The following is a 225,225-nucleotide window of genomic DNA, read 5'->3' as shown; positions in this document are numbered from 1 at the left end:
GGCGGCGGCGGCGGAGGTCACCCGTCCTCCCCACCCCCCGCCGGCCGAGGCTGGAAGCGGCCCAGCACAGGCCTGGTACAGGGTGGCGTGACCGCCGCGGGGTGGGGAGTCGGGCTGGGTCAGTGCGAGGCTGCGCAGGCAACGGCTAAACCGGACCTGGGCTCCAATTTCAGACCCACCAAACCTTTAACTGCTTGGTGCCTCAGTTTCCCCACCTGTAAAACAGGGTTAAGAATGCTTCCTACCTGATAATGCCATTGAGTAAATTCACTAACTAGGAGGTAGGGGCCTGACAGAGGTCCCTCGGGCAAAAAGACCCCATAAACAGGGCAGTGACTTTTTAGGAGCCATTCATCCCTGGGCTGAGTACTCTGCAAGGGTTTCATTAACGTTATTATTATTCCCCATGGGCAGGTGACATTGTTAGTTGTGTGTTGCTTCTACTAGAATATCAGCCCCACCAGGGCAGGAATTTGCAAATGTCACTACAGTGTTCCTGGCACTCAGTGAGCTCTCACAGAGTCTGTCAAAGATCAGGATGTGTGGGTAGACGGTGCACACATGACCCAGCTCCCAGGATCCACAAACAGGCTGCTTATGAAAACCACTTTAAATTAGAAAAGATAAGAAGCATCAGTGCACACAGATGGGAACAGAGGAATAGAGGGCCCAGCCCGGTGTGCAATATGATCACCCCACAGCCCAGGGCTCAGTGGGGTAAAGTCCCAGGGAGGCATAGACAGGTGAAGCCAGGGTGATGGTTCTTCTGGGTGTGGCTTCAGGTCACGCAGGTTCAGAGGTCGGCCTTCCGGAAACTTGCTCTGTTTAAGGAGTTCCTGGGGGGAAGGATGAGGGGGTTCAGCATGACCATGGGGCTGCCAACTCCATAGTGCTCATCAGCCTCCTCCTCCTCTAAAGATCCCTTTAGGGATTCTGTTTCTTTCACATCCTTTCTGATCTGGCCATGGGTTCCCAGAATCTCTCTTGGAATCTACCACCAAAGATAAGAACTGTGCCCATTTTACAGATGTGGAAATCGAGGCTCAGAGAGGTGAAGACACATGTCTGGGAAGTGACCTAGCCAGGCTCTGACGTGGCTGCCTAGAGCCTGCCCAGCATGCATGTTGACGTGCATGTCTGTTGACAGCACCCATCTGTGCCTGCCTCTGCCGTCTCTATGGTTGGGGGGCCAGGGTCAGGCACCTGAGGCCTGCTGTGGTAGGTGCCAGCAGCTGGGGCAGGCGCTGGGTAAGCAGGGGCTGCAGAGCCTCCCGCAGGCGGCAATAGTTCCGCTCCAGCTCACGGTGGTACTCCTTCTGGTCTGGTCCTATCAGGGCCTTGTTCTTCCGCAGGGCGTCCTCACACCTGAGACACACAGACCACAGGAGATGCTCAAGTGCCAGCAGTCAGGAGAAAGCAAGACTGGCAGGGGGGAGGGGGCGCAGTCCATGGGTGGGGGTCAGGAGCTATAATGGGAGTCAGCTAGGTAGAGGAGAGCGAATGAGAACCAGAGAGGTGGGAGCTCCATAATGGACTCTGTATCCCAATGGATAGAGAAGCTGTTCGGGGTCAGGAAGGCAGGGAGCCCATAATGGGGGCTTGAAGGTGTCAGGCCTACTTTTTGCAGAAGTCCTTGAAACAGAGCCGCAGCTTGTTATGATGCCTGAAGAGTTTGGGGTCTTCTGGGATCTCTGCCAAAAAAACCTGGGCCACCTCCAGGGGACCCTGCAGGGTGAGAGGGGCTCATAAGGGTGTCTGCATGGCACCTGAGGATGCCTCGGTTGGGAGCCTGCATGCCCCACTGGCTGTACCTGGTTCACCGTGGGCCCCACAGAGCCCTGCAGCACCATCTGCAGCATCTTGGCGTCGGGTGGGTCCTGCTCAGTGGCGAAAGCCAGCTCCCTTGTCTTCTTCTGCATGTCCTCAATGGCCACTTCCACTGGTGTCAGCACTGTCTGTGGGGCGGGGGGTTGTCAAGTACTGGCTGGGGCCTGAAGATGTCCTGACCCAAACCAGCCCAGGGCAGCTTGGACCCCTGCTGAGGGGACAGAGGGGTTCCAGGAGGCTGTGTGATGAACAAGGTGTGGGGCCTTCTGCCCTCCTGGCTCTGGCAGAGTGGGGATCTGGTTTCAGCTGCCTATGTCTGGCCCTGGGGACTTTGGTCTGGTTGGGGTCCAGCCTCATGCTGGCTAGGTCTGGAAGTAGAGGTTTGAGTCTGAAGACTGGTGTCTGGGGGTTGGAGTTTGGGGTCTTCTCACCTCCCCAATCTGAGTCTGGGGTACCCAGACCTCCCTTGGATCTTGGGTCTCTGCATCTCCCCTCCCTGGGCCCCTGCCCACCTCCTCCCGGTGGCACACGCGGATTCGAGTCTTGATGTAGGGGAAGGCGTGGTCTGTGCTGAGCAGCGTCTTGCGCTTGTGCTGCTCTGGGAGCTCCCCGTGTGCACGCCCATCAGGTGTGAAGGGCGTGCAGAACAAGAAGGTGCGCAGCCCATAATTGCGGTCGAAGTAGGTCACCCGGTCCTTGAGCTCATACGTATCGAAGTGCGGTTCCACGTAAGTGATCTGGATGTAGGCCTGGGACACGGGGCTCAGGTATGAGGCTCCCACAGCCCCAATACACACCCTTGGGGCTTGCCAGCCTCCCTGCAGGGCCATCCCTGGGGAAAGGGGATTTGGACTTCCTTGGGTCTGGGAGCTTTAAATGTGGGGTTCTCCCTAAATCTAGGTTTTAAGAACCTCCCCAGGAAAAGGACTTGGGGCCCCAAGGGAGATAAGCTTTGAAGTTTGCCAGGGAATTAGGATTTGAGGGTCCCCAGGAAATTATACTTTGAGTCTCCCCAAATATAGGATCTGGGGGTCCCCTGGGATGGTCAGGAGCCCCTACCTTCTGTGGGTCGAGCTTGGTCTTGTCCACAGGGTTCGAATCTTTGACAATCTCGACCACGTCCTCCCCAAACCTCTCCGTGTAGAACTCCTGGGGACATGGGGCTGACTCGGGGCCACAGAGGAGCAGCCCCCACTCCGCCCCAGGGCAGCCCAATGCCCATCTACCCCCCTACCGCTGGGACGTGCCTCCAGCCGGTGTGAAATCTCAGCCAGCTTTGTGATGGATGGCTCCTTATACACAAACTCCTGCTCATCCAGGTCGCCAAAGCGGGCACCATAGAAGCCCACGCGGAAGTACGTCCCAAACACGCGCTACATCTGCAAGAAGGGGAGCTGTGGCCCAGGCAGCCCCTCTGGAGGTCCCCTTGCCCTAGGGATGCATGTCCCCTAGCCCCAGGTACAGAACAGGTGGGCAGGAGGAGGGGAACCCCAAGAACATTAGGTCATAGACACAGCTGGGGGGACCCTGAGACCCAGACGACTGCCAGCGGCCCACACCCTCACTCTTTCTCCCCAGCCTCTGTCTCCTGCCTCCCCCAAATCTTTGTTCTCATTCAACACAAGTCCCTAGTTTCCGATTATCCCTCTGGTCCCATGTAATTCTTCAGAGTCTGGATCTCAACATGAAATTAGAACTAGAGCTCTATTGCTTATAGCTGTGTCCTCAATGCCTACAGGGCTGGGTACATAGCAGGTGCTCAATAAATGCTTAAGTGACTGAGGGAATGCATAGCCCTCTGGGATAGAGGCTCTGGCCCCCTTGTTTCAGGGCACCCACCCCCACCCCACCAGGTATACTACCCTCGGTGAGAAAGGAAGAGGGTAGATAGCTCATGTTCACTCACCAAGGCCGATCCCAGGCAGGGTGGGGCGGGCACAGGGGTATTGGTAGGAGAGGGAGAAACAAAGTCATGGGAGAGGTCAAAGGCAAGAGCCCCCAACCCCCAGGGTCCTGGTTACACTGCCCCATGAGTATCATTCTTTGGGCAGAGACCAGAGATCCAAGGAAGGAGGGGACCTACCCGGCCCCCACCCAGCCCTCCCATCTTGGCTCTGGGTTCCTGCCTTCTTTGGCCAGAAAATTCTCCCCAAACTAGGAGATGCCTAAAAATAGACCCAAGTGAGGGGAGAGGCGGGAGAGGGGGAGCACTAAATGGCAATGAGGAGCAGACATCCTGGGGGAAAGTGGAGGAGACAGACAGAGACAGAGAGGGAGTGTGAGCAAGACAAGGAGGGAGGAAGAAACAGGGAAAGAGACCAAAGACAGAGACAAAAAGGAACATAGAGACAGACAAGGAGGGAGTCAGAGCCCCCCCTTCCCCCCCACATTACAGGCAGTGACCAAGCTGGCCCTGCCCGAGGGGAGGGGTGTCTCTGGAGAGCTCCCAGCTGGGTGAGTCACAGGCTGCCCTCGGGATCTGGGGCAGGGAGGGCCCCCCCCCCCCCGGGATCTGGGGGAAGAAGCGGAGGGTGCGTCATTGCCCACTGGAGCACCAGCCCCTGCAGCCAGGCAGCCATGTTCCTCCAGCACCCCCTGGTGGTCCCTGACCACTGCCGACCAGCCATTGCGAGGGGGCCCCACAGGCAGGTGGCCACTGGCCTGACTCACCTCCCAGCCAGAGCTCTGTAGGAGAGAGAAGGGTCAGGGTCAGCTGAGCTGTGCTGAAGGTGGGAGGTGGGGCCGTGGGCAGGGTCTGGGAGGGCATCTGGGCCCACCTGGTGCATGATCTTGGTGAAGGCCTCCTGCAGTTTGCCATGCACAGCAGCCAGCTTCTTGTAGTCTCGGTGGGCTTCCAGGATGGGGATGAGGGTCTTGTAGACCTCGTTCACTGCCTCGTAGAGCCCGCCCTGGGGGTGGGGGCACATCAGGATTACCAGCACCCTCGCTAGTTTTCTCTTCTGCCTCAAACAGCCCACCTTCTGTGCTGCTACTCATCTCCAGGGCTCCATCTTTACCTCCTCCAGGAAGCTCACCCTGACCACCCCCACCCAGATGGGATACCAGTCTTTCAACTCAGCCTGCATAGACCCCCGTGTGGCCTCTACCATGCTTCCTATGGGCCAGATGCTATGTACATCTGCACTTTACCCATGTTCCTTCATTAGTGGGAGGAGTTTGGTTTTTTTTTTCATTTCTCAGAGGGAAAATGAAAACTCAGAGACATGGCTTCCCAGGGCCAGGACCCGAACACTAATCCTTTGGGTGTGGTGCCCAAGATCTCTATACCCAACTATCTCTTGACACATGGTCACGGCCACTCCTAAGTGCCCCTCACCCACAGCTGGTGCCAGCATCGAACCCAGCACACAGCAAGCACCCTGGGATGTGTCCTGACCAACTGTGAGAGCTCTGTGTCTACCGTCTGATTTATTCCGAAGGCTTTTTGTTCTTGAGCCTTTAAACAAAATGACAATAATGAAAACCCCACTAGGGGGCTGGCCGCACAGAAAAGAATTCTCACTGGAAAACCTGACCCTGAATCTGAGCAGAGCTCCAGGAACATGGGGGACTGAGGAACAGGTAAAGCAACACCACAGGGACACCAGCCCTGTGCAGGCCAGAAAACCCGTTAGCACAAAGCCCAGGTATCCAACAAGTGCAGGGAAAAACCCAACTGTTTTCACACAAGCAAGAAAATGGAGGAGAAAAACATATCTACAACAATGGGAAATACAATACCTGGGCCTCAACCTATCCAGGAAAACACTAAGAACCTTAATTGTAAAAAGTGGGGGACCGAGGCCCTGTCTTTTGTTTTTGTTTTCTTTGATTCAGGGAGCGTTAAGAGACTTGTCAGTCACAGCCACTGTTGGTCATGGGTCCTGATTCAAATAGACCAACTGCAAAAAAAAATTGTTTTGAGATCCTCAGGAACCTCTAAACACATACTGGTATTAAAGAGTTGTGTAGGGGGATCCCTGGGTGGCCCAGTGGTTTGGTACCTGCCTTTGGCCCAGGGCGCGATCCTGGAGACCCAGGATCGAGTCCCATGTTGGGCTCCCTGCATGGAGCCTGCTTCTCCCTCTGCCTGTGTCTCTGCTTCTCTCTTTCTCTCTCTCTCTCCCTCTGCCTGTGTCTCTGCTTCTCTCTCTCTCTCTCTCTCTCTCATGAATAAATAAATAAATAAATCTTAAAAAAAAAAGAGTTGTGTAAAAGGATTTCATCAGCGAGGCTGTACAGGGAGGTACTTGAGTGGGGAACAATGTGATGGGTAGGGTTTAAGCTGGAACTTCTCTGACTCCCAACACACACAGAAGGATCTCTGAGATCTTGTTAAAATATAGGGTTCAGGGTATCTGCCTACAGCTCAGGTCATGATCCTGGACTACCAGGATCAAGCCCCACATTGGGTTCCCTGCTCAGTGGGAAGCCTGCTTTTCCCTCTGCTGCTCCCCCTGCTTGTGTTCTTACTCACTCTCTCAAATAAATACAATCTTAAAAAAAAAAAAAAAAAAAAGCAGGGTGGGGATCCCAGGGTGGCTCAGTGGTTTAGCGCCTGCCTTTGGCCTGGGGCGTGATCTTGAAGTCCTGGAATCAAGTCCCACATCAGGCTTCCTGCATGGAGCCTGCTTCTCCCTCTGCCTGTGTCTCTGCCTCTCTCTCTGTGTCTCATGAATAAATAAATAAATAAAATGTTAAAAAAAATTGCAGGCGTCAGAGAGCTGGGGAGACGACACTTTATAAGAAGCCCTCAGATGAGGACCAGCAGCATGGCTGCTGAGTAGGCAAGGTTTTAAAAAGGAAACTCCAGCTGAACAGTCATGTTGGGTTTCGTCAATCAATTTGTGAAAATTAAGATCTTGTCTTTTTATGTTAAAAAAAAAAAGGCCATCAAAAACCAAAAGCAAAACAAAAAACTAAGGGCAAAGAGGAGATGAGAGAGTAAAGACTGATGGTTATTGGATTTGAGTGCTGCGTGTGGGGGTGGTGGTACAACCTCTTCTTTTATGTGTGCTTGAAATTTTCTCTAATAAAAAAATTAATAGTGGCTGAGTGTATTGAAGGCTGTCTACATCCAAACCACGTGTTAAGGGTTTTACAGGGAGGGAGGCAGGTAACCCGAGCTTGTGAAGGTCCCTGTTGTCCTCTGACAATCCCTTGCCCAGAAAGGGAGCAGACAGTGGCTTCCTCTTGAGCTTCTAGGAGCCGGTATCAGGCCCCTCAGTGGATCTGCCGCCACCACCCTGGCCCGAGCCCCACATCCTGAGGCCAGCCACAGGTCTCACCATGGTGAAGTAGGCAGCCGCCTGCTCCAGCAGCCCCACCAGCCCCAGCTCCGTGAAGTGCTTCCCGGAACAGAAGCCCTCCTCGTCGGGCGACAGGATGTCGTCGGAGATGGCAGACTCCTCCAGCACGTTGGATGAGATGTTCTAGGGTGGGAGGTGGCATCAGGCCCTGGGCCCAGCCCGGGTGCCACCCCCTGCCCATCACACCCCCACCTCCACCCCCAGCAGCTTACCTGGAAGGAAACACAGCCCACCGGCAGGTAGCGACTGTCCTCCAGCAGGGCGAGGTACTCAGCCACCAGGGCGGCAGCGTGCACCATGCACTGGGCGGCCTCCGCGTGGTTGCCCAGCTCTGCGTGCTTCCCCGCCATGTTCTGCAACCACGTGAGTCGCAGGTCAGGGGAGCCCTGGTAGCCGCGGGCGATCCTGGCACATGGGAGGTAGGTGGTGAGGAGGACGGGGATGTTTTACCAGTCATTTCCCTGCCCTCACCTTGCTTGGGCCGTCTCCTGGCCGCACACCTGCCCCTCTCCCCACCTACTCCACCATCACCTGTCTGTGGGTGAGAATGGCCAAAGGGCTCACCTGGCCCTCCTCACCTGTACATGAGATCAATGAGCATCTCAGGATCCTCCTGATGCTCCTTCATCTTCACCGTGTCCGTCAGGATCATGTGCAGGTTGAACATCAGGTCCTGGACCTGGGGCGGGGGAATGGCCGGGGACAATGAGGACATCGAGAAGTGATTGAGAGCCTTAGCGATGGGGTTGGGGATGTGGGGGGCGCTAAGCAGGCAGAGCGAAGACGCAGGCGGAGGAGGTCGTGGTGGGGGCCCAGCAGTGTTACCTGCTCGGCGAAGGTGCTGTCCCGCAGTCCCACGTCCTCCTCAGCGTAAGTGAGGATGGTCTTGAGTGATCGTCTCAGATGCTCCTCACTGAAGCTCTGCGTTGTCCCCACCAGGGATGAGAGGGACATGGTCACTTGCATCTTCACGCGGGCGAAGTTCTAAGAGGAGCCGGGGAGGAAGAGCACACCTGTGAGTCTCGGACCCTCACCCCCCACCCCCCGGCCTGCTCGACCTGCCAACTTCTCCCCTCCTGCCCTCCATCTGCTGCACCAACACCCCCGGCTGGCTGCCCTCACCAGAGCCTCCGGGAGACCATGCCCTCTGCCCGCTGCTCCCACTTACGTTGCCGATCTCGAAATTCTGGCGCATGAGGAGGTAGAGCGAGGCGCTGGCGTGCATGCGGATGGTGCTGATGCGGCTGCCGCAGTGTCGCAGGAGCCTCAAGCAGAGGTCAGCACAGAGCTCGGTGTCCTCCTCGAACAGCAGCTCTGGGAACTGCCCGCCGGGGCAGGACAGACACGGCTCAGCCCCTCCTCATTGTGTCACAGAAGGTCCCTGATGGGGACTTTGGCAGGGGCATCTGTGTTCTGCCCTCTTTGGCCAAGCACAGTGGGCCTTAGAATCAGCCCTGGGGTTAATCCTTTGCTGTGTGACCCTGGGTGAGTGACTCTGCCACTCTGATCCTCAGTTCCCTCCTCTGTCAACTATGGCTAAGGAGCATCTGTCTCAGGAAGATGCTGAGCACATAGTGGGTGCTCAAAGGGCTATAATTATTACTGTGAGAACCCCGCCTGTCGAGTGGGGCTTACCTTGGACACCAGGGCTCGCTGTGTGGCCAAGCCGTGTTGTAGGAAGAGGGCACTCTGGGCACTGCCCAGGCTGTACAGTACAACCTTTAGCACTGCTCCTAAGATGCTCTCCCGGGCCTCTGACAGCATCACTGTCTGGAGGAGATGGGCGGTGGGGAGGGGATGTCAAAAATCCAGTTGTTAGGAACTGAGCTGCTTACAGGGTCAAGGAAAGAAAAGGATTCTAGACAGAGATCACAAGGCATGGTGGCGGGGTCAGAGGTCAGGGATATGCTGGCTCAAGTCCTACCTGCACGATGATCTCCAGTGTGTCTAGAACCACCAGGCTGGCCTCAGTTGCCAGGTTCCCGTCCACCAAGGCCTCATGTTCCATTTCATCCTTGGTCCTGGAGGGGATGGGAGGAGGTTGGAGGCTGAGCTCTCTCTCCCTCCCTTAGCTGCTCTAGGGACACCAGTTCTCTGGAAACTGGTCTGACCCCAGCAAACTACTCCCTGCCCACACCCACTTGTCCACACGGTCCGAGGTCTGTCTCCAGTGTGTGATGCTCTTCCGCCAGCGTACGTTCTCCTGATTCCCAAATGGGCTCCTCTCTGAGACACGCAGGCGCGTGTTCACAGATGTGCAAAAACATAAGGATATGTGACCGTGAGGAGATACGCTCTGGCATTAAGATACACACGTGGGATAACCCCAAGGACACTGGGTGACACATGCATGCTAAGGGAGCACACAGCTAAACATGAATGACATGTGAGAACAGACAGGGAACACAGACACCCGGGTGCACAGGGATGGTGGGTGCACTTCTCTCTGGGAAAGGTGAGGCCGACACACACAGGTAGGGATGCCCCCTCCTTGGGGTCCCTGAGACAAAGGCCAGGAGTGGCCGGTGGGGACGTGCACAGGGTACATCTCCCTCTCACCACGACTCCGTCGGACCATTTCCTGTCGTGCTCCAATGGTGCCCAAGATGGCTTCCTCCAGACGGGCCTTCATGTCCAGTGACTTCTTGAACGTGAGGCTGTTAATGCGCTCAAAGGCCTTTCTCCCCTGTGAGGACAGAGGAGGGGTTCAAGATTGACTCTGTCCCTTTCCTGTAGCACCTGCCTCTTGTACCCCAGGCCCCCCGGCCCAGCCCACCCCCATCCCCATACCTTGTACTCAAAGGCAGCCAGGCAAAGGTAGAGCAAGTCCAAGAGACGACCCAGCTGAGGGAGGGCAAGGTCGGCAGCCCAGCGCTGCAGGAGGGCTGGCTCCGCATTCTTCAGGACCCACAGCACACACACCAGTAAGGTCCGGCTGGACTCGGCGGAGAGGGGGCAGCCTGAGCGGGAAGCCTGGGGCCAAGCAGGGGAGAGGGTGCTCAGGAGGGACGGAGCTGATTTTTCATTCCCTCCATATTGTGATGAGAACTGGCCTACTGGGGGGGCCTGGGTGGCTCAGTTGGGTAAGCATCCACCTTAGGCTAAGGTCCTGATCCAGGGGTCCTGGGATCTAGCCCCACGTGGGCCCCCTACTCAGCAGGGAGTCTGCTTCTCCCTCTCCCCACCCCTATTTGTGCTCTCTCTAGCTTTCTCTCTCATAAAATCCTAAAAAAAAAAAAAAAAAAAAAATGGGGCAGCCCGGGTGGCTCAGCGGTTTAGCACCACCTTCAGCCCAGGGCCTGATCCTGGAGACCCAGGATCGAGTCCCACGTCAGGCTCCCTGCATGGAGCCTGCTTCTCCCTCTGCCTTTGTCTCTGTCTGTCTCTCTCTCCATATATATATGTATATATATATCTCATGAATAAATAAATAAAATCTTAAAAAAAAAAAAAAAAGAACTGACTTATCAGTATATCCTTACATAACTTCTATTACCAGGTTGGATGGTGTCTCTGAGAACTGGGACTAGCGTCATACTCACTGCCACTGGGCCCTGGGAGATGCTGGACCGGGAGCCAGGGGCTAGGGGGCCACCAGCAATGGCCATGGCCACTGAGGGGTTGATGGTTCCTCCGATGTCCCCTTCCCCTTCTGTGTCTGAGTCAAGCATCGAGGCCAGTCTTGACCGTTGACCTGGGCCCTCTGGTGGGGGAGGGGACCGGAAGACAGAACAATGAACCCTTGGTAAATTCTATCTCTGTCTCATAGTCTAGCTTAGAGTTCACCTCCTCAGGGAAGCTTTCCTTGACAGCGCTCCCCCAGACCAGGGTGACATCTCCAGTTATCTATTCACAGAGCTCACTTTTTGTTCTCATCATTAGATACACCGATCATACAATTGCTTGTAAGATCACAATCCTGAACTGCTCTGGCTGCTGCTATATACTCAACACTCAGAATGGGGTCTAGCCCACAGGAGTAGTAAATGTTTACTACAATGATGATGATGATGGGAACAATGGCATTAATGACAACAACAACAATAATAGTAATAAATGCCACCACTGGGATTATAGTATCAATTAGTACTTAGATAGAATCTCCTATGTGCCAGGTGCTATTCTCAGTACTCTGAAAATATTAACTCTTAATCTTCAGAACAAGCCTATGAGATAAATACTTTCATCCTCACCACTTTGTGGATGAGGAAACTGAGGCACAGAGAGATTATGTCACTTGCCTGGGGTCACACAGCAGGTAAATGGTAGAGATAGGATTTTAACCTAAATAGTCTGCTTCTAAACTCTATGATCTTCAAAGAGTAACCCCTGACATGCCTGGGTGGCTCAGTGGTTGAGCATCTGCCTTTGGCTCAGGTCATGATTCCAGGGTCCTGGGACCAAGTCCTGCATCAGGCTCCCCGCAGAGAGCCTGCTTCTCCCTCTGCCTATGTCTCTGCCCTCTCTCTGTGTCTCTCACAAATAAATAAATAGAATCTTTAAAAAAAAAAAAGCCTTAAAAGAGTAACCCCTATAGCCCTCCCCAAAATAAGTCTCACCAGAGATAGGAGCTGGTAACAAATACAGATCTCCTCTCATCCCAGAGATTCTTGAAACAAAGAGTCAACTGAGTTTAACTAAAGCTCCAGCCCAGCTTAACCTAGCTTAGCAGGTGATCAGCCCATTTTCCTATCTGCATAAGAGAAGGAAAGAGGAGCCGTCACTGGGAAAAGATGACATTCCCTCAGTTCTGATGCTTCATTTACACACAACGCCTAAAATACAGTAACAAAGTATAAGATCTACGAAGAAGCAGGAAAACATAATTGATAAGGGAGAAAAAGAGACAACAAAAGCAGGCACACAGATGACCACATGTTGAAGTTAGCAAAGAAGGGACTTTAAAATATAAAGTGGCAGGAAAGATGGACAAACATGGACAAAAAAGATGGCAAATTTCAATAGAGAACTGGGGATCTATAAAAACACAAAAAAATCAAATGAACACTGTATAGCGGAAAAATATAACATCTGAACTTCCCAATTTGTGGATGGGGTTAACAGAAGATTGGACACAGCCAGAGAAGACATAAGCAGTGAACTTAAATACAGGGGAATGGAAAGATCCCCAACTGAAGACAGAATGGAAAACAGAACAGAGCACGGCAAATACATGGGATGCAATCAAAAGGTCTAACATACGTGCAATTGGAGTCCCAGAAGGAGAGAAGCAAGAAAATGAGGCAGAAGAAATTGCAAGAGGTAAAGACTAAGAATTTTCCCCAAATGACAAAGGGGATCAACCCAGAAATCCTAAGTCTGTACTTCCAACTGTACACCATCCCCCAGGTGCCAGTGAATGTTGGCACAGGAGTGAGTGACTGAACACGGGATTCCAACCATCCCCTCACCCTGATGCCCCACCTCCCCCTCCTCACGTATGGGGGGTGACAGAGTCCTAGGATGCCGCTCCCCAAATTTTCACATAACCCTAGGAAGTAGCTGATGCTACTACTGTACCCATGTAACAGTTGAGAAACCTTGAGGCTCAGAGAGGCTAATGGCTTGCCTGGGACCCCACAACCACACACTTGAACCCCCTTGTCTGACTCTGCCACCCATGCTTTTGTTCCTAACCCTGCTCCCATACCTCTTCTGATCTGAGCTTGTGTGATCAATGAAGCCCCTGGATCATGTAGCCCCCTCCTGCCCTGGCCCACTGACCAGCAAAGTCATGCAGGCGTGGCAGTGTGTCCCGCGCAAGTGACAGTAGTGGCAGGTACAGCTCAGCCACACGGGCCTTCACAGTAGCCTCGGCGTAGCGGGGGTCAGCATCATGGCCACAGAGCAGACTGTGGACAGCGCTGATGGCTTTCTTGTGCAGCAGGGATGCCCTGTTGGGGAGTGAGGAGCTCAGGATGCAGTGGACATGGCTCCTGGACCTTTTTGCCAGCCCGGGGCCAGAGAGGGCTTGTGCTCACCCCTCAGCCTCTGGTTCCAGGGCCAGTGCCAATTCTGTCAGCAGGAGCCCAGCCAGGAAGTGCTGCTGCCGGAATGGCCCACTCAGCTCGAACATGCTGGTTACCTTGGGGTCCGGGGCCTGGCTGGAGAAGGTGGAGCTCTGCAGAGGGTCGTAGGAGAAAGCAGGGATGGGAGGTCAGGGGTCAAGGGTCAGAGGTAAGAAATTGGAATTAACCCATATGCCAGGTGACAGGGCCTGGAGTCAAAGGTCAGAAGTCTGAGAAAGAGGAAATGGAACCCTAGTTGGGAATTAGGATTTAGGGGTTAGAAATGAGAAACTGTCAAGAATGAGGGGTCAGAGGGGAAAGGTCAGACTACCCGTGCAGTGGCCCACCCTAAAATAGATCAACAAGGGATCCCCCAGAAGATTGGTTGAAGGAGAGTAGTCAGAGGTCAAGAGAAGGAGCCAGAAGTGAGGCCCGCCAACCTGGGAAGTGGTGGAGGATACAGAGGGTGACGGTGAGGCCGGGGGCGACAGGGGACAGCAGGGGAGGTTGAGGGTCACGTAATGCTCGTGGCTGCACAGGATGCGGGTGAAGTCCATGCGAAGGGTCAGCAGCAATGTTGGGTTGGGGGCCGACTGCAGCCGCGTAGCTACCTGTGGGGAAGGGGTCAGCGGGCGACATTCACACGGCTCTGCCCACCACCCCCAGCACCACGCCCAGTCACTGCAGGTGCACTTTTCCCCACCGTGTCTACCCCTACCTGCTTGTAGTGGATCCGGACCAGGTTGAAGACGAAGCCACGGTCCACCAGGGACAGCAGATCGCTGAGGAAGAAGGCTAGGCTGGCGTTGAGGCGCTCGGCCAGCTCTGCGTCCTGGGGGAACAGGGCCTGTCAGCTCACACCCATGTGTCCCACTGAGCCTCGGTCTCCACACTGGGCCTGGCTCTCACCAAGGCCACCAGTGACCTCCAGGAGTCCTCTCATTGCCACAGAGCTTGGGGCTTCCTGACACACCCTCATTTCTAGCCTCCAGATACACCTGGCCTTCCTGGTTGACCTCTTCCCTCTGGGGGTCCCTCTCCTTTCCACAGTTATATGTCTACACTCCTTGGGACTCTGTTCAGAACACTGTTTTCTTTCTTTTCATTAGATTTGAATAATGCAATATGGATGGCAGAAACTGGGTGCTGACTTCCCCCAAATCCTCTCCCCCCGCTAAGGGTACTGGAACCCTTCTTCCAAGTTCAGAGCTGTGTAAAGACTACATTTCCCAGCCTCCCTTACAGCTGAGAGTAACCACGTGACCACATCCAGTGGGATTTGGGAAGAAGTGACTTGATCACTTATAAACAAGGGGCAGGGCCTCCTGTTCCCACCACTTGCCACATCCCATGTGGTGGGCACCAGGGTGAACCACGATGGCCAGGCCCACACTGTAGAACCCCCTGCAACCCAGCTATGCTCAGAAATAAACTCTGGTCACATTTAAACCACTTAACGATTACGTTCAAGCAAGTCAACCTCTGCCCTGATATGCTCTTGGCAATCATTTAACAAGACTATACTGAGCATCTTCCATGTGCCAAGCCCTGTGAATGAGAGACATGGTCCTCGAGGCTTATCCAACTCAGTCTTTTGGCGGGGGGGGGGGGGGGGGGGGGGGGCGCAGACAATAAAAAAAGGATTGGAGATAGTTCCATGTGTTTTGAAGAAAACTGAATGGAGTGCTGTTTGGAGAGAAGCCTGAAAGATGGGAAGGGCCAAGATGAGAAAGGCATCCTGAGCAGAGAGAACAGTAAGTGCAAAGGCCCTGGGGTAGGATGTGCCTGGCAACGGTGAGGAACAGAAGGCTGCTATGGCTTCGGCCCTAGCTGATGCTTGTTCTGCTCTCATGCTACTTACTATGAGCCATTCTGTGGCTTCATAAGTTAGCAGCAGTGGACCTCAATTCCCTGTAACCCCAAAAAACAAAATATAGGTCTCTGCTCCTCTGCATTAGCTCTGAGTCCAGAGGGGAGCAGAGACTGGGTCTTCCTTGTACACTGAGCTTGATAGTCAGTGCTCGATAAATGTCAAGTGAAGCAATGAAACTACTGTGGCCCATTGCTGATGCGCCACTAGCAGCTTTGACGATGCTGATTCTCAAGGGCATTGTTCTTCCCTATAGCCCATTCTGACGGTGCTTTCCTCACAATCCGGGTCAGCCCCTGGGAATATCAGTCGTTGGGGAGGCTCCAGTGGAACAAGGTTGAGAACTTTGAGCCCAGCCCAGAGGTCATGGGAGATTGCACAAGGGTTGACTTGGGTTGGGCCAGCATTTCAAAAATCTGGAAAGTTGCTATCAAATTCAGAAGTCCCATTTCTCCTTAAAAATCAAGCATTCTGGCCATAGCCAATGGATACATGTCCCCCAGTATAAGCCACCATAAGCCCCACTCCTCCCAGGTTGGTAAGGGTGTGGGCTCTGGAGCTGGTGGCTTGGGTTCAAATCCCCATTCTGCCCCTTCTCAGTGGTGCAGTGTCAGGTTGTTACCTGGTCATTCTCTGCCTCGGTTTCCCCACCAGTAAGATGGAGACAACTCCATGGGGATGTTTGGGAGAATTTAATATATGATCCATCTAATGTGTTTAGGATACACAGTAGGTGCTCAACAAATGCTCAATATTATTACTATTATCATTATTATTATTGCCTGCCTAGCTCCTGTGAACACTGGAATTAGTGATCTAGGACCTGCACAAGCAACGATCAAGGTCTCAGAACATCAATGTCCATTTCTTGAGCACTTACTGTACTTGGCACTGTGCTAAAGACTAATGGATCTGTTCTGTCCACCTCCGCATCCCCATCAACTCCCATTCCCACTTTGTTCACTCCACTCCAGCCATACTTACCTCCTAACTGCTCTAACAGCCCAAGCATGGTCCTACCTCAGGGCCTTTGCGCTTGCTGTTTCCACTGCCCAGAAGGCCCTTCCATGGCAGAGTGCTCTTTCTACTCCTTCAAGTCTCCTCGCAAAGTCAGCTCCACAAAAGCATGGATTTGGATCTGTTTTGTTCACTGCTGTCTACCAACCAGCACGGGACTGTGCACACAGTTAGTGCTCAAGAAATAGATGCTGAGTGAACAGACTGATCTGGCCAAGGGGGTTCATGGTGCCCTAACCTGGCTGGCTCTATGTCCTCTCTCAGACCCCACCCATTGACTCCCTTTCCCGCACACCTTGTATACCCGGGTGATGACCTCCAGGCCCACGGAGCTCACAAGGGCCATGATGTCATCCAAGAAGCGGCCAGGGAAACGAAGCTTACGGGGTGTGTCCAGTCGCTGGCCCAGAAGCAGGTGCAGCGCCATGCTTTTCACCTGGGGGGGGCAGGGTGAGAATGAAGTGGGGCCTGAGGGACTGATCAGGGGGGTTCACAGAAGGGGGCAGGGCCTGAGGGGTTGTGAGCGGTGCTCTAGCAGCAAAGCACATGGGCTAGAGGTGAGCATAAGGGGTCGTGGGTATGGACTGAGACCCAACTCTTTTTTTTTAAAGATTTTATTTATTTAGGGCACCTGGGTGGCTCAGTGATTGAACGCCTGCCTTCAGCTCAGGTCATGATCCCGGGGATCCTGGATCGAGTCCTTCATTAGGCTCCCTACAGGGAGCCTGATTCTCCCTCTACCTGTGTCTCTACCTCTCTCTCTGTGTCTCTCATGAAAAAAGAAATAAAATCTCTAAAAAATTATTTATTTATTTATTTTGAGAGAGAGCGAGTGAATGAATGAGCACGAGCCGGGGGGAGGGGCAGAGGGAAAGGGAAAAGCAGACTCCCCACTGAGCAGAGTCCAAAGCAGGGCTCAATCCTAGGACCCTGGGATCATGACCTGAGCTGAAGGAAGACACTTAACCAACTGAGCCACCCAGGCACCTGGAGCCCTGACTCAACACAAAGCTTGAGCTGGCAATGGGCAGACTCTGAGCGGGTCCCAGCAGGGTGCAGGGGTGGGGAGGCTGAGGGAGCCTGAGAGGGGCTGGAGGAGGTCTCCTGGATCTAAATATGTGGGTAGGCCAGAAGGTAGGGCCCCAGGAGTGGGATCTGAGGGACCCCTGGGTGGGGTTTGATGGTGCCACCAGACTGGGGGGGGTTATATCTACCAGGGATCCTTCAAGGCACCTGTGGAAGAGTTTGGTACAGAGGTCTCAAGTCTGAGCACAGGGATGCTCTTTCTCTATGGGGATAGCTCAAGAGGGAGGGGGCTCCTCACTGGTTAGAGGGTCTCTCAATGGTCTCTATAATCTCCTAGGGAAGGTGGGGGGTCTTCTTTCTGTGAAGGGGGTTTCAGGTAAGTTTCAGGGGGTCTCTCTCCAGGGAGAGATCCCCTTACCTGTGTCTTATCTCCCTACAGGGGGGTGTCTCTTGGGACCATTTCTCAGGGGTCTCAGGTACAATCTCAGGGAGCTTCTCTCTCCGAGGAGAGGATCTCCCCTGGGCAGCACGTGCTCTCAAGCAGGGAGGAAGGTGTCTCACCATGAGCTGAAAGAAGAACCAGGCGTGCTGCAGGACGGCCTCCCGCACGGCGCTGCTACTGACCACCCACTGCAGAGCCAGCTCCTCGTGCAGCAGCTGCGGGCAGAGGCAAGGGTCACAGAACTGAGGAGTCCCCCCCCACACCTCCCCCCGTTCCCTCCTCTGGAGGGCATAACGGGGGTTGGATGCAGCTGGATGGCTTGGGGTTAGTGCAGCCGGAGACCATGCAGGAGGAGAGGGAGCAAGAATCAGCATGCCCTTTCCCTGGGCCCTCTAAACCCTGCCGGGCTTCGGGGGAGACAGGAGCTCCAGGGCCAACACTGTGTCACCCACCCCCCCTGCGTCCCACTACCTTCTGCACAGTGGGTCTCGGCTGGGTGGCTGGTGGGGCCAAGGAGGAGCCCTCGAGGTAGGAAGAAATTCGGCTAGAGCTGCAATCGATGGCCTAGGATGGGATGAGGTGAAGAGGATGGGATGGCAAGGGGGGTTAGTGAGGTTGCCGGTGGTATGGACAGGGAGGAGATGATTGGTATGGATGGGGGACGGATGTGCCAGTGTGGACAGGCCACCGGGCCATGGATGAGAGAGCAGAGATAATAAAGATGTGATGGAGGGGGGATGAAAAGCATAACAAAGAGGAAAGGGGTGCCCAGCAGGGTAGACAGAAAAGGTGAGAATGGGCACAGGAGTCCGTTGGCGAGATGCAGAGGTGAGGGTGGGAGGGTGGACATGGTGAGGGCAGAGAAGGGGAGAGAGTCCGTGAGGTCATGAGGTCGGGGTGGATGGAGGAGAGCAATGAGGTGGAGGAGGAAGCAGAGACAGGGGAGCAGAGTATAGACATGGGGCCCAAGTGAGGGTAGAGAGAGAGAAAGAGGACAGAGGTGAGAGGAGATGCTGATAAGATGCAGCAGGAGCAGCCGAGAGCCCCAGGTTCCAGGCCTGGCCTTGTTCCAGCCTTGTGTGCAGCCTCGCTGGCCTCCATGCCCCCATCTGTGAAATGGGGTGGGGACCCACATTCCATCTACTCCCCGCTCCTCCTTTGCTGGTCAGGAGGTGAGGCTGCTGGCAAGGAGAGGAGGCCCAAAGACGGAGCTGGCCTGACCCCTGGAACCTGCCCAGGCCTCATTACTCGAGGGACCCCCGCTTCCCACAGTCTCAGCAGGGCCCTGGCTCCTTGGCACATACCAGATAGGCCACCCACAGCAAAAGCCAGCCTCAGTGTCACCTCCTGCCTGGAATGCCCACCCTCCCTCTACCTTGTCCCCTGCTAGGTGCTCTTCGAGACCCAGCTGACACCTTAGAGAGTGAGGACATTGGAGGAGGCCCTTTTAAAGATACCGGGGAGGGGGGGGCAGGACCCATGAACCCAGATTTCCAGCCATCTCAGGAGAAGACTGTCCAAAAGGTCCCCTGCTGCTAACAGTCCGCGGGCCTGCCTTCAGGGCTTTCACGGAGCTGGAATAAAGTGTATAGGGAAACCACACGGGTGGCCTCCTTTCAGTACCTTGGGGGACTCTGAGCTCAGTCCCAACCTTTGCACATGCCTTTCTCTCCACCTGGAATACCTACCCTTCCCTGGCTGGCTTTGTCTCACTCTTCAGGTCCCAGCAGAAATGTCATCTCCCTGGAGAGCCCCCCTCCCCCCCACCCAGGCCACCCAGAGGAGGCTGGTGGCCTCATTTCTGTTTGTTTCTTTTCAGGCTTTTTCATACCCTGCACTTACATACTCGTGTGTTTGTTCAATCAGTGCCTATCTGGGAGATAGGCTACCTGTCAGCTCAGAGGCCAGGCTGGACTGAGTGAGATCTATCCCAAGAAAGTCCCGCCCCTGGTGCCCTAACGCGTTCCCAGGTTCGGGACCACTGCGCTAAACACTTTGCTTTGAGTCTTTACCACATGTGAAAACTCAGAGCCTGGGGCACGGGGTGAGCCGGTAGTGGTAGCAGAGCGAGAGAGAATTCGGGCCCAGGTCTGTCTGAGGGCAAAGCCCCTCCCCACACCAGATCCCTGGGAAGGGGCCGAGGGTAAAGGGGGCTGCCCGCAGAGTCAGCCTGCCTGAAATAGGATGGGAGAGCCCAGGGGGTCAGTCCCGGCCCTGTGGCATGATTGGGGTGGCTATGTCAAGGGGACAGTTGAGAATCTCCAGAACAGAGTGGATTAAAGGAAGAGAAACAGGCCATGCGAGGCAGTGAGGTTACAGGGGCTTGGTTTGCATATCATTTGCATGCTATTTGCATCCTTCTGTCTCTGCCTGAGGCTGTAGTCTGTATGGCAGCAAAAGGCTGTGCCTACCACCCTGACTCCACAGCCCCTAAACAAAGGCAGGAGGGGTCTGCTGCCTCCTTCAGGCAGCTCCCGGAGGTTAGTGGGCCACAGCCAGGAAGATGGGAGGAGCTCATGCCAACTTGGGGTCATGCAGGGACAGGTAGGGAGGGCACCTGTCTGGGGTCGGCCCCGCAATAAGGGGGTGCCCGTCGCAGCACAGCCTTGCTGCCTCCTGGAGCATAAGCAGAATTCACCCAGGAGTGTGAGCGGTCGATACCCTGGAGACACACGGGGAAGTGGTAGAGTCCGTGGGCAGAAGGCAGGGAGGAGAGCACGGAGCACCAAGCGTGAGCACTGCCCGGGACCCCACGCGACCCTGGCCAAGGCACGGGCACACAGGTGCACGGGGTCCGTGAGTCTATGCTCCCGTGGGCGTCCGTACAGGGAGTGCACGTACGTATGTGCCCCGTGCACCTTCATGCATGGGGTATGTGAGTATATGCACCTGTGTGTATTCGTGCACAGACGCACCTGCGCCACTGTGTACAGAGTGCTTTTTTCAACCAGGCCAACCTCCAGCCACCCATCCTTGGGTTGGCCTTGGAGTGCAGAGCCCAGGGCAAAGTCTGAGTCACTGCTCCCAAGCTGTCACAGCCACAGACCAGCCCTGCTGCCCAGAGTCAGCTTCTGTCCATGCTGCTGTCCGGCACTTCCTGTCCTCTGTCAACAGTGAGATCCTTCGCCCGCCCACCCGGCAGCCATGGCTAGAGACCCCAGGGCCCCCTCGCCCTACCTTGCTGGCCAGGATGCGGGAGACCTCGTCGTCCACAGAGCCCGGGGCCACGGCCAGGTCGGGGTTGCTGCTGCTGATGCTCTTAGAGCGGGCCAGGTAGAGGCTTGCAGGGCGGCCAGGGCCACGGGCCAGCGTGGCCGGCTGTACCGCCACCGGAGGGGACCCTGAGGATGGAGGCAAGATGGTCAGCCCCCTGCCCCTTCCATAAAGTCACTGCTGTCCTTTGAAAAGTCACTTTCTGTCTCTGAGCCTCCACGGCTCTTTGCCTATAAAGACGGGCATGCTAATGGCTGCTGCTTATAGTGATTTGGGGGAGACTGACAAACCCCAAGAACAGAGCCTGGCACGTAGTAAGTGCCCAGAGGAGTTAGTGCTTAGTATTAATTGCTTAGCAAATAAAAGAGAATCCAACTGTATTGAGCGCTCACTGTCCCAAGCCTGTTGTATGGATTACTAGTTCATTTACTATCACCAGCACCCCTGTGCGGCGATGACCATTATTATCCTTGTCTCACTAATGGAAAATGGACCCAGAGATGTGAAGTCACTTGCCCAGGGTCACAGAGTTTGTAGGAGGCAGAGCTGGGATTCAAACTTGGGCAGTCCAGCTGAGTCTCTGCTCTCAGCCTACTGCAGATGCTTGTTCATAGGCTGAACCGCCCACCAGTCAAGCAACAAAGACCACATCCTTGGGGGTGAGGGGAGGAGTGAACAAAAACTCTCATTCTTGCGAGTTGCTTAAACCAGCCAAGGTCTGTATGGCCTCTGGGCCTTTGCATATGCCATTCTGCTGGCTGGGATGCTCTCCTCCCAGATACCTCCTGTCCCCCAGGGCCTCCCACCAACACTTACCACTTGGGAAGGTGGGCTCAGTGCCAGGCAGTCGGAAGGCATAGTGGACATAGGCAGCCAGCAGCGGGCAGTGACCACGGGAGTCCTGGGCAGCCTCCAGACTCCGGTGGACAAGGCTGACTACATGGGCCATTGCTTCAAAGGCCCCACGACCTAAGTTCACTGCCGGGCAGAACAGAGGTCAAGTGCCAAAGCCCAGGGCCTTCTCCCTCCCCAAGGAACCTCCTATCTGCTGCCACCTCTCCAAGGGGTTGTGTATGTGGCCAACCAAAAGGTCACAGCACACCTGCTCTGGGCCCAGGGGGTTGGGAGCCATTTTTCAGAGAGGATCGAGGCCAGAAAGATAAGTGGACTCTAAGAGGTCACCCAGGACGGGGGGGGCGCTGAGGGGCCCTTCTCAGATGGGGAAACAGGTCTCAGGCTGTGCCCGCTCACCAATCTGGCCGCCAATGATTGGAGGCCGCACAACTAGACGTACGAGCTTGTCCAGCACGTGGTGGGAGAAGGCAACAAGTGGCTCGGGGCTGGCGAGGCGCAGGGCTGCTAGGCTGGCCCGCAGCTCCTGCTCCACGGTACCCTCACTCAGCACGGTGTCCTTGAGGCGGAATGGGAAGGCCCCCTCCTCCAGGACATGCACCAGGGTGAAGAACTTGTCCAGATGAGGGTCCTGGGGGCGGGGCAGTTGCCTGGGGTGAGCAGGGTGGGGCCAGGGTTCCATGGCTGGAAAGACCCTGGGGGTGCGGATGGGGAGTGCTCCATGGGCAGAAAACCAAGGCCAGGGATCAATGAATGGACTAAATATGAGACAAGGGATGAGCTGGTAGTTGGATGGAAGAGAGAGGAGGAGTGACCACAGAAGCGGCGAGGAGGAGAGATCATGCAAAGGGCCAAAGCCCCCAGCTGGGATGGCCACTGGTAGGGCCACCCCTGCCTGAGTCAGCAGCTTCCCTGGGAGCCTGGCCTGGCTGACCCAAGTCACGTCCGTGGCCTGAGGCCAGGCCACCCTGGCCAGCGGGAACTGTTGCTCAACCCCGGGGCCGGACTCCTGGGTTCCCCCCGCCCCCTACCTGGGGGTGCACAGAGGACACAGCAGTGAGCTCCACGCTGAACACGCCCTTGTGGCCGTCCACCCAGCGCATGCCCGGCAGCGCCACCTGCGGGAGCGACACAGCAGGTGGGCACCGGGCAGCCCTCCCGCGCCGATCAGGCCACCAGCCCCAGCCACTTGCAACACCGTGGGTGGTGCACAGCCCAACCTCAGGGAGCAGCAGGGCACCAGCCCAGGGAGGCGCGGACAGGAGGGAGTACCATGGGTGGGGGGCTCCCGGGGCAGGCTGGAAGCCCGGGGTCCTAGCAGAGGAGCAGAGAACGGAGGAGGCCTGGGGTGAACATTACCAAGGGGAATGGGTCAGGAAGGAGCATGATGGGAGAACTTGAGGTCCCCGGGGCATTAATGGCAGCTCACGGGAGTAAGCAGGAGGGTGACAGCATTAATGGGGGTGATGGGCCCTTGGAAGAGCTACAGGGGAAGGGATCGTGTGTGGTCAAGGAGGCAGGCAGGACTGCTAATGGGGGCCTGGAGCAGAAAGACAGCGGGGGACAGAGAGGGACACATGGGTCAGCAGGACATAGACAAGCAGTAACGGGGGTGATGGGGCCCCAACACAGGACTAAAAGGCTCCCAGGGGTATTGATGGGAAGGAAGGCAGGGCATGGATGAGGGGCCATGAGCCTGGGCAGTGTCATCAGGGGACAAGGCCTCGGGAGGAGAGGCAGGGGGCCAGCACACATACGTCCGGTGTGAGCACAGAGTAGCTGGGCGGGAGCTGGTCCACGGACACAGGGAGGCAGAAGGGGCCGGTCCTCAGGCGGCCATGCTGCAGCAGTGGGATCCACTGGGGAGAGGCTGGGGGTCAGGGATGGGGCCAGAGAGGGGTCAGCAGGGCTGGAGTGCGGGGAGGGGACGGGGCTGGTGGGGCTCTCACAGTAAAGCCCACGGGAGTCTCCAGCGCTGTGCCTGGCCGGGGCTGGCAGCTCACATGGTAGAAGGTGAACAGCAGGTGGTGGTTCTCGGTCACACAGGCCGGAAGACGCAGCTTGAACTCCTCGTAGAACTCTGGGGACCTGGCAGGGGGCTCTGCTGGGGGCTGGGACACCCCCTTGCCATCTCCATCCCCTCTAGCAAGGGATACCCTAAGGCTGCCTGGTCCCGTCTGCTCTCTGCCTCATGTTCCCCCATTAGGAGGTAGCCTCCTTCCCTTGTGTTGTCCCCTCATGTCCCCATCGCTGCCCTGTCCCTCTATCACGTCCCCACATACTTGTTGTGGTAGACCACCGGTGTGAAGGCCTCCCGCGTGAATTCACTGCAGCTGGATTTGCCAAAGATGACCTGGGGGGAGGGTATGCATGAGGGACCCACCTGGGACACCCCACCTGGGACACCCCTCTCTTCTCCCCCAGGCCTGGCCACTGACCGGCAGGGCCTGGCTGGGGTCCTCGCCGGCCATGTACTGCACTCGCACGGTGAGGTTGCGCACGGAGCCCTGGCGGCTACTGAAGTTAAGGCAGTGTGGGTAGACGTACAGCAGGTTCCTGCGGGGACAGGGGGGCATCAGAGGGACAGAAGAGGCTGGGCTGCTGGCACAATCCTGGCCTGGGACACAGGGGGGCAATGGCCATGCCGCTGGGGCACCGAGGGTGGGGTATGGAGAGAGCAATTAGGGGCACCAGGAGGGAGGTGTCACTGACAGAGTGGGGGCAGAGAGGCACCCTCGGGGCATAGGTGGGAAGAAGGCACAGCAGAGGGTAGGAACGCAGAGCGACTTCAGGGGCACATAGGAGGCATGGGGACGTGCCAAGTGGGGACAGATGGGTGCTCGGGGTCGGGGTTCCAAGAAGGTAGCCCAGGTGGTCAGCAGTCAGGCCTGAGCTCCGCCTGGGCTGACCTGCCCTTCCCCTAGGAGAACCCACTAGAGTCACGAGGCCTGTCTCTCAGCTGGAGAAACAGGCCAGAATCAGAAGCGGGGCTGGGCTAAAGTCAAAGTTCTGCCTCTCTCTCCTGGGGTGACTCTGTGCAAGACCCAACCTCCTTCTGGGCTTCAGTCTCTCTATCTGTAAAATGGGGGCAGACAAGCGTTCATAACAATACCAGTAATGATAAGCAACCGGAGCGACAAGGATCGTACCGAACATTCCTAGGGCACCTACTGTGTGCCCAGCTCTGTTCTAAGTGCTCAATGTGAAACAACTCCTTTATTTCTCCAAGCAGCCGAAGAGGGGGGATGAATATTCCTTCTGTTCTACAGGTAGGGGAAATAGAGGCACTTGCCCAGTCATCCAAGGAGCAGAAATGGCAGTTAGCGCCGATCCAGGGCACCCCCGGGTCCTGGAGTCAGGCTGTATGGCCTTGGGAGAGTCTCTGCCACCTGCACCTGCTCCCCCAGGTGTCAAGCAGGCCAGCACAGACCCCAACATCACGGTCTTGTGGGAAGGGCATGGGGAAGCCAGCTACCGTCAGGGCCCTGAAGCATGGCCAGGTGAATGATCGGCGCGAAGACGCTCACTATCACTACTACTGTCGTTACCATGCCTGTTACTGCTGTTATCCCTTCCACTGGTGGGGAAACTGAGGCTCCAAGCTTCAGGTTCCCCCAGTGGGGTCCAGGCCTGTCCTCTCCCAGTGCCCCCCAGTCCACACCTGGCCCCAAGCCCCAGTCGGCGTGATCTCAGCGTGGCCTAGCCAGACATTCGCCTGATGCAACTGTCTCACCACCGCCAGGCCCTTGCACAACACGGGTTGCCCAGCTGGCCGGTTAACGATTGACCGGGGGTTAACGGGGTGCTGGGACATAAAAGGTGGCGGCGGTGGCGCCGCAGCCGCACCCTCAGAGCCTCAGCCATGCCCAAGCTCACACTGTGCCTACTGTGCGCCCTGGCAACGGTGGCCCGGCCTGCCTCTGCAGCTCCTGTGGGGGGCCTGGAGCCGGCAAAACAGGAGGAGCTGACCCTCCTCTTCCACGGGGCTCTGCAGCTGGGTCAGGCCCTCAATGGTGTGTACAGGGCCACAGAGGCACGGCTGACAAAGGCTGGGCACAGCCTGGGACTCTACGGCCATGTACTGGGGCTTCTGGGGCAGGAGGTCAGCCGGGGCCGGGATGCAGCCCAGGAGCTACGCACAAGCCTGTTGGAGATGCAGGTGGGCACTGCAGTTGGGGCACCGTGGGGTGGGTAGGAGTTTGCGGTAGAGTCGTCTAGGGTAACCAACTGTCTGGGTTTGCCCAGGATTGAGGGAGGATCCCTGGAATACAGGACTTCCATGCTAAAACTAGGCAAGTTGGTCATCCTACTAACACCCACTATTTATCGATCAGGTGGAGGAGGATGCTCTAAAGCTGCAAGCAGCGGCCACAGCCCAGGCACTGAGGGAGGTGGCCCAGGGACAGCAGATGCTGCGGGAGAGCATGCAGCGGCTAGAAGTCCGGCTGAGGGGCGCCTGGCTGGGCCATTCCCGGCAAGAATTTGAGGCCTTAAAGGTAAGAGGCTCCCGGCCCTAGTGGAGGCGAGACTGAAGAACTCATTCCTGAGCCTTGAGTCCCAGAGACATCTTCCGATCAGCCTCCCTGCCATTGCCTCTAACTTATGTGACACTGGGCAAAATCCCTGCCCCTTACCATGCCTCAGTTTCCCTGTTGGCAAATAAGGGCAACAATTCATGTCTCAGAGCAGAGACAGGGACTCAATGCAGACAAAATACTCAGCATGGGGCAGGGGATATAGAAGTTACTCAATAACTATTAGGGTAACTGGTATTACCTCTCGAGCGCCCAGTAACTACCCTGCCGTGCCTCTTAATAATCCATATCATGCTTAGAAGCAAGTCCTATGGCATCGCCACATAACAGATGGGGAAGTTGAGGCCACAGAGCAGCAGTGACTTGTTAGGTCACACAGAAGCAGTTGGGGGGAGGGTAGGCAGCCCTGGGCAGGGTTGAGGGACAGGGAGGGGAGTTGGCCCCAGCTGAGGTTGCTGGCCCTGACCCCACAGGCCCACGCTGACAAGCAGAGCCACATCGTGTGGGCCCTCACTGGCCACGTGCAGCGACAGGGGCAGGAGATGGCAGCGCAGCAACACCGGCTACGACAGATCCAGGAGAGGTGAGGCTGGAGGGGGCTGGATGGGCAGGGCTGCCGGACAGGTGTGCTGGGCGACGGGATGGGGGCCCCTCTGCCTTGGCTGAGCCTCATCTCCCTTCCAGACTCCACACGGCGGCGCTCCCGGCCTGAGCCTGCCTGGGCAGAACTGAGGACCGGTCATTCGCTGCGGGATGTGGCCATGCCCCACGCGGCCCCTAAACAAGGAGGAGCTGCCCGTGCTTGGGGTCGGCCAGGGTGCTGGCTGGGGCCTGCTCCTGGCCACAGAGGAGAGACGGAAGCAGGCGGGGCCACGGGCAGAGGACACGGCCCCCGTTGAGGAGGGGTGGAGGCAGGACACAGGACACTTCATGCATACACACCCCTACATTAAAGCGGAGTAATGAGATCTCACTCCGGGTGTCTGCGTGTGTCTGGGAGAAAGGGTACCTCGCCTTGCGTGATGCATGAATACCGCCCCCTCCCCGCTCCATTCGAGTGCCCAGCTGGGCCTGAGGGGCCGTACCTGTAGCTGGTGTGAGGGGCATAGACCTCACGGGCAGGGAACTCCAGGATCTCCTTGGTGGGCCGGCCCCTGGGGTCTGGGTAGGGCTTGACATGAAGCAGCTCCGGGGAGAGGCAGAAGTGTGGGTTCTCAGGGGCGGGGGAAATGTCGATCTTGAGCTGGGCTGAGGAGAGAGGCGAGGGTTGCACCTGCCTGGGAGCTTCCCACTTCAGCCCCACCCTCTCTGGGCTGCAGGGTCAGGGCTCTGACTTTTCCATGATGCCCTCTAGTGGCTGTCCCTCCGGTGCTAAGGCCAGAAGTCACCTTCAACTGCTGTATCTTGCCCCCACATTTGATCAGCTCTACCCTCCGGACCCATGTCCCCCTGCTACCATGTCCCCCATTTGACCCACGATCTGTCACATTATATTTCTTGTCTATGACTCCCATCCCGCCCCTGACATCAGGGATTTGTGTCAGGGTCACCACTGGGTCCCCAGGGCCCGGCACAGCAGGTACTCAGTGTAGGTCTGCTGAGTGACTGCATGAAGTGTCAGCTCTTATTTACAAGATGCACCACGCACCAGTCACTGGCCGCAGGCGCCGCAGGAGAGAAGACGGGCGCCGCATGTCAGCCAGGAACTTGAAGAGGTCCTCATCACTGAGCCGCTCGGCCTCCTGCACGGGACATGCCCATGTAAACTGGGTCCCGGAGGCCCGTGCGCCCGCAGTGGGGCAACAGGGGTTGTCCCTGGGAAACCCTCCCCCAGCCCCACGGCCTCGACACCTGCTTAAAGAAGTTGGTGACGGTTAGCGTGGCTGGGCGGAATCCAGAGAAGCTGCAGGTGTCATCCCCACTACTTGTCCGATCCTGGGGCCCGCGACGGCGGCGGTCAGTCCAGGCAGGTCGGCGCTCTAGGGGAGGCAGTGACGGCGATGGAGGGGGCAGAGGTGAAAGGAAGGCGGCGAGGGCCAGGGCACGAGGAGACTCAACCTTGTACCCAGTCCGGCCAGCAGAGGGCGCCCCTTCCGCTCCCCGGTGGCCCCGCCCCTTCCCCTCTGGCCCCGCCCCCGGCCCGTCGGCCCCGCCTCCTCACCCCCCTCGGAGTCCGAGGAGTCGCGGTCGGGCTGCCCAGCGCTGCTCACGATGTTGGCCAGGTGCACCGCCGTCCAGGCGAAGGGCATGCGGTAGCGGCCCAGGCGGGTGCAGAACTGCTCGGCCGCCAGGCGCAGCTTCTCCAGCTTCTCTTTGTTCTGTGGGGACACCCCCCCCACACACATGCCCCACCCGCTCAGTGCCCCAGGCCTACTGAATCCAGGACCTGCCCTGCCCCGGGACCCCTTCACCACCCCGCGCAGCCTCCACCTGCTTACCTTGGCCGTGTCCACCTCCTTCATCACCATGTAGGGCTCGCAGCACTCGCTGATGTCCCCTTGCTGCAACACTTTCTCCAGCTGAGGGGCAGGCGGGGCCAGTGAGGTGCAGCCTGGGACCCCAAGTTCCCACCGCATTCCCAATCGTCTGGCCCCCTCCTGGGCCCTCAGCCACTCACTCCATCCAACTAAGGCTCTCCCTCCAACACCTCCCATGGTTCCCACAGTCCTCGGGATTGAACACTAGCAGTTGGCTTGTCTGGCCGGCTGCCCCTTCCCCCACCCTTTGAACCCACTGCAAACCCGGGTCTCCATATTTCTCTACATTTATATTTTTGTTAGTATACACTGAGGCCACTCCAAGCAAGGCCAGACCCCTATCCTGACCACTTGGGGGCTGTGGGAGCCTAAACAGGTCCCCAACCCATTCTGTACCTCAGTTTCCTCATCTGTAAAATGGGGGCCATGGCAACCCCCATCTCCTGAGGCTGCTGTTATGTTAAAGGTAGGAATCCCCGTATAGCCTGACTGACCATGAGCAGTGTCTGCCTAAAGGTGCTCAGTGTAATTAGCATAACCTATTTGAAATTTGGGGAAGAAAATTTGAGCCCATTTCTAAAAACAGAAAATCTCACACAAATGTGCCAACTAGGTCTTTCTTCCCCTAATAAACTGAAAAACTCTCAACTTAAAAAAAAGAATTCTAAATGTCCATCTGCATGTGCCCGGATGCTATTTCTCCCCAGGGTACCCAGTCATGGGGCTTGGCTTAGCCATCACCTCTCCATGGAAGCCCTCTGTGATTTCTCCCCACCTCGGTTGGGTCAGGAGCCTCCTCTGGGCTTGCCCAGCTGATTGTGCTTCCCTCACAACAGACTTGATCACCCTTCTTGGTGACATGTCCATCCTCTCCCATGAAAGCAGGGACCACACCTCTGACGTTTACCATTATCACCCCCTGACCTAGCCCCAGCCAGCACCTTGATGACCAGGAAGATGTCAGGTGAGGGGTATGTCACGGAGAAGATGGCAGAGCGGGCCAGGGTGGAGATGGCAGGGTGGGTGCCATGGGCCCGCAGTAGCCCCTTCATGGAGTCCGAGTTCAGGTCAAAGTAGAAGTTTTCTGAGATCTGGGGACACGAAAGGCAGCTGAGCCACCACCTCCAGGAAGCCCACTGCCCTGCAACTAGGAAGGTTGGGGTAGGAAAGGGAAGAAAGGGATTCCTACCTTTTTCTTCTCCCGCACATCATACAGGGCCAAGATGCCAAAGATGGGTTCAATTTCGATCTCAAACCTACATGAATGGAGAACTCTGGCAGAGGCTGCCCTACCTAACACTCCCACCATCCACACATTCCTCTCCCTCTTGAGACCCAGCCCAGACTTGGTGCATCTTGGTGGTGGGGCTAATTTCCATTGGGCCACAAAGAATTGCTACTCAAGGGCTTGCTACTCAAAAGCCTGTCCCATTTTGCAAAAGGTGAAACAGAGGCACTGAGACCCCACTCACCCCAGGTAACCCACACAGAGCCCTTTCCCTGAAACTATGGCTCTTGTTCAGTTGATATGGGGGAAGCTTTTGGCACAATACTCCCCCCCCCCCAATTTTAAATTCTCAATCCCTGGGCCTCCCTCTCTCCCCTTCTGGGGTGTCCCCTCTCATCCTGGGCTGAGTCTCATCTTCACTCACCTCAAAGGTCCCTATAACCACCTCCCTGTCTTACTCTGCCTTCGTGACCCCCACCCATCACGTGAGTCCTAAGGAAGCATTTTAAAGCTTACAATTTGAGGCTCCCCAGTATGCTGGGAACAAAATCCAGCCCTGCCACCTCTTGGCCTGTTTTCCCTCTTCAGACATCTCCCAGCCTTTGGGTGTGCTATGTCCCCCCCTCCTAGAGAGCCCTGCACGGTCATCCCATGGTTACAGGCCTTGTACACAGTAGGTGGTCAATGAGTGTTTGTTGAATGACTAGATACTCCTAGAGCTGGTTCCCAACCCTAGTGCTAGGGGCAGGCAGCCCACCCGGGCCTCAGGCCAGACCAGGGCCTCCCTTTCCTGCCTCCATCCAGGCAGGAACTCAGGGTGGGGAGGGGCAGGGCTGGGCTCAGGTCCAAGGCCACATCCTGTTCAGCTCCATTCCCACGCACTTCTGGCAGCTCCCAGAGACCAATGTGGAAGGGGCCTTGGTCAGCTGGGAGCCAGCGCCCCCTCCAGCCTGGGTCCCAGCAAAGTGAGTGCCAGACTCTGGCCTCACACGGCTTGTGATCTCGGGTATGATGACTGCCACTCTGTGCCTCAGTTTCCCTCCCTGCACCTATGTCACAAGGTTGTGAAGATTAGCGGTAACACACACGAAGGGTTGAGAACAGAGCCTGGCATATAGCTAGTGCTTAAGGACTAGTGGCTTTGAAGAAGAAAAGGAAGTCTGACTTCCCACCTAAATAAAGTGCATAGATGGCCTCATGGGTCTTTGGGCTGCACGCAGTTGTGGCCTGGCTTGAGCAGCAAATGGCCAGTGTGTGCATACGTGCATGCTAACCAATGTGGAGCCTTGTACGTCTGGAGGGGCAAGTCAGCACACTCACTTCAGTGACAGACACTTGACCAGGATCCTCTGTCCAAAGTGTTCACGAGGTGGCTCGGGGCGGCTGCAGCGTTCCACAGCGTCATCCTACCAGGAACCAAGGAGGGCAGCTGGGACACATCCTCAAAGAAGGGCTTGGAATGCATGGCTTGAGACCAGCTTACCCTCAGCCTGACCTAAGTTTCTTGCAGTTCCTTGCCACTGTGCTTTTGCACATGCTATTCCCCCTACCTGGAAGGCCCTCTGTCTCCCTACCTTGTTCAGGTCTCAGCTGAGTCAGCACTTCCTCCAGAAAGCCTTCCCTGACTCCTGAGGCCTGAGCAGACAGCTTGTCCAGGTGTTCACAATGCCCTATTGCAAAGGGCCACATGGCTGGGACAGAGGGCCATGCGAAGGCCAACTACCGGCAACTCACCATGGCACCACTCGTTCTGGGTTGCAATCTCTTGGTAGGAGGATCTCTCCTCCACTACATTGTGAACACTGAGGGCAGGAACTGAATTTATCCTGCTCATGGCTATACCTCCAGGACTTACTATACAGCTTAGTCAAATAAATATGAAGGTATACAGTAGGAACCTACTAAAAGGTGGTTGGATAAACATAGATGAATACAGAAAACATCTGATTAATGCTGACTGGACATACAGAAGGATACATATTAGGCCCCCAATAACTACTGATTGAATAAACATAGGAGTATACAGTAAGCACTCAATAAATGGCTGAACGAAAACATAGGTGTAGGGACACCTGGGTGGCTCAGTGACTTAGGTGTCTGCCTTCGCCTCGGGGCGTGATCCCAGGATCTGGGATGGAGTCCCGCGTCGGGTTCCTTGTGGGGGGCCTGCTTCTCTCTCTGCCTTTCTCTCTCTCTCTCTCTCTCTCTGTGTCTCTCATGAATAAATAAATAAAATCTTAAAAAAAAAATAGGTGTATACACTACTAGGTTCCTAATAAAAGTTGGTTGGGTCAGGATGTCTGACCGGCTCAGTCGGTAGAGCATGCAACTCTTGATCTCAGTCGGATGTTCAAGCCTTGTGTTCAGTGTAAGCATTGCTCAGACAAAAAAGTTGGTTGAGTAAACATCGGTACTCAAGACATATTAGTTGCTTCAATAATATCTGATTAAATAAAAGATTATACAATAGGTATATAATTCATATTGGTTGGATAGAGAAGTATATAATAAGTGACCAATAAACATTTGGTGGGTAAATAATAAGAGTATATATAAAGTAAAAGTCACTGAATAGGGACACTGGGTGGCTCAGCAGTTTAGTGTCTGCCTTTGGCTCAGGTCATGATCCCGGGGTACTGGGATCAAGTACCACATCAGGCTCCTGAAAGGTCTCTGCCTCTCTCTCTGTGTCTCATGAATCAATAAATAAAATAAAATCTTAAAAAAATACATGCTATAGGGGGATTCCTAGGTGGCTCAGCGGTTTAGCACCTGCCTTTGGCCCAGGACATGATCCTGGAGTCCCTGGGATCGAGTCCCACATCGGGTTTCCTGCATGGAGCCTGCTTCTCCCTCTGCCTGCGTCTCTGCCTCTCTCTCTCTATGTCTATCACGAATAAATTTTTTAAAAAATCTTTAAAAAAAAAATACATGCTATACACTGGGTGCCCAATAAGTGTTACTTGGATAAATATGGCATATATAGAAGGTGCTCAGTAAATATCAGTTGATTCAATTCTGTTTGATTAAGAAGAATAAGGACGACTATAGGAGTATATAGTAGGTATCCAATAAATGCTGTTTGGATAAATATAAGGGCAAGTAGTAGATATCCAATAAAAGGAATTGAATAAAAAAAAAAAAAAAACAGGGTGTACGGGGGCGCCTGGGTGGTTCAGTTGGTTGAGCCTCTGACTCCTGATCTCGGCTCAGGTCATGATCTCAGGGTGGTGGGATGGAGCCCCTCATGTGGGGGGAGGTCCGTGCTCAGCAGGGAGTCTGCTGAGATTCTCTCCCCCTCTCCCTCTGCTTCTGCCCCTCCTCTCTATGTGCACCAACTCGAGCTCTCTCTTTCTCTCTCTCAAATAAATATTTTTAAAAACCCCAAAGAAACCAAAAACAAAAAAACCTGGGGGGTGTACACGAGGTACCCAGCAAACGTTGGAGGGAGAACACAGAGTGTCAGCTGCGTGGGCATCAGCCTCAGAGCCTGCGTGACCCACCTCATCAGGTGCCGGGTAGAGGGCCAGCAGGGCGCGGGGCCGGTGCTGCCGCCGCAGGGCCTCATTCCGCCGGTCCCCATCCTCAGGGGCTGTGCGCTCCAGCAATGAGGGCAGCAAGGAGTCAGCTGCCAAGTTCCTCAGGTCAAAGATGCCAGAGGCGCCGCTGCTTCGTGGGGTGTCATCTGGGGAGCCCGAGGAGTGCCGGGGGTCGTCCTGCCAGTGGAGAATGCACAGGCACTCAGCACCGGCTGGATCCACCTTCAGTCCCATTAAGTGGGACTGTCCTCATGCCCAATTTATAGATGGAAAGCTGAGGGGTGGGGTCACCCCTATGAGGGTCACTGTGAGGCTTTGCTGAGCCTCTTTCTAGAACCTTCAGCCTGGGAGGGGGGCGACGCTCCTTTACCATGGTTGGCTACTCCTGAGCGGCCCCAGGGATTGGTGCCAGGGTAAGGACACATGTAGGCTGGGCCAGGAGAGCCTTCCATGGGGTTTTGCTCACTGTCACCAGGGGAGGGAAGGTTCTTCCCAAGGGGACTGTCACTGGCTCAGGGCCGCCTGACCTCCCCAACTCAGGTATGGTCAGAGGCAGACTACCCTGGTCCAAATCCCCACTCAGCTCTGTGACCCTGTCCCGGAACCCAACTTAAAGGGCGTCAGGATCCTCCTCTACATCTCAAAATTGATTTTGAGAAGTGATTGCAATAATTCTTGGTAGGGTTATCGTGAGCATAAAGTAGGAGCCTGATGAATACCGGTTGACAAAATGTAGGCTCGAGACCCAGGGGGCTAGGGAAGCTCCTCTAATCACCTTGCTGTGCCTCAGTTTCTGTATCTGCAAAACGGGTGGTGCCCTGCCTTACAGGATGAAAGACGAAGACAAGTCTAAAGCCCTTAGTATACACTGAGCACTTAATAGATGTTTATACTCATTACCCTTAACTTTTAACGCACAGGGCTGACACATTTCCTGTTGGATTCAAGGCTGTTTGGGTCACTTCCCGTCACGTGTGACCGAGAGCTGAGGCCAGAGCCCACACACACCCCTGTAGTGACTGGTGCCCGGGGCTCCCTCACCGAGTCCTCTGGGCCGGACCTCTCATCCCCAGAAACATCCTGCTCAAAGATCTGCCGGGTGAGGCCCTTCTGCCGCTCTCGCTGCGTCTCCGTGGTGATGGGGCTGTACGCCGCACTCAGATGCTGGTACCTAGGGGGAGGCAGGGTTGGGTGGGTAGCAGGGATGAGGGCACACCCCGCAAGGCCCCTGGGATGCCTGCAAGGCCATCCACCCTCCCTGTGATACACCAGACAAGACCCACCCCAGAGAAGTCCAGCTGCCCTTGCAGGGACAGTGGGCAGATAAACAGGAGGACCGGCCCAGTGGGCTCTTCTGGGCTCAGACTTGGCCTCTTGCCCTCTGCCCTGAGCTGCCCCCAGGGCCAGACCCACCTCCTGTGGGCGATGATCCAATCCTCTGTGTACATCTCCACTGCGGCCCTCACCTGGGCATCCAGCTTTCTGCACAAAATAGAAAGAGGATAGGGACGCCAACGTGGCTCAATGGTTGAGGTCTGCCTTCGGCTCAGGGCGTGATCCCAAAATCCGGGGATTGAGTCCCACATCGGGCTCCCCACAGGGAGCCTGCTTCTCCCTCTGCCTGTGTCTCTGCCTCTCTCTCTGTCTCTCATAAATAAATAAATAAATAAATAAATAAATAAATAAATAAATAAAATCTTAAAGAAAAAAAAATAGAATGAGGGTAAACAGAGGCAGGGCAGAGTGGGGCCTGCTCTTCTCCCCATTTTGGAGACGTGGAGATGGAAGTTCAGAGAGGGTAGGTAACTTGCCTAAGGTCACACAGCCAAGCCAGCAGTTGAACTTGGGGCTGTTGGAACTTGATGAAAGGTGGGTGCTGATGAGGGGCACGGAGGCAGGCTGGAGTTACAGACATGGGGTGGGGGGTGCGTGTGGCTGAACCTACCCATCCTCGGGGATCCCGGGCTCTGTGGTCCGGGATTCCCGGGGCTGTAGCAGGAGCTCCAGGTCATCAACGGGAAACTCAGCCAGGTCCCGGAGGGGCCCGGGCTCAGCGTCTGGTGGCCGGCTCAGGAGCACATCTTCGAAGTCCAAGGGCTCAACGACCTCAGTCAGTGGGACCTAGGTTGGAGCAAAGTGCCTGTGGCCCCTGCCCTGGGGGCTGAGAGCCAGGGGTGAGTGCTGTGCTTGGGCCCGAGTAAGAGGGCAGAGGGCGGTGGGAGCCATGGAGAGTGTGGGAGCTGCGAGGAGCCAGGCAGGACAGTGACCTCAGACTCTCCACCCCATCCCAGCAGGGCCTGGCCCGCCCCTCTTTCCAGGCCGGAAATCACACCCTGTGCCTGGAGAGGCAGGGTTATGCTGGAAGGAAAGGCATGTTGGCTGCAGCAAAGAAAGACAATTCCTCAGGCCCCACTCCCTCTCAGCTGCAGCTGAAAGTACCTCCCATCCCCCCCCACATCTGGGTGGTCCCAGCAGCAGGGAGGTGGGGTGACATCAGGCGGACCACCCACGGGGCTGCTGTTGCCCCCGCAGCCCCTCAGCAGCTGCAGAGAGGGGGCTGCCCTCCCCACTCGCAGGGAAAGAGGAATGGGGACGGTCCCACCCAGGATGCGGCACTAGTGGGAGGGGTGTGTAGGACCAAGCCCGGGCAGAGGGGAACCCCACGTCTGGGAGAGAGCAGGGTCCTGGAGGGGGCACCTCCCGAGCACGTACCCCCAGGGAGGTGCTGCTGCGTCGGCTGGAGTGGGGAGAGCCACTGCGTTCCCGGGACACCTGCTTCCGCACCTCGGCAGCCACCGTCCTGTTCAGGCAGGGAAGGGGCCACTGAGGACATGAAAACTTGGGCCATGGGGCCCTGGGAACTCCACTTCAGGCCAATAAATTCATTCTCTGAGCAGAAAATCTAGGCTGTGGACGGGAAAAACCCAGGCCACGGACCAGGAGAACCGAGGCTTCAGAATCCACAGCCCTAGGGACCCCAGGGCTGGGGCTGATAGAGGCTCCGGGACCCCCCAAGGTGGACGCGGGGCCCTTCCAACCCCTCACCAAGCACAGATGGAAGGATTTGCTCCCGGCAAGGCATGAGGGTCACAGACCCTTCATTGTCCCTGGTGCCCACCACAGTGGGTCTGAGTCCTGGCTGGCCAGCCCCCTCCCTGGTCCCTGGCCTCAGCCTCCTCGTCTGGGGGACCTCCACCCCCCTGCCTCCCTTCCAGAATGTGTGCCCTGCCCCATCCTTGCTATGGGGCTTTGGACGAGTTACTGCTGCCTCTGAGCCTCAGTTTACCCCTCTGTACTTGAAGTGACCTCACAAGGCTGCTGTGCGGAGCCGAGCACAGGGGCCTTGGCATTCAGGGGGTGCTCTGTACCTCATTCTCAGGGGGTCAGAGGCCAGGCTGAGTGTGTGTTAAGAGACCAGCGTGACTCATAGAGCACATCTAGAAACCAAGATCTGTGTGTGGCCTTCCTGGGCCACTTGCACCCGTGCCGGGCAGGAGGAGGGTGATGGGGCAAGACCCACAGAAGAGGGGGCCAGCACAGGAATCTGGGACTTGGCACCCCCAGGCACTCAATTCCTTTAGCTGAGCTTGGAAGGAGGGGAAGGAGAGAGAGACACAAGTCACCTGGGGAAGGGGATTCTGGGCAAAAGGTACAGCAGGTGCAAAGACCCTATAGTTGGGTGCTGTGCTCCAAGCATGGAAACTCCTGCTCCCCAGAGTCTCTACGAAGTCAGGAATAGAGCTGTGTGGTGCCCACAGAGGCCCCAGCACCAGCCCCGCACACAGTAGGTACCCAATAAATTTTTCTTGATGGACTGAATCCCTCCCAACTTCCCTCCTGGTCCAATTTACCTAAATCCACTGTGTGTCAGTTCTAAGAGAAGCCCCGGACATTTTAGCTGTGTGGCTTTGGGCAGGTGGGATACCCTTTCTGGGCCCCAATCCCTCTTAAAATTGAGAAGGCAAGGGCAGCCCAGGTGGCTCAGCGGTTTAGCGCCAACTTCACCCCAGAGTGTGATCCTGGAGTCCCGGGATCGAGTCCCACATCAGGCTCCCTGCATGGAGCCTGTTTCTCCCTCTGCCTGTGTCTCTGCCTCTCTCTCTCTCTCGAATAAATAAATAAAATCTTTTTTAAAAAATTTGAGAAGGCAACTGCCTTGATGTTTGGGCTTCACTCCCTTCCATTTTCCACTTTCCTGTCTGCTTGGAAGTTTTCATAATAAAAAGTTGTACCTCCCCCCACAAAAAAAGGTACTATGCTGACTGCAAATCTCATGGCCCATGGGCCGCTGACGAGATGGACATGTGTGGTGGGTCCAGGGAAGACAGGTGAGGGTGGGGAAGGCTGGGGCCAACGGGGGTCATCTGGAAGCCTCTGATTTCCAACAAATCTGATTTGTTGGTCAAACAAAACTTGACCATGACCCTGATTCAACCTGGGGCCTCACCCCTCTGCCTCTGGACTCTCTGTCAATGGTCCCAGAACTCTGCTTCTATTTTTAGGGGCATAGCGGGGAGGTGATGGAGGATGTTCTAGGAAATTCAAAGGGTGTTCAAACGAGGTATTTGTCCTCAAATCCCCAAAGTTGGGGCCGCCTCTTCCAGAAGCCTGGGCACACAGGGTCTCAGGGGATGATTTATGAGGCATGCCGGGACAGGGCACAGCCATCCATGTCCTGGTCCCAGCTGTTCCGCAGCTGCTGCCCCAGAGAAGGGAGAGGGGTGGAGGGAGGGCCGGGACTCTCACTTCATTTTGTCTTTGGCCTTGGAGAGATGTCCCCAGAGTGGGCAAAGGCCAGGTCCTCAGCACTGTGGCCATGGGAGTCACTTTCCTGTGTCACAGGGCTCTGCACGTGGACCTAGGCAAGCACAGATGAGTGACATCCCCTCTCTAGACCTCTGGGCTCAATACAGTACCCACAGCTTATTGAACTGCTCCGAGTATAAGGCTTGGTGCACAGTAAGTGCTCAATTAAGGCTTGCTGTCACTATGTTGGCCTAAAAGGATCCTGGGAAACTGGAATTTTTGGCTCTCCTTTTTATGGCAAAGGGGAGAGAGGCTCAGAGAGGGTCATGAGGAATCCAGGGTCACGGAGCCCAGAATCAAACCCCTGTGGGCCAGGAGTGAAAGTCTGTGCCCTCCAGCACCGGGTATTTCACATTGCGCATGATGGGGAGTGGGGCTCCAGAACCTGCCTCTTCCATGTCCACGCTCACCCCCCTTATGGGAGTCCCATCCAATCTCCAGGTTTCAGAACCACATAAATAGGAAACCTTGGGTCCACTCTGTGGGACACCTGCCTCCCTCGCACGACTGCAGGCAATGAAGCATGACCAGAACCTGCCCTCGCACCACCTGCCCTGTCTCACTAAGGGCAGCCTTGCCCTCAGGGGTGCTCAGGACCCACACCTGGGAGTCATCCCCAGCTCCTCTTTCTCATACCTGCATCTGATCTGCTTCAGACACCCCCACGGGGCACATTTTTTAAAAGGAGGCAAAATGTTGAGCTGAATATACTAGTTTTCCTCGGAAAGGGAATCTCAGGATTGCAACGAGAGAAACTGCAAAGATCAGGTGGGGAGTTATAGCTACTGGTGAGACAAATCCTCCTAAGGTGAGAATCAGCAATCGTACGTGACACCATGGGGACACCGAGAGAGGAAAGATAAAGCAGTGGCATCAGTGGGAATTCTGTGAGACTGTGGACCTCACCCCAGGGCTGGTCGGATTAACAGAAGTCCACTCTCACAGGGGAGGAGGACCATAAAACCAGAAATGAGAATGGCATAAGTCTCTGATGCTGTGTGCTCCCACTTGGGTGAAAAATAAGGAAAGAATATGAATCCATATAAAACCACAAAGAGATTCCCCATTATATATCATTCCAGCCCTCTTGGACTGTCAAAACTTTTTTTTTTTATTTCAAAGAGAGAGAGATCAAGTGAAAGAGAGAGCACGAGTAGTGGGGAGATGCAGAGGGAGAAAGAGAAGCATGTCCCCCACTGAGCGGGGAGCCCAACATGGGGCTTGAACCCAGGACCCTGAGCGGAAGGCAGACCTTTAACCAACTGAGCCACCCAGGTGCCCCCCGCACAACATTCTAAAGATAAATAATCTGCCTGCCAGGGAGGATGTGAAGCGATAGCAACTCTCATCTGCTGCTGGGGGAACCCCTTTGGACAATCGTCTGTAATGTTCAAGCAAAGTTAAAGATAAGCCCATCCAGCAATTCCACTTAGAGGCGCAGATACTCAGGAGGAAAGACACGGCTGAGAATGTTCACTGCAGCCCTGGTCATGACAACCCCAAAATAAAAAGACGCACACGTTCCTTGGCCAAAGTTGGAGCGTGCCGACGGGAGGAATAGTATGCAGCAACGAAAAAGGATGCGCAGACCGCAGGCAATGGCACAGGTGAGCCCTTCTCCTGACATGTTGGATGAGAGACTGGGCACACAGGCCTTGACATCACACATGACTCCACTGATAAGACGTTCTAAATGGGCAAAAGTAGCCCATGGCGCCGAGGGAGCCAGCTCGGCTGGAGAAACCATCACGCAAGTGAGGAAGGGATGGGAGCCACCCTCAGCATGGCAGTTCCCTGAGGGACAGAACTAGGTGCAGGATCAAGAGGGGCGGCTGGGTCGGGTGGCCCTGGAGATAGAGACTTTGTCTTGACCCAAGAGACTTTTTCCTTGCCATTTGTTGTTTTGTTGTTGTTGTTGGATTTCTTTTTAAAAGCTTTTATTTATTTATCATATTTGTGTAAGATTTGAGAGAAAGAGAGAGAGAGAGAGAGAGAGAGCACGAGCAGGGGAAGCTGCAGAGGGAGAAGGAGAAGTAGGCTCCCTGCTGACCAGGGAGCCCAATGTAGGGCTCGATCCCAGGATCCCTAAGTAAGAAATGCCACCTGCCCCGCATCAGACAGCTGGGGGGTCGAATAAAAATGCTGCTACCAGACACGGGGAAGAATGGGGGATATATGAGGACAGCAAGAGACAAGGTTTCTGAGATTGTTCTGAACACTGAGGCCACCCCACCCCCATACACACCGGGCTCACCTCCCCAGAAGAGACATCCAACAGTGACCTAACCACTGTAGAGTCCAGCTTTCTACAGTTACACCTATGTCAACAGGCTCTGGCGACAATTAAACGAGTGGCATTCCCGATGGGGACCAGCATGCTGTAAACATATTATACACGCTGGCCATTATCACCATCCAGATTGGGTTTATTTTAAAGAGTACAAGTGAAAAAAAAAATGGACAAGTTCTACTGCACACAGTAATGTCTGTCCATGTTATTTATGAATAAGACTTTGTAGTTTTTAAGCTGTCCCCCCAAAATGTTTTTTTTAAAGAATCTGTTCATTAAGAAACTGGGGGACTGTTTAATATTTGGGTCAATATGGCATTGTGGCATGAATGACTAAATGATTGAAAAGATGAATACAGGCCTAGATCCAAGCATGTAGACACCTGGATGTCCACTAGGCTGCTCCGGAGGCCCTGGCAGGGGATGGCTGGGAGACTTGAGCCATTTGCTTGTGGTTCGCTGGGGCCCCAGGATCATTCTCTGCTCTTCTTACCCTGGGCTCTGTAGTTATCCGTTCCCCAGGGCAGGACCCAAGATCTCTCTTTTTTTTTACTGGAGTGGAAGCCAGGGCCCAGGGACACAGAGACTGTGTCAAAGAAAAGATGCCAAAGGTCCAAGACAGAGAGAGACCAATCGGGGGACATAAAGATAACAGAACATAAAAAGTGCCTGGCCACAATGCTCCAGACACATGGTCACATCCCCTATGTTCAGAACTCTTCATGGCTCCCACCTCACTCAGGTTACAAGTTAAAGTCCTCCGCACAACCCACAAGACCCCGCACCATCTGCTCCAGACTGGCCGGCCTCCTCAGATCATCTGTAAATACACTCTGCCTGCTTCTGCCTCAGGGCCTTTGCACTTGCCTTTCCCTGTGTTTGGATTGCTTTTTCCCCCCATACGACATGGATGCCTCCCTCACCTCCTTCAAAACTTTGCTCAAGTGTCACCTTATTATCTGGGCTTTCCTGATCTGTCTCCTGTATCTATAATGGTCCCCATCCTCGCCACCTCCTTTCCGGCCCTTGAGCATTGGCGCTTATCATTAATATATAATCTACTTTAGGGATCCCTGGGTGGCGCAGCGGTTTGGCGCCTGCCTTTGGCCCAAGGCGCGATCCTGGAGACCCGGGATCGAATCCCACGTCGGGCTCCCGGAGCATGGAGCCTGCTTCTCCCTCTGCCTGTGTCTCTGCCTCTCTCTCTCTCTCTGTGACTATCATAAATAAATAAAAATTAAAAAAAAAAAAATATATATATATATATATATATAATCTACTTTAGTGTGCTACTCCTCTGTCCACCCCTTTGTATCTGCCCCCAAGGGTGGGATCTTTTCTTGTGTCTCCACCAGGCCAGCTCTGGACCCACGGGTGCTCTTTCACTTGAGCCTGGCCAGCACAGGTGCCCCGAGGAGAGGACCCCTGGGCAGACTCTGCCGGGCTAAGGAGGCAAAGAGGGGGAGAGGCTCTTCAGCCCTAGTGTGACCTCCCCCTCCCAGGCTGAGTCTTACAATCTCCAGCGGCCACGGAAATGGATCCCCCAGCGCCTGGCGCCTGTCCCCTCCCCCGTCTGCCCACCAGCTGGTTGGGTCCCCAGCCCCCACTCGGTCCATTCAATCACCCGACCTTCTCCAGAGCGTCCAGCCGGTGCCGGGAGAGCCTGAAGCTGGGCTGGGGGCGGGGGGCCCGCCACAGCTGTCCCCTGCTCCCCAGACAGCTGGGCACGGGCCCCTGGCGAGGGGGGACCTTCCCGAGGGGCCTCCAGGGCCTCCTCCGAGGGCACCCTCCGCGTTCCCGCATCCGGCGCCCGGCGGGAGGGGGGTGGCACCGGCCCTTCCCGCTCGCACGCCCCGGGCTCGGGGCCCCGGGAAGGACCCGGAGATGCAGTGCGACGCGGGGCGCTCCGGGCACCCGCTCCCCCGGCGCCGCCTCCTCCAGGAAGGCCCCCGGACACGCCCCCGCGCGTCCCCCCGGCGCCCGGGGCGGACTTCGGCTCCGCCGCCATCGCACCCGCCGCCCCGCCGCGCCCCCGCCCCCGCCCCCGCCCCCCGACCCCCGCCGGAGGAAGCGGCCGCCCCGCGCGGGCGAGGGGGCTGGAGTGCGGGGCGCCGGTGGGGGGGGGGGCCGGGCCGCCCCGGGGCGGGGCCCGGACACGTGCGGGCGCGGGAGGGGCCCGGAGCCGCGCTACCTGTTGATCTTGTGCGCGAAGGCGCGGCGCTCGGCGGCCGCCATGGAGCCGCGCGCGTCCCCCCGCCGCCGCCGCGCGCACCGTCCCCGCCGTGGTCGCCGCCGCCGCCGCCTCCCGGCTCTGGGCCGCCCGGGCTGGGCGGGGCCGGGGCGGAGGCCGGGGCCGGAGGCGGGGCCCTTCCGGGTGTGCGGGGCGGCTCCGTGCTGCCCCTGCCGGCCGGAGGGGCGCGGGGGCCCCGGGCTGCCTCCGCGCCCCTGGGGTGAGGGGGGGAAACTGAGGCTCCGGAGGGGGGCCGGGGAGGGGAGCCGGGGAAACTGAGGCTCCGGAGGGGAGAGGGGAGGGGGGCCGGGGAAACTGAGGCTCCGGAGGGGGGCCGGGGAGGGGAGCCGGGGAAACTGAGGCTCCGGAGGGGACAGGGGAGGGGGGCCGGGGAAACTGAGGCTCCGGAGGGGAGAGGGGAGGGGGGCCGGGGAAACTGAGGCTCCGGAGGGGAGAGGGGAGGGGGGCCGGGGAAACTGAGGCTCCGGAGGGGGCAGGGGAGGGGAGGCGCCAGGACCGAGGCCGGGGGTGTCAGACTCCGGGGGATGCTCCTTCTGCCCTCTGATTAACCCCCGCAATCATCCGTAATAAGTATAATCTCGAGCGTTTATGAAGCATGGCCCTGCAATTCACAGGTGCAGAAGGAACCATCGTTTCCCCATTTTACAGATGGGTGGACTGAGGCACAGAGGTGATCAGACGCTTGCCCAGGCCTGAGTGATCACGGGGGTCTCCGAGGCTACTGGGGATGTGCCCCAGTCCAGGAGGAGGGAAGCAAAGGGGTCCAGCTGGGCTGGAGATGCTTGAGTGCCTCCACTGGAGAAAGTGGGGATGTCTTGGTTTACTTGTGGTCTCAAATCTCTCCCCAGTGGCCCCCCCTCTCCCAGCTCCCGGGCAGCAGTCTAGAGAATTCTCCAGCCCCCACTCCTGTTCTGGATGTGCCAACCCCTTGCTCACCCCTAAGCCTTTACATGGGCAGGTTCCTCCTCCTGATGGCCCTTCCAGCCCTGGTCAGAAAATGTCCTAGGCAGAATCGGGGGCTGAATAATAGGACGGCCCGGCTCTTCCTTAGGGCTTTTTTTTTTTTTTTTTTTAAGATTTTATTTATTTATTCATGAGAGACACAGAGAGAGAGAGGTAAAGGGAGAAGCAGGCTCTCCCTCTTGGGAGCCGGATTCGGGACTCGATCCCAGAGCTCCGGGATCAGGCCCTGAGCCGAAGGCAGATGCTCAACCACTGAGTCACCCAGGCGTCCCTTCCTTAGGGCTTTTGCATGTGCTGCTCCTTTTCCCACATATGGATGTTAGCATTATCCTCCCTTTTACATGTGAGGAAACTGAGCCCCAGAGAAGCAGAGGAACTTGCCCCAACTAGGCAAAGTGGAGCAGTGTCAGATGCTGAGCCCAGCGGAGGGAGGCTTGGATTTCGGGGAAACCCTTAACCCTGCCACTCAGCCCCAAGCTCTTAAGGGCACAGCAGGGCTGTTCCCAGCCTGGCAGGTGACATGTGTATCTGTCTGTAGCCCACACACTGGCACTCGCCTGAGTGGTCCAGCCACTTTGACCTGGGAGTCTCCAGGTGTAACCCCGCCCATCACTGTGCTGTGCCTCACCCCATGTCACCCTCACCCCAACCAGCAGCCTCCTGGGCTAAAGTCCCTGCCTCGCCTTTGGGCTTCTGAGAGCCAGGCTGGGCAAGAAACATGGAGATAAGCAAAGATCGGTGGGTTTCTCCCCTCTGCTCTGCCTCCTTCCAGCCCAGACACCTTCAGACCTGGTCTCCTGGCTCCTGCCCTCAGCCCTCTCAGTTTGTTTTCCCTCCAGTGTCCAGAAAGAGACGGGGAACACCTGAATCAGGTCACATCCCTCCTCTGCTTAAAATCCTCCACGGCTCCCACCTCATTCAGGGTAAAAGCCAAAGTCCTCACCTGGGGCCCACGAGGTGCTGCATGATCTGCCCTGGTCACCTCCCCCCCACCCCCCTCCAGCTGCCCACCTCCTCTGAACACTAGAGCGCAGCTCCCTTTTCGCACATGCTGTTACCCTTCCCACATGTGGGTGCCATCACCACCCCACTTTGACAAGGAGGCCCAGAGAGGCAGGGTGAAATCAGGCAAGTGGGCATCAGATCTGTGATTCCAGACCTGTTACGGGGGGAGCCCGACCCAGAAAGCTTTGTTTCTAAATACCAACAGAGTCCAAGTCCAGGCCAGGCTGTGGGACTCAAGGTCAATCTCTCAACCTCTCTGAGTCTCCATTTCCTCATCTCCTCCACTGAGGACTTGTGGTCAAGTGGCAGCCCAGACACCGGGGGCAGCAAGGTCCAGGCCTTCACGGGATCTGCCTCCGTCCAGGAGCCTGCTGGGGGCTATGAGCCCAGTGACTCTGAGCTCTGTCTGGGTAGAAAGGCTGTTTCAAAGATCCTTCCAAGTAAAGGCCCTGCCCCAGCTGCCTGGAGCCTGCTACCGGCCCAGTGCCTACCAGACCTGATCAGTGGGGCAGTTCCTCTGCAGGGCACGCCAGGCCTGACTCAGCCAGGCGGGGCGAGGGTGATCCTGGCAGCTGCTCAAACAGAGGCCAAGCTTGGCGGGGGACTTTGGCCTCCTCTGGCTGCAGTGAGGAACACATGTAGGGTATGGGGACAGTGCCTGTGTACCAGGGAGGAGGGACTGCCCCAGCCCCGGTGGAAGCTGGCTGGGCTGGCTGCGAGTGGGGCTAAGGAGATGACCAGGGGCTGAACCTCTCTCCGTGTGAGTGATGGAGTGGCCCCAAAGATCATCTGTCTTTGCACCAATGCCCCCTGCTGTTCCCACCCCCTGGAATGCTGTTCCATTCACTCCTCTCTGTTTGACCCCTTCTCCATCCCTTAAATCTCAGCTGGGGCATCTCTGCCGCCTACAGCTACCTGTGCTGTAGGTACATTACAACCGTAATCACACTGGGTCTAAGCGACCAGTAATCCATCTCCAAGGGGTCCCCAGCACCTAGCACAGGGCTGGCACTCCACAAATATCTATTTCTGGCCTTTCTCTCCTCCATTCCCCTGAGCTGCTGCTCAGTCCTTGTTCCAGGACCTCACCATCTGAATCCATGCAGCATTACAGTGTCCTTTCCTATCTTTCTTTGTGGGGGCAGCTCCCTCCGGACCTTGGCACAGGCCATCCCCTTGGCCTGGAACACTGGTTCCCCTGCTCTTTACCTGAACATACCTCTATTCATTCTTAGGTCTCATGCTTCTTGGAAGCCTTCCTTGACTGTCTCCCTCCCCTGCCCAAGCAGCTCAAGGGCTCCTCTAGGCCCTCCTGCCTCCAGCCTCCGAGGTTCCCCACTACAGCTGGGGTTGTAACTGCCTGGTTCCATGGTGTCCAACTCTCCCACTCAGATGCCAGCTCCATGAGCACAAGGAATTTTCTCTGCCTTGTTCATTGCTGTGTCCCCAGTGCCCCTCCTAGGGGTGTGCATATAGTAGGTGCTCAATGAGAGAATGAACGAGGCAGAGTGGTGCAGGAGTCCAGTGGTCAGGGAACCATGATACCTCACTGTCCCCTAGTGTGGTGGGAAAAGGCAACCTGATGGCAGGGGCATCAAAGTCTCAACTTCCCAAATGGAGTGAGGGGTGCTGGGGGCCGGTAGAGGAAAGCTGACTGTGGGCACCCACTGCCCCCTTGTGCCGATGGCAGAAATGGCAGGATCAGCCCGCTCAGGACACTTGCCCTGCCCTCAGCTCTACTAACCTACTACCAGGGAGCAGGGAACCCTCTTGCCACAAGGAGAGGTAGTGGAAGTGGGGGTAGTACGGAGGTAAGGCTAGGTGGTGGGAGCAGGATGCAAAGGCCATCTACTCAGCAGGCATCTCCTGAGCACCTGCTGTGTGCAGGCTCCAATTAAGCCCCTGGTGGGGGGTGGGGGTGAGGGGGATGTCTCATTACCCCAGGTCATCAACCTACAGGTGCAGGAAACTGAGGCTGCAAAAAGCAGCCACCCACCTCAAACCACACTTGTGAGTCGTAAAACTCGAACCTGGGTCTGTTGTGTTTAGGGAAATCTCTCCCCTAATCTCTTCAGATGATTTTGGCAACTTGGTGAATCACTTGAATGAATGAATGAATGAATGAATGAATGAATGAATGTCTTGAGGTAGGTGGTGAACTCAGAGCAGGAATGCCCAGAGGCAGGACTTAGAATCCAAAGAGGCCTGACTCCCAGTCCCTGCTTGGCCACAGCCAGGCTGGGTGACCTGGGGCCTCTCTGGCCGTTGGGCTCCTCATCTGTGAAATGGGATGTTACCCTCAGAGCTGGCCCTGTGGGGCTGCGGTGGGGAAGCGTGAAGTGCTGTCAGGAGAGCACACAGCCTGGAAGATGCTGCCTTGTCAGACTGTTTTTCCTGCTGCTTCCGGAGCTGGGAAGGAAGTTGGAAGCCGACTCAGGGGCTCCAGGCCTGCCTTTGGGAGTTAAAGTCATGAAGACAAAGGCTGGGCCCAGAGAGGCCAGAGGGGCAGGGGACAGTCTTCCTGTTTTTCTTTGAACAGATGGCCCAGCCGCCAGATGCTCGTCTGTCTGGATGCCCTTTCCATCATCCCTGGAAATCACTCCTGTCCCTGTCAATGACACCTTTATCAAGTTTGTTCACTTTCCAGGGGCCCTTACGGCATCCCAGCATCCGGGGGTTTTCACCGGGGTCCCCAGACGCCCAAGGGGTTTGCAAATGGAATTCAGGAGCTTTATGGACTTAGAAGGAAAAACTTGCATTGCTCACTCTCCCCCTGCTTCTGCTGATGACAGTCATTAGGGCTGCGCTGGGCCTTCCTACTTAATATGTTGAAAGATGCCCACATTGCATCACAATTAAAACAGATTTTGATAACTGTATCCCAATGCAATGGGTTTCTAATGGGTTTCCTTCACCATCCTACGTGTTTGATTTTATGAACTTACAAACTTCTGCTGATAAGGGCCCAGGGCACAAAAAAGGTGCCTCTGCAAATAAGAGACATTTTTCAGCATGCTTTTCTCCTGCTCAGAGCCTGCTGTGGCTCCCCACTGCCCCAGGAGGGAACCATGCTCCTCCCTGGGGCCTATAGACTCCCTCAGCTGCTCCATAAACCAGCCCTCTCTCCTTTCCCTTCCTTCATCCATTCATTTGCTCCAGCAGCATTTACTGAGTGCCTGCTGTATGCCAGGCACAGGGAACTTCTGGAAGGAGGTGATGTCAATGCTGGAGGTGATGTCAAGTAGCTATTGGCCAGGCTGAGTTAGGGAGAGAGGTAGTTTCAGGCAGAGGGACCAGCAAAGCAAACACCGAGGGGAGAAGTAGAATTCACCTGCGTGGAGGACATGGGGGAGAGGGTGGTGGGTCTCTAAGGCCTCCCAGCGGGAGCCCGGCATAGCCCTTAGGACAGTGGGGAGCCATGGAGGGGTGCAGATCTTCCTTGTTTCAGGAAGATCCAACTCTCATGTCCGTCACTGACAGAGATGCCCTTAGGTAAATATCAAATGGAGGACAAATCAGACGGATATTTCAAAATTATACAAACCTGTGAACCCAGCAAGTCCCTTTCTAGAAATCTAATCCTTATGTGGAAAATGCTGAGGACAGTCGTGACTAAACAGAGTCAACCTAACAACCAAGGTTGGAAATAACGATCCATATGGTGCTGGTCCCGCTGCCTGTGTGGAGTGGAATACTGTACTGCTGTGCCAAGCGTGAGACTCCTATTTCAACGAAAGAAACAATGAGGAGGGCATATATGCAGCGCATGGAATGGTCTGGAATGAGAAGCAAGGTGCAGATTGGGGTGTACAGAAAGCTGCCTTGGGTATCAAATATTAAGGGAAAATGTATATATCCGTATTTGCCTGGTTTTTCTAGATATTCTCTTCAAAAAAATTCCAAGAAACTGGTGAGGCTGGGGTAGAGGGCAGGAAAGACACTCTTTTTTAAATTAATAGACTGACTTTATTTATTTAGGGGGTAGGGGCAGAGGGAGAAGGGCAGAGAGAGAATCTGACACAGGCTCCACTCCCAGCGCAGAGCCCAACGCAGGGCTCGATCTCATAACCCTGAGATCATGACCTGAGCTGAAATCAAGAGTCAGATGCCCAACTGACTGAGCCACCCGGGCATCCCAATAGATTTTCTTTTTTTAAAGATTTTATTTCGTTTTTCATGAGAGACACAGACAGAGGCAGAGACATAGGCAGAGGGGAAAGCAGGCTTCTCACAGGGAGCCCGATGTGGGACTTGATCCAGGGACTCTGGGATCACACCCTGAGCCAAAGGCAGATGCTCAACTGCTGAGGCACCCAGGCGTCCCAATAGATTTTCTTTATAAAAGCAATTTCAGTTTGCAGAAAACTGAGCAGATAGTACAGAGAGTTCCCATATATTCTCCACGCCCCACCCAGTTTCCTCCATTATTATCTCACTCTAGTGAGGGACATTTTTATAACTGATAGGTCATCATTCACTGAAGTCTGGTAGTCCCCATTAGGGTACATCTTCTGTGTCATATGATCTGTGGGTCTGGACAAATACAGAATGACAGGACCCCTGGGTGGCTCAGCGGTTTAGCACCGCCTTTGGCTCAGGGCATGATCCTGGAGTCCTGGGATCGAGTCCCACGTCGGGCTCCCTGCATGGAGCCTGCGTCTCCCTCTGCCTGTGTCTCTGCCTCTCTCTGTGTGTCTCTCATGAATAAATAAATAAAACTTAAAAAATAAAATAAAATAAATAAAAATGAGAATTTATGGAGCACCTGGCCCTGCTCAGTTGGTGGAGTGTGCAACTCTTTATTTCAGCCCTATGTTGGTATAGAGACTGCTTAAAAATAAAATCTTTTAAAGAAACAATGAAATGAAAATGAAAATCTATGTTCACATAAAAACCTGTACACGATTATTTATAGAAGCTTTATTCATAATCACCAATAGCTGGAAACAACCCAATTGTCCTTCAATGGGCGAATGTGAAACAAACCGGAGCCCATGGGTACAATGGAATATTCTTCAGTAACAAAAAGGAACAAAGTATTGATACAGGCCACAAAGCTTTATGCTCAAATGCTTTATGCTGCAGTGAAAGGGGCCAGACTCGAAAGGCTACATATTGTATGATTCCATTTATAGAACATTCTCAGAAAGACAGGACTCCAGTGTGGGAGAGCAGATCAGTGTTGGGCTGGGGCTGGGGGGAGGGGCTGACACAAAGGGGCAGCGGGAGGGAGTTTAGGGGTGTTGTGCAGGCTTGAAGTCTACTAGCAGGACAGCTGAGGACGATGACGATCAGGACGGTCATGGGGGCTCCCAGGCACTGGGGGAGCCCTGAGGTCGTGTCCAACCCAGCCGGAGGGCCTCTCCGAGGAGCAGGCTCCCAAGCTGAGACCTAAAGATCAGGCCGGCGGCAGGCAGGTGAACAGCTTTCCAGGCAGTGGGAACAGCATGAGCAGAGGCCCAGAGGAGAGACATTCAGGAAATCGGGGCATCGATTTGGCTGGAGCACACATGGTATTTTTTGTTTGTTTTCTTGTTTTGATTTGTCCACTTTTGAGATGAAAACTGGAAATTCTGCAGTGGGTGGTGGGGTTGACCTGGGATCCCACCCAGGCAGCTCCAGCCTAGTCTGGGCCCCATGCTGTGAACGTAGCTGGCTTCATTCTCCCATTGGTCCGCCAAGCCCATTTTCCAGACCGAGAAACAGAAACCTAGAGAAGGTCACTTGATGTGACCTTGAGGACAACTTTTGGACAGGTTTAAGAACTCAGCCCAGGATCAGACAAGCCTGGGTATGATAAGCACTTAAAAAAGGTGAGGGATCAATGAAGGCTCCCTGTGGAGGTGACGTGGAAGGCTGAGGGATGAACAGGAGCATGGTGGATGTGGACCTTGCCTTTGAAATCCTGGCAGACATGACTCCAATATCCAGATGACTTTGTTGGGGAGTTTTCTTAAGAGGCTGCACAGAACAGGGGAGAAGTGTCTAAAAATTAATGCCCTTGGGAGTGGCCTTCAGCCAACATGGTGGTGGATAGACACCCCAGCTCCCTTGCCCGAAGGTGGGATGACTGAGTGCCTGTCCTATGCTATGTCCCAGAGGCCTCCAGGGGGACTGGGCCCCCAGTTGCCTGTGGGGCTAACCTGCCTTAAGCTACCTCCCTACTGGCTGCCTTCCTTTTGGGTCTCACTTCCTTCTACAGACTGACTTTTGTCACCCCAAATTCGTATGTTGAAGCCTACTCACCAGTAACTCAGAATGGGACTGTATTTGGAGATAGGTTCCTTAAAGAGGTAATTAAGTTAAAACAAGGTCACATTAAGACAAAACCATCCCAGGGTACAGAAGATGGCATGGGTGCAGTCTCAGGCAACTGGGATTGAGGGACCAGCGCCAGCCGTGCAGAGGAGGCAGTGTCGTCTGCAGGCTCTATACTTCAGAGCCCCAGAAGCCACCACGTTTGCCCCAAAACCCACAAGGATCAGCTTCCGATGTGGGAGGGGAAATCCCACCACAGGAACCTCATCTGCGGTTTCAGGCCACAAAGTAAGGTCACAGCCCATTTCTTCACATCCACAAAGGAAATGGTTACTAGCTCAAGGCTGGGCGGCTCTGACCTCAGCCATCTGGGCTGAGCTGCAGGCGCTGGGTGCCTTGGGGAGTCTCCTCCTTCGTGGGTCTTTCTGATTTATTCCTGAAGATGGACAGCTGACTTTGGCTGTCTTCAGCCTGTAGCCTCTCCTCACCCCCAACTCGGAAGCAAAAAGCATTACCTTTTATTTTTTTATTTTTTTTTATTTTTTATTTTTTTTGAAGCATTACCTTTTAAAAATAGCCTTACTGAGATATAATCCACATACCACCAATGCCCATTTAAGGTGTATCATTCGGGGACACCTGGGTGGCTCAGTGGTTGAGCGTCTGCCTTTAGTTCAGGTCGTGATCCCGGGGTCCTGGGATCGAGTCCCGCATCGGGCTTCCTGCATGGAGCCTGCTTCTCCCTCTGCCTATGTCTCTCTCTCTCTCTCTCTGTGTGTGTGTGTCTCTCATGAATAAATGAATAAAATCTTTAAAAAAATAGAAAAAATAAAGTGTAGCATTCAATGGTTTTTCAACTACTCACAGATGTGTGCAATTTTCGTCATGGTCAATTGGCAAATATTTTCCTCACCTTAAAAAGACATCCAGCAAGGGGGCACCTGGGTGGCTCAGCCACTTGGGCCTTTGCCTTGGGCTCAGGTCATGGTCTCAGGGTTCTGGGATTGAGCCCCATGTCAGGCTCCCTGCTCCACGATCCTGGGACCCTGGTTCTCCCTCTCCCTCTGCCTGCTGCTCCACCTACTTGTGCTCTCTCTTTGTCAAATAAATAAATAAAATCTTAAAAAAAAAAATACCCTGCACACATTAGCTGTCATTCCCCTACGCCCTGTCCCCTGAGCCCTAACCAACTTCTGACCCACGATTCTGGACTCGGTATGATTAGAATCATGTGAGATCCCTGGGTGGTGCAGCGGTTTGGCGCCTGCCTTTGGCCTAGGGCGCGATCCTGGAGACCCGGGATCGAGTCCCACGTCGGGCTCCGGGTGCATGGAGCCTGCTTCTCCCTCTACCTATGTCTGCCTCTCTCTCTGTGTGTGACTATCATAAATAAATAAAAATTAAAAAAAAAAAAGAATCATGTAATAGGTGGTCTTCTGTGTCTGACTCCTTTCACCTAGTCTAATGTTTTCAAAATTCTTCCTCATTGTACATGAGGAATGTACATCCTCTTCATGATGGAATGTTCCATCCTCTTCATCTAACACAGTTTGCTTATCTGTTCATCCGTGGAGGGACATTTTGGTTGTTTCCACTTTTTAAAAAAAAGATATATTTATTTATTTGAGAGAGAGAGAGAGCCCAATGCAAGCTTGATCCCTAGACCCCAGGATCATGACATGAGCCAAAACCAAGTGTCGGACACTTAACCCACTGAACTACCCAGGCTGAGTTGTTAACCCACCCTGGGTTGTTTCCACCTTTTGATGGTTATGAATAACGCTGCTGTGAATATTCAGGTCTAGTATTTGTGTGGCTATACATTTCCATTTCTCTTGGGTGCATATCCAGATGGGTCCTATGGTAATTCTCTGCTTAACCCTTTGAGGAACTGCAGGACTGTTTTCCAAAGTGTAACAGTACATTCCTTCCAGCAGCAGATGAGAGATTTCAGCCACGCCCTCAAGTGAAATCACTTCTTGAGCCCATTTTGCAGAGAAGATTCAGGTAGCCTGAGGCCAAGCAATGAATCACGGTCCCAGAGCCAGTGAGAAGCAGAACCAGGGCAGGCGCCCAGATCTCCAGACTGCAAACACAAGGGTTTTCTCACCTCATGGACGCTCCAATAGTTGGTGGGTCTTTTTTGAGCTCCTACTGTGTACCAAGCACTGAACAAAGCAGACAGGAAAACTTAAGCGATTGTGAGGGTGGGGCATGAAGAGGAGGACCCAGGTTGTTTAAAATAATAAGTTATAAAGGTTAATGTAAAGTAGAAAAATCTGGAGGAATATGTGGGATTTACAGGGACTTTTTCTAGGCTGCAATCAATTTTTACAATGTTTGCATGTTTTTACACTAAGCATGGGTTGCTCTCCTTTTTTTTTTTTTTAAGATTTTATTGATTTATTCATGAGAGACACAGAGAGAGAGAGGCAGAGACACAGGCAGAGGGAGAAGCAGGCTCCATGTAGGGAGCCCGATGTGGGACTCGATCCTGGGACCCTGGGTCATGCCCTGAGCCACAGGCTCAACTGCTGAGCCACTCAGACGTCCCTGGAAGTCCCTGGCATTACTTTTCCTAATACTTTTTTAAAATTGTAGTAAAATATATATAATATAAAATTGGTCATTTTAACTAATTTTAAGTGTGCAGCCAGAGCGGTTAATTACAGTCACTATGCTGTGACACCATACCCCTATTTCCAAAATTTTTCATTGCCCCAAGTAGAAGTTCTGCACCCATTAAGCAAAAATTTCCCATTCTCTGTACAACCCAGCCAGCCCCGTGAACTTTATTCTACCTCTGTCTCTGTAAGCCTGCCTATTTTAGGTATTTCATATCAGTGACATCAAGGTACAGCCTACTTTTGTGATGAAAAATGGCCAGACTTCATTTTGTTTGGTTTTGTTTTTAAAATCTTTTTTTTTTTTTTTTTAGAGCGAGCAAGTGGGGGAGGGGCACAGAGAGAGAAAGAATCCCAAGCAGGCTCCATGCTCAGTAGCACAGAGACCTACGTGGGCCTCAATGCCTGATCCCCTAGATCATGACCTGAGCCGAAATCGAGAGTTGGACACTTAACCAACTGAGCCACCCAGGCGCCCCTTATTTTGTTTTTTTAATAATAGAAGCTAGGCATTGGTGCCAACTTCTACATCTGTCCATATTAAACACATAAAGGTGTCAGGTGATGCCTCGAGGGATGAGGATGAAGGGTCAGAGGCCACCCCGGGCAGACTCCAGAAGCCCAGCCCGAGAGGAGGAGACAACAATCCAGATGTAAGGCCAGACTTCCAAATGGGACAGCTTCAGGGTCAGAGTCCCCTTTAGCTCATGGACACCTGCGCACTTTCTGGCTCAAGGAATATGGGGTTCAGAGTGGCATCCACCGATGATGACCAAGTTGCTTTGTCAGATAGTGAGATCCCCGTCATCCCATGTTCTCAGAAAAAGAGCCAGCTCCAATATTGTCATTGTCTGTTTGCACATCTGGATCTCTCAAGAATCTCAGTTTGTGATGGGAGAGACAGAGACTGTTTTGTGTTGGGCAGCGGTTGGCATGCACTGGGCATGCAATGGATGCTCATTGAATGAAAAGTTGAATGACTTAGCATGATGCCACCCATTATGAAGAAGCTCTGACTTTGGACTCAGAAGACAGCCTTCAAACCTCACTAGCGTGGCCTGGAACACAAGGCTACCCCCTCCCGGCCTCCGGATTGTCAACTATAAAATGGGCAGAACAAGAGCATGTATCCCCAAAGGTGGAAGGGGAGATCCCCAACCATTTGTTAAACGTCGGCAGAGAGTAAGGACTCCAAGAAATGTACACACCAACTCTCAGATCTTTTAAGAGAGAACGACAGAAAAACAGTTGGCATGCAGCCTGCAGAGGGAATTCCAATGCTGGGTGGGATTGTTTTCCATGACCCCTGAGATCATGGCTAAGTTTCGGGCCAGAGCTGTTTTTTGTTTCTGCAAATTCTCTCTCACTCCTATGGTCAGAGAGGAGATCGTGGTTTCTGATATCCCCACCAGACTCAGCAAGGAGCATCCACGGAGACGATGAGAAAACCCTTCCAAGAATGCAGAGGTCCTAAAAAAAAAAAAAAAAAAAAGAATGCAGAGGTTCTGGTGGAAGGCGGCACTGTCATTCAGCCTGGGCACCTGTCCTTGGGTCCCCCTGGGGTCTCCTTTTAAAATTGCAACATCTGGGATCCCTGGGTGGCGCAGTGGTTTGGCGCCTGCCTTTGGCCCGGGGCGCGATCCTGGAGACCCGGGATCGAATCCCACATCGGGCTCCCGGTGCATGGAGCCTGCTTCTCCCTCTGCCTGTGTCTCTGCCTCTCTCTCTCTCTCTCTGTGACTATCATAAATAAAATAAAAATAATAAATAAAATTGCAACATCCTTCCATTTTCTTAAAAACATTGGGATCCCTGGGTGGCGCAGCGGTTTAGCGCCTGCCTTTGCCCCAGAGCGCGATCCTGGAGACCCGGGATCGAATCCCACGTCAGGCTCCCGGTGCATGGAGCCTGCTTCTCCCTCTGCCTGTGTCTCTGCCTCTCTCTCTCTCTGTGACTATCATAAATAAATAAAAATTAAAAAAAAATATATATATATATATTTTTTTTTTTTTTCCGGGCACCTGGGTGGTTCAGTGGTTGAGCATCTGCCTTTGGCTCAGGTCATGATCCCAGGGTCCTGGAATCGAGTCCCGCATCAGGCTCCCCACAGGGAGCCTGCTTCTCTCTCAGCCTCTTTGTCTCTTATGAATAAATAAATAAAACCTTTAAAAAATAAATAAAAATAATGAATTGCTTTAAAAAAAAAACTGTTTTTTTTCCCCTGGGGCACCTGGGTGGCAGTCGGTCAAGTGGTTTTGGCTCAGGTCAAGTTGGTTTCAGCTCAGGTGCTGATCTCAGGGTGGTGGGATCGAGCCCCACATCCAGCTCTGCACTCAGTATGGACTCTGCTTAAGACTCTGTCTCTCTCCCTTCCTTCCTCTCTTTCAAATAAATAAATAAATCTTTAAAAAATACATTTTTTCCTGATTGCCAAAGGAATACATGCTCATTATAGACAACTTGAGAATGTTTTCAGAAAAAGCCACATAAGAACAAAAAATGTTGTTCAAAAGCTCACCAATGCTGGTGTTTTTATGGCTTTCATTCTGGTCATTGTTCCCTACAGAATAGATATCTGCTCTGCTTTTTCAGAATTGTGACTATTCTGAATACCCAACTTTGGAATCTGCTGTGTCCTCCTGGCAACATTGTTGGGATAGTTTTTCCACACCATTAATTTCCAAGGCTGTGATGGATTCCATATATTTTTTTAAAGACTATTTATTTGAGAGATAGAGAGTGAGTGAGAGAAAACATGAGTGGGGTTAAGGGCAGAGGGAGAAGCAGACCCCCCTGAGCAGGGAACCCAATGCGGGGCTCGATCCAGGACCCCAAGATCATGACCTGAGCTGAAGGCAGACGCTTAAATGATGAAGCCACCAGATGCCCTTGGATTCTGTATTTTGAAATAAGAAAGACTATGCATACACTCGTGGGTAGAGAGCTGAACGACTCTCCTGCAACCACCAAAACATCTATGTAGTGATTAAGACTGAGATGGTGGGATCAAAGTCTGATTCTCACCACTTTCTATCTGTGACATTGACCGGGTGTTTTAACTTTCACACCTCAGTTTATCCATCTGTAAAATGGGGACTTATTATTTCATTTATCTCAAAACAACCTGGGGCCCCCTAGTGAATAAATAGCAGACAAGAGATTTCCATGTTCTTTTGTTTTTTGAGGGTTTTTGTTTGCTTATTTTCTGTTTTTAATTTAAATTCAATTAATTAACATATAGTGTATTATTAATTTCAGAGGTACAGTTCAGGGATTCATCATTCTTATATAATACTCAGTGCTCATTACATCACCCAGTTACCCCATCCCCCACCCCAGATTTCCATGTTATTTTTGAAAGAACGAGAAAGACAGGCAGAGAAAGAGAGAGACAGGCAGAGGGAGAAGCAGGCCCGGTGCAGGGAGCCTGACGTGGGACTCGATCCCGGGTCTCCAGGATCACACCCCAGGCCGAAGGTGGCACTAAACCACTGGGTCACTGGGACTGCCCAGATTTCCATGTTCTTTTTTTTTTTTTTTTTTAATTTTTATTTATTTATGATAGTCACACAGAGAGAGAGAGAGAGGCAGAGACATAGGCAGAGGGAGAAGCAGGCTCCATGCACCGAGAGCCTGACGTGGGATTCGATCCTGGGTCTCCAGGATCGCGCCCTGGGCCAAAGGCAGGCACCAAACCGCTGCGCCACCCAGGGATCCCCGATTTCCATGTTCTTAAGGATCATACCACACTGCCTTCCCAGCAAGTTATAAAAATCACACCTACGGTACTATATTTTTAATGTAAAGTTACAAAACGTGCTTGTAGTGTTGTCTGCTTTGTCATGATTCGTTTGTCACATTCAACAGGCATATGTGTTTTATGGATTTTTCTGCATTTCTGTTCTATTTCCTCATTTTAAAAAGACTTCAAAAATAAATGTCAAATAGTGCAAATGAGTTTGGAGCAAAAAACAGATGCTACCACCAGTGTTTTCTTTCTTTCGTTTTTTTTTTTTTTAAGATTCATTTATTTATTTTAGTGAGGGGGAAAGGTGGAGGGAGAGGGAGAGAGAGAATCCCAAGAAGACTCCCTGCTGAGTGCAGAGCTTGATGCGGGGCTCCATTTCATGATTCTGAGATCATGACCTGAGCCGAAGTCCCAAGTAGGATGTTTAAGTGACTGAGTCACCCAGGTGTCCTTTTTTTTCTTTTTTTTTTTAAATTAATAGGGCCTATTTTTAAAAAGTCATAGGCTTGAAGAAAATTTGAATGTAAAGTACAGAGAATTCCCATATATCTCCTCTCCCTGCCACTCACAGTTTGCCTTATTATTAACATCTTGCATCTGTGGATCAATTTGTTACAACTGATGGGCAAATATTGATACGTAAAGGTGAAATGATGTCCTTGTGGATGGGCCCTGATCCATTATGACTGGTGTCTCTATAAGAAGAAGATTAAAAGATCCTCACAGAGGGAAGACCATGTGAAGACTCATGGAGAAGATGCCCATCCACAAGCCAAGGAGAGAGACCTCCGGAAAAACCAACCCCTTTCTTTTCTGCTCTCCAGACTTTTTGGTTGGAGAGTAGTTTCTGATTTCTCACCTCTGCCCCACAATGATTTTTACTAAAATAACTTAAACTATAAAACGTCCCCTTTCAGAGCTGGATCCATGTTTTGTAGGAACTAAATGCACAAATATACCAATGCTGCAAATTTTACACGAACAATCAACCGGGTGAACCTATCTCCTGAGCCCTTTATTTGGTGTTGTTGATGACAAGTGCATGAATTTAAGAATAGCTCATAGGCCAACATGGGCTATTGACATATTTTGTGTGTGTGTATGTGTGAACATGTGCGTATTTAAGACACTTGATTTTCTTGGATACAGTGCTTTTAAAAAACATGGGGGCACCTGGGTGCTCAGTCCCTTAAGCATCTGCCTTAGGCTCAGGTCATGATCTAGGTCCTGGGATCCAGCCCCAGGTTGTGCTCTCTGCTCAGCGGGGAGTCTTCCTTTCCCTCTTCTCCCCGCCTGTGCTCTCACTCTGCCTCTCTCAAATAAACAAATAAAATCTTAAAAAAGAAACACATCTCCTAAAGTATAAGGAAGGAGACAAAGCAAGGGAGAAATGAATTAGGACTATCTTAACATACCTTAAGCTCTTCTATTAAGCAAATACTGGAGTAGCTCTTCTATTTCTACAATATTTATTTATTAAAAAAAATTTTTTTTAAGATTTTATTTATTTATTCATGAGAGACAGAGAGAGAGAAATTGAGAGGCAGAGACACAGGCAGAGGGAGAAGCAGGCTCCACGCAAGGAGCCGGATGCGGGACTCAGGGATCACACCCTTAGCCGAGGGCCGGTGCTCAATCGCTGAGCCACGCAGGCGTCCCTATTTCTACAATATTTAAATGTCTTCCTAATGGCCCTGTAGCTTCCCTTCAAGAGAGGTTTTTCACTGTTTTCTAGAACCTCTGAATTATTACTGATAGATTGCATTAGTTTTCTGGGGTTTTTTTGCCAAATATCTGACATTTGTGATTCGCCGGATGCCTGCACCATTCTGTTTCTTCCACCAACTCAGCAGGTGTGGCTTAGGGGGACTTGGAGGGTGCGTCACAGGCACACTCCGTCTCCTCCCACGGACGGGGGCAGGGCGGCGGGTCTGGGCTCCAAGGCGCCCTTGGCAGCCGCTGGCTGGGGGACTCCGGTCGGGCCCTGGTAGCGCCGCGCTTCCGCTGATGGCCATCTAGGGGGCGCTAGAGGCCGACACCGGAGCCCGGGCCTTGCAGTGAAGCCGGGCGGGGCGGGGCTGCCGCGGGGGCGGGGCTTGGAGGAGGTCCCTCCCGCCCCAGTCAAAGGGTCCTCAGGCCCCCACCTGGGCTGCTCTTTTACAGCCACCTCTGGGCCTCCCAGCCTCCCCGCCCTTCCTTGGCCTTCGTTTTCCCGAACCTCTGTGAGACACACCTCTCCCATCCTCCTTCGCGCCAACACTTTCCTGTCCACCTTTGCCCACATTTTCATGCCCTCCTTTGCATTTCTGCATTTTCCCATGCTCCCTTGCATCCCTATTTTCTCACCCTCCTGTCTGTCCCCATTTTCAGGCCCTCAGCCCCTGGGTCTTTAGGCTCCTTACGTCAAATGACCTTTTTTTTTTTTTTTTTTAAGATTTTATTTATTTATTCATAGAGACACACAGAGAGAGAGAGAGGCAGAGGGAGAATCAGGCTCCATACAAGGAGCTTGACGTGGGACTGGATCCCCGGGTCTCCAGGATCACGCCCTGGGCTGAAGGCGGCGCTAAACCGCTGAGCCACCCAGGCTGCCCTCAAATGACCTTTTAGAGAAAGTCACACAAGGACACATTCCTAGCTGTCCAGGGAGGAGATGGTCATTCCTACCTGAACATTTTTAGTTCCACATATTCCAAGAAGCAGACAATTGGACAAACATTTGTTAAATTAATTGAAATGTGAAGTTTTTCCTCTCTTTGAGCTGAGCCCGGGGCGGGGGGGGGGGGGGGTACAGAAGATTCTGAGAGCCCGGAGCCCTCCAAGACCTGGTCCCAGACACACTGTAGCCCAGGACTGGATAAAGAGAGCATGTGGCCGGGGTAGCATGGACTTGGACCTGGACCTGATCGGGGTGGGAACAAGGAGACAGTGTACGCTATGGGCTGCAGAAGTTGGGGGGGGTCCTCAATACGTGCACAATTTTTGCTCTGAAATGCCTGTTATGCATGTCTCATCAAGGCCCACTGATCAATGACACATGAGCTCAAGGAAAATTGCTTCACCTGCTATGGCTGAGCAGGCCTCAGAAGGAGAAAGGAAAGGTTTTGGCAGGAGTGGGGAGTGGGGCTGGAGTTGGGAGGGTGGAGGAGTGTCAGAGGTCCCCATGTTCGTCACCATTGGAGCTTCAAAGCCCAGCCAGGACCTCGCTTCCTGTGTCACCTTGGGCAGTTAGTTACCTGGGCCTCTGAGCCTTGTGAGAAAGCTGAGGATGAGTCAAGTGAGCTCATGCAGAGGCAGACGCTTGGGGGACCTGGTGGCTTGTAGCTAGATCCTGCTTCATGGAGCTTCTTCATCCATTCATTCCATATCGGTTTCTTAAGCACCTACTATGTACCAGGCTTTGTGAACACAAAGGACAGCCTGGGACCCTGCCGACTTGGGGCTCCCGGTCTAGTGGGGGCATTAACCACGAGAGTGGGCCTAGATGGCATCTGGGGAGTACCAGGGACAGCACTTCATGACTTTTCTCCATCCCTGGTGTAGCCTATTTGGAGGACGGGGAGCCAGCAAGGACAGGTCAGGGCACCTGCTACCCTGGCACTGGGAGCATTGCTCGGGCATCCGATTGTGATGTGATAGAGGCTTATGTTGAGGAGGGGTAGCTCCTGGGGCCCCAGCAATCAGGCACCCAGGAGAGAGAGGGGCAAGTTGGCCTTGGTGCCCCCGACCCCAGACCTATACCATCTGGGGAAACAGTAGCCCGAGGTTTAGGCACGTGGGGAGCATCCCAGTCTGGCCGACATGGCTGAAATGCACACTCTGTATTCTTCTCTGAAGAGACTGTTATCTTTCTTCAATGGCTTCATAGTTGTAAGTGTGTCACCACCCAGGCCCTGGGGCTTTGCAGCCCTTCCTCCATAGCCGGCTCCCTCAAAGACAGAAATAAGTTGATCCAAATTCACTGGCATCCGGATCGGTGGTCCCTAGGGAAGCAGGAGGGATGTAGGGCAGACTGACGAGGAGCAGGACACATTGGGAACACACTGGGTATCGACCCAGAGTTGGGAAAATCAAGCACAGCTGAGAGTGATGGGGGAGGGGGAGTGGCGGGGGGAGGGGGTTGGTGGTGGAGGAGCTTGACTCTAAGCCAAATCCTGCAGAACATTAAATTGTTTGGGAAGGACAAGAGGCAGAGGTTATGGGTTTGGTCCTGTAAATGTTTCAAAACACTTTTTTTTTCTTTTTTAAAGAATTTATTTGTTTCAGAGAGAGAGCAAGAGCAGGATGGGGGCAGAGGGAGAAGCAGACTCTCTTGCTGAGCAGGAAACCCAATGCAGGGGCTTGATTTGGAGTCTCTGGGACCATGACCCGAGCTGAAGGCAGATGCTTAACTGAGCTACCTGGGCACCCCAAAACTGTTCTTACTATAGAAGTGACCCAAAATGTGCATTGTTAAGAAAAATTGTTTTGGGGTGCCTGGGTGGCAAAGTCGGTTAAGCATCAGACTCTTGGTTTCTGCTCAGGTTGTGATCTCAGGGTCAGGAGATGGAGCTCGGCAACAGGCTCAGGGAAGAGTGGGCTTGGGATTCTCTTTCTCCCTCTGACCCTCCCCAACTCATATGTGCTTGCTCTCTCTCTCAAATAAATAAATAAATAAATCTTTAAAAAGACTCTCTCCCTCTCCCTCTGCCCCTTCCCCTCTCGAAATAAAAAAATCTTTTTTTCCAAGATTTTATTTATTTAATAGGGGTGGGGAGCATGAGTGGGATGGGGAAGGGGCAGGGGAGAAGGAGAAGCAGAGTCCTTGCTGAGTGGGGAGCCCCACGCAGGACTCAATCCCAGGACCCTGAGATCATGACCGGAGTTGAAGGCAGATGCTTAACCGACTGAGCCACCTAGGCACCCCTAAAATATACCTTAAAACAAGAGAGAAGCAGTTATTCTGATAACAGAATGGCATTAAGAAAAGGCTGCCAGGAAAAAGAAGGATATTACATATCACTCTTCATCTTGTTACCTGTCTTGTGCCTTTTCATGGGAATTAAATAATACAGTATATTTAGGGCAGCCCGGGTGGCTCAGCGGTTTAGCACTGCCTTCGGCCTAGGGCGTAATCCTGGACACCCGGGATTTAGTCCCATGCATGGACCCTGTTTCTCCCTCTGCCTGTGTCTCTGCCTCTCTGTGTGTGTGTGTGTGTGTCTCTCATGAATAAATAAAATAAAATAAAATAAAATAAAATAAAATAAAATAAAATAAAATAAAATAAAACAAAACAAAATAAAATAAAATACAGTATATTTAAAGGGCATATGCCCATCAGGGGAACACTGCTCAATAAATACCATCATCATTATTATATCCTACTAGATTTTTCTATATGCCTTTTAAAAGCAGTGAAACACAGGAGGCTATGGCTTTACAATCCACTTTTCCCCTTTTAAAAAATTTATCTTCCCCTCCCTTTGGATAGACTTCATCTTTTAGAGCAGTTCTAGGTTCACAGAAAATTGAGCAGAAGGTACGGAGGTTTCACATATACCCCTGTTCACACATGCCCTGCCTCCCCCATCATCAACATCCCCATCAAAATAGTATATTTGCTATAATTGATGAACTTACGTGGACATTATCATCACCCAGAATGCATAGCTTACATCAGGGCTCACTCTCGGTGTTGCACATTCCATGGCTTTTGACTAAAATGTATCCCCCATTTTAGTGCATATGGAATAGTTTCACTGCCCTAAAAATCCTCTGTGCTCCACCTGTCTTCCCCACCGCCCCACTAACCCCTGGAGACCTCTGGTCCTTCTACTGTCCCCATAGTTTTGCCTTTTCTGGAATGATATATACTTGGAATCATGCACCATGTAGCCTTTTTAGATTGGCTTCTTTCATTCAGCAATATAAGTTTCCTTCATGTCTTTTCATGGCTTCATGGCTCATTTCCTTTTAGTGCTAATATTCCCCTGAATGTACCACAGTCTGTCCATTCACCTGCTGAAGGCTATCTTGGTTGCTTTCAAGCTTTGGCAATTATGAATAAAGCTTCTAGAAACATCCACGTGCAGGTTTTTATGCAAACATCAGTTTTCATCTCAGTTGTATAAATACCAAAGAACATGACTGCCATATCATATACATTCTCCTCCTACAATAAGGGTCAGCCAACTACACCCTTGTAAATAGAAAGATAGGTAGGTAGGTAGGTAGGCAGATATAGATGATAGATATTACTTATTTGTAAATAAAATAGTTTATGAAGTGAGCATGACTGTTTTGAGCAATACTGACAGAGCTAAGTTGTTTCAACAGAGGCCTTATGGCCTGCAAAATTCACAATATCTAGGGCTTTTCACACAACAAAAAATTGCCAACCTTTATCCTAGAGCAACATTTAAAATAACTGTCTAGGGCCCTGGGTGGCTCAGCAGTTTAGCGCCTGCCTTCAGCCCAGGCGTGAACCTGGAGACCTGGGACTGAGTCCCACATCGGGCTCCCTGCATGGAGCCTGCTTCTCCCTCTGCCTCTTTCTCTTTCTGTGTCTCTCATGAATAAATAAATAAAACCTTAAAAAAATAAAATAAAATAACTGTCTAGAGTCCCATTGCATGGCTGTCCCATTATTTACCTACCCAATCTGTATTACTGATTGTTTCAGATAGTTTCATCCCTGAGCACTCTGACACTAATAAATAAAATCTTAAAAAAGAAAAAAAAAGATATCAGACTGAATATCTACAAATGGAATTTCTAGGTAAAGGGTTTTATTGTAAAAACCTTTAAGATTTTAAATACAAATTGCAAAGTGTCCTCCCTCATGCCCTTCCCCCAAAAAAAGTTTTTTGTATTTTTTTAGATTTTATTTATTTATTCATGAGAGATATACAGAGAGAGGCAGAGACATAGGCAGAGGGAGAAGCAGGCTCCTCACAGAAGCCTGATATGGGACTCGATCCCTAGACCCAGGATCATGCCCTGAGCCAGAGGCAGACACTCAACCACTGAGCCACCCAGGCATCCCTCTCCAAAAAAAGTTTGTTGCCTGGCAACAATATATGAGAGTGTCTCCCTACATCCTCACTAACTCCAAGTATTAACATTTTTAGATGTTTTTGGTGATTTTATTTGCCTTTGTCTCTCTTCCTCCCCCACCCAGGAAAGTTCTATTTGTATACAGCAAACAGACTGTTTTTTCCTTTCTGATTTCTGTCCTAAAGATGTCTAATGTGATCCTCATTGGCCTGGGATCGATGTCAAATTCAGAGGAGCTGTCCTGACAAGGGTCCTTGGGCCATCCTCTGCATACCTCGTTCATGTTGGCTACCTGTGCCTGGCAATAGGCTGCATCACAGTGCTGCTCGGCTTCAGCTTCGCTGGGTGGTATGGAGCAACCAGAGAAAGCAGAGGCACTCTCTTGTATGTAAGTTGGATCTGCACACATACCACCCCCTCCACCATGTGAATCCTTCTTTGCACATATTACAAACCCCTGCCATCACCATCCCTTATTTTTCAGTGTTTGTGGTGTCTCATTTGATGGCATGAGTTGCACCCATCTTTTCCTTTACAATATACATCCCAGTTAGAACTCCTCTCCCACCCAAGGCCACAAATCATAGTCTCCAAGGTTTTCTTCCCATAATTTTAAGTCTGATGTCTCACTTTTAGCTCTTTGGCTTTGGGAGTTTTGTTATGTGTGTGTGGTGTGAGGTAGGGATCTGTCCTCTTCTACTTACAGCAATTTCCATTGTGGTTGGGTCTTTTCTGGGTACACTACTCTGTTCCTTCAGCCCATGTATATGATCCTACTAATACAACACTGTGGTTATCATCATGTACGCACAATTACGTGTTCAAGTACATGAGGTATGAAAGTTTTGAGCATGACCATGCAGACAGCATGTCGCAGATTTTGCACATCTTGCTCATTCTCACATATACCTTGGTTAACTCCCCAGAAGCTAGTTCCCAGCTTCCCCACTCCCATTCCCCTTAGAATCTCATCTGAGTTGATTTGGTAAAATTTGCCTCCAGCTTTTTTTGTTTTCCTTCACTATGTTGCTACAAAATTCAGGTTATTTCAATTCAGGGGTTTCAGGAGATCCTTAGTATGGTCATCTCCCAGAGCATAAACACCTCCATTGTTTTTTGTTTGTTTGTTTGTTTTTAAGATTTTATTTGATAGAGACATAGAGCCAGAGAGCACAAGTGAGGGGAATGACAGAGGGAGAGGAAGAAACAGGTTCCCCCCTGAACAGGGAGCCCAATGTAGGGCTTGATCCCAGGGCCCTGGATCGTGACTTAACCAACTGAGCCACCCAGGTGTCCCTAAACAACCTCCACTGTTAAAAGCACTCTGCCCCCACCCTATTCCTCCCTAAAGCTCTATCATCTCTTTTTCTTTCTTAATTACTCCACTCAACAAATATTTATTCGACAGATCCTGTACCTAAATATTTCATTTTCAATAGGACGTGGACGCTATTTTATTCATAGTTTAGCTTGGAGGAATCAAAGAAAATCCAATCACACCCTGCGTGCAACCCATTAGCAAATCCAATTGATTCTACCCTTCTCATCTGTCCCTCCAAAGCCTCTGAGACCTCCTCAGAAAAGCAAAATCGTTTTTTATGGTGTTGGGAGCCACGGAGGAGTCTGAGCAGAGGAGAGATGTGCCCTGACTCGGGTGTTCATGGGCGCCCTCTGGTGGCCATTGAAGGAACAGAGTGTGAGTGACCTGGATGGGACTGAGACTAGGGTGCAGGGATTGTGCTGGTCCAGGTGGGAGACAGTGGGTGCTGGGCTGTGCTGTGTGAGGTTGTGGACAGGGTGGGAGAAATGAGCAGATTAGGCATAGATTCTGAAGATGGAAACTGTAGGCTATATGGACGCCTGGATATCTGCCTCCAGCCACGTTGGTCACCCAGAGCTGGGGAGAGTAGTAATATTAATATTAATCCTCACAATCTGCTACATAACTCACTTGTCTGGACTCCCACAACTGCTAAGCTCTGTCCCAATATTTGTCCTTGTGGGCTCTGGGGTCCCCGGGTGTGTGTTCACCACGTTTTCTCACCTTTCCGTATGAGGACTAGATAAGCCCAGCCATGGGCCGGTCTGGCAACTCCAAGTCTTGATGAGCAATCAGATTTTAATAATCATAATAAAAAACAGAAGGAGAGCCAGGAGCTGACCTACTTTGCCCCCATCTGGCCTCCAGTAGCTCTACAGAACTTACTGACGCCTCTTGAGCTGGTCCCATGCCTACAGTGTACAGATGGGGAAACCAAGGCCCAGACTGAGCAGCAGTTTCTCCTTGATGGGAAAGTTCAAGACATTCTCTCTACTTGTTGTCTTTCTCATGGTTTTCCATTGGACTTGTGAATTTTGTCTGAAACATAAGCCAGCAAACGTAAGCACCACCACACACAAACCCTGTAGCCAATGACCTGTCACCTTGCATCTTCCCTACAGCCCCCTCACCTCTCCTCCCATCTGCAAGGATTCTCATCCTGTTTCTCCTCCCCTCCTCCTGCCTCTGTTCTGTCCTCACCACCATCCCTCCTCTTTCCCCACAGGCGCCTGTTGCCAGGGCACACAGCCTTTGGTGACCTGGAGGTCCCCTCAATAGGTCTCCCTGGCACCCAGAAAGTACTGGGCATGAACTGGAGCTCCAGCCAGTCGCTCCAAGAATATCTCAGTGCCTGGGGCACCTGGGTGGCTCAGTGGTTGAGTGTCTGCCTTTAGCTCAGGTCATGATCCTGGGGTCCTGGGATCCAGTCCCACATCGGGCTCCCTGCAGGGAGCCTGCTTCTCCCTCTCCCTCTGCCTGTATATCTGCCCCTCTCTCTGTGTCTCTCATGAATGAATAAATAAAATCTTAAAAAAAAAAAAAAAAAAGAATATCTCAGTGCCAGCATCCTGGATGACAGGCAAGAAGAGAACGTGTGAAAGAAATAAGCCCTGCCCCCACCTGGGCTGAGTTCTTTTCAACTGAAAAGGCCATATGGCTTTGGGGGGAAGGTAACGGAGGTACAGTCCCCACCCCTGCAGGGAGGCGGCTGAGCGGGTTCCCAGCCCCCTCCAGCCCCTCTGTGTTTTCCAGTGTTTCTTATTCACGGTTAACATGCTCACTGTTGAAATCACGATTGCCAAGTGGTCCTTGCCTTGTTCTGCATTGTAAGTACTGTGCTGCTACTCCCACTCCACTTTAGAAATCAGTCAAATCAGTAGGAGCACTGCCCCCTCCCCCCAGGAGCCACCCACACAGTGATACCTGGCCTTTGGGTCTCCAGGGCTGGAGACTGGGTCTCCAGAAGTTGGGTGAAGAGCCAAAAACCTCAGCCATCCCCTCAAAGTCCTCAAGAGACTGGCCGAGTTAATTTCCTTCACCGTCTCTCTTGCCTCTGGTGGTAAGGTGTTAAGAAGTAATGGAAAAAGCTGTAAAAGCTGTTGCGGTTTTGAAATGTGTTAGACACAGAGGGCTATTTTGCAAAATCCATCCAAATGACAAAGCACGGATACTTGGACCCAGCTTTCCCATCTCTAGGAATCATCCAAGGATTTGCTTGCTCAGGTGCCGAAGAGGAGGTATACACCAGGGAGTGCAAAAGATTGCCACTGGCTGGGTTGCCTGGGTGGCTCAGTGGTTGAGCGTCTGCCTTTAGCTCAAGTCATGATCCTGGGGTCCTGGGATCGAATCCCACATCCGCCCCCCTGTGGGGAGCCTGCTTCTCCCTCTCCCTGTGTCTCCACCTCTCTCTGTGTGCCTCATGAATAAATAAATAAAATCTAAAAAAAAAAAAAAAAGATTGCCATCAGTAGGAGGGAGGTTAATTTAAAATAATGCATATAAGAAAGTCCAACGCGGGCAGCCCCGGTGGCGAAGCGGTTTAGCGCCGCCTGCAGCCCAGGGCGTGATCCTGGAGACCCTGGATCGAGTCCCACGTCGGGCTCTCTGAGTGGAGCCTGCTTCTCCCTCTGCCTGTGTCTCTGCTACTCTCTCTCTCTCTCTCTCTCTGCATCTCTATGAATAAATAAATAAAATCTTAAAAAAAGAAAAAAAAGAAAGTCCAATGCAGGTGGAAAGAAGGAAAGAGAAGGCTCCCCATGCAGGAGATGGTGCATTCTCCAGGACACAGTGTTCTCTTCAGTTGTGTCCCCGGCACCCCCGGAGGCAGACCCTGAGACAAGGCTCTGAAGGCTCATGGTTTATTTGAGAGGTGATCCCAAGAGGCAAAGCGAGGCAGGGAGAGGAATGCAGCCCATAAGGGGTGACCCTGCAGGCAGCTGGGCTCTGTCCTGCTTGGGGAGATTTGGGAGCAGTTTCGAATGTGTGTCTATTTTCCCAAGGGGAAGCGGGTGAGGGAGCTGCAATATTGATCTACCTCCCATCAGTATGGCCTGAGGGCTGCTCGCAGGGCACATGTGGGCTGAGATGCCACAGAGAGCCCTCCGTGGCTGGCAGCGGGAAGCCAGGCCAGCGTGCACAGAAATGACAAACGCTCACGGGATGTGAGCAGAGCCCCAGGAGCAATCGCTACTCTTGCTAAGAACAGCCAGATGCAGAACAATGAGAATAGTATAAAGCAAGGAGAAGGATGATGCGAATATGCTTTGCTTTGACATACATCGAATATCTCTTTTGGGACACAGGAAACAGTAACAGTCACCGTGGCGGAGTGGGAGGACCTTTCTGGCTGGGAGAAAAAGGTAGGAGGGAGACTTCATGGTCTACCCTTCTGTGCTTTGTGAATTTCGAACCACGTGACTGTTTCACCTCATCCAAAAAAAACCTTTTTTTATTTAGACCTTGATTTAAAAAATAGAAAATTAAATTTGCCCCTTTTGTGCTGAGCCTGATTCAGTTGCTAAAGATGATATTCAAGTCTTTAATCGAGTTCCAGCCAAATTGGGGGTGTAGCAGGCATGTGGGCGATTCAAAAGAGCAGATGATTCAAGTTTGTGATGGGTACAACCAGATGCACTCAGCTCGAGACCCACGCTCTTCCCCATGTCCCTCTCTCGGGGGTGATGGCAGCCAGCATTGTCCTCCTCCAGTGCAGACCTGTAGCTGAGGGAGGGTGGTGGACTGTGAAGGAAGCCAAAGAAAGCAGGAGGGTGGGCACCTGGGTGGCTCAATAAGTTGAATGCCTGACTTTGGCTCAGGTCATGATCTCAGGGTCTTGGGATCGAGCCCCGCATCCAGCTGCCCACTCAGCGAGTGGGGGTCTGCTTCTCCCTCTCCCTCTGTCCCTCCCTCCACTCATGCTCTCTCTCTCTCAAATAAATAAAGAACATCTTAAAACAAGGAACAAAAACAGAAGGGAAGCTTGACCTCCCTGCTCTGTCCCCAAGAAACCTCACCAAGTGGGGCACCTTGCTGTTTTATGTGCCTTTCACTTCCTGTGTCATCTTTGAGGTTCAAGAAGTGGCCTTGGAGCACATCTTCATGACCCTAAGGAAGAATTACAGAGGTTACAGTGACCCAGATGACTATTCCACAGAATGGAGCTTAGCCATGGAGAAGGTGAGATCCACATCCCGGATGTGTTCTTTTGTGGCAAAAGACGCATAACATAAACTTATCATCTTAACCATTTTTAAGAGTCCAGTTCAGTGGCATTAAGTACATTCATATTGTTAGGTGACCCTCATCACCACCCATCGCCTGAAACGCGCCATCCTCCTACCTGTCCCTGTGGACGTCACTCCTCTAGGGATTTCATATAAGTGGAATCCTACAGTGTTTGTCCTTTTGTGATTGGCTTAGTTCACTGAGCATAATGTCCTCCAGGTTGTAGCATGGGTCAGAATTTCCTTCCTTTTTAAGGCTGAATCCTATTCTATTGTACAGATACACCACACTTTATTTATCCATTCCCCTATTGATGGACACTTCGATTGCTTCCACCTTTCATCTGTTGTGAATGATGATGCATAAACACGGTGTACGTATCTCTTCAAGTCCCTGTGTTCATTTCTTTTAGGTGTATATATAGAAATGAGATTGCTGGATCGTCTGATAATTCTATGCTTAATTTTTTTAAGATTTTATTTATTTATTCATGAGACACACACACAGAGAAAGAGAGAGAGAGAGAGAGAGGCAGAGACACAAGCAGAGGGAGAAGCAGGCTCCATGCAGGGAGCCTGGCATGGGATCCCAGGTCTCCAGGATCATGCCCTGGGCTGAAGGTGGCACTAAACCACTGGGCCACTGGGGCTGCCCTACTTTAATTTTTTGAGGAATTTTCATACTGTTTTCCACGGTAACTGCACCATTTTACATTCTCATCAGCAAGGCACAAGGGTATTAGTTTCTCCACACCTTTGCCAACATTTGTTATTCTCTCATTTTTTAAGATTTTATTTTATTTATTTATTCATGAGAGACAGAGACACAGGCAGAGGGAGAGGCAGGCTCCCTGCAGGAAGTTCAAAGCAGAACTCGATCCCAGGACTCCAGGATCACGACCTGAGCTGAAGGCAGATGCTCAGCCACTGAACCACCTAGGTACCACTCTCTCTCTCCTTCTCTCTCTTTTTTTAAAATAACCATCCTTCTGGGTGGGAGGTGGTGACCTTTCCTTCTTGAGTCTTGGTGTTTAAAGATCAGGACCAGCCTGCATGTGTCATCAGAAGCTCTTGGGGCAGGTTGTTTCAAAGGGTCCTTGAGGCCAGAAAGGGTTTGGAAGGAAAAAAGCATTGCCTGTTTCTAGAAGTGTTTGACATCTGAGTTTTGGAGCCCAGGACCTTCCCTGGGGTCATATTCAGGCTTGGGAGGTGGCACATGATGGGTAGTGCCACAAAATTGCATCCTAGTTTTGGCTTCTGAGGCTTTAGATGGTAAAGAACATCTCTCCCTCATTCAAACAGCCCTTCCATTATCTTTATTGAGCACCTACTGTGTGCCGGCCACTGTCCAGGGCTCCAAGGACAGACACAACAGTGCACAAAACAAGACCCTTGCCATGAGTTATTGACACGTAAGTAGGGACATAGACGTGAAACTACTTAGTAAGCCTACATGTCAGATGTGAAACAGGGCAGGGTAAGGGCATAGACAGTAAGGGTTTGTTTACCTGACAGTGCTATTTGTCACTTATTGGCACCTCGCAATGGGATGGTCTGCCCCTTTGTTGGAGGAGGATCACATGATGACTTCTGGCCAATGAGCTGTGAGCAGAAGTGCATGTCACTTATGGGCTTATTTATTTATTTATTTATAAGATTTTATTTATTTATTCATGAGCAACAGAGAGAGAGGCAGAGCCATGGGCAGAGGGAGAAGCAGGCTCCATGCAGGGAGCCCGATGTGGGACTCCATCCTGGAACTCCAGGATCATGCCCTGAGCCAAAGGCAGATGCTCAACCACTAAGCCACCCAGGCATCCCTGGGCCAAATTATTTGACTGCCAGCTCAGGGCCCTCCAGAGTACTCTTTCCTCCTGCCTCAATAGTGGAACTATCCGGATGGTGGCTCCTCCATCAGCCAGAGTTCTTGAGTGATTTTGATAAACAGAGTCCCCCTGCCAAGTTGTGAGGGGCAGGTAGTGTGAATGAGAAATGAATTGCTGAGTTTCTGGGATCATTTGTTACGCAGCATCCCTTAACCCAGCCTGACTGATACAGGGGCTGCGGCTAACCTGGTAAGACGGGACAGGGCAGGCCTTCCCACAGAGGGACGTTTGAGTAGATAGCTAAATAAAGTGAGGAAGGGAGCCGCAAAGATATTTGAAGGAATAGCATTCTAGTAAGAGGGAACAGCCTGTATAAAGGCCCTGTGGCTGGGGCTTGCTAAGTGTGTTTGAGGGCCAATGAGGGGGCTAGTGTGGCTGGAGCTGAGTGAGAAAGAGGGAGAGTGGGGGTAGGATGAGGGCCTAGAGGTGACTGGGCACCTCCTGCAGGGCCTTGGGGGCCATGGGGAGGTGTTCAGCTTTTATCCCAAGTACGATGAGAGCCATGGAGGGTTCTGAGCCACGCTGGACTGGAGTAAAGAACGCATTCAGCCAGGCCCCAGTATAGCATGACTGCTCTACACAGTAGCCATGGTGACCACGATTTCTATTGTTTTCATTATTTTGATATTTGAAAGGGAGACTTCAAATGATTATTCTCCTCTTTGTAGCTAAAGTGCTGTGGGGTGAAAAACTACACGGATTTTTGTGGCTCCTCTTTGAAATGACAACTGGTCCCTCCCACCCCAGGAGCTGCCATAAATCATCAGGACGACAGCCTGTGATGGGTGCAACGTGTCCACAGACATAATTCCTGGGTTGGGGGGCTAACTCAAGATTTTGCTGGACATCACCTAGGTAGCCTCCTAGGGCTGGTGACTTTTAGAAAAATTGCATATTTGCAGGAACCCTGGCGAGAGGGGTCAAGGGAGAAAGAAAGCAACTGTCATTGGGTGTTCAGCTCATTTTGACCTCACAGCCTTGGGGAATTAGGGTTACCATCCTCATTTCTCACATGGGGAAACTGAGGGTTGGGAGGGGCCAGTTCAAGGTCACATGGTTTTGATAGAGCTGGATTTGAAGCTGGTTTGGGTCTGAGTCCCTTCCCTGGGCTACACTGCCTGTCTTACAAAGGGCTATTTTTTAAAAAAATATTTTATTTATTTATTCATTAGAGAGATCTGGAGAGAGAGGCAGAGACATAGGCAGAAGGAGAAGCAGGCTCCCTGAGAGGAGCCCGATGAGGAACTCGATCCTGGAACCCAGGGATCACACCCTGAGCCAACGGCAGACACTCAACCACTTAGCCACCCAGGTGTCCCCAGAGGACTTAAAATATAGCAATAATTGGGATCCCTGGGTGGCGCAGCGGTTTAGCGCCTGCCTTTGGCCCAGGGCGTAATCCTGGAGACCCAGGATCGAATCCCACATCGGGCTCCCAGTGCATGGAGCCTGCTTCTCCCTCTGCCTGTGTCTCTGCCTCTCTCTCTCTGTGGTGACTATCATAAATAAATAAATTTAAAAAAAAAGAAAAAAAAATAATAAAATATAGCAATAATGATAAACGATGATAATTCTAAGATAGTGACAAGTTGCTACAGGACTGGGCACTCACTTTGTGAATTTAGTCCCCATCATATGCCATCCTGAGGTGGGGAGTGCTTTTCTCCCATTGTATAGGTGAGGAGACTGAGGCCCAGGGAGTTTCCCAGCACTTACTTACTCACCACCTGTTATTGCTGTACTCATTACCTGTGTTCACCACCCAAATGTGAGTACCACCAAAGCAGGAATTATGTCTGTTTTGTATGTGGCTGGGTTCCCAGGATTTAGCTCACAGGAGACACTTAATCAATGCATATTAAGTAAAGGGGAACTGAACCCTGTCAAGAGCAAGCTCAAGGCAACTCTAGCTTCCAGAAGCAAGAATTGCCAGGGGCCTAGAAAGGGGAGCATCTCTGCAACTGCAGGAAGGAAAGTGGAGGGCCCATCTCTGTACCCACACACCGTGTCTGGTCTCTTAATTTCTCTGAACCTGTTGCTTCACCTACAAAACAGCAGAGTACCCACCTCCTGGAGTTATAGTGATAAGTAAGTGAGAAAATACATGTAAATGGCTGAGAAGGTGCTGGATACATGTTAGCCCTTCTGTTCATATGTAAAGAGCATTCAGAAAGAACTAATAGTTACTGAATGCTGGTTATGTGTCAGACCACTGCTATGTACTTCATGTAGATCTTTCTCTCTTAATCCTTGCCATAATCTTGGGCAGCAGATTCAGTTGGTCCCATTTACATTTGGGGAAGCCAAGGCACAGAGTGGTGTGTGACTTCTCCAGGATCACACAGCTAGCAATAACTTGGGACATCTGGTCATACTCTCATTCACCACACTTGGAGGTCACTACAGATATTGGGGAGCAAGTTGTATGTTATGGGTGAGGTGAGGGAAAGAGGAGGCCAGGAAGATGCTGGGTTAGGGGAAGTGAGAAGTGGGAAGGACTCAGTATCCTTACGGCTTTGTCCCCTGCTCCTTTCTGAATCTGAGAAAAACTGGCCCAATGGGTGGGGCTGATGGGAATTTGGAATCCAGAAGTCTTTACCCAGGTCCTGCCTGCTTTGATAGTTGTATCCTCAGGGCTGTTTCCCCAAGCTCTTGAAAATAACCAAGACTCAGAGCTTCAACTGGGTGCAGCAGTGATATAGGTAAGGCCTAGACCCTTAAGAACACATTGAGCTCTTTTATTGAGCACCTACTCTGGGTCAAATACTGTTCTGGGCACCAGAGATCCCTGCTATGGTGGAGGTGACGTTCAAGTGGGGGTGGGGGATGGATGATCGGTTCAGTTAAAGATCCCTTCTGGGAAGGAAGTAAAGCAGGATGATAGGATAGGGAAGGGAATCAGGGATGGCTTTCCTGAGGAGGTGACATCTGACCAGTGACCTGGGGAAATGAGGGAAAATCATGTGTGTAGATAGAAGAAACCAGAGGGAACAGCTGGTGCAAAGGCTAGGAGGTAGCAATAGGCTTGGCTTATTCATGGACCAGTGGGGAGGTCCTTGTGGCTGGAGCAGGGTGAGCATGAAGAGTGGTAGGGGGAGATGAGGGCAAGGAACTGATGGGGTTGATCATACAAGGCCTTGTGGGGGGCAGAGAAGGGTATGACTTTTATTCCGAATATGATGGAAAGCCGTTAGACAAATTTTAATGTTCACTTCTTCGCTCCACAAACCTCATTACGCACCTACTTTGTTTTTTTTGTTTTTTTTTGTTTTTTTTTAAATTTTTATTTATTTATGATAGTCACAGAGAGAGAGAGAGGCAGAGACACAGGCAGAGGGAGAAGCAGGCTCCATGCACAGGGAGCCCGACGTGGGATTCGATCCCGGGTCTCCAGGATCGCGCCCTGGGCCAAAGGCAGGCGCCAAACCGCTGCGCCACCCAGGGATCCCTCGCACCTACTTTGACCAGGCATTCTTGTAGGCACTGTGGATAAAACAATGAACTCAATAGACAAAAATCTCTGTCCTCATGGGCATTCTAATCAGCAGGGAAAGACAAGAAATATGATTTTTTCAAATGGACAATTTATTGTATGATTGTGATAAATGTGTGTGTGTGTTTTTTTAATTTGAGAGAGAGAGAGAGCATGAGCAGGGGGCAGGGCAGAGGGAGAGGGAGAACCCCAAGACTATGGGCTGAGTACGGAGCCCAACACAGGGCTCGATCCTAGGATCGAACTTTTCTTCTCCTACCTCATTTATTTATTTTTAATATTTTACTTATTTATTTGAGAGAGAAAGAGAAAGCACAAGTAGGGGGGAGGGGCAAAGGGAGAGGGGGAAGGAAGCAGACTCTCCACTGAGCAGGGAGCCTGATGTGGGGCTTGATCCCAGGACCCGGGGGTCATGACCTGAGCTGAAGTCAGACACTCAACCAACTGAGCCACTCAGGTGACCCTCTTCTACCTCATTTAAAAGAAAACTGCCTAAGGCAATAACTATAAAATTGTGTTTATAGACTGATATTAAGATATAATTCACAAGACAATAATAGCACAAAGGAGGGTGGAGAGAAAAGACATATAGGAGCGACGTTTTTGTATGCTCCTGAAATTCATTTAGTACTAATCCAAACTAGATTGTAAAAAAATGTTAATTGCAATCCCATGAGCAACCACTAAGAAAAGAACTTTAAAATACAGTAAAAGAAACAAGGGAATTAAAATGCTGCACTAGAAAGTATTTAACATGAAAGAAAGTTGAGGTGAGCCAACAGAACAAGGACAAAACACAAATGGAAAACAAATAGCAAAATGGCATATATAAATCGTACTTTCTCAGTAATTGCATTAAAGATAAAGGGTTTACACCACTTCAGTGTACACTTTAGAAAGGCGAATTGTATGATACACGAATTTTCCCAATAAAGCTGTTATTTTTGTAAAAAGAAAAAACAGCCTCCATCCCTCTGAGCCCGCATGAAGTTTTTCTCATGTGCTTCCCCCAGACTGATTTTCTTTCTTTTTTTTTCTTTTTATATTTTTATTTATTTATTTGACAGAGAGAGAGAGAGAAGGAGCACAAGCAGAGGCAGAAGGAGAAGCGGGCTCCCCTCTGAGCAGGGAGCCTGATGCAAGGCTAGATGCCAGTACCCTGGGATCATGACCTGAGCTCAAGGCAGGTGCTCAACCAACTGAGCCACCCAGGTGCCCCCACCACCAGATTGATTTTCTTTTTTTTTTTTTTTTAACGAGTAACACATGCATTATTTATTTTAAAGATTTATTTGTTCATGAAACACATACACACACACACACAGAGGCAGGCAGAGGGAGAAACAGAGGGAGGAGCAGGCTCCATGCAGGGAGCCCGATGTGGGACTCGATCCTGGGTCTCCAGGATCACACCCTGGGCGGAAGGCACCAATAAACCGCTGGGCCACCCGGGCTGCCCACCAGATTGATTTTCAAGATGCAATAGTGTTTTTCTGGAGATCACTGCCCAGCTGAGATACAGATGAGTCTCATCCAACTGTTCTGTATTTTATTTTTTATTTATTTTATTTTTTAAAAAAATATTTTATTTATTCATTCATGAGAGACCCAGAGGGAGAAGCAGAGAACACAGGCAGAGGGAGAAGCAGGCTCCATTCAGGGAGCCCGATGTGGGACTCGATCCCTGGACCGCAGGATCACACTCTGAGCTGAAGGCAGACACTCAACCACTGAGCCACCAGGCGTCCCTGATCTGTATTTTAAAAACGGGTATTTTTTTCATTGTACAAATTTATATTGAATATATGCAAACTATACCACAGTCTTCTCCAAGGAGGTCATAATAGTCCAGATCCCAGCCAGGTTTTCAGGGCCTTCGCTGCTGAGGTGTGGGCAGGGTTAAGAAAAACGAGAGATGAGGCACTAGCAACATGGGGAGCTGTAACTTCCCCTGGGCCAGAAGGGGTGGGAAAAGCAAGAGCCATGGAAGAGGAGCACCTGCCCACAGCCGCAGTCTTGAAGGACTCAGGGTGGGCGTAAGAGAGAGGAGGCAGTGGGGAAGAAATACTCCGACTTTTCCAACAGCCCTCCCATCTCCTACAGGTGTTTCCTATTAGGCAAACCTAACAGGAAGTGGAAGGGGAGGAGGTTCTGGGAAATGTAGTTTGCGGGACCCGGTGTGTGTGTGGGGGGGGAGCAGAGAGAGGATGGATCTAAGATCTGTGGGAAACCAAGGGAAAAAGACCCACATGCATCATGATAGGCCTCCACCTGCTGCTCATGACTGAGACTGATTGTGGAAACAGGGCCAAAGTGGCTCCAACCTGACCATGAGGGACCTTCGGCTCTCTGTAGAACCCTGCCCTTCACCTTTCTCGAAAGAAAATGTTCCTCTCCCCCTCTCAGTGTATCCAAATTTGATTTGGGTTCCAGAGGTCCCTCAGGTTGGTTCAATATTTCTTTCTTCTCCCATTTCAGCTGCCAGGAATTCTTGCCACTTTGCTGCTGTTCATCAAACTAGGCTGACAGACCCCGGGAGGGGTGGGGGGTTGGGGGGAAGACAGGACATCTGGCCCACCTGGCTGCTGGAGATTTTGTCTCATTATTATTCCTCTGTGACACTCACTGATTTTGGAAGGGAGGTTGGTAATAAAAGATTTGGGAGAGCTCTGTTATCCTGACTCCTTTTTCCTTCCTTTTACTTTTTATGCCAGTTGGCCATGATCTTAACCCTAAGTACCTGAATGGGATGACATGGGCTCCTTTCTCATGCAATTGTCTTGTTTTGTAAATTATTTTGTGGAAAAAAAAAACTAAAATGTTCACACACATACAAAAAGGAATTTGTCCAAAGAAACTCCTGTATACCCATCACCCAGATTCAACAATCACCTAGAGTCCGACATGTTTGTTTCATGATCCCTTTTTCCCATTAATGAAGTATTTAGAAACAAATCCCAAACAATGTCATTTCCCCCCCTCATCAGTACACATCTCTAAGAATGTATTCATCTGAGTCAACCCCAATGCTATCATTACACTTGACTGAATGCTTGTGTCCCCCCCAAATTCCCATGTTGAAACCCAATCCCCAATGTGATGCTATTGGGAGGTGGGGCCTCTGGGAGATGACTAGGTCCTAAAGGCTGAGACCTCACAAATGGGATTAGTATCTTAAAAGAGACACCAGAAAGCTCCTTTGCTTCTTCTTCCAAATGAGGACACACATACACACACACACACACACACACACACAGCCATCTATGACCTAGGAAACTGGTGTTCACCAGACACTGAATCTGCTGGTGCCTTGATCTTGAACTTCCCAGCCTACAGAACTAAGAGAAAGAAATGTCTATTGTTTATAAGTCACACAGTCTATGGTGTTCTTTCATAGAAGCCCAAATGGACCAGGACAACACCTAAGACAATTAGCAACCATTCCTTGGTATCACCCAAACCCAGCCCACCATCAAATTTTTCTGATGGGCTCAAAAATGTCTTTTTATATTGATTTCTTTGTGTTTTTAAAAAGATTTTACTCATTTATTCATGAGAGACACACAGAGAGAGGCAGAGAGACACAGGTAGAGGGAGAAGCAGGCTCCGTGCAGGGAGCCCGACGTGGGACTTGATCCCATGATCCTCGGATCACACCCTGAGCCCAAGGCAGCCGCTCAACCACTGAGCCACCCAGGTGCCCTGATTTCTTTGTATTTTTTTAATCGGGATATAATTGACATCTAACATATTTGTTTCATGTCTACAACATATGACTTGATAGTAGTTTGCATGATGATTACCACAATAAGTAATGAACATCACTATACATCATCACACAATTTTTTTCTTATGAGAACTTTTAAGATCAACTCTCTTAGTAACTTTCAAATATGCAATACAGTATTATTAACTATAGCCACCATGCTGTACGTTACATCCCCAGGACTTAACACATTTGGTTTATTTGAATTGGATCCAAATAAGGTCCACACATCATGTTTGCTTGTCATGTCTCCTAAATCCCTTTCATTCTAATCCAGTAGTTCTCAAATTAGAGGATGCATTGGAGTCCTCTGAATGTTCTGCTAACACAGATGCTGGAGGGGGGGCACCCCCAGGGCTTCTGGAGTGGGGCCCATGTATCTGAATTTCAAACAACTTCTCAGGCCAGGCTGCCAGAACATGTTCAGAAAACCACTGCTCCAGGTTCTTCCTCTTCTTCTCCAACCCCATCAACATTTAATTTGTTGCAGAAGGAGAGTGGGGACACCTGGGTGGCTCAACCAGTTAAATGTCTGCCTTTGGCTCAGGTCATGAACCCAGCCAGGGTCCTAGGATGGAGCCCCCCATCAGGCTCCCTGCTCAGTGGGAGGCCTGCTTCTCCCTCTCTCTCTGCTGCTCCCCCTGCTTGTGCTCTCTCTCTCTCTCAAATAAATAAATAAATGGGATCTTTGTAAAAAAAAAAAGCATGGATTTACTCGTTGCTTCTACCCTGAACCCTTTATCTTCTTCCCCTCCCCCCCATATTTCCTGTGAGTCACTGGTTCTCAGCCCTAGCTGCACATCGGAAGCCCCCAACACCTTCCAACAATACCCAAGCCTGCACCCCATCCCCCACCTTCTGATTTGTCAAAAAAAAAATTTATTTATTCATTCATGAGAGACACAGAGAGAGGCTGAGACATAGGCAGAGGGAGAAGCTGGCACCCGGCAAGGAGCCCGATCCAACACTGGATCCCACAAACCCGGGATCACCACCTGAGTCAAAGGCGGACGCTCATAGGTGGAGCCCCCCAGGTGCCCCTCCCACCTTCTGATATTTTATTTTATTTTATTTTATTTTATTTTATTTTATTTTATTTTATTTTATTTATTTTTTCCACCTTCTGATTTAACTGGACGGGACTGTGGCCTGGGTTTGGGGACTCTGACATTCCCCCATATGATTCTAAGGGCTGGCCATGGTCACTGCTGAGAAAGCATAAACCAAGGGCTTCATCCAATGACCCCAGCGACCTGAATCGGTTCTTTCATTGGGGATTGCAAAATGCCGGTTTAACTAATCTTTCCATCTTTCTTTGGGGGGCGGGAGGGAGAGGGGCGGATTTTGAGAAAGCTAAAATGAGCACGTGTTGTATTTGCCATTGCTGCAATCACCTCCCACTTCAGGAAAGGACACATCGGTTTCCTTTGGAGACAGCCCACCTCTCAGATTTCTGTCCCTAAGCCCGGGGCCTCGTGGTCTCTGACAGCCAATCAGCGTGTTCCATCTGTCGGACCTGTTCAGGTGTGGGCTGGGACCCAAGCTGGTCCCTGGACAGTCGGCTTGAGGGCTTGGGATAAGGTGATCGGTTGGCTTGAAGCTCACCGCGCAGCCTGACGGTGAGGCTGCAGAGCGAAGGCTCAGACAGCGGTTGAGGATCCTGGGACTGTGTGTAAGTCCCTGGATCCCGCTCACACTTGAGCTCTGCAGAGCATTCATTCACTCAACAAACATCTGTGGAGCGCTTGCTCCAAGTAAAAAATGAACTGTTTTACGCACAACACTCCTCCACCCCACTTTTTAAGATTTATTTATTTGAGACAGAGAGAGGAGAGAGAGCACAAGGTGGGGACAGAGGGAGTAGCAGACTCCAGCACTGAGCAGGGAACTGGAGGCAGGATTGGATTCCAGGACCCTAGGATCATGACCTGAGCTGAAGGCAGGTGCTTAACAGACTGAGCCACCCAGGTGCCCCTACTCACAGCACTTCTGACACCAAATGTATGTGGGTATGGAGGGATTTCACACCAAACAATTCTCTCCGGGTACCGACTGGGCATCCTAGAGTTCAATTCTGACATTAACTACCCAGGGTTTGGGGCAGACACCACGAACTTGAGGACTGGGGCCATCGAGACTGCCCCCCCCTTCAGATGCCAGCTGCAAGTATTGAGTCTCCAAGTGACCCCTACTTCTCTGACTTGGCTCCAAAATCGGGGGGCTCCCACAATTCCCCTTCCCTTTCAGGCTTGATAATTAGAATCTCACAGAGCTCAGTAAGCATTTCAGTACTATTACAAGTTAATTATGAAAGGGTAGAGATCAGGAACAGCCAAATGGAAGAGATGCATAGGGCAAGGTATGGAGAAGGGGCACCGAGCTTCCCTGCGCTCCCCAGCCGCCACCCTCCTAGCACCTTGATGCGTTTCCAATCCAGAAGCTCTCTGAATCTCGTTGCTTAGATTTTTTGTTAAAGATTGTATTATTTATTTTAATTATTTGAGAGTGTCTGTATGTGTGTCTGAGAGAGAGAGCATGCAAGAGCAGGGGGAGGAGGAACAGAGGGAGAAGCAGACTCTCCACTGAGCAGATCCCAGGACCTTGAGATCATGACCTGAGCCGAAGCAGACACTTAACCCAGGTGCCCCTTGTTTTTTAGGCTTTTTATGGAAGTTTCATTATTTAGGCATGATGGATGAAATCATTGGCCATTGGTGATTATCTCAATCTCCAGCTCCCCTCCCCTCCCTTAAGGTCAGGCAGCTGGCCTCATAGTTCCTTACCCTCTAATCTTGGCTTGGTGTTTCTGGAGACCAGTGCCCCCTATCCTGACACCACCTAGGGACTCCCAGCCAGCAGGCCTCTCATTAGCATACAAAAGACGCTCTTATCATTCCAGAGATTCAAAGGGTTTTAGGAGCTGTGTGCCAGACACTAGGGACCAAAATCAAATATTTCTTTTTTATTGTATGAAACAGGAACTGAGTTGGGTGTGGTGGTGAAAAATAAAACATCCCTGCATTTGAGGAACTGATATTATATTGAAAGACACTTGTTTCAGGTAAACAAGTAAATTATACAGTAGCTTCGAGGGGCTATGGGAAGGGGAACAGGATAAGGGACATCAGAAATGCTGCGATGAGGTAGCCATATTAAAAGGAGGGGGTGGGGAGAAGGAAAGGGGAGTCAATGAGGTGAGATTTGCATAAAGACCTGAAAGAGGGGGTGAATGAGAGGAGCCATTTGACTTCAGGCTGAGGGAACAGTCAGGGCAAAGGCCCTGAGGCAGGGGCCTGGTGTGTTCAGATAGCTGCAAAGCCAATGTGACTGCAGCAGGGCAAGTGGGGAGTAAGGGAAGTGACAGGTCAGATCATGCAGGATCTTGTGAGCTGGAAGGAAGGCTCAGGCTTTTACTGAGTGGGAGCCACAGAGGGCTCTGAGCAAAGGAGCAATGGGGTGACTTGGGTATTCACAGGTTCCCTCTGGCTGCTGTGAGGACAGATCATCTCACTAGGACTAGTTGGGGCAATGTCACCCTCCCTACCACACAGCAAACTTTCCAGGGCCAAGGTTGGTTGGCATGAGACCTGGTTAGAGGCAGCCCCAGACCCGAGCCTCCCTGGCCTGATCCAGATTCTGCTGCATTACGCATGGCCCTCAACCAGCCATCTACTTGGCTGTGAATCAACCGCCCTCTTCCTGGAAACCACATTTCACTAATGGAAAAAAAAAAAAAAAAAAAAAGCTACCAGCATCTGGGCATAACGGCTTTTATTTTCTCTTATGGATAAAAGTGCTCGTCTTTCTGAGTGGACATCAAGGAATTGCTTACACAGGAGAACCGCATCCAGTATATAAATGACCAAATCGAGAAGCTCACTCCGTAGTGTTTTGGGATCATAGGGGAGAAGCCGGTTCGTGGAATTAGCGCTTCAACACTGAGACCAAATTTCACCCCTTACTTGCCTTTTGGAGTGGAGTAGGAGAAAAACAAAAGAACATGAACCCTGGGGAAGCCAAAGAAGAAAAGGAAAAAGCAGAACCCTAAATCCCAATCGTGGCAGTGGAGAGACCAGCTGCTTAAAGCAAATGGTAAGAATTCAGGACCCAGCCTCAGGCCACCTCTCCAGACCCCAATCTCCCAGGAGTTGAGAAATCTCACCCCCACCCCCAAGCTTTGGCTTCATTGCTGTTTGTAAACTCAACATATCTCCATCCCCCCCCACCCCCCCACCCCCATGATCTTCCAGGACATTGGTTTGGGTTCCATCGTGAGTGAAGCCTCCCACCCAAAATTATACAATAAAAACCTGCATTATTTTTAGAAGAAACCCAAAAAAACCCTCTCCTACATTATTCCTAATTTTGAGAAAACCCAGAGGCAGCTAGCTGTCTCAGTTGCTACTTAAAGCTCAAGTGTTCAAAAATCACGTGTAGACACAAGGCTCACTTCATGTCAGGCACAAGACACAGCCAAAGCTGTTTTTTATCAGGTGGGCTATGACAGGTTGGCTTGTCCCTTAGGTAAGGGCACTTTGGTCCATCTTTTTTTTTTTTTTTTTCCTAGCAAACAGTTTAAGAAAAATGGACTGGCCAACAGAATCTTGATGGCCCACAGTACATCTTAACAGACTTGTTGTTTTTCTTAATGGCTGCTTTAATCTTTTATGTTAAAGCAACTAACATTTTTGACTCCTGTCCCAAACATTCCCTCAAACTCATTGTGTTCCCAGAAACTTGTCCATTTGACCAGTCACATGATTTGTTGGCTTGCAAAGATACGCTCCCTTTGAAGCTCTAAGGGCAGCCCTTGGTAAGGGGTGAACGGGGCCTGTCTAGAAAAGAATCCAATCTAGAGCCTCTATAATGGTAAAAGTGAAATAAAACTTGAACCAGGTCTTCCTCCCTTCAGAAGGAGGAGGCTGAACTCTTTAAGGCTATAGCAAGTCATTTTGGTGGCAGGGGCTGGGAGTGGAGCACAAACCATCTGTTTAGACCATCTTCCCCGTGTTTGTCGTGTTATGGGATGTTAGTTGGTGTTGTGGGGCAGAAACAGGTGCCCCATGCCACTGGAGTTTGGACTTTGGTGGGCAGGAAGGGCACTGAGCTGCGGTGGGGGGTGGAGATCAAGACAGAGCTCCCCAAACTGCACATAACCTCCCAGTAGGAGCCCCTGCCAGCTGGGCACCGCAGCCTTGTGGCCTCCCAGATGTGTGTCAACCGGGGACTGAGTCCCGGTGTATCCCCATCAGCCTGCCACTCCCAGGCTGTGTCAGTGAAAGGCATGTGGCAACAGCAATTACCCAATTCTGCTTTCTTGCCCCTTCAGCCCAACCCTAAAGCCTCCCTGAGAGTGACTCCTCTATTAGGAGGAGACATCACCTCCCTGGGTCCCACCAATGACTTGGCTCAGGAAACGGGACTCTGGGTCTTCAAGGGCTCTTGAATGGGAGGAGCCTAGTCCTTCTAGCGGCAAGTCGCCAGCAAGAGCAGGAGACTGGAATATTGCTCAATTTCCTTTTCTAGCAGGATATAAGATGTGGAAAGATCTTGCTTAAAACATCACCAGCTAAATGGGGCCTGGGAGAGGCAGGTATGGGCGGGAGGGCCCGGGCTCCTGGCTCTGGGGTTAACTCCTAGCAAAAAGACCCCAGCGGGAATGCCAGGAGTTGCAATGTTCTCTGCCCAGCCTGATGCGGACCATAGTCCAGAACTCAATCCAGGGATCAGAGATGCAGTGGATAAGGCAAAACAGTGGCAGGGGTGTGGGTGATGTGGAACACTGGGGAGGCTCTGAAGGCACTTCTGGGGTCCCTGAAGCTGGGTGGGGGTCAGGTCTCTGACTTCCTGTCCCTTGACAATGGGAAAAGCTGCTTTAATACTGCTTTCACAGGCAGGGAATCTGCAGGCCAGGGGGGAAGGGTCTGCAAGGGCTATAATCACCTTCCCGCCTTGGAAGCTTGAGGTCTGAGGAGGTTCACGGGTGGGCCTGGGACCACACCAGGGGACCCTGAGAAAGGAGTTGCCTTCCACATCCCCAGGGATGAACTCTGAGGACCCACACCGCAGGACAAAGAAAACGAACCATCTTTGACCAGCTCGTGAACGCCAGGCAATGCCCAAACAGAATGGATGAGGACAACAGTTTCAACCCCGAAGGCACTGTGGACACCCCTCCACCAGGCGGGGTGGGACATGCTGCTCATGTTCCCTCCATTCAAATTCCTGAAAAGCAGCAAGCTCGTGCATGTCAACATCCCCAGACTCTGCCTGCAGTGCAGGATCCCCAGGGTCTGGAGCTTGTGAGAAGGCTGCCTGGGCAAGCTGGAGACCATGCGGGAGTCGGGGCAGCTGACCGGAGGGAAGGGGGTGCCCTGAGCTTGGAAACAGCCCTTGTGGCTCATGCCTCTGTCACAGTCCCTGCCAAGGCCAAAAGGGGTGGGCAGGGGTTGGGGACCACCTCTAGCAGCTGCAGCTGCTGGGCTCGGGGGGTGGGGTGTCCCCCAAGGCTGGGCCCTTCCCATTGCTCCCCGGGCTGGAGCTGGGTTCAAGGGACTCGTTCATCTTCTCACAGATGATGTCCACAAGGCGCTCAAAGACCTGCTTCACATTGATGTTCTCCTTGGCGCTGGCCTCAAAGAACTCAAAACCTGGAGGGATACAAAGTGGGAACACCAGTGAGACCCCCCCAGGGGTAGGGCCTGGGCTGTGCATCATCCAAACCTGGTTTCTAAGCCCAGGTTTGCCTTTCATGAGGTTGTGAGACGTTGGCTGAGAACCTCAGTCTCTTGAAGCCTCAGTTGGCTCATCTGTAAAAAGGAAATGACGCTGATGCCAATAAAAATCTGTGGTAGGGGATCCCTGGGTGGCTCAGCGGTTTGGCCCAGGGTACGATCCTGGAGTCCTGGGATCAAGTCCTGCGTCGGGCTCCCGGCATGGAGACTGCTTCTCCCTCTGCCTGTGTCTCTGCCTCTCTCTCTCATGAATAAATAAATAAAAATCTTAAAAATAAAATAAATAAATAAGTAATTTAAAAGGGATCCCTGGGTGGCGCAGCGGTTTAGCGCCTGCCTTTGGCCCAGGGCGTGATCCTGGAGACCCAGGATCGAATCCCACGTCGGGCTGCCGGTGCATGGAGCCTGCTTCTCCCTCTGCCTATGTCTCTGCCTCTCTCTCTCTCTCTCTCTGACTATCATAAGTAAATAAAAAAATTAAAAAAAAAAAAAAAGTCTGTGGTAGCAGTCCCAGTTTGTACTATTCCAAGAATCTTTCTCACAGAGCAGTGGCTGCAAGGGCCCAGCTAGTGATGTTCTGGTGCCTGGCAGGCATGTAACGAACGGCAAGGCTTCCCAGCGTCCATGGGGCATATGTGATGCACACAGTCTTGACCTACAGAAAGTACTAGAGGTGGTAATAATGATAGCAATAAATAATAAGCAGTAGCAGACACCCAAACACTCCTAACTTGTCTCTCATTTAAACAAAAAAGCTTGTCCCAGGGAACCTGGGTGGCTCAGATGGTTAAGAATCCGACTCTCGATTTCGACTCAGGTCATGATCTCAGGGTCTTGGGATTAAGCTCCAGGTGGAGCTCCATGCTGGGCATGGAGCCTGCTTATAGTCTTTCTCTCCTCCCTCTGCCCCTCCCCCACTCTCTCTCTCTCTCTCAAAAAGAAAAATAAAATAGGGCAGCCGGGGTGGTTCAGTGGTTTCACGCCTGCCTTTGGCTCAGGGAGAGATCCTGGAGACCTAGGGTCGAGTCCCACATTGGGCTCCCTGCATGGGGCCTGCTTCTCCCTCTGCCTGTGTCTGCCCCTCTCTCTGTGCCTCTCATGAATAAATAAATAAAAATCGAAATCAATCTAAATCGATCAATCAATCAATCAATAAATAAAATAAAATAATTTTTGAAACTATTTAATTTAAAAAAGCTTCTGCTCCCAAAGATGGAAGGTAGTATAAAGGATTTGGGGACTTGCCCATGGTTCCTCAGCTACAAAAAGTGGGCTGCCAACCTAAAAATAAGGGTGGGTGTATATGACAATCTTTCCTGCACCCCTAAAAGATTGGCTCAGGCTCGGCCTACAGGGAGCTACCCCCAAATGGTCCCCAATACGTCCATATTCACCACACCCGCCAGAAATTGGGCCAGAAATTCAGACAAACACCCCCTATACTACACACAGCACAGGGTAAACGGCTCTATCCCAGCACTAGTCATGCTGTCCTATAAAAATGTAATTACAATCAAATAATTATGTGTGTATTTATCCATTTCCTATCGGTCTCTGCTATTAGAATGCCAGCTCTGGGAGGGCAGATTGCTATCTGACTTGTTTGGTGCCTGGCATATAGCAGATGTCAGAAACTACTAACTGAATGAATGATTGATTGACTGAATGACAGAGGCAGGCCATGAACTCAGATCTCTTACTCCAAGCTTCCTGATCATCAATGTCACCCTACTGCCTTCCCAGGCAAAACTGGCATTTCCTTATCTGTGTGCGGCTCTGCCTCAAAGCATCCGAGTTCTTTTTTTAATACTTTTTTGGTCCTGATTATAAATATTCAGTGGAGAAATTCACTAAAGTTAGAAACCACTGAAAAATATCAAGACAGATATAAAAGCTATTTGTAACCTCATCATCCAGAAGCAATTGTCATTGGTGTTTTGGTGTTTCATTTTTCATTTTTTTTTTTTTAAGATTTTATTTATTCATGAGAGACACAGAGAGAGAGGCAGAGACACAGGCAGAGGAAGAAGCAAGTTCCATGCAGGGAGCCCGATATGGGACTCGATCCTGGGTCTCCAGGATCATGCCCTGGATGGAAGGCAGATGCTTAACTGCTGAGCTACCCAGGAGTCCCTTGCTTTTCACTTTTTAAAAAAAAATATTTTATTTATTTATTCATGAGAGACACGCAGAGAGAGAGAGAGACAGGCAGAGGGAGAAGCAGGCTCCCTGCAGAGAGCCTGACATGGTACTTGATCCAGGGTCTCCAGGATCACGCCCTGGGCTGGAGGTGGCACTAAACCACTGAGCCACCCGGGCTGTCCTCACTTTTCTTTTCTTTTCTTTTTTTTTTTTTTTTTAAGATTTTATTTATTTATTCATGAGGGACACAGGGAGAGAATCAGAGACACAGGCAGAGGGAGAAGCAGGCTCCATGCAGGGAGCCAGACATGGGATTCAATCCCGGGTCCCCAGGATCACGCCCTGGGCTGAAGGCAGTGCTAAACCGCTGAGCTACCTGGGCTGCCCTCACTTTTCATTTTTAAAAGAATATAAATACATAATTATCGGGGTTGGGTTTGTAGGGGGTATGTGCGTGTGTATGTGCATGTATGTGTGTGTTGCTTTTTTCCTACAAAACTGGGATCAAATTCTGTCTCCTGCTCTGTACCTCAGTATTTTAAACTTAATGACAGAGTTGGAAGCCCCTTTACGCCCAGTCTCTAGATGTTCTCTGCAAGGTGGGGGCAACATCGGCAAGTATCCCAGCCCACCACTAGAAATCATAGCTAATTTCACCAGTTCCAGGCAAACTGGGGATCTGGGCCCCAGCTGCAAAAGCTGACTCCTCAGCATACCTAGAAATGAGAACTCCAAGCTGGAGTTCCCAGAAAACACAAGAAACAGAGGAACAGGTTAATGACACCATGAGGGAGCAAAGAGCCAAATCTCAAGTGGAAGATGTTCCATAGAACAAAGACCCAGTTTGTCTAACAAATAGACGGTAAGGAAAAAAAAGACTGTTTATAGTCTAGGGTCCCTGAACTTTCTCCATAAAGGGGCAGATAGTAAATATTTTAGGATTTGTGGGTCATTATGTGGTGCCTAGAATTTTGTGTGCAAGTGTCAACAACAGTTCACCATCATGCCAGCCAACACTTAGATGCAACTGCATGTGTGCAAGGCTGTGATATCGGCTTTATATGTCAGAACTCATTTAGCCCTGGGATGCCTGGGTGGCTCAGTGGTTGAGTGTCTGCCTTTGGCTCAGGTCATGATCCCAGAGTCCCAGGATCAGGTCCTGCATCAGGGAGCCTGCTTGTTCCTCTGCCTATGTCTCTGCCTTTCTCTGTGTCTCTCATGAATAAGTAAATAAAATCTTAAAAAACAAAAACAAAAACTCATTTGCCCCCCAAGACAGCTTGATGAACTGGGGCTGTTATAATCTCCATTTCACAGAGGAGCAAGTGCAAGCCCAGACAGCTGAAGTTACTAATACGAGATCACAAAGCAACCAAGAAATAATACAAGTTAATGTTCAATCAGGGCCAGTGTTAACTTATTTCATCTTTTTTTTTTTTCATCTTTTTTGTTTTTTAAGATTTTATTTATTTATTCATGAGAGACAAAAAGAGAGACAGAGACATAGGCGCAGAGGGAGAAGCAGGCTCCATGCATGGAGCCTGATGTGGGACTTGATCCCTGCACCTAGGATCATGCCCTGAGCTGAAGGCAGACACTCAACCACTGAGCCACCCAGGAGTCCCTTATTTCATCTAACAGCACTCTGAAGGAGACATGGTTTTCACTGTTTTCCAGATGGAGAAATGGAAGCACAGAGAGGGGAGGTGATGTCCTCAAGGTCACACAGCTAGTGGGTTACAGGATGGGACTCTAGCTCCTGAGGCTGGGTCCTTAACCCATCCTCCCCTATGGTGATGGTTATACTGCCTCCTGCAAGGAAAGTCCTGTGGAGAGCTTAGAATCCTAGAATATTCCAGGCAAGATTTCCTTTTAGCCTATGGGTACCTGGGTAGCTCAGTGGGTTAAGCATCTGCCTTCAGCTCAGGTCATGATCCCAGGGTCCTGGGATTGAGCCCTGTGTCCTCAGGCTCCCCGTTCAGCAGGGAGTCTGCTTCTGCCTCTCCCTCTGCCCTACCCCCACTTGTGTGCATAACACACACACACACACACACACACACTTTCTCTCAAATAAATAAAATCTTAAATTTAAAAAAAAAAAGATTTCCTTTTAGCCTAAATTTCCATTTATCTGATTCAAAAAGGTAGCCTGAAAATTCCTCCTCCCATGCCAGTGCCCTGGTCCCCAGTTCTCAGACACACAGATGTCATCACTGTTACTAGATCCTTCTGTGTCCTTCTGGAGTTTCTTTGGGCAAACCTAAGTATATATTCTTATTCGCATACATTTTTACACACTCCTGCAGGGGCCAGCAAGCTTCGAGTCACGGGCCAGATCTGGCCCCTCACCTAATTTTGTAAACTGAGTTTTTCTGACAGCCACGTATGCTCTCTGGCTCCTTTCAGGCAGAGCTGACTGTGGGGACAGAGAACCCTAAGACTATAGTTATTTCCTATCTGGCCCTTTGAGAAAACATCTGCTGAGCCGCAGACTACAGGAAGCAGCCAAACCCACGTTTTTGCACTTTGCTTTTTCCACTTAACCCGACACCCCAGAAATCTTGCCATAGCAGGACACAAAGAACGTGTTCATCCCTTTGCACAGCTGTGTAGTATTCTACTGTGTGACTGTGCTTTATGCATAGCTGCTTTCCCCAGGGCGAGATGTTTAGGAAGTTGCCAACAGTGCCGTGATTTGCTGTACTCTCCACTTCCCATGTGGGTGGGATGTTTGAAGGATAAATTTCCAGAAATGTTTTTGCCAAGTCTGGGTTCCCAGAGCAATGGGAAGGTGGGGAGTATCTGTCCCTGAATTCTCCGAGATTAAATGCAGAACGTGGCATACCTGTGGGTATTTTTCTGAGCGGATCCTCAAAGGGCAGAGGGTTGATGACTGTGGTTGGACCTGGGACCCAAGGGTGGGGAGTAAGGGTGTGGTTCTGGGAGGTCCAGGGCCTGGGGTCCAGGCTGGGCACTAACCAAGGTCATCAGCGAGCCTCCGGCCATCCTCGGTAGGCACGACACGCTCATCTTCCAGGTCACACTTGTTCCCCACGAGGATTACCTGAGCGTTGTCCCATGAGTAGGTCTTGATCTGTGTGGCCCTGTGGAGTTTGAGGGCCATTAGGCTAGAAATTAAGAGTCAGGAGAGGAGGGGGAAGGTCAGGTGTCCGTGGTCAGCAAGCACTCACCAGTCCTGCACGGCGGCGAAGGATTCCTGGTTGGCAACATCATACATCAGCAGGAAGCCCATGGCTCCGCGGTAGTAGGCGGTGGTGATTGTACGGTAGCGCTCCTGGCCCGCCGTGTCCTAGGCACACAGCAGGGTCAGGCCACTAGAAGCTACCCTGTTCCCCAACCAACCCCTGCAGGGCCCTAAGCGGGTCACCACCTTGTGCTCATAGCCCCAGTCTGATGGGTGAGACATGGCCCTGCCTGTACAATCTCTGTCTGATGGGAGAAATATGGGCTGGCCCTCACAGCCCCAGTCTGATGGGAGGCACGGCTTTCCCAGTCTGAGGGGTCAGCGGCCTCTCACAGTCTCGTACGCCCCTCTGACCTCACCTCCAAGAACAAACTTAGTGACCACATACAAGAGCCACCTGGGTCAGAGAGCACCATCCTGATGCAGACACTCTGGTGCTCAATACCATGAGAATCATTATTAGCACCCTTGTTGGGAGCAAGAGCATGCCTCTGAGGAGCACAGAGGCCCAGTAGGGGATCCTGCGATGGTACCCCAACCTCTTCCCCACTGGTCACCAGGACTTCTAACCCGCCTTGGGTTAGCACTGTCTGCCCCTCAGACCCCACAAGGCAGGGCATATCCTCATCCTGATGAAGTCACCTCATAGATAATCCCCCCTACTCTACACATCTACCCCAAGCCCCCACCCCGTCTTTGGCTACTCTCTCTCACCTGAGGCCCCTCCCCACAGCCCGACACCCTATCATGGACTTCCTTGGAGGAACCCCAGCCCCTCCAGGGCTCCTCTCCCTTGCCACAGGTCCACCATAGCCGCCTGGCCCACCCAGATCTGCAGCTTGATCCTCTTGTCATGACGATAGACCGTCTTGACCTTGAAGTCGATGCCCACAGTGCTGACAAAGGCAGGTGTGAAGGAGTCATCCGCGTAGCGGAACAGGAAGGACGTCTTGCCCACGCTGCTGTTGCCGATGAGCAGCAGCTTAAACATGTAGTCAAAGTTCTGGTCTGCTGCATCCCGCGGGCCCGTGGGGGGGTCTCCAGCTGATGCCATCTTGGCAGAGAGCCTCTTGGGGCACGGGGAGGGGCTGTCGCCCTGCAGAAAAATAAACCACCTGGAATGGCTCCAGTGTATCCGACCAGACCCGGGTTCAAATCCTGCTTCTGCCACTAGGAGGCCAAGCGGCCTCAGATGCATCACTTGCTCTCTCTGGCCCTCTGTATCCTCTTCTGGAAAATGGGGCTGCTTATCAAATGCAAGGGCCCAGGTTGCGGAGGGGAGACACATGCAGTGCCTCCTCTGGCCACCGAGGAACCAGACCCTGCAGAAGGTGCAGGTGTGGACTTTGCCCGGGAGTGAGCAGCTGGCTGGGCCCAGGTATGAGCTGGGGGGAGGAGGGCCTGCCAGCTGGATAGAGCCCCCCCTCAGGGCCTGGCTGTTGACTTTGGCAAGGACACCTGCCCTGACCACCCCCCCACCTCTATGCTGAGTTTAACCCCATCCCTGGCCTCCACGGGGGTTTCATTGGATACAACCCAGGTTTAAAGCCCAGCTCTACCCCCAGATGGGTCCTGCCACCTTCTGTTTGTCAAAAGGGTGGGCCTGTCTCCCTCCAGGCAGGGCTGACTCACCCCGGCCCCAGCCCACAGAGGCTGCAATGACAGTCCTCGACCCTAAGGAAGCCACCTAATAAGAACCCCACCCCACCCCACCACCACCATACCCCTCTAATTCCTGATTCTTCCTTTCTTGGCAATCTGTCCCCAAGGCTAGGCTGCTTTATCTGGGTCTGGGACACCCCCTCAGCCCTCATTCTCTCCCTAGGCCTCAGTTTCCCCAGCCGTCTATGGCTTCTCCTAGAGCTGCACAGGGAGGCTCCAAGAGGCCTGGGTGAATGAAGGGCACACTGGCTGGCAGAGGAACCCTGAGCAAAGCTATTTCTCAACTGCCTGTGGGGCTTTTTTCCATTTTAAAAGAGGACCGAACCAGCCCGCTTTCCTGCCCAGCCCTGGGCCCCACCCGGTGTTCCGGGAGAACGAGTTCAGAGGAGGGGAAGACAAGAGGCAGGAAACCTTTCCCCATGTTGGGCAGGGCTGCCAGGCTGGGGCCCTTACCCCACCCCCAGCCCCAGCCCCAGCCCACCTGTCAGCCGGTCCCACCTCTTGCCGACCATCTGCCCACCCTCCCTCACACCTGGCACTAGAGAAGGGTCCTCGGGGGCCTCGGCCCTATCTCCCTGCTGGATTTGGGGCGCCCCCGCCGGTGCAGGGGGGCTCAGGAGCTTCCTCCCATCACCATATGGTCCCATCTCCTGTTCCCAGCTGGGCTCTCGGCCCCGCCCGCGCCCCATTAACGCTCCCCTAGGAGCCCAGCTGGGTGGGGGCGAGGGAAGAGGCGTTCCCCCTCCGCCCGCCTTTGTTCCCCGCTCCCCGGGCCCTCCCTCTAGCCCCCGGCCCCCCAGACCTGCGGGGACGCGGAGGTGCGGGGCGGGGGTGCGGTCCCTCCGAAGGGGTCACCTCGCGTGGGGGGCGCTGCCCGCGGGCGCTCCTGCTGCGAACTCGCTGCGGCCTGGCCCCAGGCGCGACGCCGACCCCGCAGCCGCCGCCGCCGCCACCGCCGCTGCCCGCAGCCACCCGGATCCCGCGCCCGCTCCGCCCAGGCGGGGGAGGAGGAGCCGCTCCCGGGAGGGGCGGGGCGGGGCCGAGTCCGGGGCGGGGCTTGCGGGAGCCTGGGGGAGGGGCTGGAAGCGCCCCGCGCTGGGGCGGCCTCGGGCCCGCCCCCCGACGATAAACTTCGTCTTTCCGAACGGTACGTAGAGCTCCTACTCTGCACGGAAGTTAAGGGAGCGGATTCTGGAGTCAGGTTCGAATCCCAGCTCCACCACTTCCTAACTCGGTTTAACTTTGGACGTGTTACTTAACCTCCCGGGGAGCCTGGTGCCCCCGGGCGTCCAGTGGTGCATAAGAAGAATCCCTACCGGGGCACCCGGGTGGCTCAGTGGTTGAGCGTCCGCCTTCCGCTTGGGTGGTGATCCCAGGATCCTCAGATCGATCGAGCTTCCCATCGGGTTCCCTGCGGGGAGCCTGCACCTCCCTCTGCCTGTTTTTCTGCCTCTCTATGTACTCTTACGGATAAATAAAATATTTTTTTTTTAATTTTTATTTATTTATGATAGTCACAGAGAGAGAAGGAGAGAGAGGCAGAGACATAGGCAGAGGGAGAAGCAGGCTCCATGCACCGGGAGCCTGATGTGGGATTTGATCCCAGGTCTCCAGGATCACGCCCTGGGCCAAAGGCAGGCGCCAAACCGCTGCGCCACCCAGGGATCCCAGATAAATAAAATCTTTAAAAAAAAATTGCTACCTCACAGGACTGTGTGAAGGCTCTGACCTGAGTTAGGATCTCGAAAGTGCGATGCCCCACCCTAAAGTGGTGTAGGTCCCTGCGAAATACCCTGAAGGGCTCTTAGAATTAAACCGTTTACAGGTAAGGAAATGGAGCCTCAGAGAAGGGCACCTCTTTGACTGAGGCCACACAATGACGAAATTCTCACATCCAGGCTCAGGTGAGGCTCCAGAATTTTCTTCAAGCCATGAGAACATCTGCGGGCTTTGCTGGAGTCAAATCCCAGCAACTACACCTAAAGCCACTTGAACTCTGAATCTCCATTGCTTCATGGGAACAATTGTAGCTCCCTCCAAGGGCTGCCACATGGGTGAATGGAGAGGACATGCATCAGGAAGGGCCACCATATGATCAGTAACAAGCAGCCCCAAGGTCTCCATGGCACTCGACACCCAAGGTGTTCTTCTCACTCACACTGGTCATTGTGGTGAAGGAAAAATGTAGCTAATCATGCACTGGCTTGTACACTTCTCTTTGGAAGTGACTCTGTTCACATTTCCTTGGCCAATTTGGCAAGTCATGCAGCCATCCCCAGTGTCAATGGGGTGGGAAATACAATCAAATCAGCTATTGTTATAATAATACATGGTACATACGATGGTTAGTGCCATGCCTGGCACACAGCAGGTACTCAGTAAATGGACACTTTACAGGAAGAGCTTAGGGTCGGTAATGACTAACACTCCAAATCCTGCCACATGAATATGGTAACGAAGGCCCTCAGCTCTACCTTCGCCCACCCCTCTTCCTGCTTTCCAGTTGGGAGAAGAATGACAGCAGCCATTTCCAAAGAAGTGTTTATTAACATTTGGGGCCTCAGCGGGGCCAGAGAGGAAGTGGGTGCTAGAGGCTCCTGAGGCTCAGGGCAAGGCCTGCAAGACAGATCCCATTGCTCAGGAGGCAGCCCAGATTGCAAATGGAAGACAGGCCATGGTAGCGGAAAAAGGTCTGGCGGAGGACACTGTACTTGGGGTCTTGCCCTCGCAGCTGGCGGTAGGGGTCGGGGCCCTGGTGGCTTCCAGGCACCTCCCTACCCAGGCCCCGCTCCTTCTCCACTGTGTGCAGGGCCCACATGGCAGCTGTGGTGCGAGGCTCCAGCCAGCGGGCGTTGATAGTGGACAATGTGAGGCTCAGGAACAGCAGGCAGAGCTGGTAGGGTGGTGGAAGGAGGACAAGGTGAATCATGCCGAGGGGGCAGGAGGGATCCTAGGGAGGGTCCTCCTGCATCCTCAAAGTCCAGAGGTGGGTGGGAGACAGTATTAGGTCAAAGCCAGGCCTCCCTGTCCTTCTCCAAACCCAGTCTAGAGGCCCCAAGCAGAGCTCCCGGCTCCTAGCTTTCATACCCTAAAACCAGCAGCTCCAGCACCACGTCCTCTATTCTCTCCCAAAACCTTCTGAGCCTCTCCTCCTCTGATACCCAGACTGGAAGTTTCCACAACACAGCCTTGCCTCCTCCCCTCCTGCTGCCCCAAACTGGGGGCATCTCAGGGCAGAACCTCTCTTCCCCAAATTGGGCAGAGCACCAGAACTTTCCCCCACCACCGGCCAAAAAGAGCCTAAGACAGGGCCCATCTCCTCTATGGTCCCTGCCCAGACTCCAGAAACTGAGATTGGGCCCACAGGAGTGAATAGAAAGTCCTTGAGGTTCCAGTTACCCATAATCCTCTCCTGACTCTTTGGGATTATTCTTGAAATCCTTGTCAGGCCTCACCTGCCCACATCTGAGGAACATAACAGGGGCAGGGGGAGGGCAGGATGCAGAAATATGAGATGCAGAGATGGTTTCCTGCCTTGTGGCTGGGAAAATGTGTGGATGGGAGTGGGGGATTGTAAATTCCCAGTCAGGCTGGTTTTTAAACAAAGAGCTGGGGTCACTGCCTGAACCCAGCTGAGTCACCACAACTTGGCAGCAGGCCCAGCCAGGGGAAAGAGAAGGAGCAGCAACCAGCAGAGACACACTGAGGGATAGAAAGGGCTGCTAGGGATGGTTGTGCAGGCTGTGCACTGCTCAAGGGTATCCAGAGCCCAGTTTGGCACCCACCAGGAAGGTGTAGTTGCTTGTTTTTGTTTTTTAAATTCTCACAAAGGTGTAGCCATAGGTACTAAGTGGGGTCCTGGGAATGGGTCTCCAGAGGGCAGTGGAGCCCAAGCCCGCATACCTGGCTGGTCTCCCAGAATGTGAGCTGAGCCCAGGCATGTTGTGAAGCCAAGATGCAGAGGTTGATGAAGGCACAGCCCATGGAGATGTGAAAGTATAAAGGGAAGAGTTTGCTTTGCACCAGGCCGAAGGTATGTCGGGGAAGGTTTCGGAAAAGCTGGAAGCCTGTGGGGGTACAGTGAGCCACATGCCTGTTAGGACACTTCCAGGTCCCCCTCTCATTCTTTTTTCCACCCTGGGTACCCATGACGTCCAGGTGGGGGGTCCCTACCTGAGATGAAGGTCACCCACATTTGCATGCCCCACGCCCCTGACAAGACCAGTAGATGGACCATCTTAGTCAGGCTTCCAGGATTCCCGCCTTCCTCCATCTTGCAGGCCTGGGAAAAAGGCACCGGGTGTCCCAGAGTTTTACCCTTGCCCCATGGTCTTCAGCCTGTGAGCCTGCTCGAGGCCAGGATCACGGCCAACTCAGGAGAGATCCAGGGATACCAGCCCGGGGAATGGGGGTGGGGAAGACCCAGAACAATCCCGAGACAACCTCTAGCCCAGTCTCTCCAAATGTCAGCCCTCAGGATCTCAGGCTTTCAGGACCCCCAGCATCCACGCCGTCTCCGAGACTCGAAAATTTCAGTTAGCCCCAGCAGCTCAAACTCCCAGCCCTGGGTATTCAGAGATTCCCCGCGGGGACTCCCCCAAATCAGCCCAGGGACCTAACTGTAACCGTAAGGACGCCTGCTGTCATCTCAGGATCCCAGATATCACTGTGAAGGTCCCCAAAGCACCCCTGGACACCCCCATCTAATGCTGGGAAACCCCAAATCTCACGCCGAGGACACCGACCCTATCACTGCACCCAGACCTCAACCCGCAGCACCCAGGAACCCGAGAACAGGCGTGCCGGGGCCAGATCTCGGGGGCCGGGCGGGCTGGGCCAGCTACCTCGCTCCGGCGCTCCCAGGTGGCCCGCGGACCTCTTCAGTCACCTCCAAGAATTCATCCCGCCTCCCAGCTAAGCCTGAAGCCAATTGGACGGTAGAGCTGCCGCCTCCCGCACCGCCCTCCTTAGATACGGACTAATCGATTAGCGGAAACCAGCTGGAATCCCGCCCCCTCGTCTGGATTTTATCCAATTACATCGCGGCTCCTAAGATCTGCGGAAGCGGGAAGGCGCCAATAAGGTCTTGGGCTGCATCGGCGGGGGCGGAGCTAAAATGCCAGCCACACCCCTCTCTGTGACTCTACCTTTAGGCTTTGCGCGTTTTAATGCGATGGTGTCCCCACGGGATCAAATTTCAGCGTCACAGCTGGGGACTGGCATCGCGGGCCCTGAGGGGAGAGCATGAGCAGGTGGTATGTGGTAGGTGGGGGGGGAAGGGGGTCTGGAGCCCGGCGGGCGCAGGATTCTCGGCCCGGGGGGCGGGGCTCAGGCTAATGACTCCGCCCCCTTCCCCCTCGAATTCTCCCGGAGACAGCGGGAGAAGCAGTTGATGTGGAAGGGGAAGGGGGAAGATTAAGGGGGAGACGTGGGGGGCGGGAGGGTGGGGGTGGGGTGGGCTCGACTGGGTACCAGTCTGCAGTTGGAGCTCAAAAACACATCTTCCCTCTTCCCTTTCAAGCCTCCCAGGGCTCCTGGGGTCCCCAGTTTCCCAGGTTGCCAGTGTGACGTTCCGAGAACAGTTTCCCACTATTGTATGTCAGGCACTGGCATAGATTAATTTACTTAATCACAGCAACCCAGCGAGGTGGATCGTATGACATCCCCTTTTTTATAGTTGGGGACACTGAGGCATGGAGACGATCGGTAACTCTCCAACATCACACAGCCGGGAAGGGGCGGAGCTAGGATTTGAACCCAGGCCACCCAGGTGGAGAGGCCCCCCCGCTTAATCATCCTGCTGTACTGTCTCTGCAAGTGCGGGCCTTCCGAGACAGAGATACTTGAAGGGGTGGCCTAGAACATTTCAGGCTGAGGAAAAGCTCCTATATCACGACATGGGTGTGAAGACCCAGTGAGTGCCTAGGATGGTGCCCAGCACTCAGTAAGGTGCTCAGAAAATAGGAACTTAAAAAAAAAAAAAAAAAGGATTAGGGAAGATTTCACAGAGGAAACGTTGAGGAGAGCGTTGAAGGGTGTATAGCTGACTTCCAGGAGGACTGGGCCAGAGGGAGGACACCAGACAGCCCAGCAAGGGCAGAAGAGAAAGCCCTGGAGGGTGGGCTTTCTAGCTGAGCGTGCATCAGGACAAAATGCCCTTCACCTGGAAGTTTTTCCAGACAGGCCTGCCCCAGGTCCCCATCTGTGCCAGCCCTGACAACACTGGAATGTTGAACAGGGGGTGTGAATGTGAGACCCAGAACTGGGTTTTCTCCCGTTCCTAGCCTCACCTAGGACAGGGCTTCAGCTCCAGTTCTGCTAACATTTACTGGATAGATATGCCCTGCCCCTCCTGCTCATGCTCTATGGCTCCCACTTGGGAGCCAGACCTCAACTTCCCTGCTTGGCTTTCCATCCCTTGCTTGAACCGCCCTGCTAGCCTCCTACTGGTTCCTCTTGGACCCTACCTTCCACCATCCTGAATTTACTAGCATAGAGCATGTGGTTCCATGCCTCTGAGCTTTTGCCCATGCTGTTTCCTGCCAGGAATGCCCTTCCTTTGGTTCCCAATGTTAAGATCCTTTTTTGCTTTTAGGCTCTTCTGAGGCCTCACTCACTCCTGTGAGGGTCTTCTGGATCCTTCTCACTACCCCGCCCAATGCCTAGGGCTGGGATCATCTTTCATCCAGCTTCTGCTCCTGCCATAACTGGGAGGCCCTGTGTTCAAGGCTGAGGCCTCTCTGGGGGTATTAGGGGAAGGTCTGGGAGTGTCAGGACATGAGGGCTGGTCTCAGTGCAGCCCCCTGTCCCCCCTTGTTGAAGCGACCCTCTTCTGGCTGGCCTACCCCAGGACCCTGACTACTCTCTGCCCTGCTGCTGCTCATCTCCCTTGCCCTCCAACGTGTGTTTGCCTGCTCACAGGAAGGGTGACAAGTACTGGGGTTTGTTGAGGGGCTTCCCTGGGGCTGGGGAGCTGGGAAGGGCTGGAGTGCTCTGGGCTGGTCCTCAGAAAAGCCTCCCCCACCATTCTCCCAACCCCACCCCCTGTCAGGCTCTTCCTCAGACAAGACCTTGGATTATACGATTCACTGGTCCAGGACCCCAGAGCCAGAGATCTTGGGGCCAGCTCCTGAGAACACAGTGCCGGGTATAGACTGGAGGCTAGAGAGAGACTTGGAGCCTCAGTTGTCTGGGTCTCCCATCATCCAAAACCCAGACTCACAGGAACAGTGTAATGACCAGGACCTTCTGAAGAGGCATCAAAACATCGCTAAGGTCACCCCCACCTGGGAAACCCCTCCCAGCCACACCACAATCTGCTACTGTGGGGCTTAGGGAGGGGGCCGTGGCAGTGGGTGGTGTGTGGGGGTCTTTCTCAGGAACCCTCACAATGTGTGACTTCAGCACCAAGAACAGCACCCAACGCTCAGCCCGCCGACACTAAAAACATCTTGAATGAATGGATGAAGGGATGTGCGATTGCGTTTCTTAGTCGGTCTTGTCTGTGATATTTTGTGGGTATGAGTGCCTGTGTGTCTGTGTGGCTGTGGTCATGCTTGTGTGTCTGAGTTGGGTGTAAGTGGATGCCCTGGGCCTTACCACCTGGCACGCATGGCTGTGTCTGAGCTTGTGTGGCCATAGTTGTGTTTTGATTATCATGTGTCACTGTGCCTCAATGCTGTTGGAGCTCCCTGGAGACATTGTCTATGTTATTTGCCTTTAAGGAGGAGGGTCATTACCTGAGCCCAAGCCAGAGACAGGGCTCCACAGGTGTGCTGTCAGGGGCAGCCCCAGGCCTGCACACATAGGGGACAAACCACACAAGCATACTTTTGACCATGTGTGGGCTAGTCAGGGTGGGGTGGGGTGGCATGCCCATGCATGGAGGCAGCTTTGCCTGCACTCTGTAGACCCAACTCCTACCCACCCCCCACACAATGGGTTGGGATGTGCAAGGAGAAGCACAGGGATGAATCTGTACTACCCTCATGTCCCCCTTTCCTAGAAGCCCTTGGAGACCAACTCTTCCAAAACCAAAGGTGAGAACCCTCCCTCCCAACAAGGCTATGTGCAGATGACCTGCCAGTTCTTACTTCCACCCTCTGGCCTCGCCTGGGAGGAGCCACAATATTGCTGCCCACTTAGCCCTGTCCCAGCCTCAGCTGAGTCTTGCCCCTGACCTTGTGACCCACTCCTGTCCCAACCTTAGCCTCAACAGACCCCAGCTTTTTACTTTGCGCCCACCCCTCTCCCTCCTCTGAGCTTCTGCTGACCTCTGACCTGACCTCACCCCCTGCCCCCACCACTCCTAGCCTCAGCTGACCCTTACCTCTGCTCATAGTTAAGTCCACCATGATGATTCCTGACTCCCAGAAGCTCCTGCGATGCGAACTGGAGTCACTTAAGAGCCAGCTACAGGCCCAGACCAAGGTGAGGCTCCTCTGCCCTGCCCTCAGCAACCTTTGGCCCTATTCCCTTGCTCCTGCCCCCAAGCCTGATCTCTTCCCTGCAGGCTTTTGAGTTCCTAAACCACTCAGTGACCATGTTGGAGAAGGAGAGTTGCCTGCAGCAAATCAAGATCCAACAGCTTGAAGGTGAGAACTGGCCAAGGGTCAAAGTCAGGCTAGAGGCTGGATGCTGTTGGGGTCAGCTGGATTAGCCCAAGGTGAAAGAAGCTGAGTGTGTCTAGGTTCAGAGTCAGGTCTGTCCAGGTTTAGGGTGAGCTGGGTTCAAAGCTGGGCTCAGGGGTGGTTGGGGCTCAGTCATGATCCCATCTAATCTGCAGAGGTGCTGAGCCCTATGAGCCGCCTCACAGAGAAGGAGGGACACAAGTGGGGCTTGGAGCAGGGACAGCAGGAACTGTATGGGGCCCTGGCTCAAGGCCTTCAGGGGCTCCAAAAGACCCTGCGTGACAGCGAGGAGGTGCAGAGGGCCCGCACCACACGCTGCCTACAGCTGCTGGCCCAGGAGATCCGGGACAGGTGGGCATCACCAGGAGGGCAGCCTGGAAGCTGTGGGAGGGAAGGGAGGCTGGGGAGAGGGAACCAAAGGTGGGATGTGGGATGAGGCAAATGGGAGAGGCCTGAGTAAGGTAGCCAGGGGGTCTGGGAAGGCTTGAGGGACAAGACTGGGGGATGAGGAGGCGGTGGAGAGGTATGGGAATCTGGGAGGCCAGAAGGCAGGGAAGACAGGAAGCTGGAGATGGGATGGGGAGGGAGGCCAGGGGTTCAGGAAACTGGAGGTGATATGGGAAGTTGGAAGGCAGAGAGATTGAGGGTGGCAGAGGCTGGGGAGTATGGGAGGTCTGAGGTGACAGGGGCCAGGCAAAGAGAGGCTGAGAGAATGGGAAGCTCGAGGTCAGGAGGAGAGGACACAGGGCTGGGGGAGTGGACGTGTGGGAGTAGCAGCAGGAGGGGCAAGCTGGGCAGGCAGATTGGGGGAAGGGACAGACCCTGGGGGGATGGGTAGCTGGGACAGGAGATGGGAACAGATGGGAACAGGAGAGTTGGAGGAGACATGAGGAGGCAGGTTGGCAAATGTGAGGCCAAAGGCTGAGCAGGGAGTGTGGGTCTAGGCTGCACTATCCCCTCAGCAAGAAGTTCCTGTGGGAGGAGCTGGAGCTGGTGCGGGAGGAGGTGACCTTCATCTATCAGAAGCTCCGTGAGTGCCTGGAGCCCACGGCCAGGAGGGGGGTTCTTCTGCAGCTCTGGCCCCCCTGAGTCCCCTCCCCCCACAGAGGCTCAGGAGGAGGAGATCACAGAGAACCTGATGAACATCCAGAAGATGCAGAAGACACAGGTGAAGTGCCGCAAGGTGAGCAGAGAGGGTGGGACCCTGTGTAAGTTGGGGACATGGGACTCTGCTGGCCTCCACCTTCGGACTGGTGCCAGAAGGGCTAGATTCCAATCTCAGCTCGGCCACTTAACTGCTGTGTGACTGCGGCCAAGTCACTTCACTTCTCTGGGCTTCAGTTTCCTCATCTGTATGATGGGCATGACTTGGCATCCCTACCTGAAGGGGTAGCTGCGTGAACTGTATGTTAAACACTTTGAGGGCAGCCTGGCATGTAATAAGTGCTAAGTAAGGATCACTTTTCACCATTATTGTTATTACTATTGTCGTCTCACACACACCTCCCACCCCCTGGCCTCAGGTCCTGACCAAGATGAAGCAGCAGGGGTATGAGACATCCAACTGGCCGGAGACTGAGGAGATGCCACCAGGAGGCAGTGGCTCCTGGAGGGATGACCTCCAAAAGGAACTGAGTGACATATGGTGATGTCCTGTTCCCACTCTAATCTCTGACTCCTGAACCTCATCTTTCTTGCCCTCCTACAAATCAGATCAAGCAATGACTACCAGAACCTGGAACCCACCTGAATCCAGGCCTCCCTTTACCCCCAGCGCCTGATCCCCAGCATGTCCCCCACCCAGCCCTGAGCAGTCAGAAGTTTCCCAGGATCCCCAGCTCCCCATCTCCCTGCAGGTCCGCTGTACACTTGCTGCAGAACTCCTTTGATGGCTTCACCATGTCCACAGGGGGCTGCCCCAGGGCCTCGAACCTCAGGGGTGAGGGGGGATGAGGTGCACTCTGGGTTGTGGGGAGGTCATGTTCAGAGGCTGTATTTGGGGGTCATATATGTTGGGTCTTGTTCTAGGGTCACTCAAGGATTTCCATCCTGGGGTCACTCAAGGTCACTGGGATCTTTTTGGGGACCAGTGGGGTAAAATTCAAGGGTCACTGAGGTCATACTTTGGTATCATGTTGGGTCACATTCAAGTGACATAAGGGACACTGGCCCTTGATCATGATCCCACTCATGGGTCACACTCAGGTTTGTGGGTGAAAGGCCAGAATTGCACCTGTCCCTCCCACAGGCTACAAGGGGCACCGAAGCTTGTGTCCTCAGCTCCCCTCGTGGGACTCAGACTCAGACTCAGACCAGGACCCATCCCAACCACCGTTCAACAAGAGCCGCTCCTTCCCACCTGGTACAGATCCTCCCCTGCCTCACCCCACCTTTCCTCTCCTGGCCGGCCCTGGAATGCTGCAGTATGGACCCTCCCAGCTCCCAACCTGGGCATCTGCTCCCTGACCTCCAGCCCTGGGGTCCTCTGGACTAAGCTGGGCCCTCATCCACTCTCTCCACAGCCTGAGCAGCGGGGACTGCTCTCCCTGAAGACCCCTCCAGAGAGAAAATAAACTAGCCACGACCCTCTTCCACCTGTGGACTGTTGCTCCTGATGCTTCCTGTGCCTGAGAATGACCCCCCCCACACACACACATCCGGTTTACTTTCCAGTGTTGGGGAGGGTGTGGGGGCCCCAGAGGCTGTTCAGGATGTGTAGATTTAGGGTCAGGGGAGTGTGAGGCCAAATTTAATATATAACAAGGTCAGGGGTCCAGATATGAGTATACAGACAGGCTCTTGAACACTGGCCAGCAGGGATCCTTTCTGGGGGGGCCCTGGCGCTCTAGTCCACTGCCCAAAAGGGGAAACTGAGGCACAGGAAGGGAGGGTCGAGGTTCAGGGTCACGCTCTCACCCTGCCCTCCTCTTCTCCTCAGCGCCCCCACCGCCTAGTTCTCCCTCAACCTGCATCCTTCATTCCCTCCCAAATTTGTCTTAACACTTTGTCGGGTCCCCAAGAGCAACAGAGGCCCCGCCCCGGACCATGCTAATGAGACGCCGCGAGTCCCCGCCCCACGGATTATGCAAATGAGGCGCTCGGAGGCCCCGCCCCTCGCCCCTTCGCTGAGTCTGCGCGGCGCGGCCGGCCGACGGCGTCTCCCACCGCTCCGTCCGCCCGCGGGGCCTGCCGTCCGTTGGTTCGTCCTGCCGCCCGGGTGACGTCTAAGCGGAGCGGGGCCTCAAACCGTGACAGCCTCGACCCGGTGAGGGAGAGGGGCTTGGGGCGCTCCCGGCACCCCCCCTCGCGGGCTACCGACCCTCGGTCTGTGTGTCCGGCCAGGGTTCAGCTCCTGCGGGTCGGGTCCCCTGTGGGTCCGGCGCGGGGAGGGGGAGGGGAGGCCGTGAGCTGGGGCTTGAGAACCCGGCTCGGGGAGGGGAGCGTGGAGAGGGGACCCCGGGCCCGAGAAGCCAAGCGGCGGTGGTGAGGGTGGTTGTGATTGTGTGGTTGTCGTTTTGTGTCAGTGTGTGGTTGTATAACTGTAATTGTGCGGCTTTGGGGATGCCTGTGTGGTCTGTGTGGTGTATGTGTGACTCTCCTGTGGCTGTCATTGTGTGGCTGTCATCATGGGTGTCACTCTGAGGGTGTGTGGCTGTGTTGTTGTGACTGCTCTCCCTGTGAGTGTGTCTGTACGGTTGTGTGCATATGACTGCCATTGTGTGTTCCTTGTGATGGTGTGTGGGGGCCCATTTATGTTTCTGTGTGTGGCTGTGCTCATGCGCCTTTCTTGTGTGGCTTGGCGTGCAAATCCGTGTCATGGTCCACGTATGTGCCCTTGTGTGGCCATGTGGCTGAGCTGTGGATGACATCGTCTCTCCTATGAGTGTCTGTGTGGATGAGAGACTGTTAATGTGTATGGCTGTCATTGAGTGCCTGGTAATTGGGGGTGTGACTCTGTGACCGGTTTGTGACCCCCATTGCGTGTGGTGACTCTTTTTGATGTAACTCTTAAGTGTGTCGGGAGCCCTGAGGCTATGTCCCTGATGATAGTGAGGTGGGTGCTTGTGTGGGGCTGTATGCGGGGCTGTGAAGTGTGTGAAGGACCTCCTCTTGTGTCCCTGTGACTGTGTGTGTGTGTAGGGGGAGGTTGTTTGATCTGTGTGGGTGTCAGTGACAGGCCGTGTGCACACTGTGCCATGTGTGTGAGTGTACAGTTGTGTGTAGTGGGTGTTGGGCACCTGTCTGAATGAGCAGGCCTGTCTTGTTCACCACAAGCAGAGTGCCTAGAACCCAGCAGGCACTGGATCCTTGTTGGTGGGATGGACACATGCTATACTGTGTGTGTGTGTGTGTGTGTGTGTGTGTGTGGTGTTTGAGATGGAAGTTGTGGCTGAGTTGTGTATTCTAGGGATGCCAGCATGTGTTATTGTGTCTCTGGAAGGGTGAGGGGCCGTGGCCAGGTGGGCATCTGAGATCTCTGGTGACCCTCACCCCACATGTCACACTGCAGAGCAAGCTGCGTGGATGGGGCACTGGACCCAGAGTGCCTACCCTCACCTTCCTGGGCCTCAGTTTCCACATCTGTGCAATGGGGGTGACCATCCCTGCCCTGCTGGCCGCCAGGAGCGGCTGTGAGTCTGTGGGTGTGGCGGAGGCCTGTGGGAAGCCATAGGGCCCTTTCACAGGTGAGGTCAGCCTGGGAGAATGGGTCGAGCAGGTGTGTCTATGTTGGCCCATCAGTGCCGGGGACTGAGGTTAGATTGGGGGGTGTGGGGGCTTGTTGGGAGAAGATAGCCCCCTTATGATACAGAGAGGCAGACAAGCTGGGAAGAGGGGGAGAGGGAGAAGCAGCTGGGATAGAGGGAGGGCCTGGCCATCAGCCAGAACCAGTCAGGTGCAGCCCAGGGGGACAGGAGAGAGAGGCCCCTGTGGGCCATGGGGGAAGAGACTCAGAGGAGGACCCTGGGGGGGGGATGGGGTACACAGAACATGGGATGCCTTGTAAAGCACACGGGGAAAGAGGATGAGGTCCCCTAAAAACCCATGGGGTTTGTGAAAACTTCTAAGTGGGTCCTTCTCTATGGGCCCTTCTTAATGGGAGGGGTCCCATTAAGCTGGAGAAGTGTCTTCTAAAGGCTGAGGGGAGGTGACTTGTATGGTAAGGAGGAGTGGCCCTCCTGAAAGGCCTGGGGTCTGAATCTCCTATGTGGGCTCTCGGGGGAGAAGACCACTATAGAATCTCTGGGATCCCCGGTGGAGGATGAGCTGAGCTGGTGGTGTCAGGGGAGGCCGCCTACGGGCAGGGGCCTGGATATTCAGTCATGGCCAGAAGGCTCAGTGGGTGGAGCCCAGGCTCCTTTGTAGTAGTTCTGGGGCCCTGATGTGGCCAGAGGACTCTACTCAGGCAGGTGACCAGAGCCTCCCCCTAGACCCCGCCCTGGCCGTCCCATTCCCTCCCCACCTCCACAGGCCCGGCCTTCACCATGGCAGGAGGGAGACCTCAGCCGAAGAGGAGTTTCTCCATCATTCCCTGCTTTGTCTTCGTGGAGGTGAGGAACCCAGTAACTCTCACCCCCCCTTCCCGCGCACCCCCAGGCTCCCTCCCAGACCCTCACGGGAAGGAGGCATGTTTAGAAGTGACACTCCCAGAGTTTCAATCCCTCTCTGCGCATCCTGACCGCAGAACTCTGGGCACCTCACGTACCCTCTTGAGTTTCGGTTTCCTTGGCTGTCAAATAGGCGCAATTAGGGTCCCTTTCTTCCAGGCCACTTATGAAAATAAAATGTATTAATTCATGGAAGACGTTTAATATGATGTGCTGCCCCCATTAACGGTTGTACTTCTGGGAGCTGCTAGCACTTCTACTAGTAGTATTATCTTTCCCCCTGTTGGTCTGGGCCCCAAAACCTGCTGATCCCTCTTTCTGATCTGAGCCCTGGCCCAGTCCTCCCTTGCTCTCTCCCATCCCATCTCTCCTTTCCATTCTACTAGCCCCTTCTCTTTCTCTTCTCCTCTCCCCTCCTCCTCTCCTGTCTTCTCTTTCTGTTTCTCTCTTTGTGCCTCCCAGGTCCAGACCATTCCCCACTTCTCTCTCTCTCTCTCTCTCTCTCTCAGCCTATGTATCTCCAGTCTTGATCTCTCTGTCTCTCCTCCCCATCTCTGTCTTTCTCCATCTCTGTTTCTCTCACCATGGCCCCGGATTGGACCTGAACTTGTCTCTCCTCTCTCTGTCTCCCTGCCATGACTGGGTGGCAGTCAGTGCTTCTGGGCATCGTGGTCCTGCTTGCCTACCGCCTGGAGTTCACGGACACCTTCCCCGTACACACCCAGGGGTTCTTCTGCTATGACAGTACCTATGCCAAGCCTTACCCAGGGCCTGAGGCTGCCAGCCGAGTGCCTCCTGCACTCATCTATGCCCTGGTCACTGCTGGACCCACCCTCACGGTGAGACTGGGGGTAGCCTTGGTCAGACCCAGGTGACAGGAGGGCCAGGTGGAAGTGGGAGGAGGGTTGGATTTGAAGGCCAGGAAGACCCTGCCTTGATCTTGCCCACAGATCCTGCTGGGGGAGCTGGCGCGTGCCTTTTCCCCCGCGCCACCCTCAGCCATCCCCATCATCGGGGAGAGCACCATCGTGTCTGGGGCCTGCTGCCGCTTCAGCCCCCCACTGCGGAGGCTGGTCCGCTTTCTGGGTGAGTGATGCGGCCAGGGGGCTCAGCAGAGGAGATATGGGTCAGATTCAGCCATAATAAGAATTTTATGGGGAAGAGGGCCTAGAACTGCCATGATGGTGACTTCTTGAGGCAAAGAGGGATGTGGCGAAGGCCAGGCAGAATGGAGGTTCTAGGGACAATGGTCCGCCCTAAGCCAACACTGGTGGCAACTGTGAGGGCCCCAGATTGCTACAAGGAGAGTCTTAAGGCAGAAAAGGGGAACGCAGGCCCAGGCCAAACACCAGCCCACCCTCCACCTCACCCCGAGCAGGAAGGGGAGACCCCGCTGTGCGGTCACAGCCACAGTTGGTGGCCATGGTACAGGAGAAGGGCAGAGCTCATACAAAATGGTAGTTCCTGTGACCAAGGGCTGATTGTGGGTCCAGGGAAAAAGTGATCAACTCAGTAATAGTGAGTCCAGGGCAGGTGTAAAGAGGCCCAGAAATGCCATCAGGATGGTCCTAGGAAGTTCCAGACATGGGCCCAATCCTGATGTAATGCTGTTGAGGGATCCTATCCCAGCTATATTAGGGTTCCAAGGGAGCATCCCCTCTTGACATAGTAGTAATCCAAGGGGGACAGAAGCAAGAGGCTCAAAGTACCCTCATGGTGGTCCCAAGAGGAGAGGACCTTGGCCCAGTGATAATGGTATATGGCTTTAGGGGGGTTCCCAGCTGTGTTAATGATGGTCACAGGAACAGGGTGCCCACATAGGGGCTCACAGGAGAAGGGCTCTGGACTATCAGGGGCCCAGCATGAACTCCTTCTCTCACTCCACCCCCAGGGGTCTACTCTTTCGGCCTCTTCACCACGACTATCTTCGCCAATGCGGGGCAGGTGGTGACTGGCAACCCTACGCCGCACTTCCTGTCCGTGTGCCGCCCCAACTACACGGCTCTGGGCTGCCCACCGCCCTCACCGGACAGGCCAGGGCCCGACCGCTTCGTCACTGACCAGGGTGCCTGTGCCGGCAGCCCCAGCCTGGTGGCCGCTGCGCGCCGTGCCTTCCCCTGCAAGGATGCTGCCCTTTGCGCCTATGCAGTCACCTACACAGCGGTGAGCCCCAGAATAGGGGCACAAAAGTGGGGGGTGGCCAGTGGGCAGGAGGCCACTCTAGGATGGAACCTCTGATTCCTTCCCAAGGTAAAGTCATTCCCTGGTGCTGTGACACTGTCCCTAGGGTGGCCCCACTCCTCTGCTGGCCTCCCAGAGTCTGAGTTTGTTGCTGTGTTCTTAACTATCTCTTTTGGGTCTGGCTGTGCCTCCTGGCCTAGGAATGCCACACCCAAAGGAGGCTGTTGGCTCTGCCCTGTGGGACCAAAACTGGACTGGAGCACTGGACTCCATTCCCTGGAGCCTAGCCATGTCCCCACGATGCTGCAGGTCTTAGCCATTGGCTGGGAGGTTGGATGGGTGGGCTTCCAGCTTCGACCCCTGGAGCCTGGGATGGAGGAGCCCCTGCTTTGTCCTTGCCCTTTCCTGATCTGGCCATGCCCCTGACTTGACCCACTTGGGATATCCCCTGTCCTCAGCTTTTCCCTGGTTTGCACCTCCTGTGGCTTTGACTTCTTTTTCTGGCGCCCAGGACTAGCTTCTGTTCTTGTCAGTGGTCTCCTAGGGTTTGGGGATTCCACCTCCTGGAGTTCCTGGACCAGCCCCTTGGGCTTTGACTCCACCCTCTTGGTTTCTGAAGCTGTGTCTAACCTAGCAGACATCTTTCCCGATCTGTAAATGGTCCTGGGGATACCTGGGCCCCCAACTCTGTCCACTGCTTTTTGGTGCCCTGGCCATGCCCCCATCCCTGAAAGGCCCACTGGAGTGCATGACTCCATCCCCAACCTCCTGTCCCCTGGAGCCCCTCGCCACAGCCTCCAGGCCCAATGCCACTCCTAGGGATTCTGACCACAGCCTCTAGCCTGGAAGGCAGTGTCCACTTGGGTTCTGCAACTGGGCTGCTGTGTGTCCCCTGACTGGTCTGGCTCCCGCAGATGTACGTGACTCTGGTATTCCGCGTGAAGGGCTCCCGCCTGGTCAAACCCTCACTCTGCCTGGCCCTGCTGTGTCCCGCCTTCCTGGTGGGCGTGGTCCGCGTGGCTGAGTACCGCAACCACTGGTCCGACGTGCTGGCGGGCTTCCTGACGGGCGCTGCCATCGCAACCTTTCTGGTGAGCCACCTCGCCATCCATTCCAGTGTGGGAGACCCTCTATCAGCTCTCTGACCCTGGAAGCAGGACCACATGATAGTGAAGGGTGTGGACCCTGTGGTGACCTTGGACAAGTCCCTTAATCTTACTACTCTGCCTAGATGTTCTCATCTGAGAAGTGGGGTGACAGGGCCAGGACCAGGGTAAGATGAGTGAGGTCCTTGCTTTTGAGGGCAGAATCTAAAGGGCTGCCCAAACACTCCGTAATCAAGATAAATAATGTTTGAATGAGGTATATTTAAAAACCAAAATTCATGCAAAAACATAATGTCCAAAATATCAAAAACTTAAATGACAGGATCAGATCCTGCTTTGCACCATTTGGCTTTACTTGCCTCCCCCTAGTCAGGGCCCTGTGGAATAAATAACAGTAGTACCTACCTTTTAGTAAAATGGCACATAAATGTCTTGAGAAAATGTTGACTAAAAACCTGAGCCTCAGTTTCCTTATCTGAAAAATGGGGATGGTATGTACACAACTCCTATGTTATTGGCTTTGGGCCTCACATGTCTCTCTCGCTCTGTTCCAGGTCACCTGTGTCGTACACAACTTCCAGAGCCGGCGGCCCTCTGGCCGAAGGCTCTCCCCCTGGGAGGACCTGGGCCAAGCCCCCACCATGGACAGCCCCCTCGAAAAGTTAAGTGTGGCCCAGGTAAGGGGGGCCGGGGTCTCCTCCCGGCTGGAGAGGGTGGCGGGTGGAGGGGGGCCAAGGAGACAGGAAGTCAGGCAAAATGTTGGGGGGAGGGGTTCTTCAGGCCATGGGGAGATAGAGGGATTGCTTATCTCCGTGGACCTAGGTCCTGGGGGACAATCACCCCAAAGAGAAGGGTATGTTGTGGTTAATCCGGGAAAATTCAAGTTGCCTTTTCTACCGGGCTCTCCGCCTGATGAGCCCCCCATGGCTGTGGCCAGTGGGGCCCAGGGGGCCGCTAGCCCCTTCCCTCTGCCTCTTTGTCTCAGGAACCCGAGGCCTGCAGGCCGCATTCGACACCGGCACGGCTCACCCCATCCAGTGAGTGTCGAGGGAGTGGGGGGATAACCGGGGGGACTTCCAGGTTGCAGTCATTGCCACAGAGGTCTCGCCTATGCTCTCGTGGCCCTCTCCCAAGCTTTCTGATCCCCTGACCTCTGACCCTGACCCCCAGAGTCGCAGAACTGTGCCCGCCGTGGCCACCTGATCCCCAGCTGCGTGTCCTCCAGGGCTCCAGCCATGTGTTCGTCGCCCCGTGTGCCCCGCCCTCGATTGAGGTCTGAGCCGACGCCCCTGCCCCTGCCCTTGCCCCTGCCCGCACCAGCCCCCAGCCAGGGCCCCTCACCCTCCTCCCCTGGACCTGGGGGGCCGGGTGGGGGTGGCGGACGTGGTCGGAAGTTACTGCTGCCCACGCCCCTGCTTCGGGACCTGTACACCCTTAGCGGACTCTATCCCTCCCCCTTCCACCGGGACAACTTCAGTCCTTACCTGTTTGCCAGCCGTGACCACCTGTTGTGAGGCCCCACCACCCTCCCAGAATCAGCCAGGCCCCCATTCCTTCCCTGCCACACGTGTGTGTGCGTGTGCCATGTGAGTGCCAAAGCCCTCTGTGCACAAACCAGCCAAGCCTGGACATTAGAGGCTGGCTGGAAGGACATATGGGGGGGGCGCCCCCTGCCTCTCTTGCCCTCTGAGACATCCAAGTGGGCATAACTGGGAGGTGGGCCCTTGCCCCAGGACTGCTCTTTTAAGGGCCAAAACCTGACCCCATTGGCCATTGCTCAGCCAATGGGAGCCCCCAGTTCTAAAATTTCTACTTAAAAGGCGTTTACACCAACCAATGGGAGCCTCCCTTCACATCTTAGACTCCTCAGGCTAGAGGGTAACTCCAGTTAGTGTTCAGCGTCTGAACAACCAATAGGAGTCCTTGGTTTTCAGAATTTCTAGGATGGGTGGGTATGATTCCAGTCAATGGGGGACCGCCAATGCCCAAGCACGAGCAAAGGAGAGGAGGAAGATGGGGTCATCCTTTGTCATCGAATCATCTCTCCAAGTCAGAGAGTCCAGCTGGAGCATGGGGGCAGGTTCCCCCATGGCAGGGTCCTTGGGGCACCCCTTCCTCTCTCAGCTCCTCCCCCATGTGCAACCTCTCGCTCAGTCCCTCCCAACTCCCAACTTATACAGGGCTTGCCCCAGTTCAGAGGTTTTGGGGTTCAGGGTGCTGTGTCTCCCCTTGTCTGTGCCCAGGTTGCCCCAAACCCTTCTGTTATTAGGGCTATGGGAAGGGACTTTTTTTTTTTGCCTTGGAATCTCCCCTTGTTCTTTACACTGCCCCCACCCTGGGCCCCAGCCTCGTGCAGATGTGCCACCTTGCGGGGGGGCATGGGTGGAGCAGAGAGGACTCCCCTGCTCCAGGCAGCCAAAGGCAGTGGGCAGAGGAGACACTGCCCCCCTTTCCTGCCCCATCCTTAACTTTAATAAAGACCTGTTTGTAACAGAAGTTTGGCCACCTGCCTTCCTCCTCCCCGAGGTGTTGAGGTGTGGAAGAATTTAATTATGGGTACGTAGATAAGGTGAGATGGGGAGTGTGTTTATTGTCACTGTATATGAGGTGATCATGGAAAAGCAGTGTGGGGTCATTGAGCCAGCAACTTGGGTTTAAATCCTGGCTCAGCATTTCCTGGTTGCATGACTTCAGGAAAGTTAGTTAACCTCTCTGTTCTATTGTTTCTTCATCAGTCAAATGCAGACAGCCCCACAAGCTACATGTAAGACACACAAACACATGGTGAGAGACCTCACCTGACAGTCTCCTCCAGGCAGCTGGCCTGTTTCTGACTGTGGACAGGGTGCAGAGGACACGGAATAGGGTGAGGGCACTAGAAACCCCCCATGCCAACCCCACATGGGCCGCATGGATGAGAGCAAGGGTTCTGACTGTGACATTGTGCTGAGACCCAACCCTTGAGGACCCAGTGGAAACCAGGATGGTAGGAAGGGCACAGAGGCATAGACCTCCCCACAACCAACTGGTGGCTCTGAGGGGTATCAGACTGACAATTTGGGGCATGGAGTCATTCAGGAACCAGGAAAGAGTTATGTACTTCTCTTCCCCCCTCATTCTATTCATTCATTCGTTCATTCCATTCATTCATTCAACAAACACTGTGGATCATCTACTGTGTGTCAGGTGCTGTGTAGTAGGCACAAGAGGCTGTAGCAGGGAACAGAACAGACACAAATTTCTGCATCAGGGAGCTAACATTCTAATATGTGAGAGACAGACAAGATAAATAAGCTAGAGTCACAATTCCAAATTCCAAAAAGGCCTGAAAACCAAAATTTTTTCATAACCCATTTGTGGCAAAACCTGACCTTTACTGACAAGGTTATTATAGCTGTTATCTACTGAATTTGATGTGAACATTCTTATGTGTCATTGCAGATAAAGAAAAGTGTTTGATTTTGAGATGTTATCCCAGGCCCCACTAGGGATGTTATGTAATGCATAGTATTATACCATAGTACCTTTCAAAAAACCTGAAAAGTTCTGAATTCCAAACTCTAGGATCAAGGGTTTAGGTTAGCGTTTGGGACCTCTAATATATTAGATATGGATAAGTGAGAGAAGAAAATTAAAGCTAGAAAAGACAATGGGACAACTTTGGGATGGGGACAGCTTGCAATTTAAAGAGGGGACTCCTAGGTGGCTCAGCGGTTGCGCGGTTGTGATCTGGGGCTCAGATCACTCAATCTGGAATCGAGTCCTGCATCAGGCTCCCTGCAAGGAGCCTGCTTCTCCTCCTCCCTGTGTCTCTGCCTCTCTCTCTCAGTCTGTGTCTCTCATGAATAAATAAATAAATAAATAAATAAATAAATAAATAAATAAATAAATAAATAAATCTTTTTTAAAAAAATAAAGAGGCATTAAAGAGGGAGAAGAGAGCCATGTAAATATGTCAGGGGGGAAGGGACATTAGAGGCAGAGGGAACAGCAAGCATGAAATCCCTGAGGTGGCAACCAGCCCACTGTGCTCAGGGAACAGTGAGGAGGCCTGTGCAGCTCAGCTCGAGCCGGGAAGGAGGCTGATAGAGGGTGAGGAGGTGGGGTGGGTGGTGGGTCTGATTGTGGGCCATGGGAAATGAGATGGAAGCATGAGAGGGCTTAAGGTAGAGGAGGGATAGGACACGGAGCCCCATTCTTCACCAAACAGAGCTCCTGTTTCGAGGGATCGCACCCCTGAGAGCCATGTTTCCTTCTGTCGCACGCTTACCTCTCTGCGGGCCAGGAAAGAAGCAAAACTTCAGCACAGCGGACAGCGCTCCAGCCAAACCAGTCGGCGCTGTCCGCGGTCCTGAAATTAAGTGCTGGCCACGAAAGGGTAAATAAAGTAGGGGTTGCCAGACACAAGAAACGTTAGGGCCTGTAGAGAGGGTGGTGATGGCCCGCCTCACCTAGTCCACACCCTCATCCCAGGAACCCCGGGATAATTTTAGGCAGAAAACCTAGACTAAGGTATATGTGCTTATTCAAAAGACCTCTTGATGTGCCCCTGTAGGCCTCACAGAATCTAACTGAACTCAACAAAAAACTGAGTTCTGGCTTATAATGTAAGTCAGACCACAACCCTTCTCTTCTCAAACCCTCTTGTGGCTTACCCACCATGCATCCTGGTAAAAGCCAAAGTTCTCCCGGTGCCTCAGGGCCTTTGCACATAAAGGTGCCACCACTTGCAATTCTCTTCCCTCACACATCTACATGGTTTGCTCCCTCAGCTCCTTCAAGCCTTTTCTCAAGTGTCACCTTCTCAGGCCTGCCCCTACCACCCTATTTCAGATTGCAAAAACCAAACAACTGGTCCTTCCAACTTTTTCTCCCCTGTGCAATTTTTTTTTTTTTTTTGCATACACTTGTCATTCACTCACAGGCTATTTAAACTCATTATGTTTAGTGGTCATTATCTTCTCCCTCACTAGGATGTCCACTCCACGAGGACAGAGACTTAATTGTCTTTTCACTTCTGAAGCCCTAGTGCCTAGAACAGGGCCTGGCACACAGGAAAGAAATGAAATGAATTAAATAAAATTTTATGAAATGAATTACTTAATCACTTGATGCTGAAAAACAAGGGAGAAACAGAGACTACCTCTGAGCTGTCCACTCCCCTGTCCCTTCACACTTTGATCCTCCCTCCTCCTGGGACCTTCTCTACGGTAAGGGTCCTTCTATCAGGACATGAAGACAGGCTTCTGAGAAGTGAGAGGAGTACTATGTGTACAAGAAATATGCCAAACATCTGCATCTCTGCCCATGTACTCAGTCTACATTTATGCGCACTTGCTGTGTGCTAAATGCTGTTCCAGGGGCTAGGGGCCCAGCAATGAACAAAAGAAAGAACCTCCCTGGTGGAGCTGACATTCTAGTGAGGAGAGAGGCAATAAGAACATAACGTTGGAAATGACAAGTAATTTGGAAAGAAATATAGATAAGCAGTTAAAATGTGTAGGGCATGCAATTTTACACGAGTGATTAGGGAAAGCCTCTCTGAGTAGGTGATATTTGACCAAGACCTGAATGGAGTTGGAAAATGAGCCACAGGGAAATTTAGGAGCTGAGTGCTCCCAGTAAAGGAATATCGAGTCTAGTGGGGCTGTGTTGGGCATGCTCCCATGTATGTAACTGCACGACTATGTGATACCAGTGTCACTACTGGGTGCTTGTGCATTTGGAGTGTTGCAAGTTGAGGTGAAACATGGGTTGTGCATCTCTTGGTGGGGGGATTGAGGTGGTGTGTTTCACAAGAAATGTAACAGTGTGCTTTGTGTATGTGTGTATCGAAAGAGTTGCAGGCACATTAGCTGAAAGGAAGTGTGTGTGTGTGTGTGTGTGTGTGTGTGTAATAGCAATTGTTTGGTTGTATCAGAGTGTGTCCTAATCTGTGTGCAAGGGAAAGGATGTGGGGATGTAAATGTGGGAGGAAGTGGATATGGGATGCTTTGTGTCAAGGTAGGATAGGGCTGTCAGCATGTGGGTGATGGGGGTTCTGAAAGTAGAATATATGCAGAGATGCCATGGTGTGTGTGTGTGTGCGCGCGCGTGCACACAAGCACGCGTGCATGTGTGTAGAGGGCTGTGGAGGTGCCTGGCTGTGTGGGTGGGTGTATTGGGGGATGTTGTAGATCTGTTTTCTGGCCCCAGAGGGAGAGAGAAAGCCCAGGAAATATCAGTTCCGCCGCCCCTGGGTCTCCTGGCAACAGCACCACTTTGAAGTTACCAGGAGACAGAGTTGCCAAAGCAACCGGGCTGAGTGGCAGCTCTAGGGCGAAGTCTGGGTGAGGAGACCTAGCCAGCCATCACTTAACCACTCATCTTGTTCCTCCTCCTTTCCCAGTTTCTCATCAGTCCTACTTCCTTTCTTCATTCATTCGTTTAACAAGCATATATTGAAAATTTACAACGATCTAGTCGCTGTTCTGGGCGATGGAAACACTTAAGTGAACAAGACAAGATCTCTGCCTTGGCTGTCCCTCAATCTCCCACCCTGTGTGACTGTCTACCTGCACTTTCTTTGGTTGATGGTCATGCCCGACCCCCTTGCCCCAGGTAAAACCCAAGCAGCTCCCAGGCCAAAGAGAAAGCCAGCTGAGACTCCTCTTCTCACAGACCCTCAGAGGTGGCTGCTGCTGTTTTGCACGAGGATGTTCCTGAGCCTGCAGCCTCCAACACAAGCTTGTGCCAATACTAAGGTGCAGAAAAGGAAGCACACAAGCTCCTCCATTATTCACCTTCCCAATTGTCATTAGGTGACATCAGCAGAAACACACACAGACCCATTCATCACAATATTCCTCTGAGATGTCAGGAGCTCCATTTCACAGATGAGCAGACTGAGCCTAGGAGACTTTAAGTAATGTGTTACTGATTAGGGCCTGTTTCCTTCAACTCCCAACACTTATATTTGTTTGATTAGCTGACTAGTTCACAATAATGATAGTCGTGCTGCCTCCCTCGGCCGACTTGCGCAAGGGAAGGGTCTTTTCTCCCTCAAATGCCAACATTCCTCCTCCCTCGGACTGTTCTTTGCCCCTTCACGAGGGGAGAAGCTAGTCCAGGCCAATCTAACTTTGATGGCAGATCCATGAGCCAATGGAGAAGCTAAGTGCATTGTAACCAATGAGACCCCGGGTTGGGCGGGACTAAGGGCGGGGGCGGGCCGTTGATTGGACAGAGGCACGTTGCGAATGGCGGAGACGCTGAGGCGGGTGCTAAACCAGGGCGGCTCGGCAGAGTCCGGGGAGGAGTACACAGCGGAGGCCGGGCCGCCTTTACTGCTGCTCGGCGGCCCAGGCTCCGGAAAGACCGCGCTGCTATTCGCGGCGGCCCTGGAAGCGGCAGGAGAGGGCCGAGGCCCCGTCCTCTTCCTGACCCGGAGGCCTCTCCAAAGCCTGCCTCGCGGGACCGGAGCGGCGCTCGACCCCCTGCGGCTACAGGTAACCGAGGGGTGGGACCGGAGGCGGCCTAGTTCGCACCTGAGCGGATCAAGGCTTGAGTGACAGTCAGACAGACCAATGGAAGGGACGACGGGAGAGCGAGGCGGGGCGGCCATTGTGGGGCGGAGTCAGGAAGGAGCCGGGACGGGAGGGCGGGGGCGGGACCAGAGCAGGCGTTGCTGAGACTGGGAAACCATCAAAAAAAAAAAAAAAAAAAAAAAAAAAAAAAAAAAAATTAAAGCGGGACGCCTGGGTGGCTCAGCCGTTGAGCGTCTGCCTGTGGCTCGGGGGGTGATCCCGGAGTCGCGGGATCGGGTCCCGCATCGGGCTCCCTGCATGGAGCTTGCTTCTCCCTCTGCCTGTGTCTCTGCCTCTCTCGCTCTCTCTCTCATAAATAAATGGATAAAATATTTTTTAGAAAATTAAAAAAGGTCGGGAAACCGTCCCAAAAAGGGAGACGGGATGAAGGGAAGAGTATTCCACCAATTCTGAGCTGCTTCACTCTGGAACCAGCTACCCGGGTGGGGTGTGAGCGCCGAGCACAGGAAATACAGGGAAGCGGGGCAGCTGGAGCTGGGAGCCTGGCTTCCTGAGCTGAACCTAGTGTTTTCTCTTTTAACTCACTTTAGAAGATACGCTTCCAGTACCCACCCTCAACCCATGAACTCCTTCAGCTTCTGTGCTCTGCCCATGAGGCCCTGGGCCCAGCCCCCTCCCTCCTGCTGCTGGATGGCCTGGAGGAGTACCTAGTGGAAGACTCTCAAGAAGCGGCCTACTTGGCTGCCCTGCTTCTAGACACAGCTGCCCACTTCAGCCACCGGACTGGGCCTGGCCAGGGCTGTGGGCTCATTGTGGCCCTCCAGATCCAGGAAGAGGAAGAGAGTGGGGATGGCCTGCAGCTGTCGCTGCTCCAGCGGTACTTCCCTGCCCAGTGCTGGCTGCAGGTGGATGCACCAGGCCCAGGACAGCGCGGCCTCCGAGCCTGCCTGGATTCAGGTGGGCTGAGCCCTAGAGCAGAGTGGTGGGTGGCTTTCCGACCAGATGGAGAGATGACAATCACCCCATGGCCTACCCAGTCTGGTAACCCCAACTCAGACAAAGGTTCAAGTTCTGGAGGCCAGCCTTGAGCTTTGATGTGTGACACCCTCTTTGTGCCTCAACTGCCCATGGCTGGAATACTTACTTCAGGGACTTGTACAGATTCAAAGACCTAAAGAACAGTGCTTTTTCTCTTGAAACAGAGCATTACCATGTACCTATCATGCCCAATCAACATATTGTTTTGCTGTTTTGAACTTTATAAAATGTTTCGTGATAAATGTAATCTTCTAAGACTTCTTCTCCCACTCAGCATTATTATTACGATTAGTTCAGGGGCACCTGGGTGGTTCAGTGGGTGAAGCATCTGACTTCAGGTCAGGTCATGATCTCTGGGTCCTGGGATCGAGCCCCAGGTCAGGCTTCTCACTTTTTCTTGCACACATGCCCTGGTTCGTGTGTATGAGGGGTTTTAGGGTATACACCTAGAAGTGGAATTGGGAGAGAAGTTCTGCATGTGTTCATCTTTCCTTGGTTATGTCAAACTTTTAAAAAGTGGTTAAACCAGAACTGCCAGTGAAGCCACCTGATGACATTGATCCCATCAGAGTACTTTCTTAGAACAGAGCCTGATTCAGAATAAAGCCTTACAAATTATTGTTATTGTTATTCGTAGTGGCAGAGACTAGCTAGAGGCTCATTCAACGACTTTCCTCTCCTGGGCTGTACTGCTAAACTGCATTTTTTCCCCTGCTGTCCATGGTTCTAGCTGGGGTCCTGTGACTATTTCTGGCCAGTGGCATTTGTAAAAAAGAAATAGATACTACTTCTTAGGCTAAGTCCCTAAAATGGCCCACCAAATCTTCTGCGATTTGTTTTGCTTATTGGTTGGCAAGATGCAGAGAATCCATTTAAGGTGGCCCCGGGGGATGGTGAAGTTATAGACCAAGAGAGTCTGGGCTGCTGACTCATCCCAGAGATGGCTGCCCACTTGTTTGCATTGAAATATGAGAGAGAAAGCATTTGATGTGTTAAGCAGTCACATTTAGGAGTTTTTTGTTATGGCACCTAGTATAACATATACTGACTAATTCATTTTATTATGATTGTTATTGAGGTGGTCAGGTCCAGAATTTCAGACTGAGCTTGAGACCTTTTACTGCTGCCCCTATGGCCTGGGTCCAGGGAAGGATGGGGCTTACAGGGTGTTTGTAGAAGTCATGATAGGAACAAAAAATACACACACATACACACACACACACAACTCTATACATTTCAAAATACTGCAAGGATGTACTGAGCAGGATGGGCTGGGCAAAAGCCAGGGTTAGCCATGTCCCTAGTCCTGAGGGAGGCCTCACCAACCCTGCTCCATAAGTCTTAGGCCTGGACTAGTACTTGAGGTCATGCTGAGTCTCCAAGCATCTGAAGACTGGAGTCCTAGGAACAGGCCACGTAGCCGGGGGGTGAAGGCTCAGGGGCTGGGATGAGGCTGTTCTCATAAGGGTTTAAGAAGGGGCTGTTCAGTGAGTCCCCCTGGGCTCCCTGGGAGCCCCCTGAGCTGTAGTCAGTTGAGATGCCAGAGTCAGACACCATGAGGTACAGGTACTTTATGTGGGGTGGGGTGGGGGGCAGCTCAGGGGGCAGTGCCCTTGGGCACAAGAGCTGGGAGCTGGGATCCAGGATGGTATACTCAAAGCTGGTGCCCAAGGCCCCCTCTGGCCCAGGCTTCAGGGACAAACCAGATGAGCAGGAGGATGCTTCTGAGCCTTTATCCATGGCTACTATGTCCAAACTGCCACCAGACTGTGAGACATCCTCACTGGATGGGTTCCGGGGCAGCAACCACTTGTCCAGCACCAGGTACGTGTCCTGGGAATGTTCACTGCCCACTGGCTCCAGCAGGGGCCCCTCATCATCTGCCCCTGGCTCCACTGCTTGTGGTGCCCCCCAGCAGCGTTCAGAGAGGACTTCCAGGGGTGCGGGTGGGTCCTCTGCAAGGGGAGTACAGGGGCTCCACCAAAGACAGCCCTCGTTCTGGTACAGCCACAGCTGGGGAAATAGCACCAGCCTGCTCAGAGACCTGGGGTTCAGCCACAGGAGCAGGGAAGCGCCAGGCCCTGAGGGGACAACCATGCCACCTACCTGGAAGTTACCCTTGTGGGTGGTGAAGAGGCCCTCAAACTCACTCTCAGGGCTTGGGATGCCAGGCCAGATCTTCTGCTTCAGAGTCCTGGTGAAGCCAAAAGGACCACAAACACGGGTATGCATCACTGAATACCCACCAGTACCCTCTTAGGAGGAGTCACAGAGGCATAGATAGTCCTAGCCCCTTGCGATGACGGTGGAAGCAGAGAGGTGCATAGAGGCAGAGGAACAGAGGCTCTGGCTTGCATCTGCAAGGCTTACAGGTAGGTGACTAGATCCCGGTTTTGAAGGATGCACAGGAGTTCAATATCACTAATGTTACTTCCCTTTTTACTCCTTTCCATAATATTCCCCCACTGTACTCAGAATAAAATCCAAACACCTCCCTACCACCCTGCAGACAGTCTGGCATGTTCTGACCCCTGTCACCTCCCTCACCTCATCATTTACCACTTCCTCCTAACACATTCTGCTCTAGCCAGAGAGCCCATCTTGGCAGCTACTTCAGTGTTTCGAGCTCATTCCCGCCTCAGGGCCTTTGCACTTGCTCTTTCTTTTCCATTTTCATGTGGCTGCCTTCTTCCAACATTCAGGTCTCCACTCTGATGTCAATGCCCAGAGGCCTTCTCTGATCATCCTGTCATGTCCCCCTACTCTAGTTGTTTCTGTGATATCACTTATCACAATGCATAATCAAGTATCTTTGATAATGGGGCATCTGGGTGGCTCAATCAGTTAAGTGTCTGCCTTCAGTTCAGGTCATGGTCCCAGGGTCCTGGGATTGAGCCCCATGCCAGGCTCCCTCTCCCGCTCCCCCTGCTGTGCTCTCTCTCTCTCTCTCTCTCTCTGTCAAATGAATAAGATCTTTAAAAAAATCTGTTGATTTCCTTGTAATTTGACTCAGCTATGAAATCCATACGGTCATGAAGACATGTTTGTTTTCCACTTTCTCCCCAGTGCCTAGCACACAGCTGGCATTCCCATGTGTTTTCCAACCAAGTAAATAAACAAGGCCTTGAAAGACCACTAGAAGACTGCTTGGCAGACAAGGCAGGAAGGGCATTCTGGCCAAAAGGAACAGCATGTGCCAAGCCTTGAAGGTGTGAAACCACATGGTATGTGCTGGGAATTATAAAAACCTCAGGATTGTTGGTCCTACCATGAAGAATCTAAGGAGTTTGATGACAAGGGCAGGAGGCACTCAAGGTGTTAAATCTTTCCATTAAGCCCATCCCGGGATTTTACAAAAGTTGATACAATTGGGAAAAGGAACCAGCAAAGGAATTCAAGGAGTAGCCACTGAAGTCGAAGGTAAACCAGGTGAATGTTCCCAGGGGATTTTAAATATGAGTCTGGGTCTGGTCTGACTTGCACCCCAGCCCTGCCACTGACTCCTCACTGTGTGTCCCTGGGCAAGTGCCTGCCTGTCTCTGAGCTTAGCTTTCCACAGCAAAGGGAGAAAGTTGGTGGGGAGGAGTCTGGGCTAGGTGCCCAAACAGGGCGCTCACCGGCGGTGGGAGAGCAGGGCGAGCACGGCCAGCAGCAGCAGGATGAGCACGAGGATGAGGGAGAGCGTCAGGATGAGGGGGTCCAAGTCTGGGGGGCAGGGAGTCGGTCAGGGCGGTGGGATTGCCCCGTGTTCCGCCCCAGCCCCTCCTACGCCTGCCTGGGGCCTCACCACTAGCTGTCAGCAGCGACGCAGGCTCGGACCAGGCGCTCCAGAAGCCTCCGAAGCTCGGCTCGGCCATTCGCGCGCGAACCATGAAGGTGTAACGCGTTCCGCCCCGGAGGTTGCTCAGCACGCACTCGGTGCGCCCGTCCAGGATCTCCACCTGGGGGCGGGGCCTGGGTGAGAGGCGCGGCCAGGGGCGGGGCGAGCGGAGAAAGCGCGGGGCCCGGGGGGCGTGGCCAGGGCGGGCCGTGGTGGCCAACTGGGGGGTTGGGGGGAGGAGGCGGGGCTGCCCGCCCCAGTGGAGCCCTCGGGGCTGGCGGTCAGGGCGGCCTCACCTTCTGTGAGCCCCCTGCGACGCTGCCTGAGATGTTCACTTCGTAGCGGATGAGGCTGGCCACGGGGGCCCCGGGAGGCGGGAGCCAACGCAGCACCACGTGGCCTCCCTCGTCCGCCCGCCGCGCCAGCAGCCCCGCCGGAGGGTCCAGGAGCACTGCAGAGGGGGGTCGATCAGGTGGGCGGTGACCGAGACTCCCTCACCGGACAAAGTCCCCATTCCCTGCGCACTCACCCACTTCGTTGATGTGGATGATGCGGCGATAGAGCAGAGCGCCCGACGATACCGCTGTGACGCGCAGCTCTAAGGGCACGAAGCTCGACGTGTCGGCCGTGGGCAGCGAGCACCAGAAGCGCACAGCGCCGCGAGTCGTGGGCGCCTGGTGCAGGCTGCACGTTTTCCAGGGCTCACCCCTGTGCGCCAAGGGGCCAGAGAGGCAAGGGAGCAAGTTGGGGGTGGGGACGCGAGGGTTCGTATTGCCCGGACCGTGGGCACATTTTGGACGCGAACACCAGGGGGCGTCCCAGCCCCGACGCACGCGACGCCTTAGGCCTATTCTAGGGGTGCTGTCCCCGCGCTACTATTTGGGATCGCTCTCCCACGGAGTCACGGGAGTGTTCCAGCCCCAGCCACTAGGGGGGGCGTGTCAGCCCTGACCCCGCAGCCTTCGCACCAGTCACCCCACCAGGGAAGGTGCCCTGCGGCCCCTGAAACGAGCAGACACCCCAAAGCGTGAGCTGGGGCGCTCTGTCCTGCGCACCCGCCCCCTCCTCGGAGGCCCACTCCACCTGCCCCGTTGCACTCACTCCAGCTGGTAGAAGAAGCTGTAGTTGTCTGGGCCGACCCCGGCGCTTGCCGCTTCCTCCCAGAAACACACCAAATCCTCCAACCGTTCGGTGAAGCACAGAAGCTCTTCGGGCGCGCGGGCGGCCAGCAGGGCCGCTGGCGGGGGGGACAAGGGGAGGGGGTCAGGGGAGCCCAGTCTTCGGGCCACAGCGTCCTTCCCCTCCCTCCCGCCGCCTGCGCGAACCGATAAGAAAAAAGCCCCGCCTCGCTCTACCCCGAGCGGGCCCTCTCGGAGGGTCCACGGCGGTGGCGCCCCCCGAGCTGCCAAGCGCGTCCCCGCCCACCCCACGACCCGCGGGACTGCGCGCAGCCTTCAAGGCCTCTGCTCCCCGCGGCCGGCCCCGCCCCGGGCCAGGCCAGGCGTGCCGCTGGATGTGTGCGGAGGTGGCGGCCCCCTATCGGCCCCGGCAGGCTGCCGGCTGCCCGATAACGCCAACCGTGACACCCGCCCCCGCCCCTGCCCTCAAGCCGGCGGGCCCGGGATCTGGCGCCCGCGTACAAACCGTGTTTACAGTCGCCAGCAGCCCGGCCCCTCTGCCAGGCCCCGGGCTTCGTCCTCCCTCAGTGAAGGGTCGGCTAGGTCCCCTCTCCTCGGGGACTCTAGATGGCAAGGCCTAGACCTAGCACCCCCCGCCCCCCGCCCCATTAGGATTTATCATGTCCCAGGCTCCCTGAAAAGAGAAAAACGGGCACCTTACGTCTCCCTCCAGACCCCGTCTGGAGTCTTAGATCCCAGCATGCTGCATACACCGGTCCCCGTCTAAGAGGTTCAGAAACCGGCTTGGCCCCCAGGACCTACGCTGGAGGCACAGAACCCGACCTGACCCCCAGGCCCCAGGCTGGAAGTCCAGGCCTGAGCATCGCCCTCCGGGACCTAGTGCGGGGGTCCCACACAGATCCACCCTTACCTTTACTTTCAAACTTGGGGTCCAGGGGTTTGGGTAGGGAAGCCCAGGCGGCCCCAGCCAGCAAGAGACAGAGAGAGCCGACTCCAGGCCACAGGTGCGTCCATAGGTGATTCATGATGCAGCCCCCCGCGGCGACGGGGGGCCCAGGGCCCCTGCCCCCCTTTCCCCCTGGCACAGTCCACAGCTGGGTCGGCAGCTGGCTCCTCCAGACTCAGCTGACCAGGCCCTTCCTGGCCAGGCGCCTCCAAGTGGCAGCTCCTTTGAGGGGGCGGGACCACACGCAGCCTGGGCTGAGATAAGCGGGAGGAGGCCGTCCTGCTGGTCCCGCGGGAGGTGGTAGGGGCCCTCAGGGGCCCCCCCGCGGCCCCTTGGGGGTCAGAACGGCACCGGGTTCTGCGGCAGACACACTTTCTTCCTGCGTCGCCCTGGACAGGTGACTTACCTGAGCTTCAGCCTTCTCATCCGTAACATCGGGCTGGGTGCTCAGCAAACATTCCAAAAATGTAAGACGCTGGTATTATCGTGCTAATCAACATCTCTTCCGAGTTTGGGTAGGAATAAATGATCATAACTGACTGGCGGGTGAGCGTTTGCACGATGCTAGGCAGTGTGGCCAGACGAAATGTACCATGTGATCCTGTACTGGTAAAATAATACACATTCTGGATGTCAAGATCTGTGATTTTTTTTAAAAAACAGGTTTTTTGTTTTGTTTTGTTTTTCCCCTTGGGATTTTATTTTACAAGGAAAGTGCTGTTCTTTTAATAATCTAGGAAGTAATTATAGTACATACCGGGAAAGCCATTCGCTTGGGTTGAGCTGCTCAAAGTAGGGTAAACAGCTCCAGAGGGGTACCTGCCTGGGGCAGGGGTGGATACTTGCACCTGCCCTCCGGAGACTAGCCGGTCAGAACACTTTGTTTCCTGGAGCCCCGCGATTGGCTCAGGGTGGGCATGTGACCCAAATGGATCCCATGAGCCTCCACCCTGGGACTTTACCCAGAGTTACTGGGAAGACGGTGGCCCTTTCTTTTGGGCTGTGAGGGCCTATCCGGAGACATGTCCCTCCTAAGGTGGGGAGACACTGCCCGACCGTGAAGCTAACCTCGGCTTTTGCACCGTCTGTTCCCTCTAGCTGGAACTCTTCTAAATATCCACAGGCCCACTCTTTCCCTTTTTTCAGGCCTCTGCCCCAGTGTCACCTCCTCAGTGAAGCCCTCTGTGGTGACCTCATTGAAAAGAGCAACCCTCGCATCCCACATTCCTATCGCCCTTAAATGGATGATGATGATGATGATGATGATTTTGCATTTCCTCTGTTTACTATCACCTAAAATATCTTTAATGTTCTGTCACTGATTCTCGCTAGTTCCTTTTGTTCACTTCTGTATCCCCAGCGCCTGGAACAGGGCCTGGCACACAGTCGGAGCTCAAGAAATACTTGCGGAGCAAAAGATCAGAGAAAAACTCAGCCATGAGATGTAAAGAGGCAGGTGATACTGTTAGTCCCTGGATACAGCTGTGCCTGAGCACCCTTGAACTTTCAAAAACCAATACTGATTCAAGGTAATCTCTTCCTCAGGAAGTTGTCACTTGTGTTGTGTGTGAAGGCGAGTGAAAGAGGCAGGAAGCGTAAGCTGTGCTTATGACAGACAAAGTGGCCCAGCGGTTAAGGGCATGCGTTCAGGCACGTAACCCATAGTTCAGGTCTGCACCCCAGCCTTGCCACCTACCATGCCACCCTGGGTAAATTACTAGTCCTCACTAGTCTCAGTTTTTCATGTGTAAAATGGGCGTAATGACAGTGCCTACTCCACAGAGCTAGTAGGAGGATTCTATGAGATAAAGTCAAGTTTTTAAAACAGTACCTGGCACATAGGAAGCACTCAGTAAAAATAAGTTATTTTCTTCTGACTGCTCCTGAGGTCTTTTTTTATTACTATTATTCATAGAGATGCAAAGAGAGAGAGAGAGAGTGGCAGAGACACAGGCAGAGGGAGAAGCAGGCTCCATGCAGAGAGCCTGACATGGGACTTGATCCCGGGTCTCCAGGATCACACCCTGGGCTGCAGGCAGCGCTAAACCGCTGTGCCACCGGGGCTGCCCTGCTCCTGAGGTCTTAATACTCATAGCAACAACAGCCTGTAAAATATCTTGTCATATTCTGTGTTTTGTCTTTTACTGGACTGTACATGACGCTCAGATTCTTCTCTCTCCCTTCCCAGCTCACACAGTGCCAGGGCATCCCCCATCATTGCTCAGGGGACAATGTTTAGAACTCTAAGGATTGTTTTTTTTTTCCCCCACATTTGCCAGAACTCTCCCTTCCCTAGTAGCAGTACCCAAATGTAATTTCCACTTATGTGCCCCGTCCCCAGACTCCAGTCCTGTGACTTGAAATTTCTCTGCCAGCTCAAAGCATGGGCGCGGGACCCAGACCTGGCCAATCTGCATATTACAGTTCTCTGAGCACAGTGATTGGGTCAGGGGTGGCCACGTGACATGAATTGGTCCAACGGGCATCTGCTCGGGGACTTTTGCTTGACTTGATGGGAAGAAGGGCCTCTCCTTGCCTGGGAAGGTAGAACTGGTAAGATATCAGCTTGGCACTGCCCCCAGAAGGTGTGAGCCTGCCTCGGAGTGGGGCTCCGTTAATTTAGATGTTATTTTGGCTATTGTAACAGAGACCCAAATAATAGTGACTAAAGTAAGATAGGCGTCTATTTCTCTCTTATGTTACAATCCAAGTAGCAGCAACACCCTATGGCTGCTGCCTGGTCTCAGAGGGCCTGGCTCCTTCAAGTTTGTTGCTCAGTTATTCGAAGGGCATGAACCCCTCCTATCCAAGATGATCCACTCCCCTGCTTTGTTCTAATGAGAAGGGGGAGGGGGCGCACCCCTTCTCTTTAAGGGCAGGTCTAGAATTTGCCTACATCCCATTGGCCAAGACTTAAGTCACTTGACCACACTTTGCTGCCAGGGAGACTGAAAATGTTTTTTCTACTTTGGGTGGCCAGCTAAAAAATCAGGGGTTGTCCTATTGTCACAGAGGGTGATTGGATTTGGTGAGGTATGGGGGGGGGCGTCAGTGGGAGGGAGACACAGTCTCATTCTCAGAGCAAATCAGAGTCCAGAGACAGCAACAAAATCCTGATGACATCTTTCGAATCCCTGGATCCAATGGTGACTAAAGCTGGGCCCACTGAACTTTTCATTTGTGTGAGTCATTAGTTTCCTGCTTGCACATCTGCTTGATCTGGGGTTTTGAACACTTGAAGCACAAAGAACCCTGATTAACAGTGAGATATAAAGCCCCTAGTTGATGTTCAGCACAGAGTAGAAGTTCCTCGTGAACACATTACTGTTATGATTGTGTTGTAGGTGGCCCTGTGGCTCCCTTTGTCTCTGCCTTCTCTGTTTCCTCTTCTTCCCAGTACAGAGAGACTGTGCACCTCTCTCCTTTTGTCTCCACACCCTATTGACTTATGGGTGCTGATGATATTTGTCTCTGATCCCATTGGATTTTCATTTTGTTTTTTAAGATTTATTTATTTATTTGAGAGAAAGTGCGAGAGAGCAGGAGGGGATTAGGGAGAGGGAGAGAGAGAAGCTCAAGTAGACTCCACACTGGGTGCGGAGCCCCATGTGGGGCTCAATCTCAGGACCCTGAGTTCATGACCTGAGCAGAAACCAAGAGTCAGACACTCAACCAAAACCCAGAGCCACCCAGGTGCCCCATGGATTTTCATTTCTTCACTCTCCCATACACATGGCAGAAAAGCAGCATAGTGCCCCCCAAAATGCTGGGGAGTCCCAACCCTGTGTGTGACAGCCCCCACCCTCCAACAACTGGTCATGTCAAACCCTTTCAGAAGGCTCTTAGATTTTTTTCAGTTTGTGTTTTTTAACAAATTTTATTTATTCATGAGAGACACAGAGAGAGAGGCTGAGACACAGGCAGAGGGAGAAGCAGGCTTCCTGTGGGGAGCCTGATGTGGGACTTGATCCCAGGACCCCAGAATCATGACCTGAACCAAAGGCAGACACTCAACCATTGAGCCACCCAGGTGCCCCCTTATTTTTGGTTTTTAATTTCTATCTTGAGAGAGAGCATGAGGCACAAGGTCAGAACGGATAAGACAGACCTCCTGCTTCATCTTCATCACTCAGGACAATCCACTTCTATCAGTTCTGATATGTCTCCCTCAGTCACAAGATTTCTCAGGGGAAGAGTCTGACTGCACCCCCCACCACACCCCCACCTCCCAGCGCCCTACCAGCTTTCTCTGTTTACAGGGTGAAGCTCTTCATCTGTGGGCTGGGCTTTGGAATAAGGATCCGGTGCCAAGGGGGTCAGAGAGATGGTGTCCAGTGGGTTGAAGTTGGGGGCAGGGGTGGGGTCATGGGTTACAGAGCACATGGTTACATTCTCTGCTGCAGAATGGACCTTTCTGGTAGAGAAGCCCTCTCCCCTCTCCCATGGTGACAGAAGCCAGGCCCCAGGGGCCTGTGTTCTAGAGGGAGAAGAGGGCCCCCTCAGGGTGAGGAGACTGTGGTTGTGGGCCGGGCCCCCTCCTTCCGCCGCAGCACAAAGTCTCCAGGGGCGGCTGGACTCATTGCATAGAAGACATTGGCGTTGTCAGGGATCAGGAGCTCTGGCCAAGGGTGGATGTGATGGTTAAAGGCGTACACAACCTCAAACTTCCCCCACAAAAGACCTAGGTAACCTTCTGCTATTCACCCAACAACCATGGGTCCCTTCGGCTGACACTCAAGTCAGCCTCGTCCTCTCCTTGGGAACCAGGACAACTTCCCACTCAAAGCCTACACAGCAATAGCTCTCCCGCCACGGACCTGGGAGTGTCCTGCTATTTCCTTCTAGGGTCTAGACCACCTGAGCTGCAAGGTTGGGCAAACTCCGGTCACCCATCCCAAATGACTTCCTGCTCACTCACCCTTCCCCCCAGCCAATTCCCAGCCAAGTTCAGGCTGCTGTCACCACGGACTTGGGCAGCTTCTGACTTCCTCCATCCAGCCTGAACAATCTGCGGCCCTCACTCTTGACAGCTGAACAGCCTCATATATTCCTTCCTTCCTAATGTCCCACCAAGCTCAGGTCATGTCCTCTTGCCTCTCCTTCTCGAGAACTGGGGGACCTCCTACCTGCTCACCTGCAGTGAGCCTGATGTGGGACTTGATCCCTGGACCTGGGATCATGCCCTGAGCTGAAGGCAGATGTTCAACCACTGAGCCACCCAGGCATCCCCCTGCATCTGTATTGAATGACATCATGCTCCCCTACCCTGCATTTCAATACCACGTGGCCCTCTCCTGTGCCAAGTTCAGACAACTTCAAAGCCCCTGTCGTGAGCTAGGACAAACTCATTTCCTCACAAATTCAAGCCCAGACCCCCTTCAGACACCTGCCCCATCAGGCTGAGCCAGAGCAACCTCATGATCCTACAAATTTTTTTTTTTTTTTTTTTTTTATGATCCTACAAATTAAGCCAAGACAACCTCCTTCCTTTCCCCCTCTCCTTTGGCCCTGGACAATTTCATTTCCCCATAAATCCTAAGACACCTTTAGTGCCCCTTTCTCTTACATGACCAAGGCAGCCTCATGACCCCACAAGATTGAGGCACCAGCATTTTACTGCTTCTTACCCCCACCCTGTTTCACCTTACCCCTAACTCTGTGTCAGAACCACCTCATGGCCCTTTACGCCAGCCACAACCCTAATCAGTCTGCTGCCCTCCTAGCTAATCCCCTAGCCCAGCATCCAAGCAGTCCCTGCTCACCCCGGTCCCCTGGAAGGACTTGGAAGAGCTGGTAGTCACGCGCCCAGGGCTGGGCCACATTGTGCTTTTGTAGGGCTCGTTGCACCACACTGGGGGCCTTGTCCTGGCTCGTGAGCTGGGAAAGAAGGTGGGTGGTGAGGTGTGACTGCCAAGACTGGAGGGTGGAGCACTCCATCAGGTTCCTGGCCCAAACCCTCACCAAGATGCTCCGATACAGGTTCCCGTGGTCATTGTCAATGCTGACTCGGATGACTCGAGCCTCTGATCCCTGCTGCCCCGGTAAGGAGATGTGAGAGCTGCTCAGGGGCAGAGCCGAGGGGCGGAGGCCTGGCGGGTCCAGGCTCAAGGGCAGCAGCTGTAGGCAGTGGGGGTGGGCACTGAGTAGTGGGAGACTTACATGTCCCCCTACATAAGCGGAGCCTGGGGACAGGCAATTAGGGCACACTCACAGACCCGCCTCTATGCAATCCCATCACATACAGACCTTCATGCCCTGTTACAAAAACAGATGTACGCATGACCCATAAATGCACAAAGCTATGATGTCACACAAGCAATCCCATGTACACAGAGAGCAGCAGGTATACACATATGCTTATAAGTTATGTACATCTGCAAGTCCATGAACAGCTCCATTCATGATCCCAGGGATATTGTGGAGATTTATGCCCATGTGTCCCTCTTTAGGTACACCAATTCCTGGGGACACACACATCCTTGCAAAAGGTATAATCACACCCTGGAGTCCTCTGTGGGTGAGCCGACTCATGGGGGTCCAGATCTGAATGCAAGCCAGACTACTGAAGGAGGATCCCTCAAATAGGGCCGTGACATGCACATGGTATCCTGGACAGACCCCCAGAGTGCTCAGGCAGGCATGGGTACAGCTTCTTACGTATATGCCTGGCCATGAAATCCCATATACTGGGATCCCTGGGTGGCGCAGCGGTTTAGCGCCTGCCTTTGGCCCAGGGCGCGATCCTGGAGACCCGGGATCAAATCCCACATCGGGCTCCCGGTGCATGGAGCCTGCTTCTCCCTCTGCCTGTGTCTCTGCCTCTCTCTCTCTCTCTCTCTCTGATGACTATCATAAATAAATAAATTAATTTAAAAAAAAAAGAAATCCCATGTACATGTACACACACACACACACACACACAGCCCTGAGTATCCGCAGTCCCACATTCATATAAGTAGTCCTAGTACCTTGGTGCTGGGGCTCTGGGGCCCTGGAGAGGCCGGGGGACTGCCTGGAGGAGGGTCTCTGCTTCTAGGACTAGATGGGGGAGACCCTGGGGACAGACTGGAGGAGATGTAGAGCCTGAGGTCAAGTGGATGCCCTGACCTCTGACCCTGCCATGTCTAGTCCTTTCACTAACTGGGATGCTCACCTGGAGGCAGGAGATGAGGGGTCCCCAGGACTCCCACCAGGGGATGAGCCCCTCTCTCGGGACAGCTTTCTAAAGACAGAGACAAGGGATGAGGGATGAGGATGAGCCCAGACTTGGTCCCGGGAGCAGCCTTCCATGTCTGCCCACATCACTCCTCAGGCACACCCCAAGACTCACGCACTGAGGCGCTTGGTGAGGCTGATTCGCCGCCGGATACGTGGGGAGCTGGGGCAGGAGGCAGCGGGTGGCTCAATGACACGGGAGACACGGTAGCTGAGCAGTCAGGGTGCACATGGGGGTGGATTGAGGCCAGGAAGTGGCAAGGGATGAGATGAAAGCTAGAATTAGTTGGGAGCTGCATTGTGCATTTGTTGGGGAAGCAGCAGGGGCTGAGCACCGAATGTCAGGGTCAGGGTAGCAAAGGGGGTGGTAATTATGGTATCAGGGTCTTACTAGGGATGAGATGGAATGGCCTGGTTGGCAGGTCACACAGGAATCGAGGAGTAAAATTTGGTCAAAGACAGAGTTCAAGGTCAAGTAATCATTGGGGTCAATGATTAGGGTAATGATTCAACAGAATGAAAAGAAACAAATGGAATAGTTGAATTGGATGGTCAAATATACATCAAAGTTGCAGTCAGTTATTCAGAACTGGGCGTCAATGATCGGGCTCAGAGATTCAGATTGGGGTTAGAAGTGGGGTCATAGGTCAGACAGGGTCAGATGGTGGGGAAGAGAACAGATGGGACCGGGTGTGAAATGGCCAGCTGTACATTGAAGGCTGAAGTCAGAAAGTCAGAAGGGGTCAGAATTTGAAGTCAGAGGTTAACTGGAGCCCTCACTGGGCTGGAGAAAATATAAGGTCACAGGTTGGGGGTCAGGGCTCAGGAGGGCGTCTTAGGAGTTGCAGAGGTACATGCGGTAAGTGGGTCTTGTGTGCCATCAAGAATCAGCCAGGGCGGGGCTGGGCCGGGCCACAGGGTGGTCACCTCTGCTCCTCGCTGAGCTGGCGCTGGTCGCGCAGGGCAGCCAGGACGGGTGCACGGGGACTCAGGCAATAGCTCCGACACCGCTTCTGCAGCTGCTGGATGTGGGCCAGGATCTCCCACTCCTGAGGGGGCGGCCTCTCAGAACCCACCCCTGCCTTGCCCCCAGCCTGTCCCCTGCCCCATGTCCTCCCCCCTGCCACCTACCTTCCTCCTCTTCTCAAAGTTGATGAGATCCCCCTGGGGGCAAACTTTGTCTGAACTGGAGCCTCCAGAATCAAGGATTGAGGGTCAGGGTCAGGGGCTAGGATGTCAGGAGCCCACTGTGCTACGGGGGGTGGTGTAGGGAGCACGGGCAGGGTCAAGGGTGGTATGTCAGGAGGCCCACTACGCTGAGGGTAAGTGGTACTGGGGTCAGGGGTCAAGGGTCAGGGGTCAGACCTCCAGCATATCCGGCAGGGCTGTGTCCAGCATAACCAGGTCCGTGAGAAAGGTGCCAAGGTAGGGGACAGGGCCTGGGGGCAGTTTCTGTGGTCCCCAGAACTTCAGTCACTCTCAGCCATCACTGACCCCACTATGTCCCAACCCCATTCTGTGAGGATCCTGCTCGGCCCCCCTCCCAAACCATCTCACTCACTGAGGGCAGGCTTCCTAGGAGGGTGTCCTCCTCTTGGGGGCTCTCGGTGGCCTCCTCCTGGGGGAGGGAAGAACTGAGCAGTCTTGGGATCTCTTTTACACTTCCCACTGGGAAGATGCCTCAAGACCCACCATATATACCTGTTTTGCTTTCAGTTACCACCAGCCAGTTGTAAAGGTCAAACCCAAGGAAAACTGAACAACAGGCCTGTCATCCACCCTCCTGGAAATGCCCTGAACCTTGCCTTCATAGCATTGCTCTGTGTGGTAATTAACTACATAATTGCCAGGCAGTTATTAATGCATGATGTGTCTCCCTATTTAGGTCCTGATTTCCCCCAGGGCAGGAGCCCTGTCCGTCTGGATCACGGTGGAGTCTCCTGGCCCACTGCCTGGCACACAGGAGGTGCTGAATTCAGAGCTAGGGGTTCCTTGACCTCTCATCTTGATTTGAGACCTTCATTCCCTCACAGCTCTCTACTGAGCAGCTGCTCGGCCAGGCACTGTTCTGAGTGCTAAGGAGGCAGCAGCGAGCAACGGGCAGAAATCCTGGCCTCACAGAGCAGACATTAGCGGGGGAGAGACAGCGACAGCCAAGCTACACATGTACCAGGCGGAGGTAAGGGCAATCCAGAAGCAAGTGGAGCGAGACCCGCACAAGATGAATGTGAAGAATGTTCTGGGCTGAAGGAACAGGCTTCACATTCCATCTGTTCTGGATTCACCCTAAGAAGCGGGGCCTAATTACAACGAGAATCTAAGTCTTGCCTACAATAAGTCAGACTTCCTGGCACACGATTTTTAGTTTTGCTTGTCAAAGTCGAGTCCTAGTGAAAATTGCATTTTTTTTTCCTCTTTGCTATGACTCTGGCCTCAAGTGACCTTTTCCATGTAACTTCTGGTATTTGTTGAATGAATAAATAAGGCAGTTGCTGAGTGTGAGCTAACATGAGGGCAGCAGAGGCAGTAAAACCCAGCGGGCTGCCCACAAACAAGGGGAAGGTCATCGCTGAAGTGCAGTCAAAGGACACTGAATGTTTTCACAATGACAAGCGGCGCCCTAGCCGGGCCCCAGGTCCCCTTTTTGGGTCTGGGACCCCCGGGGCAGGGGGGGTGTCCACATGCATCTTTACCTGGGAAAGCATCTCTCTACTACTGAGGTGGTTGTTCTCGTCGGAGAAAATCTGCGAAAGTTTTCTGAAAGTGGATAACCGTTCCCTGGGGGTTGGAGGGGGGCAGGAGAGGTGTCAGGGATCAGCAGCTGGGGAGGCCGGAGCTGCCCCGGGGAGGACATTCTGCCCGGGCGCCCCCCCCCCACTCACCGGCTGACGGCGCCCCAGCTCCGCTTGAGCCGGTATATGGGGTTCGACTGCAGGGCGGACAGGATCGCGCGCAGGGAGGAGAAGTTCCGCAGTTCCCTGCAGCGCTGCGAGGGGGGGGTGTCACACCCCTAGCCTTATCCCCAGCTGCCATTTACCTTCCCACCACAGGTATGAACTCTGCCTCCCCTCTTCCTCCCTCAGGACCCGCCCCCCTCCCCACCTGCAGCCCTAGGTCCTCTCCTCCAGCTGCCCCTCCATTCCCTACCTCTCACCTTGGCTACCTGTGTCCCTACTCCTTACTTTTCCCCGGGCCCTAGACATGCCCACAGGATCTCTCCTGGACCCAGACCTCTCCTTCCTAAATCTATGTCTCACTCTGGGTATCAACCACCCCCTTCCCCTTTTCGCTTCCCCACTCTCCCACCCTCCTAGGCCCCCATTTCTTTCTTTCCCTCAGCCCTAAGACTCTTGCCCAGCCCCTATCCAGTCTCTTTCAGGATGTGGCCCCCTTCTCTGGGCACCTTCTCTGGGTTCCTCCTCCAATGCACCCCCCTCCCTATTACCCTCTCCCACCCCATCCTCTTTTCCCTAGACCCATCCAGCATCCTTCTGCAGCCAAGGGGCCCAGGGCCCTCCCTTAGGGGCATCTCTTAACCCCAACCCTCCCCTCATTCCCAGACCCTGGTCCCCTGCCTCTCACCAGGCCTTGTTCCCAGCCACCCACCCAAGCCCAGCCTCCACCTCCCCTCTTCCCCGTCTATGCATACCTGGGCGATTCGGATCCACTTCTCCAGCCGCTGCGCCCTCTGCGGGGCGGCCAGGCCCTGCTCTCCCAGCACCGAGCCCAGCACGCAACCGATCACCATGTTGAACTGGGTCACAGTGGCACGCACAGTGGGGGCAGTGCTTGTGGCCCCTGGACGGTCCCGCTGTGACCACACCGAGCCCAGGCACTCGCAGGGCCGCACCTTCAAAAAGAGCTCCTGGGTGGAGGGAGGTGGGGAGGGTGGTGGTGGGGGGAGTGAGGAGGATCTGTGCCCACGGTATCTGCCCCACAGCCGCACCCCGCCTGGCCTGGCCCCCCGCCTGGCCTGCCTGGGTGCTCACCACATCCATCAGGGTCAGCTGTTCGGCCACTTCATCTACGCCAAAGTCTAGGAGCTCAGGGCCTTCCCGCGCTGGTCCTTCCTCCTCTTCCGAGCAGCCTTCCGGGGAGTCGGGGCGAGGGGTCTGGGCAGCGCCAGGAGGTCCTGAGGGAGAACGGAACGGGTTAAAAACTCTCAAGTTGGGATTGGGGACTAGCTGTGTGACCTTGGACAAGTTCCTTAGCATCTCTGGGTCTCACTTTCCTAATATGCAAAATGGAAATGTCCCTTGTTATTTTTTTTAAGATTTTATTTATTTATTCATGAGAGACAGAGATAGAGATAGAGAGAGAGAGAGAGAGACTGAGAGACAGGCAGAGGGAGAAGCAGGCTCCATGCAGGGAGCCCGACATGGGACTGGATCCCGGGTCTCCAGAATCAGGCCCTGTGCCAAAGGCGGTACTAAACCCCCTGAGCCACCCAGGCTGCCCGTCCCTGGGTATTTTTAAGTGTCTCGGAGCAACTGCAATGTTCATTTAGCATCTAAGGTGGTGATCCATCCTAGGTGATTCAGCACACTAACCCGGTGAGGGTGGTGCTATTATCAGCCTTCCACAGATGGGGAAACTGAGGCAGGAACAGTTTGCCTTAGGTCATACCTTCAGGAAATGGCAGGGAAAGGACTTGAAGCCAAACGTTAAAAGGCTAGAGTAGAACAGAGAGGCGTTTTTGTTTTTGAACATATATATATAATTTTTGAACCTATATTAAAATAAGATCTGTCTGCCCTATTCCTGTGGTGCGAGGTAGTAGAACTTTATAGTTAAGGGAAGGCCCAAGTTTAAATCCAAACTTGTCCCCCGGGCTTGCTATGTGAATTAAAGCAAACCCTTTAACCACTGTGTGCCTTGATTTCTTCATCTGGATTTTTATTATTTATTTATTTATTTATTTATTTATTTATTTATTTATTCATTCATTTATTTATTTATTAAAGATTTTATTTATTTATTCATGAGTATACACAGAGAGGAGAGAGAGAGAGAGGCAGAGACACAGGCAGAGGGAGAAACAGGCTTCACGCAGGGAGCCGGACATGGGACTGGATCCAGGGTCTCCAGGATCACACCCTGGGCTGCAGGTGGCGCTAAACCGCTGAGCCCTTCATCTGGATTTTTATTTTTTTTTATTTTTTATTTTTTTTTTAAATTTATGATAGCCACAGAGAGAGAGAGAGGCAGAGACTCAGGCAGAGAGAGAAGCAGGCCTCATGCACCGGGAGCCCAATGTGGGATTCGATCCTGGGTCTCCAGGATCGCGCCCTGGGCCAAAGGCAGGCGCCAAACCGCTGCGCCACCCAGGGATCCCTATCTGGATTTTTAAAGATCAACTGAGATCACACATACTAGATTGCTATAAAGTGCTCAATAAATAGGAATGGGATTCTATGGTGGCGCCCCCTACGCAACATTTTTTTCCCCACCCACCTCCCCTAGGGAACATTTTGAAGTTGAACTCTGCCACAAGGGGGCCACCGCACAGTGAAATTTGTGCCACTCAACCTCCAAGTGTCCCTCCAAGACATTTGCGTCCTTGGAAAATCTGTTTACAATAATCTGCACCTAGAACCCAACTATTTTGCTCATAAACACTCATTAACATGGCTCCAGAAATACAAGAACTGTCAAAGTCTGGGCTCTGTTTTGTTTGAGAAATTATGAGTGTTGTTTACCATTCTAGAAAGGGATGTCACCAATGTTTATGCTACTACACCTGTGTGGCCACTGTTCGCCCCTGCATTAGTTGGTGTTTCTGGCTGTCACATTCACCATGACAACAAAGAGACAAAGGCTCTGGACGACTTGATCATGTATCCTAGTAAGACATGCCTGAGTGCTGACACAGCGACAAGCATGACTTATTATTGTGTAACCTGCTTTCACTTTATTTCTCCTTCATATGATAGTAACAGCACCATGCTATTATTTTTAAATTATCTTTGTAAGTCCACATATTTATGTCTTTAAGATTTTATTTATTCATGAGAGACGCAGAGAGAGAGAGGGGCAGAGACATAGGCAGAGGGAGAAGCCAGCTCCTTTGTGGGGAGCCCGATGCAGGACTTGATCCCAGGATCCAGGGCCACAACCTGAGCCAAAGTCAGATGCTCCACCACTGAGCCACCCTGGTACCCCAATTATCTATCTTTCATTTCAAATTAGGACAGATGGCATTGCAAAATACTAGTTTTAAAAAGTTGGCATTGGGGGATCCCTGGGTGGCGCAGCGGTTTGGCGCCTGCCTTTGGCCCACGGCGCGATCCTGGAGACCCGGGATCGAATCCCACATCGGGCTCCCGGTGCATGGAGCCTGCTTCTCCCTCTGCCTGTGTCTCTGCCTCTCTCTCTCTCTCTCTCTGTGTGTGACTATCATAAATAAATAAAAAAAAAAAAAAAAAAAAAAAAAAAAAAAAAAAAAAAAAAAATAAAAAGTTGGCATTGGAAAAAAATTGCACCTAACCAAATCTGTGGAGCTTCCAGCAAATATAGGGATAGAGGAACATGCTACATGTCACCATGAGACAGCAAACAGGCGAATAGATGGAGAAGGTGAGACACTCTTCAGGACAAATGACACATTTTTTTCTCCTAATGACATTAAAGAAAAGGCAAAGTGAGATTGTCATGGAATAGAAGAGACTTAAGAAATTAAAGACCAAGTGGCTTGAATAGATGTTTGGATTTCAAAGAAACAACCATAAAAAAGACAATTTAGGGACAACAGGGGGAGAGGATTTGAATCTTTGAATCTGGACTGGGTTTTTTTGTTTTTGTTTTTGTTTTGAGAGAGAGAGGGAGAGTGGGGCAGAGAGGGGCAGAGGGAGGGGGAGAGAGAGGATCTTAAGCAGGCTCCATGCCCAGTACGCAGAGCCTTACTTGGGTTTCCATCTCATGATCCTGAGATTATGACCTGAGGCAAAATCAAGAGTTAGACACTTAAGGGGACCTGGGTGGCTCAGTGGTTGACTGTCTGCCTTCAGCTCAGGTTATGATCCTGGGAGGAGTCCCAGGATTGAGTCCCACATCAGGTTCCCCGTAGAGAGTCAGCTTCTCCCTCTGCCTATACCTCTGCTTCTCTCTGTGTGTGTCTCTCATGAATAAATAAATAATCTTAATCTAAAAAAAAAAAAAAAAGGAGTTGGATGGTTAACTGACTCAGCCACCCAGGTGCCCCAGGACTGGGTATCTTTTGATATTAAGTAATTGTTGCTGATTTTTTAAAAAAGTATTTTATTTATTTATTCGTGAGAGACCCAGAGAGAGAGAGAGAGAGGCAGAGACACAGGCAGAGGGAGAAGCAGGCTCCATGCAGGAAGCCTGATGTGGGACTTGATCCCGGGACTCTAGGATCACGCCCTGAGCCAAAGGCAGATGCTCAACTGCTGAGCCACCCAGGTGTCTCATTGTTGCTGATTTTGTTGAAGATGATTGTGTACATGAGATTAGGTTATTAAAAAAAAAACCTAAAAAGAAGTCCTTGTCAGTTAAGGTGCAAAGTACTTATGGGTCAAGTGACATAAGTCTGAGATTTGTTTTCAAATCATCCTGAAAAAAACATTTCTGGGTGAAATTCATAATGGTTGAAAATGAACAATGGGTGAGTGTTCTTTATATTATTCTCACTACTTTTTTGTATGCCTGCAATTTTTCATAGCAAAACGTCATAGTAAAAAGTCATCCCAAAACAAAAATGTTAAAGTGTAATCCAGAGCAGAGCACACAGTAGATGTCCAATAAATGTTCATGTACTCCTCTGACCTCAAGATCTCACAGCCTAGGGCAGTACCTTCAATAGAAGTTTCTGCAATGTGGAGAGCTTTTCTTTTCTTTTTTATTTTTATTTATTTTTATTTATTTTTATTTATTTTTTATTTTTTATTTTTTTTATTTATGATAGTCACAGAGAGAGAGAGGCAGAGACATAGGCAGAGGGAGAAGCAGGCTCCATGCACTGGGAACCCGATGTGGGATTCGATCCCGGGTCTCCGGGATCGTGCCCTGGGCCAAAGGCAGGCGCCAAACCGCTGCGCCACCCAGGGATCCCCTTCTTTTCTTTTTTAATGATTTTTTACTTATTATTCATGAGAGACATAGAGAGGCAGAGGCATAGGCAGAGGGAGAGGCAGGCTCTTCTCAGGGAGCCTGATTTGGGACTCCAACCCAGGACCCTAAGATCACCCCCTGAGCAGAAGGCAGATACTCAACCACCGAGCCACCCAGGCGCCCCTGGTGGAGATATTTTCTACCCATGCTCTCCAGTGTGGCTACTGAGCACTAGAGATGTGGCTAGTGTGAGCAAGAACTGAAAAATTTTAGTTCAATTTCAATAACTACATGTGGCTAGCAGCTACCTCATTGGACTGTGCAGCTCAAGTGACTTGGAATCAGCTGGTGAAATCCTGCAGGTAGAGGAAGAAAGACACTTAAAAACCAAGGGGGAGGGATCCCTGGGTGGGTGGGATCGCTGGGTGGCACAGCGGTTTAGCACCTGCCTTTGGCCCAGGGCGCGATCCTGGAGACCCGGGATCAAATCCCACGTCGGGCTCCCGGTGCATGGAGCCTGCTTCTCCCTCTGCCTATGTCTCTGCCTCTCTTTTTTTTTTTTTAGAGTTAAGCAAATATTTTATTTTATTTTTTATATTTATTTATTTATTTATTTATTTATTTATTTATTTATTTATTTATTTTTTATTGGTGTTCAATTTACTAACATAGAGAATAACACCCAGTGCCCGTCACCCATTCACTCCCACCCCCCGCCCTCCTCCCCTTCTACCACCCCTGGTTCGTTTCCCAGAGTTTGTCTCTGCCTCTCTCTCTCTCTGTGTGACTATCATAAAAAAAAAAAAAAAAACAAAAACAAGGGGGAATGGGACGCCTGGGTGGCTCAGCAGTTGAGCATCTGCCTTTGGCTCAGGGGTCCAGGATCGAGTCCCACATCAGGCTTCCTGCATGAAGCCAGCTTCTCCCTCTGCCCTGCCTGTGTCTTTGCCTCTCTCTCTCTCTCTCTCATGAATAAATAAATAAAATCTTAAAAAAAAAAACAAGGGGTAAGACAGAGGAATAAAATATACATAAATGAAATATTTGTCACCAGGGAGAAAGAAGTGGCTGCTACTTTGTAAAGCAGAGAGGAATATGCCCACTTTAATCTGAGGATTAAAGGATGGGGATTAGGGATTTAGATGCTTTTGTGATAGGGATCAGGTCCAACACAGATGGGTGAAAGATGATACTTTATAAGCAGGATGCAATTATTCAATCAACAAATCTTGGTTGTTCCTGCCCCTGGGGACAGAGTCAGGAACAAGGCCAATGAGTGCTAGGCAGAAAAATAAGGCAGGCGAGGATGTAGAGTGGGAAGATATATTTGCTGAGAGATCAGAGAAAGCATGTCTGGAGAAGTGACAAACTGAACAAAGACCCGAATGAAGTACATAGATATATTTCCCTCTCCCCAAAAGCTCTCTACGACAGAGATTGGAAAACTCTATAAAGGATCAGATTTGCTGATACCTACTCTACAAGAAAATATCAAGGGGCACCTGGGTGGCTCAGTGGTTGAGCATCTGCCTTTGGCTCAGGTCATGATCCCGGTGTCCTGGGATTGAGTCCCCAGTCAGGATTCTCACTCTGCCTATGTCTTTGCCTCTCTTTGTGTCTCACACGAATAAATAAGTAAATCTTTTTTTTTTTTTTTAAATAAGTAAATCTTTAAAAGCAAAAGAAAGAGGGATGATGCCTGGGTGGCTCAGCAGTCAAGCGTCTGCCGTCAGCTCAGGGCATGATCCTGGGGTCTGGGATCGAGTCCCACGTTGGGCTCTGTGGGGAGCTTGCTTCTCCTTCTGCCTGTGTCTCTGACTGTCTCTCTGTGTCTCTCATGAATAAATAAATAAAATCTTAAAAAAATATATTTTTAAAAAAGGGGGAAGAAAATATTAGTATGGGTTCCTATGTCTTTTCATTTTAAGCGGTAGATTCTAATAAGAATCAGTGATAACACCTAAGATGGAAATAACACTATTTGCGCAGTCCTCCTTATTATTTACTTATATCCTGTTGTCTTTCCTAGGGAACTGGGGGAGCTCCTGTCTAGTTGTTTGCCAGTAGCTGTTTTTTTTTTTTTTTTGAATAAATAAAAGACATCAACGAGGTAAATACTATTATCATTTCTGTTTCACAGATAAGGAAATGGAGGCTCAGAGAGGAAAGTGATTTATCCAAGGTCACACAGTCAGCAAATGGCAGAACTGGGATTTGAACCCAGGTCTCTGGTGGCTCCTAACATAAGTAGCAATGGAAAGAGTTGTAGTTAGACACAAAAGGCATCCTGACCCAATGGTAAAGTATTTTTGTAGTTAGGATGGAACCATAGGGCGAAGCGCTAGATGAACACTAATATGTTAGACAAAGGGTCATTAGCCTCATTTTACAGGTGGGGAAACTAAGGCTCTGAGGTCTGTTGCTCTGTGAGGGGAGAACCTGTTTGGGGGATGGATCATGCAGGAAAAGGCCTGCTCCGGGCACAATCAGCATCCCAATACCCCTCACCTGTCCGTGACTCAGGCTGCTCCTCTTCCTGCTTTCGCTCAGCCTCCTCCAGGAAATCTCCTAGCAGCTTCTCTGCCTCCTGGGCCTCTGGCCCTGCTGGGGCCGCCCAGCCCAGAAAGGTGCAGACGCTGCCTAGGTCCGGGTGGGTAGGGGGATCCCGGAAATCCTGAGGGTGATCCCGAAGCCAGGAGCCCAGCACGGATACCACAGCCCTGGCCAGAGTGGGGGGCCTCAGAGCCCAGCCCAGAGCTCTGGACCTCGGGAGCCCCTACACCCCAGATGTGACCTTGGACCTCTAGGACCCCTGAAATGCTCACCCCCCCCCATCACATCCACCCCCACCCTCACCTCCGGGCGACCAACCTTAAGTTCTTGTTGACACGCAGACCTCCTCCCTCTGTCTTCTCGATCTCTATCCTGGGAAAAGCAACTCCCCCATCAGGTAAAGAGGGAGGCTAGGGGGCGCTTAGGGGAGGAGGGATTGCAGGATCCAATAACCCAGGTGAGAGTCGGGTGGGAACAGGGAGGTTGCCCCGGAGGTACTGACCCTGGAGGCAAGGGCGGTGGCGGTGGCGGCAGGAGAAGGCCCAGCACGCGGGCAGTGGACACAAAAGCCCTGTGAGTGGCCAGGAAGGCAGGCACGAAGCCGGGGTCCTGCTCGCGGTCTCCAGACACCAGTTCCCGCACCAGCCGCTCCAGCCTCGCCGCCCTCAGCGCCCGCACCTTGCTCGTGCGGTAGTGGACGAAGGCGTCCGCAGCGGGGCGGGGGGCCTGCGGGGCAAGGCAGGCGGCAAAGAGACACGAGGAGTGGCCCCCCCAGCACCCCCTTTCCAACCACGCCCATCGCTAAACACCACTCTGGCGTCTGGTCCTGCCCATTTCTCTGAACCCTGCCTCCTGGATTCATTATTCTGCTCCCTACCTAAACGATCCTCGAAACCCGCCCGGGACACCACGGTCCTCCCAGGCCCCACCCCGCCCGTGTCCTTAGGCTCCCAGCTCTCCAGCCCCGCTTCCCAGGTCCCCAGCCGGCTCTCCCCCGGCTGCTTCCAAAGACCACCCCTCCCTCCAGCTCCGCCCCACTAAACCTGGCCGACCCAGGCCCCGCCGTCCGGGCTAGTCCCCAAGTCCCGGTCCGGAACCACGCGGTCACTGGGCGGTCGCAGTGGTCCACCCGATTCACCCGGCTGCGGTCAGACGCTTCCTACCCTCACCTGGGCGCTTGCAAACCCCGCCCTCCCTCGGGCCTCAGCTCCGCCCCCGGCCGTCCCTCGCCTCCCGCCTCCAGGTCCCCGCGCTCGGCCCCGCCCCGCCCCGCCCCACCCTCCACCGCAGCCTCACCTGGCAGCCCGCGGGCCCGGTCCCCCGGCTCAGGCGCTGACTGAGCTGCCGACGCAGCGAGACGCTGTACACCGCTCCGTCCTCGGTCTCCTCGCCCCAGTCCTGCAGCGGCGCCTGGACGCGGAGACCGGCTCAGGGCGCCGCGGGGGGACGGGCCCCGGGCCCTCGCCCCCACCCGTCCCGCGCGGACTCAAGAGGGCCTTCTAGCACCACCTCCCTCCCCGATCAGACCCAGCGAGACTCGGGGGCTGGGGCCGATCCCCTCGCCGCCGCGGGCACCCTACACCCCGGTCCTGAGAGGATGGAGTGGCATCTGGGGACGTCCCAGGGTCCGGGCTCACGGAACCTGTCTCTGTCCCTGTAGACGAGCTCAGAGACACCCCCCATCCTTCAGAGGTACCAGCCACTTCACCGGGGCAGGGGCCGGGAGGCTCAAGGTTGGGACTCCTGGGCCGATACGAAGGGTCCGATTTGCGGGGAGATAGGGTCCAGAAGGCAGGGACATGTGGTTTTTGGATCCCAGGGTGCCAGGGATGTGGGGCCCGGGCCCCCTGGTCCCCTTACCAGGGCGAGCTCCTTGCCCGCTGTCCGATCCATGGCCCGTGCCTGTCCCGCTCCGCGGCGCGGCTGAATGAGGCGGAAGGGCCGACGGGCGGCGGGCAGTGGCCGGGCGTTGGGGCCCGCGGGGCAGGGCGGGGCGACCCGGCTGTGCGGGGGCGGGGCGGGACCCGCGGCTCTCGGATGCCCCCAGCTGGACCCCAGCGCCCAGCCCAGGTCCCACAGAGGTGAGGTCCCGGCTCTCCCCATAGGTGTGTATCAATCTGTGCCCAGGAGAAGGGACACTCCTCTCTCCCCGGAAGGGTTTTTTTCTGTTAACGGGGGTGGGTGAACTAGTGTGTATAGTTAAGTGGGGGGCCATTCTGCCTCCCTAGGAAAGTATCCTGTCTTCAAGTGGGGAGGGTGGTTCATTCCAGGTGTGGGGGTATCTCTCATTACTGGAGGTCGGGGGAGTGTTCAACCTGCATCCCCAGCTGATGGGGAGTACTCACTCCCCTGGTCGGAGAAGGTGGAGTCTGGGCCCTGGATTTTAGGGGCGGCAGTCTTTGCCGTGGTGCAGAATCAAGGAGAGGCAAATACCCAGGGGGCTGGTTGGTGACGTTTATTGCATGATCCTGAGGCCAGCTCTGGCTCGCCTCGTAAGATTTACTATGGGAACGTCCGGCAGTCCGGCCCCCTTCTCTACTCCCGGCGCCACGGGCCCTGCTCTGCTCCCTCATCCCGGCCGCGTTTAGCCCTTGAGGGGGCCCCGTGGGCCTGAGGCTGGGCCCAGAGGGGTTGGGAGCTCCTCAGGGGCCCGGCAGCGCCAGGTGTGCGCGAGGGTGAGTCTAGGACTTCTTCAAACGACTGCGTTTCTTGCTGCGGGATTCGATTAATTTCTGGGAACGAATCTTAAGCGCCGCACGGGTCACCACGTCGTTGTCCTCGTCCTCACTCTCCTCTTCGTCTGCGCAGGGCAATGAGGGGATCCGGGTTCCTATTCTTGGCTCAGATTTCCATTCCCAGCCTTTACCACCCCCCAACTTGGCCTCACGCCCGGCCTCCGACCACTTTCCGTTGGTCAGCTCGGGCCCCCAGCCCCGCCCCCTTTCCATGACCATACTGACCGAAGAACTTGTCCTTGAGACTGGCAAGGGGCAGGGCGATGCGGGTGTTGTACGTGGGCAGCTTTCCCTCTAGGGTGGAGTAGAACTGGGGGGGCGGAGCGGGAGAGAAGACGCTGGTGTAGAGGCTGCAGGGAAGTCCTGTGGCCCTTCCTCCTTACCCCATTCCAAGGTACACCCTGATTCCAAATGCACCTCTGCCCATTCGTCCAATTTAGTTTTTCTCGAGACCAGCGGAATTGTTTGTTCTTAGAGCGTACCCGGATACCCAGCCCCGCCCCCCTGCCCGTAGGCCCGCCCCTGGTTCTGGGGGCCAGTCCCTTGATGCGCGCGCGGGGACACACACACACACTCTCTCTCTCTTTCTCTCTCACTCCCCAGTCCTGCCTACTGGCCTCCCGGACCCTCTGGAAGCTTTCCTCACTCTACAAACCTCACACGTTGTCCCTGGAACTCATTTCCGCCCCATAGGCCTCCCCCCTGGTGTCCCCCTCCTCCCGCCCCTCCCTGCTCCTCGGCCCCAGTCCCGCCGCCTCAGCCCCGCCCCCGGCTGTACTCGCACCTCGTCGTCGGTGAGGTGGCGCAGCATCCCTGGCACGTTGTGACTCTCGAGCTGTGCCTGCAGCTTCAGCAGCTTTTCTTCCACGAGGCCCAGCAGGTCTGGCAGATAGTCCCCTGCCTTGGGATCCAGCTCCTTTCCCGCGAAGCGGCCATCCACCTGCGGCCGGGGGCGGAGCTGAATCAGCCTGGAGGGGGCGGGCCTCTGGGACTCTTTCCACCCCGGGCAGGGCCTTTGGAAGGTGACGGACCGCCAACAGGGGTGATGCTATCTATCCCCCGTGGGGCTTCTTTTTTTTTTTAATTTTTTTTAAAGTTTTTATTTATTTATGATAGTCACAGAGAGAGAGAGAGAGAGAGGCAGAGACACAGGCAGAGGGAGAAGCAGGCTCCATGCACCGGGAGCCCGATGTGGGATTCGAACCCGGGTCTCCAGGATCGCGCCCTGGGCCAAAGGCAGGCGCCAAACCGCTGCGCCACCCAGGGATCCCCCCCGTGGGGCTTCTATTGTCAAGGCCCACGCCCCGGTGAGGGCAGAGCCTCCGAACTCCAGAGACAAAAGCAATGGGTGGAATGAAGGGTTTTAGTGGAGGGAAGGGGGTAATAACTCGAGAAGCCATTTCAGGGGTGACTTTCGGAAGAAATGGGACTCTGCTGCGGGCACGGTGGGGCTCCCCCTGTCTCGGGCCGCCCAAAGATTGCAGTGGGGTCTCAGGTTTGGGATGGAGAGGCAAGGTGGGATTTTTCCCATGAAGATGGGACAGCGTCTCTGAAGTCCTGAGCCTCTTGAGAACTAAGGCGGTTTCCCTCAGGGAGATGGGGGTGGGGACTCTGAGGAGGGGGGATGGGTGTCCCCTGTAGGCAGGCTTCTGACGTCCTGGACAGGGCAGAGGGTTGGTCCTCTCAAGCAGGTTCCCCTGAGTAGGGGCAGGAACCACACCCTCGTGGGTTGTGGGAGGCTCTGGGCTGAGCTTCCTTGGGGGGAGGCCTACCACTGTGATGCAGTTCAGCTTGCCCGCCAGGTGTTCAAGGCTCTCCTTGGTCACTTGCATCGCCCGCTTGGTCCGTTCCAACTGATCCTGTGCCTCAGCAAGGCGCAGCTCTTCGGCCTTGAGGCGCTCCTGCAACTCAGCTTGCCGCTTCTGCTGACTACAGGCAATGGGGAGGTCACCACTGGAGAAACCTGAGCCCGGAGGCCCCTCATTCTCTTCCTTGGGCACGGGGTCTCACCTCACAATCGTGGCCTCCCCTGAGTACTTGAGGTCTTCCAGCTCTCGCTGCAACTGCTGCTTCTCTTGCTTCAGCCTCAGCAGCGACTGCTCGTTCTCGCTTTTGAGTGTCTCCAAATGCCTGAATGTATCCCCCTGTGCCAGGAACCGCCTCACCACCGCCTGCAGGCCACCAGCCCGTCAGAGGGAGGCCTGGGTAGATCTGAGTGCACCTCCTCCTATTTTCCCCTGGGTGTGCAGGACAGATGGCCTAAGCCTGTGGCTTCTGCACAGCAATGTTTAGGGACTCTGTGAGTCAGACTCAGAGGTGCCTCAAGGATGTTAAGCCCCTGACACATAATTTTTGCAGGGTCCTTGTCTATATGAGGAATTTGAATCAGCCAAAATCAGCGTGTGGTGCAGGGTAGCAGTGAGCATAGTTGCTCTTCAAAATCAACCTGCCATCCACATTGTGACTGTGAATCTCGCCCAATCCAGTGAGGAAACATGGCCAATCTCAGAGGTAGTTGCCCACCAGGCCAATTTCTGGAAAGGTGCCTGGCCACAGCGCCCCAGATGACTCCCATAGCTTGGAGTCCCAGAACTCTTTGGGGGTTATCCTATGAAAGCAGCAGCACTGGGAGACTGCTCAAAAGACAGAAACTGGACAGGGGTCCGGCTTGCCAGGGTCCAAGAGTGGCAGTGGGCAGTCAGCAGTGCCCCAGACCATGGTACAGGCGCCGTAAACACAGAAAAGACAAAGCTCACCACTTCTCAGAGCTGACACGCCAAGGAAAGCGTCAGTGTTAGAGCGAACAGGAGAGGGAATGATGGCGAGGGTAGACAGCTCATGTGGGTTTTGCTGTGAGGAGCAGAACGGGGCAGTAGCTAGAGGCAGAAGAAGTGTCTTTTACGAATAGAGCAGGTTTGTGTTGGCTGAGGAACTGAGCCCGGGGAAAGGGGAGGCTGGCTGGGTTGGCTTCACTGGCCTGGGCTCAGCTTGAGTGCAACTAGAGGGCGGAGAGCGTTGCGGGCCGCCGGCAGTACTCACGTGGGTTTCAGCCACGCCGGTGGCATCCTTGACCTTGCCAAAAAGCATCTCTGTCTGGTACATGGTCCAGCGCTGCTTCAGCTCCTTGTCTTTGACGCGCAGGCTGTCCTGGGTCGAATCTTCCGACTGCAGCAGCACGTGCTCACGCTGGGTCTGTTCACAGGTTGAGGCCAGGGCGGGAGAGTCAGCTCTCAGGCAAGGATTGAGGGCAGGGGACCGCGAGGGGGCAGGGCCCGACTGGGGAGCCAGGGTAAAGTCTTGGGGCACCCAGTTAGGGGTCAGGAGGGCAGGAAAGGGTTGGTCAGCGAGGGGCAGGCACGGGGGCCGTGCAAGAGGCGGGGTCAAGAGAGCAGGGGCGGGGCCTCGAGTAAGGGGAGGTGCTAGAGGCCTGATCAGATTTAGGTGTGTGTGTGGGGGGGTGGTAATCAGGTGGGGAAGGATGGGGACCACCAGCGAGTGAGGGGACATCTGGAAGCTCCTCCAGACAGGCAATCTGATGGGAGGAGGGCGAGGGCAGGTTCGTGGGAGGAACCCTGGCATCAAGAGGAGGTGGCGCTGGGCGGAGTCCGGAGAAATGTTAAGAGCAGGGCAGGGGTGGGGCCGGGCCAGGTCTAGGCTGGGGTTGAACGCCCCCTGCACCCCGCACCCCTGGACAGGGTCACCTTGCGCTCCATGCGTTCGTTCTGCAGCTTCCTATCTTCCGCCCGCTTCTTGCACTCGGTTATGTAGCGCTCACGCTTCTTGCGCTCTCGGAACACGGTCTCCTCCAGATACTGCAGCTGGTTCTGGAGGAAGAGCAGGGCGACAGGGGGATCAGCTGGTACCCACCGTGGCTCAGGGCCGGAGCAGCCTGGCCCAACAACTTCAGGCAGCTGGGCCAGGCTGCGGCATCTGGGAGACAGGCGGGAGGAGCTCGGGGACAGCTGGGGTCCGGATTCTGGGGGCCAGGAGACCATGGCGTCTGGGCAGGAACCCCGGGGCCCGGCGGGCTGGCACCTTGGCGATATCCTGGGCGTTGAACGCCTCCTGGTTCACCACTTGCAGCTCCTCTAGCTCGCGTTTTGCCCTCACCACCTCAGCCTCCATGAAATCCAGCCGGTTTTCCAAGTGAAGGCTCTCCTCCTGGGGGTGGGGTGGGGGCCCTGTGACCACTGTGCCTCGGCAGCTGGCCCTCCCACGTCACCCCTGAGCCATGCTGGTCCCCACCTGGAGATAGGCCTTGAGCTGCAGGTACACACCGGTAATGTGTTCAGCCTCTTCAGCCTTCATCCGGGCCTTCTCCAGGCGGTTCTCCAGGTTCCGCATGGTCTAGAGGGAGGCAAGGCTGGGCTGAGTCTCTTCCCCTCTCAAGTTCTTCCCAGGATATCCCTGCCCTCCTCCCGCCCCTGGGTAGCCTCACCTTGGCCACCTCCGTGTTGCCATTCTGCATTTCTGCAATCTCCAGCTCGCGGAGGCTGTGCTGCAGCTGGAGCTCATCCAGCCACTTCTGCCGCAGGCCCACCTGGTGCCGCAGAGTGTTCAGCTGCTTCACCTTCTCACTCAGTCGGTGGTCCAGGTGCTCAAAGGCCTGCTGGGGGGAGGCAAGCCCCAGCGGCAGTCTCAACCCTCTCACCTAACCCTTCCTCCCTTTCTTCTCCCACATCTTGTTTCTTATCACCCAGGGTCTCAGCAGCATCTGACCAAGCTGATCCCCTGCAGATCGTCATCTTCCAGGATGCCAGTTTTCCACCCTGGCTGTCCCTTGTCCATTTCCTTGGCCCCCAGGAGGGACGGCCCCAGGCTCTTCTCACTTCTGTTCATACCCACCACCTTGATGGACCTATCCAGGCTCATGGTTGGACCACAGGCTGAAGACATCCAGATTTAACCCCCAGCCCTGCCCCACTCCCAGAACTAGAGGGTCATATACCCGTATCAATCTACACTGCCTTCCAGGTGTCTCCACAGGTATCTCGAAACTATCATGTCCAAAATTGAGTGTGTGAGATTCCCCGAAGTCTGCCTCCCTTGGATCTTCTCCATTTCGGCTCATAGCAGCTTCATCCTTCCAGGTGCTCAGTCCAACAGCTCAATATCCTCACCTTTTCTTCTCCCACCTACATCCGATTCATTATCAATGCTTTGTTCTATTTCAAAGGTTTTCCCAGAGATATCTTTTTCTTCCTATTTTCACCACTTTTGTCTGAGTACAGCTAACACCATCTTCACCATCTGACCTCCATTCTTGCTTCCTCACACTCTGCTTCCCACTTCTCTGATATGTCATAAAACCTGCACTCTTTATCATGGCCAGCTAAGCCTGCTGGAAGATTCAGCCCCTGCTGATCCTTTTTTTTTTTAATTAAAGATTTTATTTATTTGAGAGAGGGAGAACATGAGTAGGAGGAGGGGCATAGGAACAAGCAGGGCTTAACACCAGGACCTCAAAATCATGACCTGGACCGAAGTCAGATTCTTAACTGACTGAGCAACCCAGGTGCCCCCTTGCTGACTCTCCTGATGCTCACCTCCTATGGAGCCCCGCTCACACACTCCTCTGCCGCACTGGAGATGTTATCATCTCCAACACTCTACCCCTTGTTTCTACCTCAGGGACTTTGCATTCACTGTTCCCTCTGCCTAGAACACTTTTCCCAAAATCATTTCTTGCCTGTCTCATTCTCAGCTCAAATATCACCTTCTTAGAGAGAGGGGGCTTTGCTGACTCCCCACCCCAATCTAAAGTACAAACCCCTTGGGGCACCTGGTTGGCTCAGTTGGTTCAGTGTCTGCCTTTGGCTTAGGTCATGATTTTGGGCCCTGGAATCCAGGGCCTCACAGCAGACTCTGTGCTCAGCAGGAGTCTGCTTCCCCTCTCCCTCTGCTCTCCCCACCCCATGCTTGCGTGTGTGCACTCTCTCTCTCTCTCAAATAAACATCTTCAAAAAAAAAAAAAAAAAGTGCAAACCTCTGCCCCATCCATCTCTAGGAAGTCACTCTGCTATTTTATTCATTTCTCTTATCACTACTGGAAATTACTTTCTTTTTTTTTTTTTTTTTTAATTTTTTTTAACTTTTATTTATTTATGATAGTCACAGAGAGAGAGAGAGAGGCAGAGACACAGGCAGAGGGAGAAGCAGGCTGCATGCACTGGGAGCCCGACGTGGGATTCGATCCCGGGTCTCCAGGATCGTGCCCCGGGCCAAAGGCAGGCGCCAAACCGCTGCGCCACCCAGGGATCCCCTGGAAATTACTTTCTGTATTTGTTCTTGTTCCCCTCCTACGGCCCCCCCCCCCATTGTCTTTTCCCCAGGAGGATATGAAGTTCTGAGGAGTGCAGATTGGTGCAGATTTTTGACTGCATAGTCACCAATACCTAATACCATGCCTAGCACATGGTCGGTGTGTGATAAAGGTTAATTGAATGAATAGATGAATGAATAGATGAATGCCAGCTGGTGTGGAGAAAGGACTGGAGAAGATGGGATGAGGCAGGGAGTCCAGCAAGGAGGGGACACAAGCTGGAAATGAAGGGAGATAGTGGGGGTGGGGTGGGGCAAACCTGTCCTGTCCTGTTCTTCAGGTATGGCTTCTCTGACCTCCACTCCCGAATCACAGTCTGGACCACTTTCTCATCTCCCTGCAAGGACAGGAGCCCAGTCACCGCTCACCCAGACCACTCCCACTTGAGGCAGCACCCTGCCCTTGGGGATGCTGCCCTGCTTCCTGGAAACCCTTCACCCACTTCTGCACCCTCACCTGGAGCAGGTCTGTCAGCTGTACTTGCAACACCCTGGTCTCCTCACGAAGACGGTTGATGGTCTCCTGATTCTTCTTGATGTTCCACTGGCTGTTCTCATAAAAGGCCTTCCGGTCACCCTCTGAGGTCATGTAAGGTACACAAGCAGGGTGTTGGGGTCTTCCCAGAGGGAAGCTATTTTTGTTATCATTAACTTAATATTATAACAATACACTAGTTTGAGCACTTAGTATATGCTGGATGTTGGACAAAGAACTTTCCAGGTATCAAATGCTGTATGTCAACAGGTGCATATCCATATCCTACCCATTTACAGACAAGAAGAATGAGGCTCAGGCTTATTACAACGTTCATGGTCTCAAGAAGTCTGATTCCTGAGCCCAAACCTTTAACTACTGTGCAAGATTACCTTCTAAGAATGACAAAACAGTAATAATTATGGGTCACATCAGAATGTTCCAACCTTGACATGACTGATATTTGGGACGAATAATTATTTGTTTTGATCTGTCCCATGAACTGTCAGATGTTGAGCAGCATCCCTAACTTCCACCCATTAGATGACAGCAGCACCCCCTCCCCAACAATGTGACCATCAAAAATGTCTCCAGACATTGCCAAATGTTCACTGAGAAGCAAAATAGCCCTCTCCCATTGAGAAACATTGGTTTACCCTTTACAGTGCTTTACTATGTGTCAGGCACTGTTCTTACCACTTTATATATTTCAACTTCGTATAGGGTTGTACTCTCACTATCCCCATTTTACGAATAGAGAAACTGAGATCAATTAGGCTACTCACAGTCCCCCAAGATCAAACAGTATATGCAGAGCCAAGACTTGAACCCAGAAAATCTGGCTCTAGAATCTTTGTTCTTTACCACCACCACTCCTGCCCCCATGCATGGTAGAAAAGCTGAAATCATACAAAAGTATGAAACACAATCCCGTTGGTTCTGCGCCCAGGAAAGATTTTATGAGAGATGAGGAAAGGGATCCCGGGGTGGCGCAGCGGTTTGGCACCTGCCTTTGGCTCAGGGCGCGATCCTAGAGACCCCCGATCAAATCCCGCATCGGGCTCCTGGTGCATGGAGCCTGCTTCTCCCTATGCCTATGTCTCTGCCTCTCTCTCTCTCTCTGTATGACTATCATAAGTAAATAAAATTAAAAAAAAAAAAGGGATCCCTGGGTGGCGCAGCGTTTTGGCGCCTGCCTTTGGCCCAGGGCGTGATCCTGGAGACCCGGGATCGAATCCCGTGTCCGGCTACCGGTGCATGGAGCCTGCTTCTCCCTCTGCCTATGTCTCTGCCTCTCTCTCTTTCTCTCTCTGTGAGTATCATAAATAAATAAAAAATAGGGATCCCTGGGTGGCGCAGCGGTTTGGCGCCTGCCTTTGGCCCAGGGCGCGATCCTGGAGACCCGGGATCGAATCCCACATCGGGCTCCCGGTGCATGGAGCCTGCTTCTCCCTCGGCCTGTGTCTCTGCCTCTCTCTCTCTCTCTCTCTCTGTGACTATCATAAATAAATAAAAATTGAAAAAAAAATATTTAAAAAAAATAAAAATAAAAATAAATAAATAAAAAATAAAAAATAAATTAAAAAAAAAAAGGGGGGGGGGGATCCCTGGGTGGTGCAGCGGTTTGGCGCCTGCCTTTGGCCCAGGGCGCGATCCTGGAGACCCGGGATCGAATCCCACATCGGGCTCCCGGTGCATGGAGCCTGCTTCTCTCTCTGCCTCTCTCTCTTTCTCTCTGTGTGACTATCATAAATAAATAAATTAATTAATTAATTAAAAAAAGAGAGAGAGAGATGAGGAAAACCATGAAGAAGTATGAGTTTTTGCTTCCAGAAACTGGTCACCTGGATGAATGGTGGTGAAAGGCCCTTGTCACACCGTGCCTGGTCAGAGGGCTGGGTGGACACTGCTGACTCCTGATTCTTTATTCCTCTTCCAGCCATCTTACCTAACAGTTGTATCTTCTTTTGTAACTCTGCCACCTGCGTTTGCACAGCAGACTTCCCCCTGTGGGCATGGAGGGGTCTTGACTTGGAATGGTGTGGGGGCCAGGCATGGGCCACAATCTTCCCTTGGGAGTGGTGGTGCTGGGTTTGAGTCGGATTGCCCTTGGCCTTGGAGGAAGTCAAAGCCTGGTCCTGAGGAGGCAGGATGTTGGTGGAGGCCGGCCAGCACAGGGGAGACGTCATGACGGGGTTGAGGCCTAGGGTTCCTGAGGATTAAGGAGGCAACTAGCCATTGCCCCTATCTGGGATTCGTCGGCGCGAGTTCCTCCGGCTCTGGGAGAATGCACTTTCCCACCGCTTGGCGGGGCCTCGCAGCATCTCCGGTTGCTCGGTAACCTCCGCCCCCTCCTTCCAGTGTTCCCATGGAAACCACCCGCGTTCCACACCACCTCTCTCATTGGCCAGCGCTGCGCAGGGGGCGGTCCAATAGCCAGGGGCCCAGCCTCTCTGCTGGATGCTGGGGGGAGGGTACTTTAGGGTCACATGCTCATCTTTAAAAAATGTTTTCTGATTTTATTTTTAAGTAATCCTTACACCCAGTTTGGGTCTGGAGTGCACATCCCTGAGATTAAGAATCACACGCTCTAAGTCAGAATCAGCCAGGCGCCCCTACTTTTTTTTTTTTTTTTACGATTTTATTTTTGCGTAGTCTCCACACCCAATATGGGGCTCGAACCCACAACCAACCCCCAATATCAAGAGCCCCGCTCCTGGACTAAGCCAGCCAGGCACCCTCCCCCCTCCACACACACTTTTGTTTGTTTTTTTTTAAAGCACTCCCTACACCACCACCACTCCCCTGGGTTTCCTGGGCATTTTTCAGGAACCTTTTTTTCCGGCTGTAGGACCTGCCACTCCCAAGATGGAGGAGCCTAGCGCCGCCATTAAGCGCGCACCGTGAGAACGATGCCCCTCTAGGGCATCACAGTCCTATCCAAGATGGCCGCCTGGGGTCCAGCCCGGCCCCTCCCCCACTCGCCACTCCCAACATGGCACCGTTGAGGCGCCGCTCCGCACGCGCGGCGTGATGCCGGAAGTGACGGGTCCCACCGATTTCCGCTTTCTTTTTTCAGGAGGAACGGTTGGCTGCTGGGCTGGGGGGCGCGGTGGATATTGACCTTTGCCCCAGCCTCGTGTAGGTGGTGAACTATCGCGCGCGCGGGGGGAGGCGGTGACCCCAGGTTCTTATTGGGGGCAGCTGGAGGGTGTTCGTCCGTAGAGTGGGGGACTGTTAACCCCTTCCACCGATTGGCGGGAATCGGACAGCTCACCACCGCCCCCCGGATTGGGAGTGGAGGTTTTGAGCTTCGCACCATTGATATGAGCAAAGTGAGGCTCCCTCTGGGCAAGACTGGGGAGACCACCTCCCCCAGCCCCCACCGTGTCGGAAGCAAAGTGAGCCCCCATTGCCGGGAAGCGATGGAAGAGTCCAATTGGCTGGAGGAAGAGGTGACTTCCTTCGGCTGCAAGCAGCCCTCTCCCCTGACCCGCGTCCCTTTCTTGCCGCAGCGTGGGGGCACAGCACATCTCCCCGCAGCCCGCTTCCTCCCCAGAACCTGTTTCCGGTCTGCGAGCTTCCGGCGAGATGTTACTGTTGCTGTTGCTGCTGCCCCTGTGCTGGGCCGTGGAGGTCAAGAGGCCCCGGGGCGTCTCCCTCACCAGTGAGTCCCCCACTGGAGGTGGCTGGAGGTCAGGGTAGGGTGTGGGAGGGGCCGACTTGGCCCCCGGGATAGATGCTTTGGGCCTTCTGCCTCAGTTTCCTGGCCTCTGGGTAGGGAAGGTGGCAATGCTCGGCTGCGAGGTGGGGACAGAGGTTGCCTTTCGGTTGAGCGGGCCTCTCCTGGCCCTGGGCTGAGCCGCTTGCCTCCGTCCCCAGACCATCACTTCTACGACGAGTCCAAGCCTTTCACTTGCCTGGATGGCTCTGCCACCATCCTTTTCGATCAGGTCAATGATGACTACTGTGACTGCAAGGATGGCTCAGATGAGCCAGGTGAGTTTTTCTCTGTTCACTCATTCATTCATTCATTTATTCATTCATTCATTCATTCATTTGACGTTGTTTTGAGTGCCTGGGAAATGCCAGGCTGCATGGTGGTGACCAAGACAAATCCAGCCCTGCCTTCACATGGCTCTGGGTTGAGTGGGGGAAAGCAGGCATAGAAGCGAGTGGTTTGTGGGTTGGTGAGGAAGGCCATAGCTCCTAGAGGAGCCCCAAAAGTCCCCCATCCCCTTGGCCCCAGCCTGGGGGTCAGGAAGTGAGATCTCACCTGAATCCTAAAGTGTGCTAAAAATGGAGGTGCCAGCATGTGCAAATACCCTGAGATGGGAGACAAGGTAGGGTCAAAAAGCAGACAAAGACAGAAGTGGAGGCAAGGGCTGGAGCAGTTGGCCAGGCCCTGTTCTGAGGGCCTTGGGGAGAGGCAGGAGTGGACATTGGAGGGGTTTACTTCAGGCTCTGGGTAGGCAGCTGCCCTTCCTTCCCTTTCTCAGCGTTGATTGCGCTCCCAGGCTGTCTATGCACACCTGTGGCCGGGGATCTGCCTGTGTGTGGATGTGACATGTTTCTCCTGAGCACACCCCAGAAACTCTTTTCCTCCCACAGGTACAGCCGCCTGTCCTAATGGCAGCTTCCACTGCAGCAACACTGGCTACAAGCCCCTGTACATCTCCTCCAGATGGGTCAACGATGGAGTTTGTGGTGAATGAGATCACACCGGGGTTGGGGAAATAGGTGGTCGCGGGGGAGTAGGGAGGAGCCACTGCCGGTCTCATCGCATCCCTGCTTTGTGCTCTTAGACTGCTGTGACGGCACCGATGAGTACAACAGCGGGATCGTCTGTGAGAACACCTGCAAGTATGTGGCTGGCACCTGCTGCTCCCCACAGCACGCCCCAGCCCTTTCCTCACTACACCCAGTGAACCAAGCGCCCTTCTCTTTTCTGCTCTTTTTTTTAAAAAAAAGATTTATTTATTTATTCATGAGAGACACAGATAGAGAGAGAGGCAGAGACACAGGCAGAGGGGGAAGCAGGCTCCCTTCATGGAGCCTGATGTGGGACTCGATCCCGGATCCCCGGATCACGACCTGAGTGGAAGGCAGGCGCCCAGCCACTGAGCCACCCAGGTGTCACTCTTTTCTGCTTCTGTGTGTCGAGTGCTCACTCTGCCAGGTGCCTTTTGAATGAACACCACATTGCCACTTCATCTCTGGTCCAGAACCAGGTGCAATTGTTGCCTGTTCAACAGATGAGGAAACTCAAGTTTAGGATAAAAAGTGACTTCCCTAGGTTCCCACAGCTAGGACACATCAGAACCAGGACTTGTACCAAGGCTGATTGATCCTGAGACTCCAATCTTTTCATTGCTATGCTCTTGTGGCAGGACCTAAAACTTGAAACGCCCATAGACAAGTAGTATAAACGGCAGAAGCCAGCTGAGTCTGAGGCGTGGTGGGTATTGTGGCATCTGAAGGAACACTTGTCTCTTGACTTCTGTCAGTTAAGGGCAAGTGGCCAGGCTAGATTCGTTTTTTAGGGAACCTGAAAATCCCAACACTTTTTAAAACTCACCTGATGGAAAATCTTTTAACTACAGGGTAGGTCAAGGACAACCCTTGGCCTTCTTGCCTGAGAGTCTGGGATTTCTGTGTTTTTCTTCCCTTTTCGGGAGCAGCTTCTAACCCCCACATCCAGACATTTCCTAGCCCCTTTCCTGGATGCCTACAATGAGCGAACTCTGAGTGCTGTCCCTCCTCTCAAGGACAAGGATGAAGGGCTCTGAGGCCAAGAGAGCCCGGGGAAGTGGGGGGAGAAGGATTTGTTCTTCATGTTTCCTAATACAGGGAGCGGGCAGCAGGTGGGTTGAGCCCTTTGGGAAGAGGCAGACCTGGTGAGCCCTAAAGGCCTCCTTGGCGGTGCTTGTGTGTTCTCTCCACACTAGAGAGAAGGGCCGGAAGGAGAGAGAGACACTGCAACAGATGGCAGAGGTCACGCGAGAGGGGTTCCGCCTAAAGAAGATCCTCATTGAGGACTGGAAGAAGGCTCGGGAGGAGAAGCAGGTGAGGGACCCTGTGAGGCTGGCTGAAGATGGTCTGGGCCCTGAGGCCTGGAGTCAGGGGCCAGTGAGGTTGGGTGGCCTTGACACATGCCCCTGAATAGTGGAGTCCTAGGCCAGTTACTGTTTGTGTGTGCTGTGGTTTACTCATTTGTCCACTGGCTGTTTAGTCATTGGTTAAGTTGTTACCAGGTGGTGGGCAGCACAGGTATAGACCAGGGCCTTGGGTGGCAGCTTGAAGTGGGCTTAGAGGAGCTCCCCTCCTGCATCCCAGAATGGGAGGGACACCTCTCTGCATCCTGGTTCCCTGGTGCCATCATCTGTAAGATGAGGCTGATGACCATGTGACCTCCCAGTTTTGGAGGAGGATTCAAGACATCAGAGGGGCCGGGTTAGTTCAACAGGGTGAGTTCTGCAGAGGTTGGAAGAAATTGTGTGCCTAGGCATGTGTCTCTTCCTCCCCTGCCTGCCACCCCCTGGGCTGTTAGACAGGTCAGAGTCCTCAACACTGCTCCTGGACTTTTGCCAGATCCTCCATAGGAGGGCTCAGCTCTGTTTTTCTGCCCAGGGAAGGTTCTGGGTTTTTCTTACCTCCATGCCCTGGCTGGTGAGGCCCCTCCTGAGTTCAGAGGTGGAGATGCAGTGAAGTCTTTTCTGAGTTCAGAAGACAGTGGGGGAGCCATGGAGTGAGGTTGGTTCCAAGTGACTTTTGCCCTCCTGGGGCAGTAGGAGGATCCTGGGAGCAGGCCAGGCTGAGGTGGGGGTCAAGGTCATAGGAGGAAAATGATCCTATGGCGGGGCTTGGGCTAAGACCCTCCAGCTTGGGGCCCCATCCACACGCACACTCATTCCTTCTTGCAATATCCACAGAGGCCCAGGGGGTGTGGTATAGTGGGCATGAGACTGGAAGCAGACCTGGAATTGCCTCAGGGGCTTATGTCTACTGAGAGGGACAGGTGACAAAGTGACACCCAGGGCCACTGGGAAAAGGGGTATCTGGGTTGGGGTTATGTGGCATAGAGGAGACTTGTGCCCCAGTCTCCCTCCTTCCCCTACCTGTTGTGGGGGCAGGCAGCAGGGACGGCTTCTGGAGAAGGCCTCTATCTTAACTCAGATCTTAGAATAATTCAGAGTTAGCCATGCAGAGTATTCTAGAAAAAGAGAAACCACGTGTGACGAACTGGAGGCAGAGCGTTTGGGGACCTAAATGTTGGGGTAGTTGGAGCCTACAGGTTAAGAGAGGTGTGGCACAGATGGGGCTGGCGAGGTGATCCTGGTTATGCAGGACCTTGTGGGGGCTACATCGAGGTGTTCAGGGTTCCCTCTAGTGACCTCTGGGGAACCCCAGGGAGGGGGAGACCCAGGGGGTTGTGTGTTTTGGAGAGGTCACCTGGCGGCCACTCTGTAGCGTAGAGGCAGAAGGAGAAGTGGCATCTGGTCTCTTGCCCACCCAGGAAAAGCTCACTGAGCTACAAGCCGGGAAGAAGTCCCTGGAGGACCAGGTAGAGATGCTGCGAATGGTGAAGGAGGAGGCTGAGAAGCCCGAGAAGGAGGCCAAAGACCAGCACCAGAAGCGGTGGGAAGGTACGTCACGGGGTGGCCCCGGGAGCCTCGCTCATGACCTGTTGGCTCCTATGTCTCCTGACTTTTGATCACAGCACCTCAGCACCCCCACGCACCTAGTTGTCTTGCCCTGTGCGTCGGTCATTGTATTCAGAAGTCGTTTGGAGGAATAATTTTCAGTCTAGCAGAAGTGATTTTTTTTTTTTCTCTCTTGAGAGGAGCGGCTCTTCTTCCTGCCAGCCACGTGGGGACAGAACCATTGGGGGATCCCCTGAATCCAGAGCAAAGGCTGGAGGTCCCTCCAACCTGTCAGGCAGTGGAAGCTCAGGTGTGAGCACAGGCTGCGTGATTTCTGGTCCAGCCTCTATAAGGGGACAGCCCCTGCCAGGGTCATAGCGTAGTTATGAGGTGGGGGGGCTCTCCCATTCTCTCCACCTGGGGCTTTGATTTTTCTCTCCCTTGTCTCACAAATTCTCATCAGATCAGATGTCCAAATTTGCCAGGTGCTTCCAAGTTCTTTTATCTTCCCGAATTGCTCTTTGCCTTGGCAGTTAGTATCACTTTGGTTGGTTGAAGATGGTTTTTGTGCTCCTTCCAGCATTGTCTTGCCCTTGGCAGGTTATACGTGCATTCTGGGAAGTCGGAAGCCTTGGCCTTCGGCCTCAGTCTGTCCAGTGGGGGTCACCCTGGGGCAGCAGGCTAGAAGGGCGAGGTGGGGCAGAAACCCACTCCAGACTAGCTAAAGGACCAAGCATTGCAGGATTTGGGAAACATGGCCCTGGTGATGGGCTGGTAACCAGGAGCTGTGGGCAGCCCGTCTCTGAGTCTGCACTGCTGGTCTTTTCCGTCTCCCTGGGCACCTGCTGCATTCTCTGTCCCTTCCTCTCTCTGCCCTCGTTTCTCAGAATCCGTAATCCAGTAGGTCACCCAGTGTATATGGAGTGGCTGCACACCCTAGGTGCCACTAGCTTAGCACTGATCGAGACGGAGAGAGCCCCTGCCTGCTGAAGGACGAGTGAGCCGGCAGAAGGCACAGGTGCAGAGGCCCTGAGGCCGCATCATGTCTGGTTTTTAAGGAGCAGCTAACTGCCGTGTGGCTGGACAGAGGGAGTATGCGTGTCGTGGTGGAGACAAAGGCAGGCGTTGGGGATCACGGGGAGGACTTAGGCTTTCACCGCAAGTGAGGTAGAAGCCATAGAGGATTCTGAGCAGAGGCGGAACAGAAGCCAGGAAACCAGGGAGGAGCGGACCACATTGGTCCAGGCAAGCGATGGGCTGGGACCAGGGTAGGGGGTACAGAGGTAGAGAGAAGTGGGCAGCTTCTGGATACTCCCTGAAAGCAGACTGGAGCTTTGTGGCCCTGGGGCAGGTGAGCAGAGGCGCCTCCAGTCCAGAATCCCAGTGGCACCTGTAGACTCCCTTTCTCCTTCCCTCCGCAGAGGCTGTTTCTGCCCTCAGACTCTGGCTTCCACCCTCTGTTGCTCTTCAGAGACCCCGGGCTTTGTTATGTCCCCTCTTTCCCGGGTGGTGTCCAGCTGGTACCTTCCCTCCACCTAGAATCACACTCGCTCTGCTACTCAAACAGCCGCCCCAAGCTCTGCCTTCCTCTCCGGTGCTGGAAAGTCTCTCTGTTCATCCCGGTGGAGGCTGACCTAAACCTTTCTGTGGCTCTGCCCCGGCTCTGCCCTTCGCCAGCTGGGTGACCTTGGGCAGGTCCCTGCAGCCAGCCAGCCTCACGCCCTTGTCTGTGAGAGGTTACAGTGCCGGCTTGCTCTGCTGGGGCTCTGTGGGATCCCCGGGCTGAGCCGCAGCGTGGCAGAGGAAGCCCCACTTACCCCATCGTAGATGGCTGAGCTGAGGTCCGGGGTACGCTCTGAGCTTGGTCACCGGAGCTGCTGTCCCCTCCAGCCAGACTAGGTGGGGATGAGGCCAGTAGAGGAGGCACCGTCAGAGCAGAGGCACAGCTGCAGGCCTCTCCCTGCTGGCCATAGCCCAGTTCCCTCTCATGTGCGGCTGGCTTTCTCTTTTCCTGGGACTCCCCAGAGCCCCCCAGGAAGCCTTCCTGACTTGGCCACACCAGACTCCAGTCTCCATCCTGACCCTTGTGTCAGAGAGCGGGCCCATATGGGGTACATGGGCTGCTTCTCATGGGGGCCTCCTGGACGTGGCCGACGTATGCGTGATGTCCCGCCCACCCTGGCATGGCGTTTGCCAGCCCCTTGCTTATTCAGACCCAAAGTCCTAGGGTGTTCTTGAGCCCAGCCCCCATGCTTGCAAAATCTCTTAACTCCCCGCTTCAGTCTCCCCACTATCTGGCACTTCTCGACTCTGCCTTGGCCCCTACCCTGGCCGGCCTTTGGCGTCCCCTGGCTCCCATCCCCGGACTGTGCTCTACACTGGCCCAACATGGCACCCAGTGTAGGGTCTCGCACACAGTGGGCCACACGGGGTGTCGGGGCAGGGCAGGCCTCAGGGTGGCGGGTGATGGAGCTGGCTCTTCCACAGAGCAGCAGGCTGCCTCCAAGGCCCAGCGGGAACAGGAGCTGGCAGCCAGTGCTTTCCAGGAGCTGGACGACGATAAGGATGGAGCGTGAGTCTGTCTGTCCTGCCCTGGGCCTGGGGTTCCCTCCTCCCACCTCCCGCTATCCTGTGCCTGAGCCCCACCTCCCTGGCGTGAGTCCTTAGCTAGTCCTAAACCAATTCTGGACAAGCCTCTGCTTACTCAAGTGTAAAGAAAAATCTGAGGGTAGATGAGGGAAACCACCCCCGCAACACCAAGGAGCCAGGTGAGGTAGCTGGGGGGCCCCATTACTTTTCCTAAGCCCATTCTGTGGCCTGGGTCACTTTGACAACAGCCAGACCCCTTTCAGTGCCACCGTGGCCCTGCCCTTGCTGGCTGGCCCAGGCTAATGGCTGAGGGCAGGGTGGGCTGTGGGAACATGGGGTCTCTGTCTCTTCTGAGACCCTTGAGGGCTGTGGGGTCTTCAGGACTGGGTAGGAGACGAGACTGGGCCCTACTCCAACCCCAACCCCAGAGCTCACTTCTCCCAACTTCTATGCCTGTCCCTTTGAGGTCCTAAAATAAGTTCTGGGGCAGAACGGGGAAGGGGAGTAGCGGGCCCCTGAGCCAGTGGGCCTTACCTCTCTGGGCCTCTGCCCGTGCCCCTGCAGGGTCTCAGTCACCGAGCTGCAGACCCATCCGGAGCTGGACACCGATGGTGATGGGGTTCTCTCTGAAGGGGAAGCTCAGGTACCCCATCCTTCTTGCCCCGGGACTTGGAGAGGGCATTGCCCCAGGGTGACGGTAGGGCCAGGCAGCGGGGCCAGGCTGGTTATGGACTGCTCCCAGGGTTGCTGGGAAGCCCGGCATGGCTGACGCCACTTGGCTTTGCCTGGGTGAGGCCAGAGGGTAACAGCCCGGCTCTCCTCCCTGCCCTTGGGGACCCAGTGGCAGCGCACAGGTGCCACGGAGGCATCTGGTTAGGAAAGCGCCAGATTTCCTGCCCACCGGGCCCCAGATGCAGCTCCCCTTCGTCCCCCCAACCCTCGCCCCACCATCCTCCGTCCTTCATCCTTCGGTGTGGGTCTTGGCCTCCTGTCCTCACCAGTCCGGATCCCTGCTGCTGGCCTCTTCCCTGTCCTGCCTGGGCCTCCACCTCTTCCCAAGCGCCCAGCGACCTCTGGTTGCAGTGCCCTCTAGCTCTTTCTCCCTCTGTGTCTCTCACTTTCTCTCCCTGGCTGCTGACCCCTGCCTGCGCCCCTCCTCTGGGCCCCCTCCTTGTTCCCACAGGCCTGTGCTGCCCCCTTCTGGGCCTGGTCATGGGTGGTCAGGGCACATCCGTGCCTGGCACACAGCGGGGCACATGGAGGCCCCAATCCTGACACCACCCCCAACATGTACACAGGCCCTCCTTGGGGGAGACGTGCACGCCGACGCCACTGCCTTCTCTGACCGCCTCTGGGCTGCCATCAGGGACAAATACCGGTCTGAGGTCAGTCGGGGGAGGAGAAGAGAGGCAGTCCCCCCTCCCAGCCTTCCCTCTCCCAAATGCCTCACAAAGGAACTGCCTCTGGTTCTGGCACAGGGCCACCCTGGCCAGCTGGGTAACCCAAGCACCCTCTGTGGAGGGCCCCCCCTGCCAGCTGTCTGTCCCTCCCTTCAGGCCCCTTGGAAGGGGCGGAGACAGAGGCTGCCCACTGGGTGATGGTGTGAGCTTGGGCTTGAGCCCCGGGGAGGCGGGGGTGGACCACGGAGCCCACGGCACCTGCTGCCCACACACCCGCCAGGTGCTACCCACCAGCCCCCCACCTGCACCGTCAGAGCCTGACCTGACGGAGCCCAAGGAGGAGCACCCTCCAGTGCCCTCACCACCCGTGGAAGAGGAGGAAGAGGAGGAGGAAGAAGAGGAGCCGGAGGAGGAAGAGGAGGAAGAGGAGGAAGAAGATTCCCAGGTGCCAAGGGAGCAGCCCAAGGTGTGTGTTTGGAGGAGAAGGGAGTGACTGGGTGGGGGCTGGGTCAGTTGCTGACTCTACCCCTCCCCCAGGAGGCCCCACCCCCACTGGTGCCCCCGCAGCCTGCGGCCAGCCCCACTGAAGAGGACAAAATGCCGCCGTATGATGAGCAGACGCAGGCCTTCATTGATGGTGCGCGCCAACCCGGGGAGGGAGGGGACCCTGCCCGAATCCAAGCTCCCGTGCCTGGCCCGTGGAATGGACCTTACTTGGCTCCCAAGATGGGCTTGCGTTGGCCCCAAGCAAACCTGGGGCGTGTGGGCCGCCCTGGAAGGGGTGTCTGGGGCCTGGAGAAACCATCGCTAACCTTGTCAGCCCCAGGGGCCCTCCTGCCTCAGGCTGCCGCTTGTTTGTGCCACCCCAGGCTGGGGTGAGGAGCCAGCTAGGCCCCAAGAGCCCTGGCCCTCCTCCTCCCTCAGGAGTTCAGAGCCTGGGCAGCCGAGTGGGGTCTGCCCTGGGACTAGAGGCCTGCAGGGCCTTCCTGGGCCCAGTCCTCACTCGGAGCAGGCCGTGAGCTGGGGGAAGTGGGTGTGTCCGTGGCACCCCCTCCGTCTTCCTGGATGGGGCTTTGGGGCACCTCTGACCTCCTCCCACATTGCCCACCCCCTCCAGCCGCCCAGGAGGCCCGCAACAAGTTTGAGGAGGCTGAGCGGTCCTTGAGGGACATGGAGGAGTCCATCAGGTAAGGGGGGGTGTCTGGCCACACAAGGCCGTGTTTGCACCTGCCATGTAGCCGCCTGCCCCGAGCTCCCCAGAGGAGGTGGTAATGGGGAGTTGCCGAGGCTACCTCTGCTGAGGCGGTGGCAGCTCCTGCAGGGAGGGTCCCCAGACAGCGAGGAGCCTGAGCCCAGCCCCCAGGTGGCCCTCCCTTGCTGGAGTGGGCCTCCCCATGTGATCCCGACGAGGCTGTGGCGTCCCCAGCTGCCCCTTAACTGCTTGGCCTCCCCTTCCAGGAACCTGGAGCAGGAGATTTCCTTTGACTTTGGCCCCAACGGAGAGTTTGCCTACCTGTACAGCCAGTGCTACGAGCTCACCACCAACGAGTGCGCCCCCCACTGGCCAGCGGGGCGGGTGGGGTGGACTTGTGGGGTCCTGGGCGAGGCCGGGGGGTGAAGGGGTGGGCTTACGGGCAGTCAGGGGAGTTTGAGGAGGCTGGGGTCCCATGTCCCCTGCCCACCATCCCCATCCTGTGACAGGTACATCTACCGGCTTTGCCCCTTCAAGCTCGTCTCTCAGAAGCCCAAACTTGGCGGCTCCCCCACCAGCCTCGGGTGAGTGGGTGTAGACCAGACTTCCTTCCCCCAGCTCCCCAGTCCCCTCCAGCCCCCCTCCTAAGCACCTCACTCTCCTGCAGCACCTGGGGCTCATGGGCTGGCCCCGAGCACGACAAGTTCAGCGCCATGAAGTACGAGCAGGGCACGGGCTGCTGGCAGGGCCCCAACCGCTCCACCACCGTGAGTGCTGGCAGGGCGCGGGCTGGGGGCAGGGGTCCAGGCCCCCCCCAAGCCCCCCTGAGCGCCCACCTGCCTGCCCCAGGTGCGCCTGCTGTGTGGAAAGGAGACAGTGGTGACCAGCACCACGGAGCCCAGTCGCTGCGAGTACCTCATGGAGCTGATGACACCAGCCGCCTGCCCAGAGCCACCACCTGAACTGCCCACTGATGGTGACCACGATGAGCTCTAGCCCTCCTGGGTGCGGAGGTGCCCACCTCAACTTTGGGGGTACAGCACGCTCTAAAGAAAAGAGCTAGGCAGGCACCTCTTCTCTCCTCACCCCTCCGCCTCTCTCTCCGTCTTTCTCATTTGGTCTCTCTCTGGTTCCAGAACCTCAAGGCTCAGAAACATCCCCAACGGTGCCACCCGCCCACCCAGCGCTCCGCCAGGGGACCAAGGCCTGCCCCTCCAGTCTCCTCACCCTGGCATTGGGGGCGGGGGGAGGGGGTGGGGGCAGGATCCATGTGGAGCTCTGCCCTGCTCTCAGGGGGGCCGGGCAGGGCACAGCCCGCCTTCCCAGGCCCCGGTGGTCTCCAAAGGTGGAATAAAGGAGTTCCGCACCCCCTGGGCGCCCGCCCCCGCCCCCCGCCCAGGGTGTTTGCCTCCCTCCCTGGTGGGGATGAGTGACTTGACCTGTGACCTCAAAACAATAAACACGATTCCCTCTCCCCAACCAGGCTGTCCACTTTGCTTTCCTCAGGAGTGGGATGGGCAGAGGGTGGAATGCAGGGAGGTGGCTCTCTGCAGGTCCAGCACCCACCTCCCCCGTCAGGGTTGCGGTCTCATCAGAGCCTACATCTGAGCTGCCTGGTGGGCCCTGGAGTAAGCCCAGGGCCGCAGGGCAGATGGACCCCCGGGGCCACTTCCACCTGCATTGGTTTCTCACCCACCCTGAGTCGTGTGTATGTGTGTGTGTGTGTAGTGAGGAGGGGCGGGGGCTCCCGATGAGAGCCAGGCTTAGGTGTGGCCACACGGCCAGGACCAGTGACACACTCCCAGCACTCCCCACCTGCCAGCACACAGACAGCTGAGGCCGTAAGATTCTGAACTTTTATTTTCTGGCATGAAAAGTACAAATAATTAAACAATTCCATGTAAAAGTCTGTTACCGCGGCCAGGCCTGTAATCCCGGTAATAAATAGTCTAAACGCAACGCAAAGTGTTCTTGTTGGGTTTTGGGTTTTTGTGATTTTTTTTTGTCTTTTTCTCGATTTTTTTTTTTTTTTTTTTTTTTTTTTTTACAGTTCTTTATCACCTCCAACATGGACTCTGTCGTGATTTGAAACCTTCTGAATAAATAACAGGATGAAGGGAGGGCTGGAGGGGGCTGAGCCCCCATCCCACGGGCCCTGCCCCTGCCCCCCAGGGTTGTGGAAGACCCCAGGCCCCCTGGCCTCTGGGGTGAGGGGCTGGCCTCTGGGGAGGGAGCCTGGCTGGGCTGAGTTCTGTGTTTTAGAAAAAGAAGTCCCCTCCCAGACTTTGGGGTGTCAGGGGCCTAGGCCTCAGTGGGGAGGGGGGTGGTGTGGGGAGGTGCCCCCTCTGCAGAGCCCGGCTGCCCCAGGGTCGGGGACAGACCCAGCCCTTATTGCTCACAGACGCCCCCTGCACGCTGCCCACGTGTGCACACGTGTCCCTGCGCTCGGAGGGCGGAGGGGAGAGAGCCCCAAGAAACAGCAGAGGGAGAGGGGTGGACCCGCTGGGGGTGCCTGCCCTGCTGGAGGGGTGCTGGGAGGTTGGGAAGGACTTTAAAAACCACAAGAATAAATAGGTTCGTGTATCAAGAACAAGCTAGGGTTTTCACCAGCTAAAGAGGACTGAAAAAATTCTCAAGACGAGCAAAAATAATCCCATTAAGACCCCGGACGTCGCTGGCCGCGGGGACGCCCCACAGAGCACACGCCCCCCGGGCGCCGCTCGGCTACCATTACTGTTATTAATAATTATTATTACTTTAATGATTCCACTTCCCCTTTTATAAATAAATTAGGCATAACCACGTCTCAGCAAAACTTAAAGAAACAAAGAGAACATCGTGGTTCCTTTAAACTTGCAAACTGGATGAAGGAACAGAAATATACACAAATGTCCTTACAGGGCAACAAGAATAAATAGTTAACATAGCAATAAGTTAAAACTACAAGAAGCTAAATTCGGCAAAAAAGTACAAGAAAGTTAACTGGTGCCAGTTTATGTCTTTTTTTTTCCTTTTTTTTTTTTTTAAATCTCTTCTGTGTTTTTTTTTTCTTCCTTTTTTTGTCGCTTTTTTTTTTCCTCTTCTGTTTGTGTGTTTTTGTCGCTTTTTTGATTTTTTTTTTCTTTTTGTTCCTTGCAGCAGAAGCTCCACAGACGTTTACTAACAAACACCGGGAGGGGTGGGGGAGAGAGAGCTGGGCAGTCCGATGGGGCCGTGGCCGGACACCAAACGCAGGGACACGGGAGGAAGGGCAACTGAAGCTGAACTGGGGTTTGCAATTCTCAGTTCTGACTGGGCCCGCTGCGGGGGGTGGGGGGCTGCGAGGGCTCCCAGGGGCTCCGGCCATCGGCTTCTGTTGGAAATTTTTTCTTTCTTTTTCTTTTCTTTTTTCTTTTCTTTTTTTTCTTTTTTTTTCTTTTTTTTTTTTACAAAGAATGAAAACTAGGGGAATGGAAAGCGTCTGGACTTTCCAGACAGAAGCCGGGGCTGGGCCTCAGGATGGGGGCTGCATCCATGGCCCTCAGGAGTTTGGAAAGACGGAAAAACCCAACAAACTGAAAGGGGGTGACAAGGGGGTGGGGAGGGAATTCGGGGCTGGGCCCCTGGGCCCTGTCCACCCCCGGGGTAGGGGGAGGTTGGGGGGGGCCTGCAGGGAACAGCGGGTACTTCCTGCTGGGGAGGCCTTTGGGGGGAGGGGGAAGGCTCAGGGCCCAGCCTCCCCCCTCAGCCTCTGGGCCAGTGCCTCGGCCCAGGGAGGTTCAGCCCCGGGGACAGGGGGTCCTTTGGCCTCAAGTGTTGGGGGGCGGGGGCTGCCTCCAGCCCACAATGATGCCAAAAGTGAAACGAGGTATCGTGTGTTTGGATGCATGGATGCTGTGTGTGCACGCCTGTGTTCGTGGGCGGCAGGGACCACTGATGAGCCAGGAGAGAGCAGAGAACCTGGAGCTGGGCTGAGGGGGGCCATGCGTCCGGGGGAGCCCCGGGCAGCCTAGCTGGAGGAAGTGGACTGGGCCAGGGTCTGGGCTACCACCTCTCCCCTGGGCCTAAGGGATGCCATGCGCGTGTCTGTGTCTCCTGGGTATCGTAGCTCTGGTTTCTCCGGGACTGGGTGTCTACATTTGTGTGTCCAGTTGTGTCTGTCTCCGCTCTCCCGTGTCCACGTGGAAATGTTCGCCTTCCACAGCCACCTGCGGCCGCCTTAGCCCCCGATGATGTCTGCCCGTGGCCACATTTGCGTAGCCCCACGCTTCCGAGTCTCCTGTGATTATCCACGTGTTTGTCTGCCTGTCTGGGTCTGGCCAACGAGCTCCTGAAGGTGTGTCCGGGGCGTGTCTCTGGGTCTGTCCGTGCGTGCTTCTGTGTGTCCCTGTGGGGTGTGTGTGTGCGTGTGTGTGTGTGTGTGCACGTGTCCCCCGCGTGTCTTCGCGTGGCTGTGTTTCTCTGTGTGGCCCCGTGGACCCCCGGCCCCCAAGCCCTGCTCCCTGCCCCTGCCCCAGTTGGTAAACATAACCTGCCAAAATATTTTCTTTTTTTTTTTTGTCTTTTTTTGTGTTTTTTTTTTTTTCAAGTTCAAGAATCCCCAGTAAAAATTCTCCACGAGGTCTTTTTTCCCTTTTTACAAAAATAGAGTTTTTCTTCCCCTCCCACCCCCCCCTTTTTTTTCATTTTGTTTCTGTTTCCAGCCCCTCCCCCTGCTCCTCACACTCTATCCAGGGGCTCTGGGCCAGGAATGCCCACACCCCTCCTCCGTTTTGCTTTTTTGGGGATTTTTAAACCTGTTCCCCCTCCCCTCAGGCTCATCTAGGTGTTGGGGAGGCCTGGACAAGGGGGTCTGGGAGGGCACCCCCAGCGCCCCCGCAAAGCCATCCCGCGGAGGGTGGTTGAAGGTGGGGTGGGGGCACGTCTCTGCTTTCTTTTTAGCCGAAAAAAGAAACAAAAACCATCGCCGTGAACAAAACCAAGACGAGAGAGTGAACAGCCCAGCCTGGGGTGGGGGCAGGAGGACGGGGTGGGGGACCCCCAGGCACCCCCCATTCCCTGCAGACTCTCCCACCCCAAGTGCTCACCCTGTGGCTTCCGCAGGGACGCGGGGCCCTCGTGCCGTCGGTGGTCGGCCTGCGCTGTCTCTCTCGGGGCCCCTCTCTCTCTCTTTCTCTCTCTCTCTGCTGCCCGGGGAGGGTGGGGAGGGCGGCGGCGGCTCAGGCCTTGTGCTGTTTGCTGGTCTTGAAGGACACCTGCAGCACGCGCTCGCCCAGGCGGTAGCCGTTGAGGCTGGCGATGGCCATGGCCGCTTCGTCGTAGTTGGTCATCGTGACGAAGCCGAAGCCCTTGCACTTGTTGGTGGTGAAGTCGCGGATGACCTTGACGTTGGTGACGGCCCCGAAAGGCCCGAACAGCTGCCACAGCACGCTCTCGTCCGCCTCCGGCGACAGGTTGTACACGAAGATGCACCAGCCAGCGCCCGCCGCGCCCCCGGACAGGCCCACACCCGCGAGGCCGCTCATGCCGTCGATGGCGATGGGCGAGAACCTGGCGATGAGCGACAGGGGACTACTTTGGGGGTCACGCGGGCTCTGCCCTGACCCCCGGCACACCCCTGACCCCCGTGACCCCCAACACCGTTGTGACCGCTGGCTGTGCCGTGCTCCCCGCCACGACAGTTTCATGACCTCCACCTTTGACCCCACCTGAAACTGTGACCTGCTCTGAGATGCTGGCCCCCAATCTCCATCCTGAGCTGTAGCCCTGGCCTGACTTCTGACCTCCCCTGAACACTGGGCCCTCACCCACAATCCTACCGAGAGCCCCTGTCTATCCCTTGACCCCGTAAGCTTTGACCCCACTGGCTCCAGTTGACCCTGGCCCCTTCCCCACCCCTGACCACTAACCCCTCCCTTGGCACATTTTCCCACCAACTCCTGCCCTCCCCTCACTGATCCCACCCCGCCCCTGCCCTCAGCAGCGCTCCCCCCCACCCCCCCCCACCCCCGGCCCCTGGCCGCCCCTCCAGGCTAGAGGCCCGCCCGAAGGGCAGTGCTCGGGGCCAGGAGGGGAGTGCAGCTGGCCAAGTACCACCCTCCACTACCAGGTCTCTGCCTCGTAACTGGGCCGCTGCTGCCCCTGCCCCTTGCCAGACTTTTCCTGTTCAAGCTGTATATGGATGATCCACTCCAAGGTGCTCCAGCTCAGAAGAGCTCTGAGCGCAGCAGGCACTTGGGAGGGTTTGTTGACTGACTGACCAACCACTGAATGAATGAACACGCAGGGTCTGCTCTGCCCATGTGCCTCGGGGCCTCCCTGACTCCCAAGGCCTCGCTTGCTTGCTCAGAGGGAGCCCCAGAGTCTGACTCGGTCAGTTTGGCCACTGAGGACTAACGGCTTGCTCCCTCCTGCCCGGTTCTGCCCAGGCTCTGGCACCTTGGACAGGTGAGGAGTCTCTGCGGGGTCCTCATCACCCCCTCTCTGGCCCCCTTCACAGCCCTGTTCACTTGCAGGGGAAAAGTGTCTTTCCCCACTAGGCTGAGATAATTAATAACAGTAACGATAATCATGAGAGTGGCTACCTCTTATTGAGCGCCCACTGTGTGCCAAGCCCTGTGCTCAATGCTGTTTCTTCTCTGCAAGAAGAGACCAAGTCCGGCTGGGCCCTGTTGGGTCCCCGAGCCCGAGGCCAGCGGCCGGCACTCAGTGTGTGCTCAACAGCTTACGATCAAGAAACACAGGGACCTAGGGACGCCTGGGTGGCTCAGTGGTTGACTGTCTGCCTTCGGCTCAGGTCGTGATCCCGGGGTCCTGGGATCGAGTCCTGCACTGGGTTCCCCATGGGGAGCCTGCTTCTCCCTCTGCCTGCATCTCTGCCTCTCTCTCTCTGTGTCTCTCATGAATAAATAAAATCTTAAAAAACCCAAAAACAAAAATCCCACAGGGACCTTCACAGGGTCGGGGAGGTGGACAACGTTGTGCGAGCCTCAAGGTCCATCCTGGACTATGGGGTAGAAGGGGGGTATTCTGTGACCCTCAGCAAAGACCATCAACAGTTGGCAGATGCAACTCAGACTTAGCGTGGGAACCAGGGGGCATGGGTGTGACCAGGCAACATGGTTCACCCTTCCCTGGGCTGGAGCGGGTCCCCCCGGACAGCCCCTCCCAGGGCCCAGTTCTGTAGTAGCTCTTTCTAGGCATTCACTAGGCTCCGTAGCCCCTAATTCTCTAAATGGACACGCTACTCCGGGGCAAGGGGCAGACGCACAGCTGAGCTGGCGGTCCTGGTGGTGGCGGTGGGGAGGGGGCCCACTGGGGCAAGAGTCCAAGGAGGGACAGTGGGGAGCTGGGGGCAGCGGGGCGGGGGCACTGTTACCTCTTGACTCCGTAGGCCATGTTGAGCAAATTATCCAGCCTGTGGAAGCAAAAGGGGTGGTCACCGGTGGCCTCCGGGCACACCCCCAGCTGTGACGCTGGCCTGACGCTGGCCGGTGGCCGGCCTGCCCTCCCTGCCCCCACCCAGCAGGCCAGCAGCCCAGCCCTGCCCCCACCCGCCTGCTCCCCGCCCGGCTGGACACCGCCTGGCACGGAACCGTGGTCACTCGGGCGCTGCCTCTCGCCTGCCCTGCCGCTGCCTGGCCTGTGCCCGCGTCCTGTCCTCCCCATCCCAGCCTGCCCAGCCCCACTCGCCTGCCCCCACCCTGCGGGGCTCGGGGCCCCAGAAGGGAAGGTTCAAGCCTCTTTTCGGCAGAGCCCGGCCTGGCGAGTGACAACACCTCTCTGTGCCTCAGGGTCCCTGTTGGTAAATTACAGGCAACACGAGCTCCGTGCTCATGGTCTAGACACCAGGAGGCACAGACGGCTGGAGCCCCATCCCCGACAGAGGGGAGCCCCTTCAGGTGACTCTAAAGCGCTTTTTTTTGTTCTTTGACTCTAAAAACTCCCAACACCGACAATGCCACTCCTAGTGCCCTGCGCCCGTCCGTTGAGGGCCTGCCGGGTACGAGGGCCTGGCCTCAGCCTCTGACCGGCCCACACATTTCCCATCTGCTGCCCTCGGTGTGGACCCCCTCCCAGGGTCCCTCTGCCCTGGAGGAACGGGGTTCAGGGAGGGTGGCTTGCAAGGCTGGGGCCCCCAGCGTGGGGGTCTCGGTGCCCGGGGCTGGGTGGCGGGGCGCTCACCGGAAGCGCTGCGTCTGGTGGTGCAGGGGGCCTGCGTAGCGCCGGGCCGACGACTGGTAGAGGTGAGTGAGCAGGGCCTGCCCAGTCTTCTGACTCGGGTTGTTGGCGAACTTGACCGTGATGGGCTCGGCCGCTCCCAGCGGCTTCTGCCCATTCAGTCCTTTGATGGCCTCCTCGGCCTCAATCCTCTTGTCAAAGCGGATGAACCCCACGCCCCGAGAGACACCTGCCAGGGAGTGAGGGCGCGTCACGAGGGCCCGTCACCCGCCCCTCCCCGGCCCAGTGCCCTGCCAGGCGCAGCGTCCGCGCAGCCTACCTGTGACCTGGTCCACCAGGATGCGAGAAGTGATGATGCGGCCGTACTGGGAGAAGAGCTGCTCCATTTCTTTCTGGCTCATGGTCTTGGGGAGTCCGCTGACGTACAGGTTAGCATCGCGGATGGATGCAGAACTGGGTCTGGCATAGGACACCTGGAGTGGGGGCCCAGGTGGGCAGAGGTGAGGGGAGGACCCGGTTCACAGATGGGGAGAGGGAGGCCACGTCCCGACCACCAGGGAGCTGCAGAGGCGCCTCATCTAGTCCCTCAACAAATATCTCTCAAGTCACCTCCCTGGGTGGTGCCGGCCAGGGCATGGGGGAGGGGACGTGGCCCTGGCCGACAATGAGGCCCGGCCTGCATAAAGTGGTGGGGGAGACCCGTTGCTGGGCCCCCGGGTCAGATGTCTCCCCAGGACCTCGAGCCCCCAGCCCCTGAGCTCACGCCGTACACTCCATCAACATGAAATTTCCTGCTTCTTTGGAAGGTGAGCCCAGGACTGTGGCCCTTCTTTCTGACCACATTGGGGCCCACAGGGCCACCCAGGTCTTTACCCACCAGCTCCATGCTGATGACTCCCAAACGTCCGACTCTAGTGTGGGCCTGTGTGACACCTGCCTCTGGGTGCCACACGAGGTCTCACAGGCGGTCACACTCTGTGAGGCTGCACCCAGCTCCCAACTGCTCCCAACTTGTCCCAGTTCAGTAACTGTCCCCAGTGCCTGTCTTTCACACGGACACCCAATCCACCACCGATCCTTCCTCATTACTTGGAATCCACACACTCCCAATTCCACTGCCCCACCCTGGCCCACCTCCCACTATCGCTCGCCCAGACCAGTACAGCAGCCTGTACCCCCGGTCCCCACCCCCCAGTCTAACGTCCCATCTCTTTCCTCTACAGCTGCCAGAGGGCGCCTGTGAGCAACTGAGTCAGGGCACATCCTTCCTTGGCTCAGAACCTTCTGTGGCTCCCACTTTCTCCAGAGTAAAAGTCCTTCTCACAGCCCACAAGGCCCCACACAACCTGCCCATCACCCCACCCCCTCACTCCCATCTCTGCCCAGATCGCTCTGTTTCAGCCACACCAGTCTCTGTGTTCCCCAAACACACCAGGCACACTTCAGCCACGAGGCCTTTGCTCTGGTTGTTCCCATCGGCCGGGAACATCCTTCCTCTCCGCTCTTCTTTTGTCTCAGCTCAAATGTCCTCCCTGTCCTCTCCCATCTGAATTTGGTCCTCCGCCCCTACCCACCCGCCCCCGTCACTCTCTCCAAGCACTTCTCTCAGTCGTGAATTGGACACGTTTTAGTATAATCTTTCGATTTGTGTCATTAATTATGGTCCAGCCCAACAATGAAACTCTCTGCAGCTGTTTAAAAAATGGTGGACGTGTATATTTATTTCCCCGAAACAGTGGCGAGTATTGTAAACTGAGGGAAAGAAAAGTCCATTTACAGAGCAGCCAGTTGTGTGACCCCATCTCATTGTGTGCTTATCAGTGTCCTGGAAACACAGTCTGGAGGGGCCCCCAGATGCTAACAGGTTGACCTATAGCTTCCAGGGGCACCGGGCTGGGGCATGAGCGTCTCTATTTCTGCCAGGGTCTATTCTCCGTCTCTTTCTAAATTAACCTCTAGGTAGATAAGGGTCATTGTCAAGGGTCTGGCTTTCGTTTGGGGTGGTGAGTTGTGAGGGCATATCATTTCATTAGAGATGAGTAATTAAAAAACTAACAAAAGGAGTCAATGGGGCCAGGGGTGGGTCTGGGTGAGAGCCTCATGGGCTGGAGGTAGAGGGGTTCTAATTAATGCAATTGTGAGCACCTGGGGTCCTCCAGGAAACAAACACAAACACCGCAGCTGCTCTTTTTCCTGTAGTAATAATTAAAAATCATAGCCATGTACTTGATGGTTTCCACTCTGGCCTGTGAGGCTGTGAGTTTTGAGGGGTGAGGGTTTGTTGATGAATCAAAGTTAGGGGTGAGGGGAAGGCAAGTGTGAGCTTCTGAGTGGGTGTTTGGGGTCAGAAGTCACTTGAGGCACTGAGTAGGGCTTCGGGGGTCTTCTCCATCCGCACATGATGGGGGCTGACCCAGGTCCCTCACCTGGATGTGCGCTCGGCCAGACGTGACTAGGGCAAAATCTGCCAGAGCACCCAGTCGGGACCAGCCATACAACAGTGCCACCCAGGCAGACACACAGACACATACACAGACACGAGGCCACACTGTGCCACCCACTGCACAGCCCCGGTGACTGCACCAGCAAAACGGTGACTCAAGGCTGCTAAGACATTCACAGAAGCTCTGGGGGTCTTCAGTAATTACAGTAAGAGTCGCAGAACCACACACCTGTCACCACTGCACAAGCCCACGTCACACCCGTTCCATCCCGAATAGGGCACAGGTAGACACACCCACACAACTTCAGTCTGCCACACAAACACCTTGTCACAGCCAGACACACCCACACAGCCCACCAGGTCACAGCTGGAGTCCCAGTGTGTCACAAAGCACCTGTGAAATAAACACATCCTACAGACACACAGTGACACACTCGAAGTCTCTAACAGCCAGACTCATGCGACAACAGACACATAGCTGCGGTGTCCCACAAACACAATGGCTCACAGCCCAGGGTATCTCACACACACATACACACACGCTCACTGCATCACATGCATAATGGCCTCTGGATTTGTCACCCTCATGCCCCAGGGCTTCTGGGTCTAGTTGGCCAAGGAGAGAGACTCATCAGGTCATGACCTCATCCTCCCCCACCACACAGAATAAGAGGAAGAGATTCCTGCACCTCACTTCCCAGAGACAACTGGGGCCAGATGGGCACCCCCAGTGTAGCCTCCCCCAAGGTTCCAGAGCAGATTTGTGGGGCGGAGTCCAGACACCCCCAGGCAAACCTAGAGAGGGGGGTTTCCATGGCGACCCCCCCCAGGGAACCTGGGCTAGCAGAGTCCCAGCTGCAGCTGCTGAGAGGGGAGGTTGTGGGGGGAGGGGCATTGCACAAAGGTGGGGGAGGGGCTCGCCCCTAATCCCGCCCTCCCAGACCCTAATTAGGCTCCAGATGGCAGATGGGCCCCCACCCCTCCTCCATTTCCATGACAAAGGCAAGGGGACTGCCCGTCAGACCCTGGTCACTCTTCTACTGCCAATGGGATGGCTACTTCCCTGAGCCACCAGAGAATGTGGAGCTGATATGCTGATATTCTCTGACAAATGAGGAAACTGAGTTTCAGAGAGGAAGAGTCTGGGCCTGGGTGCCCAGCTAGGAATTCTTGGGGGAGAGTTTGAACCACTGAGGGGATGAACCATGGAGGAGATGGGTGGGTGGGAAAAGGGGTTTGTGGCAGGGGAGGTGGCTGTAGGCATTAAGTGGCAGTGAAGGGGGCAGTCCAAGTGGGCAGTAATAAGGGAGATTGGGGATAGTTGTAGATGGGCAGTAATGGGGGACAGGCAGCAGAGAGAAATGAGGAGGGCACTAACCTTGATGGTCTTCGTCTGCAGTTTGAGGCCGTTGAGGGTGTTGATGGCTTTGTCTGCATCGTTGGGGTCAGAGTAGTTCACAAACCCATAACCGAGGCTCTGCCCTGTGGGCAGGACCAGGATGATGACCTCCCCACACGTACCCGTGTCCTCCCAGACCCAGTCCTGAGAGGCTGACTGCCATTGCTCAAGGTTGTGAGAACTAAGATCCCCATCTTACTGTTCCCCCCCCTCTGAGTACTACCCTGTCCTTAGGACACCTCAAATCCCCCAGAGTCCTGCTTGCCCCCATCACCCCTGAGATACCCCACCAGAGATCACACCTGTCTCCCCATTATACCTCGGATCCCCCAGGGTGCTACTTGCCCCCATCACACCTGTACTCCTGAGACTACCACCTCTGTCTCCTCCCTCCCCACCTGCCAGCAGCCACACCTGTGATCTTATCTCGAACCAACTTGCAGGATTCAATGTCACCAATGCTGCCGAAGAGACTCTTGAACTCGTCCTGGGTCATGTTCTGGGGCAGGTAGTTGACGATGAGGTTGGTCTTGCTGTCATCAGTGGCTCCGTTTGTACCAAGGAGTGGCCCGTTGGGCAGGGCCGGGCCGGCCGGGCCCCCCGCCACCTGAGACTCCATGGCCCCGAGTATCTGCTGGAGACAACAGGCCACACCCGCTCACGGCCCAGTCCCTACTCAGGAATCAGTGGGATTGAGGAGGGGCTCAGTGGTGATGGATCAGTCATGTCTGACATGGGCTTAAACATGGAGAGAGGACAAGTATTATTCTAATAATCCCTACCATTCCTCTAGCATTAGGCAAGCACCTTACATGTGATTTTACTGTGAGAAATTCCATATATAGATGCCATATATATCTGTTTGCTATGTTTGCCTGTCTAAAATCAATCTGTGCATTTCTAGAACAATAAAATGAACACTTTTGTTTTCAGAATAAGAAATATAATATTTTTATTAGCTTTGAAGTCCTCATAAGCTTCTCCCTGACTACATACTGCCCTCCTGCCACCAAAGGTAATTCCTATCCCAAATGTGTTAGTATTTCTTTTGCTTCATCCATAATTTTCCCACTAGGCATTCATTACCCTCCCATGCCCAGGTTTTCCACTGAGCTATTTTTTATCATTTTCATTTATTTTTAATTTATTTTTTAATATTTTATTTATTTATTCATGAGAGACACAGGGAGAGAGGCAGAGACATCGGCAGAGGGAGAAGCAGGTTCCCTGCAGGGAGCCCGACATGGGACTCGATCCCCAGACTCCAGGATCACGTCCCCAGCTGAAGGCAGATGCTCAACTGCTGAGCCACCCAGGAGTCCCTCATTTTTATTATTTAAAAATTTTTTCATTTATTTGAGAGAGAGGGAGAGAAGAGGGGCAGAGGGAGAGGGAAAGAGATAATCTCAAGGAGATGTCCCTCTCACCCTCAGCACTAAAACTGACACGGGGCTCAATCCCCCACAACGCTGAGATCACAACCTGAGCTGAAATCAAGAGTCAGGTGCTCAAGACTGCTAACTCTGGGAAACGAACTAGGGGTGGTAGAAGGGGAGGAGGGCGGGGGGTGGGAGTGAATGGGTGACGGGCACTGGGGGTTATTCTGTATGTTAGTAAATTGAACACCAATAAAAAATAAATTAAAAAAAAAAAAGAGTCAGGTGCTCAACTGACTGAGCCACCCAGAAGTCCCTATTACTTTTTAAAAATGTTTTATTTTTAAGTAATCTCTACACCCAATGTGGGGCTTGAACTCACAACCCTGATATCAAGAGTTGCATGCTTTACTGACTGAGCCAGCCAGGTGCCCTTGAGCTATTTAAATGTATAACTAACATAATAACACCAGCAAATAATGACAGTTTTATTTATTTATCTCCAATCTATACCTGTTATTTATTTTTCTTGTCTTATTGCAGGGGTTACATTGTGGTAATGGCTTCTTTATATTCATAATGTTAAAGGAAATGCTTTAAATATTTCACAGCTAAATTTGACTTTTGCTGTGGGTTTTCATATTATGAATGTTTAATTTTATTCCTAGTATCCTAACAAGATTTTTTTTAAAGAATAGATGTTGAATTTTTTTAAAGATTATTTATTTATTTATTTATTTATTTATTTATTTATTTATTTATTCATGAGAGACACACACACACAGAGGGGCAGAAACACAGGTAGAGGGAAAAGCAGGCTCCATGCAGGGAGCCCGATGTGGGACTCAGATCTCGGGACTCCAGGATCACGGCCTGGGCCGAAGGCAGGCGCTAAACCACTGAGTCACCCAGGGATCCCCTAGATGTTGAATTTTATTTAACTTATTTCTTACATCTATTTTTAAAACAACTGACATATAATGTTACATTTAGTTTCAGGTGTATAACACAATGATTCAATATTTGTATATATTGCAAAATTATCTTCATGATAAGTCTAGTTAACATCCATCATCATACATAGTTATAATTTTTTTTCCTGTGTTGAGAACTTCTAAGATCTGCTTTCTTAGAAGTATTTAGCAATTTTCAAAAATATTCTACATGTATTTTACACATAAGGACCACACAGAGAAGACTTTTAAAGCCACATCTGGGCTCAGCAGGAAACAGAGCTGGGATTATCTGTCATGGGCATGGGAAGGTAAAGTACCCAGCCATTTCCTTAGGTTTTCTCCTATGGCATTGTTGGCAGATGGGTTACCCTCACTTGAAAAATCAAATTGATTGCTAGGGTTTTCACAAAGGGATGAATTAGGAAGGATTAGAAGCCATATTCAGTTTCAGCAGGAGAGATCACTGTGATTGATTAGCAAGATCTTTGTGACCACAGAATTAGAAAGTGTCAGCAGGTACACTTCATCTCAGCCATCCCTGACCCAAAATACAATACCATACTTGTTCCCAAATATTGGACATACTGTGTGCCAGGCACCGTGCAAAGCCCTCTACAGGAAAGGTTGTTGTTGTTTTTTTTCCTTATTCTCGACCACCCTGAAAAGAGTTCTTAATTTTTTCTGCTTAACAGACGCTGTGAACTGAATGCCTGTGTCCCCTCAAATTTATATGTGGCAACCTTAATCCCCAATGTGATGGTATTTGGATGTGGAATCTTTGGGAGGTAATTAGGTCATGACGGTGGAGCCCGAAAGAATGGTATTCATGTCCTTACAAAAAGGGACAGGAGAGAGATGATCTCTCTCTCCACCATGTGAGGACACAGCAAGAAGATATCCACCTGCAAAACAGGGGGCAAGTCCTTACTAGAAACCAAATTGGCTGCTACTTTGATCTTGGACTTCCCAGTTTCCAGAAGAAGATTTATGAGAAATAAATGTCTGCTGTTTAAGTCTCCCAGTTTATGGCATTTTGTTAGAGCAGCCCGAGCTAAGACAACAGATGAGGAAAGCGAAGTTCAGCAATGTTTTAAAAATTACTGGGGATCCCTGGGTGGCTCAGTGGTTGAGCACCTGCCTTTGGCTCAGGGCGTGATCCTGGAGTCCCTGGGATCGAGTGTCACGTCGGGCTCCCTGTATGGAGCCTGCTTCTCCCTCTGCCTGTGTCACTGCCTCTCTCTCTCTCTCTCTCTCTCTCTCTCTCTGTGTCTCTCATGAATGAATAAATAAAATCTTCTATAAATAAATAAATAAATAAATAAATAATTACTAACGGTCACGCAGGTTATAAATGGCGTGACAGGGATTTGCACAGGAGTTTTTCTGGTCTACAGTCTGTATTTTCAACTTTCACTGCCAATGAAGAATAGTGCTAGCTCTAACATTTCTCAGCTGTGTGTCCTCGGGTAGGCTCCACAAAGCTTCTGGGCCTCAGCTCCACTTTGCGGCAAACTCCAAGTTACTGGCACAGTGACCCCAGGGAAGGATCTAAAGTCACATATGGGTGCAGCTGCAAAGCATTCGGGATCAGGTCTGCCATGGGCACAATCACAGGAAGCAGCTTGTCATGTCTGTCATCCCTGCCTCGTAAATACTGCTATTAATACTGGTCCTGCTCCATTGACATCTTCTGTGTGCCAGGCACTGTGTGAAGTGATGCCTGGAAAGGCATCATTTCACTTATTACTCCCAATCATCTTTAGAGACAGCAACACAGTCTCCATTTTATAAGTGAGGCAACTGAGCTCAGACGTCGAGGGATATGAATGGGGAATTCGATTTCAAACCTGGCTCTGATGGACTTCAGAGCTGGTTTTAAAGACAGTCACCAATGCCTGGGGGCAGCTTTGCCACCTCATAGGTGTGTGTCCTCAGGGATGATCTTAGCTCTTCTCTGGGCCTCTGTTTCCTTTCTGTTTACTCTTATCAAAAGGATGGCAATGGAGGGTCAACTCCCCTGCATCTCCAGTTGGCTGAGAGTGGCTGTCTGGGGGCTTCCGGGAGAGTTATTCTGAAGCCTCGTCCAGACTGAGCAGGAACCCACACTGGGTTGATTAGCAATGTCTGTCCCAGGCGCCTGTGATAAAGCAGTAAGGCACACTACAGGTCTGCATCCAGTTTCATAAGATTCATACTTCACCAATGGCCACGTATGGGTGGCCTGTTATATGCCAGACAAAATCCTTTATGTGAAAATTTCCGGGCAATTCTTCCAACATTGAACACTGTGGGACTCTTTTCTTCATTTAACAGAAGAGGTAACAATCTCAGTGAAGGGGTGGGGATTTCCACGAGGTTGGGTGTCATGCAAATGGCGTATCTAGAAATCAGATCCGGAGGACCCCTTGGTGGCTCAGTGGTTGAGCGTCTGCCTTTGGCTCAGGTCATGATCCTGGGGTCCTGGGATCGAGTCCCACATCATGCTCCTCACAGGGAGCCTGCTTCTCCCTCTGCCTATGTCCCTGCCTTCTCTCTGTGTGTCTCTCGTGAATAAATAAATAAAATCTTAAAAAAAAGAAAAAAAGAATTCAGATCTGGAGCTTGGACATCAGAACCTACTTTACTAACAAAAAAGGCTAATAATAGTAAAAACAACAGCAAAGTGAAACCAAGCACTAACTCTACACCTAGCCCAGGCATGACTACATTTAAACTCACTCTGTTGGCCGAGTCTACCCATTCAATTCAACAAATGTTTACTGGGTGCCACCATATGCCGGCTCCTGGCTCCACCTTCCTCACTGTGTATCCTCCGACACTCATACTGCCTCTCTAAGCCTCTGTCCCTCCACTAAGGATATGGCACAGAGATTCCCTAACACAAAGATGGATTCTGAATTCCCTTCTGGGCTCAGCAAACTAGAGTTCTGTGATTGGCTGATGACGTCTTCTATGGGAACCCCCTCCCCCAATAATTAGCAGTACACAAGCCACTGTTTCAGGACACAGCAAGTTCCAGCTTTGGAACCCCGACTATGTGTCAGGCACTGAGCAGGTGCAAAGGTTTCGTTGACTTCCCACAAGCACACTGAAAGCTGGAGATCATCTTCTCCACTTCTTAGATGGAGAAATTGAGGGTCAGAGGGACCTGAGATTTGCCGGGGAGTGATGGGAGGCGGTGGTAATGATGAAGTTTGACTACTGATCTGACTACCCCAGAGCCTACAGAGCCACCCCAAAAATCCTCAACTTGGATGGGGTTAAAAGGTAATTGGGATCTTGAGAACCAGCCTACTAATCTCCCCAGCACCCCATCTCCCTCCCATCTGTGCCAGAGCTTAGCAGGATCAGTGTCGCGTTTCCTCTGCAGCTCAGCCGGCTGAGCCGCTAATAGGGATCGGATTGGTGGAGACCACACCCGCCCTGCCCCAGCCCACAGCAAACGCGTGGCCTGGGATGACTCGGGGATCGCAGGGACCTTGGAGGGCTGTCCCAGGTCAGGAGTGAAGAGGTGAATTCAGAGAGGAGGAGGGTAGATCCAGGATGGAGAGGCAGAGACCCACTGGGGGCAATGGAACCTTCCCTCCCAGTCTCTCCAGCTCTTCCTCTGGATCTCTCTTTCTGTTTCTCCCCCCCCCCCCCGCCCCGTTTCTCTGTCCTCTTCTGCCCTCTGAACCCATCTGTCTGCCCCCCTTCTCTGCCACTGTTTCTTCAACTCTTTTGCACCATTGCACACACACGTGACATAAGGATTTTGCAGTGAACACCTACAGTCACTTGCCATGTAGATCCTCCTGTGTCTGACCCCTTTGGCCCCAGCTGTGCCCCTTGGTCTCAGCCACAGTGGTAGATGCCTGGATGCTGGCGACAATAGGGCATTGAGTGGCTATGCATAGTGAGGCTGGGCCACCACGTGGTGCTAACTAGGCCTCCCACTTCTGGGTCCTTCTCCCTCCATGTAGGGCCCTCACTGTCTCAGTTTATCCCCTCACTTCCTCCCAGCCTGTCCGCATGGTGGACCTCTGCCTGAGTGCCCTCCAGTGGAGTAGCCAGGCCTTTCAGGGCTTCAAGGCCCTTGTGTGACCTCTGACCACACCCTTGCCCCTTTGTGCATCAGTTTCCCTCTTTCAAATGAAGGAACAGATCAGAGGAATGGATGTTGGGCTGTTGTGGGGGTTCTGAGAGTCCTCAGGAGGCTGCACTCGCGTTCCTGCACCTGGATTGGCAGCCTGAGGCCCAGAGAGGGGAGGGAGCCGGCCTAAGGTCACACAGCAGAGAAGCGTGGCCTCTCCAGCCTCCTTTCTCCGAGCCAGGTGGGCGGGTCCCATGGTCCCCTGTAGGGAGGGAGCGCTGAGCATCCCTCCACCCACTGTGCTTGCCCCCACTCCAAGAAGAGGCCCAGAAAGAGACACAGTGCACAGAGACGCGCACACACACAGACCGGAAAGGCAGTAAGTACGGAAGAAGGAGGCCTGGGCGCTGGGACCAGACAAAGGACGCGCGGCGGCGCGGGGAGCGGAGTCGCGCGGCGGGGGCGGGGGTGGAGCCGGGGTGGGGCTAGAACTGGCCAGCCCCGCCCCCGGGATACGCCCGGGTTGCCGAGTGGAAATCCGAGGGCTCGGGCGAGGCCGGGCCCTGGGGGCCCCAGGGGGCGGGGTCCAGATGGGCGGGGCAGGGGCGTGGTTATACAGGGCGTGGCCGGGCGTGGCCGCGGGTTCGGGAGCTGACCAGCTCGGTGGCTGCTGAAAGCACCGGGAGTGGGGCGAGCGGCGCGGGCGGGCGGGCGCTCTCAAGGTCACCCCGAGGCCCAGAGCCCTGGCAGGGTGGGGCGCCTGGACCTGGCTTAGGGGACATCCCCGAGCTCCTTACCCCATCCCCCGTGGGGCGGGGGCCCAGCAGTCAGGAAGCCCCCCCGCGGGCCCTCCTCTCCCCTCCCCCTCCCCGAAGCCTGAGGCGCCCGCGCGAGGCTACGGCCCGCTAAGAAGCTCCGAGAAACAAAGGGACGCGGCGGCAGCGGCGGCGGGCCCGCGGGGCCTCCGGGCGCGCCCCCTCCTCTCCCCTCCCCGCTTGCCGCAAGGTCGACGGGCTCGAGGACGAGACGCCCGGCTCCCCGGGCGCGGCCACGGCCCAGGGCGCGCGATCCGACGCCACCCGCTTTCCCGGGGTTCTCGGGGACGGCTTGCCGCCTTGTCCTGGCCCAGCACCAGTGATTGGGGCCCTGCGTTTGCCTGGGCGGCCTGCGGGGTCCGGGCCTGGATGGAGAAGGCATCCTCCGCTGCTGCGGCCCCTCCCCCATCAGGCCTGCTGGAAGGGGGCAATCCCGCCCCCAGGGCGCTGTAGGACGCCTCCCCGAATCGGAGTTCGGCTCCCTAAGGCCTCTCAGGCCAGACTCTATGCGCCCCCAGCACTCTGGGTGCGGCCCTGCCCACTCTCAGGCCCCGAGGCTCGGTCCTACCCCCCCACCGGGGCCTAGCTAGGCCTGGTCCTACCCCCCCACCCCCCCCCCCCGCCATCTCCGCGGAGCCTGTGCCTAACCCCTCCCCAACCAGGTTCCATCTCATCTCAGCGACAAGGGAATACCTACAGTGACCATTCTTGTGTGCCCGGCGGGCGCGGTCCGTGTTGAGGGCGGCTCCGGGGGTCGTGCACTCCTTGGGGGGCGCTCGATGCTCACTCCGGGGTCCTGCCCGGGCGGCCTCTGGCGCGGCCGCTGCAGAGGTGTAGATGAAGGCGGCGGCTCCCTCGAGGGCCGGGGACGGGCCCGAGCCCGAGGACGCGCGCGCGGATAGCCGGGCCCCGGGGTGGCCTGCGGGCGGCAGGGGATGGAAAGAGGGAGCGGGCGCGGGATTGAGAACGCCCCCTGCGCGGCCCCGCGGGGCCCGGGGAGGTTGCGCTTCCTGACAGAGATCGCGGCGCTCAGTCTTTCGCCGCCGCCCCTCGGCCGGGCCTGTCCTGTCCTGGATGCTCAGTCCGCTCCCCTCGCCCGCCCTCCCTCCCACCCTCCAGCCCGCGCTGCGCGCTCCGCGCTCTGGGCCGCGCCGCCGCCGCCCCCAGCCCTTTATAGGAGCAGCTGCCAGAGCCGGCGTCGCTTATTGGCTGCGGCAGTTGAGCCCCTCCTCCTCGCGGCGCCCGACGGCGCGGCAGGTGGAAGCGAGCGCGCGCTGGCTCGGACTCGGCACCCCCAGAAAGCACGCCCTGGGGGCCCGGGTTGCCAGATTCAGGCCCTTTTGCCCCTGTGGGCCCGGCTTCCTGCACTGCCGCCCCTTCTCGGGCGGGCTTTCTGCCGGAAAGACAGGGACGGCTCCCTCCTGTGTCCAACACCCTGAGCGGTTGGAGCGAGGAGAGCGAGGAGATACCGGTGGCCCGATTGTAAGAACTTCCGGAGTTGCTGTCCACCAAGAAGACTGGAAAGGGTCGAGGAACCAAGATTTCTATGAGCAGAGGCCAGGTCCCCAGATTTGGGGGCAGCAGGTGTAGCCTCCCAATGGAGAAAGGTGGGGATAGCAGGGGCTCTCATCTGCCTGCAAAAGGACCTGGGACCCTGCGGCTTTTGAGTGAGTTAGGTTCAAAAGATTGGCTCGAAAGGTGGGGACTGGCACCCTATAGTGCAAGGGCATTCGGCACTTCTCCAAAGGGGGTAAAGAAGTTTGGGGTTTAGGATTCCAGGCAAAACCCACTGGCGCCCTGAGGTTCCGGGAAAGCACCGGTTCTTCTCAGGCCCCATAAATTTTGGGTGGGCGGATCTGTTGTATAAACGTCCTGGCTTTCCGGGCTCGTGATTGGCCTGCCTGTGGAGTCGTACTTCTTCTCAGCTAGGGGGAACCTGGCTTCTCTCTTAGGAGGTAGCGGTTGGCGCAGCCTCCTTTGGTGCGCCGGCTCAAGGGCACGTTTACGTCGTCGGGACGGCTGTCAGGCGGGAGGAAGCGTTCTTACTAGGGCAGGGTCGCCTTCGACTGAGACTTCAGCACCACAGACAGCGGCCCGACGGTCTGGCCGAGGACTCTGCGGGCTCGGTAGCACGGGACCCCTTATCTGGGAGTCGCAGCCTCCACCCTATCCTCGTCCCTGCACGCCCTTTTAGGTTCCAGACTGTAGCGAGAATGCCATCAAACCCAGCGAGGAGAGCCTAATTGGACCAATCAGGGACTGCCCTCGAGAGAACCAATTGCGGGAGGATGCCCTCGAGATTGAGCCAATGAGAGAGCGCGCAGCAGAGAGCACTGACACGCCAAAGGAGAAAACAGGCCAATCACATTGGCCCGCGCAATCTGGGCGGTGGCGTTGCAGGTCCCCGGGTGGCCCCTCTTGGTTCTGCCCGGGCGACCTGGCTGTCGAACCTAGAGACCCCGAGCGATGACTTGTTCCCCACCCGGTGTTCCTCCCGGATTGCAAATTGTGCCTGTGCCGGGAGGGGCGCTCCTCCGGGGCGCGCAGACCCGACTGCGGTTTCCATGGAAACTGCTGGCTCTGGATGTGCGGGGATAGCGAAGGGGACTCAGCCCTGGGGGACTTAGGGAGCTCGCGTGGGTGGCCCCAGTGGCCGGACTTGCTCATCCTCGCCGACACTCCCGTCCCTGCTTTGGATAACCCCTGGTCCAAAGTGTAAAATAAAGCCTAGCTGCGGCCCCGCCCCCACGAGCTGGTGAGGAGCCAAGGGGCCAATCTGCGCGTGGCGCCACAGGGCTCCCTCGGGCACGTGCCCGAGCTCGCGGCTGCGGTCCCCCGGGTCACGTGGCTGCGGCCACCAGGGCCCACGCAGCTTGCGCGCCACCTGGCGGCCGCCGGGCTCGTATCGCTCCCCGCCTCTCTTGCGGGCGGCCAGCAGGAGGCGGCGGCGACCTCAGCATCCTCCTCCGGGAAATGGGGCCAGGGCAGCCGCCCCGTCGCTGCCAACTCCCCCCTCCCCCACCTCGGCTTCCTGTTCCAGGAACACGCCGAGCCGTTCTACCTCGGGGTTTTGGCACTGGCTGTTCCTTCGGCCTGGGATTTGCCTCCTCCAGCTTTCTTCAGGGACGGAACCTCCTTGTCATTCTGGTCTATGCTCAAATGCCACCATTTCAAAGAGGACCTCCCTGACCACCGATTTAAACAGCCAGAAACTAACACATCACTCTATTTCCTGCACAGCACTTGTCACGGCTGCAGAGGTCTTCCTCGGGGGTCTACTGAACATCTCCCCAACTGGTCCCTGAGCTCTCTGAGGGTGGAGAATGTATGTTCCGTGAAGGACCTAGGAGTGGGCATCAGGATCCTGAGTCTTGGGAGATGTCCAGTGGCCTCCCGGGCTCCCAACCTCCTGCTCCTGGGCCTGTGACAGTGTTCAGAGCTACCAGGCCCGGATAGCTGAAGCATAGCAGAGGCTGTCAGGAAAGGGCATTGTTCACAGGTAGGGGCATCATCGCCTGTCTCGGCCTTCTCAGGAAGGGACCAGGATGGAGACAAAGAGGGGCCCGGCCCCCCAAATCATCCAGGCCTAGGGGAAGGGCGTCTCCTTTCTCGCTCTTTAATCTCACTCTGCTCTCTTGACACAGTTCTAGCAGCCCCAGGCGCCACCTCCAGAAATAGGGCGGGGTTGGGGGGGGACCAGCCCCGGGGGCCCAGCCCTGGGGCTGGGCAGGGGCGCCTCCTTCCGGCCCGCGGTCCGGGAGGCCCCCGCGGCTGTCCGGGCCCCGGCCAGCCCGGGCGTGGTGTCCGAGCGGACGAATAAATAGGGGTGGTCAGTGGTTGGATGGGTCAGGCTGGCTTGTGGTCCGGGTGGCTTTTGAGCGTGTGGAACTTGACGCTGTCCAGCTTCTCGAAGCGCTTCCCGCAGCGCTCGCACGTGAAGTTGTACTGCACCTCCGCCGTGTGCTTCTTCATGTGCCAGTTGAGCGACGCGCGCTGTCGGCACTGGTAGCCACAGATCTCGCACCTGCCGGGAGCCGGCGGGCGACACCGGGGGCGGGGTCAGCCTGGGGTGGGGCCGCATTGGGGGCGGGGCCCAAGCTCCGAGGACCCGACGCACCCCAGAGCCCGAGGGGTGGACCGGCCCTCTGCCCGCCCAGGCCCAGACCCCCTCCCTGTCACCCCTCGTCACTCACTGCAGGGGCGTCTCGCCGGTGTGCGTGCGCCGGTGTACCTCCAGGTGGTTCTTCCTCTTGAAGGACTTGCCGCAGGTTTCGCAGGTGAATTCACGGACACCTGGGGGAGATGCGGGGCTGAGCACGCCGCCGTCGGGGGCGGAGGCTGCGGGACGTCGCCGCGGCGCGGCCGAACCCGGGTGTCCCCAGCGGTCTCCCGAACCTCTGGACGCAGGCAGCCCCGGGAGCCCTGGAAGCCTCGACTCTGATAACGAGGGCGGTTAATACCGACGGCCCCATGTGGGGCTCAGAGGCTGTCCAGGAGGGCGTCGGGGCGGAGCTGGAATGGGAGGTCGACTCCATGGGAGGCACGCAGAGCAAGCCGTCAGGCCAAAGTGGGTCTGAATATGACCCCAATGTATGAACCTCGGGGCGATTTCATGTAAAAATTCAAAGTTCCCGCCTCTTGAAAAATCTGAAGCCGTCCCCTCCCGCTGGACGCAGGCAGCACAGCTACCCACTGAGTCAGCCGCCCATGCCCTGGGTGGCACTCCCAAGCGGGCGGGGGTCAGTCCTAAGCCTGGGAACCCAGTGCTCGCTGGGGTTTCAGCCAGCCTGCTCCGGCCCTAGATCCGACGCCCATGGCCCTACGCCCTGTGCTGCCAGCCCCGTCCTGGGCCTGACCTGAATGGATGATCATGTGCCGCCGCAGGTGGTTGGATAAATAGAACTTCTTGCCGCAGCCAGGGTGTGGACACACTTTGGTCTTCCCCTTCCGATGCACAAGATTGACGTGGTTCTGTAGGCAAGAGGGGCAGGAGTGGGGCTGTGGGTGCTTGGGCCCACCTCCAGGACTCTCCAGTGTGGGGACAGAGAAGGGTAGCTGGGAAGCAGGCTGGGGGCAGCCTCTCTGGAGGAGGGAAGAGGGGCCCTTGCCCTTGGGAGGGACTCCCAGTTCTGAGCAAGGGCCCAGGGGCACTGCAGTTTCGGTGTGCACCTACTATAGCCAGGGCCTGGGCCTTGTCATAACCATGTGGTGGGGCCCTGCTATTTGCCCAGCTTATGGATGGGGGAGGAGGCTCTAGAGGGTTAGGTTGTGGCCCATGTCCTACAGGTGGGCAGGGGCAGGCCCTGGATTCCAGGGCCGGGAGTCCCACAGCAGGCTTTGCCACAGAGCTACACTGTTCCCAATGTCTGGAACAGGCACCCCCTGTCAGTCATTCCTTTGCTCTTTTATTCTTTAACTCACCAGCAAACCCATAGCTTCAGCGCCCAGCACTAGGCCTGGTACCCTGTAGGTGCTCAACACGTGCTTAATGAAAATGAAACTCAGCATATTCAAAGGCCTACTGGTGCCGTCTCCCACCACAAGTGGGAATGTGACGGGAGCCTGTCTGCCCTTGGGGCATCCGTCCAGGCTCCAGAGGACAAACTATAGGTATGTCCTGGTGGTGCAGTGACCGGGGGCTCGCCAGCCCCACCAGCTCTGGGGGACTAGGGTGGGCTTCCTGGTGGAGGGGGCCTCCTGAGCTGAGCCTGGAGACGAGGCATCCGGAGCCAAGAAGGTGGCCTCGGCCAAAGCAGGATGAGTTCAGGCCAGTTGAGAAGGCAAGTGTACCGGAGAGCCGGAAGGGGAAGTGGTGAGGTGATGCCTGGTGCCCTGTGGCCGAGGCAGGGTCAGTGAGAAGCTATTGAGAAGTGGGCATGTGGGAGGCAAGCCAGTGGCACCTGGGAGGACCAAGTGGGGTGCTCCGTGAGCCACACTGCCCAGATGCCAGCACACAGGCAGCGGAAAACAGAAGCAGGCCCTGCTCAGCCTGCTTGGGTGGTGGCCTCACCTGGAAACTGCTGAGGGCCACGTACACCTGGCTGCAGCCCTCGTAGGGGCAGTGGAACATCTCTAGCAGGCCATCGGCGTCCATCACCCGAGTCCGCTTGCTCCGCCGCCTCCTGGAGGGGAAGGGGCCCATGGCATCAGGGCTCTCCCACCAGGCAGGTTATGTGCCCATGTGGCGCTCCTCGTCCCAGCCCCCAGCTGCCCAGGCACCCACTTCTCCGGCTCCTTAGGGATCTCGTAGATGATGGCTGACATGTCACTGCCGTCCAGCTCCTCCCCATCCACCTCTGCTTCAGGCTCTGCGCTCTCAGGCACTGTCGCTGCCAGCTCTGCAAGCTCTGGGGCCACGGGCTCCTCCTTCTCTTCCTTCTTAAGCATGTACAGGTCCTCCTTCTCTACGGGGGTGGACACAGGGCGGGTGTCCGTGGGGGAACTTGTGGGGTCGAGGAACTGGGTCCAGGGCCATCCCTCCGCTCTCCCTCCTCCTCCCAGGCCCCAACCCTTCCCCTGCCAGAAATTACGGCAGCCCCCCTGGACCAGCGTGGCCCCCAGACCTTTCTTGGTCTCGATGCCTGCCATGGCGGCAGGGTCCATGGTGCTGGGCTGGCTGCCCTCGGGCTCCGTCTGGGTGTAGGCTGCTACACCCTCCATCATGGCACAGGGCACCTCATCACCCAGGCCCCCGGCAGGGGCACTGCTGCCAGCTGCCACGTTGAGGTGGATGCCCTCAGCTGTGAGGGCATCGTAGCCAGGGCCTGCGATGATGATCACCTGCGAGCCAGGGACCATGCCTGGCATGGGACAGCTGGCTACCACCTCGCCCAGAGCCTCCTGGGGCATGTTCTCAAAGAGGGTGCCGGGGCCCGGGCCCACTTGCACAGGCACTGGCACGCACACCACTGTCTCCAGGGCTTCAGGCCCGCTGCCTGCAGGGTTGGGGCACAGCGGGGTGCCCTGCTCAGCCAGGCTCTCCACATGGTGGACATCGAAGGGGATGTGCATGCCCTCCTGAGTGATGAGCCCGCTGCTGCCTGCCGGGCTGGTGGGGGTAACTGCCGCCGCTGCTGCTGCCGCTGCCACCTTGGCCGGCTGGCCCTCGGGGGGCTCCTCGGAGTCAGAGCCGGAGCCAGAGCTGGAAGAGTCAGAGCTGCCGGCCGCCAGGCCATTGCCCACTGTGATGACAAAGAGAAGGGGACAGTCACAAAAGCAACAGTGGTGGCAACAGTATCACTAAGGGCTGGGCATGGTAACCCCCTCAGTACCACAAACACTGGTCATTTCTCAGCCTTCCTTGTCCCCTGACCACCCTGCTCCTCAGAGATACTCTCTTCTCTCAGCCTCCAGACCTGAATTCTGGTTTTCTGGCCCCTCCCTGGTGGCTCTTTCTTAGCCTCGCTGGTTCTTACAGGTCTGGAAGGTTCTAGTCAGGGCTCTTCACAGTGCTCCACCCACCCCAGGGTCTCAGCCAGCATGATGGTGTTAAATGCTGCCCTCATTCTTGACACCAGCTAGGTGTCCGACAATTTAATTCGGATCTGACACTCTCTATCTGGAGGGAGTGTCAGATGCCACGGATTAGGGGCTCAGGTCCCACAAGACTGCCTGCCCCTGCTTCAGACACCCAGTCATACAACCCAGGCCACTGGGACACACTGGCTGAGTGATAGACTTTGGCTCAGGTTGTGATTCTGGGGTCCTGGGATCGAGTCCCACATCAGGCTCCTCACAGGGAGCCTGCTTCTCCCCCTGCCTATGTCTCTGCCTCTCTCTGTGTGTCTCTCGTAAATAAATAAAATCTTAAAAAAAAAAAAAAGACCCAGGCCATTGTAATTCTGGCTATAAATTGTGGGTTTCTACAACACCCTCTTCAGGTTGGCTAATTTACTAGGATGGACTCACAGAACTCGGGAAAGTGCTTTACTTATGGCTAGTTTTATCACAAAAGATGCCTACTCAGCAATAGTCAGATGGAAGAGAGGCACAGGGCAAGGTGTGGGGGCTGGGGCAGGAGTTGTCATGCCCTCTCCAGACGCGCCACCCTCCTAGCACCCCGAGGTGTTCACCAACCCACAAGCTCCCTGGACCTTGTTGTTCAAGAGTTTTTATAACCCAGTCTCCAGCCCATGTGCTCCCCGGGGGTCAGGGGTGGGGCTGAGATTCCCCAGTTCCAGTCATGTGTCTGGTCTTTCTGGTGACCAGCCCCCCTCCTAAAGCTATCTCGGGGACCCTGCCTGAGTCACCACATTGGCATCGCCTCAGGTGTGTTCCTTATGAGAGGGGTTCATTATGGACAATGAAAAACATTTCCATCACGTGGGAGACTCCAAGGGTTTTAGGAGCTCTGAGCCAGGAACCTTGGACAAAGATGGAATACTGATCTTTATCATACTGCCACCACCCATCCTCTGATGCCTCCCTGTGGACAGTCCCTGCCTGGATGCCATGTGGGGCTGGGGACTCTAACATCCCACTGCCTCCTCTGCTGCCCTCAGGGAGGGGGTCTCATAGGCACCTCAGAGTCTGCTTAGCAATTCTGGGTTCTGAATCTTCTCTTAGAAAAAGCCCACACCCTTCCCAGACATCCCCATCTCAGGGGATGATGGCGGCTCTGTCCTTGCAGTTGCTCAGGCTTTCAAAGCCTAGGGCTGCCCCTAACTTCTCTTTCTCTCACATCCCCTTCAGTCTGTCAGCAAACCCGTTGGCAGTACGCCCATGTATTTAGGTTCCTGCCTCAGGGTCTTTGCATTTGCTGTTTGCTCTGCCTGAACACTCTTCTCTCAGACACCTGCAGGGGCTCCCTCCCTCACCTCCATCGGACCCTTTCCTAAAATGGTATTTATTCAGGCAGGACCACCTTGTCTCAAATAGAAATCTTTTCTCTCCTTTATTTCCCCCCCAAATACCATCTTCCACTGTACTCTAGATTTTAATTTTTCATCTTGTTTGCTCTCTGCTTTCCCTCTGGATCATAAGCTCTGCAAGGATGGGGGGCCCTGCGTACAGGCACAGGCACACAGTTGTAAAAATGAATGTATCTCAGACCGACGTTGTGATGCAGGTCAAGACCGCCAACATTTCACCCAGATGTTTTGTGCTAAAGCCTGCACATGGGGAGAAAACAGGGTGACAGGAAAATCAAGAAATGACCCTCCAGTGACACACTTGTGACAGAATCGGGGCACATTGTCTGGGGATCATGTGTCCTACACTCCCAGAAGGCCACATGATGCACACAGCCTCCAGAGCCAGGATCTTGGTGTCCATCCCTTCAGCTGTGTGCATGTGGGGGCCTGATGTGACCTCTCTGGGCCTGGGGATAACTTGGCACCTCCTCCCAGGGGTGTTTTGGGTAATGAGTAAATATAAGGGCCTAGGACAGTACCAGGCTCTGAGGAAGCACCCTGTCAGTGTTTCTATTATTATTCTCATCACAATGCCCCAACCCTGACTCAGCCCTGGGATGGCAGCAGGGGTGGGGTAGGGGGATCGGCCTTTCCTTGTAACATCCTGTAATCTGCAGGGTGGGTTGAGCCCCCTGCCTCCACCTTGAAGCAGCCGGCAGTCACCTAGTGAGTTTGGGGCATGGCCAGGGTGTGCGCCTGCATCCCCAACTGTAGTGTCTAGATGTGAAGGCCAGACAGCACTTCCTGCTTGTTGATCATAACATTAACCACAGAAATGGCTGCACAACCCCTGGCCTCTCACAGGCTCCGCCAGAGTGAGAAGCAGCAAGGCCACCCCAGGCAGAGAGCTAAGGGTGCTGCTGAGGGCACAGGGCTGGGACAGGGACACAGTCCCTCCCCCCTACCCCCCACCCCTGCTCCGCCCAGCATTCACTCCCGAGAGCCACATGGGGCAGCCAGTGGTGTCAACTTTGGGTGGCGGCGCAATGCAAGGGGGCTCCTCCACGTGCCTTCCCCGTTCCAGCAAACCCATCACCAGAGGGGTCAGCCACCTTAGTCCCAGGCCTTGGTTTCCTCGACTGCCAAGTGGGGCTAACGAAGAGTTGTAGGGAGCACTCAGGGTAGTTTGGGGTGGGACCAGAGTGAGGAGAGAACGGCCAGCTGAGGGGTTGGCCAGCCGCAGGTTGGGGTCTGGCTGACTCACACGGGGCAGCCGTTGGCCAGGGGGCCCACCTGGAACACCTCTCGCCCACGGTTTCCCCTCAGCCAGCTGGGACGCCACCTGCTCTGAGATTCCTGCCAGCACGGGCTCAGCCCTGGCGACTGACCTCACCCTCAGCCCTGGCAGGGCACCTGGCAGTAGGCCCCATGCTCCTTCTCACAGCTGAGGTTGTGAGGCCGGCCGGCAGGCAGGCAGGCAGCCCCTTGCCACCCACAGCGTCCCCTCTGCTCCCCCACCGGGGCCACCTGGGCCGATAGAAGAGGGGCAGGGACAGTGTGGGGAGAGACAGATGGGGGGAGACAGGGAGAGGCTGGCAGCAGGGGGAAGGCAGGATACAGAAGGGAGAGGATCAAACAGAAGAGATGAGGGAGAGAGGGAGGGGGGATGAGAGAGAGCTCAAGAGCGGGAGAGTGGGGAGGAAGGAGGAGACCAGGGCAGAGAGGGGAAAAGGATGAAGCTGGGAGAAAGCCCAGCACTGAAAGAGAAAGGGCCAGAGAAAACAGAGGAGGAGGAGGAAGTCAGGAGAGCACCCACCCCTGCCTCCAGCCCGAGCCAGGTTTCCCAAATCCCCCAACCCAGTCCTGCCTGTGTGCGGCCTGGGACATAAGTGCGCCAAGCTCTCCCAGCTTCTCCCAGCTGTCCCTCTGGGAAATGCCACCCCCGCCCCCCCAGCTCCATAAGGACTTGGAAGATTGCAGCCCAGCCTGCTGGGTCTGGACACCGCCTCTGAGGCCAGCGCCCGTGCCAGTCTCCTTGCTGTGACAAGCCCCACCACCCCTGAGGACAGGGAGTCCAGGGCGACCCACCCCAGGAGGAGCCCTCACCCCTCAGGCCCACCTTTGTCACTGTCGGGGTCTGAATCACTGAGTGGCTTCAGGGGTGAGTGCAGGTCCTGGAAGTAGCGGTGGCCAGCTTCGCACTGCCACACAGCTGTGGTGTACAGGCCAAAGGTGGGGTCCAGCTCGGCCAGGTGTGGCTCGTATGGGCAGCGGTGCTTGTGGTCCTCGTACCAGATCACCACGTTCTTCAGGCAGTTCACGTTGCGTCGCCTCCCTACACACACGGGGCACAGCCCAGAGTCAGGGGTAGTGCTCGCCCTTGCCCCACCCAGGGTCCCAGAACACTCCTACCCCGGCCTTATGGCTCCTGGGTGGGGGGTGGGGGGTTGAGAACCCTCGTGCACCCTGTCCAGGCCCGGCCTCAGTTTACAAATCAAGAAACAGGCTCTGAGAGGTGAGATACACCCTGGTGATAACACAGACGGGCCCGACTGTCCTCGCTGAATAAGTGAAACCACATCAACTACGGAGCCTGGCACATGCTAGGGGCAAAGTGGTTATTAGGTTCCTGCTAATAAGATCATCTGCACAGCGTCCCTGGCCTGGACCAGATGAGTCCCTCTGCCCCGGTCTCTCTGCTTCCCTGTTTGTCCCACTAGTCTATTCTGCCTGCGGTAGATGGAGGGCACCGCTGCAGACACTTGAGCCAGGCCATGGCCCTCCTCTGCCCAGAATCCACCAGAGCTCCCACCTGGCTGGGGTAAAAGCCAAAAGTACCCTCCCAGATCCACCAGGCCCTTCATGTTCTGCTCCATCACCTCCTGCCCCTTTCCCTGATCACTTCATTCCAGCCTCATGGCCTCCTCCCTGTTCCTGGAATAAGCAGGGTATGATCCTGCCTCAGGGCCTTTACTCAGACTGTGACTTCTTCCAGATGACTGCCTTGCCCTGCCCCCTTCACTCACATCTTCCCCTCAGTCGGCCACCCCCTCCCCACTGTCCTTCTAGCCCACCTGACTTGCTGTCTTTTTTCTAAAGGTAGCACCGAGACACGATCTGTGGTTATCTGTGTCCGTGTTTCTGTCTTTCCTGCTAGAATGCCAGCCCTCCAAGGGCAGGGACACTCATCTCTTGCTCCTCTTGTAGCCCCAGTGCCGACACAGGGCCTGGCACATAGTGGGTGCTCAGTGAATGTTTGCTGGAAGAGTAAATGCTTTGAGGATGTGAGCCCAGTGGAGCCAGGCCGTGGGATCCAAATCCTGACTGCCACTTTGTAGCTGGGTGGCTTCAGGCAAGTGACTTGACTTCTCTGAACCTCAGCTGCCTCTTCTGGGCCAGGGGAGAATAACAGTCCCTGCTCCTTGAGGGTTGCCAGAGAGGAGGGAGTGAAGACATGGACAGGGCATGGAACAAGGCTGGGCACACTCTGAGCGCCCAGGAAATGGAGCCTGTGATATGTCTAATGACGCTGGTCCTGTAGCCAAGGGGGAGGAAACTGTCCTCCTGATCTTCCAGGCTGGGAGATGAGGAGGGCGCCCAGAAGGGTCCTTGGGCCTGAGGATGTTGTCTGGGGCCTCCAGCCCAGTAACAAACATGGGGACAATAGGGACAACCATGGGCGCCATCCCTAGCCGCCCCTCCAGTCTGGCACTCGCCTCCTTATCTCCCTCCTCACCCCTCTGGGACTCGGAGGTCACATTTAGCTTGGCCCTTGCCTCTGACAACTGTGAGCAGGGGTGGGACTCACTGCCACCAGATGGCTGTTCCCGGATCGCTGGCCCTCACCCTGCTGGACAAGGGCCGAGATCCAGGGCGCCAGGGGTCAGAGGTCATGGCCGAGGGGGTGGGAGGGACATGCTCCAGGTCTCCACTTCGACTGCTCACGCCCAGCTCCCCTCAGCCTGGCACATGACATGCTCTTTAGACCCTGACAGAAATTGTTCCCTCTGCCCTGTCCAGTTCTTCCCTGGGTGAGTCCCATGCACCAGGTGAGACCGTGGAGGGATAAGGGGACTGCTCAGGTGACACTGGGTTTGGGGCCTGGCCTTGCCACTCTCCAGCTGTGCAGCGTGGGGTGGTGACTTGGCCTTTTAGGTGTGAGACAGGGGTGGTAGGGGCAGCCACACTGGGCACAGCACAGGTTCTGGACCCCTTCCTGCCCCGCACAGCTGGGTCAGTCCCCTGCCCTGGGCCCCCAGTGCCCCTACTTCCCCGGCACGGCCCTGCTGGGCCTGACCTGTCTTCCGCAGAGGCCATGGGCTCTGTGAGGGCAGGCCTGGGTCTGTCCTGGTCTGCACAGCACTGGCCTCGCAGGCCCTCCACAAATGGTGCCTGAGAATGAGTGAGCCACGTACTCCCAACGCCCCTCCCGTCCCTGCTGGCTGTGGCCCCACTTACTTTTCTTCCGCTTTGGTTTTTTTGGGACCTGCTCCCAAGGCTTCCTGTAAGAGAGAGAGGCAGGGGGAGTGAACACAGGACCTGGCTGATGCTGAGCTAATGACAGCACCCTGCTCCCAGGCCAAACTGGAGCTGCTTTTCTGTTCCCCCGGGGGTCTTTGCTTGACTCTCACCTCCCCTGACACAAGCCCTCGGACCGCAGTTGGTCATCACCACCCTTTTCACCAAGTAGGAAAGTGAGGCTGAGGAGAGAGCCTACCTGCCCAGGGGCCCGTAGCCAGGGACTGGAGAACTCAGAAAAGTACAGAATGATTCCTAGCCCCGGGGCCCCCCGCCCTCTATAACCCTCTCTCCATGAGTGGGGCAGCCTGAGAATATGGTGGGATACCGGTCCCGTGGCTAGGTGACTTGGAATGAAATGAATCAGGGGGGGAGCTTTTTCAAGGTGGGCCTGACCTAATCAGGGGAGCTCTTAAAGGGGCCCTAATGCAGTTGGCCTGGAGGCTGAGGATATGAGAGGCCTGAGGGGCGGGGCCCTGAGAACGGTCTCTGGGAGCTGACAGCAATCCCGGTGGACAGCCTCAAGGCTGCGGGGACCTCAGCTGTCCAGCCCAGGTGGGACCAAATTCTACCAACACCTTTAGGGGGTCTGGAAGCAGCTCTTTCCCTAGGCGAGCCTCAGGATGAAGATGCGGCCAGCTGAAACCCTGATTTCAGCCCTGGGAATCCTGAGCAGAGGATCCAGCTAAAACATGCTAGACTCCTGATCCAGAGAAATGTGAGATAATTTGTGTGGTTTTAAGCCACTAAGTCTGTGGTCATTTGTTACACGGCAATAGGATATTTGTGGAGTCAGCCTCAAAACCTGCGCTGCCCCACCCCAGGCTGGCTGAGAGCCCTGAGGGGATGGCCCTGCTAGGGACCCTGCCCCAGCCCCTAGCTGCCTGTTCTTTTTTTTTTTTTTTTTTTAATTTTATTTACTTATGATAGTCATACAGAGAGAGAGAGAGGCAGAGACATAGGCAGAGGGAGAAGCAGGCTCCATGCACCAGGAGCCCGATGTGGGATTCGATCCCGGGTCTCGAGGATCGCGCCCTGGGCCAAAGGCAGGTGCTAAACCACTGCGCCACCCAGGGATCCCCTAACTGCCTGTTCTATGTGGGCCCCAGCCCATAGCTACCCCTGCAGCCAGCTCAGGCCCCCGTGCCCAGGGCCATCATGCCCACCTGCCTCTGGGCCCTTCCCTGCTTTGGCTGGAGCCCAACACCCGGACTGTGTGCCCCAGTGACCAAGGCCTCAGGGAGCCCAGGGCGAAGCCGGACCCAAACACTGGGGGCTGCCCAAGGCCTCCCACACCTGGATGGCCACTGGAACTGCCAAATGGGATCCTGACCCCTATAAGCCACTTGGCTGTGGCCCAGCACCGGCTCTACACGTGCTGAGGGCAACCTCTCCTGGACTCGCTAGGGGCCTCCCTCTGCCTTCCTGACACCATGCTTCTGGGTCTGCCCACCAGTTCTGGAGGCTTCTTCATTCTTTCTTTTATTTATTTATTTTTAATTAATTTATTTAAATACTCTCTATACCCAGAGTACTGGGTGGCTCAGTTGGGTAGGCATCAGACTCTTGATTTTGGCTCTGGTCTCAGTCATGAGATCAAGCCTTGAGTTGGCAGAGGGCATGAGAGGGAAGAGACTGTGCTCAGTGGGGAGTCTGCTTGAAGTTCTCTCTCCTCTCCCTCTGCCTTTCCCCCTGCTTCCATATGCGTTTGTTTCTGTAAAATATATAAATAAATCTTACGAAAAAAAGAAGTAATCTCCGCACCCAACGTAGGGCTCATTCATGACCCCAAGATGAAGTCGCATGCTCTTCTGACTGAGCCAGCCAGGCACCCCCATCCTTCCTTTCCTATGTTGCAGCAGGAGGCCCTGAGACCCTGGGTGACCATGCCTCAGTTTCCCTATCAGTAGCATGGTATCATAACCATACCTTCCTTGTGGGACTGGCATGAGGTTATGGGCATTGAAAGAAGCTTGGTGCAGCCCCTGGCACTTAGTAGCCACTTAGCAAGTGGTAGAGATGATCATTCTAATTATCAATGTTATCACAGAGCCTGGCCCTGGAACGCTAGCCTCCCTGCTACGGCCCAGACCATGCTCTCACCACAAGTCATCCTGACAGGCAGTCCAAGGTCTCCTGTTAGCTTCACCATCTACCCCACCTGAGCTCTGTCCAGCCTGATAATAATTCTCAGCCCCCAAACCCCACATCTGGTCCCAGGACAGCTCCTCTGGGTTCCTCTGCCCCTCTGCCCTTGTCCAGGTCCCTACCCGCCCTCACTCATTCCAGATGCCTCCATCCCCTCCCATGGCTCTCCCCTCCCCTCCAAGGGGGCAGGCTGGCTGCCCAGATCCTCACCCAAACCCAAGTCCATATGCCCATGGCCACCTCCATGCACTCACAGCCTGGCCAGGACTGGGATGCTGGGAACACCGCTTAGCAGTGGGGACAGGCCTGGGTGCCAGTCAGATCTGAGTTCAAGTCTCCTCTCTGCTATTGACCAGCTGTGTGACCTTAAGCAGGTCTTGTCGCCTTTGAGCCTCAGTGTCTTCATCTGGGAAGTGGAGTTGCTGTGTGTTCTAGCCTGGATTTAAATGCTCTTGAGCCAGGGCTTCCCTACCAACTTCCGCCCATTCCTCTGCCTGCCTCTGAGTTGTCTATATGCCTGCTCAGTCTTCCTGTCTCCTCTACCTCCCTTGAGCCCCTGGAGTCAAGCGCTTGGCTCAGCAGTGTTCAGCTCAGCAGTATTTGATGGCAGATCCTTTCCTTGGCCTCCAGGACACTGCCCTGGCAGGTTCTCCACCAGCCTCATGACTGCTGCATCTCCCTCCCCCTGGCTTCTCTAAGCACAGAGCATGAGCCCTGGGCTCAGACCTGTGTGTCTACCTGTGCCCCCTTGGCAACCTCCATCACCATACCATCACTGGCTTGGTGACCCCCAAATCCAGAACTCCTGCCTGGCCCTCTCCTGACCACATAGCACCACCACCACCACCACTACCCCTGCCCAACATTAGGGGTGTTGAAGACGTCTCAAACGTGAGCTGTCATATTGCTCCCTGACCTGTCTCTTCTCAGTTTTAACAGCACCTGCAACTTTCCGGGTGCTCAGGTCCATACCTGGGGGTGCTCTCCCATCAGCAAACCCTGTTGGCCCTAATTTCAACCACTCTGTCCACTTCTGCATGGCTGCACCTGGGCCCAGGTCGGCCCTGTCATGTCAGCACTCACCCAGACCAGGGCAGTCACCTCCTTCCTGGTCTGGAGCTCCGGCCCTCCCCTCCCATAGCTTCAGCACAGGCGTCTGTGTGATACTTTTGATTTTCTTGTTAACATTTTAAGATATAAAAAGAAAATTCAAACACATACAAAGTTAGAAGAAGAGTGGACCTCTTTGAGCCCATCACCAGCCTTAAAGACTGCCAACTCTTAGCCAACCTTGTTTCGGGTTTCATCCAATCCTCCGGCCACACACACCCTGGAGGATGCTTCTGTTAAAATATAAGCCAGGTATGGGACCTCTCTGTCAAAAATTCTGTGCTTAAAGAACCCCCCTGCCAAAAAAGAAATCCTATCAGGCCTTACCGCTTCACTGGGAGGAAAAACCAGAGTCCTCCATGCAGTCCACAAGGCCGTGTCACCTTCCTGTCCTCACCTTTTCCCACTCTTCATCCTCTTATTGTGCTCCAGCCACACGGGTCTCCTTGCTGCCCCATGTATGCAACCAGGCTGGGTCCTGCCTCAGGGCCTTTGTGCTTGCCTTTCCTTCTTCCTCAAACACTCTTCCCCCAGATATCTGCATGGCTTTCCCCGGCCTCCTTCAGGTCTTTACCCCAAATGCTATCCTCTCGCTGTGGCCCACTCAACACCCTACTTAAACCTCTAGCACATCCTTATGACTCCTTTTTCCCTATTTCACTTTTTTCTTTATGTAGCTCCTATCGATCTCTCACATACTACATAATTTATTATAGGAAATAGTAGTAAATATATGATAATACAGTATACAAGCCTTTGCACAGTGGACAAGTCTCTGTCTTCTGCCCTTTAAAATGGCAGCTCCATAGGGCAGTGATTTTTTTGTTGTTCATTGCTGCATTTTCAGCATAAATACCAGGGCCTGGCACAGAGGAGGTGCTGCAAAGCGTTCCTTAAACAAGTGGACACTGAAGACTCCACTATTGACCGGTTTCCCTTTTTCCACCAGCTGCTAGGATGGCTCTGAGGCAGATTCATGGCCCATCTCCATTCCCATGTCCTCATGTCTTTTGAACTCCTCTGGTCAGGTTTTTAACTCACCATGCAACAAGAGTGCCCTTGTCATGTCCCCTATAAGCCTGTTATGTCCCCTGTGATTTATGCCTCAATCCAGTAGCATCAATCCTGGCCCACTGCATCCCTTTTTTCCCCTTCTCTTTTTTTTTCCTTTTAAGATTTTATTTATTTATTTGAGAGAGAGAGCATGAGCAGTGGGGAGAGGCAGAAGGAGAGGGAGAAGCAGACTCCCCGCTGAGCAGGGAGCCCAATGCGATGCAACGTGGGGCTCAATCCCAGGACCTGAGCCAAAGGCAGAAACTTAACCTACTGAGCCACCCAGGTGCCCCTCCTCCCTCTTTCCATTTCTGTCTTCTGTTGACCTGAAATCCTTCTGCATACAAGACAGTTACAAATAAATGAAGAGTTGAAATAAGAGACCCCCCCCCATCTCTGGTCATATCCATTTCTCACAGGAGACCCCTCACTCAGGTTAGTTATTTTCTCCACCACCCATATGTCTGGGGCCCTGTTTTTGCCATGCACTGCCTGGGTTGTCTCAGTGTCCTGGCCCCAGTCCTGCAGGACTACACAAACCAAGCTTCTGCAAGTACCACTTTCAGCTTAGGGACCTCCAGGGGCTCCCTCTGGCCAGTGGGTCTCAACTCCAGCTGCACATAATGTCTCCCTGGAAGTTTTGCAAAAAAAAAAAAAACACAAGGTCTGCAATTCTACCCAGATTAACTGGATCAGAAACTCCAATAATGGTGGGTGCCAGGGGGGCTCAGCTGGTCAAGTGTGGGACTCTTCATTTCAGCTCAGCTCATGAGCTCAGGGTTGTGAGATTGAGCTCCATGCTGAGCCAGGTGTGGAGCTTGCTTGAGATTTCTCTCTCCTTCTCACTCTGCTCCTTTCCTCTCTCCCTCCCCATGCTTGTGTGCTCTCTCTTTCTAAGAAAAAGAAAGAAAGAAACTCTAATAATGGAGCACTAACTTGAGTTTTTTTTTTTTTTTTAAATGCTCAGCATTTCCTGCTACATTCTCAGGCATATAAGCCAGCCTGACACCCCAGGGAGGCAGTGGGTGCAATTCAGACAGATCTGGTTGATTCTTGACCCTCAGAATCTCCTCACAGAGAAACATTCCAATGTGTGCAAATAAAAACCAGGGCACAGCAAGGATTCTGTCGCAGCAGAGCTTGTGACAGGGAACAAATATCATCATATCAACGAATACCTGGTGTGCTCACTATGTGCCAACCATGTTCTAAGCCTTTTTGCTGTATTTTAACTCATTTAATCATCACACCAACCTGTTAGGCACGGAGGGAAAAATTCCATCCACACTCCTCACTCTCAAGACTGAGACTCTTGCAAAGGCCTCTGTCCTCTACCTGAGCAGGTAACTTGGGGCTTCCTGGGTCTCCATGGGCTAAGGTGCTCCCCAGGAGCCAAGAGCTTTAAGGGAATGAGATCTGGATTGCGAGGAATCTTCCTATGTCTGGGATGGACGGCTGTGGGAATGGGGCCACACACAGCCCCAGGAGTGCCAGGACCTCATAGGACAGGGCTGGGTGGCCCAGTGTGTCCAGTCACAGCCCCAGGCTACACTGTTGGGTTTTAGAGGATGAGGCATTTGAGATCCCAAGGACCAGCAATTTATAAGGGGCATCAAGGTCTCAGGAGGCGGGGACGCTCCTCCAGGGACTGGGCAGTTAGAATGCTTGGAGGTGGGGCCCGTACTAGGATTGGGCAGCCAGGACTCTAGCGGGCGGGGCCAAGCGCCAGGAGGCGGGTCGAGAGGCTGGGCGCATCCCAGGATTGGGCAGCCGGAAAGACGGGAGGCGGGGCCGCGAGCCAGGCGCGTCCCAGGACCCGCGGTAGGAGACCCAGGCCAGCAGCCCGGCCACTGGGCGGGGCTCACAGGTGCCGGGGGCGGGGCCGGGGGCCGAGGGGGCGGGGCCAGGCTCGGCGGGGAATGGGGGCGTCTCCTCCCTCTCTCGCTCCCTCCCTCCCTCGGGCCGGGCCCCCTCACCCGTGGCGGCCGCTACGCTGGCCGCGCTCCAGCGAGATGAGATAGGCTGCGAGCTTGGCGTCGCTCCAGCCGCTGCGGCGCCGCAGGTCCACCCAGGGCCCGTGCGCCTCGCCCAGGTACACACGCCGCACGTCGTACTTCTTCCGGGACTCGAGCCGCCGCCGGGCTCGGTCGGACTCCGTGAGCCGCGGCCGACCCCGCGCCTTGCGGCCCGCCGCGCCCTCCTCGGCCGCCGCCTCCCCGCCTGCGCCCGCCTCAGCCTCCGCCTCCGCCTCGGGCTCCGGCACCCGCTCCGCCATCCCCCCCTCCCTGGTTACCAACCTCCCCCGTTGTTAGGAGCCCGGCCGGAAGTGGCGCGCATCTTCCGCGCCGACGGGAAATTTCTCACGGACTTTCACTGCCCCACGGCGCCAAGAGGAGACCGAGAGCAGAAACTGCGCATGCGCGCAAGCGCTCGCACCAACCCATTCTTCTACTCTTTTTCTCGGTTAAACTTTTTGACTTTGCTGAGACCGAGAGAGGGGCTGAGGTTTGAGGCCTGCCTCGGGAAGAAGGACCTAGATGGACGTGTAGACCCTGGGACGTAGGGGCTCCCCTCGCCACGCCTCATCCTGAATGCATCCTGGGGATGACGGGAAGGGTAGGCGCTGTCAGGTGAAGGCAGAGGGAAAGCCTGGGTCCGATCTGTCCGTCCAGGATGCCGCAGATCCCTTGAAAAGCCAGGCCACCAGGCATTAAAGGGACAGAGACGCCACGCTGCTAGAGAAGAGAGAGGGCAGCCCCAAGACGGAAAACTTTTATTTGCTGTACACTCAAAAGGCATCTCATGCTATCACACCAGTCCACAGCTTGTGCTGGTGACAGCCCAAGCTCAGCTTTGGCCCTGCTGCTGCCGCTGCTGATTGTCTTCCTCTTCTTCCTGGCCCTCTGGTGGGGGCGGGGGCGGATCCTCCAGCCCCGAGGATGACCCCAGGAGCTCCCCGGTGGACCCTGCCAGGCGGAAGACCACAGGGATCTGGGCCAGGGCTGGGTTGGTCTCCTGTAAGCCCTGGATCCACTTGGCCAGCGTGGCTTGGTCGTGGGCACCCGCCATGCATATGGCGAAGACAGGGCCTTCCTCCACTGTTGGAAGAAACAGGTGCTCAGAGTTTGTTCAGTGTGGATTGGAGGAGCATCCCCATGCCTGCACCCCTTCTAGGCCACAGGTGGGATGTTTCTTGTGCGTCAAAGCTTTTGCACAAGATATCCCCTCTGCCTAGACTGCCAACCCCATGCTTCACCTGAGTGATGCCTCCTGGTTCTTCAGCCTTCCACCAAGAAGTCCTCCCTGCATCCCACCCGATGCTGGGTGGTGTGCTCCTCCCCTGAGGCCCCAAGAATATAACTTAACTTGCCTGTTTCCCTATGGCCCAGAGCTGCTCAAGGGCATGGACTTGGCCTGTCCTGGTCATACTCAGTAGCCAGCACAGAGATGTTCTATGACCAAGGGCTGACAGGCCTGGAGCCCCTGGGGAGTGGTGTGTGTGTGTGTGTGTGTGTGTGTGTGTACTTGGACATCTACTGGGTCTGCATGTGGCAACTGCTCTGGGTATCAGCCTGGGTGCCACCCTTCCACCCCAGAGGCCTCATCCTGTCCAATGTTTGGAACACTGCCCATCCCAGTTTTACCTTCATGGATGTCAAACTCGTAGTCATCCCAGCCACTCCTTCCGTAGTCCAGGTCTAGCTGCATTGGGTAGTAGAGATTCCATTCCTCCGGAATTTCCTCCACTTCCTACCCCAGGGAGGCAGGTACAGCAGGGTCAGAGGCTCAGGATTTGCAGCCTACCTCCCCAAACCAGGAGCTATCCCTACCCCTTTCACCTGCACCTCTGAGACCTCAAGGAGCCCTCCTCAGAGGAGCCCTTGGGGTGATGCCCCCTATGCATGCTTTGGGCCCTTACCCTCTCCTCAGGAGGCAGCAAGTCAGCTCTGAGGATGTGATAATAGACACATTTGTCTCGGAGCCAAAGGGAAAAGGGGCCCTCGACGAAGATAGGCCGGGCTGGGTTGTGGTGGGCCAGGGCAGCCTGCTGATCAGGAGTCTGGATTCCTGGTGTGGAGACACATATGGCCAGGGGGCCCTGGCTGATGGGCTCTGCCCAAAGGCCTAGGGAGCCCACCCAGCAGGCCTGGTGAGAATCCAGCCACCTCATGCCAGAGCCTTACCTACAATGTGGGGCTCGGTGGGATCTGCTGCACCTGTGGAGTCTTTGGAAGAAGGCATCTGCAAGGAGGAGTAGGGGTGGAAGCTTGTGACTCCCAGCTTGTGAATTCAGGGCTCCTTTGGGACTCCTACCCATCCCTCAAGCCCATCCCTTCCTTACTTTGATCCAATTTGGCATTAGCTGCGGACATTTCAGATGTGCACACAGAGGGAACCCTGGAGTCTGCCTACCTGTGCTAAAATCCGGGATCTGCCACTGCCATTGTGACTGAGGTCAAGTCAGTGTACCTGTGTGCCTGTTTTTCCAGATGCAAAATGAGGATAACAGCACTTAATTTAGATGGTTCTAAAATGCTGAGAACAGTGCCTGGCACATAGTAAATGCTCCATGCTTACTGTGAAGTTTTAAAAAGAATAATTTCACATGTACAGTATACTCCAAGAAGGAGACACAGGAGCAACTCAGTTTTTGCCTCTGTAGAAAACAGGGAGGAAAGAAAATCTTTTTTATATCTTTCTGAGTTTATATACTGCCGTGATTCAAAAACCAAACCAAATGAAATTTAATTTTAAAAATGCATATATACAAAAAAAAAAAAAAAAAAAAAAAAATAAAAATGCATATATTCTTTAATTGAAATGTCTGAGAGTAGACAACGATCATCCACCAAGTTAAAAAAAACTGAGGTGAGTCAATGGGTATAGTCATAGAACGGGCTCCCAGTCATATTCTTAAGGGAAAACAGCAAAAGGCAAGGTGGAGAATATGTGTACATCTGTGCTACTAGAGAAACATTTTTAAAGTATCAGTTTTGGGATGCCTGGGTGGCTCAGCGGTTCAGCGCCTATCTTTGGCTCAGGGCGTGATCCTGGAGTCCTGGGATGAGTCCCACATTGGGCAACCTGCATGGAGCCTGCTTCTCCCTCCGCCTGTGTCTCTGCCTCTCTCTCTCTCTCTCTGTGTCTCTCATGAATAAATAAATTTAAATCTTAATAAATAAATAAATAAATAAAGTATCAGTTTCTTAGAGAAGGAAAAAGTATGTTTTGCTCCTGGGCCTTTTTACTGAGTAATATAATTATACTTATTTTTTAAAAATTTATTTATTTATTCATGAGAGAGAGAGAGAGAGACAGAGAGAGAGGCAGAGACAGAAGCAGGCTCCATGCAGGGAGCCCGACGTGGGACTCGATCCTGGGCCTCCAGGATCACACACCCTGGGCTGAAGGCGGCGCTAAACCACTGAGCCACCCGGGCTGCCCCCGATTTTTTTTTTTAAAGTAGGCTCCACATCCACTGTGGAGCCAAACACGGGGCTTGAACTCACAACCCTGAGGTGAAGACCTGAGCTGAGTTCAAGAGTTGGACGCTTAACCAACTGAGCTACTCAGGCACCTATACTTTTTTTTTTTTTCTTTTTCTTAGGAAGAAAGAGAGCATGTGCAGGGCGGGGTGGGGGAGTGAGAGGGGTGAGGGAGAGAGAGAATTTTAAACAGGCTTCACATACCCAGCTCAGAGCCTGACATGGAGTTTGATCTCAGAACCCTGAGATCATAACCTGAGCTGAAATCAAGAGTCAGACACTTAACCGACTGAACTACTCAGGTGCCCCAATACTGATTTTTTCATTTTAAATTTCACACCATGAAAAAATAAATAAATAAATAAATAAATAAATGAATAAATAAATAAATAAATAAATTTCACACTGTGAAAAATAATTTCACACTATGGAGTTCTCTTTTTTTCTTCTTTAACATTTCTTTGTATATTTTTATCTCTCTTTTTCTCACACTAGAAATCTTGGTTCCTATCAACAGTAATGCACTTACTTATCCATCAAACTACAGAAATAGTTTTGATATTACTGCTAACCGTAACGCTATGAGATTAAGCTTAGGATTTCTCTATACATATGTTTGTTCTTAGAACAGAAGCTACTAAGGATGGGCAGTTGGACAACAGACTTGGAAGAAGTTTTCTATTTGTTTTTGTCTGTTTCAATTTTGGTGGAATTCCCTCCCCATTTTGATTTAAAAAAATACACTAAAACATTTTCATAGTTTAAAAGTCAATCCATATTAAATAGATGTCTCTCTTCCACTCCTGTTCTACCTATCTCCTCCACGAGCCCAGAGATAATTGTTTCTATCCATTTCAGATTTATCTTTGCATTATTTATTTTTCTGAAAATAGGCAAACAGGTACACATTTATTTCCCCTCCCTTCACACTGAAGAAGCTTAATGTACCACTGAATGAACTTCAACTTTTCACCTTTTTTTTTTTTTTAACCAATTTGACTGAGGTGTAATAATCTTCATAGACAATGCCCTCTTGATGGGGTCTTGGATTGTTCCCATTCTAAATCTAGGTGGTGCTGGTGATCATTTTACCATGTTTCCAATCTTTCTGTATGTACTTTTCATAATTAGGGGAGATAAGAATACATACAAAGAATATAACTATTTGCAAATGCATAGGATCTCTTTGGAAGGAGACATAGACCTGGTCATGTCTGGGGAAGGAGCCTGGGGACTGAGGGGCCAGACTACGAGAGGAGTCTTCATTGTGTGTTCTTGAGTACAGTTTGGTTTCTAATGCTTTACTTTTCAAAATGAAAAAATGAGTTAAAGACTACCTTTCCTCTGCATTATGCTCCAGGCCAAGTCTCTGTCCCTCTGTCCTTTCTCTCCTGGACATCACATTACCCACTGTCCTAATCCCTCAGGTCCTCTGCCCACCCCTACCCCTGCCCCCCATCAAATACCATCCATGTGACCACCAGAAGGTGCTTCCAAAACCCAAACTCCTTCCAGAAACATGGCTCCCACCCAGTCCTTCCTCTTCTTAAAACTTCCCGGTGGTTCCCTCCCCACCAACAGTTTCAAACCACACTCTTTAGCCTGGTGGCTCCATGCCCCTTTTCCCCCACCCCGACCCCCAGCACTGGCTAGAGGAAGCCCTTTTTGCATCCCCCAGCTGTCCTCTGAACCCAAGCCCATGCTGCTCCCCGTTCCTCCCCATTCCAGAATGCTCTCCTTGCCTCTCTTGTCCCGCCCAAGTGCAGCTCGCCCTCACCTCCTCCAGGAACCCCTTCCTTCTGTCTCTTCTGGGCTCCCACAGCCCTCAGTGCTCCATCTCTGAACCAGAAGCTCTGAGAGAAACTGTCTGTTATCTAGTGTCAGCCTCCAGGACCACAGGATCCTCCATGTGGTCTGGTATGAGTGGGGCCCCTAGGACACTGGGTGTGTGTATGTGTATGTGGACTATTTCATTTAGTCATTCAACAAACAGCTGCTGAGCTCAGCTTTGTGCCAGACCCTGTGCTGAGCCTTGGGAGACACAGGGGAAACTGAGTCATGGAGAATGAGCAACCAAGCCAGGCACCCAGTGCCCCAGCCAGGGTGGTCAGGAAGGGGATCCTGAGGAAGGGATGGCATAGCTGAGACTGGAAGAACATGAAGTCCTGGGGAGGGATGTTCCCGGCAGAGGGAGCCGTGAGCACTAAGGCTAGAATGCTTGAGAACCAGGATGCCTGGGTGGCTCAGTCGAAGTGTCAACTCTTGATTTTGGCTCAGGTCATGATCTTGGGGTTGTAGGATCAAGCCCCGTGTCAGGTTCCCTGCTCAGCATGGAGTCTGCTTAAGGTTCTCCCCCTCCCCCTCTCCTAACCACCCTCAAAGAAAGAAAAATTAATAAAATCTTAAAAAAAAAAAAAAAAAAAAAGGAAGGCTTGAGGACCAGAAAGGAAGACAGATGCTCAGATATAGACTGTGGGGAGAAAGGTAGGAGCAGAGGTCAGAGGTGAAGCTGCAGTGAGGAGTGAGGGCCAGGGGACTTTGGTGAGGGCTCATGTTTCACAACAATCACTCAGGGTGAGTGAGGGAGCCCACCCAGCCTGGGAGTGTGGCTGTGGCCGCAGGTGTGGGACAGGGGTGGGTACCTGGTAAATGGTGACTGTGGCGTTGAGGTTGGGCTCCATGTGCCGCAGGCCCAGCTTGGCCAGGTCCACAGGGTCCTGGGGCAGGTCCCGGGGCACAGGGAAAGGGTTGATATTCTTGAAGCGGGAGAACCAGAGCTTCATGCGTATGAACTTGAGCATAGGGTAACTCTTACGTCCAAATATCTGAAGCAGTAGAAACTCGGTCTCCTTGTTGGGCATCACACCTGCATTAGGCAGAAGGGAGAAGAGGAGACAGAGACATGGGATATGGAGAGGGGCAGAGGAACCAGGACCAAGAAGGAATTGGGAGTAGGGCCAGATGGAAAGAACCAGAGACAGGAAGAATTGAAGGCAGGGGATGGATGACAAGGGGGAACAGAATTAGAATTGAAAGGAAAAGTCAGAGGGAGACAGGAAAGACATGAGAAACAGGAGAGATGAGGGAGGGGGAGGAGGGTCAGCCCAGCCAAACAGACAGATGGAGAGAGAAAAGACAAGTCAAAGCCATGGAGTGGTGAAGGGGCCCAAGGCCTGGGAGAAGGAAGTAACACACTCCCCACCCCTGAGCCTGCTGGCCTCACCATGGCTCTCCATTTGTTCTAGGACAGCAATTCCACACTCCTGCTGCCGAGGATAGTGGATGAACATGGTCTGGAAGATGCTTCGAGGCCGGAAGACCTCCTTGGGGAAGACGTCAAGCAGCAGGTTGTAGACGGCCAGGTCTCGCTCGACGCCGTACTCCCGCATCTTGCGCAGGGCCAGGTAGATGAAGTCCACGTGGCCCCGCTTGTACACGTTATGCTGCCCAAAGTTCTGCACAGCCCGCACAAAGTTCGCCTTGTCCCGCGTGCCTCCCAGTGCCTGTGTAAACAGCTCCTCGTGGGGGGCCAGGGCCTTCGGGGGTCCCTTCGGGGGCTCAGGCGAGGGAGGGACCAGCCATGAGTCAGAGTTACAGGCGATTGCGCTGCGGTGGAGGCCCCGTGGGGCCCAGAGAGGTGCCTGGGGACAGAAAATCGCTGCTGGGATCTGGCACCTCCCAGGGCCCCGGGGAGGACTCCCAGGCTGGCTCTCTCCTGGAGGACATGCCAATGGGCATCCCTAAGTGCCTCTGGGGAAGTGTGGTACTGTGGTTCCAAGCCTAAGATTAGTCACCGTTACAAAGTGTGAGAAAACAACAGTGAAACCACTTGGTTTCAAGTGGAGGCCACTTGGCCACAATCACCAGGACAAACACACACCCTCTGAGGCAGTGACCCTGTGTCTGGTTTGTAAATCTGACAGGTCTAAACAAACCTGTGCCAAATGACTTCTGTATGTCCACTGTAGCAGTGGAAACGGTCCCAATGTGCATCAGCAAGGAAATGGTTCAGCAAATGGCCATGAACCTGGACAAGGAGCCCCTGCATCTATGAGAGCCCCTGAGGAGGGTCCTGTGTGTGACCCAGTACCAAGTCCAAGGTATATCATGAAACAAACAAAAAAAAAGCGACGTGTGACACGATGTGTAGAATAAGTTCCCAGAGGTGTAAGAAAACCTCACCACCTTATATATACAATAGGTCTTCATTATTTGTGGATTCATTAGTTGCAAATTTACCAACTTGCTAACAAATGATTTGTAATCTAAGAGTCAATACTCTTAACACTTTCCTGGTCACTCGAAGACACATGCAGGGCACTGAACAATTTGAGTCGCCCAAGCCCTGTTCATTCCTAACTGAGATCGAAAAAGGCAACGCTTGGCCTTCTTGTTTTGGCTCACATGCTGTCAACAAGTGTCCTCTTAGAGATTTTATTTAGTCTATGTTTTTCACATCTTTTTGTTGGTGGATTTCGCTAAAATGGCCCCCAAGCATACTGCTGAAGGGCTGATTAGTGTTCTTCCCTGCAAGAAGGCTCTGCTACTCCTTATAGAGAAAATAACACGGGGTAGATGAGCTTCATTCAGGCATGAGTTATAGTGCTGGTGGCTGGGAGTTCAATGTTCATGAATCAACGATACATATCAAATAAGATGTATTTAAACAGAAACATACACCCCTCCCCCCCCACACACACACAGGTTTGTATTGACTGGCTGATGATTATGTGAGCAGAGGCTCACAGGAGCCTACCCCTTATTTCCCTGGAAGCAGTAGTTGGGTATCCACTAATTCAGGGTATGCGGCCACTTTATAAAACTAACTACTGTGGATAATGAGAGTTGACTGTGGGTATATACATTTTTTTGCTCCTGTAAACTATCTCTGGGAGGAAATGCATCTACAGGAAATGCTCCTGTAAACATCTCTTGCCTCGAGAGAGGGGAGTTAAGTGGTGACCAAGCAAAAGAGGGACAGAATCTTGTCATGGTATAGCCCTAGAATTATTTGAACTGCCCACTGTAACTAACCAGGTTATCTATTCAAAAGATATATCTCAATAAGTGAGTTTAAAAAAGAAAATGCAAAAAAAAAAAAAAAAAGAAAAGAAAAAAAGAAAAAAGAAAATGCAGGGCAGCCCGGGTGGCTCAGCGGTTTAGCGCCACGTTCAGCCCAGGGTGTGATCCTGGAGACCCAGGATCGAGTCCCATGTCAGGCTCCCTGCATGGAGCCTGCTTTTCCCTCTGCCTGTGTCTCTGCCACTCTCTCTCTCTCTGTGTCTCTCATGAATAAATAAATAAAATCTTTAAAAAAAAAATGCAGACTTTGGAGTCAGCGGGAATCTTGGCTTGACTGTCCTCTGCTAGGTGGCGCCCACATCTCATTTCACTGCTCAGGCCTCAGTTTCCCCATCTGTTATGATGGTGTTTCCCTTGGGTCAAGCAGACCTTGTTCCCCAGGGTGGGGAGTGGAGGCTGCTGGGGGGACAAATATGGCCAGCTGCCTGCTTTTGTCAATAAAGTTGTATTTATTTTTTTTTATTTTTATTTTTTTAAAGGCATTCATGTTTGTTTTTTTTTAATTTTTATTTATTTATGATAGTCACACACACAGAGAGAGAGAGAAGCAGAGACACAGGCAGAGGGAGAAGCAGGCTCCATGCACCGGGAGCCCGATGTGGGATTCAATCCGGGTCTCCAGGATTGCGCCCTGGGCCAAAGGCAGGCGCCAAACTGCTGCGCCACCCAGGGATCCCAATAAAGTTGTATTTAGAATACAGCCAGGCACATTCATTATGTCCCTGGGGTTGTTTTTGCTCTACACTGGCAGAGTCAAGTAGTTTTAACAGAGACTGTGTAGCTTGTAAAACCAAAAGTATTTACTATCTGACTCTTTATGAAAATGTTTGCTAACCCCTGTGTGGATAGTATCCTACCAAAAGTGTCCATTTAAAATGAAATTGTACACAACTAATTCTACAGGTGGTAGATGCACAGATCAAAAATCAGACAGGAAAGGGAGACATCACAACCACAAACAAGATAATGTAAATAAACACCAGGGCGCAGGGCCTGGCACAGGCACATCTTGGAAATATGGAGGGTTCAGTTCCAGACCCCCACAATAAAGCAAATATCACAATAAAGGGGTCATATGAGTTTTTTGGCTTCCCAATGCATCAGAAAAGTTAGGTTTACACTATACTGTAGTCTATAAAAGTGTGCAATAACATTATCTCTACAAAAACGTATGTACCTTAACTAAAAAATAGTGCTAAAAATGCTAACCAGCATCTGAGCTCTCAGCAGGTCATAATCGCTGCTTGCAGATCGCCATAACACACATGATAATAATGAGGAGGTTTGAAATACTGCAAGAATTACCAAAATGTGACACAGAGATGTGAAATGAGCAAATGTCAGAAAATGGCCCCAAAAGACTTGCTCAATGGAGGGTTGCCACAAACCCTCAATTTGTAAAAGCCCAAAACCCAAAAAAATCCACATTATCTATGAAGCACAATACAGCAAGGTATGCCTGATTATTATCATTACTGCCACCCTCACTGTTGCTGCTGTCTATACCTGTTGATGGGCTTGGGCCATCTGGTCACTCTGGGAAGGGATGGAAATTCAGTGTTCTGCTCACATCTTTACAAATGGATATAGGAGTTACTTACAGTCACCACTCGAATCTATTTAGCTTATATCATTTCCAAATTCAACCCCCTTACCCACATGGGCAGCAGCACTTCTTAAAATGAGTAAGGCAGTTCATCTGACCCTCAGACCACATAGGCCAGCTGATGGGACCAGACAACTGTTCAGCCAGTGGTTACCTGAGAGAAGGGGGCTCCAGTGAGGGCAGCCCCACAGATGCCTCCCCAGCCCCAAGAGAGGCCCCGGGCCAGCAGGATGGCTTGGGCCCAGCTCATGCCGCTGCTCGTCAGACAGCCACCTGGCCAAGAGAGGAAAGACAGCATCAGCCTGGAAGCCGACCTGCTAACAGAAATGAGACCCCTCATGGGCAGAGACCATGTTCTAACTCACCAGCCCCATTGGTCTCATCCGCAAGATGGACTTAAACCGCTGTTACAATCAAGCATCCCTACTTTATGGGGCTAAACACTCCAGTATCTTGAGGAATTTGCCCCTGCCATGGTCCCCCTCCCTACTGGATCTTTTTTGTGTTTTTAAGATTTATTTATTTTAAATTTAGAGAGACAGCATGCACATGAGTAGGGGGAGGGGCAGAGGGAAAGGGAGAGAAACTTAAGCAGGCTCCATGCCCAGTGCAGAGCTCGACTCTGGACTCGATCTCATGACTCTGAGATCCTGACCTCAGTAGAAAACAAAACAATAGTCACAGGCTTAACCAACTGAGCCACCCAAACGCTTAAAAAAAAAAAAAAAAAAAAACAGCTTTATTCACATATCATGTAATTCATCTTTTTCAAGGATAAAATTCAATTTTTCTTTTTTTAAGATTTTGTTCACTTATTTGAGAGAAAGAGATAGTGACAGAGAAGTGAGAGAGAGCACAGAGGGAAGGAGAGGCTCTCTGCTGAGCAGGGAGCCCGATGTGGGGCTCGATCCCAGGATTCTGGGATCATGACCTGAGCTAAAGGCAGACACTCAACCAACTGAGCCACACAGGTGCCCCAATTCAATGTTTTTTTAGAATAAGAGTCATGCAACTATTACTGCAATCTGATTTTAGAACGTTCTTGTTACCCAAAAAAGAAAACCTATACCCATCAGCAGTACCTTTCATTTTCCCTCAGACAACCACTAACCTACCGTCTCTATAATTTGCCTACTTTAGGTAGTTCATATAAACGGAGTCTAGTAGGGGTTTCAGGTTTATCCATGTTATAGCATGTATCAGACTTCGTTCATTTTAATTGCCAAAAAATTCCATTATACAAATATAACTATGTTTTGTTTATCCCTTCATCAATTGATGGACATTTGGGGTTGTTTCCACCTTTTGACTATTATGACTAATGCTGCTATGAACACTTGTGTGGAAGTTCTGTGTGAACAGGTGTTTACATACCTCTTAGGTATATACATAGAAGTCAAATTGCTGAGACATATGGTAATTCTATGTCTAACATTTTGAGGAACCGCTGAACTGTTTTTTTAAGTAGGCTCTACACCCAACATGGGGCTTGAACTCATGAACCCCAGATCAAGAGTCGCGTGCTGGGTGGCTGGGTGGTTCAGCGCCTGCCTTTGGCCCAGGGCATGATCCTGGAGTCCTGGGATGGAGTCCTGCGTTGGGCTCCCGGCATGGAGCCTGCTTCTCCCTCTGCCTGTGTCTCTGCCTCTCTCTCTATATCATGAATAAATACATAAAATCTTTAAAAAAAAAAGAGTGTAGCAACCGACATAGCCATGCGCCCCTGCCAAACTGTTCTCTAAGTGGCCACACCATTTTATATTCTCCCCAGCAATACATAAGGGTTCCGATTTCTCTATACCCTTGACAATTCTTTTGTCTTTTTTATTTTTTAAATTTATTTATTTATTTATTTATTCATGAGACACACACACACAGAGATGCAGAGGCATAGGCAGAGGGAGATGCATGTTTCCTGCAGTAAGCCTGATGCGGGACTCGATCCCAGGACCTCAGGATCACCACTGAGCCACCCAGGTGCCCCTGTTGTCTTATTGATTAGACACACTAGTGAGTGTGAAGTGATATCTCAAGGTTGGATTTGCACTTCCCTAAAAATTGATGCCAAGTATCTTTTCATGTCCTTATTGGCCATTGGGTTTCTTTCTTTCTTTCTTTTTTTTTTTTTTAAGATTTTATTTATTTATTCAAGAAACAGATAGAGAGGCAGAGACACAGGCAGAGGGAGAAGCAGACTCCATGCTGGAAGCCCGATGTGGGACTCGATCCCAAGTCTCCAGGATCACGCCCTGGGCTGAAGGCAGATGCTTTAACCGCTGAGCCACCCAGGCGTCCCCAGAACCTAACTTTTTAAAAAAGATTTTTATTTGTTTATTCATGAGAGACACAGAGAGAGAGGCAGAGACACAGGCAGAGGGAGAAGCAGACTCCATGCTGGAAGCCCGACATGGGACTTGATCCCAGGTCCCCAGGATCACGCCCTGGGCTGAAGGCGGCACTAAACCGCTGAGCCACCTGGGCTGCCCGGCCATCGGGTTTCTTTTTTGGAAAAATGTGTGTTTAGATCCTCTATCCATTTAACAAATTGGGCCACTTACCTTTTATTCACTGAGTTGTAAGAGTTCTTTATATATTCTGGATACTAACCCTTGTGATTTACAAATACTTTCTCCCATTCCTTGGGTCCTCTTTTCACTTTCTTGATGTTCCTGTTTCCAGCACAAGTCTTATTCTGATGATGTTCAATTTATGTTTTTCTTTATAGCTATGATCTTGATATTGTATCTAAAAAACCAGTGCTGAGGCCAGGGTCATATACTAACTGGTATGTTCGAGTGCCTGGGTGATGTAGCTGGTTAGGTGTCTGACTCTTGGTTTGGGCTCATGTCATGGTCTCAGGGTCATAAGACTGAGCCCCTGCATCAAGCTCCATGCTCAGTGTAGAGTCTGCTTGGGACTCCTCCTCCCTCTCCCTCTGCCCCTCCCCCCATGCTCTCCCTCTCTCTCAAATAATATAAATTTTTAAAAAAGATTTATTGGGGATCCCTGGGTGGCGCAGCGGTTTGGTGCCTGCCTTTGGCCCAGGGCGCGATCCTGGAGACCCGGGATCGAATTCCACATCGGGCTCCCGGTGCATGGAGCCTGCTTCTCCCTCTGCCTGTGTCTCTGCCTCTCTCTCTCTCTCTCTCTCTCTCTCTCTCTCTGTGACTATCATAAATAAATAAAAATTAAAAAAATATTAGAAAATTAAGTTAAATTAAAAAAATAAAAAAAGATTTATTGATATTTTCTTCTAAGAGTTTACTAGTCTTAGCTCTTACATTTAGTCCTATTATCCACCTTGAATTTTTATGTATGATGTGAAAAAGGTACTCATTTCAAGTGGATATCCAGTTGTCCTAGTACTATTAGTTTAAGAGACCGTTCTTTCCCCCATTTTTTTTGTCTTGGCATTCTTTTTTTAAAATTAAGTTTTAAAATTTTAATTTCAGTATAGTTAACACAGTTGTATTAGTTTCCAGTGAAACTAATACTAAACTATTAGTATAGTGATTCAACAATTCTATACATTACTCAGTGCTTATCATAAGTGTGTACTCTTTTGTCTTGGCATTCTTGCTGAAAATCAATTGACCATAAATGTAAGGGCTTAATTCTGGGCTCCCAATTCCATTGATCTGTATGTTGGATCTTATGCCAGCACCACACCATTTTGATTATTATAAGTTTTGTAAGTTTTATTATTTATTTATTTTTTTAAAAAGATTTTATTTATTTATTCATGAGAGACACACAGAGAGAGAGAGAGAGAGAGAGGCAGAGACATAGGTGGAGGGAGAAGCAGGCTTCATGCAGGGAGCCTGATGTGGGACTCAATCCTGGGACCCCGGATCATGCCCTGGGCCAAAGGCATGCGCCAAACCGCTGAGCCACCCAGGCATCCCTAGTTTTGTTAAGTTTTAAAATCAGGAACTATAAGTCTTCAAACTGTTCTTTTTTTTACAAAATTGTTTTGGCTATTCTGGGTCCCTTGCTATTGCATATAAGTTTTAGAATCAGTTGTCAATGTCTGAAGAAAGTCAGAGGGATTCTGATAGGGATTATATTGAGTCTATAGGTCAGTTTAGGAATATAATAATAATAATAATATAAGACTTGACTTAATAATATTAAGTCTTCTGATCCATGAACATGGGCCACCTCTCCATTTATTTAAATCATCTTTAACTTCTCTTAAGAATATTTTATAGCTTGCAGCATATGAATCTTTTACTTATTTTGTTAAATTTATTTATATTTCCTTTTTTTTTTAAGATTTATTTTTAAGTAATCTCTACACTCAACATGGGGCTTGAACTCACAACCCTTGAGATCAAGAACTGCATGCTCTACTAACTGAACCAGCCAGGAGCCCCTATTCATGTCTCATTCTTTATGAAGCTATTACAAATGGGATTGTTTTCTTAATTTCATTTCTGCATTGTTCAGTGTCAGCGTATAGGAATACAAATTATTTTTATTTTTATTTTTATTTTATTTATTTATTTATTTATTTTAAACAAACAAACCCTCCATACTAGATACAGGGTCTGGCTTTTTTTTTTTTTTTTTTTTTTTTTTTTTTTATGATAGTCACACAGAGAGAAAGAGAGAGAGGCAGAGACACAGGCAGAGGGAGAAGCAGGCTCCATGCACCGGGAGCCCGATGTGGGATTCGATCCCGGGTCTCCAGGATCGCGCCCTGGGCCAAAGGCAGGCGCCAAACCGCTGCGCCACCCAGGGATCCCACAAATTATTTTTATATATTGATCTTATATTCTGCAACTTTGTTGAACTCACTTATTAGTTTTAATAGCTTTTTACTGCATTCTTTAGGATTTTCTATATACCAGATCACATCACGTGCAAATATAGTTTTACCTCTTCCTTTCCAAACTGGATGTGTTTTCCTTTCCCCAGTGCCCTTGCTGGAACCTCTAGTACAATGTCAAATAGAAGTCGCAGGAATAGAGGCTCCTGGTGGTTCGGTTGGTTAAACATCTGCCTTCAGCTCAAGTCATGATTTCAGGGTCCTGGGACTGAGCCCCAAGTTGGGCTACCTGGTCAGCAGGGAGCCTCCTTCTCCCTCTCCTCACCCCCTGCTCATGTTCTCTCTCTCTCTCTCAAATAAATAAATAAAATCTTAAAAAAAAAAAAAAAGAAGAAGAAGAAGTGGCAAGAGTAAATATCCTTTTCTTATTCTTGATCTTAGGGGAAATGTATCCAGTCTTTCATCATTAAGTATGATGTGAGCTATGAGTTTTTCATAAATGGCCTTTATAAGGTGAAAGAAATTCCCTTCTAGGGGTGCCTGAGTGGCTCAGTCAGTCTAGCATCTGAGTCTTGATTTCAGCTCAAGTCTTGATTTCAGGGTCATGGGATTGAGTCCTGCATTGGGCTCTGTGCTCAGCGTGGAGACTGCTTGTCCCTCTCCCTCTGCTCCTTCCCCAGCTTGCACCCACTCTCATGCTCTCTCTCTCTCTAGAATAAATAGATACAAATCTTAAAAAAAAAAAAATCCCTTTTTATACCTAGATGTTGACGGTTTTCATCAGAAAGGGTAGCAGATTTTGTGAAGTACTTTTTGTTGCATCTATGGAAACAATCATGTAGTTTTTGTCTTTTATTCTATTAATATGACATATTACATTAACTGATTTCCAGATTTTAAACTAATCTTGCAATTTCTGGACAAATTCCACTTGGTTATGGTGTATAATCCTTTTTGTATGTTGCGAAAACTTGGTCTGCTAGTTATTTTGTTAAGGAGTTTTACATCTATATTCATAAGAGATAATGGTGTGTAGTTTTCTTTGAGTGTCTGATTTGGTATCGGGGAATGCTGACTTCACAAAATGAGCTGGGAAGTGTCTGGATTATTATTACCATTTGAACTTTCTCTAGCATCTCCCATCTTGTCCCAGAGACTCCCTCCAGGTTTTGCTCCACATCTCTGCACTTTTCACAGCAAAGCTTCTCCCAAGAGGTATATACATATACAAACTATGCTTCTTCACCCTCTCAAGCTTGGCTGCTGCCCCAACCATTTCACTGACATCATTTATAAAGTTCCCTTTTGTGTTTTACACTTACCAAAGCCAATGATTATTTCTTAGGCCTCATTTTGCTCAATTTCTCAGAAACATGCACCATGGGTGAGACCCTCCTCCCACTTTCTTGGCATTCTAGATTTTCCTAGAATCCAGGCTTTTTCTCAGTCAATAAGCAAGACCCACTTCCTTCTTTAAAGTTTGCAATGGAGGATCCCTGGGTGGCTCAGTGGTTTAGCGCGGGCCTTCGGCCCAGGGCGTGATCCTGGAGTCCCAGGATTGAGTCCCACATCGGGCTCCCTGCATGGAGCCTGCTTCTCCCTCTGCCTATGTCTCTGCTTCTCTCTATATATATCTCATGAATAAATAAATAAATAAATCTTAAAAAAAAAAATAAAGTTTGCAATGTCTGGGACACCTGGGTGACTCAGCAGTTGAACTTCTGCCTTCAGCTCATGATCCCACGGTCCTGGGATTGAGTCCCATATCACCTGCTTCTCCCTCTGCCTGTCTCTGCCTCTCTCTCTGGGTCTCTCATAAATAAATAAATAAAATCTTAAAAAAAAAAAGTTTGCAATGTCTGCAAATTTGAACATGCAGATAAATCACCCAGGATCTTGTTAAAATGAAGATTTTGGTTCAGCAAGTCTGGGGTAGAGCTAAAGACCTTACACATCCAACAGGCTTCCAAATGATGCTGCTGCTGCTGGTCTGGGAATCACACTTTGAGCAGTAAAATTGCAAATAGTCCCACATTCTGGATTTGTCTGAGGTGTCTTTCAATTTGTTCCTCTCTTCTCTATATCATTTTAGGCAGCACTAATGGTTCTCAAACTTTGTTCATATTAGAATCATCTAGGGAGCTTTTAAAAATCCCTATGCTCAGGCCATATACCCTGTATATAATAAATCAAAGTATCTAAAATGTAGGGCCCAGGCATCAGCATTTTAAAGCATTCCAGGGGCACCTGGGTGGCTCAGTCAGTTAAGCATTTACCTGGCCATCTCAAACTTCATTTGCTTCAGAATGATATCTCTGCTTAAAATTGTTCTTCCGGGATCCCTGGGTGGCGCAGTGGTTTGGCGCCTGCCTTTGGCCCAGGGCGCGATCCTGGAGACCCGGGATCGAATCCCACATCGGGCTCCCGGTGCATGGAGCCTGCTTCTCCCTCTGCCTGTGTCTCTGCCTCTCTCTCTCTCTCTGTGTGTGTGGCTATCATAAATAAATAAAAATTAAAAAAAAATAAATAAATAAAATTGTTCTTCCCCTCCTACCCAATGACACCACCATTCCTAGTCATTCAGGCCACAGACCTAGGAGTCATTTCTGAGTCCACTATGTCCCTCATTCAATTCACCAAGTAGTCCTGATGAGTACTTCAAATCCATCCATTTCTCTCCATCTGCAAGCCACCACCTCAATCCATGATCTTTCCTTAATACCTACCCAGCCTTCCCACCAGTCAATTCTCCCTGCCATGGCCAGAGGGAGCTTTTTAGAATGTAAACTAAATTCAGTGTTCTCTGACTAGAAATTGCTAGTGTTACACTTAAAATATTCAGTCCGGGTCTACCTCTCAGTCAGGGTCTCCAAACTCAACTCTTCTTCTTTTTTTTTTTTTTTTTAAAGATTTTATTTATTTATTTGAGAGAGAGTACATGAGCAGGGAGAGGAGCTAAGGGAGAAGCCAACCCCCAACGGAGCAGGGAGCCCAATCAGGAGCTCCAGCCCAGGTCTTCAGGATCATGACCTGAGCGGAAGGCAGATACTTAACCGACTGAGCCACCCAGGTGCCCCTTCTCCAAACTCAACTCATTACTGGCAGCTCTAGCTACACTGTTTCTCAAACAAGCTAAATTTATTCTAGTTTCAGAGCCTTTGCATTTGCTTTTCCCTCTGTTTGGAAATTTCTCCCCCCAGATCAGTCCACACCTGTCTCTGGTCACTCAGGTCTATATTCAAAGGAGAGGCTTCCCCTGACCACAACTCCACTCCCAATTTAAAGCCCCTATCGCCCTGATGAATGAATTACTAGCAATTATTAACATCTGAAATCACCTGTTCCCTCCACTCCTGACTTTTTTAACGCCTGGCTCCCCCAGGAGATCGGAGACTGTCTTCTTCATTGCTGTGTTTCCAGCACCTGGACAGTGCCTGGTATATGGTAGGTGCCTAACAGGTATCAGTTGAAGGGGGGAGAAGAGCTAAATTTCTACAAAACGTCTATGATCTAGAAGTCTGAACCCCATGGCAGGGAGTACTTACAGCAGCTCTGGGCTGGCTGTCAGGATTCTGGGTTCCTTAGGAGAAACGGACTGACGTGGGTTCGAATTCCAGCCTAGCTGCCAACTAGCGGCGTGACTTCGGGAGAGGACCTTAACCTCTCTGGGCCTCAGCTGTCTCATCTGCAAATAGGAGATTAGGGATGTGGGGACGTGAGTACATTGAAAGCGTCCTTTCCCAGCACGTCCCAGCCCCGCACCTCAAAAGGTCATGGTGCCCTGACCCTGCAGCTGCGTCGCCCTGGGCCGCTCTCCCGCCCTGCCGGCCCAGAACCGGTACCCCCTGGACCCAGCAGCTCGAGCTCACTTTCCCCACGCGCGACCTACATACTCACGCGGCAAGCCGCGGACTCCGGCCCGGCTCTGTCTTAACTCTGGGCGCCGCCATCTTACCCAGATTGCTTCCAGGTCACGGGCCACCAGGGAGCAGCAAATCAAGAACGCGGGTTTAGAGAGATCCCGCCCCAAATGGAGGAGCACCAATAGGAAAGCAGAAAGACCTTGGTCCCGCCTCATACCGGGCCAGGTCCCACCCCCATTACCGCCAGAGAGCTGGGCGGTGGGGAGAGTGAGTGGACCGTTCCCGCTGGGAGGCTGGACTTGGGGGCCCTGTGAATCCACCTGGAGGCTCCGGTTTTCCCACCTGAAATGTGGGAATGAGATATTAAAGGTAGAAGTGATGAGATTCCTTCATTTGTTCAACTAACCTTTACTGAGCGCTAACCGTGTGCTAGGCGCAGGGTTTTCTTACTTTTTTTTTTTTTTTTTTTTTAAGATTTAATTTATTAATGAGAGGCACAGGGAGAGGGAGAAGCAGGCTCCACGCCGGGAGCCCGATGCGGGACTCCCGGGATCACGCCCTGGGCCGAAGGCAAACGCTCAAGCGCTGAGCCACCAGGCGTCCCTGCTAGGCGCAGTTTTAAGCGCTGTGAGGATACAGCTCTGACAGCAGAGAAGGAGACAAGTTCTGCTCATTGGCTCCGTGATTCTGGGCTAGTGCCTAACTCATCTGTGCCCAGGGTTTTCTCACCCTGGACCAATTATAATAACTTCAGGGGATTTTTTTGAAGTTTGAGCTAATCTATGCCGAACAGCCATGTAACTGCCATTGTTACAGGGAATTCACCCTAACACCTCCCTTCACCTACCTCACTGGGAGGGCAAAGAGCCTGGTTTGACACCTTGGGCCAACCTCACTGAGGCCCTAGGGTCCAGTAGGGTTCTGAGTGTTTTTGTGATTTTGCCCTGTGGCCCCAGGTGTGCACGTATGTGTGTACTGTACTGCTGGGGTGTGGAGATTTTCGTGAATTTTTATAGCATTTCAGAACTGAGCAAAGGTGTGTAGGTATGTGTGTGGCAGTGTGACTGTGGGTCAGGAATGGGCCCCATGTATGTCAGTGGGAAGCAAGCCTGTCTGGGCATGGGTGTATGTGGGTCCTTGTGTGTCCACGTGTCAGTGGCTGCATGTGCACCTGTAATTGTACAGTCTTCTGGGTGTCTGTGATTCTGTGCATGTGGGAGGGTGTGGACTTTGTCCCACAACTCTGAGGGGCTAAGCAGTAGGTGTGTCAACATTTCTGTGACCATTCCCATGCCATAATGTGTATGCGATTGCACTTGAACACTGGAAAGTCATTGACTGTGATGCCCTGTGTGTTCCCAACTTGTGGATGAACCATCAGTGGTGTCCACTGTCAAGACACACATGCAAGTGTGACACCTCACCCCTGTCTGTGTGCGACTGTATTAGTTTCTGACTCTGTATATGCATGACTGTGCTCATGACACCCTGTGTATTTCTGTGTGTGACTCTGTGTCCCAGCAATGGCATTACAGGTCTGCCTATGCCAAGCCTGGGACGGTCTCTGATGTGTGATTGTTTGCAACTGTTGGTATGTGTCTCTAACACCCTGTGTGTCTCTAACTTGTATGGGTGTGCTTGTCCCCCACCACTGGCATGTCAGTGACCGTACAGGACACTGTCTTTGATTGTGCCTCAGTATCAGTCGATTCTGTGACTACGGGGCCATGTCCATGACAATGGTATGTCTCTATGCCTCTCTGTATGACTGCGCACCCACCTTAGTGGGGACTGTCACTGTGTTTGTAGCATCCCATGTGTATCTCTGTGTGTGACTGTGTGTCCCCAACCCCCAGGGTCTTCACTTGGCTAGCTGTATCCTTAGGTGTGTGTGAGAGATGCAGTGTCTGGATCCCTGGATTTGTACTTCTCTTCCTCTGTGTGCAACAGGCCTGTGATCCCAGATAATCCCCTTGCCTCGGGTCATGGCAACATTGCCGATAGTGCAGCTGGCATTCTCCCACTTGCTGTGGGACCTGGGCAGTTGGGCAGAGGCAGTACCAGGGGCGTGCACTTGGCCACAGCACAATGGCCACCCCAGGCCATCCCTATGGCACCCCCCTGCCCCATGGTTCAGCCTTCTGACTTCATCTTGCACCGAATGAGCCCCTGGGCACTCAGCCAGCGTGTATTCAGCAACCTCTGGCTGGCCTAGGAGTGCTTTGGACTCAAGCAAATGCCTCCAGTGGGACCTCAGGTAGTCCGGGGGCAGGGCCGAAAGGGCGACGGCAAGAGAGGGGTGAGGCCTAACTTGCCCTTGCTGGTGTGTATTCATCCTCCTCTCCCTGGGCATCAGCACTCTCAGCAGGTACAACCCGCTTTCCTCGGAGACAATCAGCATTTACATCAGCCTTGCTCTGTAAGAGTCAATGGGGCCTGGGTTGGGGAGGGGGACATTCTCCACTCCTGCCCCTGCTCTGCACCCCTGGTGGTGTGGGGAGCTGGCAGCATGGGGAAGTGGGATGGACACTGCTGAGGATGGCCAGGTGATGAAGGGACCTCTTCAGGAAGG

General features: G+C 53.5%; 15 protein-coding genes and 4 long non-coding RNA genes across 78 annotated transcripts; 8 read left to right on the top strand and 11 right to left on the bottom strand.

The window, feature by feature from the left end:
- Positions 1-592: 592 nt before the first annotated feature.
- On the bottom strand, positions 593-42,756 carry DOCK6 (dedicator of cytokinesis 6). 6 transcript variants are annotated; one of them, XM_077859904.1, is made up of 50 exons: positions 42,631-42,756; positions 36,056-36,143; positions 35,289-35,464; positions 34,757-34,825; positions 34,385-34,514; positions 33,308-33,520; positions 31,125-31,210; positions 29,766-29,832; positions 29,518-29,667; positions 28,538-28,618; positions 28,261-28,417; positions 27,951-28,078; positions 27,748-27,841; positions 27,185-27,347; positions 24,003-24,120; positions 23,847-23,917; positions 23,514-23,652; positions 23,322-23,423; positions 22,596-22,682; positions 21,964-22,195; positions 21,529-21,690; positions 20,677-20,840; positions 20,057-20,161; positions 17,971-18,063; positions 17,619-17,714; positions 16,327-16,467; positions 13,863-13,976; positions 13,585-13,755; positions 13,118-13,257; positions 12,861-13,030; positions 10,679-10,839; positions 9,927-10,109; positions 9,696-9,822; positions 9,278-9,362; positions 9,061-9,157; positions 8,772-8,906; positions 8,305-8,457; positions 7,962-8,120; positions 7,715-7,815; positions 7,349-7,541; positions 7,116-7,259; positions 4,605-4,736; positions 4,498-4,512; positions 3,075-3,200; positions 2,887-2,976; positions 2,340-2,576; positions 1,812-1,955; positions 1,619-1,725; positions 1,204-1,365; positions 593-836 (listed from the first exon to the last, which is right to left on the bottom strand). In XM_077859904.1, the coding sequence occupies exons 1-50, from the start codon at positions 42,672-42,674 to the stop codon at positions 794-796; spliced, it is 6,345 nt and encodes a 2,114-aa protein (XP_077716030.1). In that variant the 5' UTR covers positions 42,675-42,756; the 3' UTR covers positions 593-793. The 6 variants fall into 6 exon arrangements, with proteins under 6 accessions (XP_077716030.1, XP_077716031.1, XP_077716032.1 ...); XM_077859905.1 differs by lacking the exon at positions 42,631-42,756 and adding an exon at positions 38,090-38,109; XM_077859906.1 differs by lacking the exon at positions 17,971-18,063.
- Positions 25,109-27,072, top strand: ANGPTL8 (angiopoietin like 8). The gene is made up of 4 exons (XM_077859910.1): positions 25,109-25,723; positions 25,899-26,060; positions 26,573-26,682; positions 26,784-27,072. Exons 1-4 carry the CDS (start codon positions 25,427-25,429, stop codon positions 26,809-26,811), a joined length of 597 nt encoding a protein of 198 aa, XP_077716036.1. The 5' UTR covers positions 25,109-25,426; the 3' UTR covers positions 26,812-27,072.
- An 11,985-nt stretch (positions 42,757-54,741) lies between the features above and the next one.
- Positions 54,742-61,083, bottom strand: LOC144290545 (uncharacterized). The gene is made up of 2 exons (XR_013358141.1): positions 60,525-61,083; positions 54,742-55,010 (listed from the first exon to the last, which is right to left on the bottom strand). It is a non-coding gene; the product is annotated as an uncharacterized LOC144290545 (long non-coding RNA).
- On the top strand, positions 60,924-74,994 carry TSPAN16 (tetraspanin 16). The gene is given in 9 exon segments (XM_077859903.1): positions 60,924-61,158; positions 64,512-64,533; positions 64,536-64,714; positions 69,716-69,823; positions 72,425-72,467; positions 72,470-72,523; positions 72,526-72,567; positions 74,383-74,433; positions 74,436-74,994. Coding segments are annotated over 9 exon segments (591 nt in total). The 5' UTR covers positions 60,924-61,089; the 3' UTR covers positions 74,459-74,994.
- Positions 74,995-82,019: 7,025 nt separating this feature from the next.
- Positions 82,020-83,431, top strand: LOC144290546 (uncharacterized). Its single transcript, XR_013358143.1, has 2 exons — positions 82,020-82,076; positions 82,491-83,431. It is a non-coding gene; the product is annotated as an uncharacterized LOC144290546 (long non-coding RNA).
- Positions 82,770-93,719, bottom strand: RAB3D (RAB3D, member RAS oncogene family). Of its 2 annotated transcripts, none has more exons than XM_077859901.1 (5): positions 93,561-93,719; positions 91,923-92,192; positions 91,083-91,201; positions 90,871-90,995; positions 82,770-85,665 (listed from the first exon to the last, which is right to left on the bottom strand). In XM_077859901.1, exons 2-5 carry the CDS (start codon positions 92,148-92,150, stop codon positions 85,478-85,480), a joined length of 660 nt encoding a protein of 219 aa, XP_077716027.1. In that variant the 5' UTR covers positions 92,151-92,192; positions 93,561-93,719; the 3' UTR covers positions 82,770-85,477. The 2 variants fall into 2 exon arrangements, with proteins under 2 accessions (XP_077716027.1, XP_077716028.1); XM_077859902.1 differs by having other exon boundaries at positions 93,614-93,636.
- A 1,566-nt stretch (positions 93,720-95,285) lies between these two features.
- On the bottom strand, positions 95,286-98,273 carry TMEM205 (transmembrane protein 205). 5 transcript variants are annotated; one of them, XM_077859898.1, is made up of 5 exons: positions 98,231-98,273; positions 97,906-97,989; positions 96,932-97,040; positions 96,662-96,825; positions 95,286-95,651 (listed from the first exon to the last, which is right to left on the bottom strand). In XM_077859898.1, exons 3-5 carry the CDS (start codon positions 97,029-97,031, stop codon positions 95,346-95,348), a joined length of 570 nt encoding a protein of 189 aa, XP_077716024.1. In that variant the 5' UTR covers positions 97,032-97,040; positions 97,906-97,989; positions 98,231-98,273; the 3' UTR covers positions 95,286-95,345. The 5 variants fall into 5 exon arrangements, with proteins under 5 accessions (XP_077716024.1, XP_077716025.1, XP_077716023.1 ...); XM_077859899.1 differs by lacking the exon at positions 98,231-98,273 and having other exon boundaries at positions 97,906-98,065; XM_077859897.1 differs by lacking the exon at positions 98,231-98,273 and having other exon boundaries at positions 97,798-97,919.
- On the top strand, positions 97,852-103,982 carry CCDC159 (coiled-coil domain containing 159). 19 transcript variants are annotated; one of them, XM_077859881.1, is made up of 13 exons: positions 97,859-98,010; positions 99,609-99,699; positions 99,810-100,033; positions 100,764-100,797; positions 101,100-101,188; positions 101,271-101,352; positions 101,544-101,739; positions 102,333-102,418; positions 102,495-102,571; positions 102,912-103,033; positions 103,245-103,327; positions 103,637-103,750; positions 103,911-103,982. In XM_077859881.1, the coding sequence occupies exons 1-13, from the start codon at positions 97,927-97,929 to the stop codon at positions 103,913-103,915; spliced, it is 1,287 nt and encodes a 428-aa protein (XP_077716007.1). In that variant the 5' UTR covers positions 97,859-97,926; the 3' UTR covers positions 103,916-103,982. The 19 variants fall into 19 exon arrangements, 16 of the variants coding, with proteins under 16 accessions (XP_077716012.1, XP_077716015.1, XP_077716016.1 ...); XM_077859880.1 differs by having other exon boundaries at positions 97,859-98,013; XM_077859883.1 differs by having other exon boundaries at positions 97,859-98,013; positions 99,581-99,699.
- A 146-nt stretch (positions 103,983-104,128) lies between these two features.
- Positions 104,129-112,846, top strand: PLPPR2 (phospholipid phosphatase related 2). 13 transcript variants are annotated; one of them, XR_013358135.1, is made up of 11 exons: positions 104,129-104,653; positions 105,899-106,019; positions 106,858-106,937; positions 107,645-107,833; positions 107,945-108,080; positions 108,886-109,157; positions 110,090-110,266; positions 110,836-110,942; positions 111,267-111,318; positions 111,452-111,554; positions 112,216-112,356. XR_013358135.1 is itself a non-coding variant. In XM_077859869.1 (11 exons), exons 2-11 carry the CDS (start codon positions 105,977-105,979, stop codon positions 112,829-112,831), a joined length of 1,818 nt encoding a protein of 605 aa, XP_077715995.1. In that variant the 5' UTR covers positions 104,129-104,605; positions 105,899-105,976; the 3' UTR covers positions 112,832-112,846. The 13 variants fall into 13 exon arrangements, 12 of the variants coding, with proteins under 12 accessions (XP_077715995.1, XP_077715996.1, XP_077715994.1 ...); XM_077859869.1 differs by having other exon boundaries at positions 104,129-104,605; positions 110,836-110,958; positions 111,240-111,318; positions 112,216-112,846; XM_077859870.1 differs by having other exon boundaries at positions 110,836-110,958; positions 112,216-112,846.
- On the bottom strand, positions 109,687-112,756 carry LOC144290541 (uncharacterized). The gene is made up of 2 exons (XR_013358140.1): positions 110,687-112,756; positions 109,687-110,322 (listed from the first exon to the last, which is right to left on the bottom strand). It is a non-coding gene; the product is annotated as an uncharacterized LOC144290541 (long non-coding RNA).
- A 4,624-nt stretch (positions 112,847-117,470) lies between the features above and the next one.
- Positions 117,471-119,102, top strand: SWSAP1 (SWIM-type zinc finger 7 associated protein 1). Its single transcript, XM_077859867.1, has 2 exons — positions 117,471-117,768; positions 118,398-119,102. The coding sequence occupies exons 1-2, from the start codon at positions 117,520-117,522 to the stop codon at positions 118,893-118,895; spliced, it is 747 nt and encodes a 248-aa protein (XP_077715993.1). The 5' UTR covers positions 117,471-117,519; the 3' UTR covers positions 118,896-119,102.
- Positions 119,103-119,887: 785 nt separating this feature from the next.
- On the bottom strand, positions 119,888-125,643 carry EPOR (erythropoietin receptor). 3 transcript variants are annotated; one of them, XM_077859864.1, is made up of 10 exons: positions 125,508-125,643; positions 125,157-125,356; positions 124,715-125,004; positions 123,767-123,902; positions 123,195-123,373; positions 122,962-123,116; positions 122,633-122,786; positions 122,463-122,550; positions 120,952-121,039; positions 119,888-120,858 (listed from the first exon to the last, which is right to left on the bottom strand). In XM_077859864.1, the coding sequence occupies exons 3-10, from the start codon at positions 124,827-124,829 to the stop codon at positions 120,247-120,249; spliced, it is 1,527 nt and encodes a 508-aa protein (XP_077715990.1). In that variant the 5' UTR covers positions 124,830-125,004; positions 125,157-125,356; positions 125,508-125,643; the 3' UTR covers positions 119,888-120,246. The 3 variants fall into 3 exon arrangements, with proteins under 3 accessions (XP_077715990.1, XP_077715991.1, XP_077715992.1); XM_077859865.1 differs by having other exon boundaries at positions 125,157-125,351; positions 125,508-125,640; XM_077859866.1 differs by having other exon boundaries at positions 120,402-120,800.
- Positions 125,644-128,607: 2,964 nt separating this feature from the next.
- Positions 128,608-144,541, bottom strand: RGL3 (ral guanine nucleotide dissociation stimulator like 3). 9 transcript variants are annotated; one of them, XM_077859841.1, is made up of 19 exons: positions 144,449-144,541; positions 143,885-143,998; positions 143,091-143,314; positions 142,907-142,960; positions 142,544-142,755; positions 135,955-136,097; positions 135,615-135,830; positions 134,848-134,951; positions 134,659-134,743; positions 133,527-133,583; positions 133,331-133,417; positions 133,097-133,129; positions 132,893-133,014; positions 132,081-132,176; positions 131,904-131,972; positions 131,719-131,815; positions 130,712-130,867; positions 130,513-130,627; positions 128,608-129,368 (listed from the first exon to the last, which is right to left on the bottom strand). In XM_077859841.1, exons 1-19 carry the CDS (start codon positions 144,479-144,481, stop codon positions 129,250-129,252), a joined length of 2,136 nt encoding a protein of 711 aa, XP_077715967.1. In that variant the 5' UTR covers positions 144,482-144,541; the 3' UTR covers positions 128,608-129,249. The 9 variants fall into 9 exon arrangements, with proteins under 9 accessions (XP_077715967.1, XP_077715968.1, XP_077715971.1 ...); XM_077859842.1 differs by having other exon boundaries at positions 132,893-132,987; XM_077859845.1 differs by lacking the exon at positions 130,712-130,867.
- On the top strand, positions 143,886-152,331 carry LOC144290532 (uncharacterized). The gene is made up of 3 exons (XR_013358133.1): positions 143,886-144,280; positions 150,024-150,309; positions 151,926-152,331. It is a non-coding gene; the product is annotated as an uncharacterized LOC144290532 (long non-coding RNA).
- On the bottom strand, positions 145,029-154,470 carry ODAD3 (outer dynein arm docking complex subunit 3). Its single transcript, XM_077859851.1, has 13 exons — positions 154,068-154,470; positions 152,102-152,223; positions 151,905-151,982; positions 149,762-149,932; positions 149,569-149,670; positions 149,359-149,484; positions 149,025-149,147; positions 148,363-148,515; positions 147,334-147,494; positions 147,096-147,252; positions 146,108-146,263; positions 145,549-145,633; positions 145,029-145,388 (listed from the first exon to the last, which is right to left on the bottom strand). The coding sequence occupies exons 1-13, from the start codon at positions 154,306-154,308 to the stop codon at positions 145,270-145,272; spliced, it is 1,794 nt and encodes a 597-aa protein (XP_077715977.1). The 5' UTR covers positions 154,309-154,470; the 3' UTR covers positions 145,029-145,269.
- Positions 154,471-155,107: 637 nt separating this feature from the next.
- PRKCSH (PRKCSH beta subunit of glucosidase II) lies at positions 155,108-166,902 on the top strand. Of its 5 annotated transcripts, none has more exons than XM_077859856.1 (18): positions 155,108-155,260; positions 155,635-155,786; positions 156,002-156,118; positions 156,731-156,826; positions 156,925-156,982; positions 158,068-158,185; positions 159,636-159,765; positions 162,250-162,334; positions 162,916-162,994; positions 163,650-163,736; positions 164,032-164,196; positions 164,289-164,388; positions 164,869-164,938; positions 165,210-165,299; positions 165,453-165,527; positions 165,611-165,710; positions 165,793-165,977; positions 166,080-166,902. In XM_077859856.1, exons 2-17 carry the CDS (start codon positions 155,711-155,713, stop codon positions 165,937-165,939), a joined length of 1,593 nt encoding a protein of 530 aa, XP_077715982.1. In that variant the 5' UTR covers positions 155,108-155,260; positions 155,635-155,710; the 3' UTR covers positions 165,940-165,977; positions 166,080-166,902. The 5 variants fall into 5 exon arrangements, with proteins under 5 accessions (XP_077715982.1, XP_077715980.1, XP_077715981.1 ...); XM_077859854.1 differs by having other exon boundaries at positions 164,032-164,217; positions 165,793-165,948; XM_077859855.1 differs by having other exon boundaries at positions 164,032-164,217; positions 165,793-165,956.
- ELAVL3 (ELAV like RNA binding protein 3) lies at positions 166,786-185,274 on the bottom strand. Of its 3 annotated transcripts, none has more exons than XM_077859863.1 (7): positions 184,862-185,274; positions 177,360-177,579; positions 176,925-177,028; positions 173,423-173,576; positions 173,107-173,332; positions 172,301-172,339; positions 166,786-170,472 (listed from the first exon to the last, which is right to left on the bottom strand). In XM_077859863.1, the coding sequence occupies exons 1-7, from the start codon at positions 184,868-184,870 to the stop codon at positions 170,142-170,144; spliced, it is 1,083 nt and encodes a 360-aa protein (XP_077715989.1). In that variant the 5' UTR covers positions 184,871-185,274; the 3' UTR covers positions 166,786-170,141. The 3 variants fall into 3 exon arrangements, with proteins under 3 accessions (XP_077715989.1, XP_077715988.1, XP_077715987.1); XM_077859862.1 differs by having other exon boundaries at positions 166,786-170,493; positions 177,360-177,576; XM_077859861.1 differs by having other exon boundaries at positions 166,786-170,493; positions 184,862-185,273.
- Positions 185,275-187,766: 2,492 nt separating this feature from the next.
- On the bottom strand, positions 187,767-204,136 carry ZNF653 (zinc finger protein 653). Its single transcript, XM_077859850.1, has 9 exons — positions 203,822-204,136; positions 197,475-197,518; positions 195,136-195,351; positions 190,728-191,345; positions 190,388-190,568; positions 190,175-190,286; positions 189,021-189,135; positions 188,358-188,457; positions 187,767-188,188 (listed from the first exon to the last, which is right to left on the bottom strand). The coding sequence occupies exons 1-9, from the start codon at positions 204,118-204,120 to the stop codon at positions 188,011-188,013; spliced, it is 1,863 nt and encodes a 620-aa protein (XP_077715976.1). The 5' UTR covers positions 204,121-204,136; the 3' UTR covers positions 187,767-188,010.
- A 465-nt stretch (positions 204,137-204,601) lies between these two features.
- Positions 204,602-222,836, bottom strand: ECSIT (ECSIT signaling integrator). Of its 4 annotated transcripts, none has more exons than XM_077859857.1 (9): positions 222,688-222,836; positions 222,336-222,475; positions 214,174-214,292; positions 210,555-210,972; positions 209,974-210,197; positions 206,030-206,087; positions 205,765-205,913; positions 205,490-205,595; positions 204,602-204,943 (listed from the first exon to the last, which is right to left on the bottom strand). In XM_077859857.1, the coding sequence occupies exons 3-9, from the start codon at positions 214,267-214,269 to the stop codon at positions 204,693-204,695; spliced, it is 1,302 nt and encodes a 433-aa protein (XP_077715983.1). In that variant the 5' UTR covers positions 214,270-214,292; positions 222,336-222,475; positions 222,688-222,836; the 3' UTR covers positions 204,602-204,692. The 4 variants fall into 4 exon arrangements, with proteins under 4 accessions (XP_077715983.1, XP_077715985.1, XP_077715984.1 ...); XM_077859859.1 differs by having other exon boundaries at positions 222,680-222,767; XM_077859858.1 differs by having other exon boundaries at positions 222,577-222,703.
- Between the last annotated feature and the right edge of the window lie 2,389 nt (positions 222,837-225,225).

The sequence above is a fragment of the Canis aureus genome, chromosome 19 (genome assembly GCF_053574225.1).
Source record: "Canis aureus isolate CA01 chromosome 19, VMU_Caureus_v.1.0, whole genome shotgun sequence".
NCBI lineage: Eukaryota > Metazoa > Chordata > Mammalia > Carnivora > Canidae > Canis > Canis aureus.
The sequence above is the reverse complement of the archived record's forward strand: the minus strand, read 5'-3'. Positions and strand labels throughout refer to the sequence as shown.

What these genes read in the sequence shown, in the direction of transcription:
- ANGPTL8 (XM_077859910.1), top strand. Translation starts at nt 25,427, where the DNA reads ATGCCCAAGCTCACACTGTGCCTACTGTGCGCCCTGGCAACGGTGGCC. An exon ending in CAAGCCTGTTGGAGATGCAG is followed by an intron (nt 25,724 to 25,898) that starts GTGGGCACTGCA and finishes TTTATCGATCAG; the next exon opens with GTGGAGGAGGATGCTCTAAA. An exon ending in CTACGACAGATCCAGGAGAG is followed by an intron (nt 26,683 to 26,783) that starts GTGAGGCTGGAG and finishes TCTCCCTTCCAG; the next exon opens with ACTCCACACGGCGGCGCTCC.
- DOCK6 (XM_077859904.1), bottom strand. Translation starts at nt 42,674, where the DNA reads ATGGCGGCCGCCGAGCGCCGCGCCTTCGCGCACAAGATCAACAG. An exon ending in CCGGTGGTCTACCACAACAA is followed by an intron (nt 23,653 to 23,846) that starts GTATGTGGGGAC and finishes GCCCCCTGCCAG; the next exon opens with GTCCCCAGAGTTCTACGAGG. An exon ending in AGAATTTCGAGATCGGCAAC is followed by an intron (nt 8,121 to 8,304) that starts GTAAGTGGGAGC and finishes GGCTCCTCTTAG; the next exon opens with AACTTCGCCCGCGTGAAGAT.
- RAB3D (XM_077859901.1), bottom strand. Translation starts at nt 92,150, where the DNA reads ATGGCATCAGCTGGAGACCCCCCCACGGGCCCGCGGGATGCAGCAGAC. An exon ending in GGATCAAGCTGCAGATCTGG is followed by an intron (nt 91,202 to 91,922) that starts GTGGGCCAGGCG and finishes CTGTGTGCCTAG; the next exon opens with GACACGGCGGGCCAGGAGCG. An exon ending in TTCGCCGCCGTGCAGGACTG is followed by an intron (nt 90,996 to 91,082) that starts GTGAGTGCTTGC and finishes CAAACTCCACAG; the next exon opens with GGCCACACAGATCAAGACCT.
- TMEM205 (XM_077859898.1), bottom strand. Translation starts at nt 97,031, where the DNA reads ATGGAGGAAGGCGGGAATCCTGGAAGCCTGACTAAGATGGTCCATCTA. An exon ending in GTGGGTGACCTTCATCTCAG is followed by an intron (nt 96,826 to 96,931) that starts GTAGGGACCCCC and finishes GTACCCCCACAG; the next exon opens with GCTTCCAGCTTTTCCGAAAC. An exon ending in CATTCTGGGAGACCAGCCAG is followed by an intron (nt 95,652 to 96,661) that starts GTATGCGGGCTT and finishes CCACCCTACCAG; the next exon opens with CTCTGCCTGCTGTTCCTGAG.
- CCDC159 (XM_077859880.1), top strand. Translation starts at nt 97,927, where the DNA reads ATGCGATGGTGTCCCCACGGGATCAAATTTCAGCGTCACAGCTGGGGA. An exon ending in GAAGGGTGACAAGTACTGGG is followed by an intron (nt 99,700 to 99,809) that starts GTTTGTTGAGGG and finishes ACCCCCTGTCAG; the next exon opens with GCTCTTCCTCAGACAAGACC. An exon ending in GGCATCAAAACATCGCTAAG is followed by an intron (nt 100,034 to 100,763) that starts GTCACCCCCACC and finishes CCCCTTTCCTAG; the next exon opens with AAGCCCTTGGAGACCAACTC.
- PLPPR2 (XM_077859869.1), top strand. Translation starts at nt 105,977, where the DNA reads ATGGGGGTGACCATCCCTGCCCTGCTGGCCGCCAGGAGCGGCT. An exon ending in GAGGCTGGTCCGCTTTCTGG is followed by an intron (nt 108,081 to 108,885) that starts GTGAGTGATGCG and finishes CTCCACCCCCAG; the next exon opens with GGGTCTACTCTTTCGGCCTC. An exon ending in CTGCCATCGCAACCTTTCTG is followed by an intron (nt 110,267 to 110,835) that starts GTGAGCCACCTC and finishes GCTCTGTTCCAG; the next exon opens with GTCACCTGTGTCGTACACAA.
- SWSAP1 (XM_077859867.1), top strand. Translation starts at nt 117,520, where the DNA reads ATGGCGGAGACGCTGAGGCGGGTGCTAAACCAGGGCGGCTCGGCAGAG. An exon ending in TCGACCCCCTGCGGCTACAG is followed by an intron (nt 117,769 to 118,397) that starts GTAACCGAGGGG and finishes AACTCACTTTAG; the next exon opens with AAGATACGCTTCCAGTACCC.
- EPOR (XM_077859864.1), bottom strand. Translation starts at nt 124,829, where the DNA reads ATGAATCACCTATGGACGCACCTGTGGCCTGGAGTCGGCTCTCTCTGT. An exon ending in AGCTTCTTCTACCAGCTGGA is followed by an intron (nt 123,374 to 123,766) that starts GTGAGTGCAACG and finishes CTTGGCGCACAG; the next exon opens with GGGTGAGCCCTGGAAAACGT. An exon ending in GTCGCTGCTGACAGCTAGTG is followed by an intron (nt 122,551 to 122,632) that starts GTGAGGCCCCAG and finishes CCTGCCCCCCAG; the next exon opens with ACTTGGACCCCCTCATCCTG.
- RGL3 (XM_077859841.1), bottom strand. Translation starts at nt 144,481, where the DNA reads ATGGATCGGACAGCGGGCAAGGAGCTCGCCCTG. An exon ending in GCAGCCTGAGTCACGGACAG is followed by an intron (nt 136,098 to 142,543) that starts GTGAGGGGTATT and finishes GTTCTCCCTCAG; the next exon opens with GACCTCCTGGCGCTGCCCAG. An exon ending in CCCTGCCGGATATGCTGGAG is followed by an intron (nt 133,130 to 133,330) that starts GTCTGACCCCTG and finishes GTTTGCCCCCAG; the next exon opens with GGGGATCTCATCAACTTTGA.
- ODAD3 (XM_077859851.1), bottom strand. Translation starts at nt 154,308, where the DNA reads ATGACGTCTCCCCTGTGCTGGCCGGCCTCCACCAACATCCTGCCTCCT. An exon ending in ACGAACGCATGGAGCGCAAG is followed by an intron (nt 148,516 to 149,024) that starts GTGACCCTGTCC and finishes ACCTGTGAACAG; the next exon opens with ACCCAGCGTGAGCACGTGCT. An exon ending in GGGGAGGCCACGATTGTGAG is followed by an intron (nt 147,253 to 147,333) that starts GTGAGACCCCGT and finishes CATTGCCTGTAG; the next exon opens with TCAGCAGAAGCGGCAAGCTG.
- PRKCSH (XM_077859854.1), top strand. Translation starts at nt 155,711, where the DNA reads ATGTTACTGTTGCTGTTGCTGCTGCCCCTGTGCTGGGCCGTGGAGGTC. An exon ending in CCGGGGCGTCTCCCTCACCA is followed by an intron (nt 155,787 to 156,001) that starts GTGAGTCCCCCA and finishes CTCCGTCCCCAG; the next exon opens with ACCATCACTTCTACGACGAG. An exon ending in GACATGGAGGAGTCCATCAG is followed by an intron (nt 164,939 to 165,209) that starts GTAAGGGGGGGT and finishes CTCCCCTTCCAG; the next exon opens with GAACCTGGAGCAGGAGATTT.
- ELAVL3 (XM_077859861.1), bottom strand. An exon ending in GGTTCGAGATAAGATCACAG is followed by an intron (nt 177,029 to 177,359) that starts GTGTGGCTGCTG and finishes TCCTGCCCACAG; the next exon opens with GGCAGAGCCTCGGTTATGGG. An exon ending in ATGGCCTACGGAGTCAAGAG is followed by an intron (nt 170,494 to 172,300) that starts GTAACAGTGCCC and finishes CCCCCAAAGTAG; the next exon opens with TCCCCTGTCGCTCATCGCCA.
- ZNF653 (XM_077859850.1), bottom strand. Translation starts at nt 204,120, where the DNA reads ATGGCGGAGCGGGTGCCGGAGCCCGAGGCGGAGGCGGAGGCTGAGGCG. An exon ending in TGGCCCTCAGCAGTTTCCAG is followed by an intron (nt 189,136 to 190,174) that starts GTGAGGCCACCA and finishes TCTTGCCTACAG; the next exon opens with AACCACGTCAATCTTGTGCA. An exon ending in GCACATGATCATCCATTCAG is followed by an intron (nt 188,458 to 189,020) that starts GTCAGGCCCAGG and finishes CATCTCCCCCAG; the next exon opens with GTGTCCGTGAATTCACCTGC.
- ECSIT (XM_077859857.1), bottom strand. Translation starts at nt 214,269, where the DNA reads ATGAGCTGGGCCCAAGCCATCCTGCTGGCCCGGGGCCTCTCTTGGGGC. An exon ending in CTGGAGCCCCCTTCTCTCAG is followed by an intron (nt 210,973 to 214,173) that starts GTAACCACTGGC and finishes TTCTGTCCCCAG; the next exon opens with GCACCTCTCTGGGCCCCACG. An exon ending in TGCTGCCTCCTGAGGAGAGG is followed by an intron (nt 205,596 to 205,764) that starts GTAAGGGCCCAA and finishes TCCCTGGGGTAG; the next exon opens with GAAGTGGAGGAAATTCCGGA.